General features: G+C 43.6%; 5 protein-coding genes across 10 annotated transcripts; 3 read left to right on the top strand and 2 right to left on the bottom strand.

Annotated features, from left to right (window-relative positions):
- Positions 1 to 28,756: 28,756 nt before the first annotated feature.
- MAP2K3 (mitogen-activated protein kinase kinase 3) lies at positions 28,757 to 71,902 on the bottom strand. Of its 4 annotated transcripts, none has more exons than XM_054993095.1 (13): positions 71,806 to 71,902; positions 43,876 to 43,908; positions 43,045 to 43,111; positions 42,296 to 42,344; positions 37,765 to 37,878; positions 36,791 to 36,910; positions 36,308 to 36,424; positions 35,830 to 35,881; positions 34,497 to 34,624; positions 34,054 to 34,137; positions 32,572 to 32,711; positions 32,331 to 32,376; positions 28,757 to 31,730 (listed from the first exon to the last, which is right to left on the bottom strand). In XM_054993095.1, exons 1-13 carry the CDS (start codon positions 71,819 to 71,821, stop codon positions 31,647 to 31,649), a joined length of 1,050 nt encoding a protein of 349 aa, XP_054849070.1. In that variant the 5' UTR covers positions 71,822 to 71,902; the 3' UTR covers positions 28,757 to 31,646. The 4 variants fall into 4 exon arrangements, with proteins under 4 accessions (XP_054849070.1, XP_054849073.1, XP_054849072.1 ...); XM_054993098.1 differs by having other exon boundaries at positions 43,885 to 43,908; XM_054993097.1 differs by lacking the exon at positions 71,806 to 71,902 and adding an exon at positions 53,115 to 53,507.
- A 14,586-nt stretch (positions 71,903 to 86,488) lies between these two features.
- NATD1 (N-acetyltransferase domain containing 1) lies at positions 86,489 to 105,226 on the top strand. The gene is made up of 3 exons (XM_054995633.1): positions 86,489 to 86,841; positions 96,040 to 96,158; positions 101,989 to 105,226. The coding sequence occupies exons 1-3, from the start codon at positions 86,745 to 86,747 to the stop codon at positions 102,103 to 102,105; spliced, it is 333 nt and encodes a 110-aa protein (XP_054851608.1). The 5' UTR covers positions 86,489 to 86,744; the 3' UTR covers positions 102,106 to 105,226.
- A 2,353-nt stretch (positions 105,227 to 107,579) lies between these two features.
- TMEM11 (transmembrane protein 11) lies at positions 107,580 to 115,332 on the top strand. The gene is made up of 2 exons (XM_054994605.1): positions 107,580 to 107,778; positions 114,386 to 115,332. The coding sequence occupies exons 1-2, from the start codon at positions 107,717 to 107,719 to the stop codon at positions 114,900 to 114,902; spliced, it is 579 nt and encodes a 192-aa protein (XP_054850580.1). The 5' UTR covers positions 107,580 to 107,716; the 3' UTR covers positions 114,903 to 115,332.
- A 2,680-nt stretch (positions 115,333 to 118,012) lies between these two features.
- On the bottom strand, positions 118,013 to 136,034 carry DHRS7B (dehydrogenase/reductase 7B). Of its 2 annotated transcripts, none has more exons than XM_054995624.1 (7): positions 135,978 to 136,034; positions 126,958 to 127,130; positions 123,201 to 123,316; positions 121,933 to 122,143; positions 121,349 to 121,441; positions 119,937 to 120,089; positions 118,013 to 119,578 (listed from the first exon to the last, which is right to left on the bottom strand). In XM_054995624.1, the coding sequence occupies exons 1-7, from the start codon at positions 135,995 to 135,997 to the stop codon at positions 119,373 to 119,375; spliced, it is 972 nt and encodes a 323-aa protein (XP_054851599.1). In that variant the 5' UTR covers positions 135,998 to 136,034; the 3' UTR covers positions 118,013 to 119,372. The 2 variants fall into 2 exon arrangements, with proteins under 2 accessions (XP_054851599.1, XP_054851600.1); XM_054995625.1 differs by lacking the exon at positions 135,978 to 136,034 and adding an exon at positions 128,833 to 128,905.
- A 14,387-nt stretch (positions 136,035 to 150,421) lies between these two features.
- On the top strand, positions 150,422 to 287,291 carry USP22 (ubiquitin specific peptidase 22). 2 transcript variants are annotated; one of them, XM_054995475.1, is made up of 14 exons: positions 150,423 to 151,340; positions 182,413 to 182,545; positions 196,950 to 197,063; positions 197,560 to 197,604; positions 202,696 to 202,797; positions 243,178 to 243,347; positions 250,698 to 250,845; positions 254,547 to 254,652; positions 262,639 to 262,797; positions 271,288 to 271,414; positions 274,916 to 275,007; positions 276,543 to 276,605; positions 278,074 to 278,223; positions 286,613 to 287,291. In XM_054995475.1, the coding sequence occupies exons 1-14, from the start codon at positions 151,215 to 151,217 to the stop codon at positions 286,653 to 286,655; spliced, it is 1,578 nt and encodes a 525-aa protein (XP_054851450.1). In that variant the 5' UTR covers positions 150,423 to 151,214; the 3' UTR covers positions 286,656 to 287,291. The 2 variants fall into 2 exon arrangements, with proteins under 2 accessions (XP_054851451.1, XP_054851450.1); XM_054995476.1 differs by lacking the exon at positions 197,560 to 197,604 and having other exon boundaries at positions 150,422 to 151,340.
- Positions 287,292 to 288,358: the final 1,067 nt, after the last annotated feature.

Below are 288,358 nucleotides of genomic sequence, written 5' to 3'. Positions count from 1 at the left end.
TAGATCTTGTGTGTTCCTTGTATGATTGTGCAAGTTAGGCTTACGCCACACTAAATACACGTGTTTGGAACTTATTTGTTGTCTGCCTCTTTTTCACTAGAGTGTCTGGGATCGGGACCTCCGTATACATAGGTTATGATCCGCGCTTAATTTTAAAAGTTACAGACTGCTATAGCTAATTCCCCATTATAATAAAGAGCAGTTCTGGTAACAAAAGTGCATTGAAAGTACATTATCCAACGTGTGCGGAATCAGCCATGTCACAGTTCAGATACTGTGCAAACCAAGTGAATATGGAGACAGTCCATATTAAATGTGACTGGAAAATTGTGGATGACTTAATCTCGATATAGTGGCTTTAGAAGAAGCACACGGGTGTGAAACGGGACATTTTGAAGCTGGCAAGCCCGTTGCCACCTCCAGCCGGGAGTTTACAGTAAAAAAAAAAAATTTGACTCACCGGCCAAATTGATTTATTCTTCACTGTGCGGTGTGAAATTGAGTTCTGTACTTCTGAACATAAAACTTCATTGTTGGATTGTGGTCCCTGTGATTTTTTTGGTTTGCATTGCTTGAGACCACCCCCCTCTTTGGATTCAGAAAGTTCAGATACTGGCTAAAATGCTGTCACCTAATAACCCAGTTGCTGTGCTGGGGCCGGAGTTGGACCTCTATGTCAACAAAACGTCATCAGTACTACCACTAAGGCCTAGAATGGTTGTGCACAGGTCTGGATTACATTTTCTTCCCTAACGGTTGCTCCATCTTTTTCTGAATCTTATCTTTGGAGAAATGTAAACTGTAGCATTGCTTTTCCAGCATTTTGTGAAAACGATGTGCCAATGATAAAACCCAAATAAGCACATCAGCTGCCGCTTTCTGGTTTACGATCTGTTTCTAGGGTTGCCTTGCCAGCTCTCTAGGTTGAAAAATGTCTGGCAGTTTGGAGGGGAGGAGCAGTGTATAATGCCACAGGGTCCAGCCTCCAAAGCAGATATTTTTTTTCAGGGGAACTGATCTCTGTCAATCTGGACATCAGTTATAATTAGAGGCAGGCACAAACCAAAATACAAGCCAAAATTCATCACGAACTGTGTTGGTTTGTGGTTTGTGACCTGGTGGTTCATCAGAGCCCATTTCTGACAAACCACCATGAACTTTAAGACAGTTTGTTCAGTTCATTTTTCGGTTCATCACTGCAGACAGCCTGGTGTCAACTAATCAGTTTCCTAGGCAACGGGGTGGATGGGCTTTCTGCAGCCCTGGAAGTGACTTTCTGCTGTCCCGGAAGTGATCATTTCACGAACCAAACGAACCAGTTCACGAACTGGGGCAAGTTTGTGAGAGTTTGTGGTTCGGGATTTTTTAATTCATCAGAGTTAATAAACGATTTCCCACTGCAAAGGTAGGAAATCATTTGTTAACTCTGAATTAAAAAATCCCCTTTTATTCTCATTCTGCGATTTTTTTGCAAAGTGAGGAGGGAGATTTGGCTCCGCCTCTTGCACCAGCCATTTGGGGTTTGGCTCCACCTCCTGCGCCAGCCATTTTGGGTTGGCATTCACCACCTCTCTCAAAATTTCAACTACGCCTACAGGCTCAAAAATGTTGGAGACCCCTGTTGTAGAATTTCACAGCCTGCCATCAGTTATGAGGAAAGGATCCATCATAACCTAATACTTGCCTCCAGAAAATGTGCATTAGTCAGTCACATCCAGGGGGTTTTATAGAGACAAACTTGAAAGCAACTTTGCTTGAAGTTCAAAGACTCAAGAAAACCATAATTTGAATCTCTCTCCTTTAGTATCGAGAGGGACAGAATGAGGACATGTACAAGAATAACATTAAGGAAAAAACTGGTGGGAAAAAAACTGTGTTATGTGCCGTCAAGTTGCTTCTGACTTATGGCGACCCTTGGACAGTCTTACACATGTGTTAGTGTAATTAATAAGAATAAACTGTTTAAAGGGGATTATAAAGGGGATTATGCCTCTTTAAAGCCACGGCCATATGCCCAGAAAAGGGGAAAGCTGCATTTCAATTAATATCAGAGATTTTGGGATCTGGTGGACAAGATTCAACTCCTTTCCCTGCTGGAAACTGGTAGCCAGCCCAATGAAAATTAATCGAATATACTTCACAGTAAAGCCCAGGATATGACTTGGTACTCTTTAATTTTATACAGTGGGATTTGCTAATTTCGATAGCATTTTTCACATTGTGGAGTTTAAACAAAATTATCTGAAACTCATACTCTGCTTGCTAATGAGGGCTGCCAACTCCCCCCCCCCCGGCCCGGCTTCTCCTCTTGTGCCTTTAATGGCAACTTGATCAGCATACCCAAGCATTATCTCATGTTCATATCCTCACCAACAGCTTCATTTTTGTTGCTGCTCTTATATAATTTAAACGTTTGGAAGTACAGTGTTAACTGAATAGTTTCATTGCTATTAAATAAAAGCTTTAAACTGTCAAAAATAAAAATAAACAACAGCTTCATTTTTGCAAATTAAGGTGCTGTTTAAAGGCTGGATTTTCTTTTTAAAAAATCATTTGGCAACCTTGGCATATACTTCAGTAATACAGCAAGCATTTGGAATTCATAAGGTCCCATTTAAGTCCTAGCAGTAATCTTGGAGTCAAAAGGAGAAGCAAGTTTGCCATCCTCCAGGTGGCGACTGGGGATCTCCCAGAATTTCAAATGCTCTCCAGGTGACAAAGATCAGTTCCCCTGAAGAAAATGGCTGCCTTGGAAGGTGGTCTCTATGGCATTATGCCCCTGAGGCTCCTCCCGTTCACAAACCCTGCCCTTTCCAGGCTCCACCTCCAGATTCCCCAGGAATTTCCTTACCAAGAGCTGGCAACCCTAGGATATTCATCTTTCCTGGTCCCTGCATTTGCCATTTCTGTTCATAAGCAGAGGCAGAGGGAGCATTTAACGCTTGGGGAGCTGCTGCTAGCCAAGCCCAGTAGCTGTGCCACTGCTTCAGGGTCCAGCAAGCTTGGTCAGGGCACCCATTAGGTGAGCCAACTCTTGCTTACCCTGTTGGCGAGGTCTGGGCTGAGCAGGTCCTACAGCACTGACTTGTAGCACTCTGTCTGGCTTAGTGCCAGGCTATTTTAATGCCCCAGTCTGCCTCTGTTTACAAGTATTAAAAGTGTGGGAGTTGAGCCCTCCTCAGGATCTGTCCACTCTATTATACCAGTTTGGTGTAGTGGTTAAGAGCGTCAGACTCAGGACTCTAATCTGGAGAACTGGGTTTGATTCCCCACTCCTCCACTTGAAGCCAGCTGGTTCACCTTGGGTCAGTCACAGCTTCTAGCTCTCTCAGCCCCACCCACCTCACAGGGTGATTGTTGTGGGTTAATAATAACATACTTTGTAAAGCGCTCTGAGTGGGTGTTAAGTTGTCCTGAAGAGCAGTATATAAATCAAATGTTATTATTGTTATTGTTATTTATTATTACCACACTTCCATAAAACTGTGGCTCAACCTTTCTCTGAAAGTCAAAACGCACCATCAGGCTGTCCCATCTTTTCAAACAGTTTCCCTGAAAACAAACCTTTTCCTTGCTGTCATTTAACTCCAGCCGAAAGGGAAAGGGGGGCAGATTCTCTTCCTAATGAAAAAACTAATTAGATTTGTTTACTTTTCACCCGGAAGATGTCGGTTCCCTGGTGTCACTTTCTGGCAGATGGTGGACTTGTTTTATGACGAAGGGCTTCATCCTCAAACCGCTGAAGGGCTGCTTTGACATCAGTTTGTCATCTCCGTTGCAACCCCCCCTCCCCCCATTTCTCACTCTTCTGTTATTGCAAGGCCTGGCGCTTGTTCACCAACAAAGCTGTCGGCTTTCCTACAGAGAAGCACTCTGAAACCTGCAGTACAACTCTGGATGAGGTGTACCTCTTCAGAGCGCCAGTGGGAGACTGCGTACGGGAATGTTCCTGCATACTAAAAAGCCTTCAGTATGTCAAAAGGACAAGGTCCTGGCGATCTTGGGGCAGTCCCATTCTCCCAGGCTAACCCACCTCACAGGGTTGGGCGAGGATAATACGAAAGTGCAGGGCCCATATATGTCACCCTAAGCAGCTCAGAGGAAAGGTGGGCCAAAAATGTAGGAGCACAGGTCAGGGGCAGAGCTTGCTGTCGAAATTCCCCCTTTTGCCAGGTCCAGGTTGGGAAATTCCTAGGGATTTTGGGGGTGGAGATTGGAGAAGGCAGGGTTTGGGGAGGGGAGGGGAGGGGCCCTCAGTGGGGTATAATGCCATAGAGTTCACCCTTCAGAGCAACCATTTTCCCCAGGGGAACTGGTCTGTGCTGCCTGGAGATCAGTTTTAATTCCGGGAGATCTCCAGCTGAAGGTTGGCAACCCTACTAAAAACAAGGACAGCCCGTTGGATACAGGAATTGCTTCAGTTTATGAAACAGGGCAGCTACCCTCTAGCTGTAAACGCCAAACTTTCCCTCATAGTCTTGAGGACTAGCTCATGCAGGCCTAGGCAAGATCTCCCAGAATTCCAGCTCATCTCCCGGCCATAGAGGTTAGTTTCCCTGGAGAAAATGACTGCTTTGGAGGTCATTATATGACATAACACCCTAATGAAGTACTTCCCCTCCCCAAACCCCACCCTCTCCAGACTCCACCCCCCAAATCTCCAGGAATTTCCCAAGCAGGAGCTGGCAGCCCTAGCAACAGGCAATTGTATCTCACCTACTCCCAGCCGGTTATTACTGTTTTTTTTCATGTACATGTTCTAAAAAGATTATCTTCTGGAGAAATGCATAGCTGGGTTATCCTTTTTTTATTCCTGAAATTTAATTCCAGCTACTATGAACCTGGGGAAGCATACAAGAGGCCAACCTGTTGGGGAAATGACTGCCCCTTCCAGGATGAAATCAAGACTTTCTGGAGTCAGAAAAAAAGTTTTTGAAAAATTCAAAAGCAGCTGTAGGGGTAATACCTTTTTCATCAGACCAATTGAAATGTTACAAAGTAGTGCATAAGCATATGAGGCCCCCCAAAACCTTGAGGAAGGAGGGAAGAAAAAGATATTTTGGCTTTGGGGGGCACGATGTCTTCACTGTCACAGTCCAAAAATGGAATACAGAAAGTATGTCCGGCTTACTTAGGTTATATGGTGTGGGGATGCAACACAGATTTCAAGTCGCACCAAAGACTACTGAGACAGAGAAGGGAAAATTTGACCGCAGTCCCTTTGAGAATATAAAAGCCAGAAGTAAATTAGTTCTGGTCTCTAATACTAATTAGAACCCTGAAGTCCCTTGTACAGCAGAGAGCAGAAGGAAAGGAAAACATGCACAAGCATAAGCAAAACTTCAACAGGAAAGAAGAAACCTTAAGAATGAACAGAGCATGGTTTCCAGTTCTGAAAAACACCAGGCTAACAAAACACTCTATACTCGGCAATAGCCCTGCAGAGAAGATTAGCACATCAAGCACCAATCCAGATGCAAAAGAACCTCCTCAGGATACAGTGAAGCCTCCCGCCATTAGCATTCCACACCCTGGGAAACTCTTACAGGATGACTCAGCTCAACCCCACCCCTCCTGAGTAGATACAAATGACCTGCCAACATCTTTTCCACACTGTGACACTGAGAGATCTCTGTCTTTTGGTGCTACACCTCTGAAGATGCCAGCCACAGCTGCTGGTGAAACGTCAGGAACTACAATGCCAAGACCACGGCAATACAGCCCGGAAAACCCACAACAACCATCGTTCTCTGGCCGTGAAAGCCTTCGACAATACAAAGGAAAACATGGTTGCTGGGGATCAATTTTGGATAATGCAGGAGGTGAACAGTTTACCCTGTTGACTGGAAGCTCATGAGACTCTCATAAATGAAGGCCCAACAGCAGTGGGAAATATGTCGTCTCTGCAACAGTCCACAGCCAGGTCTTGGCTGGTAGATCAGGCTCTCTGGAGGAAAGAATTAATGTAGGAGGCTGCTTATATTGAGTCAGACTATGGGTCCATCTGGCTTAGTATTGTCTATTCTAGGGTAAGCAACCCCAGGTTGGGAAATTCCTAGAGATTTGGAAGTGAAGCCTGAGGGGGGTGGGGGGTGGGGAGAAGAGAGACCTCTGAGGGATATTATTTCATAGAATCAATCCACGGGGGGGGGGATGTACACTCAATGTACATCCCAGTGTACACTCTGTGTACACCCCAGTGTACACTCTGACGAGGTACACTGATATTTGTCATCTGGACATGAATTATAATTCCAGGAGATCTCCAGACCCCACCTGGAGGTTGGCAACCCTAGTTTTCTCTGCCAGGCAGCTTCTCAAACAAAGATCCTCCCCATTACCTGGCACCTAATACCCATTCAGGGGGAATGTTGGGAACCAAGCCTAGGATCTTCATGAGCTTTGCCACTACGCTAGTAGCCTTCAATAATAGCGACAAGCCATTCCTGTTTAGGACAACTCTCATTCCTGAGATTCAGTTTTTTAAATCAGCAGCAAAGGGGGGAGAAATCCGCTGTGTTTGATTTTGCTCAAATGTATTTATTATTCTCCTGAAAAGTGTCTGGACCAGTGCGTTGTTTGAAATCATAGCAAATGCCTTCCCATTCACAGCCTCTCGTGAATAATAACTGCCAGAAATTTGTGGACATGAAATCACACCTGCCCGAGCTGAAGACTGGTTATCGGCTAACAGCAATATAGATTTTGTCATTTAAGTCCACAGCATATCTCCTATGCCTGCATGAACAGGTGATTGTTAGGAATGCGCCCACCTTTCTAGATAGCAACATCCACATGATTTACCACGTATTGTGTCTGGGGCCCGTTGAACGGATCTTGGAGAGGCCACGGGAAATGAGTCAGATGTCAGCCTAGCCAAGTCACCAGCTTTCTGTGCCGAACACAAAACAACGGGCAACTCAAGGAACATGATGCTCTCCCCGGTACAATGAGAGGCTCTTGGCACATAGGTCTGATTGCATCACAGGCATCACAGACAGCTGAGAGCACATTAGACAAAACTGCTGCAGAAGGAGCCATCTCCTATCCAACCCACCTGCCCCCCGGGTCTCTGCTGTCTTAATTTGAGCTTTCAATAAAATCACATTATAAAGGTGATTTTGCTCTCCCGAGGTCTCCATGGCCTCTTGCAAAACAGAGCCCAACTTTCCCGACATACCATTCTATCAAAATTACACAAGCAATTAAGACTTAATTAGCCTCTTTTGGCAAAAAAAAAAAAGGCATCTGAGACTGACACAGAGTTGCTTCTGTTAATGACAGTTCAACATCGACGTTGTTGACAATTAATCTCATTTTCTGCTTTAATTAATTAACAGTTCCCTTTGCTTACAGCAGCATGCGTGTGAAAAAGTGATACTGGACATACATAGATGGGCCAGTTTGTTATGGGATAATTCCTGATGGGTGGCCATGTTAGTCTAGAGCAACAAAATAAAACAGGAGTTCAAGGGCACTTTAAAAACTAAAAAAAAAATCCTTGCTTGAACTTTCATGAGTCAAAGTTCACTTCATCAAATGCATGATGTGTACAGCTGGTGTGGTATAACAACAACAACAACATTCAATTTATATATCGCCCTTCGGGGCAACTTAACACCTACTCAAAGCAATTTACAAAGTATGCTGTTATTATCCCCACAACAACAAACACCCTGTGAGGTGGGTGGGGCTGAGAGAGCTCCGAGAAGCTGTGACTGACCCAAGGTCACCCAGCTGGCTTCAAGTGGAGGAGTGGGGAATCAAACCCAGTTCTCCAGATTAGAGTCCTGCAGATCTTATCAGACTAGGATCTTGGAGACCAAGGTTCGAATCTCCACTCCACAATGGAACCTCACTAGGTGACTTTGGGCCAGTCACACACACTCAGCCTAACCTACCTCACAGTGGTTGTGTGGATAAAAATGGAGGAGACTCATATAAGCTGTTTTGGGTCCCCATTAGGAAGAAAGACAAGGTAAAAATGAAATAAATACATAAATAAGTGCAGAGTGCTTGATCACTTAGAGCCAAACTACAAGTGACGCCTTACACAGGTTGGGCACTTGTCAGCTTCCCTCAAGTTTTGATGGGAAATGTAGGCGTCCTGGTTTTACAGCTTGGCTCTCCATTACAGCTGCAAGACCAGGATGCCTACATTTCCCATCAAAACTTGAGGGAGGCTGACAAGTGTCCAACCTGTGTAAGGCGTCACTTGTTGCTTGGCTCTTAGTGCTGTTTTTCATTGTGCAAAATGTTTTATAAGAAGGCAGGCAGAAAGTAGACTGTGATTTGCTTGCATGGGCCACTGGCCCATTTCTGATGGACTGTCAAACGCTTTCTTGACAGAACCCAAACTCAATCATGTTAGGCACTTCTGTTCCTCTGTTGAATTACACCCTCACAATTGCCAAGCCCTGCTTAATTATGCCTGAACCGCTCCAAGATCCCAAGCAGGCAATTTTGCTTTACAAATTTTGAAACATATCAGCAGACTTCAAAGGTTCTAAATTTTTTTAAAAGTAAATTATGCAATACTGAAGTCATTCCACATGCATTTTTCATAATAATGTTTTAGATGCTGAGATAGATGAGATGTGCCCATTTTATGCAAACTAGCAACTGAGGCTGAATGATAGTGACTTGTTTGAAGTCACTCCACAGAAATAGTAAAACTGACACGAATGGAGCAATGCTGGAAACTGCAGGAGTGATATAGACTAGACTGTCATATTGCTACGAACACTGACTTTATGATAGGGTTGCCAGCTCCAGGTTGGGAAATTCCTGGAGATCTGGGGGGTGAAACCGGGAGAAACCTGGAGAAAGTGGAGTTTGGGGAGGGAAAGGACCTCGGCATGGCATAATTCCATAGAACCCACCCCCAAAATAGCCATTTTCTCCAGGTGAACTGATCTCTGTGGCCTGGAGTCCAGTTGTAATTCTGGGAGTTCTCCAGCCACTACCTGGAGGCTGGCAACCCTACATTATGATGAGAGGCCTCACTGCTTTTAGACACCATCATTTCTCACTTTCTCCCATTTATTAACTGGCTTTCTTTAAAGCCTAGATGCAGGCTCTTGGGAGATCCTTTTTTCCAGAAGAACTGAGGACGTGCGACAATTCCCTCAGTTCTTCCCAGTCTTTTGGGGGTGGGGCACATGTGATTCAGTGCTTGCTTTGACTACAGGCATAAGCTACATTTTCTAGCCTGAAAAGCGACAGTTGCCTTTCTATTTACAGGCTTCTCTCTCTCTGAATATTGCCTACATTGCAGGTGGCTCAATTAAAACGAGCAGTTCTAGCTCAGTTTAGAAAACGAGGGCAATTTCCAAGAACAGCTCCCCGCCAGGCCTCTTCTCTTGGGCTGGCTGCATTCTCGGGCAGCCGCTGAGGGCCCAGTACTGTTGGGAGGACCCGCACCCGACCTTCTTGCGCTGCATAGCTGTTCCTACAGCAGCTTAGCCCTGGGATCAAGAAGGATTTGGCTCGTGCTCCTGGGCTGAGCCTTCTTCTCTAAACCCCTGAGGAAGGAGTCGGTGTCTAGAGGACCTGGAAGTAAAGTGGTTTATTTACTTCATTTATACCCTGCCTTTCTCTCCAATGGGGACCCAAAACAGCTTACATCATGATCTCCTCTCCTCCATTTTATCCTTGCAATAATCCTGTGTGGTAGTCTACGCTGAGAGTATGTAACTGGCCCAAGGTCACCCAGCAACCTTTCGTGGCAGAATGGGGATTCAAACCTGGTATTCTCAGATCCTAGTCTGACACTCTAACCACTATACCACACTGTCTTAAAGGGGGTCCAATAGGTGGGTCAAGCAGCTGCACTCTATCCCTTCAAAGAATCTTCACTTACAACCAACTCTAAACAACCTTCTGCAGAGATATTTAAGAATGCTAATACTCTGCATCAATTTTTTCTTGCTATCTGACGCTGCCCCCCCCCCCATTTTTTTAAAAAAAAAAATCAGGTTCACTTCTTAGAATTCTCTCTACAGACTTGGGAATTTGGAGTCTGGATCCTTGGCCCATTGGCCTGATCCTGACTGCTCTGATATCTTTGAAAACTCCACCAACCCCACCCAGTGAAAAAGAGTCTCTAATAAAGTCACACTTTCTACCAGGCAATTCCGTCAGCAGAGTAGCAGAGGAAAACACACCCTGAGATGAAAGAGAATTCTGGACCCAGATTTCATCTCTCCCTTTATTAGTTGTTAGCTTAAAAAGAAACATTGCCGTTGTATCACCCCCATAAACCAGACATTTTTAATGCATCTTACACCAAGAAATGCCAATCGAGCAGCCAGTCTGTCGGTTAGTAACCAAAGACCTTGGGATGAATAAACAACAGAATAAATTGCATTTCTCTGGGGTTTGCTAAATAAAACATGCATTTAGGGAAATCATTTTTAAAAGTAGTTTGTTAAATATTTCAGTACATTTGGTCCCCTTTTCCCTCCTCCACCGTACAAAATGTTTTTCATATTTATTCCAACATGTGCTGCATTTTGATTAAAAATAGCATCCCCAAAACACGGTAAGCATCCCAGTTAACTTTGCTTCAAAAGCTTTACATTGAATCAATGGCTTCCAAATTAAACAAGGTTAGATAATATGCAATTGGCGACAAGAGGAACCATTTATAGATCAATACTGGAGCTAAGAGCCAAGCTCTCTTTTACTGAAGATATTCTTACAACTCTGAAGGTAAAAATTTGCTTTTACTGTTGAAATATAATCACGAGCAGAAAGAGATTATTTTCTCTCCTTTTTTAAAAAAAATCTGGCAAGATGCTTTCCCCCTAAATTATTCATACTTTACTTGTAGAATACAGAAGACCCTGTTGACATTCTTAATGAAAGATTTTCCTAAGTGAAAAAAGAACCCTTCAAATATTCCCTTTCATTTCATCTAACAAGTACTAAATATAACAAAACACAAGATGGTCTTGACATAGTTTTTGTGGATATCTTTCAGGCATTTTTGGCCAATGGGTGTTACAAATCTAGACCCAAGCCTATCTCTACTAGGTCTCCATCTTGGAATCTTCAAGGTCAATAGTTGGAATTATGGCAATTAAAAAGTATGATTCTGTTGACCAGATAAAGACAGGTAATCAACCTCCTCTTCTCCAGACCATGCCAGGCTAATCAAGAAGCTTTATACTGCCCACCAATCATTCTTTACGCAGAATTTAGAAAAATTCATGAAGATAGTTTCAGGTGGGTAGCTGTGGGTCTGCAATAGAACAGCAAGATCTGAGTCCAGGAGTACTTTAAAGACCAAAAAGATTTCCCAGAGTATAAGCTTTCAAGAGCCAAATTCCTTCATCAGATATCTGACGAAGGGAGCTCGAAAGCATATACCCTGAAAAACTTGTTAGCCTTTAAGGCGCTACTGGACTCAAATTTTGCTGCAATAGAAAAATCCAAGTATGATTTCTTTATTCCCAATATTAGAGCAGCACTATGTCAACGAAGAAGGTTAGGAGGTTTTGATTTCAGTTTAGACATGGTCCCTCAGAATGGCTCTCATGATATTATGCAGGAAGAATTTGGTGCTATTTCCAAATATATCAATGAATAAAGGTATTGGGATAGCTGTTTAACAAGCGTGAGTATGGATTTTAGAGCAATTGCGTAGGATATATACTTATTTCTAATAACAAAACTATTCTTTAAATGAGGGAGGAAGATACCAGTAACCCTTCTTTTGCTGGTCTCTTCGAGTCATTCTCCAAACGGACTCCTGGGAAACTTCACCAGATCCTAAGTTCAGCAGACGTTCTTCCACCCCTGATCCTGAATCTGGGTCCCTGCTGTTGCTTCCATGAATGAAAACTGCAGACTCTGACAACTGGAAGGTGAAATAATACATTTGCTGTCAGCATTTTTCCCCACAGACTTTAATTAAGGAAGACATATTGACTCTGATAAAGTTAATGCTACCAGTCTCTCTTAATTGTTCCTGACATTTTCTATGGCACGCCAATGATGGATCACTCCAGGAACTCTAGGCTGAGCTGGCCAGGAAGTCAAGAAAGTCACCTGCTCTGTTTATTTTCGGTAATGGGGGAGATGAAGAATTTTCCCGCTTAAGTGGCCAGCGCCAGGAAAATCCTCACCTCAGATGGCTGAAGAACAAGGTTCTCTTTGAATCCAAGAGCTGAAAACCATTTGCGGGTTGAGAGCTAAATTCTTATCTCCTTCTTGCAGGCTGAAGCTAATTGAAGAAAAGGTACCCGTTTTCTCATATTGTTCCTCTTCAGGTTTTCAAACTCTGGCTCAAAAAGGGACTCAAATGTAAATGTCAAAATGAAAGCTATTGGTTCTAGGTGGCGCGTCTACATTTTGCTGGTGGCAGGGGAAGGGGGGTTGCAAGGAACATACAAATCGGAGGTTGATAATTGCGGGGTTTAGAACGGCCGTTGCTGTTATCTGGAACAGCCCTTCTTTCATCAGGCAGCCACCTTTCTTTTAAAGATACCAAGTTTGTATTGACATTGTATCATGTGACAAAGTAAATTTAAGATCACAAACCTTTTGACAGGACATGTTTTTAGTAAAAGGTGGGGAAGTGTTGCTCTTGAAAACCTAGTTTGTTTCTAGAATATCTGATGGACCCGCTTCTCCTGTGCATTTCTGTCCGTCCATTAAGATCTTCAAATCTTCTCTAGATTTCTGCCCTTGCTGACCTCTGTGGTGAGGGAAGTAGAAGATGACAGTAGGCAGGCTTTCTCAGTGGTGGCACCACAACTATGGAACACTCTCCCACTTGGAATTTGTCTGGCACTCTCTTTGAGGGCAAAGAGCTAATATGGGATAGCAGTTAGCGTGCTGGGTTTGAATGCTCACTGTTGCCAACATCCAGGCAGGGGCTGGAGAGCTGTTTAAATTACAACTGCTCTCCAGACTACTGAGATCAGTTCTCCTGGAGAAAATGGCTGCCTTAGAGTGTGGCCTCTATTGCATTGGGGAGGGCCCACTGAGGGCCCTCCCCAAACCTCATCCACCTCAGGCTCAACGCCCAGATCTCTACGAATTTCCCAAAGTGGAGCAGTCCTAATGCCCACTGTGCCATGGAAGCTGACAGGGTGACCCTGAGCCAGTTTCTCTGCCTCAACTGCCTCACAGGATTTTTGTTGTGAGGATAAAAACAGAGGAGAGGGAAAACAGTGCTGTAAGCTGCTTTGAGTCTCTCCTCTGGGAAGAAAAGAGGGGTATAAATATCTAAAATAGAGAAATTCAGGGGTCAGAGGGTCCAGCTAATTTCCAACAGGGGGCACATTATGAATTGAAGAAGATCCAGAAACATTGGTTCTGACCTTTGGTGCAACCTCTTCGCCCCAGTGTGAACCCAACAGTGGTGTATCCTACATCTTGGCTACTCACTTCAGCATCAGGTTAGAAAGCACAGGGACCTATGCAGTTTGCAAGCCCTTTGGAGAAAACCTCACTTCTCCATAAGGAGGGCAAGGCATCCTTGGGATTGAGAATTATGCCCAAGGCCAGAAGAGAACCCTCAGGGGTGCAAATTTGAGCCCCTGCGCTGTTCCTTTTGCTTATCTCTAGGCTACACTTATCCCAGCCAGATAGTTTTGGAAGCCAGCTATTTAAAAACATTTATTGATGTCTGTTTTTAATTCCTGGCTGCAAACGGCTTACGTTTTGCCAACTCAGATGGTCAAAAACATCAGTACTAATCTGCGAAAAGGCGCCGTAGAATTCATTTGCTTTAAAAACTTTGTTTAGTTTTATTTATTTATTTAACTTTAACTTTCCCCTCAAGGGGCCCCCCAAATGGCTTACATCATTCTCCTCTCCTTCATTTTAAAAATTGGTTTGGATTAGCAGCAGGCCATGTTGTGGTGGCCTTGCTACTCCACTGCTCTGTTTGGCAGGCAGTTGTTTAAACACACAGTTAAGTCAGTCTCAAATCGTATAAATCAATCGTTTTGAAAATGCTGTTTTTTAAAAAAATCCTACAATTCAGTGTTCGTCTAAGTAGACCTTAGCAACATTACTTGTTTGTTTCCCCATCATTTTTGCACATGTGCAGTTTTGAAAGGAAAAAAAATGCAAACTTATTTTGCAGCCATTTGATGCCGAGTTGGTGTCTGATTGATGCACTAAAAGTTTGACTGTTGGATACATATGCCGTGAAATGTGCAGCATCTCTAATCAATATGAATCTATTATTTATTTTCAATGTGGTAGCTTGAATCAGAGCTACTGGAATGCATCGCTTTTTGAGCATCATCTTTCTTCTATTTCTGCCTTCTTTTGAGAGATGTTCAGAATGTTATTCCTGCATGGATCAGAGAGAGAAACTAGTAACTGATTTCTAGAGCCATCTTTCAATCTTCATTCTGCTGCCACAGGGCTCTAGCTAAATTCACTTAACATGAAGCAGACACATGTTAAAGCCCAGTTAAAAATACAACCTAACTGGATTTCTATTGACATTTTGCTTAGCATTATGATCTAGGATCCTCTGCCTGGCTGTGAGGAGACAGATTTGTTTCCCTTGCCTGGTGTGACAAAAAGCAACACGTCTATGTTGACATATACGCAAAAGGGCTCCTGGGATTTTTGCTGTGGCATAGAAGAGGATACAAACATATGTTGGTTTTATACCAGTGTCATAACATCCACACAGAGAATTCTGGGAAATGTAGTTATTGATCTGTAGTGATTCCCTGACAGAACCACCATTCCCACCATGCTCTTAGGAAGGAAGTTCTGTTCAAATATCGTGCAAAAAAAATAAAAATGTTATATTTTAATTATGGGTCATTAGTAGGGTTGCCAGCCTCTAAGTAGTGGCTGGAGATCTCCTGGAATTACAACTTGTCTCCAAGCCACAGGGATCAGTTCACCTGGAGAAAATGGCTACTTTTGGGGTGGACTCTATGGAATTATACCATGCTAAGGTCTTTTCCCTCCCCAAAACCCACTTTTTCCAGGTTTCTCCAGGTTCCACCCCCCAGATCTCCAGGAATTTCCCCACTTGAAGCTGGCAACCCTAGTCATTAGTGAAACCATGACTTGGCTTGTATAGGATCATTGTTCAAGCCCTTGTTTGCATCCATGCTGCCACCGGAGAGAGAGACTGCAAGGGAACCAGACCAGATTTCAGGTTGCCAGCTCCTAGTGGGAAAATTCCTGGAGATTTGGGGATGGAGCCTAGGGAGGGAGCTCCATAATGCCACCCTCCAAAGCAGTCATTTTCTTCAGTGGGACTGTCACCTGGAGATCAATCGTAATCCTGGGATATCTTAAGGCTCCACCTGGAGGTTGGCGGCATTATGTTTGTGTGTCATGGGGAACCACAGTTAAAACTGAGATTAACAAACCAATTTAAAATCATGACATCAGATCCGAGTTTGACAGACCCTAACTATAGTTAGTGGAGGAAAAGTCCAGTAGCACCTAGTAGACTAACAAAATTCGTGGTAGGGTATGAACTTTCGTTGAGTCACAGCTTGAGCTTGAGCTGTGACTCATGAATCCTCATACCCTACCACAAATTTTGTTAGTTTTCTAGGTGCTACTGGACCCTTGCTCTTTTCCACTGCTACAGATAGACTGAGGGCCAAGCTAGAAGTGATGAATTACACTTGAATGGCAAGTGAACAGACTCGCATGTATCCCTCTCTGTTCACTTGCACTCCACACAATTGCGTGGAGCGCAAGTGGAGCACAAGTGGAACAGGGAGGAATACTTGCCATTCAAGTGTAATTCATCACTTCTTGCTTGGCCCTAACATGGCTAGCCATCTTGATCTATAGTTAGTAAAGCAACTCGCATTCAGATAATCTCACTGTTTTTAGTTTAACTAAACCATGATTTTGCATTATATTTGATCGGATGGTAAACCAGTTCCCTAAAGATAACTGTACAGAGCTCAGGCCAAAAAACTCAAGGGGAGGGGGAAGGATCCAACCGCCTCATCTCTCCCACAGCAAAAGTACCCATGGAGAAGCTTAAGGACCCACCCCTCCCCTCTTCTCATTAAGTCTGATCTGTGGGAACAGCAGGAATACAGTGCAGAAAGCTCTTTGAAATACGTAGTTTGTTGTTGTTTTCAGGGCAACTCAACTGCACAACCCTGCCCAAGTGGGGACATGACCTTGCGTCCCCAACATGACAGCTGCGAATCAATGCCGTGGAAGGATAATGCTTTTAATTGCTGTCACGTGGTTTGTAAGTGCAGCCCAGGCTGTGGGAAGACCTGGAGGGTACAGAACAAAAGATGGGTGAGGAAAAAGAAAACCAGTCCGGCGTGAAAAAGTCATCTCCAACAGGATTCTGCCAGTGCTTCCTCTGTGGGGACAATGCCCCCACCCCCGCAACTCATCCCAGTTGACACTAAGGACATGCTTGTCACACCCCTTTATTCTCATACCAAATATCGTGACTGGATCTTGCTCCCCAGGCACATTACCCCACTCCCTCTGCTTTATTATTTGACTGTGAACTAGCCTATCATCCACCAATTTAGAAACAAAAGAGGAGTCTTTGCTTTAGGTTAAAGATACCAGTCTATTTGTCCAACAGTACCACTGCAAAAAGAAGTCATAAAGTAACTTAAGTTTCTTTGGTGTCGTTTGGTGTAGTGGTTAAGAGTGGCGGGACTCTAATCTGAAGAACTGGGTTTGATTCCCCACTCCTCTGCTTGAAGCCAGCTGGGACTTTGGGTCAGTCACAGCTCTTTCAGAGCTCTCTCAGCCCCACCCACCTCACAGGGTGATTGTCATAAGGGTAATAGTAACACACTTTGTAAACTGTTCTATGTCTGGCATTAAGTTCTCCTGAACGGCGGTACATAAATTGAATGTTGTTGCGGTAGTTATTATTATACCAGCACACGCACACTCCAGCTTTTTCTCCAAAGCAAAAAAAAAAAAATCAGTCCTGGATTTTCTCTGCACTTTGGGATCTACAGGAAGCACCCATTCAGAAATAACTGCCTCCATCATAGGTGGATGCTCACCTTCAAACCTCCCACAATTTTGTCATTGGGCCAGCTCCCCAAGATAGCCATTTTGTGGTCAATCCTGCCTCCTACGACAGCTATGTTCAGGTGGTTTCTGCTATCTGTTTTTAAGATGCCAGAAATGCCCCAGGCTCAATGAGTTTAAGGACTCCAGGCCTAAGGAGATATACAACCTGGTTCCTTGGATTGGATAGATAGGCCAAGAGGCAAAACTTGTATTCCTGATATATTATCCCATGGTAAACAATTTCAACTGTCTTTTATAGCTGGGGCTGGCCTGGCAGAGTCTTTTAGGAGTCAGAGGAACATTTCCTCTGATTAATGTGGTTTTATTTAGCCATCCTAACTAAACGACATTAATAGACCTTATCTGCAGCAAATTTGAAAGCCATCTACGCCAGTGGCCGTCACTACACACCTTGTGGTTTAAAACAACCCAGGTAGCTAAGCTCAATACCCAATTCCCATTTTACTAAAGAAGCAAAGGTATTTAAATGCCAGGCTCTTTGTTCACCCAGTGTACTTAAAGGCCTTGAACTAACGCCAAGCTGTTTTCATTTTGGCATCTGACTTCTGAACATTTGGCTTTGCAATATTAACATGCTTTTGAATACCACCTGTAATGCAATTTGGCTCAAACAGGTTTGGATTTTAAAAAAATTGCCATTAGGCCAACAGTAGACCTGGGAAGTTTCAGTTGAAAAAGCTACAGCTTGTCAAAAATTCACTGCCAGTGAACATAAGCAGCTATTATGGAGCATGCACAGCTGCCTGAACTACGGACACCGGCAGCAGCTCCGCCAACCCTCGATAAAATTAGCATACCAAATTGTCTGGGTGTTTCCATTAAGTATTACAATCCAAACTCCTGAATATACCATGTGGGTTGGACCATGTATATTTTTAAAAATGTCTGTTGAGCCCAGTGTATTGCAGTAAAAACAGGGAATGTTTGGTTTCGGATTGGAGAGAGTTACATTTCTCAGCACTGCGATTTTAAAATATTCATCAAGGTTTACTGTATTGAGAAATGGTTTGGAGGACCGGAGAAGTGGCTCACTGGCATCTGCATATTCAGACAACAAAGAAAGAATTAGCTTAGTCACTGTCTGGATCACTCACTCAAAAAGCAACGGTTCTTTGGTTTAACCCATACTAGAAGAACACAGAGACAGTTGTCCTATTGCATGTTGTTCTTCTTAATTCAAAATGATCTCCACCTGCTGCCCTGCTTGACAAATGCCTGTGTTCATACACCTGCCCAAGACTCCAGTTCTATCCCCTGATAAACTCCCTTGGGCATGATTCAAAACTGGTAAGCCAGGCTATTTCCCTTCCCAAATTAAACATATTCTGAGGCTGATGCTAAACTCCAGAAATGCCAGCACATTCCAGGTGATGATGTCAAGAGTTCAATGGGATAGCCTGTGTGGTGCCTCCAAGTGTCCTGGGAGTACTACATCTCCCATGGCCCGTAGCACCTGGGGTGATAATGTTCCAAATGTCAGAGAGGACAGAGGATCCCTTCAGATGAAGTGCTTAATTCAAGATGAGTTTCTCCAGCGGTGCCATAAGATATGGTACCTTAAAGTGCGTGTAAAACAGACTTCACCAAGATATCCACCAACAAATTCCCTTGGGCAGGCAGGCAGGCAGGCAGCCTGCAATGTTGAGTCCAGAGAGGAGGTTAGGAGCCCCCCATATCTCTCTGCTCCCATGGCTACCACTGCAGGACCCTGGGCAGTTCCTTTTATATTTAACTTTTAGAGCCCAAGGATGTGCAGCACCAGACATTTTAAAGACCACTGAAGCCCAAAGCCTTATGGGTGTCTAATGGGGTTGCTAGCCATGGGTTGGGAAATCCTTGGAGATTTAGGGGTGGAGCCTGGGAGGGCAGGATGCAATACCATAGAGTCCACCCTCCAAAGCAGCCATTTTCTCTAGGAGGACTGATGTTCCTCAACCCTAGTGCCTAATGCAGAGCAGGATCACATTGCTAGTACTTCAGGAAATATGGCTGTAGGCAGGGGTCATTTTGTAGAAAGAGAGCTGGAGGAACTCATTAGCATAACTCATTACCATATGCCACACTCCCTTGACATCGCTGGAATGTGCCATTAGCATAACTGATTTGCATATGTCACACCCCCTGGCATCACCTATCCTGGCAGTTTTGGACCCAGTCCTGGCCATTCAGGGCTGAAATTGGGCCCCAAATGGCAAAAAGGGGCTGAAAATGGCTGAAAAGGGCCCCAAAATGGTCAGGATCAGACCGCTGCTGAGCGGGAGAGTGAACCACCACCCAATGGTTCCAGGCCGTTTCAGCCCCAATCCAGGCCGAAACAGGCCCCAAATGGCTGAGAGTCAGGTGGGCAGAGCCACTTGTCATGTGACCTCTTTGGGGAACTGCCAGAACTGTGTTCCTGCACGTTCCCCCTCAAAATTAGCCCTGGCTGCAGAATAGCAACTCCAATGCATGTAGATGCAGGTCAACACATTTTTTAAAATCATCTCTCAAAATCTTTTCAGAAAGTCGAATAGGTCTAGTGATTCAACTGAGATGTACGTGTGTATGTAAATCACTTATTATGTATGTATGTAAATCACTTATTTCTCCCTTAAACTAAAGACCATTTATATTATAAAACAGAAACAAACATATTTTAAAAATTCCAAAACACAGCTTAAAACTTCCAATATCTTAAAAAGTCACTAAACAAAAGCCATCCTAAATAAAAGGGAGATGGCATGTTAGGGGGAAAATAGGCAGTGATCCCCTGCTACGCAGGCTCACTGGTGTGAATATTCGTATCTCAGCAATATTCTTCCCAATTATCTGAGGGCCGCAACCCCGGAGAGCCGTCTTGCCTGGATGGATCAATGCAAGCGCCCTTCAGTTCCATCATTCCCAATCTGCTTTCTCGTTTCCTGCATCTCCGGCAGCTGTCATGAAGCCTGGCAGGGAGCTATTGATCCAGTGCTGAGTGACAGGATCCCTTCAGATTTACACAGCAGCAGCTGCTGCATGTGTATGTAACAATTATGTGCCCCACAGGGCACATGATGAGAGGATTCACCCGGGCCTGGGGGGGCAGGGAGTTAGAAGAATGCCACCTGAGAATGGGGACGACTCTTGTATGGACAGAAAGAGGAGGCCTTCCCAGTTATTCTGAATAAATTTGTGTCTAACAGGGTTTGAGCCCTGTTTGCTGAGCAACCTTGGGAGGGAACCCCCAAACGCTGTCCTCACAGTCTAGCATGTCTCTCAGAGCCAAGCTACAAGTGACGCCTGACACAGGTTGGACACTTGTCAGCTTCCCTCAAGTTTTGATGGGAAATGTAGGCATCCTGGTCTTGCAGCTGTAATGGAGAGCCAAGCTGTAAGGCGTCTGTGTAAGGCGTCACTTGTAGTTTGGCCTGTGTAAGGCGTCACTTGTAGTTTGGCTCTCAGAAACCAGAAACTCTGTGACAAAGGTGGCCGCTCATGCCAGAGGATCTATGCCGCAAGAACTTCGTTCCTTGTTTTGGTTGGATTTCAGACTCCCTTGACAGCCTTAACTAAAGCCTCCTCAACTGTAGGCCCTGTTCTTACCCATTTCTGAGGCAGAGAGCCAGACCCTAAATGCCCCTTCTTAACCCACATGCCCCAGGAGGATGTTTCTGTTTTCCTTTATTTTAGGGAGTCAGCAGTCCTTCTGTGACATCAGCAGCCATTACACCAATCCCCTGCCTCCCCTCATCCCTATCTGAATGCCCAACAAGATCAGTTTCTCCCCTCAAAACTCCTCCCAGATTGGAAATTAGCAGCCAAAAGCTCCCCCAAGTAGGTGTGCCTGCTTGGCCCTTCTTCTGCCACTCAGCCTCTCCTTCTACTGCTGTAGTTCAGTTCTTTTCCCACAACAAAAAAATAAGATAAGGACATAATGCTGGCCTACCTTGCAGAGGTGTTGTAAAGGTTAATGAACAGGAAACGGCTTTAAACACCGAGAAAGTGCTATATAAGTGCACTTCATTTTGTCCTCACTAGAAAACTGCAAATTTATTCCATCTGAACTCTTAATTTCTTCAGCCTATCACCCCATTCTTTATTCCCCCTCCTCTCGGCAAGAATGGTTGCTGTACACTTCAACCCCCGGGGCCTTTTCAAGCCAGCCCAGGAATGCTTCACATTGAACCAGCAACGATCTGCAAGTGAGATTTTAAAAGGATTCACAGCAGGCTCACCCGCCATGCTGGAGTTTTTCTGTCACGATGCAAACAAACCATACCAATAGGTTGCTGCTTGACGGTTGCAACCACCTTTTTTTCCTGCTAACAGTGGGCAAAGTCTCTTCAGTTTCCTGCTTTCTTTTGGATAAAATGAAAGGAGTAGGTCATTGTTGATTATATATTCCTTCAATTACCTGAGAGACTATTATTATACCAGTTAGGCATAACCTTTTAAGGCCTGGGAGATGCCAGCACAGAGGCAATAAATGTGCATATGACAGCAGATGTGTTTGTGCTCAGAGTCTAGAAAATATGAATAAATTATCTTCTATAATATCATCTTGCTTCTGTATGATTTTGTTTGCATTGACTGCCTTCATCAGTTGGGTAGGAGAGGTACCATCAGAAAATTTAGGAAGAAGGTAAGATAGCAGACCATTTGAGGGCAATCTGCAACTTTTCTGCCTGATAGCCAATCCACCCTACCCTCTGCTCACTCCTATTTGCATATCTAGCAATCAAGGGCAAGGAGGCTGTTTTACTTTACAAGCTTGAAAACATGCCTGTACAGATATAACAGCAAGCAAAGGTACTCCAATGCACATTTCTATCATAGGACTGGACATTTTGTTGATGAAGGGGGGGGGGAGAGGAAGAGTTACACCACACTCACCACAGATACTATTATCTTGCAACCTTTTGTCATTTTATATTTCAATGAAGTGAAGGAAAGCCAGAAAAAGCTATTTGCTGGGAGGGAGGGCATTGGGGAAGAAGCAAATTACTGCCTGGAAATAATTCTACTGGTGCCACCTTGAGGACTATTTTTCCCAGGGTGCACCAAAGCACCATACCTGGCATGTGGATGGGGAGATTCCCTCCAGACCAGGGCTGCCAACTTCGGGTTGGAAAATTCCTGGAGATTTGGAAGAGTGAAGCATGTGGTTTGAGGAGGAGAGGGACATTAGCAAGAACAAACAAATGAACAGGGATAATTTCATATATAGTAAAGAAATATGAAGCCAACTTTAAAAATGGGGGGACGCATCCCTAAATCTCCAAAGGCATCTGTGAGAGAGGTGGAAGAATGAGCTGCTCTCCTTTGAAAAGCTAGCAGTAATTGGGATCTGTCTCCAGACCCTCAAATCTGAAATGACTTTGCTTCTGCAGAAGCTCTTTCTTCCCAGCCTTCCGCCCCCGCTCTTTGAATTTGACGGCACCAAAACCATCACAGCCTCTTGAAGTGAGTTCTCTGTGAACCACACTGAGGCTCTTCTCATTAGTTCAGCTCACTCTTTGTAGTTCCTCTGGGGAAGTATCTATATTCCTACTGCACTCTAGGAAACGTCTCGTAGGTTTGTGCAAGCACATCCTTAGAATGCAAACCCATCAAGGAGAAATCCCAATTAGATTCGCTTCCCCATTTGGCACAGCCGTTCTGCAATAATACGGTTAAGCAAGGAACAGCAGAAACTCACAAAAACAAACCGTCTCTTGCCAATGTCTAAAAATAAGCACGGGGAGAGGGACTCATTGGGCTAATAAAGTCATTTGAAAATTGATTTTCCCTCCTCCCATCTGTTCCTCTCCTGATACATTTTTAATGCTCTTTGATGTAGCTATTAAAGTTCATAATTGAAGTAAAGGGTGGGGGGGACCACATAACTGGTAAGAAACAAGGACGGAGGTTTCAGCCCTCTCAAATTTCATAAACCAGCTTGTTTCTGACCCTGTGTCTCTCAACCACCACCACCCCTCCAAATGCTTGTTCCCACTCAGAAATTCATGAACAATCATGCTTTTTTGTTATCTTGAGGATTTTCAGCCCTTGCACGTGGCACTTCGCTCCATTTTATATTCACAACAGCCCTGCAAGGTAGGCTAAGCTGAGAGGGCACTTTGCAGCTGAGTGGGAAAGGAATCCAGATCCCTCCACATCTACCCAATATACCACAGTGAGTTTTTGGCACTTCTCTGGCATGTCTTTACTTGTGACTGATAACTCTTCAATTGCTTTGATCCTCAAGTCTTCAGTCTCACAATTAGAGAAATAAAAGTAGAAGCCCTTCTCCTTCAAAAATAACCAAGAAATGCCAATCACGGGTTTTATTTAGGGATGATCCATCCATTTTTCTTTGTATACGTATACCCAAGATGGTGTTTTTAAAGTGTACTCCTTCTGTTAAAGAACAAACCTAGGAGGTCTTTGTATCACGCAAAGCACAGGCAAGATTGGGGAAGCTCGTGGCAATAGCCTGTATGGAGTAGGAATTGGATTAAGACCAGGCAAGCCATAATATTGGGCAGCTCTCTCTCTCAGCTAAGCCTACCTCACAGGGTTGTTCAGATGATAACTGGGAAAGGGGAGACCCACATTTATCACACTGAGCTCCTTGGGAGAAGCAGGGGAGGAGCAACCTTTTCATTTATCTGGAAGGTTTCCAGCGGGCCACTATTGGCTAGGAGCAAACTGAGCCAAGACACAAGTGCTACTGGCCAGGATGCATAGTCAGACGCAATTGGGTGAGGACAAATGGGCCAACCTCACCCTGTGGTCACTCTCAGCCTGGGCCTTTAATATTCCAGTTCACCGCTGGGATGAAGGGTGTAGGTGTATGTAAAATGCCATCAAATCACAGCCTAGTTATGGTGACCCTGTAGGATTCAGAAGGCAAGAGAAGAACAGAGGTGGTTTGCCATTGCCTGACTCTGCAAAGTGAACCCAGACTTCCTTGGTCTGTGACCCAAGGGCTGACCCTGCTTAAGCTTCCAAGATCCAACAAGATCAGGCTAGCCTGGGCCATCCAAATCAAGGCTTGAAGAAAATATACAGCCAGTACACGTCTCTCTGACCATGGACACAAATCTGGGCTTTCTGCGCAGAGTTTGTGGAATGACCCCATCAGACCATCCAAGATGGAGCCTCTTCCCTATCCCACCAACCAAAAAGATTTTTTGGGGTACCATTTAATCACAGACAAGGGCTGAGCAAGGTTGCTGGTGTCAGTCAAGGGCCCTCATCACTCACCCACTTAATCCCATGAGAGTTTGCCCTCCTCCCTTAGGCAAGGGACCTTCCATTGCTGGGATGATGAGAAACCTTCTATTTTAATTACGGAGTCTGGTGCTTCTTGCAGTTCAACCAGGAACGGTGCTGGAGACACCTCCGCTAAGGGTTGCCCCACCTCCCATGACCAAAGACCCTTTGTTCAGGGGACACAATAGCTTGTGTCTCCACCCCTCCAACTCCCACCCAACCCCTCCAACAATGACAACAGGCAGATTGTGTTCGAATAAACACACAATGTGCATTGTCACTTCCCACACAGTGGGGGAAGGAGCAAGTTAGCGAAGGCCCAAGCAGGGAGGAGTGAAAGGGGGTTGCCAACTCTGTGTTGGAAAATTCCTGGTGATTTGGGGGGAGAACATGGTGGGGGCAGAGTCTGGGGATGGGAGGGACATCAGCAGGTATAGAATCATAGATTCTACCCTGTAAATCAGCTGTTTCCTCCAGGGGAACTGATCTCTGGAGTCTGACGATCAGTTGTAATTCTTGGAGGACGGCTACTCCAGATGCATGTTTTTCTTGGGGTAACAGTATCCCTCAATCTAGCCCTGGGTTAAGATGGCTTTTCTTGCTCTGCATTTACACTGCAAACTGGACAGCACTTTCAAAAAATAACCCTGGGAACGGTCATTTTAGAGGGAGTGAGAATATAAAGATGGTGCCACTGGAATAGATCATTAGTTCCTCATGACTTCCAAATGCACGCAGATGTTGCCAGTAGCTTCACAAGCAGAGCAAGAGACAGCTTTTCCCACAAGCCCGGCTCACCTTCGTTTTAGCCCTTTCTCTAGAGGCAAATGTATACACTTCCTTCGAGGACCCCATTTGACTCTCCAAGCTCTCCTGTGAGGTAGGCTCAGAGAGGATGGCTGGCCCAGGCATGAGGAACATATGGACAAAGCAGGAATGAATCTGGGTCACTCCGGGCCTGGCACGATCCTCTAAGCATTACCCAGGTGCCCGTACGAGGGTACAGCTGCATGGTACATTTATAAGGGCAAATGGACTCAACAGCTGCTGCTCCTCAGCAATAGAGTAGTCAGGGCCCTGCTTTGGCAGCCACCCCAACTCACAATGCCAGAGCGTCTCTTTTTGACCTGTTAAACAGAGGCTGCTTCGATCAGGAGACAAATAGCTACTGGTGATCCCTGGCTCCATGGAGGTTCACTTTGCCTCAACCAGGGCCAGGGCTTTTTCGGTCCTGGCAACCACCTGGTGGAACTGTCTGTGGAGGCCCAGTCTTAATTATTGTTTCGCCGAGCCTGTAAGACGGAGATGTTCCGCCAGACTTATGGTGGTTGAGGCAGACAAATTGCCCAACTGGCCCCTCCGAGCAGGGAGGGGAGGGGATACGCCCAAACCTCTATCTAGTAAATCCTAGCCACCCTGCCCTGTGTACCTTGAGGATGTTTTGAGATGTGGAGTGCAATGCGACCCCCTTAGATGTCTCAGCGCAGTATTTTAGTGCAATTTTATGTGATTATTGCCAATGTTTTATGATGTTTTTATTATATGTATTTATATGCTGTGAATCTGCTCTGAGCCTGCTTACAGGGAAAGCGGACGATAAATTAAATAAATAAGGCAAACTTCCTCCTTTTCCCCGGCTGCAGGAGTCATGCTGGCACCAGCGGCATGGAGCAAGCTGGCATCTGAGACCCTAGGTGGTGTAGTAGTTAGCATCAGAACAGCATATGGGAAACCAAAGTTTGAATCCGCAGTAAGCCACAAAGCTCAATGGATATCCTGGGTCTGCCACAGAAGCTTGCTGGCTGACCTTGGGCCAGTCACACACTCTTCAGCCTAACCTACCTCACAGGGTTGTTTGTAAGGATAAATGGAGGAGAACGAAGTAAGCTGCGTTGGGTCCCCATTGGGACAAAAGGTAGCATATATATATAAAAAAAAAAAAGTGCAACGGACAACTTGATCAGAATGCCTTAAAAAACAGACAACTCAGAAGACAAATGTAGCCCTGTGTCAGGATCAACTACCATTCCTTAATAGTAAAGAGTCCAGTAGCACCTTTAAGACTAACCTACTTTATTGTAGCATAAGCTTTTGAGAACCAAAGCTCTCTTCGTCAGATGCAAATTTATTGTAGCATAAGCTTTCGAGAACCACAGCTCTCTTCGTCAGATGCATCGAAGAGAGCTGTTGTTCTCGAAAGCTTATGCTACAATAAAGTTGGTTAGTCTTAAAGGTGCTACTGGACTTGTTACTATTTTGTAACTACAGACTAACACAGCTAACTCCTTACAACTTGAAAGTGCATTTGGACTTCAATTTGTTTTGCATTCATCCTCTCCCCAGGCTCTGTCTTACCAAAGAAATGTTTGTGTACAAACCAATGGGTAGTGAGGGGAGATAATAAGGCCTCAATCCCAGAAGATTTGGACCCTGGTCACCTTTTCGCAAACAGAGCTATCGCCCAGGATAACAATGGTATGACGACAGGGTTGCAGCCCAGAGCTGCTGGTAGGGAAGGATGAAAGTGGGACAAATTTTTTTTAAAAAAACAAGAAACCATCTAGCAGCTCTATAGCCCCATCTAGTGTGAGAAAAGCACCAAGGAAGCTGAAAGGGTCTCTCTTCAGATTCTAGACCAGCGTTTCCGAAGGCTGTGTGCGCGGTCTTGGCTGGGTTTATGTCTAATTCCATACCCTCAGGGTTAGTTTGCACCAATCCTGCACATTCCAGGCAATCAATCCATGTTTAATCTTAGCATGGGCAGCCACAACGAAGCATTGCAGGGAGAAAAGAATCGCAAGCAGCCAAGCAACATGCCAGGCCATTTATTGGGATTTTCCCAACCTGCCACCAATATATGTATATATTCACTGCTATCAACAGCTTGCAAGCACTCACTGGGGAAGCTGCTTGGATAGCGGCAAGTTTTCTTTTAAAAAACGTATGGGAATCTGCTTCCAGCTTTTGAAGCTCTCCTGTTATGAATAAAAGATCAGTTAGACTACCTAATTGTAAAACAGTTCAGAGAAGCACCAGGTTTTTCTCCTCCTCTTGAGATGGCCAACAGTGGTTTAGGTGGGGAATAAAGATTTCCAAGTACAACTCAAAGCCGCCAGCACCTGCGCTCAGACATCTGCTCTGCCACTGAAACTATAGCTGGTCTTCACAATAGGTAATGCTGCTGTATACCACTGAGGTTAAAAGGGTCTTCTCTGGCTGGAGACAGAGGATGGGGCATTCACATGCCTGAGGGCAACTTTCATGGAGGTGGCTTAATAAGATGGTCAGAATTGAGGCTGTAAGAGCCTAGGCCTGCACAGAAGGATGCCATATAGAGAAATTTGCAGAATAAGTCATGTAAAATTGAGGTGTGTGTATGTGCAGATCTGCACAAAATATACAGGTTGCAGAACTGAGTTACAGGTCACCTCGATGCCTCAGGATCTGAAGGACTACTGACTCCTTTAAAAACCTATCCAACCACTACAGTCAATCTTGGGAGGCCCTGCTTCAAGAGTCTCCTCTGAGATTATGAGGGCAGCAAACCGGGGGAAGGCCTCCTTAGCAGTGGCACCAAAACACTGGAACTCTCTCTCCAGTGATATTCACCTGTCCCCTTCTGTCACCCCATCTTCCACCGACAGGGGAAATTATTTTAGTTTCACTTGGCATTCCATCAGCAATCCCTCCTCCCTGCCCAGTATTTTAATTGATGTTTTTTATGGTTTTGTTATGTATTTTAGCTCTCGTTTTAATTGTTTTAATGATGTGTCCAATTCTTTTTTCTTCTGGTTAGTTTTTAAACAGGAATTTATTATGTATGTTTTTGTTAGCCACCTTGGTAGCCCTTGCGAAGGCAGGGTAGAAATTTTGTAAAATAAATAAATAATTTTTATAGCCTCCAGCGAAGCAGAAACAGCACAACTTGCAACTGCTGAATCCCTCTGGCACCAGTCAGATTTACAAGAACCTTGGATTCCTTTCCAGCAAGTTTCTAGTCCTTACTGTTTCCTGGCCCGGTTTGGGGGGGGGGGCGGTATGTTTTGTGAAAATGATTGAAGATCAGCAAAAAGCATTTAGGGAAGTTCTAGGAAAATGTCCCCAAGTTGTGCTTTATGTGCTAAGGCTGTTCAGCAGATAAGGATAGTAGTTATTGCTCAGATATCTTATGGAATATGACCCATTCTACCTGTCACCATCTCTCCCTCTAGGATTCAGTATAATTTGAATGTGTTGACAGAGTATTCAAGAGTAAGAAAGGAGATTCTTCCAATGCCAAGTGAGGTGGAATAATGCAGCCCTGCAACTCTCCCCTCTCCTCACACCTACTAACTGCCATCAGAAAGGCAGAAGAGGAAGGGACCCTCTCAAAAGTGCCTGGATCCTCCCCAACATTTTACTCATTTTCATTCCTTAAGCTATCCCGTTTAATTTTTTAAAAATATTGATCACGTGGGATAAAAAAAAAATCACATCCGTTTTTCAAGAAAAACCACACGAGAAACCAGATCTAGGGCTCCTTTTATTGAAAACAAACAACCAAGTTAGCTGTTACAAATAGTCCTCCGAAAAGCAATCAGGCCTTTCTTAAGATACGGAGCATCTTTCCATTTCCACTGGAGCTTCTTACAGGGAAGGAAAATGAGGGGAGGAAATATGGTGGGGGGCAAAAAGAAAAAAAATCTGCATATGTAAAACAGAGGGCAGGGGAGGAGTCTTGAGAGTCAATCAGCCCGCAGAAGTTCATTTTTGTTTTATATGGACCCAATTCAAGACCTCTTGCGCAACACGTTCATTTCCTGCGCTGGTTTCTCCCCCCACCAAAAAAACTAAACACAGACCTATAGCCAGACTTTTACCAAAGTCCAGAAAGAGAGTCTTTCAACTCCAAATTCGTACAGTTAGGGGTGGGGGTGGGAATGGGAAAGGGGACAACGGGAAATGACAGGAAATGACGCACCGTGCAAGGCAGGACGACGAATCTAAAACCATCAACGATAAAAAGGCAAACCACAATGGCTGCAGTTCAAAGGGTGATGGTATGATGTTTGCGTTAAAACTCAGGAGAAACTGGTTGGGAGGAGTGTGAGAGGAGGGAAATCTAGAAGGATTCCATGGGTTAGGAAAACGGGAAAGTTCAGTACAGAGCAAGCATGTGGTCTAGAAACTTCATACAGAACCATGAGGGTCTTAAGGTTGGGAACTTTAGTAATTTGGGGGAGTGGGGTAATAAAAAAGAAAAATTGATTTCTCCTCGGAGGGCTGTCTTCAAAGATCAGGGCATAGTAGCAAGCATCGAGGGAACATATGTCTTTACAAAGGACTGGTTAAAAATTGGCAGCTTTTTAATACACACACACTCATAAAGATACCTTGCTGCTTCCCAAAAGACAATTCTTAGGGCTTAAAAAATAATTCCATTATTATTATTTTTTAAAACAGTTCTCTCAACTGTTCTTTATAAGTTTCTGGCTTCCCTTTTTTTTTTTTTAAATCCTTGCCAAGCCCTCCTTCTTAATACGCATAATCAAGTGGTTTGTTAAATAAAATTTATATATATGTACAAATATATTAAGATGTTTATAAAAGAAATCATTTAGGAAGAGAAAAATGTGATATGATCTACAGAATGTTTTAACTGTGCCGAGAGAGAATTTATGTTTCCCTTTTAGGCAGTGGGAAAAAAGTTCTGAAGCAGTTACATAGAAAGGGGAGAGGGAAAAGGGAATTCTCGATGGTTGATTTTTTGTTGTTGTTGTTCATAAAAGCAACTCTTTACAGGAGCCATGTGGAGAAGGGGGGGCATATTTCAATACAACAAAGGAGCAAGGCTTGCAAGCCCATGGCAAAACAGGCCAAGGATGCCCAGCCTGGCGCACAGGAACCATGACTGAGGCAGGCAGGGCCTCTGTGAAGCACTTTTTATTTAAAGCAGCAGCATCTTTATGCTCTGACGTGTCTCCAGCAAAATTTAACTTGTGGAATTCCTGCCGACGGGGGTGGCAAACGCACCTCTGCAAGCAGCTAAACCTGAGTCCGCAAGCCCTTGTGTGTAACTGAAGCCCCAACGCTTGTGCTGTTAAACGAAAAGGAGACTTGGGAGGCTGTGATTTTGAGCAGAGCAGAAACACAAGGCAGGGAAGACCCAGAGGACTTTGTGCTGTGCTACCAGCAGTGGCGGGGGCCCAAAAGAGAATGCCAGCCAGCTTCCACAACTCCCTGACACACCTTGGCACTCTCTTCGCTGCCCTACCCCAAGCAGGCATTTGGATGGCAGAACTAGCCATGGGCAGCTGCAGATGACAGGAAGCAGGCCAAGGCAGCAAGGCACATCACGTCTTGAAGAAGCGAGGTCAATCAAACTCCCTTAGATGTATCAGGAGAGGTACCAAGTTGTGATGTCAGCACATGGTTGTGGCTGGACTCAGCGCACAGGGCACGGGGGTGGTGGTGGTGAAGGAATCGCTCCTTGGCAATTACTTCTGCAGTCTGGGAATGGATTCAGCCATTCATCCAAACACACCCTCCACTAAAGAGATTTAGAGGTTAGTTGTAAAGAGCTCCGTTTAGACCAGGTTTGCGGACCAAAACGAAAATCCAGCTGAGCAGCAGCTGGAAGGCTTGTTAAAAAAATAGGAGGAGGCAGGTGCCTAAGAGGGAAGCCACATGGTTCCACACAATCATGTGGCAGCTACCTTCTTGGAATAAAAAGAAGCCACATCTTCAATGAGCATCAGTGTAAAACAAGCAAACATATTAGTACATCCAAACAAAAGGGGAAGAGGAGGTTTCAGCTAGACATCCTTTTAGTGCTAGTTTTCTACGGGCAGGGAGGAGCATTACATAAAGAAGCATTTGGGGAGGGGGCTGCAATCCCCATCTAACCCCCTTTCACAAACAGAACCAGAACAGGCCAAGACTGCTGACTGCACAGATCAAATCATGGCAGCTGCCCATGGGCATTTGTCATGCCTCGGCAAGTGCACTTCCAAAGCGCCTGTTTTCTGCAAACCCAGTTCAAGTAAACTGCCCCTGAAAAGGAGCACTGCACATTAATTCACAGGCACGACCAAAAGGTGGCGTCGAGAAGAGCGCCTGTCCCAGGCACAGACCAGTCCCCCCACAACACACTGTGCGTGGCTATACTCCATAACTTGACTTCTATTTATAGATACCATGTCATGCACAGAGGCCTCTCTTTTAAAAAAAAAATCAGGAGTCCAAGAAGATGCCTACAAGCCTGGCTGGGGGATGGGGGTGCGTCAAAGACATTCATTCAGTTTTGTGCAAATCACCATTAATGCTAAAGTCCTTATTTCCTTCTCTCCTCAACAGGGCCAGCCAGGATGACGCTGTGCTGTTTTTCTGTGTTCGACAGCAAGGTCTGTGAAAATTTAAGAGTCTTCTCCTAGGATTTCTACCACAAAGGAAGCCATGGAGGTCACTTTGGTGTCATGCAAGGTGAAGAACGGGTGGGCCTGCCAGAAAGGAAGACAGGAGAGCTTCAGTATGCCTGATGAGATATTGGTGGATGCAGGATAGCAACGGGCAAAAGACATGGCACAGAGTCGGAAGGGTCCATACAGACCTTCTAGTCCAACCCCCTATCCAATGCAGGATGAGCCTAAAGCATCCCTGACAAACACTCATGCAGCCTCTTCTTGAAAACTGCCAGTGAAGGGAAGCTCACCACCTCCCTAGGCAACTGATTCCGCCTTTTGAACTACTCTGACCGTGAAAAAGATTTTCCCAATATCCAGCCGGTACCTCTGTGCATGTAGTTTAAGCCCGTTGCTTCGAATCCTATCCTCTGCTGCCAACCAGAACAGCTCCTTGCCCTCCTCCAAATGACAGCCTTTCAAATATTTAAAGAGAGCAATCACGTCCCCCCTCAATCTCCTCCAAACTAAACATTTCCAAGGCACGCCCGATCTCTCAATGTAGTACTCAGCCAGCGATCAACCTTTCTTCACTTGGCCAGGAGATCATCAGTATAAAATATCGTCTGGCCTTCACTCACGCTTTGATTGGAACATCCATCGCAAGGCTGGGCAAGAGAGCCAAAATCCAACACTCACCATAAGCTCTAAGTAGCTCATTCGTTCCGCAGGATTCTTCTTCAAACTGGGGGAGGGCGAAAGAAAAGAGAAAACAGAACAACTCTCATTATGCTCTGGCAGCCATTCTTCTTTTACGGGAATTCATCTACACATCTCAAGAGGCAATCTGAACTTTGCAGGGGAGGGGACAGGAATCTTTTTAATTAACCAACAGAGACCAGGTGCCCTTGAGCAAGACAGAGCTGAGCCAGGGACTCACCACTGTGCCGTGAAGTCTACAAAGTCCGTGGAGAAGCGATCCGTGGGAAGCTGGGGAGAAGGCTCCTCCACCACCTGTTTGAGCTGCTGGAATGGGGTCCTCCAGGAGTCGTAAGGGAACCGGAGGATGGCTAGCTCGATCTAAGACGGACAGATAACCCAGGGCCATTGCAAGGGAACTCTCAGGTTTGGTTGCAGTTCAGATGACACACCACCTTTTCCCCTTAAGGACACGTCGTGTCGTTGCCACCCACCCCAAACGTGCCCCCCCCAATCAATTTTTAAATACACTTGCTGGGGGGAGGCAAGGACCAAAATAGGCTGCCAAGGCAAAAAGAAAAAAGAATTCAGAATGATTGCGGCATAGAGTTTCATGGGCCCACTTTGGTTTAGAGGCTCACTTCGTCAGATGCATGAAGTGTATCTGCAGCAGGCAGACACGTTTATTTATTATTTCCTTCCTTTACACTCCACGTTCCTCCCCAATGGGGACCCAAAGCAGCGTACATCCTTCTCTCCTCCATTTTATCCTTGCAACAACCCCAAATGGGAGGTTAAGCCGAGTGGGCGTGAGTGGCCCAAGGGTGCCCAAAGAGCTTCCATGGCAGAGCAAGGACTTGAACCCGGGTCTCCCAGATCCCAGCTCATCGCTCTGACCGCTTCACCACATTGGCTCTGTACCTATACAGTGTTACAAAGGGGACAAAAACATAAATAGCAACGGTCTCTAATGTAATGTTTCTGTATCAGCTCTACCTCTTGCCATAGCAAAAGGTCGTCCTTGTGCCGTTTGCTCCTCTGTAGCCAGCATGAAATACTGCTTAGGGAGTCCGACTAGGCTCTGGGAGACCCAGGTTCAAATCCCCACGCAGCCATGGAAGCTTGCTGCATGACTTTAAGCCAGTTCCACACACTCAAGCAAACCTACCTCGCAGAGTTGTCGCGAAGATAAAATGGAAGAAAGTAGAATGATGAATACTCCCCAAAGGAAGAATGGAATTTTTAAGAAATGTGCTAAATGCAATTCTGGCCTTGACTTGCTTCCTGAACTCATTAAAATCAGCCTACGTTAGGTCAAAAATGCAAAAATAAGAGAAACGATGTACAATCTGAGATCCCAGTGCAAAACTGTATTGCTTAAAAACCACTAACTTGCAACCAACTCGAAAAATCAGACTTCTCACTGCCACCTGCTGGACAAAATACTGACGTGCAATGCACAGAAAGAAGAGGGGATCCCTTACCACAATGCCATCTCTATTCCCTCCTTCTGCCCAGTCTATTTAAAGACTTTAATTTTTACACTTTAAAAACTGTGTTTATGACTTTGCAAGCCGTAACGGGGCCCCAATTCTGATAGAAAGGTAGGGGGACGGTTTCCAAATGTCTTTTAAAGAAAAATATACAACCATAGTCTAATTAGGTAAGCACAGGCCTACTTCTCACATGTCAAGAAACAAGAGACATTTATTATGTATCTTACCAAGGTAATCCCAAGGCTCCAGACATCTGATTTCACATTGTATCCCTTTTGGATCACATCTGGCGCTGGGTTTATCCTCTCTGGCTGCAAAGGGGGGGAGGAGAGTCACAGCAGCATTACAGATCTGCACACAAAAACATGCATGCACCCCACTAGGGTGTGCAGCCAGCGTGTCTGCTAAAGCCACGCAACAGTCTACACAGTGACTATAGTTCCTCTGGAGAGAAACCAGAAGGTGCACCACCTTGTGGTACATGCAGCAGAAATGTACTGTATATTGCACATGGATATAGCTTGCACCAGCAGTGCATGAACAGACTGAACAACCCCGGACTGTATCCGTTTCAAGTTGTGGGTGGAAGGAATCACATGCATGAATACTTCCTTCCCTATATAAACAGAAAACAAGATGGCAAGATGTCCCCTCTTGTTAGCCAACTCACAGCCATGTATGGTTTGCAACCGGCGTCCAATGTCTTTGCAACAGAATCCACCAAATAGCCACTGATGCCGAAATCACACATCTTCACATGTCCTTCCTTATTGATTAGGACGTTGGATGGCTTCACATCTGCGAAGATGAAGGGTGGTGCAAAACGGGACAATTAACGGCCTGACAGAAAACGATTAGCATTCATGCACACACCACTTGGCCCACAGCACATGAAAAGGAGTCCCCAGCTCTAACCAATCTCCAAATCTGGAACATCTGAGACCGCCACTGCGGTGCCATAATTAAATCAGAGTCAGCTAAAGCAGGGAGCGCATTCAACCGGTGACTGCGTCGTCAGTCACTTGCTTTCTCTCAGCGTAACCTAACTCACAAGACTGTGGGTAGAAAGGAGGAAAGGAAGAAGTCCCACCTGTAACTCTGCTTTCAAATGTGCACTGAAAGCATTCAGATAATATTGTGGGAAGCACTACTGTGCAGGTATGTCTGCCTTGGATCCAAGATTGCACATGCACCGAAAAGGTGTAAGATTTAGGATACAGCCAGAGCCATAAAAATGTGGATTATTTTCAAGTGTCTTGACCTTATGACCAGGCACTCAGAAGGATCTAGAACTGGAGACCTTAAAAACTGCTTCCAAATCTTGTCTACAGACTTCAGTTTTTAGGGTTTTTTTTTTAAAATGTTTCAAATAGTCATACCCCACCTATCTCTTTGAAATCAGGACAACTCCTAGCGTATTTGAAAGGGAAACATAAAAATTCCACACTGCTCTCCAAACCTGTTTTGTGCATGAGCACCAGCATGGTGGTGTTTTGAGTCCTGAACTAGAATGGGACAGAACTGAGTTCAAATCCACACTCTATCAGAAAGCTCGCTGGGCCTGTCACTCTTGCTCAGCCTACCTTACAGGGTTATTGTGTGGATAAAATGGAGGAGCAGAGAACCATTTACACTACTTCGAGCTCTTTGGAGGAGGAGGATTTGTTTTAAAAACATAACTATTACTATTATTTAATGTACAGCCCTCCCTCCCCGCAAGCAGGCTGAGGACGGGTTACAGCAGTAGATAAAATTACATCCATGAAAGTTCTTCCCAATTTGCTCCTTCCATCCTTCCCTGATCCCCTATTACCTCATTCTGCAAAAGCCTCAATGGTGCAAATCAGCATTACGCAAAACCCATGTCGTACGTGCAAATATGAAAATCTATGTTCAATAAGGCAGAAAAATCATTCATTTGGGTTCTGTTGCAACATTGAGATAAAAAGACGGGGGGGAAGGGGGAAGCAGACTTCCCAAAAGGGCTCACACCGAACTCGTACCTCTGTGAATCACTGACAGTTTGCTGTGTAGATGCTCCAGGGCTCGGACGATCTGGGGACAGGCAAGAAAGAGTTAACTGAGCTGAGACCCACAACCTCACAGAGATGCCTGATGTACACTCATGTTCTCCCCCATGCTAAGCTTCATCTGTTCTATTAAGCTTGCGGGTGCTAGACTACAACATTCCTGTTCATTTAGGTTTTTAAATAAAAACTTTATTCCTTCCCCTCTTGCCCTATTTTTTCCTGCTTGATACAGTCTGCTTTCATGTTTTTTACACTTCTGAGCTGCTCTTTCAACACAGAGAAACATGATGGCTTCTTACTGCCAAGAGTTGCATTGCTTTAACTGTCACGCGGATACAATTGTTTTAAAATTTGCCATTGGCCATTTCATTGCTCTTCTGAGTAGATTCTGAAGAGGTGACGTATGAAACACTCTTCACGAGTTCAAGGTAAGAGCAAAGGCACCACTCACAGACACGGCAATTTTCCCCAATATATCTTCTGGGATTGTTTTCTTCTTCTCCAGGACCTTTTTGTAGAACTTATCTAAAGACGTGTCCATCAGCTCCATGCAGATCCATACATCTCCCTGAGAACAAGAGAAGTCCACATCAGAAAGAGAACAGCCCTCTAATGGCCTGTCCAGGATGGCCGTAGCACACAGGCTAAGATGCTGAACTGCGAAGCACAAAGTTCATAGTTAAGACCTTTGTCTCTGCAAGGTGCTTTACGGCAAGTTACACTGTTCGGTTGGGGTGGTAGCAGTAATACTGACGTCCCTTGCAAGGGTACTGTGTGGATTCCAAGAGGAATGCATGTCAAGCACTTGGAGAGCTTGAAGGTGCCACATGCACACCCCTGCCTTAGAGCAATTTGAGGGGTTTGCTGGGGACGCCGAGTCTGCCCAGCTGAACCGGCGAAAAGAGGCCCCAGCGATTCATTGCTGCCCACGTACCTCTCGAAAAAGAGCACCGTAGAAAGTGACTGTATAGAAGCAATCGACTGTCCGCATATTGACGTCCAAATCCATCAATAGTCTCTTTTGTTCCTGAGTGTTCACAGTGGCCCGGATTCTCTGAACATGACAGCACAAAATGGGGAAACCCATGAAACAACAAAAGTGATGGCTTTGTGTATCACAAAGTACCCCCACGCACTTCTTGACTGATCGTTACCCTTGCCGCCATCTTTTCTCTCACTTCCCAGTTTCTGTTCCAGGTAGATGGGTAACAGCAGACAAGAAAAGGATTACCCTGGGGCGGGGGAGCTGCTATTGAAATGCAGCAGAAACCAATCTTTATACTGGATCAGACCATAGATTCACCAAGGTCAGTCTTGTACCATCAGATTGGCAGTGTCTTGCCATGATTTCAGTCTTCCACAACACCTACTATTTGAACCTTTTAACCAAAACTGCCGGGGGACTGAACCTGGGACCTTCTGCATGCAAAACAGATGCTCTGCCACTGAGCCATAGCCCCTCTTGCGATGAGGGGCGGCTGAAGCTGCCTTGTATGGAGTCTAAGCAATGGCCCATCTAGCTCCATATAGTCTACGCCAGCAGGCTTCTACCCTTCCAGACCAGGAAGTCCACTGAAAGTGGGATTCCCCCTGCCGAGCTGCCAGCTCCTGACAGAAGTCATGTAACAGGAAGGGGAGCCAGAATTATGACCTCACACGAGGTTCAAGGTCAGGATTCCAGTCAGGAGAGCGAAAGAGCTCAGCAGAGGGAAGACAAGTCAGGCAACTAGGAGGTGTGAGGAGCAAGCCACACATCAGAGCCACAGAAGCCGTTAAGAAACACTATTTGGACACCAAAAGAGTTTCTGTTTTATTCCACGCACTGCACAGTGGCAACAAAGAGAAGAGGAAATCTTCCCATTCCCTTATCTACAGGAGGGCTCCACCATACCTTGCGGTGGCTATTACCTTCACGGCCATGGTGGTCCCGCTCTGCTCATGCCACACCTTTTCCACCACGCCGTAGGCGCCTCGTCCAAGTTCCAAAATGCTCACAAGGTCATCAGCCTCCACTTCAAACTCCTGTGGATTGGAGAAAGAAAAAAAAAGTAAAAGAGGAGAAATCGGCAAACAAAATTTTGATAGGTTAACACAACACATCAATGGGCTGACAGGATGCCCCCTCTTTCACTAGCAGAGACTTCTTGGAAGCAGGACGGGGAAGATTCATGAAAGGTTCCTCCGAGCTGAGAACTCTTCTAACCTTTATGCAAAATTGGGGCAAGAGTAAAAATCTGAGACTGTAGCTCAGACTGTGGATTGGCAAGTCATATTTTAACGGTTGCTCCAGGTGCACGGAGCTTTCCTTATGCACAACATCGGGGGGGGGGGGGGGAAGGCTATGCTGTCTTTCTTCCTTGCACGTTAGTTTATTACATACAAAGACTTTAAAAAAATAGGGAGCATTCAAACGTGCACTCTCTCACCTGAAGCTTGAAGTTGGCCTACCCATCAGGCCTTTGAATGTGGCTGAAATCTGCACACGTATCTATTCATATCTCAAGAGATAGAAGGGGAGGGGGGAAATCCACCCACAAGCAGAAAATTTGTACAGCAGAGAACAGCTAGAAGCGATCTTCTTATTATGTTTGCTTCCTACTCTTACGATGAAACGTAAGACGCTAATTGACCATCTCCCACCTCTAAAAAATATTCCGGGCTGTTATGGCTTGTTGTTCCTAGGTGTTCTGTACCATGGAGAGAATCCTCCTCCCCCAATTTTACTCCAAAGTTGGGTCCGATTCAAAACATGCCTATTTATGATGGCTGTCAATGACTTGCATCTCCGAATGCCCAACATCTTTGATTACCAAGGAGGGGAACGGGGTTTTAGAAAGCTCCGTGGGTTCCTCAGCGGCTGGAAGGAGTCACACGTATGCAAGTTGCAGAGTTCAAACAGCCAACGTGCATTTGGGTCAGGCCAGAGAGAAACCACAAAGAGAGGAAGGAAGTCAGCTTTCTACACCATTTCCCTTCCAAAAAATTGGTGTCACTCTTCAAAGCACTTCAAAGCGGCATCCTCCTAGAAAATCTCATCCTTCACCTTGTTTTTCTTTTTTTTTAAACAACTAGAGCAGTGGACAATCAATGTGTAACAAGTGCCCCAATGCAAGCACTGGAGGTGGAAAGAATGAACATACCATCATTCTTTCCAAAAACTAAGCAAGTTTCCGGGCCTTAAGACAGCACAAAAGGACCATGCCTGGAAGAGTCTCAGGATCCACGGAAGATGTGGGGCTGAATAAGATTTCTTGTGGAAAGGAGGTACTGAAGATAGAACTTCACCCTTCAGGGGCTAGTAGAATTTATGAGAAATAAAGCCAATATATTTATTTACATTGTGGATGCACCACCTTTCTCACTGAGACACAAGGTGGATTACCATACAGCAACCACTGAACAATGCAAAAGATTAAAGAATTAGAGAAACAGTGAACAACAAAGGTAGTTTGTTCACAATTTCTCTAATTTTGTATATTATAAACAATGTATTATATTATAAAGATATATTAAAAACAATGTAGGAAGTGGACTACTGGGCATAAGACAAAAAAGGAAAAGCAAAAAGACGCCTAAAAGATTGTCTACAATGTCATCCTCCCCTGTGTTGGAAGGGTTGCAATGAGATAGGTTCCTTCTCTAATTGTTCGTGGGGTTGTCCACGGACAGCCACATTTTGGAAAGAAATATTAGAAGTAATAAAACAGATTACGAGTTACGATATTCCATTATCACCTTCAATTATAGTTCTAGATCAATGGAACATTCTGCAGATCCCAAAAGCTATCAGGAATCTTATAGCAATATTTTTAGTTGCAGCGAAATCTGCGATAGCTTCAGTCTAGAAACTAAAGGAAGTGCCAGCTAAAGAGATGTGGCTCTCTAAGATATGGGACCATTTCATCCTGGATAAGATTAATGATAATATCCTCAATGCTGAACGCTTTCCTGCCAGGTCTAATTTCTATGAGAAATGGTTCCCTTTTCTTGAATTTATAGACATGCATGATTTACATCCAAAAATAAGAATTGCTCAGACGTTGACTCAATTTTCTGATATTTGGTAATATTATGTATGCTTTGTTTAAAAGTTATTGTAATGTTCATATACTACAAAACTTGTAAACTATTGTTGGTTAGTTGTTGTGTTACAGTTGATGTTCATTGTTGATTTCTATTTGTTTTATGTTATAAAGCGTAATTAAAAAAAAACAAAAAGGAAAAGCAAGAGATGCCTACAATAATCTTCGCAGTCGATTACAATCCTGTTCCTCCTGGGCAGTTTATAATCCCCTTCATAAAAATGTGAGCCTGAACGTTTCTGCATTGCTCATTTTGAGGAATGACAGAAGCATGGAAGCCTTCCTGACTACCTCAGGGAGGCCATGCCACAGCCAGAGCAGCAGCTGAGTATGCAAATGTGTGGGCAAGCCACATATCTTACCCGTTTGCAGAGGGGCACCATATGGTGGCTTTGTTCGGAGGAAGTCAGGAAGATCCTGCTAACTGGCTAGCAGCAACTGAATACCATCAGAGCCAACTTAGCTTCTTCCTCTGCTTGCAGATAGCTGCTGATAGGTAGATGTGTTGGTCCGCCCTGAATCTGAAGAAGGGAGCTTTGACCCTCAAAAAGCTTATATTCTGAAAATGATTGTGGTCTCTAAGGTGCCTCTGCCTGCAGGTACTTAAACCTGGACAGGCACGAGCCCTCGGAGTGGTTCTTAGCCCCTGACTGGCAGTCTGGAGACTGCATTAGCCAGCCCTGCGAATCAGCACCCATCCACAGCGTTTATTTAAAGTGAATTTAAATTTGGTTGTTTTGTATTCTGGACATTTCACCTTTGGGGAGAAAGCAGCCTCAAAAACAACCAACTTCCTCCTTTGAATCATGCGGGATTTGGATTTTCCTGGTGCAGATCCCCATTTATTAATTTAAAATAAAGTCAGCTTGGCATTACTCATAGTCAGGGGTGCGTCGTGTGGATTGCTGAGCGGCCTGAAAGGCCTCCAAGGTCATCTTAGCAGCAAGTAAGCCACACTTTACAAAGTACTTTCAAACGAAAAAGAAGTCACCAAGGCAGCTCAGGGTTAATTGCTGCCGTATCACAGACAGGCACCCGGAGGCTGCTGAGAAGCATCTCAATTTTGGCACCCACAGAAAGTTCAAAGGCAGAAGCCTTGTTTGAACCGGAGACTTCCTAACTCTTCCTCTGCACTCGTAATACACAACAGGAAGTTAAAAGCCAGGCTTCCCCCAGTCCTAGGGAACTGGAGGCTTGCAGGGAAATAAAGTATCAACTCCTTTCAGCTTCATTTTTGGGGAGCAGCCAGCTCTGGCCCACTCGAAGGATCTATTCTTAGCACAATGGCAAGCTGTCTCCAGAGGGGCAGTAACCAGAGAACGGAGCAGCCGACACTATTTCTAGCCAGGGCTGCATGAGTGTGCAGGTGGGGGATTCCATCTCCCCCCACTGGGTCACCACATGCCCAGTGGAAATTCTGGGGGATTTTTTTCTTAAGAAAAAGGAGGAACTGGAGGGGAATAAAAATGCTACCCAGAACAACAGGAAGTGACACCGCTATCCCACTTCATGAACTCACAGCAAAGGAAAGCCAAGTGGGGGAGAGGATTTGTCATGGGGGAAAGAGCAGAAGGGTCTGGAGACATCATGCACGGAGAAGGAATGATGTGCCTCATCTCAGGCTATGGGGTTTGGGAGGGCAGGAGAGGTCTCAGACCTTTCATACCACAAACAACTTGTGTGGCTGGGGAAGGCAGGAACTGGACCTTCTTGCTAATCTTAGCACCTGCTGACTGAGGTCCAATGTGGTTAAAGCAAAATTCCCCAATCCCCCCCCCCCACCATTCTGGGGGCACTTTTGGAATTTTAGGAAGGACAGCAGGTACTGCCGCAAAGGAACAGTTGCCTCGGAGGCAGGGTTGATTGCAAAATCTTTGGCAGTTGCAAGCCAAGCATCTTCCCTCAAGGGAGGCAGCCGTTTCCAAAGGGATGCATTGCCCTCCACAGACCTGAAGGCAAAGCTTCTTGGGGGCTCTGCTGAAGCCCCTACTGCCCCCCATGAGACGGAGAAAAGCCCAAGTTGGGTCTCTTATTCGAAGAATAAGTAAGTAGACACGACAAAATTCATTGGTGGGAGCCTCAGTGTTCTTTCTAACCCAGGGATTGCCGGGTTAGAATGTCAGACTACAGATAGGTAGCCTCAGGTTCAGATCCCCTCTCCCGTACAAAACTCACTGGGGGACCTTGGGCCAGTCTCTCACACATACACACTCCCCCCACTCAAGTCACGGACTTGTTCTGAGGATAAGACAGAGGAAGAAAAAAACCATGTATGCCATATAAAAACAACGGATAATTTCTTTTAAAACCCCTACAGAGGAATAGTACCAAGGAAACAGAGAAAAAAAGCTACGTACTCTCTCACCAATGGTAATAAAAGTCCGAGAATCCAAGTTCCTTGGAGGCCTGCAAGGGTAAACACAACATTAATTCATGCCTCGATTCAAGGTCTGTCGGCCTACTACATTCCAGCAACAGCAGAGGCCGACTTAGTTTTGGTCCAGTGAGTAGTGGAGGCAACACACACACACCCCACCCCGCAAATTCATGGTTTGGAATACAGGCTACCTGAAATAACTGGGGTTCTCCTTTGGAGGAGAACAGCATCCCAGTTTGCAGAGCCAGAACCTGTCAGATCAAGCTAGGCTAAGCTTGAGAGTCAGTATGAGGTACTGACTAGTGTCGGATTAGAATCTGAGAGACCCAGATTTGAATCCCCTCTCTAACATGGACGCTCACTGGGTGACCTTGGGCCAGTCACATACTCTCAGCCTGACCAAACTCACAAGGCTGTTGTGAGGATAAAATAAGAGAGGAGAACGATGTGAGCTGCTTTAGGTCCCCACCGGCGAGAAAGGTGGATTATAAATAAAGTAAATAAATACATAAATGAATAATAAGGTTCCTGTCCCGCAGGTGAGAGGGACTTTTCCTCTCCCTTTCCAGTTCCTTTCTTGCCTCAGAAAGGGTTTTTGATAAGAGTTTTGCCCTGGCTGCTCTTCTCCTCAGACCTTTCCACATTTCCTCTCAGAGCTCCAACTTGATCTAGCCTCTTTCTTCCCTACTTTCTCTCCACATATACCACCAACCCTTCCTCAGAACTTACGTCAGGGGGACAGAAGGCTGCCTGATGACCGGTGGAATTGTAATGTTAGGAGGCCTTGGCTTCTTTACTGGAAGAAAGGACATACACACACACTTCAAGAAACCACAACAATGGCTTCACAGTTCCAACAAATGATGCACAGAATGCAACCAGGGTCCGAAGTGTTAACTGCTAGGGCCAATTTAGCTTGGGAGATGCTAGATCCATGTGAAGTGAATGCGGTTAGGCCAATCTACATGGTGGTCAAACACATAAAGCTGATTATACTGAATCAAACCATTGCGGGCAAAGGTCTTTCACATCACCTACTGCCAATGCTTTTAACAGGAGGTGCCAAGGATTGAACTTGGGACCTTCTGTGTGCCAAGCAGATGCTCTGCCACTGAGCCATGGCTGGAAGTCACCAGTCTCCTTTTCCAATTCCTCAGTCCCTTCTCCCATTCAAGGCTCACCCCTCCCATGTTCCTTGCCATAAGGGGGAGTCTTCAAAACCTGAAGAGACTGTGGTATGTCGGGCCGCTGCCAACAATATCTGGACTAGAAGATACAAATTACGCATGTCACCAGATAGTGTTCATCTAAGGGCCGTCCCAAAGGGTTCTTCCATGATATTCAAAGAACCTTCTGGAATGGCTCTGAGGAAATTGGGAGATTCAGGAGAGAAGTAGTATTTGAGGGTGGGCTATGAAGTCCAAGGATCTGCCAACCAAACTTTGGAGGCCCTAATATGAGAAAGTGACAAAGATTTTTTATTGGGAACCCAGTAAGCTGGTTTTTTGTGCAGAGACTACATCTAATTCCAGGTTCCTACATAAAGAAATACCCACTTACCTAACTTACTTTTTTTCACTGGTCTCTTGGGATCTGAAAGACAAAAGGAAAAACAGATGAGATGTGTAATGCAAAATTAAAGAGTACTGAATTCCATCCACGCCTCTACCCCGTTCCTGAACATCTTTAGCAGAGAACATCTAAAGAAAATGTGCGGTATGACAGTTTTTAAGCAAGCCAACATACTGCATACTGGTAACTCCTGGACAATATTTTCAAGGACCTATTCATTGATTAATTCCAACTGATTTTCTCCACAATTAATACACTTCAAGGTGTACAACAATAACACTCTACTGACTTGTGTCCTGAAGTTTAAGTCTTATAATCAAATCTGCTGCCAGTCTTATTATGATTGGACAAAACTGTTTCTGCACAAATAATACTTTTTTGTGTCCCAGGGCTGCATAAGTATTCCAGGACAAGAGAAAATTGTACTGCAGCACAGAATTCACCAATTGCAGCCTCCTCTCAATATAAGTTTCTAGTTCTTAAAACAAGGTTCAAAATACAACATTTCTCATACAGAGACCATAACCATTTTCAAACATGATAGAAGTTGTTCAGTCTGACAATGCCAAAATCATCTTAAAGACCTTTCATAGATTTTTCCCTTTTTATAACCATCTCTCTCTCACAAACACAAACTTACTTTGTTTATATTGTCCTGCTAGATGCTTTTTTGCCACCCCCACACGCCCCATGCAATTGAGAATAAATCCATAGAATCAAAGGGCACATATTAAAAATACACCTTTTGGCACCTACTATCCGTTTTCCAGAATTTGAAAGATCTCTTAGTATTATGTTTCTTCTTCTGGGCCATCAGAAAATTTCTAACTTGCAAAAAAAAACAAAAACCCAACACCTCATTTTGGAGGGGAGATATAAAAAGGTCCCTACAAAGGAGAGAAGCTCCTCGAAGAGGCGGAATCAGTGGAGCACGTCTTGTTCTATTGCCGTTTTTATCAGGGTATTTGTTCAAATACAATTGCTCCATTGCTTAAAAGCTTTTCAGGCTGCTCTGATGTTGATGCTTCAAAGAAGCTTCTAATGAGTGTTATCAGCAATTTACTATTAGCTGTGCAAAAAAATTTTCAGCGGCTTACAAAATCCGTCAGAATTTTAAACTTTAGTAAATGTTGACTGCAGTGTAGCAGGATTGACCTGAATTTTTTTAAAATTTGCTTTGATGTAAATTTTTCTGGTATTTCAATTGGTACTGGTCTTAGACCAAATAAATCTGAATCTGGGGGGTGGGGGGAACCCCTGTTACTCTGTTACCACTTTGCATAGATATAGAGGAGTTAGCTACTGGACTCCTTACCACTTTGTTTTCCCAGGAAATTACTGCACATCGCATCTTTGATAAAAAGCACTAGCCCCTGTATACATTTCCCAGGTAATAAAAGCCTCTCATTACATGGTTTGGCTCAAACTCAGGAGGGAGCCTTTTGCACCCAAGGACAAATCAGTCCTTCAAGCTGTGAAGGGCTTGCAAGACCTCTGACCTCCCTCCAGCGCAGTCTTAGAGCAGAACCACAAGTGACAAAAGGCACACATTGGACACTTGTCTGCTTCCCTCACGTTTTAATGGGAAATGTAGGCATCCTGGTCTCGCAGCTTGGCTCTCCGACTGCTGTCCAATGGACTTTTCAACTGTCACTTCTCCAACATTCCGCCAAGCTGCCTACATTTCCCATTAAAACTTGAGGGAAGCAGACAAGTGTCCAATCTGTGCCTTTTGTCACTTGTGGTTCTGCTCTTAGTGAGCTGTGGAGGTCCCTCTTTTGACCACTAGAGATCGCTACCTCTTTAGAGTTTCAAGCACTGCCAAAGGAAAAACATTGCCTTTTTTTGGCCAATTTGTACAAGCCTTTCATTCAAAATGCACCACCAAGGTTATGCTCGTTCAAGTCACAAAGTCTCCAAGCCTGGCACAAACTGGCAATGACTTGCCTAACAGGTGACCATGGCCACTGATGCTGCCATTCCAGAGAGGATGCCCGAGCCTCTCATAACCTGAGAACTTTGGTCTCAGGCATTCCCAGGCCATGCCACTGTCCTAAGAGAGAGGCATAAAACGCATGCTACTGGCTGGGGCCCCATGTGCTCTCAATGACTTTTACAAAGGAAAACCTAGCCTGCTAAAGTCAGGTTGGAAAAAAGTGTGAGAAACAACTAATGAAAGATCCCCCCAAATTAAGGGGAAATCTGTGAAGCTCTCCAGGATGCTGGGCACCATCGCCTCCACAGCTCCTTGCCCCTGCCACAGCTCAATTCAGGGGAGAAAAAAATCCAAAATAATAAACCCACTTCATCCACAAGCTGCAGAAACAAGGCTATAGAAGACCGCAGGTTTGAATTCCCATTCTGTAATGGAAACCTGCTGGGCGAGTGATCTTGGGCCAGCCACATGCTCCCAGCCTAATCTACCTCACAGGGTTGTAGTTGAAACAGAGATTTCTGTTTCAGCACCGGGTCACGAACCTTGCTATTTCTGCAACAAAGTGAGGATAAGATGGAGGAGAAGAGAATGATGTAAACTGTTTCAGGGGAGGGGAAGTAAATAAAAATGGGATGAGCCGAAGAACAAAAATGCTATGAGAATCCTTTTGTATAATCAGAATCTGAATCCCATTGTAGTTATGAACTGGGCTTATCTACTGCTCCTCTAGACAGATTAATACCCCATTCAGAGCAGTGAACGAAGTCATGGTATTATTATCCTAACAATACAACTGGAGAGCTGGGGTTGAGAAGAGTGGCTTATGCAAGGCCACCTGCTGAGCTCATAGCAGCAGTGGGATTCGAACCAGCAGAATGCTGATTTGCAACCCAACCACCATGCTACAGCACCACTGAATGCAAAAACGTCCTTAGAACGTTTATGTTAAAATGACAAACAAAGCCAAATACATATATTGTCGAAGGCTTTCACAGCCGGAGAATGATGGTTGCTGTGGATTTTCCGGGCTGGCATTGTAGTTCCTGACGTTTCACCAGCAGCTGTGGCTGGCATCTTCAGAGGTGTAGCCCCAAAAAGGCAGAGATCTCTCAGTGTCAAAGCCAAATACATCTCATGAAACAGAAAAACTTGCAATGCAAATGGGGTCTATTGGATCCCAACATCAGAAGAGTGCAGCTGCTTTTCATAAAATGCAAGAGGGTTACCTGTAGGTCAGAGATGCCATAAAATAAAAAGAAACCCAATGTGGCTGGAAGCCAGCAGGGATGTGGCCCTCCCATGGACTGAGAGGTTGTGTGAGCAGTCCCTGAGTCACCAGGCATGATTAACCGGCAAAGCCGGTCTGTCTAGTGTCAAGCCCAGTGGATCTTCTCCTAGCTGAGGGCGTGCAGTCTCTTCTGTGCTCCAGCAGCTCCAACAGCCAGCAAAAACCTTATCCTGCCTTCTGGCTTCATGCCAGTGAAAGAAATGCAAACCCTTTAACTTCTCATTCATTCCTCTGATCTTAAAGATCTGGAACTTTTTGGCAGGATTTAGAATGCTGCACAGGAGAGGAATGATAGTGACACACGAGTGATACTCAAGGTGGGGGGGGCGCTGAGAAGAACTAAAAGGCTGCATCAGCTGCAACAAGGTAGTAGGAAATTCACAATACTCTCTCACTCACACACACACACAAGAAAGAATTAAAAGCTTGCACTGGGGTAATTCACACCACATTCTGCATCCACAAAAGCTCAGCTCTGATCAGTGCATTAAAAGATGCAAATTGCCTACAATTTATTCTGCAATAGTCCTGTCCTTATTTTTTTTTGCATAAATTAAATTAAACACTGGTGCTTAGGGGGGATGTGGAGGCGCTATGCAGGCCCTCTGCTTACAAATCTGCTGTTTTTGCAACAAGTGCCATCTTTGGTGCCTCCTGCAAGCCCACCTAAGTGGAATACAAGTGTACTGTTCCATTCAAATGTAAGAAAGCACAGTCAGTCAAACTCTATTAACTTTGGCAGGATCCACTCTTGTTCTGGCTCCTGAATCCGCAAATGCACATTTTGAACCTTGACACAACCACCATGCGGACTAGCGCTATGCTTTAAGCCAAGCATTTTTCTCAGAGGTTCTGGAGTCTGGGGGCTAGAATGCCGCGTGACATGCCAGAGTGCATGGAAAGCACATGGCTGCATTGCACATGGGGCTCCTCACACCACAAACGTGAACCTCAACTTTGCCCATGCAGTTGCACAGTAGTGTTATTTTCTTTTCTCTGGGCCCATTGCATCACTCCAAGATGAAAGCACGGGCTGTAACTCACACTGCACTGTGATCTCCACCCTTCTGAACAAGAAGTATCTCGAAGACTCGGAACACCTCGAGCAGGGAGCATGCATGAAAATATGCACGCTTGGTGACCTGTCCCTAACCCAACAGGCTCTGCTAGAAATTCCACCTTTCCTTTCCAAGCCTATAAATGAACACTGCAGCAAGCTAGTGTGTTTTAAAGACCTGCAGTCCCCCTTTTTTATATTCCCTCCCCGCTCCCAAAAAAAACTGGAGTCCAGCTGGGTGAAGGAAAGCTATAATTAGCACAAGGATATTTACTCTCAGCAGATACTTCTCTGAATACTTACCTCTGCAAGCCAGGGATGATATACAGACGAAAACAAAACAAGAAATCTGGCTCTTCAACCCCCCAACAGAAATTGTATATTGCCAACCCCCCCCCCAATAAATCAGATTGCTAGGGGGATGGTGCTTCTCCACTTGCCTAGCCAACCAGGAAGCGCACACCATTTCAGAGCCTCTTCGCCTTTGTCCCCTCATAATGGGCTTCTAAATGCCACCGCTCACCAAAATACAAAAGGCATTTTTGTGATGCTTCACAAAACTTCTGAGCGGGCCTTGTACAAGTTACTAGTCCACAATAATAGTTTACTAGTCTGTGAGCCCAACCATACCTACTACCAGCCATTCATGATGAACAACTTTAAAAAAAACAAAAACCCTAACTCTTATGAAGCATAACCAGTTACCTGGACAAAAAATTAATTCACCAAAGGTGGCATGAAAATGGCTGCATACAAACCTTGTATCATGCCATCTACTGCTCTATTACAGAACAATTAACCAAGAATAGCCACCATCTGCATTTTGGGATTTGCCTTCATTGCTGTGCATTACTCCCTCCATATCATAAAGCATTCAAGAGGTGTGTATAAAAGAGAATATACTCTTACCACCCTTATCTGGTGGGGTTCTGCAGGCTACCAAAAAAGCTGGCATCAAGGAACCCTGAAGACAGCAGGGAGATTACATTAGGGTTTCACACAAACTGACATGCAAACAAGCTGATTCTTGCCACAGTAACATCAAGTCTAGATTACTGCAATGCACTCAATACGGGGCTGCCCTTGGACACAACCTGGAAAACTAGTGCAGAATACTGTTGCATGTTCATTAAGGTCATCTGACGTGAGTCACCACCAGTCCTTAAACAGTTAAGAGTGGATGCCAATTTGTTTCCAGACTCTAGGTTACAGAAGGGTCCCCAGGTTGGGAGGTGGGTGGGATGAAGTTTAGATCAAGATTCTTTTGCCCATGAAGATAACATTCAAGACACGTGGCTCACCTCTCTTACGTCATGCTCCTTTTTGGTTTACCTCTGGGCAACAGTGCTAGGCTCCTTCCTAGCGCTGCTTCCCCTTATTCTCCTCCCCCAAACAGAAGAGGGCATACATTTTGGTTCTGCCCAAAGGTCAGAATCTGGAATCTCACTCAAGAGAGACACATGACCTCACTTATCCACTGTACATACAATACTGTTACTGTGCTAAAAAAACTCAGCATGCAGTCAGACAGATTTTGGTTTCCAAGGATGCAAGTGGGGGAGAGATATTCATTAATTTTGGGGACAAGGATTGGGGCGGGGGAGATGCATTAAAAAAAAAACACCTCAAAATCACTGCAGAAGCACAGAATCTGTGGAGCAGATGGTGCAGGGAACCAGGGCCTTTCTGGTGGGAGCACAGTTTTTAGTTTTCCTTCTTGAGACAGGTCTAATTGGTGCCCTCTCATTTTCCTCATTGCCCAATATTAAACAACTTTTTGGAAAGAGAGGTGAGCATGGTGGGGCATGTAGTGATCTGCAGTTCCTGGTTATTCCAGGCCTTGAGAAATTTTCTTTGGTTCTAAGAGTCAGCCCAAAATTCTAGGAACCACTCTTTTTTTCCAGCCTCCAGGATTTTTTATTTTAATAACCACATTTTTCTAATTATTGCTTGCACAAAGCCTAACCCTAAACTCTTCAGTTTCTCAAAACTTTATTAACCTGTGACAAAATTATTGTAGTATATAAGAGTTACCATGTTTATCATCCCACAACAAAAAGATAACATCTAACTCTAACCTAACTTCTCCAGTTTCTCATAACTTTATTATTGCTTTAAAAAGCTCTGTTTAATTGAGTACTGGAGCCAGTCTAGAAAGCAACTGGTTAAGAAATGAAGCCATCCATCATGGTGTAGTTAACATTAAAAAACAATGACTAGAACTTCATGCACCTATATTTCTATGTCATATAGCAAAACATATTCTGATGGGGAATGAGAACCTTGTAGTTCTCCTGATGATCACTGAGAGAGACTACAACAAAATCATTGCTGAAACTACTAAGCATCGCAATGAAATTTCTAGGCGTCATGGCAACCTGGCACCTGGGATTTGTCAAGTCCTGTATAATTTAATAAAATTTTTAAATGTATGTGGTGTTTCTTTATCGTTGTTACTTTAGCCAACTCAAATGCTTAGGTAGAAAGGCAAGTCAGAAATACTTCCAGATAGAATGATTTGACCTCTGATGTGTTTTTGAGATGGCCTGCAGAAAGCAAAATACCTACTTTATCAGAACTAAGTCAAAGCCTCTCTCAAACTTAAAAGGTAGGTAAAGGTATTCCCTGTGCAAGTACCAAGTCATTATTGACCCATGGGGGGAATCACGACGTTACTGACCTTGGAAGGATGGAAGGCTGAGAGCAGAACCACAAGTGACAAAAGGCACAGATTGGACACTTGTCAGCTTCCCTCAAGTTTTGATGGGAAATGTAGGCATCCTGGTCTCGCAGCTTCGCTCTCTGACTGCTGTCCAATGGACTTTTCAACTGTCACTTGTCCAACATTCCGCCAAGCTGCCTACATTTCCCATTAAAACTTGAGGGAAGCTGACAAGTGTCCAATCTGTGCCTTTGTCACTTGTGGTTCTGCTCTCAGTCAACCTTGAGCTGGCTATTGGAACCCGGCTTCCGCCAGGATCGAACTCAGGTTGTGAGCAGAGCTTGGTCTGCAGTACTGCAGCTTACCACTCTGCGCCACGGGGCTCCCTCTCTCAAACTTACCCCAGGTTTTACCAAACAGAGCCCTGCAAGGATCAACACTGCGCTAACTGCAAACTTATCTCCCAGATAATTTGCACTGGGGACGGGGGCATATATAACGGGAAGCCTACCATAGCTATCAAAATAACTAGTTATAGCACTGGAATGGGGAGGGTCAGATGGAGTTTAGCGGAAGAGGCCCTAGAGCAGGTGCCGATCTTGAATTACTACTGTTCTTGAAGCACAAGAAACATCAGAGGGTACATTAGATCTGCCTCCTAAAGTTCCTTATTATTGCAGTCATGAAGAGTGTAATATCAGCGAGCATTCCATCCCCAATACCACAACTGTGAGTCAGTGTAATGTCTACCTCGCAATGGTGTCGCAACAGTGCACACAAAGCATTCCAAATACCTGGGGACAGACGTTTTGCAAATGCTGAAATTATCCATTATCCCCCGTTTTCCAGGCCAACTGCAGGCAACGTCTGGAGATCTAGCGCATCCTGGCAAAAATTTCTAGATATGAGACTTTTGCATGCATGTTTTTTTACATCAATGTGTGGGGGCGCAGGACCACCAAAGGCATTTGCAATTCACCACTCAGGCAGTCTCTACAAATCCAGAGTTCTGGAAACATTCTGAAATGCCCATGTGCAATCATGGCAAGGAAACAAGGAACCCTCAGAAACTCCACCCCAGATACCAGAGATTCTTGCCTTGGGCACCAATCCTGCAGGCATGCAGGAATCCAGCACCCTGAACTCCCAGAGACAATGCAGCCTTTTCTCGGGCCACGCTGCCAAGCCAGACTCTCCCCTCACCCTACACACACACACACAAACTTCGCAACTCGTATGCAAAGCACAGTCCACATATTTTGGCACCCTCAATCTGGGCCCGTTTTTGTAATTTCACTCAATGAATTCCATCAAGCAGGCACAGTGTGCATTTGGACGTGTTTCGGAAGCGTCTGTCTTGGGCCATGTCACAAACTAAGGAGTGCTATTCGGAACGCACGGGGCGTTCTGCCTTCACAATGGGCCATCGTAACTGGGACACACACCGAAGGCAGTGCATGTCCAAATGGGGAGGGGGAGATCCGATTTCACCCAGGACGGACGGCTGCGGCTGGGCTCATTTTTTTAAATCGGGGGGGGGGGGCAGTTTGCTGCTTGGTTGGAATTGCAGACAGTGCAAAATTGCAATCCACCGAGGGGGGCCCCCTAAAAGTTTCTAGCGCGCTGCCCGATCCTCAAAGCCCTGCAGACCAAATGTTTGCAGAAGTTGGGAGCGTGAGTGGAGTGGAAGGGGGGGGGGGTCGAAGCAGAGACGCCAAGTCAGCTTGTCAAGAGTCTCCAGGGCCTGTCCGAAAAACAGCAGCTGCAGAAACACCCCCTGGAAAACGCTACCTGTCACTGCCAAGCGACAGTCCGATCTTGCAGGGCGCCCCACCTCCCATGCAGACTGCGGGGGGGGGGGGGAGAGAATCGGTGGCTTTGTCGGGTCAACGCGACATGCTTTGAATTATAACGCACTGGAACACAAAAAAAGAGCTTGAGCGAAGGAAAACTCTTGCACACCTCCTGGAACCAACCCCCCCCCCGCAAAACTTTTTCTGCACGCTCACAGTGCACCGCCGGGATAGCATTTCAATTACCACCCCCCCCCCCCTCCCCAGCCCCGCTCCACTCAACCACTATTCCTCCTGCAAGTTTGTTGCAAAGTTCCCTTTTAAAAATAGCTCAAACGGGCTGTTTGCATGAAGGGAGGGGAGAGAACGTGCAATTCCGCAGAACATTTTTTAAAAAAAATCTTAGGAGACCCGCATCTGAATTGCAAACGAGCATATAGCTGGAGGATATTTTTAAAAAAAATTAAGAGAAAGAATTGCAACATAGCTACCTTGTTTTCTGTCCATGGTGATTTCCCAGAAGCGAGAGAACACTGAAGGGCACGCCTCGGAAGGCTGAGTTTTTGCCCCCCCCCTCCTTTTCCTTGCAAAAAAAGGGAAAGAAAATTCGCTGCAAAGCTGCGGCTGGAGTCGGAACGCACGGGCCAGACTGGTGCGGACTAGAACCTCCACACGCTTTTTTGGAAGACCCGCAGCAAAACAAAAAAGAAAGGGGGAGGGTGCAAATATTCCGGATTTTCCCGGAGCTCGAGAGGAGAGGAAGCAAAAAAGAAAGAGGGAAGGAAAGAAAGGAGTGGGGGGCGAGAGGCAGCCCTTCTCTCCACGCTACTCAAAGCGCTGCACGGCAGCTGAGGTTGCCCGAGTCCGCTTGCTCGGATTACACATGAAACGCGGCACGGTTGTAAAAAAGCTGTAGGCGGTGACGTCAAACAGGAAACTGGAGCGGAGCCAAAGGGGGAGTTCCCGGGGTGGGGAAGGAAGGAGGAAGCCCCTCCCACTTCGGGGCGGGGTCAAGCAAAGGGGGCCACCCCCAGCCACCGAACAACTAGCCTGATGAGAGAGCCCCTGCCGTGGTGGCAGCTTTGTGCAAGAGGAGATGGGTGTTATTCATAGCTCCCCCCCCCCCAACACACACACGCAACTTGCAATTTTTGGATGCACAATAGCATCTTTAAAGCCTGGAAACATTCTATTCCAGCAAACTTGGGTGGGAATTTTGGCCCGCTTCTGCAAATGCAGCTTTAAAGTTGGGCAAGGTTTTGTTCCAGCAAAAATGGATTTGAGCCTGGGTCTTTGGAAGTCGTTTCAGGTGAGTAGACCTGTTGGTCTGCAGTCGAAGAGGCAGCGCCAGGTCCAATAGCACCATAAAGAGCAGTTGGTCTTTAAGGTGCTATTGGACCCGGATCTGGTTCTTTGGATGCACTTAGAAAACTGGCAAAATTTTACTCCGAGGTCAACTTTTGGGGGCTAAGGCCCAGTTCCTGTGACTGAGTGCACATAATGTGAAAACAACAGGTCTGTAAGGACACGTTCAATGAGTGTAATGAAGTAGGCTCTAGCCAAGGAAAGTTTGTGCAGGAATCTTTTTTTTCAAAAAGGTGCTGCTAAACTCTTGTTTATTTTTGCTGCAACAGGCTTACAGAATTTTTTATTGTTGACGATAATTATACAAAATGCAAAGAACAAAAATTAAGACGTTACTCAACAAAACCTAACAAGATCTTCAAGGAAACATCCACTCAAATTAGCAGCAACATGAAATGGCATATTCTGGAAGCCAGAACTGGAAAGTTACAAACAGATTGCTAATTTTATCTTGAAATCGAGTTTCAGTGGGCAGACCATGAATTAAGTAAATAAATATAGGTGACATGATGGCAGATATGAAATCGACATATGGAACTGGGGGGGGGGTACTTTCTCTTATCTGAACTCCCCACACAGTAGGTTGCCACCTCTGGGAAATTCCTGGAGATTTGGGGGTGGAGCTTGGGAAGGGTGGTTTTCGGGGGAGGGGCTCGGCAGGGATATGGTTCCATAGAGGTCACCCTCTGAGGCTGCCATTTACACTAGGGAAACGGATCACTTGTCATTCTGGAAGAAGTCAAGCCATCACCTGGAGGTTGGCAGACCAGCCATGGGAGAGGCCAGGGGAAAATTTACAAAACACCTCAAACTGATAGGCAGTGGGAAACATTTTAAAAATAAAAACATTTCATGTCTATAGCCATATGATCTAGTTGTCAAATTAAGAGTGTTGGAGAGAAATGGACATTAACGGACATTCTGAGGAGAATGGAGGCAGCAGAGTCAATGGTACCACTTCACTCTGCCAGGACAGACCACGTTTTGGAATCCTTCAATGCTTTCAACCTCCCCACAAATAAAAAACATCCAAAAGAGGGGATAGGAACCTCTCTCCCTGATGTGCTAGCTTTCTTCTTGCAGAGAGGTCTTTTCACAAACACATATTCAGTGCGGAAATCCCACTATCTGCAGACTGAAGCAGGGCCCTCGATCCTGTCCCCTCATTCTCCTGCATATGGAAACCTGAACTCAGAGTTTGTGGCAGTCAAGGGCACCAAACGTGGCAACCTCTCTGGAATTTACCACTGTTTTGACAAAGTCACAGTAAAGATTGCTATTCCAAGTGCCTTGAACATTGCAAGCACGAACTATAATATTCTTTCCCTGACATCTCATTCTCCTACATGTCTGATCTAGGCCCGAGGACCCTGAGGAATATCAGAAGCCACACAAACTTGGGTTGCCGACCTACAGGTGGAGCCTGGAGATTTCCCAGAATTACAACTGATCTCCAGAGATCAGTTCCACTGGAGAAAAAGGCTGTTTTGAAAGGGGGATTCTGTGGCATCACAACCCTCTGCAGTTCCTCCCCCCTCCCCAAACCCCACTTTAAGCTCTACCCCAAAATCTCCAGAACCGGAGTTGACATTGTTCACCACAAATGGTCAACCTTGTATTGTCACCTGTGAAGCAGGAATGTGCTGTTATTTTTATTTTTTTATTTTTATTGTTATTATTTTGTACACATCCTACCCTGCAGAAGTCCTTACAACAACCCTGTAAAGTAGGCCACTTCCACAATAATGTAAGACAAAGGGACAGAGAGGCCACCTAGCAAGCCTGCATCCAAGGTGGGCTCGTCAGTGTTTTAAATAAACAAACATCAATCTAACCATCTGCAATTTAGCCCTATACCACCCAAGGAGGATCCGATGTTTTAAAGTCTGCACTGCACATTATCAAGAGGAAACTGACACCAGGAATAATCAAGAATGGTCCCCACCCCCTTTCCAAAAACAAGAGCACACAGCACACATGGAGATGATATTTTGTGTTTAAACTGTAGCTATGGAACTTCTTCTGGAGGGGGATTTTCCTTGGGGCTGTACAACACACCTCCACAGCTGACGCCAGTGAGAAAGCCCAGCCCCACCTCCTCAACGCAACCTGCGTCAGGAGTGAAACCGGAGCCCTCTCGGAACGGGAGTAAGCCAGCTGCCAGCAGTGGAGCGGAATGGCACGCATGGATTCGGGGAAGAGGGGACATGAGAGGCAGTGGAAGATACAACAGGCTTGTCTGAAGTTAGATGGGGGGTAACAAGTCATGCAGGATTTCAGTTACAAGGAGGAGCAGATGTTGGGAGAACTCCAACTTGCCGACACTGTGTGATTCGCAGGAGGATCACAGCGTGCGAGTGTGTGTGAGGGTCATGTTTAGTTTCTTCTCGAGGCTGACAACACAATCCAGTCTGCTTGCTTCCAAACCAGCATCACCACAACAAACACACACAGAGAGAACTCTGGTTCAGTTACAACACCAAGGGATCCCTCCAGAACTACAACACAAAGTGTGCAGCAACTTGGACAGCCAGGAACAAAAGCATTTATTGGGATAATAATATCATTTAAAAGTTAGGCAAATGCTAAAGACCAAATTAAACATTTCAGTCCTTGACACAGTATGTTCCTCGGATTTCATAGTGCTCACCCCCCCACCAAAGTCACCTCCTATGTGAAGACATTGCACATTTCCTTGTGGAAAAGGCAGCACCAATTTCTCAGGCTAAACTAATTTCTCAGGGCTATAGTCTCCATGTCCAGGGAGAGTATACCTCCCAAACCAGGTGGCTCTGGAGACTTTCTAAAGGCATCTACTGGCTGAGCCTTGGCCTGATCCAGCAAAACATTCAGGTTTCTTGGGCAGCTGTGAAAAAGACAGACTCTGCAGAGGAAAAAGGGAGTGGCTGAAAGGATAACCTCATGACCCATTCCGGTCCTGTGGGCTGCGATTGGCCACAAAGCAAAGAGAGAAGGGGCTGAGCGGGAGAGCAACTGCACCAAATTAGTGTTGGCTGCACTGGCTGGAAATTGTGCCTTGAAGAATGCCTGATGTGTGAGGCCTGATGTGCAAGTCCCCTGGGTGTGAGTTCCCACTCAACGCGTGGTTGCCTCGCAGAAGCTGCATGGGCACCTGTCACGGTGCTTACCTTCCTTACCAATGAGTTTTGCATGGACAGGCCACAGATGTTACCTGTTGTTCCACATTAACACTCCCCCCCCCCACAGTGCGCAAGTTTCTCTGCAGACTGGGATTTCACTTCATGTGTGCCCATGAAAGCCGCAATCAAACCTTTTCTCTTAAAGGTGCCACCAAGATGATGACGACAGATCCAGAAGAGTTAGCCATGTTAGTCTGCAGTTGCAAAATAGTAAAGAGTCCAGTAGCACCTTTAAGACTAACCGCCTATATTGTGGCATAAGGTTTCGAGAGCCACAGCTCTCTTCATCAGATGCATCTGACGAACAGAGCTGTGGTTCTCGAAAGTTTATGCTACCAATAAGTTGGTTAGTCTTAAAGGTGCTACTGGACTCTTTACGACGACCATGATGACGACGATGAGTTTATATACCAGCTTTCTGGACAGATTAGTGCCACACTCAGAGCGGTGAACAAAGCCAGTGCTGTTATTATCCACTATGCTACAGCAGTTCTCCCTTTCTGAGGTTCCTTCCTCCCTGCAACAGACAAACCCCATTGGAAATTTTGTGCCCACAGAAGACTCATCACCCCACATTGGCAGGCTAAATGGAAGCAGAATCATCTCGCTTCAGATTCAAACCAAATTTCCTTCCTAGCACTTACAAAAACTCCATGTTGGCTTACGGCTCTTTACAAGCCTTCCTATGAGATGCATTTCTTCATGGCAAAAAATGTGCAGCTATTTATTGCAGAAGGTGAGAATCAGCAGGTCTGTTCTCCCAGAGGGCTCCTCTGACAGGTTCACGGTAGAGGAAATTCTGCCAACTGAAGCTGCCTTATGCCGAATCGGCGCATCAGTCCATCAAGATCAGTCTTGTGTATTCAGACCGGCAGCTGCTCTCCAGGGACTCAGGCAGAGGTTTTCCATATTGCCTACTGTCTGGTCCTTTTAGCTGGATGCCAGAAAGCTTACTTGGAAGGTTCTACATGCCAAGAAGATGCTCTACCACTGAGCCACAGTCTCTCCCAGCACCGAAGCACAGCAAGCTGTCACTCCTGGCAGATTTTTAAAAGGGAGAAGCAGCATCGGCCAGAATGTCCGGGGATCCCTCGTCTAGTTCTTCCCAGCAGCAGAAAAAAAGGTGCACTGGACCTACCTCCTCTAGCAGAAAGCCACCTAACTCTCCTCCCCTAATACAGTGTCAAAATCCACCATTTAGTTTTCTTCTGACCTCACCTTGGTGAGCACTTGATGAAAGTTAAATTCAAGTTTCAGTGCAGCTGGAGAAACTAGTTTTAGTCCCCCCCCCCCCCCACACACAACCTTCTTATGAGTCATCCTAAGACGAATCAGGCATCCACTTGCTTCAACTTCAGCAAAGGAGAGAGAAGTATATGTCACCCTTGAAATATCCCCCTCCCCCATTACATTATTTTAAATTAGACCATTTTCAGAGAAGCTTTGAAAAGTTCGAGGCTGGGGTAACCACAAAATTCTTGGGTTATGAGCCTGCAAGCCCCTGCCTAATTGAATCCAGATGGGTCAAGCAGAGAGAAATTGTCACATGTAACTGAGGCCCTGAGGTTTGCAAAGGAAAGCTGAGTGGATGTCAACCACTTTCCCCCCAAGTCTGACTCCATCAACATTTCTGCTGATCAAGTTTTTGGGACTGTGATCTCAGAAACCCCAAGCAAATATTTCCAGGGGGATGGCGTCGAAGCTTGGGTGCTGGAGAACTGAGCTCATGTCAGGATTTTCAGCAGAAACAAATGGTACAGCCCTTTCTGGACAGGCGGGCGGGTGGGAGATGCATGTCTGGGACGGTTCAATATCTGAATGCTTCCCTTCCCCACCACATAAAAGCTCTACACATCGGGGACAGGGAGAAGCACTGCAGAGGGAAGACGGATTTGAACTGCTCTCCCTGGCATGCTAAGCGTTTTTCCTAATGCACAATATATACAGCCTGCATTGGTGCAGTCCAGGAACAATTTACCGCTTGTATCTGCTGAATATGTCAGACTTTATCAGGATTGCATGTCTCTTTATTTAATTATTTATTGGATATTTATTGAATTATTGAATGGTATATTTATTATGAAATATTTATCAGCACTTTAGCACTTGGTATTATGCACTGAACTTCATAAAAATCACAAAAAAAACTTTATAAACATTCACAAAATTTACATATGATTATTCCTGTAGACTGTCGAGGTTTTTCCTTCTATTGTGTAGCATTTACTCAGAGGAGCCCCCTGTTGTTGGAATATGTAAGACTGGCTGTCAAGAGCCAGTTTGGTGTAGCGGTTAAGAGCGCGGGACTTCAATCTGGAGAGCTGGGTTTGATTCCCCACTCCTCCACTTGAAGCCAGCTGGGTGACCTTGGGTCAGTCACAGCTTCTCAGAGCTCTCTCAGCCCCACCCACCTCACAGGGTGTTTTGTTGTGGGGATAATAATGACATACTTTGTAAACCGCTCTGAGTGGGCACTAAGTTGTCCTGAAGGGTGGTATATAAATCAAATGTTGTTGTTGTTAAGAGCTGGAGCAAAGTTCTAGAACCCAAGACCAACCTCACCTTTCCACCCCTCCCCTCAGAAGGAAAAAGTGCCAGTGTCTAGTCCTCATGTCTGCAGTGACAACACAGAAAAGCAGGGCAGGAAACCAAGGAAATGCTGAGTTGGCCTTTGGAAAAGTAGACGTAGGGTGACAGTGTTCTCGGTCAAACTTCTGACACCTCCTCTACAGCAGCCAGAAGCAGCAGAATTCTGCCCCAAACATACATATTTCCCACCCCCTGCGTGTCAGTTTATGCTGTCTCAGCATTTGGGCTACCTTGATACCTAATATAGCTTCTGCATGGAGAAAAGTAAAACAGGGAGACAGAAGTGATGCTTTGAGCAGAAAAGGAAATGGAAATCCAAGATCACCGTACAATGAAAAAAAAACTCAGAGGAATGAAAATGCAACTGGGTGCATATGTGCACTTTGAGTCTGACATGCTCACTTTCTACATGCAAAGAACGTTGCGCAGGATGAGGAGTATTCAAAAGGTGCAGCTCTCCCATTTGTCATCTGAGGGGGGTAAAGTTTGGGGAAGGAATGTGGAGCGAACATGGGCTTGATCCAAATCCTCTGCACTTGCACTCTGCAAAATGGGCACCCTGATCTTTAGCTGGCACAGCGGCCCATCTCCCTTAAGAGTTCAGCCAGCACACTCACTTCTGAAAGGGAAGAGAGTCTCAGAACTGGGCACAAGTGATAGCAACTGGAAATCAGGCAGCAATGACTCAGCGCCAGACAGAGAGGCTGGCAGCTCGCCAGAGAAAGTCATGCCCATAGTTGTAGGACAAGAGCCTTTAGAGCCTCCTCTATGCCTACACTGGGGAGGGAGGAAAGATTTTCCTGCCATAGTAAGAGGGTTAGCCCGTTTTCCTTTACCTACAAACATGAGAAGAGCCCTGCTGGATCAATCTGAAAGGCCCTTTGAGTCCAGCATCCTGGTTCACCACACTAGTTCTGGGAAGCAAGGTGGAAAGCCTCACGGAGAGGGACAAACAAATATAGACTGCCTCTGAAATTCAGGTTCTACTTAGCAGTCACATCCGAGCCACTTCTGCTGCACTGAAGTATCTAAATCTGCTTCTAAAGCCAGCTGCGCCAGTCACCCCCACCCCACTCTGGGACAGTGAATGCTATACAAGGGTCACTTAAAAAGAAACATTTCCAGTCTATTCCCAATCAATTTCATTGGTTAGCAGAGAATGCTAGTACCATGGAACACACACATTGTATAATACTCCACGGCTTAACAAAGTCAGTCTCATCTTCTCGGACAGCAACAACTTTTCAAGGCCAGATTTCACGTCTGATCCTTTTAGTGGACAGTGCCGGGGATTGAACCTAGGACCTTCTGCATGAAAAGCAGGCATCCTGCCACTAAAGCAAGGACCCACTCTGATTTCTTAGCACCACACACTATTTTATTAAATCTTTAACGTAGTCAATGAAATACAGGCTCTAGTACAGGGCAGAAACAACCAGGAGATAACTAAATGAAAGGACACCTTCCAGGTGAAGGAAATGGAATATTTGCACATTAGGGATGCAAAACATGGAACGCTTAATCAAGAGGATATACATGTACACACACACAGGACGGGGGGTGGACACATGCACCACAGAGGGTACAACTTAGCCTGAAATGTGGTGGCTAGTTCTGGATTTGGGGCTTTAAAAACCCTGGCTAACCCCCCGCCCCCAGCTATACACATGTATAAAGCCCCTTTCCTAACTTTACTTGAACCATTAGGGGGCTTTCCCAGAGCTACGTGGAAATGAGGCTTTGCCGACTATTCCCCCACCCCACCCATATGAACCCATGACTAAGCCATCATTCTATTCAATGGAAACAAAAAATTCTCCCTAAACAGACTAGTCCCTATGGTCCACTCCAGAAAGGCCAAGCTTGTGAATCTGCCCTGCCAAGCAAAAGTGGTGCATGAGAACACCTAAGCCGCCCCTTGCTAAATTGTGCCTCTAGGGGGCAGCGCAGTGCCCCTCCTCTCCTTCCTGATGTCCCTCATTCCACAGGTCTGCCTCCATGCTACATGAATACATAACACTGCCTTAGACTGAATTGGTAGCAGTAATGGATGGTATACAAAGGGCAGGGACTTAGGCTGAGAGAATGTGACAGGCCCAGTGTCATCCAGCAAGCTCCCCTGGCAAGACTGGAACCCGGGTCTGGCAGATCCTAGTCCAACACTCTAACCACAACGTCACACTGGTTCTCACACATACTTTCCCCCCCCCCCATATATACTTTACGGTGCTTACCACAATAGATGGCAGATTACATGCAGCCATCCAAGTGACTTCAGACATCAGGGAAGGGGAAGGGTGAAGTGCCTTAACCCCAGTGTTCCCCATAGCATCCCACATGGGGCCAGTGTGGTGCTTGGGTATTGACTAGGATCAGGGAAGCCTCGGTTGAATCCCCACAATGCCATGGATGCTCGCTGGGCAGCCTCGGGCCAGTCACTGTCTCTTAGCCCAACCTACCTCACAGGGCTGTTGTGAAAAAAGAGGAGAGGAGAATGATTGTGCAAGGTGCTCTGGGTCACCACTGTGTAGAAAAGCGGAATGTGTGCGTATATATCTAAATAAAATTAAAAATATGGAACTTCTGCATCAAGGTCAGTTTGTGCCTCCACCATCCCATACTCACAAAGGGGAACAGAAACATGAAAGCTCCATTCTGGACAGCCCAAAGAAATGCGGGAGACAGGAAATACAACAGAGTAGCAACGCATTGCGTCTAAGACGTCCCTTTAAATTTTAACCAACTCCTATTAAAAATGGCTTTGCAAACAATTGGCAGTAAGTAAGACGCATTTGCATCCGAGGTGGCTACAGTTGAGCCCCCTTGTCCCATCCCCTCCTTTATTGTGCTCTGAGGCCCTGTCATTGCCACAAAAGTTCTTGCTGAAAGCCTGGCGTAAGGAGGGCTGACCATCTGAAATATTAAAAAAAGGCAGGCAAGAGCATTCAGAGAACTGGACAGCCCATTCATCTTGCTATTAAACATGGACAGATTTTTTTGCTGCCTGAAAGGGGCTTGCGAAAAGATCGGGAAGGTGGTGGTGGGTAAACTCTACTGAATACTGGCCCCCAAAACAAAGAAGATGGGAGAGCCTTCTGGTCACCCACACACAAAACACTTTTGCAGCAAAGCTGCAGAACAGGATCCTGACTTTATACTGTTGCTTTATTTGGTGCCTACGAAACGTCTGGCTGGGCAGCCAATAGGGAAGAGCCGTCAACAGGAAGTGCTGGCTGAGTTTGAATTAAACAGGCAACACTTGGAGGGGGGGGGGACCCGTAGGTTTCTACTCGCAAGCAAAAGGAGTGGTGTTTTCAAAGAAGCAAAAGAGTTTGCCAACGCCCTTCTCGAGAGTTTTAAAACAAACCCAGAGAGCCACTGTGGGGAGCTCTTTTACTAGCACATTCGAACCGCCCATTTCCTTGCATCCGGAAAGAGAACTTGATGTACAAGCACCCGGCGCTTTCCAGGAATTCAAAGCTTTAAAGGGCAAATAGTTCAAGATTACACCAGCGATTCTCAGACTTTTCTGAACTTAGGCCTCCCTGCCTACCCACCCCAGGCTTAGCATTCATTCTGGGATTCCCCAAGCCATTCATCTGCTTGGCAAGGCAAATGTATGGAAACCCTCCCACAGGATGCAGGCAAGCAGTTGCACATGAGAATGGATCAAAATGTACAGCTATTAAAGAGTACTTTAAGACCGACACAGCACTGGAAGTGCAGCAGAATGCCCTTTGGCTGTTGTGTGAATGCATGAATAGGGCCAGGCTGGAAATAATCGCAGGAAAGACAGGCAGTTTTGCAACCAACCAAGGTGGCAAAGGAAAGAGCATCTGCTACGGGCTCTGGCAGCAGATACTTCTTAGCCCTTCCTCCTCAAGCCATGAGCGAGTTTCAAGTGCCTTCAGCTGCCAGGTGCAGGTATCCTGGCCCTGTTTCCCACACCGCTCCTCCCTGGTGCTCTGTTGACATTTCCTGCTTACACACCAAGATGGGACGTTTGCATCACCAGAGATAAAGCCACCCACACAGTTCCAGCTTCTTACTCATCCCAGTATTAATAGAATCATTTGCCAATGGCTCCATTCTCTAACATTACCAACAGAACCAACACAGGACCAACTCAGGGGTGGGGGTGGTGTTGAAAAGGTTCCCGAACGGGGTCATGCATGCCACGGTACTCCAAAACAGGACAGCATGCAGGAGCCAAATGTTTTATTCCAACGTGTAGATCCCACCGCACTGCCAGGAAATGCTATAAGCTAGCCCCCACTGTATCACAACAGCACTTTCTGGAACACGTCATGCAGAGTTTACTTCTTCCCTGTGCAGAAGGAATGACTGCTCACCAAGGTTTTGCACACCGAAATTAATCTCCTGCATTTTATAAACTTTTTTTAAAAAATAAACACACCTGTACGAGTTACTCGTTTTCATGCCAGTGCTTTACCATCTCTGTCATCTTCTGCTTTGTTTCCAGGCCTGTCCCAGGATATTTGAAGGACTTCCTCCCACCGTATGAAGGACTCTGGAACGCTTCCCTCTTTGCCCAGATCTGTATTGCTGCTTCATGCTTTGATTTTGGATGCTACATACAAACATCGCTGGCATTTGGGGACTAAGAACTAACATTGTATGCCCCAACCTGCATCTGTTTCGGAACGTGGGGACGGCAGAGAACAAGGCAAAAATCACAGGGAAGAAGATCCATCCAGGATGAAGCAAGGATAGCTCTTGCCTACATGGTTTCCTAACTCCTGTATTACTAACTCTGGAGTTAAAGGTGCCACTAAAATCCAGTGTGTTTGGTTTCCAGCCACAGACTCACATAGCTAAGCCCTCCCCTGAAATTCCTACTGGTATGACTGTTCCAAGCCCTGGACAGAATTCCTTGGGAGTGATGTTATTTAAGGAGATCCCAGGAAGGCTTCAAGGCATATCTGGCTTCCTCCAGCCTATTGTTTTCGATCCCCGGTGCTTTAATCTGGTGAGGGTGTGGGACAGTCTCCCAAGGAGCAGTGCAGCTGTTCCATACTCTGGAACTCTTAACAATAGCCACATGGCTCTCGCTGATTGCAGTGTTTCTCTGCAATTTATTTTGACGTGATCCAATTTCAGGTTTCAGAGGAAGGTGCACGCAGGTGGGACAACAGGAACGTGAGACTCCCATCCGGCTGAGAGGCAATGTCCAACCAGCCCCCAGAATCACAGCAACAAACTTCCAAACCTGAATCTCCTAGATCCTAGTCTGACACTGTAACCACTATACCCCACTTCCTCACATAGCAGGGTTCTCCCCAGCCTTGCCAACACCAGTCAACCTGAGATGGCACTGTTTCCCTTTTAAGAAGTAAGGGGCTTGCCTTGGGCCCAGGAAGCCAGCCTCTGGCCTGTCCACACGAGCCTGTGAATCAGCTTCTCCATTCAGAAATGTGCTGATTCATAACAGGGTCACACATCAGTCGACAGGAAATGCAAGCCCAGATTCTCTCAACTTTAAACACACACACAGAAAAAGAGACCTTGGCTGAAATAGACTCCTGTTTACATGTTGGGATCGCACTCGCACACAGCTGCCTCATTTCCTGCAATGCCGCCAAACTGGATGGAAGAGTCCCGCAACAGTCAAACAGAGTTTTGGCAAAAGAAAACGTGTGGGCTTCCTCCTTCGGCTTGTTCACAGACCTATGCATCACACCCCTTGCCAAAGCCCTTGCCCTGTTGGCACAATCAGCTTAGGGCAGTTATCAACAGAACTCAAGCATTTCGTAAGGCTTCCTGCCTCACTGAAGCTCACTTCTGCTTTTTTAATGATTCTTAAGGAGTCACGGAAACAGACAAGATGGGCACAGAGGAAAGACCCAGATCAGGCTGCGCGTGTGCACATGATGGGGGACATTATGTGTGCCCCATGTCTCCAAGCAATGAAGAGCAAGCCAGTTTGACTTCCTTTTAGGGGACTGGAAACTGAAAAGACGTCTTTTGAGTAAAGCATACATTACATGCAGAAAATATGGGTGGCGGGGGGGGACGACTCTTGACAGTTTCCTGCTGAATGTTACTCAAGCGCTGTTAGATCACAACCTGAAACCCTGTATCCCGGACACATTTGGAAAAGAGAAATGGTCTTCCTGGGCTTTGCAAAAAAAACAACAACCCTGCTTCTGTCTCCTTGAGGAGGTTTTTTAAAAATAACTATTTCAATTTTCCTAAAAAGAAAACACTGCAGGAGTTCCATGAACGGGAGATGCTAGGAAATTAAATCTGGAAGCCTCAACATGCAAACTGTATTTTGATGATAGAGTAGCAGCAGCTGGCTAGAGTGACCTTCCAATTCCAGTCGGAGAGTAACAACATCTATCCACCTGAACACAAACATTTGCTTAGAGAGGCTTTTTTAAAAAAAAATGGGGGTCTCCTAGGGATTTTGAATACATCCCTTCAAGTTCCAGAAAACGAAAAGAAAGGACAGAAATAAAATAAATATGTATGGTAGCATTTTCCTTCATCAGATGGGATAGCTATGACTTGTTCACAAGAAGATTCTCTCTTACGGCATGAACTGCCAAGGCAGCAGACTTACAACTCAGGTTCTCATTAGGACAACCAGTTTAAGATTTAAGTTCCTTAGGGCAACTACCTCATCACACACTCATCTGCAAAAGCCCCAGACAAACACATGATGCCTTCCACAAGGCACTTGGTTCACTCACCTGCTCGCTCACCAGCCCCATGTGCCGAGGATGCCAGTGAGAAATAAGCAGCCAGGGGCTTCCATGTGCTCAGGGAGGCAGCCAAGGCCAGGAAGGCAGGCCAGAAGCACAAAGGGAACATTATTCACTTTGGGGAGAGAACGGAGAGCAGGAAAAATGTTGCTTTTAAAAATACTTTTCTCTAAGGCAGTGATGATCCTCAACCTGAAGCCTGAGGGCACTGAGGAGCCCAGTGAATTATGTGTTTCCTGTCTGCCATTTCCTTCTTCCCCCCCAAACAAAGAACCAACCTTGGCTTTCTTCCACCTCAGTAGAGCAGAAGGTGCTTTAGCAAATGACCAGGAACCACTCACTGGGAAATAGGAGGAAATAGGAGGGTCATAGGAGGAGATATGGCCTGGAACCTCCCAACACTGTGACAGTCCTGCTATGGCAGCCATTTTGAGGTGGTGCCCAGGACCATATTTTGAAATTCCAAAAGTGGTCACTAGAGCTGCCAGTCTCCAGGTGGTGGGTGGAGATCTCCCAGAATTTCAGCTGATCTCCAGGCAACAGAGATCAGTTCCCCTGGAGAAACTGGCTGCTTTGGAGGGTGGACTTTATGGCATTATACCCCATTGACACCCCTCACCTCACCTCACCCTTCCCAGGCTCCACCCCCCAAATCTCCAGGAATTTCCCAACCCGGAGCTGGCAACCCTAGTGGTCACAAGGTCCATGAGGTTGGAGAACCCTTGCTCCATGGTCTTTCTGTGCAAGTTGAATAGAAGTGGATGGGAGCTGTGGGGGAACCAAGCCCACTTCTTTTTCTACAAACAGCCATGCTGGGATAAATATGATTGCTTAAGTGGAGCTTCCAGGTAGTCACAGTCAGCCAAAAAGAAAAATCAGACACAAAAACCTAATCTTAAAACCAACCAAAACGTGGGAATTTCTGAGTTCTCCGGAACCAGTTGGTATACTTCATATAAAGACTACCACATTATCTGCTGTGCTTTTTCAGGGAGCTACGTGTTCCATCTGGCATTAAAGAGACATTTGATTAACCGCTGTATTCTAACATTCAGAGTGGAGACTGCCATTATCTCACCTTCTTCTCAGAAAGCCAAATGTGGAACCTGATACTGACTCCACCCAGTGCTTATAAACTCTGCAGGGCATTCTAAACAGAACACAGAACAAAAAAGATCTCAGGATCATGGCCTGAAATCTCTCTTTATTCCATCCTCCCCCCCCCCCCCGGATAGTTCTGGTGAATTCAAAAGCTGGCATACCGTTCTGTGTCGTTTTCATTAGTCCTTTGAAAAGGTAAGCCACAACATTGCCACATGGAAACTCACCGGGAAAGGTTCTGTGTTTCCTATATGTGCTACGACAACACATATTCACCCCTATAAAATGGGGGAGGGGACCACAGTTTTACAGAAGCTGACAGAGATCTAAGCAGGTTTACAGTGCAATCTTAAGCATGTATACTCAGAGAGAAGTGTTGCTGTATTCATTAGAACTTGCTCCCTAACAAGGGTTTTGAGGATTGCAGCCTTAGACGGCAAAATATTCCAGTCTCTTTGCATTGGGTAAAAAAATGAATTTACTTTTATCCTGCCAGTAGTTAATAATATTGAATTTTGCATTCAGGTTCTCATCCAAGTAGGATCCCTATCAATATGCCAAAAAGGAAGTGGGCAACGAAAGATGTCCAAGTCTGGACTGAAAAAAAAATTATTACTGTCTAACTTTACACCACAGTCTTTTGCTGTTTATCAGACCAATATTTCAAATGTTTCCAGCCAAAATTTATTCAAGCAAAGCAAAATGGCAGTTCCATCAAATCTAAGCTGGCTAACTGAATTTTTTTTTAAATTAAATCCATTTTCCAGCAGGAAAAGTTATTTTAATAGATTGTTGTAACAGCTGGTTAAAGAATTGCTTTTATGTATTCAGCCACAGCACAACTTTCAGGAGACAGGTTTTTCATTGGGATCGAAGAGGCTCATGATGCCAATATTCTATCTGCCAGAAAACTACAGCAACATTGCATTTACTTCAATGGGCTTAGGCAGCAACTCCCAAAGCATTTTGGAATGCACAGTAACTTGATTCAAAAACATTATTTCTCCAATTCTTAACACTTCAATTAGAGTAAAGGTTAAGGTAGTCCCCTGTGCAAGCACCGAGCCATTACTGACCTATGGGGGACATCTCATCACGACGTTTTCTTGGCAGACTTTTTACGGGGTGGTTTGCCATTGCCTTCCCCAGTCATCTACACTTTACCCCCAGGAAACTGGGTACTCATTTTACCTACCTCGGAAGGATGGAAGGTTGAGTCAACCTTGAGCCAGCTATTTGAACTTGGCTTCCGCCAGGATCGAACTCAGGTTGTGAGCAGAGCTTGGGCTGCAGTACTGCAGCTTACCACTTTGTGCCACGGGGCTCCCTAACACTTCAATTATGTTACTGTATATTCAAAAATGTTTTGGGTACATACATACATACGTGTGTGTGTGTGAGTATTTTTAAACCAGCTTGCCTATACATACCAAAGTTAGTTACTGAGGCACAACTTGAAAACAAACAAACCCAAGAACAAATTCTCCTCCAATTTGCAAGCAGTTTCTTAGCCTCGTCACCTGTGGGAGATCCTAACTCATCACAGGCCATTGGGCAAGGCCACGGTGGTTCCTTTGCAACTCTTCGGCAGACCACACATACCAAATGGGCAAAAATCAAACCATGAGCAATCACTTGGTATCTAACAACCCATCTTCCTTCCAGTTACATAAGTAGCAATTACTCTATTATGTTTAACTATGCCAGCTATGTACAGCCCATACTTCAGCTGTGATTACCCGAGTAGTAAACTTAAAAGGGTTTCCCAGTCTTTGATGTGGGAAATAAAAGTCTCATGATTGCTTTTAACTTTAATCTCAAGCAAGGAACATTCCCTTAAAAATAAGATTAAAATTATTTAACCAAAACAGAGCAAGCTGGCTGCCCAGTCAGCAGTTAAAAGAGAAAAAGAGAGAGAGAGAGAGAGAGAGAGAAGAATTCGACGTTTTAACATCTTCGTAGAAAGACAGTGCATTCGAGGTAGTTGGAAATGGCAAACATTTGAATTTGTAACTGCAGGGACTAAAATCTTGAACCCCAAAAAATGATCAGCAAAACTACAGTTCCCATGAGGGAACTTTATGTGAGAGTAAGGGAGGCAAGCAATTAAAATTGATTTCAGAGTGGCTTCAATTTGTTGTGTAGGTGTACCTTACCGGGCAACACACTAGTATTATTTGTGGAGCTCGCAAGATGCAGCAGGCCACTGGATTATCTAAATAAACATTTTTTAAACAAATTGTTTTAACCAGAACAGAATTGAACCTCCCACACACATTTTTTAAAGTATGTGTCATACTTATAATTTATCAGTTAATCCTAATAAAATATTTAAGCAGCTTTTTTCATGCAATGAAGTTGTCAAGCATCACACCAAACCACCTGAACAAAATTCAACAATAAAAGCCTTGTTAATTTGTGCTGAACATCTAGTCAGAATCCTATGAAACTCAGAAGCTTGCTTAACTGTCATGCAATCATCAGTAAATGTCACATGCAAATCCTTTATTGCTTAGTCAGCAACACGATTCCTTTGCCAGAAGAAACCCAACAGCCAGGACAATTCATACAGCACTTGGAATATTCCAAGAGATTGCCCAGTCTGTTTCTTGCTTACTCCCCCAGAGAACTAGACATGAATGTGCAATTCTCTGTCTTTGACAAAAGTGGAAGCTAAGGCTGAATCGAGACAATTGAGCCCCTTGCTGGACAGGGATTTGAATCCATACCTTCTGAAACTTGGTGGCCTGCATGCACCAGGCCCTGCATGTGAAAAAAAACTAATGTGAGATTTGCATTGCTGGGTCAGGTCCCGACTGATCTAATCCAGAATTCCAACAGCCAGGATCTCCAAATGTGCGCGTGCGCATGTACACACACAGGATGTGAAGGCTTTCCCTGTTTGTCTCTGGCACCTGACATTCAATGGCGCACAACTCCAGCACAGATTCCATTTAGCTGTCATGCTCAACAAAATTTTACAAGAAAACAAGTAATGCTTTTGGGTTAGCTAGTGACCCTGTTAGAAACAGCAAAAGAAAACAGGCTCATTCGAACTTTTTGAATTTGTTCAACAACCTTGCTCTGCTTACAACCCATTGCTTTTAACCAGCCTACTCCTTCACTGCCAGCTAATTCTTTCTTCCGCAATGCTACGTCCGCAGTTTGCTCCCCTTCCAAGTTAGCCAGACCCTCATTTTGAGCACCCTTCAGAACACAAGATTTCCTCCCATTTCCCACTGTCGATCAACAAGGCCAGATAGGATGCCCTTCAGAGATGTGCATCCACACACGTGCAAAAGGAGAGCATCGCCCTGCAGAAAGTGGCTCCAGACAAGTGTGATTACTTCACCTAGAAAAGCGGGGCTGGGGTCAGTGGAAAGGGGGGACGAAGCCAGAAGGACCCAAAGAAATGGGTCTACCATAAACTATCAGTTACAGAACACCGTTCAAAGAGAAGACCTCCCACTCCTGGTCGGGGTGGGGGGTGGGGAATGACCCTTTCAAAATAATGAAACAGTGTGGGGTACTGGTTAGAACTGTGGCCTAGGAGACTTGGGTTCAAGTCCCCATTCAGCCAGGAACCTCATTCGGTGACCCGACCCTACCGCACAGGGCTGTTGTGAGAATAAAATTATGCCCACCACTCTGAGACCCTGAGCTAAAACCATGACAGGAGGAGAAAGGGCACAGAGCCCACGATACACCAGGTCACTTCTGCCGCCGTTCATCTATCCCTTAACAACACCCCGTGCTGCAATGAACGACCGGGGAGCAGAAGCGCCCCATCTCTCCCGCAATCTCGCTCACGTCTTTGGGAGGAGACTTTTCGCCCGCGCCGGCGACGGACGCCGGTTATTCCTGATCGCGTGATCTGGAGAGGTTCCCCCCTTCTAAAAAGAGATCTAGTCGATCCCTTTGGCCTCGCATGACTCCTACAAGAGGAGCGTGCCTCTGCGCAGAGTCACTCGCCATCTAAGCCTCGTGGGAGGAATTCCGCAGCTGGCAAAGCACCTGAGCGTTGCGACAGAGAAATGGGACGCCGCAAAAAGCAACCCGAAGAGGAAGCGAGACGGAGAGACGGGCGCCCGCCCAAGCCCCTGGACTTCTGCAAGCATCCCTGCAGACTTCCCCGTAGCAAAATGTCGGCTGTCTTTAAAAAAAAAAAAAAGATCAACAAGGCTCTATATCCGCACACTGGCAAAGCATTGCGCGCAGCCCCCTTCTTTCCCGCTTACCTTTCGGCAGTGACATGGTTGGGCTCGAACCCACGACGCACCCGAGCAAGGCAGCCCCGAACGTCCGTGCCAGGCGCGCACCGGCTGAACATGTCCAGACAACCGGCAGCCCAAGCGCGGCAGCCCGCAAGCGACCTGGGCCAGAGCACCGCCCCAGCCGGCCCCTTCTTGGCTCCCATTGGCTGGCGCGCTTGGGGGCGTGGCCTCTGGGAAGCCCCGCTCCTCCTCCCCTCCTGCCCGCCCGCGTTTCCTTCTCAGGTGGCGCAGGAGGAAATGCCACCTGCCGAGCGCGTGCAGCCCCGTCCATTATCCGCCGTGACGCAACCGCCGGGTTCGCCCTCGGGCTGTCACAGGAACCTTTGTTGTGCTGGGCTGCTAGGGAGACTGTGGGACATGTTTCGGCCCTAGTGTGCGCCTGTGTGCATTTTTCCATTGGTGCGGTTGAGGGTTGCAAGCCTGTGCAGAATTCCAGAAGAGTTAGTCAGTTGCAACCGAAACAGACGAGGCTCTTGTGGCACCCTGTGCATTGGCATCTGGCCAAGCGGCTTCTGAATCCTGCTGAATCAGATCCTACAACAGCCAATCACAGACCTTGGAAAGCCTACAAGGAGGGTCACAGAAACCAAAACCACCAAGTCCTCCTCCTCCCAGTCTACAACGCATGTTGAGGTATACTGCCTTTGACCATGGAAGTTCCATTTATACATCCACTTTTAAGTCCTCCATGACTTTGTCTAACCTTCCTTTTAAAGCTATATACTTGGGAGGATGCCCTTACCTGGATAGCCCAGATGAGCCTCCTCTTGTCAGATCTCAGAAGCTAAGCTGGGTCAGCCTTGGTTAATAATTGGATGGGAGACCTCCAATGAAAACAAGGGTTGCAGAACCAGGCAATGGCAAACCACCTCTGTTAGTTTCTTGCCATGAAAACCTAACCAGGGGTTGCCATAAGTCAGCTGTGACTTGAGGGCACTCATAACCACCACTACACTAGGGGACATTGCAGCATCCTGTGGCAATAAGTTCTAGAAGTGCTTTAATTCATTTTGAGTAATTACTGCCTGCCTGCTATGCTGGGTGCACCCAAGTCCTAATATTTTGAAAAGGGAGGGGGGTCTCTAGCCATTTTCTCCATCCAATATATAATTGAATTAACCTCTATCATGTGTCCTCCCCCCTTAATTTACATCAGGGTTAATGTGTTAATCTTTAAAGCACCCCCAGATCTATTGTTGCTCAGGAACAGCCCCTTAAACATTAACAAAGTTACAAGCATTTATGAGCAAGAGTCCACTCAAATGAGACTCAGTTGCACTGAAGTTGGAGGGGTTAATTTGTGAGCAAGTTGGTTTGGGTTATAAAATATTACCAGCAGTTCCTATCTTTAAGGACTGGGGCATCCAAAAGGCTAAAGAAAGAATAGCAGCATTTCTTGGTTTTATTTTTCATTTTGACTGAATGCAAAATAAACATGGCTAATAAAAAAAATAACTAGAAATACTCAAGCTAGGGAAATAATCACCTTTCCTGGCACAGCATTAAGTAATGAGGAACATGGTTTATTCCCACATGCTGGGAAATGCCTGGAGATTCGAGGGTGGAGCCTGGGAAAGGTGGGATTGGTGGGGGGAGAAGAGAGAACTCAGTAAGGTATAATGCCATAGAGTCCAGCCTCCTACGTGGCCATTTTCTCCAAGGAACTGATCTCTGTGGGCTGGAGAATGGTTGTAATTTCAGGGGTGCTCCAGGCTCCACCTGGAGGGTGGCAACCCTATTTTGTGTACTTAGGCATAGGGGATTTCTTTTAAAGAAATAAACGGGGGGGGGGGAGAAATAGAAAATAAAGATGAATGCTGTTTCCTTTTAGCCTTCATGTACATTTTAGGGCCCTGACTATTTGACTAGCCTAAGGCATTTTTTGATTCATCAGGAACCCTACTTAAAACAGCAGCTTGTATCCTACCCCTGTGCTCAGCAGTTGTAAGCCTTCCTCCACCACAGGAAGAGCTTCTCTCTCAGAGAAAGGTTCCAGTGAACTCCCCTGAGCCATTAAAGGCAGAATGAAATGTAGATCCAGAGAGGTGAATAAAGTAAACAGAATCGTCTAACTGGCAGGTAGCATCATTGCTTGTGGCTCACCAGGTGAGATGGTTCCCAAGGTCTCCAGACCAGTCCCTGTCACGGTCCATCAAGGGATCTCAAGTAACAAGTTTTGGAGGGGATCGCTTGCAGAAGCAGTGTTGTGTAGTGGTTAGAGTGCTGGACTATGATCTGGGACACTTAGGTTCAAATCCCTGTTCAGCCTTGAAGCTCATGGGGCAACCTCAGGCCAGTCACTCTTTCCCAACCTAGTTTATCTCACAGCAGTGGTTCCCGATGTAGTGCCAATAGGCAACATGGAGCCCAGCAACAACTTTCCCGGTGTCCAGCAAATATTTTTAGAAAGCGGGTGAGTCCAGGTGGAGTTTTTGCTCCAGCGGCGCTTCTGACTGGCCATTGGAGATCTGATTGTGCAGATTTTTAAAAAGTTGCTTTGGCAGCAGCTGCCACCACAGCACAAGGATATTCAGTGCATGACTAAAGATAAGCTCGGTGTATGCAAGAAAATATTTTCAAACAGTATGTTCATTTTTAAAGGTATCCTTTTAAACAGAGCTTTGCTTGAAATGTTGAAGAGTTACTAGTAGAATTATGCTTGACTTCACTCCCTGATATTTTGTGGTTGGCTCTGCCTCCTGTGGCAGCCATTTTGTAGTTCCACCTATCAGTCTATCTCAGAATGCCAAGGGTGCCTGCAGGTTCAAAAATGTTAGGGATCCCTGTTTCTCCTTGGAGAAATGGCGGGGGGAAAGCCAACATGACTGGTGGACAGACTCTCTGAGGCTGTGGACAGCGGCCACCAATCAGAGCAGAAAATACTGAGCTCAACCGGCCAAGTATCTGACTCGATGTAACACACCTTTCCTGGCTCCAGAAAGTTGGTGCAAAGCACCTGATGTGGGACCATGTGTCAGGATGAAGGTGGTCTCATGATGTTCTCGGACACTGTTGGCCTGACCAATGCCAGAGTTTGCTGCTGCATGGAACCAGGACAGCTTCCTTTCTACCTGAAGTCCTTTTCACTAAAGATGCCTGTGGCATCTGACAGGCAGGGCTTTTTTTCAGGGGGAACGTGGGGGAACGGAGTTCCGGAACCTCTTGAAAATGGTCACATGGCTGGTGGCCCCGCACCCCTGATCTCCAGACAGAGGGGAGTTGAGATTGCCCTCCGTGCTGCCAAGCGGCGCAGAGGGCAATCTCAACTCCCTTCTGCCTGGAGATCGGGGTGGGGCCACCAGCCATGTGACCATTTTCTCCCAGGGCAACCTACTGAGTTCCACCACCTCTTTTCCCAGAAAAAAAGCCCTGCTGACAGACAAAGCAGGTGCTGTGCCCCAGATCCGCAGCTTCTTTCCTGAAGCATCATGGGCTAGGTTTTCCTTGGTTTTCCTCCCACAGGCAGTTGCAGAAGGCATCTGAGCGAACCTGGACAATTCGCTTTTACAATCAAACTGGTACCCATTCTGTTAAAGGAGAATTGTCGAGGCATTTATATGGTTGTCACAAGGATGAAAAAGATAAGGCATAAAAGGAGCGTTCTCCTTTGTTCATTGACAATCTTACCAGGTTCTTACTAGTATGGTTCAGTAATGCTGTGATCTTTACAACAGGCATGGAAATCAATTTCTTTTACTCATAATGGTAATTTTCTGCACAGGTAAATGCTCTCGAGTTGCTGGTATGTTTGGAGTTTATAACAAGATGTATTTCGAGTTTAGGTGCTGCTTCTGCATCTGGGCAGTTGGTGCATTGCATTCATTATTGGGCTAGACAGCCAGATGGTAGCCCCTGTTGATACATTCTCAAGACTGCCAGATTGCAGGCCAAATTTTCTTTTCTTTGTAAAACAAAAATTGGATGCAGCACAGCAACCATCAAACAATGTAAAACTGCCCCACGTACACAGGGCATTGTATAGTTCCCTAAGCGATGTAATGTCTCCCCATGCCACATATACTACGGTTCCTGAGTGGCAACACATGCAGTAAATATTTGCAATGCAATTTAGAACACTTGCTAAAAAGCCAGCATGGTTTCAGGGTTCAGGTGTGTCCCTTTGTAATCAGATTAACATCAAGCAGAGTGGAGATCACGTGTGACTCATCAGAGATGAAAATGTGGGTCTCTGCAGAGAAAAAAGTTCATCAAAAGAAACGTTTGACATTTCAGTTGTGTCTACTCTGCCATCTAGTGCTGAACAATTACAGTGAAATCCTAAGCAGAGTTACTCCAGTTTAAGCCCTTTGATTTTAATAGTCTTAGACTGGCATAACTCTGTTTAGGATTTCACTGTTAGTCAAGGAAATCTGCCACCAACGTTGATCAGACTAGCTTTAACAGGTGTCCTTTGTTAATGTCTGGCAAAGCAACATAGAGATTCCAGTCGCTAAGCTTCATGGATGTTCACAAAATAAACCAGAGGAGCCAGGAATAGGACAGCGGGCACTTCAGATGCTTAAACACAACCCAAAATCAATCATAAAGTATCTCAGCTGAATTTACCAAACCAACAAAAATGTGGAGTTAGGTTTAAAAGCCAGTTTATGGATATATGTTTATGGATATGTGTTTAAAACATATATGTGACAGGATAGCTGGTGTAGTATAGAATCTAAGGTCACAGTCTGGTATACTTTTGTCTGGGAATAAGCCTGATTGAGCCCATTGGGACTTACTTCTGAGCAAATAGGTAGACGATCAGGCTGCGTGTGTGCAATGAAGCCGCTTAGTTCAAATTTCACTTTAGCCTCGAATGCCCTGTGAGAAAATTAATTCGCTCTGATCCCCATTTGAAAAAAAAAGGAATGATAGCTGTAAATTATATTGTATTTTCACTTGTGTTGTGTAATTCATCTTGGATCTCAGTGAGAAAGGCAGACTATTAATTAACAACAACAACAACTACTACTACTACTACTACTACTACTACTACTACTACTACTATTATTCCTCTGCTTATACATTACATAGAGTTTTGCAATCCTTTTTGCAGAGGGCTTCCCCCCCCTTTTACTAAATGCAGTTGTCTATGATTTCATGGGGTAAATGGGCACAGGGATAGAGAACTAGAGAGAGACTGTCTAACCCTCATTCTGTTTTGGCTTTGATCATTGTGGATGGACATACGTGCCATCAAGTTCTGACTAACGGATGGTAATCCCAGCAAAGGGCTTTCAAGGCAAGTGAGAAGCAGAGATGGTTTGCCATTGTCTTCCTCTGCAGAGCCTTCCTCGGTGGTCCCCCCTCCATGTGTTGAGCCTGCTTAGCTGCTGAGAACTGAAGAGATTGGACTAGACCATGCTGCATTCCCTCCCCTTGTCATAATAGCCACTCCTGAATAGCTTGGAATCTTGCTGGGGAAAATTTGTATGATTTTGCTAGAGCGTGGTGATTTTTCAGTGGGGAAAGTGGCAAAGGTTAAATGAAGCCTCAACCTTTCTCCTTTAAAATTGCAACCCAGAAGTTACATTCCGTTATTAAAAAGTGTAAGAAAAGAAACAGAATTACTGTAACATGGAAGAAAGGAAACCATTTGTTTGCCTTTATAGTTAGGGCTGGCCTTCCCAAACAGAGATCAGTTTTAGTAATGGCAGACCACAGAAAGCATGCAACTCTGCTAGCCTGAGTTGTGTGGTGACTAGGGTGTTGGACTGTGATCTGGGAGCCCCAAGTTCAAATCCCTACTCTGCCATGGAAACGTGCTGGATGCCCTTGGGTCAGTTGCTTGCACATGCTCTCTCTCAGCTAGAGATGGCAGCTCTGGGTTGGGAAATTCCTGGAGATTTGAAGGTAGAGCCAAGGAGGGTGAGGTTTGGGGAGAAGAGAGACCTCAGCAGGGTATAATACCATAGACTCCACCCTCTGAAGCCACCATTTTCTCCAGGTGAGCTGATCTTTGTTGTCTGGAGATCAGTTATAATTCTGGGAGGTCTCCAGGCCCTGCCTGGAGGTTGGCAAGCCAACTTTCAGCTTCACCTATCTCACAGGGTGAGGGCAAAATTAGGGAGAACAAACACCGTATACTGCTCTGAGCTACCTGGAGAAAGAGTAAGACTGAAAAAGTGTCCTATTATTCATATTATTATTCGAATTATCAGAAACACAATCAACAATAAGCAGAGGTCACATGTTATTATTGATTGGCCTTACTAAGCTGATACAAGTTTCCACCAGGGACCTAAGTATCAACCAGATATCAGCGTAATATGTACACTGTTCCAAGTAGCGTAGTCTTTTGCAGTTCGGTAGGAGTTATGTCAGAAAGCTACAGTTCTTCCATATGAATTGCAAAGTTTTTCGAGATGGTTCCAAGTGCCCTGATGACAACGGGGACTACTGTTGCATTCTTCTTCCATAGTCGGGTGGTTTCTATTGCCAGATCTATATATTTAATCATTTTTTCGTTCTTTTTCTTCGACTCTGGCATCCCCAGGAATTGCAAAGTTGATTATCCAGACTTTTTGATTTTCCACGACTGTGGTGTATTATGTTCAAGGTGCCGATCAGTTGGAATTCTGATATCCCACAAGATCTTGACTTGTTCATTTTCTAGCACCTTTTCCACCTGATGTTCCCATGAATTCTTTGATACTGGCAAGTTATACTTTTCACACAATGACCAATGAATCAGCTTTGCGACCCTGTCATGTCTAGCTTTGTAGTCTGTCTGTGCAATTTTGCTGCATTCAGAGATAAAGTGGGACATAGTTTCATCTTTTTCCTGGCAAAGTCGACATTATAGATTTTTACTGATTTTTCTGAATTTTGGCTTTCATAACATTCGTTTGCAAAACTAGTTCTTGTGCTGCAAAGATCAGACCTTCAGTTTCTTTCTTGATTGTACCCATCTTCAACCATGCACAAGTTAGGCTGTTGTCACTTTTTCCTTCAATATTTTTTAGATGTTGCCCATATAAGGGTTTGTTCTTCCAGCCATTTAATCTATTCTCAAACTGTTTCTTCTTGTATTCAGCCTTTGTTTCAGTTGTTTTAAAGGTTCAGGCCTCTCTTTTCTTCTTCCACTACCTGATGTACTTGTAACAGTCCTCTTCCACCAATTTTTCGTGGTAAATATAGGCTGCCAACATCATTTTTTGGGTGTAAAGAGTGATGCATGTTCATTAGTTTTTGTGTTTTTTGATCCAATTTTTCTAAATCGCTTTGTGTCCAATCTATTATTCCAGCTGGATATCTGATCATTGGAATTGCCCATGTATTTATGGCCTTGATTGTATTTCCACCATTTAATTTTGACTTCAGAATTTTTTGTACTCTCTTGATGTATTCTTTCTGAGTCAGTTCTTTTACTTTCACGTGCAGGATGTTATCTAATTCTAATATTCCAAGATATTTATAACTTTCATTGTTCGATAATGATTTCATAATGTCGCCATTTTCAAGTTCTATTCCGTCAATATTTTTTACTTTTCCCTGCTGTATGAAGAGTACTGCACATTTGTCTAAGCCAAATTTCATTTGAATATCATCACTGTACATTTTCACTGTATTAAGCAATGATTCAAGTTCCGTGGGACTCTTTGCATACAATTTCAAATCATCCATGTACAGGAGAAGGTTTATTTTCCCAGCCTGATCAGAAATATAATAACCCATTTTTGTTTTCTCTAGGAACATTGTCAAGGGGATTAATGCGATGTTGAATAATAAAGTCCCCTTGAAATATACCTTTTTTGATACAAACTTCCCCAATGTCTTCACCATAGGCTATTAACATGGTTTTCCATTTTCGCATATTTTCCTTAAGGAACAGCTTGATGTTTTCACTAATTCCAAAAATTTCCAGGCAGGTATTAATCCAACTGTGTGGCACTGAATCAAATGCTTTTTTGTAGTCAATCCATGCCATATTCAAATTAGTCTCCTTCTTGAATTTTTCAGTACCATTTTGTCTATTAGCAGTTGATCTTTAGTGCCTCTTGACTTTTTAAAATTGCCTTTCTGTTCAATAGGGTACATATTGTTGTACATTAAATAATCATATACTAATGTTGCTAATATTCTTGTGAAAAGTTTGAATGTTGTTGGAAGGCATATGGTTGGGCGGTAGTTGCCAGGCTCATTGCCTTTTCCTTCATCCTTCACAATCAGAAATGTGCAGCCTTTTGTGAGCCATTCTTCACTGGTAGAATTTTGAAGCATTTCATTGAATTGCACTGCCATACATTGATGAAAATTTGTTAGATGCTTTAGCCAAAACCCATACAATTCATCCAGCCCAGGTGCACTCCAGTTCTTCACAGTCTTCCCTTGTCTGGCAACCATTTAAGTTGTTATTACCACATCATTTATCTGTTTCCCTTTAAATTCTTTACTAATATTTTTAATCCATGGGGCATTTCTGTTATGCTCTACTGGACTTTCTCACATTTCTTGCCAAAATTTCAGGGCATCTTTTTCACATGGGATGATGTTCTTCTGCACTGTATTTTTTCCCAGTGACTTATAGAATAATCGCTGATTGCTTCGAAATTGCAAATTTTCTTTATACTGCTTTATTTGCTTATCATATCCTTCTATTTTCTTTGCTGTTGCTGTTACCCGTTGTTTTAAGCCTTCTATGGTTTCAGCAATTGTTTTCCTTTCCAAATCATTATTATTATTAATATTATTATTCGAATTATACACAACACAATCAATAATAAAGATCACTGAAAACTTTATTCCAGATAATGAACTGTCTTTGATCTATTATTCTTTGCTCTGTTATGTCACTGTGTGGGTGATTTTCTTTCCAAATTTGCATCATTCTTTTCTGGAAACCATGGGCATGTGGATTTGCCTTATAATAACACTTCATTATTTCTCGATTTTTGGCAGTTGTCCAAGTTTTGCGCTTATTTTGTTCCAGTAGCACTTCAGCAGTCTATCCTGGTTCCTCAACAGAGTCTGCTGAGCCTCATAGCCCACTTACCAACAGCTGTCCAGGAGCCATAGCACCTGCCGTGGTCCTTTTTGACCTGGGCGACGATTGATCTGGTATGGATTTCTGTTTATTTCATCTCATCATAATTGATGGTTATTGGGTGCACTTATTCTGGCTCCTCAGTCGAGACTTGTCTGGTTTGGGAGACCCTACTGGTAGCAATGCTACTACTAGCATAGCTCTCAGCCTCATTGGAGCACACAAGCCCCACCACCACTACAAGGTGGTGCCCTTGGTGGGGATTATTATTATTATTATTATTATTATTATTATTATTATTATTAAATGTCATTTATAGTCTGCCTTTCTCACTGAGCCTCAAGGCGGATTACACAGTATGAGATTAGTACTGTCAATCTCAAGGACATTTCCATGAACAATGCCATAGGGTAAATAAATACAATTTTACAAAGACATAGCATTACTAAGAATCCAGTGCAGAGTTGAAGAAATGCTGAAACAGCATCCTTGCTATATGTAGTCCTGTCTTCTCTGTGCACAGGCAGTGGGATGACCTGAGACGCTGCTAATCACATATATTCTGAAACACTCTCTAGGAAAACGGTGCCCTTGTGATCAAGTGGTTTGGATTTGAATAAGCCCTGCATTCTTAAACCGCCCTGTTATGACCTTTACTTTCTTTGAGTAGATTTTTCTTTTAATCTTTCCCTTAACACCCTCTGGGTAGTTTGCTGCCACCAGGAATATTATATTCCAGTATATTTTATTTAAGTTTTCCCTTTGGTAACGTTCCTAAGCGTCAGGCTCCTTCGTGGTTCTATGTGGCCCTGAGGATAAGAATGGGATATAGCAATGATAAGAATGGGATATAGATATAACAAAACAAAATAAACTTTTATTTAGTCAAGAAGCGTATCAGTTTCATAAACGTAGTTCTCGGTTCTTAAAGTTACTTCCTGTAAACTCATTCACACAGATCTCTTCTAAGGCTTCACACACAGTTAGCCTCTTTCTCTAACTCGATAATTCTCTCACAGAAATGCTTAAACTCCTCAGGCAGCACACAGCTGGCCTCTCTTTCTCTGACTCTCATTCACAGAAATATTAAACCTGCTCAGGCAGCACACAGCTGGCCTCTCTTTCCCTGACTGAGTGTTCTTTCACAAACATGCTCAGTTCAGGTTTCTCTCATAAATCCTCCATTATACTCAGGCAGCACACAGCTAGCCTGCTTTCTTCTGACTGAATATTTTATCTCTGCCCTGTCAGTCTCAAACTGCATTCACTCTGCCCACACTCTCAGTCATCAACCAATCGTATCACTCACTCATCCCTCTCTCACTCCCACTCTTCACCTAGCTCACACCAAGCATTTAAAGACACATGCACACATTTACTTGAAATCATTACACTCCCTGTCTAGGATGTGGGAAGAAAAAGTCCCTTGCTGCTATATCTCCCTCTTCCATCAGAACCTTCATGGAGAAGTTCATGTGACCCTGGAAGGAAAACACGCATAAATGAGCCACATAAGCAAAGCGCGCGCACATACTTGGAGGTTTTCATCTTTTCCACCCACCTCCATTCCACAAATTCTTCTCTGTCCAGGCCCTCTGCAATGAATGCTCTTGTGATGGAGAGTTGAGCTTATCTCTATAGAGGCAATAGAAATGGGAAGTGACTCCACTATATAGAGCAGGAATGGCTGGCTGGTGACCCGTAGGGCAGCTCCAGTTGTGGGCCCAGACCTGCCACACACACAGCTGGCTCTGAGTGGTTCTTGCAAAATTCAACTACGATGTGGTAAAAACAAGCAAGAGTCCCTTGGGACCTTAAGCCCTAATGCATTTTTATTCTACCATAACCTTCTGGGCACGGAAGGTTTCCTTTCCCTGTGAGTTAAAGAGCCAGTCCTTACATGGATATTTCATCCTACGTGTCGGATGCTTCTCACCACTATCGCTTCACATCACCATAAAGTTATCCAGGGCTCATTTTGAGGGGGAACGCAGTTCCGGCAGTTGAAAAGGCTGGGAAGAGCTTTGCATTCGCCCTTAACAAATCTCCAGATTCGAGGGATGGATAACTTTTCCCCCACGTTAGAGTGGTCGAAGGGCAGTGACTTTGGGGTGAACATGTGTCCTTCTGAGGACACAAACCAGTTTAGGCATCTCTTAGGGCACTTTAACATGGCTGTGGAGAGAAGAATGAGGTACCAAAATACAGCATGCCACATGATCATTTGCAACAATTCCTCACCTAAACAAACAAACAAACAAAACCTGACATGGAAGTGTGAGGAAAACGGATAGACTTTAAAACCTGTTCTTTCACAAACCTATTGGCCTTTACCTTCTGTGTATTGAAATCAGCACTTCCCATGCTGCTGCAGAGGTGTTATGGGAACATTTATGAACTTCCAGTTATTCAGAAAATTTAAAAAACAGTACATTAGAGCTAGATATAGATATGGGGAGAAGAGTGAGTGGGGGAAGAGTGGAGAAAGGAGTTGTCTCCATGTAAATTGAATGTATCTGAGTCAGTGTGGTGTAGCGGTTAGACTAGGATCTGGGAGGCCCAGGTTTGAATCCCTGATCTGCCATGGAAACTTGCTGGGTGACCTTGGGCCAGTCACACTTTCTCAGCCTAATCTACCTCACAGGGTTGTTGTAACGATTAAATGGAGGGGAGGAGAATGATGTCAGCTGTTTTGGGTCCCCATTCAGCAGAAAGGTGGAGTATAAATGAAGCAATAAAGTAAATAAATGGGTGTATGAGGGAAAGGGTAGGAGTGTACAAATGGAGGGAAATTACAGGGCTCATTTTGAGAGGGAACATGCAGGAGCGCAGTTCCTCAAAGAGGTCACATGACAGGTGGACCCGCCCACCTGATTCTCAGCCATTTTGGGCCTCTTTCGGCCTGGATTGGGGCTGAAACGGCCCAGATCGGGCCTCTGACAGGTAGTGGATCACTCTCCCGCTCAGCAGCAGCCCAATCCTGACCATTTTGGGCCCCTTTTCAGCCATTTTCAGCCCCTTTTTGCCATTTTGGGCCCAATTTTGGCCCTGAATGGCCAGGATTGGGTTCAAAACAGCCAGGATAGGTGATGTCAGGGGGTGTGGCATATGCAAATCAGTTATGCTAATGGCACACTTCCGGTGCTGTCAATGGGCGTGGCATATGCTAATGAGTCATGCTAATGAGTTCCTCCAGCTCTTTTTCTACAAAATGATCCCTGGGAAGGTGAATGTGGAATGGAGTCAGAGAAGTTATTCTAAAAAAATAAGAAGAATCTTGGTGGATCAGTATGATGACCTGTCTGATCCAGTATCCCACAGTGGCCAACCAGATGGCCTATAAACCAATCTAACCCTTGTGGTTGCCCCCACCCCAGCAACTGATATACACTGCTTCTGGAGCTGGAGGTTCCATTTAGCCATCATGACTAATAGCCAGCAATTACCATATCTTCTAATTTGTCTAATCCCCCTTTTGAAACCTTTTAAACCAGCGGCCATCCTCACGTTATTTATTTATTTATCGGGAGATTTATAACCCAGCTACCTGTCTCTTTAAAAATAAATATTGAGGATGGCAATGAGTGCCATTAAATAAGAAAGTACTTCCTTTTGCCTGTTATGAATCTGCTGCCCATCAACTTTATTGGATGCTCCTCTGTGCTAAAATTATCAGAGCAGGAGGAAAAATCCTTGCTATCCACAGCTTTCACAAAGGGCATAATTTTTAAAACCTAATTATCAACAAACTGTTTTTATAGACTCTAACCCTGCTGGAAAACAGTGTTGTTGTTACTGAGGATGATATCATTCATATTATCTGCAAATGTCACCACCAAGATGCGACGAGACTGCCACAGTTCTTCTGCATATGAGTGCTAAGAGACAATGTCAGAGGAAGGCGGCTGTGCCCTGCTGTTTGGTCCTCCCCCCAGGTGGGGCCTGGAGTTCTACCAAAATTACAGCAGAGAGCCAGTGTGGTGTAGTAGTTAGAATGTCAAACTAGGATCTGGGAGACCCAGTTTTGAACCCTTGCTTTGCAATGGAAGTTTGCTGGGAGACCTTGGGCCAGTCACACACACTCAGACTAATCTACCTCACAGGGCTGTTGTGAAGATAAACTGGAGGAGGATTATGTAAGCTGCTTTGGGCCCCATTGGGAAGAAAGGCAGGGTATAAATGAAGTAAGTCTGCAGGCAAGTAAATAAATAAATACAACATTCTCCAGATTACGAAGATCAATTGCTCTGGAGGAAGTGACCGCTTTGGGAAGTGGACTCTATGGCATTATACAGAGGAGTTAGCCGTGTTAGTCTGTAGTAGCAAAATCGAAAAGAGTCCAGTAGCACCTTTAAGACTAACCAACTTTACTGTAGTATAAGCTTTCGCTACAGTAAAGTTGGTTAGTCTTAAAGGTGCTACTGGACTCTTTTCTATGGCATTATATCCTGCTGAGGCCCCTCCCCTCCCCAAAGCCCACTCTTCCTAGGCTTCTCCCCCAAATCTCCCGGAATTACCCAACTTGGAGTTGGCAACCCTACAGAACAGAAATGACCAGGAGAGCATTTTTATGAAGGCATTAGAATCACAGTATAACAGAACACCACAGGAAGTTGCTTCTATAAAGAATAGCATTGTATTCAATTGCAGTACCTATTGTGCGTAATCTCTCTTTTTACTGCAGTGTCCTCCACCTTTGTAAGCTCTTTTCTTCATTCTGGTGTGTCATCTCCTAGATAGTTTTTGTTGGTTTAGAGAGGGTTCCCCCCCTTGTTTTCCAGTTCTGTCATTCTAGACCTGAGACATTGTTTATTATAGGCCTATGTTGTTGGACTGAGTTGCTTATTGTATTTTGTAACCTGCCTTGAGTTTCAATGACAAAGGCAAGCTATACATGAAGCTAATCAATAATAATAAATAGACCACTGGTCTGATCTAGCAAGGCATAGCAAGGCACCTGGGTATGTTCTTATGGTTTCAGGTCTAGCAGGCAAATAATTATTTTCTCAAGCCTTCTGTCAGCAGAAAGGACCCATTTTCTTACTTATTTATTTTCATATTTGTAACTCGCTTTCCTCTCCAGGGAGGGGGGGGGGGTAAAAGCAGCTTACAAAATAATACAATTTAAGCAAGCAGGTAGGAAAAACAAACAGCCTAGTACACAGTACAGTGGCCTGGTCCTGGGTCTTATTTTTATTGTCTTTATTTATACCCCACATTTCTCCCCATGGAGGCCCAAGGCGGCTTACATCATTCTCCTCTCTTTTATCCTCCCAACAACCCTGTGAGGCAGGTTAGGCTGAGCGAATGTGACTGGCTCAAGGTCACCAGCGAGCATCCAGGGCAGAGTGGGAATTCGAACCCGTGCCTTTCAGATCCTAGTCCATCTAACCTCTACACTACATTGCAAGCGGAGGCCCTGGCTAAGGATTCGCCTAACGGTTCTAACATACAAAAGAGACGCCTCTTTGCGCGCCCCGTGGACCGGACCAGAAATGCATAAACGGGGAGTGGGCAGGCGGAGAGGGCCCGTGTCCCTTTAACAGTCGAATGGAATGTATCAAAACAAAAAAAAGAGGGCAGCCCATTGGCTGGCTGGCTGGCACGTGAGTTCACAGCTGATTTCCTAGCTCTTTTTTGTGTGCTCTGTGTGTGTGTGTATGTGTGTCAGTTTCTGCGGGGAGATTGTGATGTCTCCCCTTGGTCATCGCCTTGGACGCTTTCTCTGCTGAAGTTGCCCGGGCAGAGAGGCGAAGGCGAGTGTGCGGAGCGCCGCCAGCCCGCCCGGCCCCCGAGCGATCCGGCTTGCCCTGCCTCCGGCCAAGAGGCACCCCACGCGCACAAAAGGCGAGCCAAGCCCACGGACACGCCAAAAAAAAGGGGGAGAGGAAGAGGCAGAGGAGGAGCCACCTGGATCATGGCGCAAGCGGCCCCGCTCAACATCCTGGAGGCGAACTGCCCCATCCAGGTGGAGCACGACCGCAAGAGGAGGCAGTTCACCGTCCGGCTGAATGGTAAAGCGGAGCCAGAGCCAACCCCGGGGTGCAGAAGCGGAGCCGGGGGCAAGGGGGACGCTGCCTGCCTCGCACCTCTGTCGCTCTCGGGCTTGCCTTCCTACCGGATTCTGGCCTCTCTCTTCCTCTTCTCCCACCCCGCGCCAACCTTTTGTTTGCAAGTAAAGCGGGCTCTGGGAGCGGAGTGCCCCCTAGCTAAACCCACCCACTGGCATTCTTCTCTTGGAAAAGCTGACCTAGGGAAATCGCGGTCTTTCTCCCTTGCAGTTTGCTTTTTTTTTTTTTTTGGAGGGGGGTTGCTTTTCCTCTTTAACTGTTGTGATTCCCCCACCCGACCGTTCCTGCGGCAGGGTGAGTGGTTATGCAACAGATTATCTGTAGTGTCAACCCCTTAGCAACTGGATACAAGGAGAAAGGGGCGGGGGGGGGGCGAAGAGGGGCAACGAGATTTTATGCCTGCTTTCTCCCTCCCCCTTCTGTGTGCTTCTCCTTACTTCCCCCAGTAAGGGTTTTCCTGGTTGACACCAGTAAGGGTTACTCTCTCTACCCGACAGGCAAGCACCTGTCCTTGGCAGATCTATTTATAAACGAGGCTGGCATTGGACCCCCTCCCTCCTTTCAGCCCTACCCCCACACTCTGGTACAAACTCACTTAATTCAAATCTCCTTCTTTGTTCCTTTCTCAGAACTGTTGGTTTGAGTCATTCTGTAAAGAGCAGATGACTTTAAATCAGGGACTTCTGCCTTGCCTTGCTCTACCTAAGACAGGGCCCAGCAGGGCATGGGGCTTGAACCGCTGGTGTGCACGCTTGAATATTAAGTTCCTCGCCCAATAACTGAGTTCAGTCAGGGTAGCTTGGAAGTAAGGTTTGGCAGCTAAAAGCGGTGATCCTGTTTTCAGCAACAGCGCTGAATGCTGGAACGTATAAATGTGCTGTTCGTTGTAAAGAGGGCAAAGTACCCATGAGCATGTGAAGAGTGCCTCCTTTTGCGGCTGAGTAATTACAAGATATTCTTGCACCTTTGGGATTATCAGGGGAGCTTTCCCAGATAAACCAGATCTCTCTTGATCTTGAGAATTTAGCCGCTAAAGGAATACAATTATATTTGGTTTCTGTGTTGGAGTCAACAGATTTTTAATGTGCCCCCCCCCAAAAAAAACTATGGTAGAAGATATATTATAATCCCGAGGTGGAGCACGGGCCCGTTGCTGGGTTCTTGTAAGGAATGCTGTGACTTTCCTGCAAGTTTCTCTGTATGCTTTTCCCTCTTTCTTTTCTTTCTGCTTTGCAAATGTGTAATGCTGCATTGGGCTGTGGGGGCTCTATTGAAAAAAGTTAGACCCGTGCAAGGCACAAGGGTTTTCCCACTCCTGGACTGCTGGATTCCATTACCCATCCTGGGTGACTAGGTTTGGAAAACTTGAATGCTTCAGGAGGGCCCAGGCCCTCACTATGAAGATAATTTGTTTTATGATTGTACTGTGTGTTCAGTTGAAGCTGGCCTCTGCTCCAGTGGGTTTTTTTGCATGTGAGTTTAATATCTATGGCTCTGGGGGCCTAGCTCGATGGCTGATATCCTTGTGCCTCCTGCAGAGGAGAAAGGGTGGAAGGCAAGGCAGACTGTGCTAGCCCAGTTCTTAGTAGCAGACCCATAGAATCAAGTGGCCCCAAATGAGAGAAGGCAGGGCTGGAAGAGGACGAAGGTGCAGCACGTGCATCTTCCTGCAACTGCAGAAGAAATAGCCTGTGGAGAGGGAAGGACTTTGAACTGACTTTCTCTTCCTCTACTTCTGCCAAGCCAGCACAGACTGGACCCCAGCAAGGACTCACAGCAGCGGTAGCATTGCTGAGTGGGTTTGAGGAGCCCTCTAGAAGGTTGTGGGGGCCAGGAACTGGAGCAAGAATGTCAGCTCGAGGGCTTTGGGGCAGGATGGGCTGCTACAAAAGGATAGGGGGAAACAAATATGTGTTGGGAAAGTTGCTCATTACACTAGTTACCTGCTCGCATTTACTCCTGTTATTGCGGTACAGTGGTTAAAGTGTCAGACTAGGAACAGAGAAGCTTGCTGAGTGACCTTGGGCCAGTCGTGCCTTCTCTCGGCCTAGCCTACCTCACAAGGCGGTTGTTGTGAAGATAAAATGGAGGAAAGGTGAATGATGCTGTAAGCTATTTTACAATCCTGTTGAGGGAAAAGGCGGGGTAAAAATGAAGTAAAAGTCCTTGAGACCTTGGTGGCTCCTTGATGACGTTAAAGGGTCCTCAAGTTATCCTCTGATTTACAAGTTTGCCAGCCTCGAGGCAATTCTGACTTGCTACTGGGAAGCAAGCAAATGGCTCTTTAGAGCTAAAATATAATTTCTATTTTGGTAAAATTTTAAAAAGGTCTATCTTCTAGCCTTTCACAAATTGCAGGGTATATTAAAATGGATAAACAATTCAAAAATTGCATACCCTGAAGGAGACTTTGTTCATAAACTACTAAGAATAGTAAAGTACAGATTTTATTTTTCCCCTGCCCTGTTCTACCCCCTTTAAAACCACTAAGTATCACATACTGGTTTTTTGGGCTTAACAATGGGTGAAAATAAACAGCAAATGAATCTTGCAGGATGGCTGAAAACTACAGAGAAAACAGCCATGCCAGTCTCTTTAAATAGCGCAAGGTTAAAATAGTTTCATAGCGATGGATTCCCGCAGGAAATTGGCTGAGCAGTAAATCAGTTCAGTTTTTGTGTGTGTGTGTTTAAGATATACAAGCTAAAAGATATTGTAATAGGAAGCTTAATTCCTTTAGCTCAGAAAAGAAACAGTCAAAAGGGTGTGGGGGGTAGCAGTACATGTTTATTTAAGAAAATGAACAGATGCTGGACTCTTGAACATAAAACTAGACATACTAGGAAGATAATGCTGCTGGTTTTAGCAATGCCTTTCCATCGAGCAGTTAAGTAGACTGCGGAACTCAGTGCCACAAGAGAACCAATGGGACAGCTGGATTCTAAAAGACACTGAAATGACTTCGCATAATCGCTGTCTTGGGAGAAGAAGCAAAGAGCGCTGGTGATAGATGTTTTTCAATATAAAATCTTAATACCTACTATTCTTTAAAATTCTCCGAGTAAATAGTTACAGGGCATATTCAATTAGCCTGTATTTATCAGATTTGTCCCCTGTCCCCTTTTGGAGTGCTGTAAGCAATGATATCCAGTCCTAAGTAGAGTTACACCCTTCTAAATCAAATTTACATCCCTTGTTAAATAAAAAAAAAGTCCAGGCGCAGATAAACTTTCTTTGGCTCTAGGAGTCAGATTCATTTTCCAGCCTTCAGGTTTTGTATTTTAATGATCATATTTTCTAGTTATTGCTACCATAAAACCTAATCCTAATCTCTTCACAATTTCTCATAGCTTTATTAAAGCTATGACAGTTGTAATAAATAAATACGATGTAAACTTGGTAACAAAAAACCCAAACCTTTAACCCTAGCCTAAGTTCTCCCCAATTTCTGATAATTTCATTATTGCTTTAAAATGTTTTATTTAATTGAATATTAGAGCCAGTATAGAAAGTAACTGGTTAAGAAATGAATACATCTAAAACCACTGAATGATATAAAGTTAGCAAAGATCAAGCAAAAACATCACACAAAGGCGTTTGTGATAAACGCTCTGAAATGAAACACCATGTGTGTTTGTGATAAACACTCTGAAATGAAATTATAAATAATCTTTGTACTTCTCTTGAAGATTGCCCAGAGACATCATAATAAAATCATTGCTGAAGTGCCACAATGAAATTTCTAGGTGCCATGGTGTCCTGGTGCCTGGGATTTGTCAAGCTCTGAAAAAGTCCACTGACCTCAATGGACTTAAAAGGGTGTAACTCTGGTTAGCTGTTATCTTTGGAAAAACCCCTGGAACAGGGTCACATTGCACAATCATTTAGAACATTTACACCTGCCTCTCTGGAAACATGCTTGAGGTGGTTAACAAAGGCTGATTCCGCACACGTTGGATAATGCACTTTCAATGCACGTCATCAATCGTTTTAGGTGGATTTTTTGTTCCGCACACACAAAAATCCGTTCCAAATGATCTATAAAGAGGACTGGAAGTGCATTATCCAATGTGTGCGGAATCACTCAAAGTAAAACAATAAGGATACCACTGATACCTTGCTATATTGGGAAACTGGCAAAGGGTTCCATGAGCATTCCAGGGCTGTTCGTGCCTGCAAAACATGCATTTTCTAGTGCTGGACCTACCATTAATGGTCTGTGCACAAAGAGTCCTTAACAAAAATCAGTGGCAGAGGTGACAATATGTCGGAGGGGATAGATTCTAAGTTTGTTAATGTTCAAACCATAAAATGTTTGACAATTTAAACCATAGCTTTATTTAAATGAAATAAAAAATAGTAATAGGGTAAAACAAAATATTTTTTTAAAAATCAAGTATTTTTTGCTAAAATCCTCTGAAAAGGCATAAAATATCCTACACAGCATACGATGGCAACAGGTTGTTCCACAAGTAATTAAACAAGCAATAAGTGTTGTTTTTCTACATGGGGGTTGGTTTGTTTGGTTTGTTTGCCCACTACTGCTGCAGCTTCAGATACAGTACAATGAAGTCATCCACAGGGCAGGTTTTCCTGCCCAGTCCTTTGCTGTTGCTTTCTCCCCTCATACTACTACTGCAGGGCTTTTGTTTGTTTTAAACCTGTAATTGATACATAACATTATAACAATGTGTCTATCATGTTTTCTGAATTGCCAGCTTTCCTTTACTTAAAAAAAGTAAGTATCTAGTCCCTTTTATTTCGGACATATGCCTTTCCCCTTATATCTCCACAATGAAACAGGCTACTTTGTCTACTCATCTCCAGAATGAATGAGTGACTGGTCAGTTATATTGGGAATACATAAAAGTGTTCACTCATTGGGCACGCTGCTGGAACTTTTTAGGGCTAAATTTGCTTCCTGTCCCCAGTGACTGCTGAGATCCTAACTCCTGAGAACTGAGCCTGTGCCTTCAGCCATTCCCTTTGCCTGTATTTCTTGGTCATTTCCAGTGCAGGTTGAAATGCATGGGGAACTATCTTTTGAAATATATAGACTGGCACAATTTCTGTTTCTTTCCACATGTGCACAAATTGTTGGTGCATATCCAGTCTGTACCTTATCCTGGAACTGCAAATGACTTCCTGCTTTGGTTGGCAGTCTAATATTTGTCTCTGTGCCGATTCTCATGTGGCCCATTGTGGGTATTGTTTCCGCTTATCTTTGCGTGCCACTGATTGGCACAAGGAGTGTTACAATCTCTCTGTGTGGCTGCCTGACCCTTGCAAACCTTAAACTGAAACCCTCAGGCTGGAGGGTGTGTCTGTATGCTACAAAAATTCCCTCTCCCTAGGGAAGCTTGGGGATGGTAGTTCTGTGAAAGAGCAGGATAGGGAGCTGGCTAGGCTAGGCTATTGTTTGATTTCAGTGTCTAGGGATCTCTTCTTATTAAGGGCATGCCAACTTGATTCCCCTCCCCCCATTGAAGTGGTACCAGGCTGGTGCACGTCTACAACTTCATCTGCATGCACACCCTCAGCAGTGATGGAGGGGTGATATAGAAAATTACCAATGTGTGAGAGGGGATCTGTTCTTGTGAAGAAGGCATGGTGGAGACAAATGAGCACATTTTGCTCCATTGTAAATTCTATGTGGATATTCGAGCAAAGTTTATTTTTCCTCTACTAGGTAGGTTTTCAGGCTGTTCCAACTCAGAACTTACCAGGAAACTGCTTTTAGGTGTTAACCCATCGGTCACTGCTCCGTGTGCTAGATTTCTCACTGCAGCGTGTAAAATTCGTAAGGACATAGTATAACTGTTTTTTAACAAATATTATTTCCAAAGAATTTTATGTATAAACCATGTTTTATGCATTGTAATGTTATGAGTTTTATTCAGAGGAACAGTTTTGGATGTTCTGTGCTGGTCATAGACCGTATTAATAAACTATACTCTATAGTCCATCTGTAAGAAAGCTTAGTGGTTGCTTCTAAGCAGAATCTTGCTGGATCAGGCCCAGTTAACCTAGCATTTCACAGTGGCTAGTCCAAATGCCTTCAGAAAACCCACAAGCGGGATGTGAAGGCCATTGCAATTGGCAAGTCAGAGGTACATTGCCTCTGAACATGGATGTTCCATTTAGCCATCCTGGCTAGTAGCTGTTGTCCGACTTATCCTCCATGAATTTGTCTAATCCTCTTCTAAAGGCATCTTCTCGACTGTAGCTTTCGAAGGTCTCCATGCTTTAGGTTGGGGGGGGCATGTTTCTGAGACTGAGAATGTTCTCATGTTCACTACATTTTTTAGTTACACACAGGAGCTTTATTTAAAGTGACATACTCCAGTTGCTTTCTTTTTTGATTCTTCAATTGTAAGGTGAATCCTAAAAGTGAAAGACCACAGTGTAAAACGTGAGCCAAGATGCTTATCCAAACAAGTTCTTTAGTGCTCACTCCGTACCAGCTTAAAACTCTTTTTTTGTTTTTGTGGTCCCGTGTGGGTGCGTGCGCTCCCTTCTCCCTTTTGTAATGTGCCAGTTGCTTGAGATCATTACTCAGAGCAAAAACAGCCCTCTAAGCAGGATTTGTCCTAGATCAAATGAAAGCAGCCGCCGCTGCCTCTCGGAACAAAGTGTTCCTCTTAATTCTGCTCTCTCCTCTCTTCTGTGGCCCTTTGCTGGAATGATATTAACAGCATTTACCTAGCCATAAGGCCCAGTGAGTGTCTCCCGTTTGCATGTGGTGTAAAAGTTGTAGAGATGCAAAGGGCAGGAATTTCGTTTTTAAGTCAGTTTGGTTTGGCGTGCTGCAGCTGGTAAATACTGGGTGAAGACTGCAGTAGCACCCTGAACAGCCTGCTTAGTAACTTTTTTGCCCGTGGCATGAATTTCGCTTTGGAAAATGCTTTTCGTAGGCATCGTCCATCAACTTGTGGCTAGTACTTGCTAAGGTCCCTTTTAAACCCCCTTCTCCCATATGAGACCTCTTGAGTTACAACTTCACGGCTTCCCTGTCCCACCTTTTGACTTTTGGACACAACTTCTGGATCAACTAGGGTTGTCAACCTCCAGGTGTGGCCTGGAGATGGCCCAGCTAATATCTGGACTACAAAGGTAATTTCCTCTGGAGAAAATGGCAGCTTTGGAGGGTGGGATTTATGACTTTATCCCCTGATGAGGTCTCTCCCCTCCCCAAACCCTGCCTTCCCTAGGCTCGACCCCTCACATCTCCAGAAATGTCTCAACCTGGAGCTGGCAATCCTAAGATTAGCCCATGGATGCAAGTTAGTAAAAACCCAGGTCCACAGCTTGAAGATCTTATGAATCTCTTGCTGCTTTTGGGATGGCAGGGGCAGCGGTGGTGGTGGTGGTGGTGGGAGGAATCAGTGCGGTTTGGTTTCCTATCTGTGTCCCTTCCTGAGAAGCAGAGATGTGGCTGTGGTTACTCTGGCAGATTTTTTTTTGAATGGCTGCAAAGAAAAAGAGGGCTTACAAATTGCCTCCACATTAAGCATTCCATATCAAACATTCCAGTTTAATTCACAGTGTGTAAACAAAAGCTTTTAAAATGTGCATAAGGTTAAGGAAGATGTGTAAACTGTTTTTGAAATGCTGGCAGTTCTTTTTTCACTACAAAGGTTTTCCCAAGTGACTCTGGGATGAAGTAAGAGGCTGCCATGCTTCAAACTTTCAGCTCCCTGGGAAGGCTAAGCTGCTGCTGTCCATCCCCAGTTGGGGATTGTACCAGCCGCCTCCATGGGCAAGGTTGAATTGACAAGTTCTGTATCTGTGCCCTGGTGCCATTCAGCGCATGCATGAACTGGAGGCTTTTTATTCTGCCTGGGATCATTAATAGCTGTGTATTCATATATCAACAGACCTCCCTAGTGCCTTTTCTGTCCCCCCCCCCAGGTCAGAATCAATACAAGCCTTTCTTTTCACGTAGTCCTCAAATGTTTGCTTGCAACGCTTCCTGGGAATGCACTTGTGGCTTTGGAATTCTAGCCCATTTCCAGCCTTGTGCAAGCAAGAAACAAATCTTGCACAGAAGCATTGGGATAAGGCAGGGTGAGGGTGGGGGAATCAAGCTGTGAACACAAGTAGAATGGAAGGCACATCCAGCATTGTCTTCATACACGTGAAGTTGCATGCTCTGGAGTCACAGTCCATCAAGGTCAATCTTATCTCATGTGACGGGTGAAATCAATTGATCCTTTAAGCTGGAGATGCTGACGACTGGACCTTCTTCTGCACGCCAAGCAGATGCTCTTCCATTCAGCAAAAGCTTCTCTTGAACACATGAAGCTGCCTTTGACTGAGTCAGGGCACTGGGCTATCAGCATCAGTATTATCTACTCAAGTTGGCAGATTATCAGACAGAAGTCTTTCGCATCACTCACGGCCTGGTCCTTTGGACTGGAGATGCTGGGGATTGAACCTGGGACCTTCTACATGCCAGGCAGATGCTCTCCCACAGAGCCACAGCCCCCCTCATCCCCCATCCACTTGGTATTGAGAAGCAAAGTATTAGAGTTCTTTCTGCTAAGAACATGGCTGTTTCCTGCAGTACCAAACAACGACTTGCGTGTTTGGATAAACTATGACTCCAGATGCCACAGGCTGTATTTCACCATTGCTTCCAATGTGATGCATTTTTGATGGAATTGGTTTACCCATTCAGTTGCAAGACTTGGCCAATATTATATCTCACATGCTAAAGGATTCTAGCCAGTGGTGCAATCTTATGCAGTTTGAGCCTATTTATAGAGGCACCCAGAACCGGGGGTTTCAGTTGTTGATCTTGGCAAACAGAGAGGTGGAGAAATGAATGCATTATACAATACTGGTCTTGAGACCATGGAAAGGACAGGTCAGAAAATAGAATTAAAATCTCCGGTGGGGGGTGGGGTGGGGTGGGGTGGGACCCCCCCCAAACACAATTTCTTTAACCTTGGTACAAATTTCTAATACCCACCCACCTCAGTTCCTGCACCCATCTTGAATATACAGTATCACTAGGCATGTATTCAAGTGCACATACACAAATTGAATGGGTTTGCAGTCGAATTGTTCCTGTGTGCTCCCTGCTCTGTTGACCCTTTTGCATGCGAGACCCTTCACTGCTTCTCTGGTGTCCCGCAGGTTGCCACGACAAAGCTGTCCTGTTGTACGAATATGTGGGCAAAAGAATAGTGGACCTGCAGCATACAGAAGTCCCTGATGCCTACAGAGGAAGAGGAATAGCCAAACATCTGGCAAAGGTATGGATTTCCAGTAATAATAATATTTGATTTATATAGTGCCCTATAGGGCAATTTAATGTCCACTCAGAGCAGTTTACGAAGTATGTTATTATCCCCACAACAATCACCCTGTGAGGTGGGTGGGGCTAAGAGAGCTCTGAAAGAGCTGTGACTGACCCAAGGTCAAGCGGAGGAGTGGGGAATCAAACACGGTTCTCCAGATTAGAGTCCTGCTGCTCTTTTTTTAAAAATTATTTTTAAAATTATCTTAATCACTACATCAGACTGGCTCTCTGGTGGGGGGGGGGTGCGCGGGCAGATCACTTGCAGGCCTATTCAGTAGTGATAGTAATAGTTGTTGTTGATTTACCTTTTTATCATGCAAGGAGCTCAGGACGGCAAACATGGTTCTCTCTTCCTTCATTTTAACCTCACAAACCCTGTGAGGTAGATGAGTTACTGGCCCCAGTCACCCAGTGAGCTTGATGCCTGTGCTGAGATTTGAACCTAGGTATCCTTTCATTTACCGTTCAGACTGGTGATTCACTAGTGATTTTTTGGAATTTAGAAAACAAAGTTCTCCAGGCCAGATCTTGTGGACTATCAGGAAAATTACTGCAACGACCAAGGGCCGCTGAATATGACCCAACATCTTGCTAATGGAAACAGGGGTCTTTTTGTGATATCCCTGTTCTCATACCAAAGATCATGGCCCAAACATCCCCCCACCCCCCACACCTCTGGTAAACATTGCTGAAGACTCTGCTCATGTCTTCACGGGCTCCCGAATACGCTTTCTCCCTTGATTTAAAAACTAAGCTGATGATTGGTTTTAAGATGCCAGGGCTGGAAGAGGGGAATAGTTCTTTGAGTGTATGCTATCGCGGTACCAAAATGTATCTCCCCAAAGAGCAAGGTGTACGCTGCATGGTGCCCTAGCGTTCATGTGTGTGCATTGTGCCGCAGATGAGACGCATCCCATTCTCAGTTCAGAAATGTCATATGTGATGAAGCTGAGGGGGTCCGGCGGATGTTTACTTGTCTGTGCAGCTCCACCAGAAGTAAAGGGCCCAAACCAGAAGTGATGTCATCACAGCAAAACTTGTGGTGACATCACCATGCCTGGGGCAGGAAACTATATAAAGCACTCTCCTGTCTTTATGGGGGCCAGTCCACCCACCGTAGTGGGGCTGGCAAGTAATGCAGAGTCTGCCATTGGGGAGAAGGATCTCTTGACCTCTGCTTCACCAGTACAAGAGACGTGGTCAACGGGCTGGCACAGAGACCTTCCTTTCCCCAGATCATGGGAGTTTCCATGGAGAATTCACCACAAGGAGCTGATTCCTTAGCCCTGCCATGTGAGCTGACCGGGTAGGGATCATTGACCAAAAGTCCTTGGAGACTTTGAACACTCAATGGTAACGTTGGGCTCCCACAGCAATCATGAAGAGGAGCTACTGTTCCTAGTGGAAGGAGCTTTGGTACCCTGCAGGTTAATGCCAGAGTCTGGAGCTGTCTGAGGCATTGGGGTGGGGCAAGCTGATAAAATAGCGCGCATACGCTCTGATCTAGAGGCTGCATGCAATGCAAATGAGATGGGAGAAATGCTTAATACACCATCTGGCCTGACTGCTTTGAACCAGTTACAATGACAGACCTTAACGGGATCCTGGCATCTATGAAAGCCACTACTTGTGTGCTTGATCCTTGCCCTTCTTGGTTGTTAAAATCAAGTAAAGATCACATAAGTGAACCACTGAGATCTATTGTAAATCAATCACTAACTCAGGCCGCTCACACAGGCAGTTATCCATCCGTTAATTAAAAAACCATCCCTAGACAAAACTGATCTGGCCAATTATCATCCAGTCTCTAACCTGCCCTTTTTGGGCAAAGTGATTGAGAGGGCGGTAGTTGACTAACTTCATATCTTCTTGGAAAGCTCTAGCACTCTAGACCCTTTCCAATCTGGATTCAGACCAGGGCATGGGACAGAGACAACACTAGTAGCGTTAGTGGATGATCTCTGTCTGAATATGGACAAGGGCCATGCTTCCTTACTGCTTCTATTGGATCTGTCTGCAGCCTTTGATACAGTAGACCATGCCATCCTGTTGAGGCGTTTAGAAACAGAAGTGGGCATCAAAGGATGTGCCCTGGTTTAAATAGTTTCTCTTGGAGCAGGCTCAAAAGGTTGCCGTTGGAGAGCAGCTATCTCCAGAATGGAAACTATGTTGTGGAGTTCCGCAGGGCACAATCTTATCTCCCATGTGATTCAACCTCTACGCAAAACCTTTAGAATTCATTCGCAGCTACAGAGTGGGATGTCATCAATAGGCAGATGACACCCAACTCTATACCTCGCTATCCAGGTCCCCGCAGGATGCAGTAGAAATCCTAGATCGCTGCCTGACAGCTGTGGTGAAATGGCTGAAAAATAACAAATTAAAATTGAACCCTGACAATATTGAAGTGATGCTTGTTGGGCAGGCAGAGATCTTGAAAGACATTGTGCTCCCCACTTTCGATGGAGTTGAAGAATTACTGAAGCTAATGTTACGTCTTTGTAAAATCCTATGACATTGTTGTGGAAATGTCCTTAACATTGTATAGAAATGTCCTTGATACCATATGGAAATGTTCCCGATACTGATTGTACTAATCTCACGCTATGTAATCTGCCTTGAGTCTCTGTGAGAAAGGCGGACTATAAGTGGCATAAAATAAATAAAAATAAGTCCCTTATATATACTTTGTGGCCCCTTTCAAATAGGGACCTGGATCCAGTGCATTCATTGCATAATATTGTATCCATTGTACTGTTTCTTCTGAGGGTTTTTTTTTGTAATCCTGTTTGATTGCATTGCTCATTAAATTTTGTAATCCATCTGGTCTAGTCTCTGCAAGAAAGGCAGACTACAAATGAAGGAAATACATAAATATGGGCATGTTGAGGACCAAGCTGAGCCCTGAACAGTGATGTCATGAGCAACTGGCCCTAGTTTTTTAAGCAAGGCATTACAGGAAGTGGGGGTGGGGGACACAGAGATTGACCAGGAAACAAAATGTGGGGAGTGCCTCTGGTAAACGGGGTATTTGAAGCAGATGCAGTCACAGTGGCTGATTCCACACACGTTGGATAATGCACTTCCAATCCTCTTTATAGATCATTTGAAACGGATTTTTTTTCATGTGCGGAACGAAAAATCCACCTCAAACGATTGATAAAGTGCATTGAAAGTGCATTATCCAACGTGTGTGGAATCAGAGTGTTTCATTTGTTCAGTGAAAGATGAAGAAAGCCAGAGGCATAGCGTATAGGTTGGGCAGGGAAAGCCATGTGTCCGATTGAGACCCGCTCTAATCATTCTTGATGGATGCCTGTGTCTCTTCCCTATTTCGCCATTGCAGCAGTCTCTTCTGTGCATTCCACTGTCTTGGAATGTCTGCCTAGTGCTGACTCTGAGAAGCGGCTGGCAGAGCTATCCTGAGCAGAGTCGCACCCTTCTAAACCTGCTGGACTTGGAAAAGTGTAACTCTGGCATGGCAAGGAGCTTCAAGGCTAGTGCCTGGGTAGGCAACAGGGGAATGGAGCATAATTACATGGCATTAACATAGGGTTGCCAACCTCCAGGTGGAGACCTGAGATCTCCCAGAATTCCAACTGCTCTCCAGACTACAGAGATCAGTTCCCCTGGAGAAAAGTGCACCTTCTGAGGGTGGACTCTATTGTATTACGTGCTCCGCTCCCCTGGCTCTGTCCTCAAATCGCCAGGAACTTCCTAAACTGCAGCTGGCAACTCTTCATAGGTTACCAACTTTGAGTTGGGGAATTCCTGAAGGTTTGGGGTTAAAGCCTGGGGAGGGTGGGGTTTGAGGGAGGGAGGAGACCTCATAGGCTGTCCCTATTGAAGCGGACTTTGTCTCCAGGATAGTAAGGAGTCCACTAGCACCTTTAAGACTAACCAACCTTATTGTAGCATAAGCTTTTGAGAATCACAGCTCTCTTCATCATATGCAGGGAAGGTAAGAAGAAACTGGCCAGTTCTTGCCCTCCATACATCTGATGAAGAGAGCTATGGTTCTCGAAAGCTTATGCTACAATGAGGTTGGTTAATCTTAAAGGTGCTACTGGACTCTTTACTATTCTGCAACTACAGCCTAACATGGCTAACTCCCCTGGATCCTTGTCTCCAGGGAAACTGATCTCTGTAGTCCAAAGATCAGTTGTCATTATGAGAAATCTATGGGCCCCACCTGGAGGCTGGCAACTCTAGGCCTGCATCTGAATCTTCCTCTTATGTTTGTGCATTTGATTAAATAACGTATGGCAAAGCGCTGAAAATGGAGAAAGGAAGGGAAACCTGCCCTTTATGAATAAGTAGCATCTATTGGCCATGTTGTTCCAGGCACCTTCCTAGAAGGGCTTTCTTGTGCCCACTGAACTGAATGGCAGGGTGGGGAGCTCTCCTGCAATCGACAGCTTTTTCTCTCACGCTGTTTGTAATCCTGCTCTCTGCAACAGACAGAGTGGAGACGAGGGCAGTGTCTTTTGTCTGCCTGAGGCCATGATCAAGGGGCGCAGGCAGCCAGTGCCAGGAGGAACTTCTTCCACATGTGAAAGGAGACATGGCTTTGGCTAAGGCAAAAATGGGAAGAGGCAGCCGCTCATCATTCTTGGGGGTGCCACTGTCTGAATTTGCATCGCAGGCTCTTTCTCCCTGACCCTGTGCTCCAAGCAAAGCAGCTTTAAGCAATCTCCTGCCCTCATTCCCACGCATATGTTATTCCACCATTTCAGAGGGGAAACCGAGCATACCTGTGTGTTGTGTGTTAACCTTTTTTTTTTTTAAAGCCACGCAGTGCCACTTCCTTCAGGTCGATTGGCCTGTCGAGGACATTTTGAAACATGAATTTCAAAATGCATACATTCTCACACACTGGGAATATATCAGAAATTAGTTTTTGCTGCTCTCCCCACACCAATACTTACTTTATCTTAGAATTCCAAGTATACTGGCAACTTTTTTAAAAAGTTATTGATTATAGTTGCATTGCCTCTTCCCACCAAGCATATCTGTGTGACTTTCATAGGGATTCTCGTATCCAGATTCAGGCCTGTATGCTATTTTAAAATATTTATAGTCTACTTTTCTCCCAAAGCAGCTTACAACAGCTCACATTTTATCCTTGCAATAGCAACCTTATGAAGTCGGCTAGGCTGAGAAGGTGCAACTCGCCCAAGGTCACCCAGAGTGGAAATCTGAGTGGGAATTTGAACCGGGATCTCCCGCATCTTAAAGCTAAATGACAAGAGATGAATTACATGAGGATGCTCACGTGAAGGGAGTCACAATGTTACCTGGGAAAGTGAGTTTTAAAAGAGATTGGAAGGCTTTGTCAATTTCCCGTTTCTATAGAGCCAGCAAAGATCTCACAGGGTTTGTTTATTTCCTCTTCCCTCCTAGATGGGGAGGTAAAACTGACAAAGCCTTCCTGAAGCAAAGAGGAAATTAGCAAACCCTGTAGGGAGTGATCTTTGCTGGCTCTGTAGAGAGGAGAAATTGACAAAGCCTTCCGATCTCTTTTAAAACTCAGCTTCCCGGCTAACATTGCGACTCCCTTCACGTGCTGCTCCTCGTGTAGTTCGTCTCTTGTATCTTAGCTCTTAGTCTGACACTCTAACCACTACATCATGCTCTTTAGCCAGTAATTTTGGAAGTTTGGGGGCTGAAGCAGCTTTCTTCTGCACAGTAAAACAAAATGTTTAGCATCCGGATCTTGGTTGGGTTGAAACAGGCTAATACTGTGGGATGCTGATGGGGTAGTGTTTCCTTTGTGTTTTCAGGCAGCCTTGGATTTTGTGGTGGAAGAGGACTTGAAAGCTCACCTGACGTGTTGGTACATCCAGAAATATGTCAAGGAGAACCCACTGCCTCAATATCTGGAACGTTTGCAGTCTTAATGGAGGAACAGTTGCCGAGCCCGGATGGCTCAGACACTCGATAGGCCTGGCCCCTGACTGTCTGACAACAGCCTTCGCTCCTGCGCTGGCTTGGGGCCCACAACTGTGCGGCACTTGTTTGAAATTCTTATTTTTGTAAGGATATATGTGTGACCGATTGCTCGATGCTTCCATCCTCCTCCAGTTCTTCCAACACTTTGGGCTGACCCGGAATTTCATTGTTTACACTGGCCTTCTCCTCGAAAGAAACCATCTGGTGTGAAAATGAGGTCTTGGGTTGGCGTGTGGCAATAGCAGTGGCAGAAGAGCGCTCCTTCTGTGAAGCCCTTTATGGCAGGATTGTCCTCTTTTTGTTCTTCCTCACAAAAGAATGAAGCATTTAGGAATGCCATCTAAGAACCTGGTACCCAATGAACACAGCTGGAAGCATCTGGATACCAGACTCCTAGCGGACCGGAGATGGTCTTCTGGTATCTGGTCAGATTCTGAGCCACGTTTTATTGTAGTAAGGGTGAGATAATTCTACCCAGATGAAATAAACCTGGGTAGGACCTGGAGGGGCACAGAGAGGCCCAATACCATCAGCATTGTGTTTCAGAGGCTGTGTCATACAGAAGTGCCTCGACTTGCATATGTGGGACACTGTTCTTGTTATCTGCCTGAATCCGAGCAGCCACCCGACATAAGTGAAAGGGAGGGGTGATTTGTTGATCCAGTTGGGTTGGGATGGAAGACTTAAATGTGCTACTGCACGCCTGAGAAGGAAAACACGTGGTGCTGGGTGTATTTGTTTGGCGGGATCCCACTTTCTTTTCAGGTAGAGGATATGGCTTGTCGGGTGGAAGAAGCAATAACTGACCATAGAGTTGTGGGGAGGAAGGAAACAGTGAAGTGAAAGCAGCTCTGAGGGAAACAATTTGAGGGTACGCAGCAATAGGAAAGTTCTGGATAGCCGCTTCTTGGGACTGAAAGGAAAATAAGCTGAGGAAAAGGGGAGGGGGCAAACAGAACCCCAGGAACGACAAATTATAAGCTGCCCCCTCCCAAAGGGTAATTAAGACTTGTTGTGTGAACTCATTTGTTTCTTTTGATTCCTTCTCAAGCAACGCGGGAGGGCATTCTCACATGTTTTAACCCAGTCTTCACTCCTGAGAGTGGGATTGTTAGCAAGTCTCTCGTGAATACACGCAGTATTACTCTAGACCACCCTTTCAGCCCATAGCCTCCCCTCCTGTTTCCCTTAATGCTGTCCCCATAAGAGAGGCTGAGAAGCAGAAACACGGAGACTTGAGAGCAGGCCTTGTGGGTGGGTGTAAAGTGCTGTCGAGTCACAGCAGACTTATGGTAACCTCAGAGGGTTTCCGAAGCAAGAAATGAACAGAGGGGCCATGGCTTAGTGGTTGAGTCTCTGCTTGACATGCAGAAGATTCCAGGTTCAGTCCCTGGTATCTCCTCCTGAGACTCTGGAAAGCAGCTGCCAGTCCGAGTAGACAATACTGACCTTGATGTACACGTAGAGGTGGTTTGCCACTGGCTGCTTCTTGGTAGCATCCCTGGATTGCAATTGCAAACCTGGGCTGACCCTGCTTAGCTTCCAAGATCTGACGATACTGGGCTAGCCTGAGCCATCCAGGTCAGGGCACTGATTAGAGAGGTCCTTCCTGTCCTGAAAACCAAGCTTGGCTAAGGTTTCTCTGGTGATTGTAAGCTGGGAGGGGGGTGCTGTGTCTGCTCCACAGGTGTCAAACGGCTTCTTCCTCTCCCCGACCCAGCTGGGATCTAGTTTTCTTGTCCTGCAGTTGGAAGTTTGGATGGAACTGTGGGAACTAGATCCTCAGTCAAGACACCTGCATCGACGTGAAGTCTGGGCTTGAGTTGCACTCCTGTGATCAGCAATAAGGCCATGCCATCTCGTCAGAACCAGTTCTCGGCTGTTTCAAAGCTTGTGAGGGATGTTCCATCCTCCTGTCTACTCCTCCTGTCTCTCTGAGGGTGGAAAAAAAAACTGCAGTCTTCCCATGATACTTGTGTGTACTGTTGCCCCAGTCAGCAAGGAATGGAGGGCAAAATTGGTCATTGTGCAACTAAAAAAGTTGGAGGCCTTACGGTTTTGTGGCTGCCAGGTCCCCTTTCCATCTTGTTTAGTAAGGTGCTGTCCGTTCCTGGAATATATTCTGTGGGTGCCTTACAGAAGGAGTGACGACAAGATCTTCATCACGCTACTTTTATATACAAACCTGACCTGCGTGTTGGGTTGCCAGATACACAACTCTGCACCTCTTGCTCAAGGAACCCGCTAAAGTGTTACGGTATGTTTGATGCAGGGATGTTGCTCTGGTGTGAGGTGGTGGTCCTTCATTTACCTTCAGAGGAAATTTGGTGAGATCAAGGCAAGCCAACTGGGCCTTAAAAATCTCCTCTGCGTTTTTTGCTAGTGCTGCAGCTTCATTATGAGGTGCTACAACAGTCTCTGATCCTGCAGAGATTTTTTTTTATACTAACTTAACAATGCTCACAGAGTTTCTGCTGTACCCGTCTCCTCTTTGTTCTCTGTGATTCAGTTATATGGAAGAACAACGCTTCCCAGTCAAGGCTAGGGGCTGGTAACCTGTTGCTTACTACAGAAGGAATCCCTTGAGTCAGCAGTGATGGAAAGCACTCCCCTTTCTGTTTGTTTTTGTAAGTAGCTCATCTCTGAGAAGGGATGTTCTTTGCAGCTTGATAAGACCTGCACCGTTCTGACTGCTGCCGGGATTATTGATCATAGAGAGGCCCTCGGATGGATGGATGGATTTTAAGGCTCCATGCTTGCTTGTGCTAAAAAACCAGGTGGGCCAACACAGATAATTCCGCAGATTCCCTCAAATGTAAGATTTATACTTGGCTGTTCCCTCCGGTGGTGTTTCCCGCCCCCCTACTCAATGTGGAATTATTTTAATTTCTTTTCTCCCCTTTCTGATTCTCCTGTGGTTAAATAATGTGCCTTTCCTACTCAGGACTTATTTTTTAAAAAGCTGTTTGGTGGTTCTCTGTGTCTAACATGATCCTTTCCTGTGAACCATATTCTTAATTAAATCTGACCTTGTTGCATGGAATTCAATAAAAGGTGTGGCTAAATCTGCATAGACTCAACTACTTCCATTTTGGTGAGGGGAGAAAAATCCCTGTTGCTGAGGATTACATACAACTAGGGATAGTTTCAGGTGGGTAGAAGAGCAAGAAGAGCAAGATTGGAGCCCAGTAGCACCTCAAAGACCAATAAGATTTTCCGGGTGTATGCTTTTGAGAGTCAAAGGTCCCTTAATCAGATATGACAAAGGGACCTTTGACTCTCAAAAGCTTATACTTACAGGAATATATTTCAGAATATCCCAAGAGAAAAGCTGGTTAACTAGTCATTCCCCTTTCCACTTTGAAATATCTGAGTAGGGCAAGAGATGTGTGTCTTTATACATGGCAGAGTTCTATGGCTATTGAGTGGGACAACTGGAAAGAGCTACTGGACTTATGAAGGGAACTTCAGGCTTTTTACTGGCTGAAAAATGACATGTACAGGGCATGGAGCTTGTACAGGACATGAAGGTTGCTTTTAAAAGCAAAAGCTCATCTTGTATGGATATCAGACATGCTTCCGAATTTCTGGTAGTAGAAAAGTCATAGGTGTCAGAGTCAGCCTCAGTGACTTCAGACAGCCTTTATTTCAAAGCAAGGAAGTATAATTTCAGATTTCCAAAAAATAACTGAGGATTTGCCAGCATAGAGAGATGAGAGATGAGGATGTGGGCAAATCCAGCCAACATTCTGTTTGGGAAGAGTTACCTCTATGAAAAATTTGTCTCTATATTACGTAGTATCTGCAAGGAGATGGCAGCCACAACATTGTGCAGAAGAAGCCATCTTAACTTTGCATACAGTCAGGGCAAGCATCTTTAATCAGTGCACTGGCAGTTCCGAGGGAGAGAATCTTTATCTCGAACAAAACTACACATTAGATGGTAAAGTGTGCTGCAGAGTTTGTGACATAATTTCCTGTGTGTGTCACGTTATACAAGATGGAATAACAAAACTGTTTTTAGAATGGGTGCTTGTAAGGAATGTCCCCACCACTTTTATGTAAATCCTTACCTTTGGGCAGGGGTGGGGGTAACAGGTGTGCACAGATTCCTGGAAGCATCTCTCTGAACAAGTGCAGCAGCTTCCCAGGCTGAACTCAACGCTTGTTCAAGCAACAATCTTGCCTGCCTGGAGAATAAATTAAGGCACATCACATTGGGGTGTGTGTGTATCTTTCAGGCTTTGCTTTCTTGCCAGTAAAATGGGGGTATCTTTCATTTAGTTGTCAGGTTTGTTGGGACGGTGAACACAAAGAACACTCCTAAGTATGCCCAAATATTAAACACACTTTAAAAATGGTGAATGTATGTATGCAATGCTAAAGCTAGCTCTATTTATTTACTTACATCAAATTTTAGTCCAGTAGCACCTTCAAGACCAACAAGATTTTCAAGGTATAAACTTTCAGAGTCAAAACTCCCTTATAGAACTTGAAGAACTTGTTGGTCTTGAAGGCGCTGCTTGATCCAAATTCTGCTACTCTACACAGACCAACACTGCTGCCCACCTAAAACTTTATTTAGACTGCAATCCAGAGGGCGCTTTCCTGACAGTAAGCCCCACTGGGTTAATATGGGATTTGCTTCTGAGTAGACCTACTTAAGATTGCTCCCTTATGTTTCTTACAGTCTGCGTTTCTGAGACTTAAGGCTCATTACACAGCGTAAGTCAATCCGATCAACGGCCAAGACACCCAATAAATAATGCAATTGGGATGCAGCAATGTGAAAAAAGCGACGGGAAGGTGGGTTAGTTAGCAGCGAATCCCTCTGCGGGGGAACTGACAGGGTCTGACTCCAAAAGGAGACTCTGGAGTGTGACCTCAATGACCTTAGCTCAGGGAGGCTGTTTTCCCTAGAAGTCAAGCTCCGTCCACTGCAATCAAGTGAGAAGCGACTGCAGAGGAAATTCAAGGTCTTTTTCAAAAGTTGCAATCGTAGGAACTTAGCAGTAAAGCCCCCCATGCCGTCCCGCCTCCCAAGCAGACACTGCACAGCAGGGAAGCTGCAAAAAGCGATTCTCTGGTGGAGGTGGGACAGACTGTTCCACGGGGCACGGGTCGTGATTGGTTAGTGTCGATGAAGAGGGGCGGGATTAAATCTGTTTCTTTGCGCCAACTCCACCATCCGTGTGTCCCACAAAAGGCTCCGCATGGCGTTTGCACTTTCTGGGAATTGTAGTCTTTTCTTCCCTTCGCCCCCTACTTCGACCTCCATTAAGACTTCATTTCCCATAAGGGAGCAGGAGAACGGTAGGAGAGGGTGGGAGCGCTCGCCTGGACGCCCTCCCCCGCAGAGCACTCTGGGACTTGTGGTTTGAGCTCGGCGCGGGAACCTTCCCGTTCCGATTTCCGTGTCGGCCTTCCCGCCCCAGGACTACCTTTCCCGTCAGGCCGCGGGGTTTCCCAATCCCTCTCCTCGCAGCCTTTCTCCCACCCCACCCCCTGCCCCCCCTCGCCACTTTTGGCGGAGACATTTGCGAAGCGAGTCTCTCCAAGATGGCGGCCTGGGGAAGGAGGCGCGCGGGGCCCAGCAGCTCCAGCGGAGGCGGCAGGGAGAGGTGAGCAGGCAGGGCCGGCCAGAGCTCGGCCTTCCCCTCCTTTTCCCAAGCCCTTGTCCGAGCCGTTTCAGGGGGCGGCTGGGAGCCAGGCCGGGGGGCGGGACACAAAGGGGCCTCTCTCTCCCCCCTTCCTTTCTTTCCCTCAGGCGGTGTCAAGGGGCGTCAGGGGGCATCCTTGAGCTGGGGGCTGTCTTAAGGCTTCCTGGGCGGGGGAGAGCGTGAAGAGTGACAACTTTAGGAGGGTTTTTGGAGGGGGCGGGCTGCAAATCTTGGGGACACAAGGAGTCGGCTGGTGCTGCGTTGAAATCTAGGCGGGGGAGAGCAGGATTGTTGAGGCGAGGCCTGGAGGGGATAATGGGGGTGTGGAGGGAGGAACTTTGGAGAGATCTGGCAGCAGGAAGTTGGTTAGCTCTGAGTTAAGATCTAGCCTCTGTGTGCGTCTGTCTGTGAGAAGACGACTCTAGAGGTATGACAAGAGGTTGTGGGGAGAGAAAATAAGGACACAATTTGGAGTTGTAAAGCTTTGGGAGGTGTAGGGTGATGGATTTGTACCAAATACTATTCAAAGATTGGCAGGAGGTGAAGCAGCGGGAATGCAGGTCAGGGGTTTGGGATATGTGTGTAGGAGCTGGGTAAAGCTGCTTTGGGGGTCCCCGTTGGGGAGAAAGGTGGAGCATAAGTGAAGTAAGAGAAAATATCTCAAGTACTACCCAAGGGCATTAAGTGGGATGGAGGTGTGAAGTGGGTAGAGGGGAGCCAGGAGGCCAGTAGTAATGGGCTGAGGCAGGAGGAGGTGGTTTGGGGACACTGAATGGGGATTAAGATAGAGTTTCAGGATGTGGAGATGGGAAAAGGTTATGGGCTTGCAGGCACAGAAAAGGAAGGTCAAGGGAGAGATGGTAGTGACCTAGGGGCCGGTGTTTGCCTTGAAGGCACCGATGAGAAGCTTGTGTCCAGCCAGTGCAGGGCAGAGTCCAGCTGCATCACTGTTCTGGGAGCAGAGATTGCGAACTACTCGACTGGGGATGAGTTTTCCCACTGGAATGGGGAGGGAGGGTGAGGGAAGGTCAATTTGAAAGCCAGACCTTTACTTAGAGGAGGATTTTGCTGTTCCCAGATGTTGTTAGACCAAGAGGTGGTAAGAGCTGTCGTTTGCAAAATGTTCTTGGATGTTCTTCTGATCTATTTTCGAAGGCTGTAAATACTCCCCAAAGTGACCTCTTTGTGCTCAGCTGTTAGTGCTGGTTGAGTGACTTGTGTTTTTAGGGGGTTGATGCATTGTTCTGGATTTGGAAGGGGTGGAGATGGAACTGAAAGAGCCTGGCTGCCTTTGGCACTTCCATGTGTTAAGCCGTCACCCTTCATTTTCATTCCATAGAAAGTGGAATAAGAAGGGACAACTTACTTATTTGCAGAATTCTGTTAAGGTATCGTATCCTTGCCCTCTCCCCTTGGTGACTTGATTGATCTTAAAACTTTTTTGGGTTTAATTCTGAAGTTCTTGCCGTAAAGTTGTACACCTTCTATTACATGTTACGGGTTCGAAAATATTGGTAGGTCCGAAACCAACATTTTTATTGGGTAACTGCAGTTTAGTTTGCTTTTAATTTTACTGCTGCTCCCCTATTCAGAGTTTCTGAGAAGCTTCTGTAATTTTTATTGCTGTATTATTTCCAATGACAGCAAAGACTTAATTTCCACTGCTTTTTAGGTAGATCTTAACCAGAGTTAAAGCAGCAGGCCATGGTTACCTTTTACAAGAGGGAAGCATCAGCTCTGGAAATAGGTGTTTGTAATACAATGTATGCTATCTAATGACTGGGGCATATAATAGGCATTAAGTATTACCTTTGTTTTCCTAAGCACAACAGGGGGAATGGGAGTAGCTCTAACTACTGCTTCCGTGCAGCTGACCCAGCAATGGGGTGTGTTCAGATCTTCCTGACTGAAAATCTCCTTTGGAGTGATGTGTTATGGTTTCTCCCTAATGGGAAGCTGGAAATGATTGTTTGGGGCTTTGGGTTGTACTCTTCCCAGCAACTGCTGCATAGTGTTGGCTGCCAGGTATGCAGCTTGGTTAAAGAACAGATTTGATACTCATCAAATAACCACAGTTTGTGCATCTTGCCTGGTAGATGCAGTTCCTTTCATTCTCTGATAGGTTACCAGATTCCCATTACAATGAGCCAGATTTCTCACCAACAGAGAGCTTTTGAAAGACATTGTGTAATGCTGGTGTGCAGAACATCACAAAGGTGCTTTTTCTGATACGAGACATTTAGGGTCTAGGGAATAAAAAAATGAGCAAAACATAGTATAAAATCTGGTAAAATTTAATATGACTGGTATCTCCAAATAAGTTGGGATGCTGGTCTGTTAGCGATTCAGATTGCTTGACATCTGCCTGTAATCAAATATTTCATGGAACTGAAGGTTCCCTGATGAAAGTGAAAAGGGGTATTGTAGTCACCTATCTGAAACAGAACTAGCTGATGCAAGTGATCAGGGTTTGAGTGTTAGTTGCTGTTGGGACTGTTAAAATGCCTTTGCCCAATACAAGTCAAAATAAGCATGCTAAAACCAAACCACATTTTATTTAGGGCATTGGAAGAATTCCAATTCCATCACAGGGCCAGCCCTACTTTTGCTAGCATAATTGATCTGAAAAGTCTTGGGCCTCTATTAGTTTTATAGACCTAGATGAAATTGATACATCTGATATAAAGGAGGGCTTGAGTGATGAAGGAAGGGATCTCTTTACATGGGATGTGATTCTCTTTTCAAGATTCTCAGTGAGACACATGCAGGGAATTGGTGGCTCAATGTATGTTCCTATGTGGGTTTCTGCAGATTGACTGAGCGCTTAAAGAACAGAATGTCATCTGTTAGAGCTGACTTGGACTTCACAGGAAGACCAGTACAACAAGGGCTGTCTTTGAATTGCTGGACTGCAATCTGCAAGTATTTTAGGCACTTCTGTGGGTCTTGCATTTCATCATTGGCTGGCAAACTCTTCACTGAACCGGAAGTGCTGTTTCCTGAACCATTTTCAACATCCATGAGAGTGAGCGAAGGTTAGGGGTCTAAGAGCCTGAGCCATGAATTAGGGGAGCGAGTCTCTGGTTCAAGTTTCCTTTTAGCCGTGAACTTGCCAGTTGACCTTACTCATTACCTTTTGATCCTTAACTCCGCCATTCTTGATGTGACTTACTTTATAGGGTTGTTGTAAGTGCATGAAATGCTTTGAACATTTTGAACATTCAAGAATGCTATATAAATACTAAATACTAAGTATGTTCAGCTTCCCCCACCCCAAAAGGAGTGTCCTCCTCATTGGTTTCTGATGCAGTCACTAAAATATGGGCTATGGCCATATCTTCTCTTTAAGTTTAATGTGCTTTTACAGACTGGCCAAAAATGTTGATCCTTGCTCTGTTAGTAAAAGAAATAGCAGGATAATACTCAAGCAGAGTACTGTCACAAAGATTTGGCCTATGTTGATTTCCTTGTATGAAATGCTATTCCCTTAATCCACCATATGAGTTTTCAAATTGGGCAAACTTCCTGATTGTTGGAAGTTAACTTTTATTCAGGTCTGAACTTGCGGCCTTTCATGTGGAGTGAGAAACCTATGCCTGTACCTGTTGGCAGTTGTTTGCTCCATGATTTATTCTGAATATTTGAATCAAGGGTTGGATATTAGTGGCTTGACCATGGAGAGATGCTCTGGGGAAACTTTTTGCTGCTCTTGGCTCTGATCTACAGTTCCCACCCATCGAATAATGCACTTTCAATGCACATTAGCAATATTTTGGAAATGGATTTTTTGTTCCACATGTGGAAAAGCAGTTCCAAATGTTCACTAAAGAGTAGTGAGAGTGGATTATCCAATGTGTGTGGAAGCCGCCAGTGTGTCTGATAATATGGCATTCTTCAGTTATGACTTGCATTGAGACAAATTAGAGTTTCTGCTGGCTCTTTATTCAAGAAGGTTAGACTATTTAAAATATGGGTATGTTTGGCTGGTCTCAATAAAGTTTGGTTATAACTTGGATTTCAGGCAAGGTGAGGCAAATGTGGTGGTGGTGGTGGTGGTGGTGGGGTCTGTTAATATTTAATGCTAAAGCTCATGTGATTCATGTGCCCTGTTATATTTCCAAATTGCAAGACAGTGTGGTGTAGCAGTCAGTGTGGGACTAGGGTCTGGGGGACACAGCTTCAAATCCCCCACTCTGCCATGGCAGCATGCTGGCTGACCTTGGGCCAGTCACACACAGTCTCAGACTAATCTACACCACAGGATTGAGAGGATAAAATGGAGGGTGAGGAGGACAATGTAAGCTACTTTAGATCTCCACTGGGGAGAAAGACAGTATAAATGCAGTAAAAAAAAATCTCCTTTTCAGTAGTGTTAGAAGGCACCCCCCATATATCCATGGTCTTTTAAAATCTCCCTTTTAATGAAAAGAGAACTGGCTCCAATTTCCTCCACTTGAAAGTGGTTCATCCATAAAGTTTTCACAATACTTGTGCGTTTGTGTATTGCTAGACCATGGTGTGTGCATATATGTATTAGTGCTGCTGGCCAATTAAATAAACTTTAGGTGGTTGCTTTTTAACTGCTCAGTGGATTAAATGTAAATACTTTTGCACATTAACACCCCAATATAGGGGGCTTTTTGAGATACTGAGGGAAGTAAAAAATTGCACCCTAAGCAGATGCTGAGACTTATTGTTTGGTGGCAAAACTATTGTTAATATTTCCCTTTTTCATTTTTGGTTACACTAGCACACTTAGGCAGTCTTGGTTCATAAACACGTTTTCTGCTAGTGACACCGCTTATTTAGAATTGACTCCTGTGGATTGCTTGGCCAATTAAGGCTTGCAGCCTTAACATACAGGTGTGCAGTTATGTGCACACAGGTTGGGAAAATAATTGAGATTCTGTGTATCATTATCAGTTTTTCCTGGTTTTTTGGAACTATTCTGGTTATCTGTGTGTATGTTCCATATATGTATTTGTATGCACACAGCGCGCGCGCGCACGCGCGCGCGCGCACACACACACACACAAGTAAATCTGGGATCTTCAGTCATAGATTCTTGGCTGCCATGCCTCCCGTCCTCCCCACCCCCCGCTGCCTTGAGAATGTGAAAGGGCAACAGAGTCCTCACAGCCTAGCATTGTACAGTGCTTTAGGTTTTACTGCTGTACATCAAAAAAGTTGATTTTCATCCTTATCTAATAATCTGGCTGTCTTGTGCTAGTTGTGTACCAAAATTCTACTTTCTGCAAAGTATGGAAGTTCTTCAGCAATCTTGGGGTACATCGTATGGTAAGCGCATTGTTTTAAAAATTGCTAATGAGGTAGTCACATGGCAATGAGTAGTATCCATGGATTTCTCCAGACATGTCTCAAGATCCTTGTTTTTGCCTTTGCTTAGGCACAGAATTTTTTTTCTTTCTTGCCACACCACTAAAGTTTGCATTCTCCCACTGAACGTCATTGATGCAAACAAATATTATTCCAGACAGACACTAAACAAAACTCCATGCAACACAAAGCTTCCCTTTGTTTTTTTAGATGAAAAGGTCTAGAAAATGAATGTGGGGACCAAACAGCTGGTCTGAAGCTTTGTACCATCCTGCTAGTAACAAAGGTAGTCTGCAGCGTTGCTCGGGCTCTGGATAAAGCTCTCCCCTGACACAGCGAGTTTAAAAAGTGCTAAATTGATTATCGTCACTCCCTGCATCCCAGGCATAATGCTGGCAGGGCTTCAGCACTCTCGCAGGGTTTCAGAGGGCCTTTGTGAGAGATTCCATTAGCTGCTGGTTTTCAGTTGAATTACCCCCCCCCCCCCCAATCTCACTGGAGGAAGAGGAGAGAAACTTGCTCCGTTTGTCATCAATGGATACCTCTAAAAACATCTCTGGTCCCACCTTTCCAGAGTAATGTCAGTGACATGGATCCCGAGGTTTAGCTTGTTCCATATCTTAAAATTACTTCCAAATCATTTTGCATTGAGATTCCCTGAGTCCCAAGGGGGAAAAGTAAAATGTTAGTAAAAGACAGATTAGCTGACGGAAAGAGAGGGTGATCTAGCTCTCTGGTTTTTGGATGTATACTACCCTCTGTGCCAATCAAGTATTTGTTGCTTTTTGGAACTCTCACCTTTCTGTCTTAAATAGTCCATAGGGTTGAAGAAGAAAGTTTGAAACTGTGTGTGTGATGCACATAAGTTTGGAGATACAAGAATATTGAATAGAGCTTCCTGTAGTCAAGAGAGTGGTTTCCGCGCTCTAAGTCCTCTGCATCTGTTCTGAATTGTCATGGCCTCCTCTCCTTATCTGTCCTTGTGCCCGAGGTCAGCTCACAAAATAACTCTTGAAATTCTGCAGCCCAAAGGAATAATGGAAAAATGTGCCGTGTGAGTGAGAGTAAGAGTACGTGTGCACATGTATATGTATCTTTATCTGAGTGCAGGCTTTCAATTTCTTCAGCATAGAATGGCAAGAAGTTCACAGGCGATACGCAGATGAGGCTAGCCTGAGAGGAATGTTGATGGGCAAATCTCGGAAACTCAACTCTGCCTTTCTTCCCACAGGGTCGCCTTGTCTGCCACAGACTGTTACATAGTTCATGAAATCTACAATGGGGAGAATGCTCAGGACCAGTTTGAATATGAGCTGGAACAGGCCTTGGAGGCCCAGTACAAATACATCGTGATTGAGCCCACGCGCATTGGGGACGAGACAGCCCGCTGGATCACTGTCGGGAACTGCCTCCACAAGACAGCTGTGCTGGCAGGCACTGCCTGCCTCTTCACCCCCCTGGTCCTTCCCATAGATTATTCCCACTACATCTCCTTGCCTGCTGGCGTGTTGAGCATAGCCTGCTGCACCCTCTATGGGATCTCCTGGCAATTTGACCCCTGCTGCAAATATCAAGTGGAGTATAATGCCTATAAACTTTCTCGCCTGCCCCTGCATACACTCACCTCCTCCACTCCTGTGGTTCTGGTGAGGAAGGATGACCTACACAGAAAGAGACTGCATAACACGATAGCCCTCGCTGCCCTGGTGTACTGTGTAAAGAAGATTTATGAACTCTATGCTGTATGATTTTGTAGCGTGGGAAAGGAGGAACCAACAAAAGACACACAAGCGTATTAAAAAAAAAGACTCCCACAGTTAACATTTGATTTTTCTCCCCCCTCGAAGTGGTGGGCACCTGGGGAAGCAGTTTGGTTTAACCTAATTGTTATCTTTCAAAAAACAAAAATAACATGCCACTGATTGGTGCAGCAAAGGAAATGTTCAGTCATTTCTTATGCCCTGGATGTGAATCTGCAGTGAAATGGGACACTGGGAGCCGAAGGTGATAATGGAATGTCAATGAACAGAAATGATGCACAGGAAGGGGCAGGGGGAGTTGCGGGCTTTTCTTTCCTTTTTTTGAGAAAACCTTTAAGTATATTGTTTAATTGTATTCTACAGAACCAGCTCGGAAGTTCACTGACCATTCATTAAAGGATGAGAATTTCAAAAAGTTTTTGCTTTTGCTTTTTTGGTGCCAAAGCTGCTCTTGAAAAAAGCGTGTTTTAGGGGACGCTTCAGCCAATGGGATTTTGAGGACACCATGCTAGAAAGAAGGGCTTGCCCTGGACTGAAATGAGGGAAGTTGTGCTTGGGGCTGTTGCTTTCCTGATTGGCATTTCATAATGTTGTCAAATAGTCAGGAGAAGCCCTTGCTTTGCATGCTTTAAAAAAAAAAGTTCCCTGTATTAGCACTGCTGAAATATTAAAGTAAGCTTAAAGTTCTTGTAGCAGCTCACCTGCCTTGCTGCTGAAGAGTGAATCCTTGCAATGCTAGAACCTGAGGGTGCCTAATGAGAGAGGCTTTACTATACCTAGGCTGAGTCTTTAAATGGTGCCATTCACTATTCAGTTGCCGCCTGCTAGATGAGCAGGTGATGCTGTTGAGCTGCTCAGAGTGACTCTCCCCTTGTCATTAATTTGCTTACATGGCTTTCTCGCAGCTGCGGTTTTATGTGAAGATGGAAATAGAAGGTGGTCTTTGTAAGGTTGTCCAAGACCACTGGGTCATTGGACTGCTGAGAAATAAAGCTTAAATGGCAAATTTCAGTTATCGTCCAGCTAAAGTGGCAACAGCCATCAGTGTGCATCCCCCCCCCCCCGCCCCGTTTAGTTTTGCTCTGAATACCATGGGGACCATTTGCAGTCAGGAAGCTTATGGAGCATCATCAAAGATACTAAACATTGTTCTTGCTATATGGTAAATAAAGCAAATATTCTTCTGGTGGTTTCACAGCCTGCCATTCCCTCTTCTCCTCCCATCACAACCTAATGAAAATGTCTCCTCTTTCCTGGCAGACACCAGCATTTCTTCGGCGGGGCAGTCTTTTCCGGTAACATGCTCTGTTGGGTTTAGTTTTGAATAGCAGCAAAGCGCAAGAGTCAGTACAAGCAAGGTGGAAAGCTGATTTGTTCTGCCATCAGTGGGTCCTCATTCGGTCATTGGTTTTGAATTGTGTGCAACTTACTGTACAGTCGAATGCAGAGGGTTTGTCCCAGTTGTTTCAGATGGGCTTAGCTCGGATTAACTCGGCATGGGGTTGCACTGTTGCACTGCATGGGGTTAACTGCATACAATTGCATCAACTCTCCAGCTCCTAGGACAGATCAAAGTATGGAGGGTGGGGGCAGCTTCTGGTCTCACGTCTCACTCTGTAATGGCTAATGCAATATATTGGGGTGCATTCAGATGTCAAGAATCTCCATTTGTTCATGCATATGAATGATCCAGGAAACCCTGGGGTTCTCCTCCGTTTAACAGGTGGAGACAGAAGCCGTTCTGCGTTGGAAGTAACTGCAGTTTTTAGTAGTGTTTGAAGGTGGCAAAGCGTGTTTTGTAATCTTACTCTGTAGCTAAGATCAAACCACAGACCTAACAGCAGACTTTACAGACCCAGCAGATTCAGCAGTTTGCTCCAAGCATTCACTCTCTGTGTGATGATGTCTTGCAGTGGCACAAGACTGTGGAATTCCTGGCTTCTTGTTATAAATTAAGGCTTGTTCAAATGCCTCAATATAGCTACTTTGCATTCTACTGTTTTTCCATGTAATGTAGTATGAGGGTGGGGAATGCATAATCTGGGTATGCGGTTTTAGGAAAGGGGGAAAAACTTGATGCGTGACTGCCAGTTTTGGTTGCAATTTGTCTATTTAATTCCACCCTCACACATCACTTTTCTATTGAAGGGAACTTCTGTGCGCTACACCAATGTCTGTTACGGATCAATTCCAACTTTTTCACTTACCCATTTTTAATTTGAAACCACTTGGTCTAACTTTTTTAAAAAGTATCTCTGCAAGGCTCTGCAGTGCAAGATTTGAACTTGAGTACTGTGGAACGTGAGCTGCCCATAGACATGTCTACCCCCCCCCCCTCTAAACATGGTAGCTGCAACATGACCTTTGTGCAATGCAGCTTGTGACCTTGAAACTCCATCCCTCAAGGGCAGAGCCAAAACTCTCAGCTATGTTTAGCCCTTGGAATCTGGTGCAGCAGGCAAAGAGCTTTCTGTTGTATCTGTTCAGTAGGTCAGTTTGGCTAAGGGTTGAACGCTTGGTAACAGAACACTTGTATAGCAAGCAAAGTAGATTCCTTTAGGCTTTCCTGCACTGTAGTTTTGCAGATCAGGACTCTTTAAGGCTGCAATCCCAAGAACACTTTCCTGGGAGTAAAACCCACTGAATAAAGGAACTTCCTTCTGAGGAGACCTGCTGTACCCTAAATGGTTTTTCTACAAACATCTGGGGCTGAACTTACCTAATTGCCTTGAGGACTTTTTGAGGTTTATAAACAAACTAAAATAAGTAAAAAGGTTAGTTTTTCCAGCAGGACTGACACGTCTCTGGGCCAGAAAAGCAGCTGTGTATCTTTCTGTCTAGAATAATATTAATTATTAACCTATACTCAGGATTAAAATACTGCCATAACTGTTTTGCTATTTATAGCCAAAATGACACACACACCCCAAGAGTGTGATAGAGATGTCAAAGGATGTGAATGGTGTAAGGATTGCTAATCTTACTGTCCTGTAGACAATATAGAGACTCTGGGTGATGGAAGCTGAAATACGCTGCTCTTGAATTACACAGACAAGTTGTATACATTTACTACAAATAATTTTCTTTTGCAAGAGTCAGACTTGAAAAGGTTTTTTTTAAATGTAGCAGACTGAATACAAAGGTATTACAGATTCCGGGTAAAAGAGTACCAGAAGGGGTTGTATACATGCCATTGACCTAGCACAAGCCAGCTGCTTCAGATTCTCTAGGTGCTTCGGCCCTGTACAGAGCAGGCGATTTAAATGTTCTGGGCTGTCATCGGATATTAAAAAAGCCACATCACGTTAAGCTCTGCCTGAGCTTGTTTTTAGATGCTAGGCTTGGTAAATGGCTGAAGGAGGGCAGCTACAAGTTCTTCAAATAATCAGTTTTATTACACATCTGATGCAGAGTACCAAAGGCGGACAGAACTAATGCGGGGGCACCTGAGTTGCTAGGATAGGCTCCCTAGATGCTTTGAACAAGAGACAAGTCAGTCCCAGGATGTTGTGATTCATGGATACTAAATTCAGACCATGTCACAATGTTTGTGAAAAATACACACTGTTCCTATCTTAATTTGGCTCTTTTAACCCATTTAATAAGTTGGGTCTAGCTATGTTTTCCCTCTGAATTCTTGAGTAATATTTAACACTGGGGTCATATATAACCCTGTTTCCCACCCCCCATGCTTCTCTTCTGCCAAGGACAAGAGCAGCTGTGTTGCCAACACTTGGCACTAGACTGGGTCCAACTTCACATGGCAAAAAAAGGGATGTAATTTTAAGGAGAACTGCTGAAGTCCAGACTTCTGCCACCCTTAGTTTCAACAGCTGGTGGCTTCTGTTTGCAGTCAGTGCTTGGATGGGGCTAGACAAGGAGCTCAATGTTTGCAAGCAGGGCTCTGCTGACCCAGGATTGCTGATTATTGGCCAACAGGTGTAGAGCAAGCACCATAAGCAGTTAGTTCAATTGCTCTCCCTGCAGCACAGAGATACACTGTGCAACAAACACGGAACTCTTGCACTCTGGTCTCCCTAAGAAGTGCTCGAGCACGAATGACGAGCACAGGAAAAGCAAAGTTAAACATGAACATAATTCCCTGCAAGTCTCTCCTAGTCAAGGCCTGTTGAAATGAACGAGAGACCCAAAGCATGCAGCTTTCGTTTGTTTCAACATGCAAGAGAACCCTGCCACCTTCAGCTCTGTGCACTCTACGGTAAAGTCCTTCTCCTGCAGCCGATCCCAGCAAACTTTCTTTAGAGGATGGCCTCTGAAAAGAGCAGCTGTGTTGCCAACACTTGGCACTAGGCTGGGTCCAACTTCACATGGCAAAAAAAGATGTAATTTTAAGGAGACCTGCTGAAGTCCAGACTCCTGCCACCCTTAGTTTCAACAGCTGGTGGCTTCTATTTGCAGTCAGTGCTTGGATGGGGCCAGACAAGGAGCCCTGCTAAGCTACAAATCCTTGTTTTTTCTCTCCTTCCGGGCTCTGGCTGCCATGAAGGTAAAGAAGAGCTTAGGGAAGAGTGTTCGCAGGTACACAGCCAGGGAAGGTGTAAGGCCGGCAACCAGCACCTCCTTTTTCCTCTTCCCCACAGCGCTGAGGACCTCTTGAGCCACCTCTGCAGCTCCCTGCCCTTGGCTGGTGGTCTTGTCCATCACTGTGAAGAATAAAATGAAAAGCCTCTAGTGGAAGGTAGATCTTGGTTACCTCCCAATGCAGCCTCTCCCAGCTTTCAGGTAGCCTCAGGGCACATGAGCTCAGAAAGCCAAGCTCAGCTTTACAGACGTAAGCAGGGGTGGTGGATGAAGAGTCATTTTTATGTTGAAAACAATACAAGATTACCCAGCAACGAAAAGAGGTATGTCCTGTACATCCTACCTTGGTTTTCATACCTTCATTTCTGAACCTGTGCGAAGGTTTCCTAAGGTTTAGCATTCCCTACCCCATTCTCCCCTCCCTGTGTCCTCTATATCTCAATAGATCCCTATGATCTACATATGCAAAGTAGTTCTTACTTCCATACTGGGATCCGTCTCCGGTTATGGCATTGAGGGACAAGTTTGTCTGAATGTAGCCGGGGCTCACGACTGTCACGTCGAGCCCATACTGCTCCACTTCTGCTCGCAGGCAGTCGAAGAAGGCTTGAGTGGCGTGCTTGGAGGCGGCGTCTGGCAAAACAGAGGGGGCCACGAGCGCTGTCAGTCACTGCACTTCACAGTTTTGAATTTAAGCCTCTTGTGGAGCATGCAGTGGCATAAAAGGCATTTAAGCAAGGCAGTGGCAGAAAAAAATACTTTGGATAGAAGAAGATTCTCTGATGGTGATTCTGTCAGCCTGGTGAGGTAGGCCTTTATTCCCGTTTTGCAGATGAGGAACTATTTCCGCCCCAACCCACTCAGGGAGCCAGTGGTCAAAGTGCAATTCAGATCAAATCTAACATGCTCTTCTTTGGACTGTGTGGACTTGTGCCAAATTACAGTATCTAAGATATTTTGTTAGAAGCTTTAACAGAACACACCCTAATTGGAACGACAACGGGGTGGAGATCTGCTGTTTCTCTAAATACTTAAAAATTTGAGAACCGGGAGGGATCATATACCTATACTGGGAACATCCCAGCCCTAAAGTTAAATGCTGCCAATACTGTGATGAGCTATGGGAAGGGGACACGTCTCAGTGGTAGACCATCAGCTTAGCAGGCAGAAGGCCTTGGGCCCCCAAATCCCCAGCATCTCCTTTTAAAAGGATCAAGTAGTAGGTGATGTGAGAGACCTCAGCCTGAGACCCTGGTGAGCTGCTGCCAGTCTGAGTAGACAATACTGACTTTGATGGACTGGTGGTCTGATTCAGTATGAGGCAGCTTCATGTGTGTTCAATTAAAGCAGTATTGGGGAGGCGGGGGCACTACCTACAGGAGGACGGGGAATTGCAGGGCCTGGGAGATCAGGCATCTCCATTTGCTCCTAACCTGCAAACTGCAGGCAACTGGAAGCCATTTCCCATACAGGGAAGGGAGAGGTTTTAACTCTTCAACTTTCACTCAGTTTTGCTATCTGAAACAGAGTTCTGCTTTGCTGTTAGCAATTCAAAGAGAAAGAAAGCATTTTAAAAATGTGATTATTAAAAGGACCTAACAATACAGAAGCCTGGCTTCAAACAGGAAAACCTAGTGGCAGCTGAAGGCCCTGCACAGAGCCCTTGCAGACAATGAAGTCTGCTTGACATAAGCGATGGGGAAACTATTCTTCCCAATGCTAGAGGATGGTTTAAGCCAGACGTTTGTATACAAAATTCCCTTCCCCAAGCACTGCACACTGCCACATCTGGAGGTCCATGATCCTGTTGCTGCACATAAAATGGCACATAAAAACTGTCACCGTGACCATGTGTCCCAAAGCCCCATGCTGCCCCATGCAGTAGGACTTACAGGCAGAGCGGAAAGGAATGGCAATTTTGCCCTGAACGCTGCTAATTGCCACAATGTGGCCTTGTCTCCTCTTGATCATAGAAGGCAGGAGGGCTAAGGAGAGAAAGGGAGAGTTAATGGGAGCAGAGTTAGGAAAATCAGCCATGCACTTGGATTTTGTTTCTTCCCCACGAGTCCTGCTTATACCCACTCTCATTACCCTTATCCATTTCTCTCCAAGGAAGACCTGCCACCATCCACGCCCCCCCCCGCCCCCCAAGACATGGAAACTGAACCACATCATTTATTTCATCCCAGAAGTTAGTCTTTATTTATTCCTGACTCCTGTGGAAACAGTCCCCATGCCTTTGGTTTGGGGGGTCTCTTTTCAGGAAGTCTTTCCACAGTCCTGTCCAGTTGGATCAAAAACCTCCGAAAGTTTTACCCAGAGGCTTTCACGGTTATGTATCCGTTGGGCTCTATCCTCTCTTGCTTCCATTTGGGCAGCCTCGTGTGCCAGTGAAAGAACTGCCTTCGGATTTAACTTACCATACTTTAGGTGGGTGTTAGGGTGGTTAAAATGTTTTTTTAAAGGCATGTTTTACCTTTTGTCAAAGTGACAGGGCCAAAGTAATTGGTTTCCATTACTTTCCGGTCCACCTCCACCACCGTGTCTGCGATGGTGCCTCGATAACTGATGCCAGCATTGTTGATCAAGATGTCCACATGGCCCGTGTGCTTCAAGATCTCCTGGGCAGCGCTGACAATGGCTTTGGTGTCTGAGAGGTCAAAGGTCACAGTGTGATGTTTATGGGGCTGTTTTTTAAAAAAAAGAGAGAGCGTCTACTGTTGAAGTTCGAGTTAGCCTTTATTGGCATATAGCAGCAATTCAAGTTATCCACTTACAAAAAAGAAAGAACAAAGTTAAAAGAATACTGCATTACAAATACATAAATACATTTAGAGCTTATTTCCATGATATCCTTTGACGCGACTTCAAGGCAGAATGGAGAAACTTAGCCACCTTCTCGGTGACTGTTATTTGAACTGGTCTAAGAGGATTAGGGAAATTTCCTGCACTGAGCAGGGGGTTAGACTAGGTGATCTTTGGCGTTTCTTCAAGCTCTATGATTCTATGAAATCCCTGCTCAGCCACTATGACCACTGGGTGCTCATAAACAAGTCAAGAGACCAAAAGTTAGACAGTTGTGTCCTAGACTGCCTTGAAGAAGTTCTAGAAAGACTTGATTTGGAGAAAAGTTCTTCACATTCCCCTATATCACAAGAACTTGGAAGTCACTTGGTGAAACGGACCAGCGAGAGGTTTCAGGACAAGCGCTTCTTTCTATTACACAAAATTAACTTATTGTTGCAAGATGCGACGGACATTGCTAGTTCTGATGGCTTCCAAAAAAAAGCTTCAGGAAAAAGAGTTTCAGGCACCAGAGGAAGAGTTTCCTTTATTCTCAAGCATTTTTTGTAGAATGTGCACAGAAGATAAAACGATGTGTGTAGATGGGGGGAACTATGCGAGCAGTAGTTATAAGATAGCAGGAGTGCTACACCTGCTCTAGGCAAAAACAAGCAAGAGTCTCTATGGTCTGCTTCTGAACATTCCCCACACTGGTCTGGGGACTGTCTTTGTGTTGTATGTATGTACACATGTAGATTTTTTTAAAAGTGGAAGATCAATGCTACCTCCTTCAGCAGGCAGCGGCTCTCCAGCAGAGGTCACTTCCAGTCCTGCCTCCCAAGAGCCCCCTTTTAAACTAGAAATGGCAGAATTAGAACTTGGGAGCCTTCTCTGCAAACAGCTAAGCTCCAGCCCCCTCTCCCATCAGCTCCGCCTCTTACCCCCCTCACCCATTCTTACGTTCTTGGAATGGCCAGCAGTAGCAGAGAGCTCCCGTAGTAGGTCCTGCAACCTCTCCCCATTCCTGCCGCACAGCACCAGTTTCGATCCAGCAGCATGGAAAGCTTTGGCACATTCTTGGTGGCGAGGCAAGAGAGAGAAAGGACAGCACGTGAGGAGTAGGCCTAGGGTTGCCAACTTTCACGTAGTGGCTGGAGATCTCCTGGAATTACAACATCTCAAGGCTACAGAAATCAGTTCACCTGGAGAAAATGGCTGTTTTCTAAGGTAGACTTTTAGGCATTGTAACTTGCTGAAATACCTCCCATCCTCAACTCCACCCCCCAAAAACTCCAGGAATTTCCCAACCTGGACCTGGCAACTCTAAGAAGTAGCCTTGTGTCACTTTCTTTCTTTCTTTCTTACTCCGCTCTTCTGATCTACAAGTCTTAAGTAGTGTTCTTCAAACATAACTGAAAATATCAGGAAGAAAGGAAGAATTCAGGCCAGAGAAGGTTAGCACGTAAACTATAAAAAGGCTGATTTCTTATAAGTTGACTGGATTCTCACGGCCTGAACTAAAAATTTGGCTAAAATGAGTAGATTTTCCGCTCTTGAGTCTGTTAGCAATTTAAGAACTAAAATATCTAGTGTAGACTTTGTCCAACATAATGCCAGGATTTTGATCCATTTCTGTCTCTCCTTGTTGTACTAGGGACATTCAAATAAAACATGGGTTACAAATTCGACAGCAACTAGACTGCAGCCACAATATCTATTTGAGAAAGGTATACCAAAATGCGACCTTTAGAGACTGCAGAAGGTAATGCATTTAGTCTTGCAAGCATAATTGCTCATCTATATTTTGGAACTGTTAAGCCAAACTAATACATTGGAATCGTAAAATTTGGAGGGATCCCCATACAGAGGGAAGAACAAACCCTTCTGGCTCTACGAACAGTGCTGTTTGTGTCTATTTCATAATTAATTCCTTGATGGTTTTACGAGCTGAAGGCCATCCTAGAGCAGCGATTACATCCTCTGAACCCTGTATAATATTCAGTTTTCCTTCTACTGCTTGGCTCCACGCACTAGAGTAGTTATCATGCTTCGTGTAAAACAGTAAGCTATTGTTCTCTGAGAACATTATCTTGAGCTCAGTGTTCAGAGTCAGAATCCAAGCTCTAGCTTCAATAGAATGAGGCCCCAATTCTAATCTGAGGGCACTGCCTGCCACATACTTCGGTATTCCACATATTTGGCGTAAAAACTGTATTAGCGGTCGATCTATAGTTTCATCTATTTTATGACTCCACACTGCTGCTCCGTATAGTCTTTGGGTATTACTTTGGTGTTAAAAACTGTAATTGCAGCTGGAATGTATCGTCCACTTTTTCTACAGAAGAATCGCTTTAATGCTGCCCCAGAAGACGCTGCTGATGCTGTAACAGCCTTGCACTGGGGCTTCCAGGATAAGTGATCATCAAAAGTTACTCCAAGATACTTGAAAGATCTGACCTGCTCCAATTCGGTGTTGTCTCAAATCCGTTTATATTTTCAGTCTCTTCTCTGTTTTTGTAAAAACAAGAATCTTTGACTGAGCAACGTTAATTGTCAGGCCATGTTCCCAACAGTAGTTGGAAAAAGATTGTATTAGCTTTCAAAGCCCAATAAGAGATCATGGTATTAAAACTGCATCATCGGCAGAGAGAGTAATATAGGAATTTCTAGAGCTCCCAAATTTGGCAGATGGAATTTATCTTGTTTAAGAGCAGGTGCCAGGTCGTTCAGATATAAATTAAAAAGGACTGGAGCTGTTAGGCATCCTTGCTTAACACTGGATCTCTTCGTAAATGTCCATGAAAGTTGTCCCTCTGGCCCGCATCTAACCTGACCAGTTGGATCATCATATAGCATCTGAATTAGCCATAGCAATCTATGATCAATTTTGGTTTGAAATGCAGATTTCGAATCCACAAAGGCAGCACATAACTTTCCTCTGGTATAGCCTTGCATCCCTGTTTCCTCAGTTTCGGTGGTGGTTGTGGTATGCATTCTCTTTCTATATAAAAGGCAAGCCATATTGCCAACGACTCACTTTTTATCCTGGTGCACCTGCACAGGAACACCACGATAAAAACTGACTCGTTGGCAATATGGCCTCCAGAGGGTGCCGCAGCGACAGCAAGGACAGGCGAGCCGGTCCGTCCCTCTGGAGGGCACCACGGCGGCAGAAAAGCCAGGCAAACTGGTGTGTCCCTCCAGAGGGCACCACTGCAGTGGGAAGGCCAGCATTCCTGTGCTCTGTTTTTTTAGGGCCCTTTTTTAAAAAAAACGGGCCCTGTTGCTACTTCAAATATATAATGCAAAGCACTCCAGAACTGGCATGAAATAACCTCTCTTGTCCTCTGTACAGATTTATTTTATGCATCTCTTCAAATTTTGTATTTCATTTTGTGATTTAGAGGCTGAGCTAGTGAGCTAAGTTTGGGTAAAAAGCAAAGCTAAGAGCCCAGGACAGCATTAATGCGGTTACAGTCCCATTTCATCCTCTCCTTCTGAGGTGCATCAGACTGAGAGGAAGAGAATATATGACTTGCCCAAGAATACCAAGTTACCTTCATGGGATCCGAATCCAGGTCCTTTCTGTTCCAATAATTCTAGCCCCTATACCACAGAGCTGTATGTTTGCCCTTCTGATCTACTAGACCAAGCACTTCTTATGGAAAAGTGACCCCATTAACCTCCAGCATAATATTTTTTATATTTACTGTATTTATACCCCACCTTTCTCCCCAATGGATCCCCAAGGTGGCTTACATAATTCTCTCTTCCATTATATCCCCACAACAATTTTGTAAGATAGTTTAAGCTGAGAGAGTGTGACTGGCCTCAAGTCATCCAGCAAGCTTCCATGGCAGATCCGGGATTCGAACCTGAGCCTCCCAGATCCTAATCCAACATATTAACCCTCTAACCACTACACCATGCTGGTTCTCGGCATCCTGAAAGCCTCGACCTTTGAGCCTGCAAATGCATGTTTCTAGTTCTCATGCTGTGCCCAGGAGCTTGGGATTAAATAGGCAATATCTATGAAGGCTTAGTCTGTTTTTCCTTTGGGGGGAAAAAAAGAAACAATTTCGACTTTCCTTTCCCCATCCTTTTAATGGCCAGGAAATGGGATTTCAGTCCATGCAGAGATCCTGAACTCTCCTCCATGGCCTCAGTTTCCTGCCCCTATACCCCTTGCCAATCTTTATAGTCTCTCCGCCTTCAATTCTGCTAAAAAGTTTCACAGTCTTGGAAAGCCAGTTTCATGTACATTTTACTTAATTTCTGGGCATCATGAGCATGACCCTGCTCCCCAATTTTTAAGCCGCTGCTTTAAAAAAAATGAACAAGCCAATTAATCTTTCTCCTATCGATACTTAAGTGGTTTAGTCTTTCCTACTCTGACAGCTTTCCTTACTCATCCAAGATCTATCAGTAGGTCCCCTCTTGGAAAACTACCTGACAAGGACAGTGAATGTGGAAGGCAGGCTGCTCTGTTTTCAAGAAGGGCATTGCCCTTACCCTGGGAAAGGGAGCGACATCAGCTCAGCTTCTGCAAAGCAGAAAATTAACACCCCTGTGGGGTTAAACCCAATGATGCCCATCGGCAAGACATGTTATTTGGCCTGAGGGCAGTCTGGCTGAGTCAGAAGAATTTATCACAAGAACAAGAAGAGTGACTCCAGAAAGTGAGCGCACTGAAGGAACCCTCCCCCAGAAGACTTACCTTTCCCGAGACCCGAAGTCGCTCCAGTAATCACCACTACCACGTCTTTGAGGTAGGCTCTTGCTCGCATTCGCTGCAGCAGCCAAAACAGGCTGTAGACCCCCAAGCTGCCAAACAACAGCGGAAGAATGACTGCGGCGAGATCCATCAGCTTCCCTCTGTGGCAGTTCCTCCTGGAGTCATGAGAAAGAAAAGCAGGCCAAGTGAGACCTCTCCCCAGCCTTCGGTTTCAGAACATCCTCATGCAACAGAACTAACCCAAAGAAGCTGCTTTTGGGGACTTAGTTGGCAGGATGTAAAAACTAGCGAACTCAGCGGCCAAGCGGGCAGGAAAATCAGCTGGCTAAACGTCCTCTGGATTTCTTCTGTGTACTGCCTACCCTCGCTTTTTGTTGTGCCTGCAAGAAAGCCTTTGGGAATTTTAGGGAAAGGCAGTGGGCACCGCCAGAAAAATGGCTGCCACAGCTGGCTGGGCCAAGAAATGCTCAGTGATTGTCCTAGGGACTGACCCTTTGCTAGTAAAGTCAAAGCACAGGGAGCTGCCCAAATCTCGGCACAGAGGTCTTTTTTTAAAGTTAAAAATCTCAACCTGAGAAGATCACAGCAGCAGATGACACCAACTGCAGATGATCATAGGAACCATCCAAAGCCACAAAACAAAATGTAAGCAAAGTTTCAATGAAACCTACACATACATAATAGCCATGACCTTCAGCGGCTCATCTACATCGATCCCCATCTACCGTCTCTTTGCAGCTCAGCCTCAATAAAAGGGAACACCTCTAAACAAACAGGTACCAGCCAGGATAGTTACATGCCATCACCGTAACGTGCAGACTATGGACACTTAGAATAACCATCATGAACAGGTTAAATGCAAATGCATTTAAAGGAGCCCTGATTCCAGGCTACTTCTGTGGGCTTTTTAAAAGCTACTTCGGGGTTTTTAATTTATATTTTCTTTCAGTATTTATGCACTGTCTGCAAACCTTGGTTTCCAAAACTATATACAGTGGTCATGGTTAAACCAGATACAGATACCTATACAGTAAAACAAAATTTAAAATCCTCCCAAATCCACAGAATGCATTAAAGAGGAAGGGGATGTGCCATTATTTCCCCGTCTGCCATTTCTCTGTTCCTTGTCTATGCGGTGTCAAACTTGGTAAACCTGCATTTTAAGCCTGAAAGGGAAGGAATCCTGATAGAAGGGAGAGAGACAATTTGGTCCAGAAATCTGCCACATCTCCACTCAAAATCAAACCCATTTTGAAACAGCTTTTTAAAAAACCTAAAAAAGAGGCTCTGCTACGGAATACATGGAGTGAGCCAGTGTGGCGTAGTGGTTAGAGCACCAGACTAGGATCTGGGAGACCCAGGTTCAAATCCCCACTCTGCCCTGAAAGCTGGCTGGGTGACCTTGGGCCAGTCACATACTCTCAGCCTAACCTACCTCACAAAGCTGTCGTGAGGATAAAATGGAGGAGATTAATGTAAGCTGCTTTGGTTCTTAATTGGGGGGAAAGGCAGAGTATTAAAACAGATTAAAACAAAAATAGAACAACCCTATTTTTATGCACCTACAAGTTGGCCAGGGGAGCTTCCTAAACTGCAATCACTTTTCAACCTCTTAATCCTCACCGGCTCATGAATTCTATTTACATTTTTAATAATATTTTCTAATATATAAAATTCTGATTAAAAGAAACTCAACACTTAATAAATTACCCCCGACTTATCTTAATAATATCAAGCTATCTACAGATATCTATCTTATGCTTCAAAAAACCAGGCACAAACTCCACTCCAAGCACAAGGCAGCAGCCAGACACCAAGGCAGGCAAGAGGGAGGGGGGAAGGAAAATGGCACACCACCTTATGGACAGCTGGGCCCAAGGAGGAAAAGTCTCTGAAGCCGCAGTCAGAGAAAATACCTTTGCGCACACTGGATCTCTTGATGCTGGAGAGAGGTTAGCCCCAAACAAACTTGGTGCCAGGTTAAGGAATTCCATTTTGCCACTGTACAAACTGTCTATAGGGAGAGCATTTAGTCAGCTTCAGAATCTATCTAGAACAGTTTTATTTTGCCGCCACCCCCTTTACAAGGAGTTTACATGGCTCTCCTGTCTCATTCTGCCCTCACAACAACCTTGTGAGGCAGAGAGAGAAAAACTGGTCTATGGCCACCAGTAAGCATCCATGGCGGTGTAGAGAAGCAAACCCGGGTATCCAAGTTCTCAATCCGACACTCAAAACGGTTGTACCATGCTAGTGCAGAAACTAAGAATGCCAAGAGAAGTTTAAAGCTGTTTAAGATGACACAAAACAGGGAGGGGATGGACATGGAAACTTGGAAAAGAAAGCTGTTTGATAGATCCAGAGGAGTTAGCCGTGTTAGTCTGTAGTAGCAAAATAGTAGAGTCCAGCAGCACCTTTAAGACTAACCAGCTTTATTGTAGCATAAGCTTTCAAGAGCCACAGTTCTCTCCGTCAGATGCATCTGATGAAGAGAGCTGTGGCTCTTGAAAGCTTATGCTACAATAAAGTTGGTTAGTCTTAAAGCTGTTTGAGCTTCCCAAGGCATCTGTCCAGTGAGACCCATGTTGTGTTTTCTGCAGTTTAGGATTATGCAGGCAAAATTAAGCAAGTTGGCTGTGATGGAGGAAGAATAAAATTTGATTTAGTAGTTCAAGGCCTTATCAGGTGTGTGACCCAGCCCAAGCCCACCCTTGTCAAGGGCCCTGTATTTCCAGGACAGCTTTGAGCACCCTCCTCCAAGGATCCTGATACAATCAACAGCAACTTAACAGCATCCATTTTTGACCTTCCTCTTGCCACTGTTTCTCTCTCAGCAACTTAATGCAGGCAAGTGGCTGAAAAGGACTTTGAAGCAGGAAAAAGAAGAAACTTTCCACAACAGCCTGAGACACAGCCTCTGGGGCTACTTGCTTGCCACAGATTAATTTAAAAGGTCCAGTGAAGTGATTGGTTAAATGCAGGGCTTTTTTTCAGCTGGAACGCGGTGGAATAGAGGTCCGGAACCTCTTGAAAATGGTCACGTGGCTGGTGGCCCCGCCCCCTGATCTCCAGACAGAGGGGAGTTGAGATTGCCCTCCGCGCTGGCGTGGAGGGCAATCTAAACTCCCCTCTGTCTGGAGTTCAGGGGGCGGGGCCACCAGCCATGTGACCGTTTTCTCCGAGGGCAACCCACTGAGTTCCACTACCTCTTTCCCCAGAAAAAAAGCCCTGGTTAAATGTACCAACAAAATTTAGCACCAGGAAAAATCATGAATTTGCAGCAGTCCCAGTGATTCACATTGGAAACTGAAATGCTCAGCTTCCCGACCCCCAACAAGCAGAGATTGCAAAGTACCTGGTGGTGGTGGTGGTGGAAGGGGGAGGGGAGATACTAGGATTTCAAACTCTAATCCCATAATATCCAGACTAAGCAATGCCTTCCTACATCATCACGATACAGGAAGTATGCCTGTATCTACAAATCCAACATGGGAATGTCTTAGAGGCCCATCAACATCCCAGAAGGAGACGGACATACCGAGTCTTGGTCTGTCTGCTCCTTGCCTTACTCCCGCCTCATTTCTGGAGAAAGAGATTGACAGCAGCTACGAGTCAGTTAAAGGGAGGGTGTCAGGAAGATTCGCTTGTATACAGAAGTCTGCAGGCAGATGGAAAGGGGGTACCAGACTGTGCATCCCCCACCCCTCCCATAATTCCTCTCGGACCCCAAGACTGACTGCTTCATGACCGATTCCTGTTTATTTAATATGGACCCAGGCCCCCACAGGTGTGTCCGGTAGAGCAGTACTCTCAAACCCAGGACAGTGATAGTGCAGCCAGAGAGGGTTTCCCTGGGAGGAACATGATAGCATGGGGAATGCCTTTACTCAGCTGCGGAGCAGCCTGCTGATGCCCTCTTCTTTGGTCAGCAACTCAAGTGAAGAAGCAACTTTCCTGAAAGAAAGTGAATATAACAGGGCAGACAAGGAGCTCATCTCCTTCCCGTCAACAGCTGTTTTCTGCACTCCAGGCAGCTACATCGCCCCAAGCTGGCACTGTCTGACTTGTTATTGTAGGGCAGGCAGGAGGAACAGGGAGAAGACAGGCTGTTTTGTTCCAATACACCAGCCAAATTAACATATGCAGTGTGCCCCCAGCCACGAGTTGTGATTTTTCACCCTCATGTTAACATGCACATGTAACCCTTGCTATATTTAGAGAGCCATAAATATTTGTCAATTTAGCTGACACCTTGCCCCCCCCCCACCTCATTCCCACTATGATATTCTCAGTTCTGCTTTCTGGACAAATTACCTTGAGCAGTCTAACAATTATGCAGCACAAGAAGTGGAATGGGGGTATTTTCCTGGGGGTATCATTTAGCCTGGCTATAGTCTAAATGGCTAATCACAAGGCTGCCAACCTCTAGGTGGTGGCTGGAGATATGCCATGGTTTCAACTGATCTCCAGACCACAGAGATCAGTTTCCCTGGAGAAAATGGCGGGTTTGGAAGGTGGACTATATGGCATTAAACCTCGCTCTCTCCAGGCTCCATCCCCCAAATTTCCAGGAATTTCCCAACCTAGAGGTGGCAACACTACTAATGACTCAACTGATTACTGGCAAGACTGGTAATTGAATATAACTCTAATTGTTAACACATATCCAATTTCCAGCATGGTGTAGTGGTTAGAATGTCAGGCTAAGATTTGGGAAACCTCCGTTTGAATCCTCACTCTGCCATGGAAGCCCCTTGGGGTGAACGTGAGCCATTCACTTGCTCTAAGCCTAGCCAACCTCACGGGGTTGCTGATGCAATGATAAAATGGAAGAGGGAAGAACTAGGCTGCAGGTCGCTGCAGGTCCTCTTTAGGGCACAAAGCAGGGCAAACATATCTAAATAAATAAATAGACTGGCTACCTCGTATCTGCAAATGTATTTTTTCCCCAAAAGACAGGGAGGCAATAAAGAAGCAATAGAAGACATCACAATACAGCTAAGGTAAAACCCTTATGGCAAAAAGAAAAATTCCAGTAACAGCATAGAAAATTGTTCCCCTCTGCAACAAGTCTAGGCAAACACGCCAAACTTTTCTTTCGTATGTGCAACACTTCTTGGTTCAGTTGGTTTGTAATAGGCCAATACCGGTCAGGGTACTCATTTGCATTACAAAAGCCCATTTCACAGTTACAACCAAGCAGGCCTTTGAGGTCCAAAGGCCATTCAAGCCTCAACTGTGGAAATGTCATTTGCGGGGAAGCAGGAATGGAAGTGTAATCCCATTGTAGTTGTGTTAAAACAGTACAAGATCTTGCCTGCTCACCCCCTGCAGTCTGAAGACCACTCCTTCCTTCTTCCCCTTCTCCCCGCAAATGTTCTCTTTCAGAAGCATGTCCTGCCTGGGGATCTGTCTCAAAGGCTTTGACAGAGGGCCAAGAGACTTCAGTAGGGAAGCAGCCGCCTGCCAAACGGACTCAACTCTAATGCGGGTGCAAGTGACCAAAAACGGCCTCCAAGAACAAGCCTCAGAAATGTAGCATTACATTTTGGATATAGGGCCAATTCCAATTCATTCAGAGGCACTTTTCCCTGACAGGCACTTCTTTGTCTGTCGCATATGGTTCCACATAACTGCAGCTGGGATAGAGTAGATGTTGTAACCAGAAAAGCCAGAGAAATGTGGTGATGTGGCAGAAATCAGCACACCCTCCCATGCCCTGCCTTCTTTCCGAGGCTGAGCCTTGATCAGGAAAGGCCAGGTTCAAATGCTGCTGCTACCATGAACTCACTAGCCAGCATACATGTAAGAGCTAAATTTATTGACTCACTTATTCATTTCTCCTCCAGCTTTCTCCCCAGGGGGGGACCCAAAGTGGCTGATATTGTTCTCTTCTCCAATTTTAGCCTCACAACAACCAGATGAGGTAGGCTAGGCTTAGAATGTATGACTGGCCTATGGTCACCCAGCAAGCTTACATGGTCTCCCAGATCCTAGTCCAGCACTCTAACCACTACACACTGGGGGAAAAAAAGAAAGCACATATAGACACTGGGCAGGGGGTTGGACTAGATGGTCTGTATGGCCCCTTCCAACTCTATGATTCTATGATCAGCCTTGATCAGGAAAGGCCAGGTTCAAATGCTGCTGCTACCATGAACTCACTAGCCAGCATACATGTAAGAGCTAAATTTATTGACTCACTTATTCATTTCTCCTCCAGCTTTCTCCCCAGGGGGGGACCCAAAGTGGCTGATATTGTTATCTTCTCCAATTTTAGCCTCACAACAACCAGATGAGGTAGGCTAGGCTGAGAATGTATGACTGGCCTATGGTCACCCAGCAAGCTTACATGGTCTCCCAGATCCTAGTCCAGCACTCTAACCACTACACACTGGGGGGAAAAAAGAAAGCACATATAGACACTGGGCAGGGGGTTGGACTAGATGGTCTGTATGGCCCCTTCCAACTCTATGATTCTATGATTCTATGAAGCCCATATTTGCTGGCTAAGAGAACAGCAGGCTAAAAGCTAGACAGTCTTTCCTCTTGCTCCTCTGCATCATAAACGATGATGCAGCCGGACCACACTTGCACACGCTTCTTCTGCTCCCTAAATATAGCTCCCAGCTGTGCCACTTTGTCTGGCACTGCAAGCCTGGGTTCCACTCCATTCTTTGCCTGTCCAAGGTGTTGATCAGCAGTGCAGTGAGTGCTGGAGCTAAGGGCCGGGCGCACACAGCAGAATGTGTTGTCCGATCAAACGTAGCAATAGAGGTCTGTACACATATATCTGGTTGGCTTTTCCCCATCAATACATCAGATTCCTTCATCCTCTTGTCTACGCACATCTCTCCTCTGAGGTCTGTTTTCTCTCCCTTACAATCCTTTCCTGACTCAATTCTTCCAAAACATTCCCTTCCGCTCTCTTATCTTGCCTTCTTCCCTATCCTCCTTGGCATTTCTCTAGTCTTTCAGTACCTCCACCAGTAACGGGAAGAAACCTTTCTGCTTCCCATCTGTGACATCAGGGCAACTCAGCCAATCGTGGCTACGGGTGTCATCATCTCTTGCTACAGCTGTACACTATAGATAGGCCCAGTCTTTATTCAGGCAGTTGTAAGCACATGCCATACATACTAGAATGCACTAGTAACCGATGAAAGGGACACACAGTATGAACTCCTGTACTGCTGAAAATTCTTGCTGATGATCTCCTATCTGAAGTTTTATTTTTTTCCCTCTATACTTTTAGAACAGTGACTCAAATTTGTAAAGACTGTACATATTGAATGACATTAATGATAAAACAAAAGAAAATTGGGGTGAAAGATTACTGTCGTTGCTCTACATTCTCTAAAATACAGAAACAAACTTGTCCCCCTCCCCTGAACATTTCCAAGCATCTGCAGACTAAAACATTTTTCCTAAGCAAGTTACACAACATGAATTCAGTTGCCCAAGCCCAACATATGATTCAGGATGTCATCACTAAACAAATGACAAGCGTGTACTTATTACACAGCAAACATAAATGTGATTTAGAATTAACAGGCTAATCTTGCTGTCTTTTCCTGACCATTTCTTTTCAACCATGTGTATTTCTAATCCTCACCCTAAGGATCAAGGTACTAATTAAAACCATGCATTTTTAATAGCTTACTAAAGAATCACAGGGCTTCACTGTCTAGTGCCGCATCACTAGATTTATGCAGAAAGTTGCTTATTTTCCTGATGACTGCCAGACTGATGTTAAAAATGGTCTGATACTGTAATAAGAGCGGTTCCGTGTGTGCCCTTGGTTTAAATCACCTGTTCACTAGGTGGCCATTGCCAAGTCACTCTCAGCCCCCCTCCCTCCCAATGTGCAATTTACTGGCCTACCTCACAGGGCTGCAAGGAGTATAAAAATGAGTGTATATAAAGTGCTTTGAACAGGGAAAATGCAGCACGGATGCTCACTATTCATTTTTAAGGAACCACAAGAATCTTCATTGCAAACAGATATGCTTCTGTGTTAATGTCGTGGGGAGGGAGGTATTAATGATGAAGGTGATGACTGCATAGAAAAGCTTGTGATCTCTCCCACCTGCAATCCCTGGTAATGCTTCCAAACAGAGAAATAAGACTGCAAGCCTGATAGGCAATTTCTCTGTTTCTCTTGGAGCCTCTTTTCCCCTGCTCTTTTCCTGAGAGCCAGTTTGGTGTAGTGGTTAAGCACGGGGGACTCTAATCTGGAGAGCTGGGTTTGATTCCCCACTCCTCCACTTGAAGCCAGCTGGGTGACCTTGGGTCAGTCACAGCTTCTAGCTCTCTTAGTCCCACCCACCTCACAGAGTGTTTTGTGGGGATAATAAGGTCATAGTTTGTAAACTGCTCTGAGTGGGTGTTAAGTCATCCTGAAGGGCGGTATATAAATCGAATGTTGTTATTATTATTATTAAAAACATAATCATAGCATGCCTTTCCAATGCAGAGAAAGACACCAGCCCCCACCTTCCTGCCCAAGCTAGGCTCGCCTATCTCCAGACAGAACCTGGAGATCTCTTAGAATGGATCTCCAGAGCACAGTTCCACCAGACAAAGTGGCAGATTTGGAGGGTGGACTCTGGCATTATACCCAGCTGAGGACTTTCCCCTCCCGTTAGGGTTGCCAACCTTCAGGTGGCGCCTGGAGAGTCCCCAGAATTACAAATGATCTCCAGACTACTGAGATCAATTCTTCTGGAGAAAATGGCTGCTTTAGAGAGGGGACTCTGTGGTTTTATACCACCCTGAGGTCCCTCCCCTCCCCAACCCCGCTCTCCCGACCCTCCACCCCCAAATCTCCAGAAATGTCCCAGCCCGGAATAGCCCAAGCCCATACGCTTGTACTTGGGAAAGAGCCCTCAACCCTCCTCCATATGCCCCACTGCTTGGGGGCGGGGGGAGCCACTCCCCAAGTCATAACTATGACCAGGATTTGGAAAATGCGACCCCCCCTCCCCTATCCGACTCATTACCTGGCAACCACCGTCACCATGACCACGCACCCGGAAGCAGGCTGACCTCTCCCCTCCCTTCAGCTGACCCAATCAACACACGCCTTCCACTCCTCCAGAGAGAGGCGGAGCCGGTTCGAGAAACCAGCCAATAGGAAGCTTGCGGAAGCGCCCAGCTGGGGGACCCAAAAAAGCAGTGGGCCGATAGCGAGGAGGGTTCACATCTGTTTAACGTCCTCTTTCCTGGTATCAGGAGCTCTGCGCTTAGGGTTCCGGAAGAGAAAAGGACACACAGAGTTGGACTCCTGGAACTCAGACCCAGCCCTTTAAAAACCTACATGTCTAACTTGACCCTTGGCATTGACGGGATCGGGTTGCCAGCGAGGGAGGTTTCAAGTTACTGTATATAGCGCAGCGCCAGCGTGTAAGTGTGTGCATTCAAACATTCCTAAGAATAAAGTATAGTTTTTCCGAAAGATAAAGTAAATGCTAAAGATAACCAGCACCCTGCTAATATTAAGCCAGCTAGATAATGTTGCCAACCTCCAGGTGGGAAACCCAAAAAAGCAACAGGAGCAACCCTCAAGGAAGTACCAACACAAGCAATATATATGAGGGCAACACAGTAAAAAATTAGTATAAAGTGTTATTGAAAAAGTAACAACAAATGTATAGGGGCCTAGAGATCCTCCCAGAATTACACCTGATGTCCCCAGACTACAGGGATCAGTTCTCCCGGAAAAAATGGCAGCTTTAGACGGTGGACTATATGGCATTGATGCCACTGAAGTCCCTTCCCCCTTCAAACTCTGCCCTCCCCAGGCTCTAATTCCAAATCTCCAGAAATGTTGCAACCTGGAGTTGGCAACCCTACATCTAGCTCATCCTATGTCCGCAGTACAGTCGTTCCCACGTATGGCTTTCTGGCTAGGGCTGGTCTGCTATGGGTCAATAGACTGGTCAATAAATGCTATTAATTGTTTTTCACTGTTAAGTGATAAGAACTGCTATGGATTCCCCAGAGACTACTGGGAACTGCAGAACACATGTACTTCCATCAATAGCTATTTTCCTGATGTGCAGCTTCAGTTCTCTCTGCCTGACTTTAAGAGTATTAAAATGACTTCTGCCACAAATATGTTCATAGTTTAAGCATTTATTAATTCTCAGACGATTGCTGTAGTTTCATAAAGCCTGTGCCTCTTGAACAATGACACTGACAATTTACTAATGTAATGTTCTTTCTTATGCCTAACATTTGTTGATTCTTATGTTTCAGCTGACTGTCTGGAGATCTGGCCTCTCATAACCTGTATTTATTTCTAATTTATTGCGATCCAATTGACTTATACTGTGTAATTTGCCTGGAGTCTCAGTGAGAAAGGAGAACTATAAATAATGTAAATACATTTAGGAGAGCTTTCCCATCCTTGGGGGGAATTGGTGGAAATTAGTGCAACCGTATTATATATGAGTATCAGTACCTTTTTAAAAAAACAAAAAAAATCACCGTGTGTATGTATACTTGTTTGTGTGTTGTGTGTGTGTGTATATATATATATATATATATATATATATATATATATATATATATATATATATATATATATATATAACAATTAAATAGAACATAACAAACGCAAAAATATAAAAACATTAAAAACATGCAACCAGGGAGGAGGACCAGTAACAGTTATTGGGAGTGTGCCAAATGAACCAAAAGAGTCTTCGCCCGCTGAGGAAAGACATCAGTAAAGGGAGAAAGATGAATCTCTCTGGGGAGGGAGTTCCAGAATTTTGATGCCATGAACAAGAAGGCCCTTTCCTGGTTGCCATCTCTATAACCTTAGCTGGCGCAGGTTGCCAGCCTCCAGGTGGTAGTTGGAGATCTCCCCGAATTACAACTGATCTCCAGGCAACAGAGACGAGTTCCCCTTGAGAAAATGTCTGGCAAAAATAGCAAGGTTCATGATCTCGTGCTTTGCCCAATGATTACACCAAGACTTGGAGAACTTTGCAGAGGCAAAGATTTTATTCCAGGAATAAAGAGGTACAGAGTTTCAAGCCGGTAAAAACACTCTGAGCCCACCCTAAAATGGTGGGGAGCATCTTTATATACCCCTTGCCCCGTTTTGAGACAAAGTCCACCTTCTTGCTCAGACAAAAGGCCCATCCTCTTTTCTCAGCTCTAAGTGAAACTTTCCCATGTTATCTAGCTGGTTTCAATCAGAAGTTGATTACTGCTTCTGCTTTTGCTGGCCAAGCATTTCTCTGCACAGTTACATTCAATGCCAGGCAAAAGCAGCTTTGTATTTCAAGCTAGCAGGAAAAAAATGGCTGTGCTTTTGCTCACACTCTGAAGGTTGAATTCTATGGCATTATACCCCACTTAGGCCCCTCTCCTCCCCAAACCCCACCTTCTCCAGGCTCCACCCCCAAAATCTCCTGGAATTTTCCAACCTGGACCTGGCAACCCTAGCTGGCAGGGGCACCAGAAACAGGACCTCTGAAGATGACCAGAGTGGTTGGGTAGACGGAGATACAAGTCTCTACTCCCAAGTAGCTTAAAGTTGGGACGTGAGCTGTGGCTCAGTGAGAGCCACTGGGAGAGCATCTGCTTGGCATGTAGAAAGTCCCTGTGTCAATTCCCAGCATCTCCAGGTAGCAGAAGTTAGGGAAGACCAAAGAGTTTAGGGCTGCTGCATCTAATCAGAGGAGGCAAAACTGTCCTCTTTTGACTGGTACGCTTGTTCCCTAAGGTAACAAGAAATTCTAAGTTGCTTAAAACTTTACCCCCACCCCACCCAGATGTTTCTTAACCTAGATCCTTCATTGTGCAACTATGAACTCCACCCAGTAAAGAGAACAATTCACAAAATTTTTACATGTCCTTTGCGGAGGAAATACTGCGGTTCAAGTGTTAACTGTTTGTGTGTGGTCTTTAGCTTAGTAGTAGAGCCTTGAATAGGACCCCCAGCACCTGCAGTTAAAAGGATCCATCTGCTAGATTACCACCTGTGCCAATGACAACTCCATGATTGTATGAAATAGAAGAAAAGTAATTTTCTGTACCATGAAGAAAATTTTGTCTGATAATTCTCCCACCTCACCACCATAATAATATATAATAACATTCGATTTATATACTGCCCTTCAGGACAACTTAATGCCCACTCAGAGTGGTTTACAAAGTATGTTGTTATTATCCCCACAACAAAACACCCTGTGAGGTAGGTAGGGCTGAGAGAGCTCCTGGAAGCTGTGACCGACCCAAGGTCACCCAGCTGGCTTCAAATGGCGGAGTGAGGAATCCAACCTGGTTCTCCAGATTAGAGTCCCGTGCTCACATTAGAGTCCCACGATGTTAAAAGCACACCACCACCTTACAGTAACCAACGCTGAGATGAGCAAACTGGGCCTTGATCCTTAGTCTGTTTGTAAACTGAAGGGCTCCAGGTGGAGGATGCCAGCAGTTGATAAGCAAAGTTCAGTTCTGCAAGTGGAATTAGAATCCTCTAAATTGGGTAAGTCAGAGAAGAGCAGTGCTCCCCCCCCCCATCAAGAGTTTCTGCCCTTCCTCTGAAGGTATTTAACAGCCCAGCTATGCAGTATGCAGAACTTCTAGATGGAACCTGTTCATACTGCAGGCATCAGGGTCATAAAATTGAATGCTTCTTGCATAGGGGAGGGGACCTCTCTGCAAGCAGATCCAAAAAATAGCAACATCTGTTGCCCTGGTACATACAATAACATGATCCCCTCCCTTTTGAACTGTTCAGCGATGACACTTCAGTCTACCTCTTCCTAATGCATAAAGTACAGATTGGTTTTCAGTCTTTTAGTAGGGAAGCTAGTAGAACCTTGACGATGGAATTATGTTCCTCATCTTCGAATTCCACTGCTCTTTGATTGCTGAGCAGCTGCGTAAGGCCAGAGCTTCTTCTCGTCTCTTGCCGTCACCAGTGTTCCATCTGCTGCGCTCTTTTGCTTCATGGTATATAGCCATTGTCAGCATGGCACAGCATCACCACCTGCCTTGTCTATTAAGGTGGTTGGTGACTGCAAATAGGAACTCAGCTGTTTTCAGGGCATCCCCCCACATCCCCCCCACCCCAAGCTGGATGCTCCATCTGGCAGCTTGATTCACACCAACTCAGGAGCAAAGGCTCGACCACCTGGATCCGTGCTATGGTAACATTAAAACTTGACTATTGTAATGCACAATACATTGGTTTCCCACCTAAGTTAACTAGGAGGCTCCAATTGGTACAAAATGCTGCAGCTCAACTGTTAGCAGGAGCAAGCAGGAGCATGAACATCACTCCCATCCTACAGTCACTCCATTGGCTACCTATCAGTTACAGTGATAGGTATATTCAAAGTATTGTTTTTTACATACAAAGCTCTTCACAGCCTTGGCTTGGCACACCTACGAGACTGCCTCCCTCCCTATATCCCCCCACGCCTGCTTCACTCATCTGAACAGGGTCTCTTGCAGGTGCCAGCCTGCACATGTGTGAAATCAACAACAGCCCGTACATCGGCTTTCTCTGCGGTGGCCTCTACCCTTGTGGAATGGCCTGCCTGAGGAGGTCTGAAGAGCCTCCACTCTCCTAGCTTTCCGCAAATGATGCAAAACCGAATTATTCAAAAAGGCATTTTACTCAGATAGGAGGGCGGTATTGTAGGGAGGGGGTCTCAGATGCTTTGCTGGTGAGTTAGGGTCCATAGACTTCACCACTATGTTGCCTTACATATTATCTGTTGCTGTAAATATGTATTCTTATGTACTACCTGTGCTTCATGTTGTCTAATGTCAGTCCTAGAACTGATTATGTTCTGTTCCAGCAATTCTTCAATCCAGTATTGGATCCTTGCTAATGCTATGTCTTTGTAAACTTGTATCTATTTACCCTATGGCATTGTTTATGGAAATGTCCTTGCTACTGTATGGAAATGTCCTTGCTACTGATTGTACTGATCTCACACTATGTAATCCGCCTTGAGTCTCAGTGAGAAAGGCGGACTATAAATGACATAAATAAATGTTCACATTTAAATATGGAAACACTGCCAAGTGTAGAGTATAAATCATCTACTGCACATAAAGGCACCTTACATGGAGTCTGTCAAAATCAGTCTTCTCTAACTGGGAGCAGCTCCCCAGAGGCTGAGGTCTTACATACCACCTACTGCCTTTTTAATCTGGAGATGTGGGGGATTGAACCTGGGACCTAGAGGAGAGGCTCTGCCACTGAGCCACAGCCTCTCCTCCTTCTGTACCTGGATATTAAAGCAGTCTCAGTTTCCCCCCAAAGAAACTGCAGTCATGGGAAGCCATCACACTCGAGGTTCCTTGTAAAAACCCCAGCTTGTTTCTTGTTGGGTTAGCTGTATTCTGAACGGCCAAAACTGTTTTTTTCCGCCCTTTCTCTGCTGCATTCTGCATTCCCCTGCATTCCAAGGTGCAGGGATGCTACCTGGTCCTCACTCCTGAAGCGAATTTCTATGCAGGCTTGCTCAGCTAGGCAAGTCCTACTAAATTCAGTGGGATTTTCACCTATTCAATTCTTCTAATGAGCAGCGATGTAAAAACATGTAACATAGGCTGCACTACTACTATCTTCCAGTAGGTGGAGCTTTGGATCCACGATTTGTTGAACTGCAGCTCTTTTCCCCCAATGTGTCTTTTAATCTCTCTGTCTGCCTTCTTTCTATCTCTGCCCCCACCTCCCAGTATCCCAGTGGAGGGATACTTACTGATGCTGGAGAAAGAACAGGTATAATTGGATGCCATGGTGAGCTATCAACCCACCCATCTTTACCCACACCCACCTGCCAGCCTGCTTTTTGTAAAGCTCCGGTTTCCAAAGCATGTATCTTTGCTGTTCTGCTGAGATGCAGAATTGAATTCTTTCCATGTTTTCTGTTCCCACAAGGAAACAGCTTCAAAGGGGAAGAAAGGGGAGGGGGATACTCCCCCCCCCAAGCTATAATAGTGGAGCCTTTAAGGGCACTTTTAAAAAATGTGGTTAGGCAAATTGTCGCATTTTTTCCTCTTCCTTTTCCTCTACGGACAATTTTCAAAAGAATATTAAACACACATACCAAAATGCACCTTTGCATTCATGAGATGATGGCTTTGTCAAGGTTACTGAGTGTTCTTACTTGCAGTTTTCCTTCCTTTCACAAGACTGAGTGCTGGTTTTTCACAATTCCAGGTAAAAAGCTGGAATGGGACTCTTTCTACTGTATGCAAAAGCAGTGTGGTGTTGTGGTGATTGTGCCAGACTGAGACCTGGGTTCAAATCCCACTGAGCCATGAAAGATGGTGGGTGACCGTGGGCCAGTCACTTTGTTTTCAGCCTAAGCTACCTTGCAGGGTTGTTGCGAGTATACGGCAGAGGAGAGCCAACGCGGCCTGTGCTGTTCTGAGCTTCCTGAAGGAAGGACGGGGTTAAAGTGTGATGGGTTTCTCTGCAGAGAAGGACATTAGGGGAGTTTTCTCTTCTATCCAGGCAGGGAAAAGAAATTACTCTTCCCCCACCCCCGCTCCAAAATTTCTTTATAATGCAGTGTCACTGAGAAGGGCATGCTTTCATTCTGTGAGATTCTCCAAGACAAAAATGGTTATAGTGGAATTTGAGTCCAGTTGGACTTCAGAAACCAACCAGATTTCCTGGGTATGTGATTTTGACATGATGAACATTGGCCAGCATAGACCACACACTTTCTATTCTTCGTGGTCCAGCAGGGGTAAATAAAGGGGGGAGCTGTCAGTCATAGTCAGCATGGTGGAGAGTGCCTTCGAGTCATAGCTGACTTATGGCGACCCCTGGTGGGGTTTTTCATGGCAAGAGACTAACAGAGGTGGTTTGCCATTGCCTGCCTCTGCAACCCCGGTCTTCTCTGGAGGTCTCCCATCCAATCACTAACCAAGGCCGACCCTGCTTAGCTTCTGAGATCTGATGAGATCAGGCTCACCTTGGTTATCCAGGTCAGGGCATACTTAGCGTCGGGTTTCCAAATCCATGTTGGGAAATTTCTGGAGATTTGGTGGGTGGAGAGGGCAAGGATTTCAGCAGGATATAATGCAAGAGGGTCTACCCCCCCCCCAAAGTTGCCATTTTCTACAAGGGGGCTGATCTCTGTTATCTGGAGATGAACTGTAATTCCGGGAGATCTCCAGGCTCCAACTGGAGGGTGGCAGCGCTAATTCAGGGCCTCACTGGTAGCACCTTCCTCATTTTGGGAACTTTCATAATGGGTGGTGGGCACCGTCATGAAGATGGCTGTTTGGGAGATGGGACACAGCCAAGCACAAAACGGCTGTTGTGAGGCCAGTCACAAAACACGGGGGGATTCCAAGGCGAGCGTTTGCTTATGATGAAGGCAGCTGTGTTTGAATGGGTGTTCCCCACAAATACAAAGGGCTTTCCTGAAGAAACTCCTCATTGATGCAGAGGAATGTGAGGTTTGATTATTTGCTTTGGAGAGGAAGGAAGCGGGCAACAAGAAATAGCTGGGCGCCATGGGCCGTTTCCACACGTCTTGCCTGCCTGCGGAACATCGCACGAAAGACCCGGAAGACAGCGTCTTTTTGTGCACAATCGCACCAGGAAGATGCTGTAATCCAGGAGTTTTGCGCAATTTCGCACAAAACTCCTGGATAACAGCATCTTCCTGGCGTGATTTTGCGCGAGAAGATGCTGTCTTCCGGGTCTTTCGCATGATGTTCCGCAGGCAGGTAAGACATGTGGAAACGGCCATGGTGCCCTTGAGCATCCTGTTGGGGATCCCTGCAACCTCCGTATCTCGCAACATTTATGATCTGTATAGTCAATTACAGGAATGAAGGTTGACAGACTTGTGCATGTTAGCATTTTTTAAAAAAAGACATCCCCCAACTTTTCTCAAAGGGATAATGGGGACTGAGAATTACCAGGGGCTGGAACCACATAATAGGAACAGCTTCTGGTAAATAGCGAGAGTTGGCAGAGAGGAGACATGAAAAGCACAAAGAAGCCTGGGAAGCCTAGAGATTCCTCTCGAGCCCCGCGTGAATCGCTGTGGTCCCCACAGGCCAGGGAACCATGTGCTCAATTGCAGGCAGTGAAATCAAACCATGCATTAGCAAGTCCTTAATGGGTTCACTCGGTGAAAACCCCCGCTCTCTTCATTAATCAGGAAAACCCTGAAAGCTAATGATTTAAATGCTGGGAATTACAGACTCATCACATTACCGGAGCCGGGGAGGGGGGGTTGTGTTTGCTTCCCTGCGGAGATGTGTGTGTTAGGAGGGGGAAACCAACTTTGCCCAGGTGTGCAATGTGATAGCCCAGGGCCGCTCAGTGCTTCCTCTGTCACTGTTTAACCACATGTTCCATATGTTCCCTCTGAGACTTAAAAGAGCACCAATCTCTCCTTCCCTGGTGATTCCTTCCAATTTTTTTAAACCTGTTATTAAGGGACAGATCTACACGGGTAGATTCAGGCCTCTCATTTTAAATGGGATCTGGCAGATATACTATAGGAATTGGGAAGGATTTTCTTCTCCCAATCTGAAATCTGCAAATTAGTATTGGGTAATTAACTGGTTGGGAGGGAAGCTGGCATGGTCTAGCCTGATCGTGTCAGATCTCAGAATAGGGTTGCCAACCTCCAGGTGGTGGCTGGAGATCTCCCAGAATTACAGTTTATCTCCAGGTGACAGAGATCAGTTTCCTTGGAGAAAATGGCTGGTTTGGAGGGTGGACTCTATGGTATTATACCATTCTGAGGCCCCTCCCCTCCCCAAACTCCATCCCCTCCAGGACCCACCCCCAAAATCTCCAGGAATTTCACAAGCTGGACCTGGCAACCCTATCTCAGAATTTAAACAGGGTTGGCACTTTGATGAGTGACCACTATGGAAGACTCTGCAGAGGAAGGCACTGGCCAACCACCTCTGCTTCTCGCTCGCTTTGGAAGTCCCTTGCTGGGGTCATCATAAGTTGGTTGCCATCTGAAGGCCCTTTACACACACACAGTTTACAGGTCAAATGCTGAGAGAATTGGGTTTAAAGGATTTATTAGAATAACCAAAGTGATATGCAGGGTTTTTTTTCTGGGAAAAGAGGTGGCGGAACTCTCAAGAGGAAATAAGGAAGAAACACATGGGTTTCTTTGAAATAATATTATTTTCAAGCACTGTTGTCGAGTATTTTCAAGAGGTGCCAGAACTCTGTTCCGCCGCGTTCCCCCTGAAAAAAAAGCCCTGGTGATATGTTAACCATTGGAGAAGTTGGGTACTTGCCCTTAATTACAAAAACTAAAATGGTCAACAGTATGTTAAAACAGTTAAAAAATAGCTTTAAAAACTGTAATGGGTTATTATATATTTAAACAGTAAGTCAAACTGCTGTCCACTGGCACCTTACAAAATGGACAACATTCACTACAACATATATTTTGGTGAGTCAAAGTTCACTTCAGCAGATGCACGAAGGGTTCCACCGCTAGGTAGAGATAACTGCAAAACTTCTGGTTTCTATAAATAAGACTGACTGAAACTTTCTGGTTTTTTTCCCCCTTAGACTATCTAGGTCAGCCTACAGTTTTCATTCTTGAAAATGAAACCAAAACAGATATAGAGCTAGTTAGCTGCGATTATTCAGAAAACAAATGACACTTTTTAAAGGCAGTTGTGCTGAGTAGGTAGCAAGGCGCTTCTGTCCTTTTTGGAATTATAGCGGGTAGCCAGTAGTAGACACTTTGTTTTTCTTACCAGCTCTGACCCATGCAGAGCTCGTGGACAAGCAACCTTCGCTCCCACCCTAGCTAATAAATGACACCAGAATGAAACTGAAAGGTAAGCTGCCACCTCCAGAGCGGCATTCTTGGCTTCTTGGGATATTTGACAATATTTAACTGTGGTCTGATAATAGAAGGTCAATTGAATGAAATTGACCGATGAATCGGCCAGCCTGCTGCCATTCCTCCAGATTTTGGCTTTCCTCTCCCTAAGGACTTTGTCCTTATTTTTTCCCACAGAGAAAATATAAAGCTGTACACCTTTCAGCAAGACTTCAAAGCCAGAAGGGATTTTGAGTGCCACGATAGAAGCTTGGCTGAGAACGTGCCTTACAGTCCCCCATGCCAAGCACATTTCAACCATGAATTTACCAGTTGGCTTTTTTTCTGGGAAAAGAGGTGGTGGAACTCAGTGGGTTGCCCTCAGAGAAAATGGTCACATGGCTGGTGGCCCCGCCCCCTGATCTCCAGACAGAGGGGAGTTGAGATTGCCCTCCGCGCTGCTCCAGTGGCATGGAGGGCAATCTAAGCTCCCCTCTGTCTGGAGATCAGGGGGCGGGGCCATCAGCCATGTGACCATTTTCAAGCGGTTCCGGAACTCGGTTCCACCACGTTCCAGCTGAAAAAAGCCCTGGCTTTTGGGAAGCCGCTATCAGCAATCTGGGGAATTATCCTGCCTTACTGTAAGGACTACATGTTACACTGTTTATGGGTCCACCCATGTGTCCCGTCAGTCAGACGTGCACTGGGGGGGGGTCGGCTGTTGAAACTTAGCTTCTTAAGCACAGAGGGTTCTTATTTGGATTAGGACCACAGCATGCAGGAGGAGCTTACATATTCTCCTCCTTGCGATCTTTTACTCATCCATCCCAAAAGAGCCCCAGAGAGCCACTGTTGGGGAAACATGTATACTGATTGGCTACATGTAGATTTTCTCAACGGAGCCAAAAGCAGCCCCCCTGCCCCAGTTTTACAAGTCATATGCAGTTTGGCTTTGTTTCTGGCTTTGTAACCTGTAATTCTAGTGATTTCAGGATGGGTGTGGATTTACTGTCCTCCCTGTGCCCTTGACATCCACATTTAAGTCTTCTCCCCCCCTCAAAGTATGTACTGTTCTACAAGGAATTGCCAGCTGGCACAGACTTGAATGCTCCTCCACAAACAGGATGGAAGCTGTGATTTGACAGTTGCCACGTGACAACGCATGTCTTAATGATCTTGCTTGTTTTTGATGGCTGGCTAGCAGTTCTGTGCTGCTTTCTCTGCAAGCTGTTTGCTGCACTGTGCACCCGCAAATACATAGATGATCGCTACGTAGAGTCACCACAAAGTAGCCCCTGTTTATCATTACTAATATTTAGGTTTAGAAGCCAACTCTGCCCATCTGTAGCTGCTTTAGTTGAGAGCGGGGACTTTTCTAGAGTGCATTTGTTCCTGAATAAAATTCTGGAATGTTTATTTTAGATCGCAGATAGGATCCCTTCTCAACTGGAAAAGACTTGTAACAAGAAAAAAAAGCAGGTTTAAAAAAGTATTTCAAGAGGAAATTTCACCTTGGGGAAGATCTTCTTGGTTACCTGCTATGAATCATGGAGTTTGAACTGGAAGGTCGAATTCTTTGTTTCTCGTCATAGATCTAGGGGAGTTAGCCGTGTTAGTTTGCAGTAGCAAAATAGCAAAGAGTCCAGTAGCACCTTTAAGACTAACCAATTTTATTGTAGCATAAGCTTTCGAGAGTCACAGCTCTCTTTGTCAGATGCAACTTTATTGTAGCATAAGCATTCGAGAGCCACAGCTCTCTTCGTCAGATGCAACTTTATTGTAGCATAAGCTTTCGAGACTCACAGCTCTCTTCGTCAGATGCAACTTTATTGTAGCATAAGCTTTCGAGAGCCACAGCTCTCTTCGTCAGATGCAACTTTATTGTAGCATAAGCTTTCGAGAGCCACAGCTCTCTTCGTCAGATGCAACTTTATTGTAGCATAAGCTTTCGAGAACCACAGCTCTCTTCGTCAGATGCAACTTTATTGTAGCATAAGCTTTCGAGAGCCACAGCTCTCTTCGTCAGATGCAACTTTATTGTAGCATAAGCTTTCGAGAACCACAGCTCTCTTCGTCAGATGCATCTGACGATGCATCTGACGAAGAGAGCTGTGGCTCTCGAAAGCTTATGCTACAATAAAGTTGGTTAGTCTTAAAGGTGCTGCTGGACTCTTTGCTATTTTGTTTCGTGTCACTGGGGCAGCTAATCCAAGGGAGGAACTGCAGACAGTTCAAGCCAGGACTTTATCACTCTTGAACACAGGAAGCTTCCTTGTACTGACTCAGATAATTGGTCCATCAAAATCCGTATTGGCTACTAAGACTGGCCGTGGCTCAGATGACATCAGGAAGTCAATCCCTTGCCATTGTCTCTTAGAACATTTCCGCATTCTCTTCCCTCCTTCTGCATGGGTGTCTTTTTGCAAGAGGCCATCAGGCTGTCTGGCCCTTCTGTTTGCCAGACTTCGGACCTTAGCACCAGAAGTATTTTATTATGAAACCCTCATTCCTTAACCACAACCAGCCAGTGTCTATACTTTTCTTTTGCGGCAGACGGAACACAAGAAATGAAGCTACTCTGTTTTCAACAGATCCAGAAGAGTTAGCCATGTTAGTCTGCAGTCGCAAGATAGTAAAGAGTCCAGTAGCACCTTTAAGATTAACCAACTTTATTGTATCATAAGCTTTCAAGAACCACATGCATGCATCTGATGAAGAGACCTGTGGTTCTCAAAAGCTTATGCTAAAGTTGGTTAGTCTAAAAGGTGCTACTGAACTCTTACTATTCTGTTTTCAGTGTAATCAAGAGAAGTACCACTGGTACAAAACTTTGTATTTGCTTAGTCCCCATGCCCACATAACACTTACTTTCTCTTAGGTGGAAAAGCAATGTGCCCCCGCGCCCCCCGCCCCAGTTGATAGTAAAGCAAGCTTCCTGCAGCAGTGCCAATTTTTTTCAGTTCTCTAAAGGATTTTATTTTGCCCATATACATTATACCATGGAATTGGTTCCAGAAGCTCTGGCTCTTTGCCATTGGTTGTCACGAAGTGTGCTTCTCTTGCGGGGCCGGTTGGAGTTTCAGCTCAAACGAAGTGCCTTTCCCCCCTTTGCTTCCTTTTTCTTTCATTTTCCTTCACACATTGCAAGAAGCTCTCTCTGCTCTTAGAATGCTTAACATGCTGAATACGCGCATTCATCCTCTTGGCAAGAATCTTGCCCTTACCCTCCTTGTTCACAAGAATGCCCACAGCATGCTGAGTAATGTGGCATACGCTTGCTGTGGTAACATTTGTGTGGTGTGCTTTTCTGAACCGTGCCCATGCCCTTGATGTCCACAATATCACCCTCTGGCTACCTGCATGCCTCAGAGAAGCTTGTAGGCAGCCAGAGGGACACCACCATGTTTGCAGAAGGGTCTTGAGAACATGTAACAGACTCTTTCCTCTTTCCCTTTCTCCTCCTCATCTTGCTGAATTACTGCAAAATGGCACCAGAGCCTGAAAGGGCAGTGGTGCCAATTTTCTGTTTGCACCAAGTTCTTTATGTGAAGGAACTTTGTGAAATCCACCATCGACAGTTCGAAGTGGAAAGACAATCCCTTCTCCTACTTAAGATGTCTTGCTTTCCTAATTCCCCTGATAGCACATTCGACCTAGGCCTGTTGGGCCCTCAGCTGCTAAGATCTCTGCAGCATCCTTTTACGTCTATAATCACGGTTTGCCCACCATTATTATATGCACAGTCCTGATCTGCTTGTCAAATGTCTGTATTATGACTGGGGCCCAGAGGTCGAAATGCTTGCGAGGGGAAATTTACTAGTTTTCTCAGAGCGGTTTCTATTTAGTGAGAGGAATGGGGGGACGACTTTCTCCTCACCAGAAAGTCCTTATTACAAAGAAGAGATTTGTGCGGGGGTGGGGGTTAGCAGCACGTGCAGGCAAAAGCATGTAACAATGCAGCAGAGGTAGCTACTGGCGGGGATGCAACAGGGAATGTGTGGGGTGGCCAGCAAAGAGATCCTGTAGAATTTGGGGCCTTGCAAGGAGGGGGGAAGACACCCCGATGCTAATTTGGCAAGGGTTTAATTGATCAGCCAAGCCCAGCTCCGCCCCTTCTTTACAAGAAATCGCTGGGGCAACAGAGAAGCTGCAAAGCTAAGCGGATATGACAGTATTTCAGCCTCTGCCATGCCAGTCCACATCCTCCTCCCTCCTCCTCCTGAAAGGGCGGGACGTAACCTGTGACGCCCTTCCCAGCCAATCCCCATCCTCCCTCCGCCCCAGCGAACCAAAACCCGACCAATCGGGAAGCCCCAGTCGCAGCACGTGCTCTTTCCTTTTTTTCCTCCCCATCCCCTTCTCTCTCTCTTGGTGTCTCCCAAACTTCCTTTGTCAATCAACCGCGAGACTACACAGGCGGACCCGCCCCCTTTCCCTTTTCTCTTCCTCCTCTCCAATGAGAAGCGCTGGAGGGGCGGGACATCACCCAAGCCACGACCAATCGAGGCGCGACCCTTGCGGTTCAGGGGCGGGCGCACCGAGTCGCCTTCTTCGGCCCGTCTCCTTTTCCTCTTCTCATCCTCCCTCCCCCCCATTCCTTCCTTCACTTGGTTTGTCCCGGTTGAGTTCGCAGCGCTGTGAGGGGGGGAGAGGGAGGAACCATTCAACACTGCGTGGGGGGGCGGAACAAAAGAGGGGAGCGATTTAAAGAGACAGGGAGGCGGCAAAGCGGGCTGGCTGCCGGGAGGCGAACCGAAGGCGGGAGCGAGAACACGCCCCTCTCGCCGCGTCTCCTCAGCCGCCGCCGCCAGGATTTCCCTCGCTCCCTCCCCCTCCTTTTTGCGAGGCCTCCGTGAGGGCGGGGAGACGGACGGACGGACTGACTGAGGGGAGGCCGCCCGACCGACCGCCGCCGCCGCATTTCTCCCCCTCAGTCGCCGCCGCCTCCTCATCTTTGTGCCTCCGCGGCGGCGGCGGCGGCGCTTTGTTCGGAGCGGCCGGGGGCGGGGCGGCGCTGAGGGAAGCGAGCGAGGGAAGCCGCCCCTCCCTCCCCCCGCGGTCGGCGGAGGCCCTGGGGGTGGCCGGCCCGCCCGCCCGCAGCGCCCCCCCCCCCTCCGAGAGGCGAGAGGGCGGCGGACCGGCTCCCCCTCCCCTCGGCGGCGGGGGGAGGGGCCCCTCCGTCCCCCTCCCCCCGTCCCTCCCTCCCTCCGGCTTCTCGTGTGTGATTTTTGTGTGGATGTGATCCCCCCTCCTCGCCTCCCTCCTCCTCCTCTTCCTCCTTTTCTCCGCTTCCGCCATCTCCTCCCTCCCTCCCCTTCCCAAATCTGAGCCTCGCCTCCCCCCGCGCCGCCGCCACCCCGGAGTCTGTGAGCAGCAGAGCCGTCGTGCCGGCGGGGCGGGCGGATTGATGTGGGGGGGTCTGACATGAGTCCGCCGGCCGCCGGGTGCTGCCATGTGACCGGCTTCAAGGTGGAGAACTGGAAGCAGAACCTGCGAGTGATCTACCAGTGCTTCGTGTGGAGCGGGTCGGCCGAGACCAGGAAGCGCAAGGTAAACGGGGAGGGGGCCTCCCTGTCCTCCCCCCCTTAGGGAGGCTCAAAGAAAGAGGCTATAATGATATTTTACTTGTTTTTATGTAAAGACACACACATGTATTGTATGTCCCCTCATAATGAGATGTAGATCTCATCAGATTATATCTGATACATCTCATTATAGTGGGATATACAGATGTCCATGAGAGACATACATGTTGTGAGACACATATATAAGTATACTTCATAAACAGTGAGACCTATGTGATGGGGTGGTTCTCTTATGTGTATGATATATAGATCTCCTATATATGTTTACATAGACATACCCCATGTTCGGTTTATGTCCCAACACAATGAAATAAATGTCCTGTATATGTTGCTGTATATCTCACACATACTGTATATGCTATATACATGCTATATATCACATTATAAAGGATGTCCTATATAATGATATGGTTACATATCTTATCTGAATATATGAGGCCTGTGTTTGTGTGACATGTAAATGATATGCAGTACTCATCATCACATCATTAATATATATACACACACATTTTTGTGTATGGCATATATAATTATAATGGGCTATACAGTTATACAATATACAAGGGGTCTGTGGTGACACCAGCAATTCAACTAGGCTTTCACTTGCTTTCCTTTTCTGTTCTCCTGTAATAATTCCTGGTTGCGATTCTCCACTGGGGGGCAGGATTCTTTCTTTTTTTCATATCCCCGCCCAAAATATATAGGCAGTCTGCCCCGTGGCTGTAATCAACGTTCCCCCAGTTCAAGAAGTGTAATGAGCTTCTATGTGGTAGGGGGAGGTGGTTGCAGAGGTTGATGGGTTTCTGACCCCACAGTTTGGCGTAAGAGGACCTCTCCGCCTTCTCTTCCTTCTGGAGGTGTTGGAGGGAGTAGGGGTTTCCCGGAATCCAGCAACTGCAGAGCATGCATGAGGGAGGGTGGGAGAAAGAGGGAAAGAGAAGGGAGGGAGAATCAAGAGCTCCCAGTGCAAAATAGCATGCTGCCCCTTGCTTTTGTGTGTTTGATTGGGGCAGAGGCAGGGTGCCTATTGTTGGTGAGCTTTCTCCTATTTAAGGTCTCTGTCTGGAGCAGAAGGGAGTGATGCCTTTTAGAGAAGGAAGACCGAAATAGAGGGAAGCGATTTTCTTAATTTTTCTCTAGTAGGTGGCTTACTGAACTATTGGGGGAGGTGTGTGAGGTTGAGGGAGTGAGCAGGATGATGAGGTGTTTTAGATAAGCATTGGGGCAAGGACTGGGGAGAGGTTATGCCTGGATTTGGTGTTTTGTGTAGGCAGAGATGGAAGTAGACTGAGGAAGCAAATTGACCTGTGAAGAATACAATCGATACAAATGGTTCTGGGTGTGATTTTTATTTCTCATGTTGAAGTATCAGTTGATCAGAGCACGCATGTTAGCGGAATAACAATGGGGAAGAAAATTCCTTGAACAGTCCCATTACTTTTCTAAAAAACTAAATTCTGTGACCACCTCCACCATACACACGGCTTTGAAATGTAAACAGATACGTATCTCTAATTTTTTCTTCCTTGCTAGTTTCTGAGCATCAACTAATATCTCATTCTGAAGTTGGCCTTTCCTAGTATCTGTTGACGAATGGTTGTCTTGAGGGCCAAAAAGGAATGGACTCTGAAAATCAGTAGTGTGACAAAACCAGGAAAAGCTTTCATTTTCTAGATACCAACTTCAGGGGTTTTGAATGACCCAGCATTTAATATCTAGGTGCCACTATTGGATTGGTATACCAGATTTTGAAATACATAGTATAAAATCTCTAGGTGGCTGACCAGCAAATTGAACTGATGATGGTGATCACTATGGCAACCTTTGAAGCTGAATAATTTTGCTTAGTGTCATTTGGAAAAAGCATTTAAAAGGCGTGTGTGAAGAACAGCTGATTGGTGACATGCATTTAGTAAGTTTCAGTGATGATGCTGTCTAAAAATGGGCCTTTGACACATTTATTTGTTGCCAGTGCAACCTGCCTATTCTTAAATTAGGGTGCTTACTGATTCCATAAATGTGTGTCTGCCCAGTGCTGTATGTAGTGGCTTGACTGGGTGAGAATTTAGGATCGTAGCGGTGCGCCATATTTAACCACCAACCTAAGCCTCAAAACTTCCATGCAGACTGCTTAAAGCCTCATCTACATACACAGCAGAAACAGCTGGTAGATTGGATTATACCACTTCAGAGTGTAGATGTGGGATAGTGTTTTTGAATGCTCCTCATGCAAAATTCATTCCCTGCAAGTAGAAAACAAGCACAGCAGAGCGAGAAGTTGTCATTGGACTCTCCTTGTGTCAGTTGATGTACATAGGGGCAGTTCATTGGCTTGATTCCTCTGCCCACAGTCTGAAGTTCTTGGTTTTCCATCATCTTGAAACTTAACTAATTTTGATGCAACTGAATCTTTAGTTTAATTTTGTTTGGGACTGGGTTCTTAGCCCCCATATTCTTTCTTGATGCTTAAAGATTTTTTTAAAGCAAACTATACTGGTGTATGTTAATCATTCTGGAATTTAATTGGAGCTAAGGGAAATGCTGCAAGTATGGATTCTTAGTGCTGTTAGTGCTACATTCTCAGATTATGGGGCTGTGTCATAAGTCATAGCTCAGATACCTTGGTAAGGGGCAGGGACTATAGGCTAGGCTATTGGGTACTGTCTGCTGATGCAGATACTTTCCTACTGGGTAGTTCAATGTTGCTAAAGATGTCATGTTAATTATTTATGCTTTAATTCAGAAAGGTTTCATCTATGTGTTCGACTTTCTGCTAGTATTTCATTTTTGCAGCTTTCATATCCTATTGCATCTCTTTTCACTGAATGTCCTAACTGTTGATCATGTTGTATTTTTCTCTGTGAATGGCCTAGCTATTGATTATATTGTATTCACTTGCAGTATTGCAATCAGCTTTGGATCTCAGTGAAGAAGGTGGACTATAAATCAACAACAACAATTAAATAAATTTCGTTTTAAAAACTTCCCTTATATGGAAGCTTAGGCTGCTGAAGATTTTTGTTCTTAATATTTCCTGTAAGCTATCAATTGTTGTCACACATAATTTCAACATGGGGGAGGGCGTATATGTGGTTTTGGGGGTTAAGTGAGGCATAAAACATACATATCTTGATATAGCAGTTTCTATTATAATTGCTTCACAGCTGTGCTTTATTTTTGTGGCATATCTCTGCCAGAGTCTATAGGAGTTTTGGAGGTAATTCTTTGTTGGAAAGCTTTTTCTACTGGTTTGTGTAACATCTTAAAATGCAAATGAAAAATGGCTTGAATGGGTTCTAATCCTGTGTTGAACTTAGGTACTGAAGGTGCAGCAATGGGAGAAAATAGAAATGCCAACATTAGGCCTGTTTATACGAGCAGTAGTGGGAAGGGTGGATAGTAAACAGTTCAGTGACAAAAAAGAGTATTTTACAAAAGAACACAGCCTTGTGAAGCTAGTTTTCCTTGTGATCTCTCCAGCAAATGACTGAGGAACTCAGTCATTTGATTTTTAAAATTATTTTAATGAACCTAGTCTCCCTTTTCTTTCTTTCTAGGCCTGGAATCTTCAAAATCCAGATATCAATATAAACTGCAGGGGGCAGAAAGTGTCAATTTTTTGCTTTCCTGCATGGCTGCCAACATTGCTTATTGTGTTGCATTCATAAAAGCTATTTCAATATTATGTTGCTACTTTATTTCTGTTCTTTCTCCCTCCTCTCTTTGTTAACACAGCTCTCTGGTCTTAAATTCTTTGCTGCTTTATTTTTACAGAGAATTAAGGCTGTTTTCATTTATGAGTGCTACTGCAAGTCACTGCATGATGAAAATTGCAACGTGGATAGAATGTACAACAGCATCTTTTTGCGAGTCATTGTATGGGTATCTTGAGAAGTCAAGAACACCTTGGATCCTAATATTCAGAATGCTTGTTTTTGTTTGTGCCTATGCCAGTTATATTTAATCAGAAATCAACAGCAAGATAGGTATGAGTTGTATGCTTGCTAGGTAGTGAGATTTCACAGGTTTAGAAACATGAGACTAGTACAGTGGCGTGTAGGTAATATGGCCTGTGCTTGTCACTTTGGAAGATCTGCAAAAATACCATAGAAGCTGGGGGTACAATAAAAGTTCCAGTTGTCTCTCCTATTATGAGACCCCTTCTCCTCTCCCAAACCTTTGAAAGAACTATCTAATGGGTCTCTGCATCATTTTAGCTTTGAGGAAACTTGATTACATGATTCACTACAGTATTGCACAGTTTTAACAACAGATTGAAAACGTACTTTTAATTTGCTATGGATCTTTTATTGTGAGATGAGACTGGATTAGTAGTTTTGTTACGGGGTGTGTGTGGATGGACTTGTATAGGTAAGATACATCATACCTAACAGGCATATTTATAGGGGGAAATATGCTTTGCTAAAATGTTCTGAAACATTATAGTAATATTGTATAGCTTGGCAAGTTTCACAGACTCAGAATGTGTTTTAAATGTCATTTAAAGCAGTAAAGAAAGCAGTGAACTAAATATGCTGCACCTGAAACGTTTGCATCTGGGGTGCATGTGTTTTTTTTAATTTTAATCATTGCTAATCACAAGAATGGAATCTATGAATACAGAAATGTCTGGTTGTTCTTAAAGATGACAACACTAACTTGGTTGCCTGCTGTGTCAACCAACCTTATAATGACTGTGGTGACTCACGTTATGTGTTCTTCAGAATGATCAACAGTGTCTGACCCTAATTCTTGGCTTTTCTGAAAAGTTCTTAAAAATGACTGTCTTGCAGCAGCTTGGGAAAAAGGGAGGGTAGGGGGCCTGCCCTGAAAACCGGTGGTGGTGGTGGGAGGTAATACTGAGGGAAAGCCACTAAGGTACAATAGTAGTTTAATGAAAATTTCCTGACATGTTTTGTATATCTTCAGGGTAATTTATTTAGTAGTAGGTTGGATATAGTGTGTCCCCTCCTTATAAAATATAGAGGAACTACCTCTCTGAAAATTGCTTTGATCTAGCCATCTAGTGGGACTTGGGATCAGACTTCTGTCTAAGCATTTTACCTGAAGTAAGTGCCATTGCAATTAATAAGAATTGCTTCCATGGGACTTGCATCCAGGTACATATGCTTGCAGATAATTTTACTCATAAGTAAGCCCCCTTGCCCAGTAACTTGCATGGGGACACCTTGTCAGGTAACAGTGGTAAAATAAAGAAGGCATAGATTTGATTACTGCTTAAAGGAGACCATACTGGAACGAGAGCCTCAAGTGAATTGCTTCAGACTCTTTATAAGGAAGAGCCTTATTTCAGTTCAAAAATAAACATGCATAACATTGTAGTCTTATGTACTACTTCATGTAAAAACAATTATACATCAAGTTTGTAAACTGACGTGCATTAAGGAAACAGAATGAAACAGGCATTGAAAATAACAACAACATCATTCGATTTATATACCGCCCTTCAGGACAACTTAATGCCCACTCAGAGCAGTTTACAAAATATGCCATTATTATCCCCACAACAAAACATCCTGTGAGGTGGGTGGGGCTGAGAGAGCTCCAGAGAACTGTGACTAGCCCAAGGTCACCCCGCTGGCTTCTAGTGGAGGAGTGGGGAATCAAGCCCGGCTCTCCAGATTAGAGTCTCGCACTCTTAACCACTACACCAAACTGGCTCTCTGTGAAGATCTTGCTTAACTCAGTATGAAACTCTTTCATACAGCTGTTTCTCTTTTTGTGTCTACTTTCCATATCTTCTTTTTTTCAATTTTTTTTTTAGTACTCTAGGTGCACGTTTCTCTTACTGGCCTGTGTTTAAATGAAGTACCGCTTCATAAGTGTCTTCTTGGCTACATGACCACTGCCATGTGGTACATTCTAAATTGAACTAATATGCTATCTTCACTCTTTCCCAACTATTTATTTTTGTGTCTTAACATCCTGTTTAGGTTTTTTGTTTTGATTTTTACTCCAGATATAAAAAGCAGATATTTCCATTGAGTTGTCATAGAGTTTCCAAAGTTAATATCATAAGTTTAAAATCCTAAGTTTAGATGTATGTATGTTCTAGTTTTTCCTCACCAATTTGTAGTATCTAATTTTTTAAATGTGTTCTCAAGTGTCTTTTGGTTAAGTAAGGGTATCTGAAACATCTGCACTGTCTTTTCTGAATTTGATTATTGTGATAGCTTTTGTATTGTTACTAGAGATGGGCACGAACTGAAACACGAACCAAAGTTCGGCACGAACCGGGCCAGTTTGTGAAGTGGCGGTTTGTCAGAGCCCATTTCTGATGAACTTTAGGCTGGTTCATTTTTTGGTTTGTCGCTTCAGACAGCCTGGCGCTGATCAATCAGTTTCCTAGGTAACAGGGGTGAACTTTCTGCAGACCTTCTGCTGTTCTGGAAGTGACCTTCTATTGACCCAGAAGTGATATTTTCATGAACCAAACTAGCCGGTTTGCAAACCGGGGCAGGTTCATGAAAGTTTGTGGTTTGTGAAACGCAACGAACACGAACCGCAAAGTTAGTTTTTCTTCCAGTTCGTGCCCATCTCTAATTGTTACCAAAGGTAGTATAGTTTACTGCTGGACAATGACTCTGCCCTAGTTACTGCTTTATCCTCTCTGTTAAATCTACACTTCATCAGTAGTGGTTGTTCATCTAACTATGTGCATAAATTGGATAACATACATTTTTGGAACATCTATGGAAAGGTACCAAACAGATGAGAAATATTAAGGGTTTACTTAAGAATATGAAAGATATGCTGTACTCCATGTCAAAGTAGACAGAGATGCTTTGTTCAAAATTGGATATTATCCTTGGTTGGTTATTAGAACAGTAACCATGGCAGTGGCAGGTAAATAGTTTTTGTCACATGGGGGGATGTCATAAATTTTAATGTCCTTGCTGCCTGCTCCTCTCATGCCTAAGAACTTTACTTTTCTTCGCTGTTGGTAACTCCATTCAGTGCATGATGTACATGCCTATACTTGTTCTTCCTCACACAGCTTTGTCTCCTCCTACCTAGCTTCTAGCTCTTTCCATGTTACCCGGCTTTCTCTTCACTTGCTGATAAGTGGTTTTCGCTGTATAGTCACGTTCAGCTTCTTGTTGTGTGGAGACGAGAGTTATCTTGGTTTGAAGATTTTTGCCTTAACATAATTGCTGGAAAATAAAACCAAATTGCAAGTCTTAAAAGGGATGATGAGCTAGAGTAAAAAACAAGATGCAGCACGTACAGTTCTGTCACAGAAATATAGGTAATGTAGATCTTTTTGATGAAAGAGAAGTTGCACTTTTAATCCTGTGATGCTTGGTATGGGGTGACTTGTGAGTTCTCTGAAAGGTACAACACAGCCCCCAAATGTAGACTTAATTTAAAGACTTTGGTAAGGTATTCTGTATCCTCGAATTACTGTATTCCACTGTCAGTTTCATCTGTGCCAGTGTGTTTTGTGATGTGGAGCTGTTCTGAGATTTTGGTGACGTGTCTTTCATTTTAAGGCTTCTGAAGCATTGTAGGGTTAGAAAAGTGATGTAAATAGAACTGACTGAAAGTGAAGAAGGAACGACTGAGTTGAGTTAATTTGCCTGTTATCCCTATAAGCATCAAGATTTCTATGTATGCCTTTTGGAATAGTGGTTGGTTTTAATCCTCTGGTTAGGGCACCCATGATTTGTGGATTTATACCCTAGAGAAACAAGTCCTGGGGAAGGTTGTTTTGTTTATTCAGCACTGAATTGTAAGCTGGTGTGCTTTTAGCATCTCTGAAGCTGATGAAAAAAACTAGGGCTTAAGATGCTGGTCAGTGGACCTGTTATCTGATGAAATGTTTGAACATTACACACATTCCAGGAGGTAGAGAATACTTTTATGTAAATAGCAACCTGCCTTCTTAATTGGATTCTTCAGCCAAGGGATGTCAAAGGCAAGAATGAGGACTGTTTGGTCCCAGCCATACATTAGTTTTATTTAGGAGTAGGAATCCCGTTGTAAAACTGAAGCCTTTCGTATTTATGTTTTTAATTTTAAACAAAACTTGCAATTCTTTGGCTTCTAAATAAAAGATAAGAAGAACAGTCTGGTGTATTAAAATATCGTTGGCATATTTCCATTACTTTGGGTCAGGTGCAGTGAAATGCCAGCAGAAGGTTCTTGCCGATTCAGAGCTTTCCCGCTTCTTCCAGTAAACCTCAAGACTTGTAAAAAGCTGATACTGAAAGTTACAGGACTTGGGGGGACAACTCCCCCCCCCCACATCCTAAGGGTCTGTAACAAGGAAGGGAAGCCAGGCATAATCACCCCATGTTTTTTGCTGATGGAAGCACTATGGGGTGAAGGATGAGGGGAGTGATTTAACTCATTCTTATTTGCGGTAGCCCCCTGGCTGTGTAGCTTTTTGTCCATACGGGCCCTGTATCCTGTAGCACCAGCTTATGAAGTTCTAAGTGTTGCAATCGGATCAACAAGCACCCTGGATGGAGGTCACTTTTTCTTGTGCTCAATTCATTGTTAGTTATGCACAATAATTGATGATAGTGGCTTAGAACTTCATTGTTGCAGAACGAGCTTAATTTTTTTTATAACTGGGGCGGGTATACTCTGTGTTACAGGTATACTAAATTACCACTTTGAATTCTTGATCAGTATTTGGTCAGTTGACAATCTCCCTCCACCTCAGCTGTTCTAGTTCTCATTTGATCAGCTCTTCAAGATTGCAGGCCACATCAGAGTTAGCATTCATGAAATAATTTGTTCGGTTTATCTTGATTGTTGATTTGGGGGGAAAATATGAATGTAGGCGGCTTATCCTGATTTCATCTTAAATCATGATTTTTGTGTTGTATCTTGCATATATCCCTTTCCTTTCTCCCAGCAGCCAAGACATCTTTGCTATGCTGTGCTTTCTTAAGTTGCTGTTTCAGTGCCTTCACTCATGGGCACAATCAACAAATTGTAATTCCCTAATTCAGATACCATAGCACACTCGTTATTAAAACTTGTCATTAAAAAGCCATATACAAATCCTACTTTGAAATCCTTATTTAGTGCCTTGCAACCATATTGGGTTTGTTGGACAGTCTGAACTTGAACATTACAGTTAACCATGGTTTGTTCATGCAACAGCTCATAAACTAGTTTACCGTAATATTTGAATGCATCCCTAGTGTTCCATGATACTGCTTCATTATACAGCTGTTGATGTCACAACTTCCTTCAAGGTTGTTTCCCATCTTTTATTAATGAACATGGTTCTGTCACAAAAAATGAACTATGTTGGTGTGCTGTATTGGGAAATGGGAAGCTGGTAGCTTAACCTTATTCAGGTGACAGTGGTTGTGTGGTTTTCAGCTCCTTTACCAGGCCGAGGGCCCTGACCTGGATCGCCCAGGAGAACTTGATCTTATCAGATCTCAGAAGCTAAGCAGGGTTGGGCTTGGTTAGTAATTGGATGGGAGACCTCCAAGGAAGACCAGGGTTGTAGAGACAGACAATGGCAAACCACCTCTGTTAATTTCTAGCCATGCAAATCCCACCAGGGGTTGCCATAAGTCAACTGTGACTTGAGGACATGATTGTATTTTTCACCTGGCCGAGAGTTATGTCTTACTCTTTGAGTAAAGAGGCAGCAAAAGACAGGAGGCTAGAACTCTAGATATTATCTAAGCTATAGAAATGCACATCTTGGGGAAAAAAAGAAAAATGCTGATGGGTGATCACAAATCTAGGCGTGGCTGCATTCCTTGACATGAGAATTCTGAATCTGAATGTCTGACTCATAGGATAATACTTACTTTAGTTAGCTTCAGGATTAATGATCTATATATTTCTCCATAACTGGGCTGTGATATTACTCAACTGAGATTTGTTACAATCATGTCAACTTGTAATAGGGCCAATACGTTTACAGTGATCAGCAGTAACAAATAAGAGTATGGGAAGTAGAAAATACCTGTGGCATAACCCTTCTACACTGGTCATATGGCATGCAGGTCTACAGCTAAAAAATTGAGACTACAGGACGGCTGTGATTTATTAATTCCAATAGCACATTTGTGCCTCAGTCTAGGCATCTTTTTATCTGTGTCAGTGTGCAAGAAAATGTGCTATAATTCTGATGAATGGGCTTGCTTCTGGCAATTTGAAAGGAGATTGGTGTACTATGTAGCTGCTCAACAGGCCGTTAGCTGTGTCCTGTACTAAGTCTTAAATAACCACTCCTATTAAAGGGCAGCTCCGCTTTTGTTTCTTGGATGCATATGGAATATTGTGTAGATAAATGTGAATGTTATTAATTAATATTCGGCCAGTTCTTCTCTCACTTCAGTTCAACCCCCTCTCCCTTGGCCTCTTCTGCCTGTGTTTAATAGAGTCTGAAATTAACATGATTGTCTGTCTACCTCCTTTTGCGTATCATCAGTGATGTCAGTTCAATTTTGGGAAATGTTTCCCAGAAACAAGATGAATATGTAGAGACTTGGAAATAGTGTCTTGAAGCTGTCTTATCTCAAGACTGCTTGTGTTCCCCAGATTGAAATTTCCTTTTCTTCAGCTGCAACTATGGGAAGATTTCATATATATTTCATATATACTTCATTTATATATTTTATATATTTTAAGCACTTTTCATGATACGTATTGGACTTCTTGTGGTACTTTAATGCTACATAATTAGGGATTTGTGAACAATGTATCAAATATGATTTTGTTATAGAAGCTTAGAAAGATTAGTTGTACTCATGAGCATTTCCTTGTGGGCCAGAGGTTCTAATTGCCTTTTACTTTCATGCGTTCATTAGCCCAGACTATCTGCCCAACAGGACAGTATCTATCTCATCTTAGTTTGGATTATGTTCTTGTGCTTGAATGTTGCATTGGACACTAAAAGTTCTTCATCTGTGATTTTAATATGCAAATATGAACCATATTGTATGGAACCAAGCTATTGGCTGCAATAATTGGAAAGAAAATTTTTTAACCAATTTAGTGGCAATATGTATTACCTGTAAGAGGTCTGAAGTGTTTTTGTAGCAATTAAGTAAAAAAACAATAAAACACCTCTTCATCATAAACATCTGTAGTATGGTACTGCTCCTAATTTGATCATAATTGTGTCCTGTGAATGTGAAGTAGCCTAAAAGTAAGGAGAGTCTTGAAAAATGAAGTCTGTCCGTATAACTTTGAGGGATCTCAAGGGCTCCATAATTCACTCCTTGATATTGTAACGTTCCTATTTCACCCCCGCTGTTTACCTAGTTACTACTTAAAATATCTTTACTGGGGAAGATTGCTAGGCAACCTGTTACATTGCCCAGTTCTTGAAGTGGTTACTAATGATTTATCCTAAATTGGACTTTCCTGTAATTCCTGGTGCTACTGTAGTACAGAAAAAGTTGATTATCATAGCCTTTAAAACAATTAAAGGTTACATTTTGTGCTTCTTTGTATACACCCTGCCCATTAAGCAATTTCTTTTGTAGCCTGAATTTGATTGCAACCACTTTTCTCATGTATACATATGAACATACATGAAGCTGCCTCACTCTAAATTAGACCCTTGGCCCATCAAGATCAGCATTATCTATTCAGACAGGCAGCAGCAGCCCTCTAGGGTCTCTGGTTGAGTTCATTTACATCACCGTCTATCTGGTCTTTTTAGCTAGAGGTGCTGGGGATTGAACCTGGGACCATCTGCATGTGAAGCAGATGCACTATTTCTGAGCCACAGCACTTCCCCAAATGTCACCAATGTGTGCTGCTTTGGGGAAGGCTTGTGCAAGTTCTACAACTTCCAGTTTGTACTAATGTGGGCCCTAAAACGTGTCCCTTCTGTCTGGGAGGGATGCTGTGGATTCTGTTGACCTTCAGAGCATCTTTTCAAAGTTCTGTGATATGACATAGAATTTTAACTGCACAATGGGTTTTGCATTTAGAATGCCTAGCCTGCAATATGGAGGGTGGAATAGAGTTAGAAGTCTGGCAGAATGGCTAGCTTATCCCACTGTTGGCCAGTATATAATTTTTTTTCTTTAAAAAAACCTGAAAATATACTTGTATTCCTTACTTTGCTTGGAGGTGGTAATGTGATATTGAATATTTTGGATTTAAGGCAAACTTCCACATTTCTATCGGTTGGCAGATATCCAGAGGCTACTTGCAAAATACTGAAACTATAAAACACAATGTTTGAGACTATATAAGAAAAGTGAGGGGTCTGCAAGGGGCATCTTATTTTCCCCTCCTCCGCTATTTCAACTTTCCTTTCCCTGAAAGCCCCAATAACCTTTGACCTATACCTGCTTCCTACTCTCTTTCCTATACCAGCTTCCTACTCTTCTTCCCACTCACCAGCCAACCTACTTTTATCTGCCCCCTGTCTTCAGCTTTCCCTCCCTCATTTTATCTGGCATCCTCTCTCCAGGATAACTGTGGCACAATTGTGCAGCGATGGCTTCCGGTCTGGGCCCAGTTACACAGTGCTGGCTGGTCCCAGTTGTGTGGTGCCAGCCAGCTTGTACCAGTTATGAGGTAGGGAACCTGCAAGGACTTGTTGGGAGGCACCTCACTTTTACCCTCATACCCCTCCCCCACTATTTCCTCTTTACTTCCTTTTGGCAAGCCCCAAAACCTCACCTTTCCTGTTTCCTTCTCTCCTTCCCGCCAAGCAACCAGCCTATCTTTTATCTGCCCCTCATCAGTTATTTATTTACTTCATTTATACCCTGCCTTTATTCATAATGGGGAGCCAAGCAGCTTGCATCATTCCCCTGTCCTCCATTTTACCCTCACAACAACTCTGAATATGTGACTGGCCCAAGGTCACTCCATGAGCACCATGCCCAAATGGGGATTCTAACCTGTGTCTCCCAGAGCATAGTCTGAAATTCTAACCACTATATACACTGGCTTTCATGGGGTAGCTGCTGTTGAAAAGCGGTAAACAGCCAGTCCTGGGTGAGCCATGGGAGTCAGGTGGTAGTGAGTTGCCTGATGGTTGCTGTCAGGCTTGAATGCTTGCAGAACTGTTTTTGGTTTCCTAGTAACCCCTACAATGGTCTATGCCGATGATATTTGTTTCTTAAAGGTGCTGCTTATGTTATTTTGGGGAGCTTACTCCCTCCCCCATCTTTTTTTTTTAATTTAACATTTTTCTGCAAACTTGGGGCTTTTCGCAGGGTTGTAGAATGATCTGTGTTAATGGCACCAGTCTCTATATTTAAGTATCTGCAGATGGGACCACTGAGAATTAGATATATTGATGTGCCTTGATGACATAAAGCTGTCGAGGGGAGTAGAAAACTAGCTCTGTGTGTTTATAGAAATTCATACAGGAAGCAAATTCAGTACAAGAAAGGCGCAGATTATGATTTTTTGGGGTGTCTATTAATTCTCTTAACACTGCGGAAGAAGTATATTATTGAAAGGGAGCTGCTTACCTTGCATGATAGCTAAAAGTGGCTCCTGCGCCTGCTGGTGCATGTAGGTATTTATACAACCAGACATGTTGAGTTCAGTGTTAGTTTATTCCAAAATTGAGGAAAAGTTATAATATTGGGCTGACTTTCTTGTTGTATTGGCCTTCCATGCATTTTTCAAGAGCGCCGATTGCTAGGTTTGGCTTTAAACATGCATTGCTTCCTAACATAATGTTTTAAAGTCATTATTGTAATCCTTTCCAAAACTGCTGGATTGTTGTGGTAAGCGTGTAATAGCTTTTCTACAACATCCAAACCAGTCCTCAGCAACCATAGTAAATAGAATGCAGGAAAAAATTGGTAATTTCCTCACCTCATTTCAGTATCATGGTGGCAGCATGAGTGTCGGGAGTGGATAAAAGACATTATTGACCATCAGAGTAATAGGTCTACTTCTCAATGTTTTTCTCAGGGGTATATTTTCAAAAGAACGAGAAGAATCACAGCAGATGTGACTAGTTTATTTTTTTTAAAACTGGTATGTGTGTGCGTGTGTGTGCTACAAATACTTTGGCATCCACCTTCCTTGGAAATGAAATACCCATAGACGAGGCTAGAATTGCTTTTTTTCTCTTGCAAATTCTACATGCTTGAGTGTGCAGCTTCACCTATAAGACATTATGTTGTTGTGTTTGTAATACCCTTATGCTGGTGCCATCTCCTTGAGTTCCCATACAGGTTACTATGTTATGAATCATGTTCACAAAGTGCACTTCACATACACACTCCGTAATCTTTACAGCATTGTTCTGAGGTAGGTCAGTATTACTTCTTCCATAATGTAGACATAGGGAGATGCAAGAAGGAGAATGATGGATTGATTGATTTTTGCTTTTGTGTCTTGGGAGTGGGGGGGAGGTTCATAGAGGTAGCCAAGTTTTCTTTGGAGCCTTCTGGTTCACCGCTCTTAATCACTTCCTATTTTAGCTCCTAGTGCCCAAGTGCATTGAAAATTTTGCTGAACAATATGAACTAGAAACTCTCCAATTGAAACGATGGCCTTTCCCTGAGTTTATGTCCTGTGAATTCCAAGTAAATGGTTTCCTTACAGAATAAGTGAGAAACCTGTTGCTTTGGACTTGACTAGAAAATAGTACCTTTTTTGTGTGTGTCTTTAACCTTGTCCTGGTCATCTCCATATTCTCACCATTCTGGATATAAACAACTACTATTAAATGATATGGGTAGAATATCCTTCTGAAATAGACAAGCATATATTGAATTCTGGTTTCGAAGCAGCCTCTGCAGGATGCCTCTTCTGCCCTTGTGAAGTCATTCTTGTAGAAAGGACCTGCCTGAGACTTGCTACATGCTGGCACGGACTGAGAGTAGAATGTCTGCCTGGGTGCACATCCATGGCTTGGCAATTACCAGGATGTTAACCTTTCTGCCTTGTTAGGCAATGAAATGTATTTATTTATTAGATTAGATTTTTAGTCTGCCCTCCCCGCCAGGCGGGTTCAGGGCGGAGTACAACATTTCAGTTTACATAAATACAGTTAAAAACAGATAAAACAGTATACAAATAACATTAAAACAACTTTATACAATACAGCTTCTCTTCAGATGGCGATAAAATACAGCTTTTCAAGCCCTGGCTTATATGTAGGGTGGTGGACAGATCTTTAGTGTGGCCAGTGGGGGACCAACCTAGCCTCTACCATATGCTTGGCAGAACATCTCTGTCTTACAGGCCCGGTGGAAAGATGATAAATCCCGCCGGGCCCTGGTTTCCTCAGATGGAGAGTTCCACCAGGTCGGTACCAGGACCGAAAAGGCCCTGGCTCTGGTGAAGGCCAGGCGGGCCTCCCTTGGGCCAGGGACCACCAGCAGTTGTTTATTGGTTGAATGAAGCATCCTCTGGGGTACATATGGGGAGAGGCGGTCCTGCAAATATGCTGGGCCCAGTCCACATAGGGTTTTATAGGTCAACCAAACAAGAGGGAGAAAAGTACACTTCCACAACAACTTAGTACACAACAAGAAAAAGGAAGTATGCCAAAAAATTATTATTATATATTGCAGCACTAGTGTATATACAATCAATATAATCACAACAGTTTCAATTAAATTCAATGTGACTGCAAAGTATCCAAATAGAATGAGAGAACCAAGTCCCATATATTGACGGAACTTCTTTATCACACAGCGTCAGGCTGCAAACGGTGCCAATTAAGGTTAATTGGTGGCGTCCAAGGTTTATGAAGTCCAAGGTGGCGACGAGCTATACCGGTCTAATTCCTTTCGGCTCGTTTCAGACGCGGTCCTTCATCAGGCCACCAGTGTCCTACAATTTATATTACAAACCATCAGAAAGCAGCCCAATAATGGCTGTCCCTGTGTTGCCGTCTATCAGTCCATACTTACAGTTAGTCAAGGTATTTCGTATCCAAACTCAAATGGCATTCAGGTTTACATTCAGGTTTACATTCACAAATCCAGCTCCCGAGTTAGGTACAGGGGGCGTAGGTATCAACCATTAAATACAAGCCTACAGGTCAATTGCCAATTACCATACAATTAGTTCATTTAAAGGCATATCAGTACCAAATACATTATATTCCGTTACACTCCAAAATGACTATTGTCTAAAGAGGACCCTTACACACCAAAGGGATCTGGATAAGGGAGGGGAGGGGGGAAAGGGGGGGTTGAGGGGGAAGGAGAACAGGGAAGGGGGGACGGGGACGGAAAGAAAAGAAAACAGCATGAATCGAGGAAAAGGAGAGACGGAAAGGGGGAGGGAGAGAAGAGAGGGGAAGGAGGAGGAGGGAGAAGGGCGGGGAGAAGAAAAACCAAAGAAACGGGAACCAGGAGGCAAGGGGGAATGGGGGGGGGGAAGAGGAGCAGGAGGGGGGAATGGGGTGAAAGTTTTTAACTTGGAAAGAAGGGAATTATTTATACGTTTCTAAGCTTCACACATGAGGTTCAAAGGAACACCGAGTAATCAATATCGTTATTCAAACCCTCTGGGAACATGGTATCTAGCCTAAAGATCCATCTTATCTCTGCTTGGAGGAGCGTGCGTTTGTTAAAACCAGGGCTCTTTACTACTTCCAGAACGGAGAATCTAAAACTTCTATCCCCTCCGTGTTTCTTCCGAAGGTGCTGATAGAGGGGTGTGTCTTCGCTATGGGTTTTAACCCTTGATAGGTGTTCTTGGATACGAAGGCGCACAGAACGACTAGTGCAGCCTACGTATGACATTGGACAACAACATTGTAAGAGGTACACTACATTGTGTGTGTTACAAGTAGAAAAGTCTCTAGATTTTATTGGATTCTGTACCTTGGGGAACTTCAGTGTGCTAAGATCTACACTGAGGGCACACACGCTGCAGTGGCCACAAGGAAAATGTCCGAGTGGTAAGTTGGTCTGTTTGGCTCGGTCTGAAAGGTCCGAGTGTACTAAAAGGTCTTTAAGGCTCCTAGTTCGCCTGTACCCAATGCAGGGCGGAGCCGAACAGCCCGGTATACCTGACAGGACGCGCCAATATTTTTTGACGATTTTAACTATCGATTCCGCTAGTGGGGAATAATCGATGGCCCAGGGGATACCCCGTCCATCGACCTCATGCTGTCTATATGATAGTAAGTGTGAGCGGGTGCAACGATCTGCTCTCTGTTTCGCCCGGGAAATCACCCAGGTTGGATATCCCCGCGCCTTGAAGTCATTAATCATTTTGTTAGCTTCTTGTTGGTAATGGAATTGGAACGATGCGTTTCTCCTGATACGTAAAAATTGTCCCACCAGGATGTTCTTTTTGAGCACCGTCCTATGGTAAGAATTATACTGCAGGTATGCGGCCCTATCAGTGGGTTTCCGAAAGGGCTTAACACCCAAGGACGTGTCTGTCCTCTTGAAGACCACCACATCTAAGAAGGGGATACTCTGATGACTGCCCTGGTGTGTGAAGCGTATGTTTTCATCTAGTCCATTTAGCCAAGCCATAAAGTCCTCTACTACTGATGACGTGCGCATTATGCAAAAAATGTCATCAATGAATCTTCTCATGCAAATCATCTGTTTAAAGAACGGATTCGCCTCTGGGTCATACAGGTATTTATTTTCTAGAGCTGCCATAAACAGGATTGCAACACTGGGGGCCGCGGGGCAGCCCATCGCGACCCCTTTTATTTGATAATAGTACTGGGTCTCAATTACTTGCTCAGCTGCATTTTGGACCAGCTGTAGCCTCTGGATCAGGCCCAGGGGAAGCCCTGCATAGAGTGAGTTGCAGTAGTCTAGCAAGCCAGCTGGCTTGTAGACAAGCGAGCTGTGTTGATTGTATGCCACATGACAGTCCCCCACATGTCATGCCATCTTGTGACTTTTGTGCTTCCAGATTTATGTAAATGATCCAGGGTGAACTGAACAGTATGGCCCTCTTTCTTCTTGACATGAGGCTGTCAGGGTTACTGCCAGGGTTGCCAACTCTGAGTTGGGAAATTCCTAGAGATTTGGGGGGTGAAGTCAGAGGAGGGGGGGAGGGGAGATAAGAATCTCCAATCTGGATGTGAATACTTGACAAAAGCAAAATAAACCAATTTTTAAAAACCCTCTAGTTGGTAGATATAGAATCCATCTCATCCCTTTGCTTTTTAAAAATATCCTGAGATAGGGCTTTCTTTCAGCAATACCTTCCTTACATATTCTTGATTAAGACGTCTGCATTCAAGTACATTTCCACTCATTTCTGATTCACATGTCTTCCAATGCATTTTCTCCGCTTTTCTTTTCATGTCAGTTCTGAGTTTCCAAGGTTTATTTTAACATCAGAAATTATAATATGGTATTCGTTCACCTTTACTAGAGCCATGGGGCTATGGGATTGGGCCTGACAGCTAGGTGCCTTAAGGGTGAATTGGAGCAGCTTCTTGGGTAAAAACATGTTGCCTCTCAGTATATTCCTGAAATGCTGTTCCCCAGTGGGAAAATATCAGGCAGTAGGGGCATCATACTGATCCCCCCTCCCCTCCCCGTTTTCATTGTTGCTAAAATAGCAGATGCCTTTTTAGGAGAAGACTAGCCAGTTTTGGGGAGAGAGGAACTTAATTAGGGCTCATATTTTAAAAGCTTATAGCATTGTGAAGAATAATCTATGTAATTCTATGCTTTTATGGTATGATTGTGTTATCTGGGCCTTTCTTTATCCTAGTATTGCTTTAAAGGCATACTTATCTCTTTAGACTTATACTGCAGAATTTGCCCATATGCAGAAATATCCCAGCTTGCACATGATACAGAGATCCTGGTTCACATATACACTGATGGGATCTGAACTGGTGGTGAAGGTGATGGAATTCTGTGCAGGGGGTATAGTGATATCCATAAATGAAACTAGACTCTGTAATCTAGTGATTTCTGGGGGTGGCATTATGTAATCAGTCAAGTAGAAGAGGAAATGTAGAAACAATACCAGTGGGATGTGAATTAATATATCAAAACACTTATTGTAGTTACCTAAACATTTTACCATTCTTTGAATTTTCTTCTTCAGTGGGCAACTCGGTGTAAAAGTTTGTGCTGTCCTGCAAATTAGCAAAAATGCAGTGTCTGATCTCAGTTCTAGATAGCCGGTGTGGGTTTCTGTCGACTAGCTCATTGTTTTGACTGGACACTTACCTTAAAAGGAAAATGTACTTAAAACTAAGTAATGCTGATAGTGAATTTCCTCTATTGAATAAACGTTGCTTTCCCCATATACGATCCCTAGTATGCCCTCACTTTTTTTCTTACGTTTTGGAACACTTACCAATTAACATTCATCTCATCTCTAGTCCTAGCTGTTGTGACTTTCTATGACAGAATAACTTGCTGCTTTTTCTCTGTCAGCTTCATCTGAACAATTGCCGTAACTGCCTATATCCTTTTAGTGCTGGCAGGGGTTCTTGAAAATCAGACGGAAGCTAACAAGCAAATTCTGTTTGTTGGAGAATATTTATTTATTTATTTATTTATTTATTTATTTATTTATTTATTTTGTTTGCCTCATTTATAGTCCACCTTTCTCACTGAAACTCAAGGCGGATTACACAGTATGAGGTTAATACAATCAGTACCAAGTATATACATTTCAATACAATACAAGACACAGTAGAAAATACTGAAGCAAAACATAATCAATTCTAGGACTAACATTAGACAACATGGAGCGCTGGTTGGACATAGGAGTACATATTTAAAGCAGCAGATAATATGTAAGGCAAAAATGGTGATGAAGTCTATGATCCCCAACTCGTTAGTGAAGCATCTGAGACTCCATCCCTACAATACAGCTCTCCCATTTGAGTAAAAAGCCTCTTTGAATAGTTTGGTTTTGCATCGTTTACGGAAAGCCAGGAGAGTGGGGGCTCTTCTGACTTCTTTTGGCTGGTCATTCCACAGGATAGGGGCCATCACAGAGAGAGCCCGTGTACGGGCTGCTGCTGACTTCACCTGTGTGCAGCCTGGTACCTGCAGGAGACCCTGTTCAGATGAGCGAAGCTGCCATGGAGGAACATAGGGAGGGAGGCGGTCCCGTAGGTATGCCAGACCAAAGCCATGACGAACGTTGTATGTAATTAGTACCTTGAACTGAGCACAGTAAATGATGGGTAGCCAGTGGAGCAACTGTAGGATGGGAGTGATGTTCATGCTCCTGCTCGCTCCTGATAACAATCGAGCTGCAGCATTTTGCACTAATTGGAGCCTCCTAGTTAACTTAGATGGGAGGCCAATGTATAGAGCATTACAATAGTCAAGCCTTGATGTTACCATAGCATGGATCTAAGTGGCCAGGTCAGCCGTGGCAACATAAGAAGCCATCTTCCAGGCTAGAGTGAGGTTGTATAAAGCATTTTTTGCCACTGCCTTAACTTGTTTTTCTAGTAATAACGCTGGATCCAGTATAACCCCATGGCTTTTAACTGAGTCTGCAAGGGTCAGATGAACTCCATCGAAAGTGGGGAGTACAATGTCCTTCAAGATCTCTGCCTTCCCAACAAGCATCTCTTCAGTCTTGTCTGGGTTCAATTTCAATTTGTTGTTTTTCAACCATTTCACCACAGTTGTCAGGCAGCGATCTAAGATTTCCACTGCAGCCTTCAGGGACCTAGATAGCAAGATATAGAGTTGGGTGTCATCTGCATATTGCTGCGAATGAGTTCTCCTAAAGGCTTTACATAGAGGTTGAATAACATGGGAGATAAGATTGTGCCCTGCGGAACTCCACAACATAGTTTCCATTCTGGAGATAGCTGATCTCCAACGGCAACCTTTTGAGTCTGCTCCAAGAGAAACTATTTAAACCAGGGCACATCCTTTGATGGCCACTTCTGTTTCTAAACGCCTCAACAGGATGGCATGGTCTACTGTATCAAAGGCTGCAGACAGATCCAATAGAAGCAGTAAGGAAGCATGGCCCTTGTCCATATTCAGACAGAGATCATCCACTAATGCTTACTAGTGCTGTCTCTGTCCCATACCCTGGTCTGAAGCCTGATTGGAAAGGGTCCAGAGCGTTAGAGTTATCCAAGAAGGTCTGGAGTTGGTCAGCTACCGCTGTCTCAATCACTTTGCCCAGAAAGGGCAGATTAGAGACTGGGCGATAATTGGCCACATCATTTTTGTCTAGGGATGGTTTTTTAAGTAGCGGATGGATAACCGCCTGTTTGAGCTGTTGGGGAAAGCTGCCCTGAGTTAGCGATTGATTTACAATAGACCTCAGTGGCTCACTTATGTGGTCCTTACTTGAATTAACAGCCAGGATGAGCAAGGATTGAGTGCACAAGTAGTGGTTTTCATAGACATCAAGATCTTGTTAAGATCCGTCATTGTGATTGGTTCAAAGCAGTCCAAATATAAGCTGCATGCTGTATTTGACATTTCTTCTATCTCGCTTGCATTGCAGCTAGCATCTAGATCAGAGCATATTCATATTATTTTATCAGCAAAAAACTTAACAAAGGCCTCGCAGTTAATTGTCTGTTCTTGGGACTGTAAAGGTTCAGATTTGGGGGTTAGCAGGCATCTGGATATCTTAAACAATTGGGATGGTTGTGAACTAGCTGGTGCAATAGTTGCCGAAAAATAGCGTTTCTTTGCTGCTTGTTTGTTGATTCTTAATGTGAACCTGAATGTAATGATTATTCACTCAGGTTTATTAAACGTATTCCCATTTGCTAATGTTAGGGGGTAGTATGATTGCACTTTCCAGAGGACTCCTATGTATGCGATTCTATTAATGTTTGAACCTGCAAGATCATTGTGGAGGTAGAAAATTTAGTTGTCTTTCAACTTTGAAAAAGTTCTTGAAGCAACCTACAAAAATTAACACAAAATTGTGTGCTTTGGAGGCTTCTTGAATTCATGCATCTAGAATACATGGATTGCAGGCATCTCTTCAAAAGGAAGCAATCTGCCTTCTGCATTGATCTGCTTTGGGGTCATTGTGTAAGCTCAAAACTCAAAGGTCTCAGACTTGGGCCACACTGAACATTATGGTTATGTGGCTCTCCAATATCTGGCTGTACTGTACAGTCATGGTTACAGAAGAGTTGTCCTGAGTGCTAAGTACTTGCTGAAAGAATTGCGCTATTTCATTTTAAAGGTTGGGAAATTGGGAAACTGTTTCCTATACATGCCAGTAAGCCAAAAACCTACTTGGCACAAGCTTAGAGGGAAGGAGTTGACTCCATCCTCTATTTTTTCCCCTTTGTTATAAAGTCATTTTATAGAGCACCTGTATAGCAGCTATCTTTTTCTTTCTATCAGAACTGCAGTAAGTTGTAGTTAAGTCCATGTTGTCTAGATGGCTTAGAATCCTTTAAAATTCTTGCAGTGCCTGGTCTCTTTTTTCATGGCTGGGGACAGAGGGTCATGCTGGGGGAGCAGCTGTCTTCTTGCTGCCTCTTAGTGTGTAGCGTTCCTCTCAGTGCACTGATGACACCCAATTCTATCTGTTGATGAATGGATGGTTGAATTCCACTCTGGAAAATCTGACCAGGGCTTTGGAGGCTGTGGTTAGCTGGTTAAAACAGAGCCGACTGAAACTGAACCCCATGAAGATGGAGGTCCTTCACCTGGGCCATGGACTGACTGGTCCTGGGATCCAATTCCCAACCCTTGATGGGATGCCACTGGTGCCTGTGCCAGTGGTGAGGAGTTTGGGCATGGTCCTTGATACCTCCTTGTCAATGGAGGCCTAGGTCATGGCAGTTGCCAGATCAACGTTTTTTCATCTTCGCCAGATCAAGCAACTTGTTCTCTACCTCTCCGCCCATGATCTGGTTACGGTGATCCATGCAATGGTCACCTCCAGGTTGGGCTACTGCAACTTGCTCTACGCTGGGCTGCCTTTGGGCCTGCTCTGGAAGTTACAGCTAGTCCAGAATGCAGTGGCACATATCTTGACCGGGACTCTGTTCCGGTCACATATAACACCAGTTTTGCACCAGTTGCACTCACTCCCAGTGGAATTCTGGATCAGGTTCAAGGTTTTGGTCTTAATCTTTAAAGCCCTTAGTGGACTGGGACCAGCATACCTGCGGGAACGCTTCTAATTATATGTTCCCCAGTGACTGTTCTGTTTGGCAGACAAACATCTACTGGTGGTCTCTGGCCCTAAGGAGGTTTGCCTTGTCTCAACCCAGGCCAGTGCTTTTTTGGCCTTGGAACCAACCTGGTGGAACTCTCTGTCTGTGGAAACTTGGGCCCAGTTGGAGTTGCTCTCTTTCTGCTGGGCCTGCAAGACAGAGATGTTGCGCCAGGCATATGGTGGTTGAGGTAGGTGGGCCACCAAACCAGCTTCCTACCAGAGGGGTGGCGTTGTCCTCTCGGATTGTGTATTCATCTGGTAGCTGGCCACCCTGCCCCACAGATTTGTTAATGTCTGGCAGATTGTGCGATATGTGCTTGGCTGTTCTAATGGATTTTTTTGCTGATTAATGTTTTTAATTTATGCTACCAAGTTTTTATTATATTTATTATATTACTGTGATCCGCTTGGAGCCTGTTTGTGAGGAGAGAGAGAAATATAAATGTAATAAAATAAATAAATAAAAAACCCTGAGATCACTGTCTAAAGATCTAGTGAGTTGCTGAAGCATTGGTCTAGATTTCCCATTAGTTTTTCTTTCTCTGTTAACATACCTGGAATATTTTCATCAAACAAGCATAGCAGGCTTCCCAAGAGTATACTTTTTTTCTCCCTCCACCCCCACCATCTTTATTAAGACTAAAATTCCTGGTGTGTCATCTTGCCTTGCAAGCGACATCTTAGCCTCATGGGCAGTGTGGAATAATATGCTCTGCACAGTTGTCAGGTAGGCGTGGCTGCTTCGCTTGCCTACTGCATTACTTCTCAAGTCATGTGTCTCTGAAGATTAGATCAATGCATTACCTAATAGGATGTTTAAAAACATTTTCACGATTTGCTGACACAGGGGAATGATGAGGTAAAGTAATAGATTTTTATACTCTATCTTAGAACACACTACTGCGGCATTGGCAGTCATCTTGTTCTCATGTGGAATTGGCTACTGCAGTGGTGCATTGCAGGAAACTGATAAAATCACCACACTGAATATGGGAAATATATATATATATATGTGTGTGTGTGTGTGTGTACACAGGTATGTGTGTGTTACATATATTCCTTAAACAAGGTTCTGAAAGCAGAGGAACTTAAAGAGTTTGAAACCATTTTCCATCTTTCATTTGTTGAAGAGAGAAGTTTCCTTTTGCATATCTAGGAACACAACTATATAGCTGTTATTTAAACATCTGTTCACTCAGTGTCAAGGGTTCTAAAGGAGTTGGTTTTATTGAGCCTTTAGTTCCCAGTGCGTTGAAGCAATCTTTGTACCCATGAGGACTAATTGTGAAATTTGAGCCTGTGCTAAAGATGACTGATTTTTCCTCTGAGGTAAATCTGGTGCATTTGTGTTGATGAAAACATCTCACATCTCCTTATTATACCTCCTCTGCGAGTATGTATTAGGCTGTTGGGATTTTATAAATAGTGTCAGGAAAATAGCCTCGGATGGCTTTTTTGTGTGTCTTTTTGTATGTCTATAATGAACTAAAGTTCTTTATAGAATTAGCCCACTTTAAAGAGAGTCTCTGATCTTGCATATGTTGCAGCTCTTCAGAGGGGGCATAGGACTACTAATGAATTTCACTGTCTTCTCTACAAAGTGAATGTGGTGGCAGTTCTCTTCATGCTGAGATGAATGCTAGAGCCTTATGGTGGAGCACAGAAAATGAATTTGTATTTTACATAGCCTTGCTTCTGCTACTCCTGGGGATGGTCAAAGAACTGTGCAAGGCAGTGAAGCTTCACTATAAGGATTGCTAGGAATCTTATTTGGGCCATTCTGGCTTCTCAAAGTTGCTTGATACTCTCCGTGCATTTGAAGCCTATTTTGGTAGTCAGTACATTACCTCCCCCCTTTAAACAAAAGTCTGAAGCCTTAGGAAAGATATGGGATTCTGTGTTCAGTGTTGGGTTCTGTGTTTTTGGATGTTGTACTTGCATAAATTTCAGGGTGCCCATAGCCCTAAGTAGCATGTGTTGCAGTGGGGAATACTTTAATCAAGTATCCACTGCTACTTCCATCCCCCATTATGTTTCTAGTATGCTTGTACTATGGTTAAAATCTAGGGTTAAAAAGGAAATAGCAAACATGCAGGAGAAATTGAGTCTCCAGTTCCCTGGATGAAAGAATGTTGTCTTCCCCCCATATATCCTTTGCCTTAACTTTAACACCCTATATATGTAGAATGGCATACCGTATATTGGGTGTTTCTTTTATCCAGAAATAAATTCTTTAATCAATGTAAATTCCAGCTGCCAAAAAAAAAATCCCAAGACACAAAAGCATAGTTTAGCTCAGAATTTATCATGGTTTCCTTGGCAAGCTTTTTGAAGTATTTACTTCTTTCTAATAGATCTTCATGTAGTACATCAGTAATAGTTCAGTAGGAGCTGTTCAAAATTAAGCATTTCATTCCTTTTTGGCCTTGGGTTATTCACCTCTATTACATGTAGCATGGACCAGACTAACTATGATTCTTCATCACAGCTTTTGCCCTGTGTTCCTTAATGTCTGATATTGTACTTTAGTCACATCATGAGAAAACAAGGCTCAGTGAAAAAAAGACAATAATGCTAGGAAAGTGGAAAGCAGTAGGAAAAGAGGAAGGCACTACATGAGGTGGATTGACTCAGTAAAGGAAGCCATGGCTTTCAGTATGCAGGACCCACTTGCTTGTCTGTCAGTCTTTCCATAGCCACTGAACTACCCGCAGTGACATCACAATGTTCAGACATTCAAAGTTACCATATGAATGCTGTGGTCAATAGATATTTTGCATACTATTCAGTGGTTTGTTTAACTTCCTTCCAAGGAATACTCATCATGGAGCATTCTCTGTAAATTCTTTATGGAATCCTCTAACTTTTTGCCCATACTTTTTGCAAGGCCATGATCTCTACTTGAGGAGTAGTACTTGATACTAGTAACTTATTTACATATATCTGAAGTCTCTTTAACAGAGGAGTAGTTTTCAGAACAAAATCACAGTGCTTTTTCTGCTTACTCACTGTATCATTTTCTATTGGATCAGAAGCTTCTACAACTGAGTAAGAAACTAACTTCCTGTTAGATCTCTTGCCGCAGCAGTGCTCTATCACGTTCTACTCAGATCAGCCCCAGGACCACTACTGCACATCCATTTATCATGAGATTTCAGTATGTGTGTAGATAATTGTCAGGGTTTTGTCCAAGTTTAAGCATAAGTAGATATGACTCCTCGGGCTTGTAAGTGGATCTATTACCTAGATTTTGTGTTCCTTTGGAAACTTAATTGTGTGAGATGCTCAAGTCAACCTCGGTTTAAATTATCTAAATTGTAAGCAATGATAAGCCTCATGCCTGTGCTTAATATTCCATAACTTTCTAAAACTCCAAAGCCAACCCTAACATTAAATTAAACATTTGCTTTTGTAGAATCCTGGCAAATGGAAGAGGAAGGCAGCATTTGAGGCTTTTCAGTAGATTAAAGATATACAATGAAATAAGCTATCACCTGAATATTAATAAATACAGTTCTCAGTGGTCTTTCACCATGTAGCATCTCTTGAAGATACGGAGTTCAGGAAAAAGATCTCTGAATGGTGGTGGGAAGAGTTCTTCCATGCAAATGAAAAAAATCAGCAGATTTGGTTTGGTAATAAAAAACTGGAAAAGATTTTGGTAATCCTCAAACATTGAATTGATACTCTGGTCTGGGAATACAGAGCAAATTTGGTAAAAATTTGGCCATTGTTTCCTATGGGAAACTCAATTTGAGGCTTTCTGATGGCCTGCGAGGGGATCATTTTTTTTTAACCAAATTTAACAAAATTGGCAGGGTACCTACTTCTGATTGTCCTCTAAAGACCCCCCAAGGGCATTTTGTGTAGTTAAGAGCGCAGGACTCTAATCTGGAGAACTGGGTTTGATTCCACTTGAAGCCAGCTGGGTGACCTTGGGTCAGTCACAGCTTCTAGCTCTCTCAGCCCCACCCACCTCACAGGGTGTTTTGTTGTAGGGATAATAATAACATACTTTGTAACCCATTCTGAGTGGGTGTTAAGTCATCCTGAAGGGCGGTGTATATATCGAATGTTATTATTATTATATGGGCCCTCAAAGAAGGTGCCCCCAACTACACTCCAATCTCTATTATTTCCTATGGGAAAACTAACAAAGTTATCCAGGCAGCTGGGGGGTGGCATTTTGCAAGCAAAATCCGCCAAATTTGCAGGCGACATACTCCTCGCTGTCCTCTAAAGACGCCCAAGTTTCAGGAAGATTGGATCCTGGGGTCCAGTTCTGTGGGCCCCTGAACAAGGTGCCCCCAGCCACTCTCCATTGTTTCCTATGATGAGAAAATTTTGCACGCTGGTTCTTGGGGCACATACACACAGGACAAGGAAGCTGTAGCTGAGGCATACTCCCAGATCCAAGCTCATCCCTGGGGAAGCCCAACAGAAACAAACTGATGTCCTCTCAAAATCTCAGCGTCTCCTGAGCAGGCTGATCAGCTGCTCACCATTGCTTCCTATGAGAACCAACATAACACCAGAGAATCACACAAGAAGCAAGGGACAGTCTTGCAACTAGAAGCAAACTGAAGCAAGGAAATGGAATCCCACTCCCAGAACCAAAATGAAGCCCCTGGACCCAGTAGTGTCTACAGGTAAGCCTATGACAAACCCCCAAACTACTTCTCATATGCCTGGCCTAGCTCTAAATGAGCCAGGCCAAAGGTGGGCAGGAGCCAAATTAAATGTCACTATGAGCAGCCTATTTATCTATAGAATTTGAGTAGAACACATCTTAACCCTTAATTCCTACACAAGCTTGTTAAAGGGGGAATAAAAGGTTCTGTTGGTCCCTAAAAGCTACAAATTAAGTTTTGCTTAGACCTACAACTAACTTAATAATGAAAGATTGCTAAAGGTTCAGCACCTTCTCTGAAATACCCAAAGGACACCGAAACGCTGCTAATCTAACTTTTAACAAACTAAAAGCACCCCAACAACAATAGAAAACAAACCCCTCCCAGAAGAACAACCAGTGAAACCTTAAACCAAACTAAATTTCTATACCAACAGAAGAACCCAGCAAAATACACCAAACAAACTTCTTTATGCCACAACAACAGGTGAAAACAGAACCCTCCCCCCCTCCGGAAGAACTATAAAATACCTATGAACAAAGCACCACAACAGGATAAAACTAAATAACTCCTCCCCGAAGAACAAACAGCAAAATGAACGATATAATCAAGTTTAAAAGCCAGAAACCAAAGGCCCCTCCCACAAAAACCCAACCAAAGCACACCCACACACAGCAAAAAAGCAGTTTTTAAAAAAACTCCTCTCCACCCTATCCCTCCTAGACACCAAGCCAATTTCCTCCTCTCAAAAGATGGGAAAAAACCCTAGTGAGTCTATGACTTTCAAACCAAGCAGCAACAGAAGTACTCCACGTTAGGAGTGTGGGCTGGGAAAGCTGCTTTGGCTTCGGGCGTTTAAATTGCTTTGGTATGCTCTGTAAAGATTTGGAGCATACTGAAGTGAAGGGGGAAGCTGTTTCCCAGTCCCCCATCCTCCCCACCCCCCTTACCTGGCTGTGGAGCCAGGAAAAAGACTAGCTGGGTAGTGGGGAAGGCCAGAACCGGCGCATCTGTGGCCTGCACCGCTGCCTCCGCCATGACAGTGGCCAGGTGGGTGGCAGGGAAGGCTGGAACTGGCGCTTCCATGGCCCGCACCACCTCCACCACCACTGCAGTGGTCAGCTGGGTGGCGGGGAAGGCCAGAGTTGCCAGAAAGGCAGTGGTAAGTAGGGTGGTGGGAGGGAGCCCTTTAAACTTCAACTGGCCTGTGGGAGGGGCATTCCCCTGCAGGCCAGTTGAAGCCCAGGAAAGGCTCTGAAGCAACTCGGATAGCTTTGAGAACCTTTGATTTGGGGTTTCTGAAGTGCCTATTGCCTACCTAAGGCCAAAGATTCAGAACCCCTGAATCTTTACAGATCGGGTCCGATTTGGTCATTTTCCCCAAATTGGATACCCGAAGCACACACTCCTACTCCTGGTACAACAACAGAAGTTCTTCAAGTACAGCAGCAAAGTCTCAGCAGGCAGGAATCCACTCCAGCAGCAGGGCAGAGTCAAGCAGGCAGTGTCTCAATCTCCAAGACCAAACCAAACACACCACACAAAATGGAGGCTGCTCTTAGGCAAGCCTGCCTATTTAATTCCTTGCAGGGTAGTTTTTAAAAAGCACTGTACGTCTAAAGAATCCCATAGGCCAGAGAAGGAAAGCTCCTGCAAGAATTGGCCACTCACTTTCCTCACCCTTCCTCGTTGGCCCTCCCTTCTGCCCCTCCCCCATCAAGGAAAAAGGGCAGGAAACACTGTTTCTTTGCTGTTTCTTAACAAAGGAACAACCCAGCCGTGATTACTGAAATTTACCGAATTAAACTGAGTTACTTCGGTAAACTTCAGTTTGGGAATACTGAATTTGGTTTGGTATTCCCTTTTCAGTTTGGTAATCCCAGATTTCCCCAAATCAGGTGAAATTTGATATTTTAAAGGAATTACTGAACCTGAATTACATATCCTAATCCTAGACATAAGGGTCACAAGAGAGGGCAAACTTAACGCTTCCCCCTAAATGTGATGTGATGTCCCCAAATGCGCCCTTTTTCTTTTTCCTCTGCAATTAAATAGCTCTTCATTTATGTTAAAACAGACAATATTGTATTTGGACAGTGTTGCAGTGGTGAGGAAAATCACTCTTCTGCTCTGGCAATAGGTAGTTTGGTCTTCACTGATACAGGCTTCATGGAGTATATGCATGTGCTTCAGCGCACAATCACTTCTTGTTAATTCCATTGATCCATTGTTACTGACACTTGACTAGTGGGGGGATTCTTGTTGCTGTGATTCACTGTAAACTGGAGTTACTGGATTTTTAAAAATTATCAAATGAGGTGTGTGTGTGTGTGTGTGTGTGTGTGTGTATTTCCAGCCTTTCATGCTTACTTTAAGAATAGGAGTCCACTTCATTCTAAAGTTAAACTGTATGAAGGCAGTCTTTATCAGTTCATCAATTTCTGCAGTTTTCCAAACCATAATTAACCACTTTCTAATTACATCCAGTAATGAGCCACAGACATTTTTGGCCCCAAACAAGAAGTTTTGCTGTAGTGTATATGTTGGCAAATGCCATACTTTACTAATAAATTACCTATTTTTCATGCAGAATTTCTCAGGCTCCGTCTACAGTAGGGGAAAAAACAAAACATACTTTATTTATAGTCCATTGTTGATCATCCTCAAACATTCAGAGCAAACTTTTAAGCTCTCCTGTGTTAGTTTGTTCTGCTTATTGCAACTTGTCTGTGGATTGCATAATATTGAAATAAACAGGTGTGCATAAAATGATCTCTCTATTCTGTTTCTAAATCAGCATTCTTATTTGCCATAGAAATTGCTCCCTTGCATGTATTCCTGATGGTTGTGCTATTCTAGTTTATTTGTCAGACTTATATGAAATCTGAGATTTCATAAATAGTACTAGGTGTCCGGAGGTGCTTTCAAACTTTATGTCCACATTCTTACTGCTGTATGTCACGCTTTTCTGCCCATTAACATCTCTGTGTTTTGAGAGAATCTCCTTCACATTGACCATTTGTTTGGCTAGCCAACAAGAAAAAGATCTGACTGCGAATATATCTTACTAATAGATTACTGTAGTTAAATTAGTATAGCTGATAATGTGGGATTTATTCAAGTACTATAAAGAAGAGTTGAATTGGAAGAACAAAAACCTTGGAATTGTGTTGTATTATGGACAAAGATGCAAAGTTGAGCAGGAAAATTGACCATAACTCTCAGTGTGACTTGCTTTTTAATATTAAAGGGTAGAAACACAACACATTCCCCCCCCCCATACAGTACTGTAATCAAATGATATTGACAGCTTTTAATGAATGTCTTTCCTTTATGTTTCAGGCAAAGTCGTGCATCTGTCATATGTGTGGTGCCCATCTGAATAGACTTCATTCTTGCCTGTACTGTGTCTTCTTTGGCTGTTTTACAAAGAAACACATTCACGAGCACGCGAAGGCAAAGCGACACAACTTGGGTAAGCCGTCTTCCTACAGTAAAGCAGCTTCTTCACTAAGGTCTGTTCTCTATAAAATAGAAAGCATGATGTTGAGATCAGATGAGTGCAGACAGCTAGTTTCTTCAGGCTGCAGAGAACATTTCTTGTAATTGGCTCATTTTTCCCTTAGTAACTTTGCATTTCCCCTGTGATTGTAGCCTTGATTCATAGAGGTGAGGCTGCCCATTCTTAGGATAGAACAGGACCAGCTGGCAGGTTTCTATTGGGGCAAATAGTGGAGATTAATCTCCCTTGGATTTTTGTTGTCCAGCTTATTTTGTTGCAGACCCCCATTAGATTTCATGCAAGATGGCCATGTTCCCTTACCCTTAGAAATCTTGTCTCTGCTACTATTTGACAAAAGTAGCACACCCTTTCATCCTGTTGAATCTTGAATGGTATTTTGATATCTATCAAATGGTGCAATTTGGCACCTAAATCCAAACAGCAAGTTAAATCCAAACAGCAAGTTCTATCTTATCAGAGAAAACCTTCTTTTCCTCTTTAATTGCTCAAATCCTTTTTGTGTGAAAAGAGAGAGCTGTGGTTTCTCACTTAGAAGGTCTCCCAAATAGTCTCACATTAATGCATGTAAACTTTTTGTATTTTTCCACATGGCTATATGTACTAGACGTTGGCTGTAGAACCTCCTTGTAGATGTTTTCAGTTTAAAAAATGGATTTTGACTCTCCTGTATTTACTTCGGTAGTTGTAAACTTTGCATCTACTGCCTCACGTTCCCAGACTTGTCAGATGCTCAGCCTGATAGGATTCAGCAAACAGTATGTCATCTTCTCTTATCAATCTATATGCCAATGTCCTTTTTAAAACAAAAATGATATGTAGTCTCTTTTTTTCTTGGTACACATCTTGAGGAGACATAATGGGAGGCCATTCCAATCAAGATGTTTATATTATTTGTCCATAGACCTTTGTCACAAATGGGTCTGACACCTTCTCTGTGGCTTTCATTATAATGCACTGTTCTTCAAACTTTCTACTTTCAAAGAACTTTTTCTATTCAGTTTGCCTGCTGCAGAACTCCTTCAGTTTGTTTGGGAAATGGTTTGTAGTGCACACTCTGACCCTAGCCCTGTGCTGGCAATGCCTTTGGGGCTTTGTTGTATCCCCTGTGAACTGAGGTCCTAACATACAACACACACTATGCTTTGCTGAGGCCGTACAGTGCAGGTCTTCATAGGTGGCTTTCAAGGGTTCTTGTCTACTCTTTCTGCTCTTTCCATTGAGAAACTTCTGAGAAACTACCAGTTTCCTTGGACTATTCTTCAAAAACCATTGTTTTTTTTAAAGTAACAAAGAACTGAAGATAGGAGCCATTACTGAATAAGTAGCTTAAAAGAAATAGTTGAAATCTACACCGAAATAATTAATGCATACTTCCTTTCAGTACTTTTGTTGTTTTCTAAATTAAGACTTTTGTAATAAAGATACCGAGAATAGTGACACTTTAAGAGGTTGAGAGAATAGGAAGCAGGCAAAGACATTTGCTCCTGGTTCAGCTCAGACTTGTCCTCTTCTATTTCCTTTCTCTTTATTTTGTATCTAGTGTTTTTTTTTAAAGTCCAGGATCTTTAAATTACAGTTTTCAATTTCTGCACCCCTATCTTTTCTGGCAAATCCATGTATTGTACTGTTTCAGTGTTTCAATTAAAAGCCTTATTTCTTTTAAATGGAATGTTGCATTTTATGAATATTATGTTGCGTTGGGGATTCTGGATGGAAAATGGGATTCAGAGCCAATAAATAAGGCTGCTGCTCGACTTGGAAACAAGAAGCTAAGCCGTGCAACAATTTGTTTGGTGAAATTTACAGAGCTTGGCTCCCAATCCTCATCCAGATCTTCATGATTCATCACATCCTAATTCAACTCACTTTCCAGACTTTCTTTACCTGCAGTGAATAATGATCTAGACACAGATAAAGACATTGTGCCCAAATTAACTGAGGTCATAGCTCAGTAGCAGAGCATATACTTGGCCTTAAATTCAGTCCCTGGCTTCTCCAGTTAAAGGATCTTGGATAACAAGACTGTGAAAGCCCTTAGCCTGTCACACTGGAGACCCACTGCTATTCAGAATAGATTATTTGTACTAGAATAATATTATCACAATAAACAGTACAGAACAGGTTAGATGTACCACAGATCTGACTCTGTAAACTTTGTATATTCCCTTGAAAAATCAATGTTGTACAGTTGCAGGAAAAAGGGGGCTAACACAGTGAATCCATAGTGAAAGAATTGGAGCTGATTAAGCATCAGCTATAGGGTTTTGTTAGTTGCAGAAGGTGGTGAGCAGACTTTGTGAGGATTGTCTTCATTATCTGTTAAAACACAAATTGAAAGTGTCTCAGAATATTGGCCTGCATGGTATAGTCACTTATTTTAAGACTTGTGTTTGGGAAAGAAATTATTTTGCTTTAAAAAAGGGGGGGGGTCAATTTGCACATAATGTCTGAGTCTGACATGTCTGAGTTTCAGGCTTATGTGCTCAACTTTCCCTCATTGCACACTCTGAAACCATGAATGAAAGCTCCAGTCTGAAACTGATTTGCAGTCCTGGTTTGGAGAGCAATTGTGGCTTGCCAGGTTATGCACAATGACTTGTGTTAAATAGGAAGTATCCAATTGAATCAGAAGGCATGAAGGGAGAAGGAAACTCACACGTCCATACTGGTTGACATCATGTGTGAGCAGACTGTTAGTACTGGGAACTTTTTTTGAAACTGGTGCAATGAAACTGATCCAAAGGTGTTTTTTTAAAAAAATACATATAGTTATGCTGTAAGATCCAGTGCTAGAGTATTGGGTTTGCACATGGGGGAAACTTATTTCACATTTTTGGTGAGCTGTGAAGCCCCTAAGGTGGCTTTAAGCAGGTCACTATCTCTGACCTACCCTGCAAGGTTAGGGCAAGAATAAAATGTGAGACTCTCATTTATGCTGCCTATTTTGATTTCCTAGGAAAAGAGGTGGACTAAAAATGTGATGAGTGCAATTACATTGCAGTGTCAAATATCAGTATTTTAAATAGCAAATCAGTGAAATTGTTTAAACCCAGGAGACATAACAGCTTTATATCTGTCCTAAACAACCCTCTTGTGGGGAAATGCCATATCTTTTGATCTGAAGTGTCAAATGAAAACATTCTTTAGTTACAACTATAGTCAGCTGCTACTGTATCTGAGGAAAGCCATTTGATCATGAGAAACAGGTTAAGTGCATACAGATCTCAAAATGAACAAATTATTGTGAAAGACTTAGTGACCTCTGCTGAGCTAACATTGGTATCCATGGAGATGTGCAGAAACTGAAGCTCTAGACACCGAATGATGTGGCTTTAGCAGGAACAGCTATACACATCCTGCAAAATGACGTCTTCACAGTAGGAAAATGCAACTGAAGGAGGGGCCGAGGGTAAATTCATAGCCCCTGATCCCAACCCACCTACTCCTCCAAAATGTGTCTCAAATATTTTTTCACAGCTGAGATTTGGTCAAAAGGCAGTCTTCTCGCCCAATGTAAACAAGCCAACAGGCTATGAAACAGCTCTCTTCTTGAGTAATTCAGCTGCTCCCTTCTCATATGCACATTATGGCACAGGTGCATGGAAACAAGTAGCTCAGGTGCTTAAAAGGAGGACTCTGCAGAGCTTCCAGTGCCATTCATGCTATGGAGAAGCATTGAGGTTATGTGGTGTGTGAGCATGAGAGCCCATGTTGCTGATCTCTAAACCTTGTTCAGTAAGTCCCCCCTGGTTTGCACTGAACTTAATGTAAATGTCCAGAAGATGCTGTTGAAGCAAAAATCTTACCAGTATTTGACTTTTGCTTTTTGATATTTGATATTTGCTTTTTAACTAAAGTTTTCCACACCAACTTACAAAATGGAAGAATATGGTAACGTTAACTAACATGACTTCTGACAACATCCTGTGGTAGAATGGCTGCCTGCTAAAGTGAGAAATTCTGTCTTCCTGGCTTGGCTGGAAGGGAGTGAAGTCCAGGGGGTTGGGTGCCTGCTCGTTGGATGGAATTGCTTTGTGTTAAATGGAGGCTGTGCCCTTTTGTCTCCAGCGTAAAAGGGTGGAATGCAGTGATGCAGTCAAGTAAAACATGTTCTAAGTGCTTGTATTTGTTCTCAAACTGAATGCTGCTGTTTCAAAGAAGTCTAGACTAGTAGTTGGGTTCTAACACCTCCATGTTTTGATTTTTCTCCTTTGATCATAAATTCAGCCATTTTTGCCTACTATGTTCTCACAATATTCAACAGATTGCATGTGCCAAATAATAAGCAACATTGGTGCATCATGTCTGCCTTTAGTGTGTTTTGTTTTTTGTTTCCCTGTTTGTCAAAGTGAGTGCATCCCTTTTGGTAACTTTCCACCAGGCTCTTGGCTACTGCCACTTAAGTTTTTCTGGTGCTGTCTCTTCATTTATTTACTTCATTTATACCCTGCCTCTCTCCCCTATGGGGTCCCAGAGCAGCTCACATTGTTCTCTTCAGGGTTTTTTTTCTGGGAAAAGAGGTGGCGGAACTCTCAAGAGGGAAATGAGGAAGAAACACACGGGATTCTTTGAAATCATATTATTTTCAAGCACTATTGCCGAGTATTTTCAAGAGGTGCCGGAACTCCATTCCTCCGCATTCCCCCTGAAAAAAAGCCCTGGTTCTCTTCTCCATTTTATCCTCACAACAACCCTCTGAGGCAAATTAGATGTGACTGTCCATGGTCATCCAGCGAGCTTCCATGGCAAAGTGAGGATTCGAACCTCGACCTCTCAGATCCTATTCCAACACTCTGTGTCATGCTGGCTCTCAGTCTCTGACAATCAATTCAGAGTTCCTCAGTGCTACTTAGCTAGCAAAATGTAAGAGCTGGGTATCATAAATATGCTATCTAGGGCTCTGGATTGCGGCAGTCTCTTACAGCAACTTGATATAGACATTTAATAACTATGAAAGCAATCCATGCAAGAAAGCTCCCTGTGAGCTGGTTAGGCAACCCCTCAAGCTGGGTTGATTCTTGAATGAAAAACATAAAAGCAAACAAAGGGCAATCTTTCTGTACCAAAACATTATGACCATCAGGGTTTTTTTTAAAAGTGATTTTCTGTTATCTGCTATACCCGTTTTGGACGCCAAACTGAAATGCGTCGCAGAAAAATACTTCAGGAAAACAAGAGATACAAAATTAAGTAATCTGATGGTTTCTCTTACAAAGCATAAATAAAACCATTTGGTTTTCATTTAAAACACACACAAAGTTGCCCGATACTGCCTCAGGCAGTTGGCACAACCAATCCTGTGTTGTCTACTCTGACTGGCAGCAGCTTTCCAGCACCTCACACCTGGATATGCAACTGGGGATGGAGCCTCGGACCTTCTGGAATACAAAACACATGCTCAACCACTGACCTCTGCCCCCCTTCAATAGAATAAGGGTTTTAAAAACAAAAAGGACTACACTCACTAATTTGTAGGTAGAATCCATAAATGAACAGTTCAGGTTTGAAGATCTGAAAATACCTCCCCAAAATGTTACTGAAATTTGTGCTATATCCTGAGTGACCTATGCAACTTCTGCCCTATTCTCTTCTTAAGAAGCTCAAAGCAGTATCAATTGTGGGGAGGGGGTTATACCGTCTCAGGCTTGCAAAATCTTCTGAAGGTGACTTGGCTACGCTAACTCTAATTCCTTTTCTAGGCATAAGGTAAAATAAAATGGCAGCAAACTTGGTAATATAAGATCCTGTTCATGGGATTATCTCCAGGAATGTTACAAATACAGCTCAATCCAGTGCAAATGTTGATGAGCATGTTAGCATAATTGATTATTCATCGTAAGTCATTTATCAGTTACTTAGCTAGATGTCTACGGCAAGAGGAAAGGCTGGAAGATTCTGACCCAAGATCCATCTTATTCACATATATTTAGGTCACTTGTTTGTTTCATGTTTTGGGTGGTAGGTCCTGGGCATTGTTGCACTGTATGGATCCACAGTTTTGGATTGGAGAGGCTTGGGGGTAACATGGAACTAGCCCCTAACTACTTTTAACTCCACAGCAGTTGTCACATGAACCATCCAGCACATAATGGCTAAACAAAATGCAAAAGAACAAAAGCAAACAGCTGAAGTAATTCTCAGGTAGACCACGTAAAAGTAGTGGTTCAAGGTATCCTGAAAACTGAAAATTCCACAGGTGGTCCAGATTATCTCCCTCCTCGATTGCAAAGATCTTGATGTACTTGCGTTACCACAGGGCCTGTATAAGAACCATTCTGCAAAGAGCTTGCCGTTTTATTGAATAAAATGACTTGAACATCTGCTTCTGACTCTCTGAACAATTAATACTATTGTCAAAATGATATTGCATGAAAAAGATAAAAATGAATATTTTAATATAACCAGCAGGTACTTTTGCATTAAGTTGTAATGAAGAAAATGTGACTTCCTGCATATAACTTGTTCCTTACGTTGCTACATCTGTCTCTTCTAATTCGTCAGCCAAGCTCATCTTTGGTTGGATCTGGCTTTCTCTGTGATTTGAGTCTATATGAAAGTTCATTAAGACCAACCAAAATGATACAAAGTGTTTGAGTGTCTACTTTCTTCAGAAAACTTTCTCATGCTGGATTTTTTTTCGGGGGGTGACTGGCTCGCTAGGCAGGATACAAATGTTTAAATAAAAAGGGATAACTGTATGTGGAAATTGACAGCTACATGTTAAGCTAGCATTGTTGGAATTAGAGTCACAGGTTGCTGTAAGGTGACCAGAGGCAAATTAGAAAACTTGCAGCTGTTTCCTGCATGTTCCTGGTCATGTGGGAGTTAAAGGTAATAGCCTTATTGAGCAGCCACAGGAGTGACCTAAATTGCTGTTTAACATAAAAAGGTCATATCAAATGAACCATCCTTCAAGAAGAACAGTAAAGTCCTTGAACTTAAATCATTACTTTATTCGTGGTTTTGTACATCCCTTGTAATAGCAGGTAGGGAAGCTACTCTAACTCATTCAGAAACTATTGGTGCCTAATTGCTGCCCGAAGACCTAGCATATGATGGCAGAGTGCCAAAAAAACTACCATCCTGTCTTTCTTGTTCCTGCCTCCAAGAAAGCAGACATCTTCCCATGTGATAGTTACTACTGGCTTACATATCCCATAAGCATCTGATGGCTCCTAAGCAAAATCCTTTGTTCCACTGTCCTTGGATGTGATCAACAATATATAAGTTGCTTATCACTGAAGCATGTGACAAATATGACTGAACCAGTGCGATTCTGTGGCCCATATTGAACAAACATCTGCTAAAATACGTTTCTAAGACTGAAGCTTAGTATCATAGTTTTTCAGATGAGCTTTCAGGCTTGTCTTCTAGTTATTACTGGTTGTGGAAAGTGTTGTGAAGTTATAGCTGATTTTCGACAACCTCTGCCAGAGTTTTCAAGACAAGGGACTAACAGAGGTGGTTTGCCGTTGCCCTCTCTTCATAGGGAGCCTGATCTTCCTTAAAGGTCTCTTGGAGTACCTAAAATAATAATTATTGGAACTCACAAAGTACAATCTTAGTCAATCTTGGACAATATAGTCCTTGCTGTGTGTGGCTGCTGTTGTCCTTTTGCAACGGAGGCATCAGTAGCCCCCCCAGTAAGTGTAGTGGAGGAGAAAGAGAAAAAGAGAGGGGGAAATAAGTGCTGTTTGATGTTTGCCTTTGTTTCAGTTGTCAGATTGGGCTGTTTTGGCTCACATTTTTATTGGTTTTATAACAAATGAGCACCTACAACTACAAGTCGGAGTACAGATGCCACAAATCTGTCTGCCCTGATATTTTCAGTGATACTGAAGAACATGGAAGAGAAGATAACCACTGCATGACCTTTAGGGGATCATCTTCACAACATACAGGGATACACTGTATGTGTCCATAGAAGCTCACATTGCACCAGCTGTAAAATGTGTACATCTAATTTTTTTTAAAAAAAAAACCCTGACTGCCTTTTGCTAGTTACTCTGAAATCACCCCCCTGATCTCCTTATGCCTGCACATTTAGGCTGCACATTGGAATAGATGTATCTGTTGAAGGGAGACAACTCTTACCTATCTACGCATGACAGAAAGCTGTATTTCTGGTTTGGGAACTGACACGTGAGGTCAGCTCAGGATGCCAATCTGAACGTTAAATGTCTGGTTTGGCTCTGTGGAGCAGATAGGAAGGAGGCAGCCTGCAGAAAGTTGCAGGTGTTGATAACTTGCTTGCCGAGGAATGTTGTAGGGAACAGGTTCAGGAAGCAAGGCTATTTTTTTGAGAGGCTGCCTCAGTGGCTGAGTCCATCATGTCCACAAATAAAGTTTTCTATTCTACATGTGCTGTCTGGGGGTGGGGGGTGGGGGCTTTCAAAGCATCGATGCAGGCTGTGCACCCATTCTTCTTAAGTATGGTCGCATAAGGCTAGTATGGAAAGGCTTGTAAAAGTAAGCAGCTTCCCATATAGCTCAGGTATAGACCTTTTCAATTCACTGATGCAAGAAGTAAAGAGACAGTTGGTTCTAAGTGGGTCATAAATGAAGATACTTAGTTACCAGTAACTACAAGCTACAAAAGAGCCTGTTGTGTTTTGTTCCCTCATCTTGTTTTGAAAACTTAGCGAGAGAGGATTGTAATCAAATAAGAGCCATAGATATCCAGTGTCCTATCAGATCTCCAGCCACGGCTGTTCTGGGTGCTTGCGGCAGTGGGGGGTGGGGGCGGAATGGATTGTGAATGGAAGGATGGTGAGCAATAATCTGACAGTGTCACCTTTTAAAAAATGTAAACTGTAATTACAAAGGTTGCCTTGGTTTACAATGAAGTCACAGAGTACTAGGGACCACAGTCAACAAGCAGTTTAAAAGAAAATCTGAGCCTTTATTTTTAAAAATGTAGCCTTCGGATACGGTTTTGTAAGACTCGCTACATCCATCCACCCACCCAATTGCTATGGCAACCATTAACTTCTGTGTAACTGTTATACAAGCATGTACCGTACCCAATGCAACATTGTTTAAAATCTTTGTCACAGAAAAATTCACCTCCATATGTATATTCTGATTATAATAAGAATGTCAGATATGGGAAGTTTGGTATATAACCCAGCTACCATATTCATCTTTGAGATTAAGATACTTACAAACCAATTTATTTTCTATATTACTTCTAGAAGCTGCAACAATACATATTTAGAACACATTGAGATACTTAAGACTATTTTAAAATGAAAATCTTATGAAAGCTGTTGAAATGCAGGTTTATTGGCTATGCCGATGGAACAGCCTCTATCAGAATCTCCCTTGGGAAATCTAATTTAAGACATTGTCAGATAGAATTCAGTCTTCATATACATGAAGAAGTAGCCAGAACTGCTGTACCTGGAGCTTTGAAAGGAAATTGGATATTTATGGTACTCATTTTATTATAATCTTTTCTCACTAGGAGTTGTCAAAACAACAAGAGGATGAAAACTGTTTTGTGGCTTAATTATAGTAACTTAAGTATCTTCAGTAAATATTCATTTAGTATTCACTGTCTCTGAAGTTTGACAATCACCTGTTTTACAGATGAGGTTGCTTGCTTTTTCAAGTATCCCTGGAATGTGTGATTTTAGATTTCGGTTTCCAGTTTTCTTAGCTTTATTTATTCCAATATCAGCTAGGAAATAGGGCGCTGATCTGTCAAATGAGGTGGGATAAGGTCAGCCAGTACTACTTGTGGAAGATTTAACGCCTCAGATTTCTTTGTGTTGGTTAGTAGGGCTCTGGCTTTACACTGTTAGGTTGTAGAAATGAAGGTTCATTTGTTTGGATAAAAGTTTCTAAATACGTTCGTATGCTGTAGACCAGAGGTCCTCAACGTGGTGCCCTTGGGCACCATTGCACCTGCCAACCCCCTTCCTAGTATCCACCAAGTGTTTTTAGAAAGTACATGGAGCCAGGTGGGGTTTTTGCCATGCATGGCTTCTGATGGATCATTAGAGATTTAATTGCCTGTGCAGATTTTTAAAAGCATTGTTTGTCATAAGTTGCTTCTGCTGCACAAGGATCTTTACTGTGTGATGGAAGGTAAGCTATAGCAACCATTTTGTGGCTGGCTCCGCCTCCTGCAGCAGCTATTAAATGGCAGCCATTTTGTGACTGCTCTCACCACACAGTGTAGGCTTGTCATTCCCCCACCTGGGTTGCGGGGGAGGGGGGGACCCCTGGCCCAGCTCACCTGGCTGATAGAAGGGGAATATGGGGGTGGAGAGAAGCACATACACATGCTTCCCCTCTGCAGAGGAATCCCTGTGCATGCTGACTGAAAACTGATCCTTTGGAGCAAAAAGGCTGGGGACCCCTGCCATAGACCTTTCAGGCTAGGTATATTTATTTATTATTTCATTTATATTTCTCTTTCCTCAATGAGACTAAAGGCTGATTACACAATTGAAAAACAATACAACCAGGACCATATAATCTAATTAACTGGGTGGCCTTGGGCCAGCTACACCCCTTTAGCCTAACCTACCTCACTGGGCTATTGTGAGGATAAAATAAAAAATAGAAGAGAAGAGAATGATGTGAGTTGCTTTGGACCCTCACATTGAGGGGAAAGGTGTAGTACAAATAAAGTAAATAAATGAGTTAAAATGCTAATAACGTTATTTGTAAAATAAACGACAGTGTTATGCAAACAAACAATGCAACGAAACTAGGGGTGTGCTGTTCAGAAAATACCAAATTTTAGCTGATTTGGTAAAATCTGGGTGTTCCAAATAAAAAAATCTTGATTTTTAACCAAATTTTCAACCAAAAAAAACCCTGATAAAATTCAGCCATTGTTTTCTTTCGGAAAATCACTCTGGAAGCTATCCAGTGGGCTGGAGGGGTTAGAACCAGTGTCATCCACAGCAGCCAGATGCTGGGTTCAGCCAGTGGGGAAACACCATAGAACAGAACCAAGCAGTACCCAGCCACAAGCCTATTACGCATTCCCTTGCTTCAGTTTACTTCTGTTGGGCTAAGTTGCAACAGTGTCCCTTGTTTCAGTTTGTCTTGGGTGGAATGGATGTGATTCTCTGATGTGGTGTTGGTCCCCTTCCTTCACTTTGGTTCTGGGGGTATTCCATTCCTGTGCTCAGTTTGCTTCTGTTGGACTTTCTCGGGGATGTGTTCAGCTTGCGTTAGGGAGTGTGCCTTGGCCATGGCAGCCTTGCCCTAGTGTGCTTCTGCAATGGGAGTCAGTTTTGACTTCTTCCCCATAAGAAACAATGGAGTGACTGGGGGCACCTTTTGGGGGAGGCCCCCTCTGGGATCCGATCTTCCTGAAACTTTGGAAGGTCATTAGAGGACAGTCAGGAGTAGGTCCCCTGAAAATTTGGTGGAGTTTGCAGGAAAAGTGCCCCCCCAGCCCCCTGGATAGCTCCCAGATATTTTTCCCCATAAGGAATAATGGAGAGTGGGTGGGTCACCTTCTTTGGGTGTACATAAAATTGCCCCCCAGAGTCCAATCTTCCTGAAACTTGGGGGATATTTAGAGGACAGTCAGGAGTAGGTTCCCTTCAAATTTTGAGAAGATTGGTTGAAAAATGACCCCTCCAGCCCACCCAGAGTGATTTCCCCATAGAAAACAATGGACATTTTTTTCTGAAATACCCAAATCGAATTAAAGAATCAATTTGGAATTCAGGGAATTCAAAAATTCAAGACAAAATTTTTTAGTAAACAAAATTTGTATTTACCAATTTTTTTTGTGCACACCCCTAAATGAAACCAAATTGTGAAGTTAAGAACAACACACTCTGAACGTTATGGAATGTACAAAGAAGAATGCCATGAACTGCCTAAAATTTTGTAGACATTACTTCAGCCCTATTTATTCCCTTTATAGAAATACCTTCCTGAATAATTCTGTTTTGCACATTCTGTGAAATAATAAAAGATTGCACTTGTAGAAAGAGTAAGTTGATCCTGTTCTAGGATTTCAATATGCCATGGGAGGGCAGTCTTGTAACCCTCTCTTTCCCTTACAACAGGAGATTTTCATATACAGAATTGCCATAAATCTAGAAGATAGAAAAGCTGACCTAATCTTGTATGTGAACTATTATGCAGGGGCTTTGGAGTGGTTGAGGTACATATACGAAAGTAGCCATTGTCTTAATGGGTTCTAAAATACTATTTTCATAGTTGTTCTAGGTCTTCTGCTCTTTTATTGATGTTTGTCCTTCCTGCAAGACTGTGTCTTACGTGATTTCTATTTTCTTTGTCTTTCATTTTAGCACTATAGGGCCATATGGTCTGAGACACAACGAACTCTGTTCCCCTCTCTGACCTTGGCATGTTGTGAGTTCTGTGTGTTTATGTGTGTGACTGAGAACCTTCTTGTAATGCAGTAGCCTTCTCAGCACACAGAAAGGAGTCCAGTAGCTCACAGCACACTATTTCTCAGCACACAGAATCCCTTCTTATCCTGGCCTGCTTTGTCTTCGGAACCTTAAGTGTGTGCCGGTGGTGTTCTTGGAGAGATCTAAACAGTCTGCTCACTGCTAAAAATGAAAGCTTGGCATCTTGAGGTTCTGAATTTCTCAGACTGAAAACATGAATATCCAACACGGTTGAATAGGATGCATACACCTGGTACAGATGACCATTTTTTGTAGAAATGAGCGGTGGGGGGACAAACTCTGATCGTGCCTGCTGACTTCATTCTGCTTCTCCACCTGATGAAAAGGTGCAGGTTGCCAAATAGGAGCCTAACTTGTGCAAAATGGGTTTAATTAATAGCTGCTCTTTGTGGGCAGTGATAGTACGACAGTTTTGTTGGTTGAGATTACTGATTCACATTTTGGAGAATAATAAGGCACCTTTTTAAAGTAATCCTCAAAGTCTGTTCAGCCTTCCAAAATCAGATATGAGCATATATTAAGCATTGTATACAAGTTTCCCTATGCATTTCACATGCAAATAAATGAGTGAGCCAAAGAGGTTTAAAAAAAATTATTTGTATGTTGTGTGTTTGGGGGGTGTCATACAACTACCTTGTGGGCATCACTGTTGTCACAATCAGCTACATTTTCCTTGCAGCTTGTGCTTGTTTCTTTCTTTTCCTGGTACAGCTCTTTTGGCCATAGCCTTAAGCCTGATCCCATGTTAACAAACAAACAAAAACCGTAATACTAAAACTACTATTGCCAATATAGTGATAAAAGAATCTCTCTCCAGTCACAAACTTTTCCTAATTTTAGGCTGGATTACTAAAAGGTAAGACACCAGTGACCTGGTTATGTATGGGTCCTTATCTTGTAAAAGAAAAGAAAGGCTTCTGCTTGTTAAAGGACTATTCAGGCTAATGCATTGTGTTCTGTATACATGCCTTATTCTTTAAGAATAATACCTGCCGTGACATAGTTTAGAAAACATCCAAGGTAAAATAAGCATAAACAAACAACTAAGCAGAAAATCTTACATTTTTGATTGACGGGCTCAACAATATATTTTCAAATGCTATTTTAAATAAATATGTTGACCTGACAGTGACATGAAAGTAACAAGGGCTTGTAGTAGAGTAAGATCTGGTTTCGGTAGCACCCCAAAGACCATCAAAGGGATTTTAGTGTGTCTTTGGGTTGTGGGGGAATGAATTTCACAGAGTGGGCACAGCTGGCAGAGCCTTTCTATGTCCTTCATAGATGTTAGTGAAGTCATTACTTAGATTCTCCTCTCCTGATTTGAGATTATGAAAGACGGTAGGAGAAACCACTTCCTATGGTAAAGAAGGCTCAGGCTTTTTAGAGTTTAAAGGTAAGAACGAGCATCTCATGTTGGTCCTGGAAAATAACTGGTAGCCTGATGTACAAAGTTATTGTAGTTCAGACTCTTGGCTTGAAGAAGCAGAACTAGCACTCTTAGTTTAAAACTGTAACTTCGAAACTTCACAACTTTATTAGTATGCAATAGATTTCTAACAGACCAGTTGGAGCAAGACTCTTGAAATAATTGTGAATTTTTGTTGGAATGTAAACGGGGAAAAAAGAAATCAAAAGGTTTTTCTTGTTTGGAGGGAAATCAAAATCATTTGCAAATTTACAAACAATTCACTATTAAGGTGAATCAAGTTACATCACTTGCCAAGTTAATTCCCCGTGTCAAATTTCAGACTGATATTAAAGACTTGTCTTGATTTTATGATTAATAGAATTTTCTAGTACTATAACGCTCAAACATTGGAAAACCTAACTCGCCTTAATTATATATATCCAGTGTAAAATTCCCAGGTCTGTCATTTTGAAATTTTACATTTTTTTGTCTCTTCTCCCCCCCACCCCACCCCCTTTTGTTTCTGCAGCCATAGACCTTTTGTATGGGGGTATATACTGCTTTATGTGTCAAGATTACATATACGACAAAGATATGGAACAAATTGCCAAAGAAGAACAACGGAAAGCTTGGAAGCTACAAGGTTTGGTTTTCTTTCCGTATCTGCCTGAATGAATGGATGCTTTCTTAGTCTTACCGGCCCTCCCACTTATCAATGGCAGAAACCAATAAGGGGGAACGTTTTGGGGCACTTATGGGAGATACTAACATAGAGTTCTGCTATTCGGGGGGGCGGGGGCTACACTATTTGTTTAGTATTCACATTTATCTAAATTGTAGCCCAAAACTAAGTACCATAAAATTAAAACAAACACCCCTCCCCCTTATGATAGTGCAATGGGTTAATGATGAAAAAAGCTAGGTCTGGTAGAGTAAGTCTACCTCTGAGCATACAGCATAATCCAGGCAAGAAATCCATTCCCTTTACATGAACTACCTTTCCATGTGAGATCACCTCATAAATGTGACAGCTTTATAAGCACACACACATATGTATGTCTGTAGATATTGACACACGAGTATATGTACACATTTTGTTTTATTATTCAGTTTGCTTTCCCTAATTTTTTCTTTTTTAGCCTTCACTCCAACAATGGTTTCTCACTACCAGTGTACAATGACAGGTAAGAAGTGTGAGCTGGTGACGCATTTCACTAACAAAGCGTCCCTTTGCTGATTATCTGCCATTTTTTAAAAGACAAAAATCATGTTTTTTAAATGCCAAGTTTTAAAATGTAGCTTGCTTTCCTATTACAGGGAATATGTATCGGGGTTGTGGTGGTAGACTTTTGCATGACCTTCCCATGGTTGAGCTACTCAAAAGCAAATAATTTTCCCTCTTTTTTGGAGGGAAAGGAAATCTGGAGCGGTCTTGGGCCGATGTGAGGTATTTTTTAAAAAACCTCTTCCTAAAGCTAGATTAAATTGTTTCAAGAAAAAATTACTCCTAAAATAAAGCCTACAGTGCACTATAGCACCTTCTCTCCCATAATCAATATATCACCAGGATCTAATAGCTCATTCTCCCTTTTCAGTACCATATTTTGAAGTAGTTCAGTCCAACAAAGGAGAAGTTAGTGATGGATTTCAGAACCAAGAGAACACGGCATGAAATGTTGTCTACAGAAATTGTTTTAAGGGAAATGGTGCAGGTGGATAGCAGATTACAAATATCTAGAAAAGAATTTTTAAATCCAGGCATCTAATTAGTGATTTAACAGCCTCTTAAGCATGCTAAAATGTGCTTGTCTTTGACTGGAGACCAAAAAAGGAAAAGACAAAAAACAGCTGCATAGGGTATAATATAAATTGTGGACTCGGTATAGGCTGCATCAGACCCAATGCTCACTATGCATTCAAGTCTCATTATATCTTAACATATGCATATGTTCCTATTGGAGTTTATCTCTGCCACCTATCACAGGCTAGGATGCATGATATTCCCCTCTTCACTACATATCCTGTGAAGTAGATCAGGTTGAGGAAGAGAGTGTGCATGAGTTGTCATCGCCAAGTGAGCTTCATGGCTAAGTAGAGATTTGAACCTACATGTGAGCATTCTGCTGGCAATCATAGTCTTGATTTGACTAGGGAGATCAAGCCAAGTACTTAATTACTGCCTGTGGGTAGCTCTTCTAACAGTTAAAAAAAGGTAGAATTACAGCACCGAAGATGAAGAATGTGTTTTCATATCCCTAGGTTGTATCTCAGTGCAGTTGTGAACTTGGTAGATGGCTTTAATTAAGCCTCCCTCTTCCCTACTTTTTAGCTCCTTTATCAGCAGCCTGGAAATGCTGAGCTAATGTAAATACTTGTTAGAAGATATTTATTTTATTTATTTTTATAGAAATGTTTCTATGCTGCCTTTCCACTCAGAAAACATACGTAAAGAGCTTTGAATGCTTACAAGGTGATTGATTAATGTATAAAGCTGATTCCTTAAAAGTTTCAGTTGTTAGCTGTACCATTATTTTAATGTCTCATCCTCTTTTGAAGGTGGAAAATACTGAGCAGGCTTGTGGAGCATTCTGAGACTGTGATAGCATCTGTGATCCTGGTTTCAGATCAATTAGTACTTATCAGCTAGGGTGTCAAGGACCATGCAGCTGACTCCCTTTGCCCAAGGGGACTTTTGTGCCTCTTCAGCACCCCTCCCCATGACCACCACATGGCAAAACAATGAAAGTACTTTCCAAAGCAGTGTTTGATACAGAATAGGGGGTCATCAGGAAGAAAAGTTGAAACTCACCGGGCATCAGTGTTCCCACTAATGTGAGCACGTGAGCAATCACTCACAGATTCTGACTCCTCCGCTCACAGCTTCTGAGATGTAGCTCACAGATACTAACCCTCAGGCAGCCTCGCCCTCCCACTCAGCCAGCATCTGCAGGTGGGCCCTATAGGGATGGAGCAGGGATGGAGCCTCATCCCACTTCTCTTCCTGGCTGTGGCTGGTTTGGCCCCCAGGGTGGTGCCAGAGAGCGCCTCCAGCCACTGTTGGCTCTCTAGCTGGGGAACAGAGCAGAGCTGAGAGATCAGGTCTGGCCTGACCCATGAAGCCTGAAATTGCTAGGATCCCCTCAGCCCCAAAGAGTGGAGGAGAAGAGGTAGTGCTTCAGCCGCTACCATGGTAAAGGCATCATTTAACCTGGCCTTGGTGTAGAAGGAGGCTGAAGAAGTAAGCACAGAGTCACAAAAGCTCATCTTGAAATAAATGTGCTAGTCTTTAAGGTGCCATTGTGTGTCTGCTTTATTTTGCAGCAACAGACTAATACAACTACCTCTTTGTAATCAGCATGGACATACCCATTTTTATACAGAAGTATACTCTGATTTTTGTGGCCCTTTCACCTAATGGCTTTTATTGTTAAATTGTTTTCATTGTAATCAAAACAATGTGATTGTAATTTTTTTTTAAAAGGAGGTGCACTCAAAACTTTAATGAAAGTTGTTTCAGCTCACAAAGTAGATTTTTAGCTCACAACACTGCAAAGCTTAGAGGGAACATTGCTGGGCATGTCCAGGCATAGTCATGATGTTACCAGAGAGGAAACTCAGTTACACCTAATGTTGCTACTATTGTTTTTTATCCTGACAGAGAATGTGTTACGGGAAACTGAGTATCTAATTTAACACTGACAGTCAGTGTTCCCTAAGTTTGCTTAGTACCTATTTTCTAAGGAAACGGAGATGACAAGCTATTCAAGTATGGCTTGCAGTCTTAAAAGTTTGAACAGAACTTGGCTTTGGATTGGAACAAAATTTTTTGTCTTGTTCTAAATATTTTGTTCTCTTTGCTTGCCTGAATATTTATCTTGTATATAGTATTTGCTACTTAAAATTGGACAGTTTTGTCATACCTCTCTCCTATGAAGCAGTCTCCTCTGTTTGTTAACCCGTGTATGTGTGTGTGGTTACCCCTGAACGCCACACCGCTTTACATTTTGGCACTAACCCAAGCAACTTACACATGTACCTAATATGTTTGTAAAGACCTAAGGACTTACATGCATAAAATTAAGCAAATGCATGCAGAGCTGGGGCTTAAATTTGAATATTTTTCCCCATCACACTTTGTTTGTTTCTTATTTTGTCTTGAGACCCTCAGCTTTGTAGACAGTCTGTACAAAATTTATTCTGTCATACAAACTGTAGTATAACTTAATGATGGGTTTATAAGGTGCTTGGATGGTTAAAGTAATAGCAGCCTATGGGAGCCAGAGAGTTCCTGTAGTAAATATGGCATAGTTAAAGGGTGGTTCAGGCAGTTTTGCTGAAGTCAAATAGAAGAAGCTTCTGGCAAAGTAAAGATTTTGTTGTATGCATGTCTTTGTAATAGTGTCTCGTTCACCATTACAAATGAATACAGGGAGATTAATTCAAAGCAATGTTGCTATTTAATGCAAAGTTTCATGGAAATCAGTTTCCTCCTTATTTGCCTGGGTGATATTTCATCCCTTTCAGTGTTCAGAACTATGTTGGGAGAAAAGGAAAGGGATGCGAGGGTCAGTCCTTTAAGGAAAGGGGAAAAAACAGCGCTCCCCTTTCTGTTAACAAGACCTTTGTTGAATTTCCAATGAGAAAATTTCCATTGTCACAGTCATTTATGAGCTTTTCGTTTTGGTGGGAGTGGGCAGTGTACCTTGCCATAAAAGGTGGCACATGAAGTGGTGTACATTTTAAACATAAGCAGAAGCTAAAACCACTTGTGGTAAAAATTGTTTCAAGCATGGTGGATTGGTAATATTTGATAAGACCAGTTTTAAAAGGGGAAGGTCAAAGAACATCCTGCAGATTGTGTGAGTTCCTTTACTTACACCTACCCCTCTGCTTTCCTCTCCTTTGCTTAAGGCATATGCTTGATCACTTTTCTATAGTGCTTCTTTCAACTGTGTGCATTCCACACCTGACAAGATGAGATGTAATTGAGTTAAATCATCAGTTTTACAATAGCATATTTTAGTAACGTCCAAATGCTTTTATGATTAAAAGTCAATGGCCTTGCATAGTATTCCAATATCTCCTCGTTGGTCCACTTCTCGGATCTTTACTGCTCCCTTTAGTATCTCAAATGGAAGATGAGAATGCCTGGTTTCTAAACCATTTAGCTAAGTTCTTTTTGTACAACCCACCTCTTCTGACTGTAAACTGAGTGCCCATTTTTCTCAAGTATTGTTGATTTGTTTGGATGACAAATTCCAGCTCTGACTCTGAAGTCAGCATTATATTTTTGTTTTCATTGACAGGTGGTGGGGCTGAGGGCTTAAAACCTTTGCATATAAGCATTTTTCAGGAGCCTGTGACCTACTAAAGTTAGTGGTCTGACTCCAAAGAGCTTCTTAGGTTTACTTAAAGAGTTTGTGCTAACCTGGTAGAATTTCTTGATTACTCTTCTTCGAGGAGATGAGCACCATGCCATATATCACAGAAATGATTTTGAAACCCTGGGCAGTTTCAGAAGCTTTTTATCATACATGAAATCGTGTTCTGTGGGGAGGAAAGCCCTTTAGTGCCCACTAAAGCCCTTTAATATTATGGCTGTTTAGATCCCAACCTGTGTTTACTAGCATCTGGTTTGCATTGAAAGCCATAAGGTGATAAGGAACTTCTTATGGTACATCCATCAGAACAAATGGATAATACTCTCTTTAGTATCACTTCTGTTATGTATTTGATCCTGTATTGTCTCTCTTAAAAGTGTGCTGCTGTCTAGTAAGTTGGATTTCTCTTTTTGTTTTACTTCATTTGCCATATTGGGCAGGGCTGAGCACAATTGTCACCATGGAGCTATATCTCCAGATTTAGCCTCAGGACATGTGATATCTCTGTGATCCCCAAAAGACTGATGGGTTTTTGAAACAAATTTCAGTACGAAAGGCAGTCTGCTGTTGAGCTTTTTAATTGGAGAGTGTCCCCCTTCTACCTGTTGTTGGGAATGGGGGAGAGAAAGGAGAATGGTTACTTGGAAACAGATAAGAATTCTATATAAGCAGCTGCTTTTGTGTGCATTTTAGCACGTGTTTATGGGAACATACTGTGAAGGTCAACTGCTGCCTTTCTGAACTGTAGGGAAGAAGCAGGCTGACTGTTGCTGTGATGTGTTGCGAATCCAACTTAATGGACAATGCTGTTTACATTGCAAAGTAGTATCCTTGTTGATCTTTAACAAACAGGCCCCCTGAAATAGATTTTTCTCCCCCCTTTTAATTGATCAGGTATTGGAGAGAAGTATTCAACATGGGAGCCAACCAAACGAGAGCTAGAGCTGCTTCGACACAACCCCAAGCGGAGGAAAATAACTACAAACTGCACGATAGGTAAGGAAGAGCTGACTTTTCTGCCCCATTCTGCAGTACCCATACTTCATGGCAACTTTTTATCTCCTTCCGGTGTTTAAACAGATATCTGGTATTTTCTGATCTTTCTTGTGGGTTTGATGATTGTGCTTTTGACTTCAGTTGTCTTGAAATGACAGAAGGATGGACGGAAGATTGTGAATCTCCATTGGACCCCTTCAGAACAGAACACAGCTACGTTGTACCCTAACTCGAGAGAGGAAAATGTTGCTACCACTTAACTAACCTGTCTGTTGGTGTTCATGTAATGACCCAATGGGGAAAAAATCCAAAAGGCCCTTGGAGCCTTGCTTATTTTATTTCAGCTCCTGTAGACTCTTGTCGCTAGTGAGCTGATGCCAGAACAAATTACTCAGAGCCCTTGCTTATTTGAGGACTTCAGAAGCTCATTAGCAAAGTGGAACAAATACCTGTCCCCCCGGCCAATTGCTTCAGTATATCATGGACTTCAAAAGGAATAATCCAGACTTATTTTTTTCACAGATGATACAATTTGGCAGTTATGCATTACTGTCTTTTAATCATTTCTGTGTTTACTCTAGGCCCTGCAGTACAGCTAATTTTAAAATCCAGGTGTGACTTAAAGTGGCAACCCCCTCTCCCCAGGATTTGTGAAGCTCTGGGGCCCTCTTTAAATAATGGCTGCTCTGCCTGCCAACCTTTGGAGCTATGTGCAGATGAGAAACGTAACATTGTAGGGTCTCCAGGTGGATTAATCTGCCCTATCCCCTGAGCCAGCTTGCCTGCGATCACATTTTAGTAGAGACCCAGTTCTACATGTTCTTTTCCCATCAGAATTGGATTAGGAGTAGGGGTGGTGAACAAACACATGGATTTGGGCCTGTTTACATTGAGCTCTACATTTATGCCCCTGTTCAACCATGACATCTGGCATGCAGATATCAGACAACCATGGAGGGCAGAGCAGGTGAGAATCATCCCTTCTTTATCTTGGGTAGGTTACACACAAACCTGCAGTAGGCTTTGTAGTTAAGCATGACAAACATTCAGGAGTTAGTGCTCACAGTACAGCAGTCGCAGCATTTCTTAATGGGAGGCAATTCATGGACAGCTTTTTTCTGCCCCACAAGCCATTTGCAGGGAGAGGCAACACTTCCTTATGGCAGCCTGGCTATCTGTCAAGAAGGGACACTGGCTTTGTAGTAGGAATTCACAAAATATCACCTTTTCCTCTAACCCACACTGAAGAATGACATAAAGGACTATTGATGGAGCCCTTGCCACAGTTTGCAAGGCTGGTGATACCATTCCGTCCTGCCAAGTTGTGAAAGAAATCCCCACCCATATTGCCTAATTATTGTGATTGGGGCGGCAGTGGGTTTTTGGTCCTTTTTCATTCAACCGTATATTGCTCTTCCTTTTAACTTAATTCTTTAATCTGTAGTGATGCTTAAATCTATAAAACAGCTGCACACACTAGACCCCATGCCTTAGGAGAGGCCCATAAAGTTCCAGGGAGAAGTAGGATCTTAGCAGAGGTGACACTGCCTTCTTCCTCTAGCCAAAACCTGGATCGATTGAATGTCCACTGGATTGCTTACTGGATTTGTGTGCGTGTGAGGGGGTCTGCGCCTTTAGCTCAATTCTCCCCATAGAAACGGGATGACTGTGGTTTAGAAACAGCTGATGCTTTAGGTTTACCTGGGTGTAGCTTCATGGCAGGGTTAGAGATCTTGCCTGATGGGCAATGTCACTGTGCTGTTACTAGTCCACTCCTCAGTGGAGGATACTAGACATGGGCATGAATCGAAATACGAAGCAAATTTCATCGTGAAACGGGCCATTTTGTGTGTCGTGAAACCACATTTTATGGGGCTGCGGTTATCACGAAATTATAATGAAATTCACGACTTTTTGGCCTGTTTCGTTAGCTTTGTGAACGATTCATAATTGCAGACAGGCTGGCATCGATCCATTGATTCCGTAAGAACAATGGGCTCAGACCTTTCGTTGCCATTGGAAACCCCAATCATAGCCCACTTACCCTTGATTGGCAGCTCTCCTAGCCATCTGGAGAGCTTCCATTCTGCCCTATACAGCCAGGAGCTGGGGGTCAATCTCTAGGCAACCAAGGAGGTGGGCCTTCTGTAGCCATGGGCATACCAGTCTCACCCCTCCAAACCCTGTTAGGCAGGTCTGTCAGCCAACCACAGACCTCCTGTTCTATGTTAGTGTTTTGCTGGGATTGGAGTGCGAGAGGGTGTGAAAGGATTTGAGATTGTGCTTTTGGCTGTTACTGCTTTAAAGAGACTGAAAGAAGCCTATTATTTCCAGCTCTTGGCCTTGCTGTGGGAAGGTCTTTGGGTGAGGGTGCCTTTTTTCCTCCACCCCTCACTCTGTCTTCCCAGTCTAGCTCCACTACGGCCGGTCCTTCGTCCTCCTCTGATCCAGCAACTCCAGGTCCCTGTTTCAGTCATGCAGTTTTGCAGCACTTCCCACCCTTCCCGATCAACATACTGCAAACTTGGAGGCTGGGTGGAGGAGAGCCTGCTGAAGTCTCCCTGTGAGTTTGACATCTCAGGGTATGAAGGGGGCCATTGAAATGCCCCGGATTCTGACGAATCACGAAACGAATGAATCATTTCAGCAAACTTGTCAATTTCGTGAAGTTTCATGATTCGTGATTCATGAATCACGATGAAACATGAAACTCTCGTTTCAGACTTTTTCTGTTTTGTGCCCGTGTCTAGAGAATACTCTGTTACTACTCCAATCCTCAGTGCGTCGCATGCAGTAGCTTACTTGTGGTGTTTCCACTTTGATCTCCTTACTCCTCTTTTCTCCCTCTCTACTCCCCTCCCAGTGTTTCAACTTAAACCTAAGAGTTTTCAAATATTTACATTTTATTGCTTCTGCTTATCTTTCTTCTCATTTCTTCAGCTTCATTCTGCTGGCTCATTGTTCCTGCGCAAACCCCCTCTGGTTTCTTCATCTATTTCCTGTCTTTACCCCTTTTCTGTTTCAGTTCCTTTTCTCTGGAATTCTCTTCCCTTCTGACATTTAGACAGCCCCATTGTTTCTGCCATTTTCTAAAAATAAAGCTTTTAAAATGTAGGGTTTTTTCCCCCCTAGGCCTTTTCATCCTAGCTGGTCTCTTCTTCAGCCCCTTCTCTGTGCTGGTGAGCCTTTGAGCAGGGCCTGCCCCTTTAGAACTCTTTTTTTTTTGCAGTGCTCTGCTTAAACTACTCATTAAACTACTTTAAGATAATATATATGAAATTGTTCTCTCTTAAGTTTGCAGTTGGCTCACCATCAGAGCCTTCCCCCCCAGATCCTACAAAAAAAAAATTCACAGTCATGGCAGCCAAAGTGCATGCATATTTCAGAACTTCTACTTCTACAACCCTATTGACAAAATAGTGCAAAAAACACACACATGCATATTTGTAATTTTGGGTTTATGCAGTGATAATGTAACTTCAAGGAAGTAAGCTGAGAACAGGGAATAAAAAACGAATGCTGAAGAGTCTGCATCAGTACTTCAGTGATACCTCGGGAATGAGAGCTGAGTGGAAGTGGCTTATTTGACTTGCTGCTGGCTTCTGTTGAGACTTGTGCTTTTTGCATGGTGTATTTTTGATGCCATGAGGGAAATCAAGCTGCGAATCTCTCAACCAAATGGATCTTCTGGGACAAATTTGGGTTTGTTTTTTTTTAATAAAGTTGAATGTGCATGGGATCTCTCAACAGTGAAACGTTTTTTTTAAAAAAAAAATTACTGGAGTAGTTATGCTGGCCTTTAAAGGAATTCTGTTTTTTTTCTCCCCCAAAAGGTTTTGTTTTATACTCTGATGTTCCTGCGCACTGTTCTCTGTCTCTGTGGGGAGGGAGGAGGGAAGAGGTTTCTGAAACTGATGGGAAGAAGGAAATGACTGATCTTCACATTCATGCATATCTTGTTGAAACCCTGAAGTGTAACACGATTTTAAAGGAGTTAACAATCAGAGTGTCCGAGACTTGTAGTTTTAGGTCACATTTGACAGGGAAAAGATTTGACTTCTTCCTCAAAGTACCTTAGACCTTTTACGAGGGGAAGAACAGTAATGTCTGTGTTCTTCAGCCTCTGCTTTGTGTTCCAAAATATGTGCCTGATTTCAGATCTTTCCCCAAGTATTTTTCACACTGTCTCTTGTGCCTTGCAGCTCCAAATCTGCAAAGAGCAGGTGACAGGGTGGCTGGCTGCTCTCTGGAAAGTGGCCGTTTTTTGTTTTTGTAAATTTTGTATAGATATCAGGACTTGTCTGCAATGGATCTGGTTAATGTCGGGTATGAAATGATTAGGTGGAAATACCCCCCTCCCAACTCGTGTCTGTCATGTTCTGACTTTTATGCCGGCCTTTTAAATTACAGGTTATCAAAGGCCCGTGTAACAGTAATTGAAAACTTGTCGGTTCATGGTCTCAAAACGTGTCGTTTTTATTTGAAAATATACCTATAAAAATAGAAACGAGGCAAATAGTTATGTGGCATATTTAATTCAAAGATTTAGCTCCAGAGGTAAAAAGAAAACAAGGATCAGCATGACAATACTGTTTAAGAAAGAAAGGAAGACTGGCCTTTCCAGTATTATTTATTTAAAACATTTTTAAGGAGCCTTTCCACCCAGTTTAGAGTCCCCATGGTGGCAAATAGTCAGAACATTAAAGCAAATTTTTAAATGCGTATACATATATGTGTATGTGTATACATATGGAGAGTAGAGCAATAAAAGCAACATCACGTAACACAGGGTGGTCGATGAAGAAACGCCAAACAAAACAGAAAAGTCTTCTCCTGCTGGCAGAAGATGGTGATAGAGAGGAACAACTGAATCTCCCTGGGGAGGGAATTCCATAGTTTGATGCCATAATTGAGAAGGCCTGTTCTCAAGTTGCCACCCATCTAACCTTAGATGGTGGAGAAGGCACCTGAAGCAGGGCCTCCAGTGATGATTATAGTGGTTGGGGTAGGTTCATATGAGAGTAAGTGGTGTTTAGTGACACAGCAGCCCAAATACAGGCAGACATGGAATGGGTAAGAAGAAGTAAGGAGGTAATGTTTTTAGAATTAGAGCAAGAAGAAGTAAGGGAACCATTAAAATTTCTTTTGTGGGCGGGTACTAGAGCAAGAAAGATAAAAAATAGGAACGTGGTACTACCCTTGTAATTCTTTCCAGTGCATTCTTGGAATAGCACATTATTAATTGATGAGATGTTCTGGTAGAAAGGGAGGTGGGGAGGAGTAAGGGCCCTTCTCAGTCCATCAAGCAAGTTGGACAATTTCTGTGACTCTTCCTTCTTCAAGTCAATGTCCTTGCCTTTCTCAAAAAGGTGACTAATAGCATTTTAAAACACATAAACAGTAATCTATTGAACAGGCTAAAAACACTAAAACTGTTCATCCTCCGATAAATCCACTTGTCCTCAGCGCTTCCATTAAGCAGAAAATGCAACTCAATAAAATCGTCTCTGAAATAGTATAGTTTTTACAAGCCATTTCAAAAGTAAAAAGGGGCTTCACTGCAGGCTTGGGAAGGGCCACTCCACACCAACAAAGAAGGCCCAGTTTCTAACAGAGGCCACTCATACCAGCCTCAAGGAAAGGAAGTCAATGAATAGTGTGTGGAGCCTTTCTTCTACTACAGTGTCTTCTACTTCTACCTCTGAAGCCCACTTTCTGTATTATAGCATGTCATGCCTGGACATTTTTAAAAAATGTTGTTTACATTGGTTTTTCAGAGATGTATTCTTTTGTGGGCAACTGCACTGTTTATTGGCAGTGTTTGCTGCTTGAACTCTTTTTCAAATTTTGTAATCTGCCTTGAGTCTTCATGAGAAAGGCATGCTGTAAATGAAGTAAATAAAATAAAATAACAAATCTGTTTCAGGGCCATACCTTTTTGTATCTCATCCTTGAAGGACTGCCTCCTCCCATATTGTCATTAAGATCTGTCTCGCAATCTCTACTGTCTTTGCCCCCACCTTCATAGGTGAGGTGGGTGGCAGCCAGAGATTGGGCTTTTTCAGTTGTGGCTCCTCGCTTGTGGAATTACTTTCCCTTTGAGGCTTGCCTGGTGCCTATGTTGCTTTATTTTAGGTGCCAGACCAAAACGCTTCTGTTCACCCAGGCTTTTAATTAAGAGGCTTTTAATTAATTAATCTTTTAACACTATTTTAGTCTGGAAGTTGTCAATGGTCAGTTTTTATGTTTTTTTTTTAATTATGCTGGGCTGGATTTTTAATGCTGGGTTTTGAATAGCATCTTTGAATGTTTTGTTTGTGGTATGTTTATATTTCAAGCCACCTCCAGCAGGTTCCTGGAGAGGCAGCATAAACATGGAACAAATAAATAAATACTACAATTCAGGAGCTCATGGGATGGAAGGCTTTTCCAAGCAAGAAATGGAAGAACCCTGGATGACGGGTTCTAGCCTACCCTGATGCTTTAACTGGCAATCTGTAGGAATATTTTATTCATGGGGAATGATTCTCTTGTATCAGCAGTCTTAAGTGGTACAGGAAAAGGCACAAGTTTCTCTCCTTAAGCATGAGATTTACTAGGTTTTGCATTTTTCATTTTTTTAACAAAATTAAACAGCATGACTTACAGATTTTTACAGTCTCCCTTGAAGTAAAGCCCACTTTTGTACCATCAGTTTTTCCTGTTCCATCTCTTAAGGCTGGAAACTGATCTCATGTGCCCTTTTGAACTACTGGCTTTGTGCACATCACTGCTTGTACATTCCATTATCCAGTCTCTTCTTTTGCCATCATCTGGAAGTATAATACCTTGTTGCATTGTTGTAGATTCAAGAGTCAGTGTAACATGAACAGATAATCATCCTTTTGTGAATTTTTTGGAGGGAGGGAAAATAGAGGAGCAGTTGTCACTCATTTGTTGCAGGAAATCTGACATTTTTTTTGCCCAATGCAACAAAAAGCAGCAGGATACTACAGGATATTTCATTCATGTGAAAATGTGAGTCTCCAGCTAGGTCACAGCTGTAATAATATTTATTGTATTTAACAGCACTGAAAAAAGATTACATTGCCATGTGTGAATAAGACAATGTGAATGGCAAGCATCTGTTGTCAGTGTCACAAGTGCTATATGATACACTCTACCTTCCATTTTTGTGCTTTTTCTCCCCTCCTAAGTATAAAACAATACCATAAATCTTACCTCTCTCATTGTTTATTCCCAATAATAAGTAGAATAATCAACACAAAACATTTTCGTACTTTTTTTCTGTTTGTGTTTGCTATATTATCCCAATGTGCTAATCTAGCTGACCCATTCCACCCTCTGACTCCATCACTGTTCTGGTCAGTTGGCTTTTTGTTAGTCTTCCTTCAAAATTGTGGTTGTGTGAGAGAACATAAGACCCAGCACTCACACACTAGTACCATGATGGGTACACACAGTACTCTTACCAAGAAATTAAAACACTTAATGGGTTGAATCCAGACTAAAGTTTCTAGTTGTGCTAGGCACATCTTTCAGTGGAAAAGAGGATTCCTCCTGCTCTCTTCCTGCCACACTGATTTCCCTGAAATGCTGCTCTTGAAGGGCAGGGGTTTTTAAAGAACAGCTCAAGAAGCAAATGGGATCTACAGAAGTGAAAGGGAATTGGTGGAAATTTACCCCACTAACGCCATTAGTGGGAAATTTAGTCTGGATTCAACTCAGTTGTTTATATCAGTATATAAAGAGGAATAAGTGTATATGGTTATGTGAATAATTAACAGGTTTTGGTGCGTGTTTGGAATCTGGGTATGGCAAAAATAATTACTTCTAATTCCAAATGGCACCATAGAGGTTATGAAAAATACATCCGTAAAATGGAGCTAGGGTCAGATAAAGGGAATTTCTCTATAAACCTGAAGGAAGTCCCAGATTTGCAGAAAAATCTGAAATCTTTTTTAAAAATGAGATTAGAACTCCCCAAAGCAGGAGAAGCAATGCTTGTTGCTTCAAGAAGAGAATGGGCTATCATTGGTAATTTGAGATGCTGCTAGGCAGCCACAGTAATATTGCTGAGCCTTCTAAGCCTTGGTTTCTGTAAAGCAAAGCATGGGGAGGGGGCACTTGGAGGCCAGAACAGCCCTGTAAAAGTTATGCCCCCCTCCCCTGTTATGGTTCTCGAGGGGGGAGTGCTTACTGGGGACAGGCCCTGTGGCAACTGCTGGGGAATCATTACCCCTATAACTGGGGCTGTTCCAGTCAGCACCACTTAATGGGCCCAGCCCAGGAACTAGCACTTCAACTGGGCTTGGCCTGGCCTGGCGGCTGGCACCATACAACTTGTCCAGATTTTGCCCAGGGAAAGGCTACCAGACAGAAGGCAGGAAATCTTAAGATGGGGGTCAAGTAATGGTAGGTTATCTGTTGTGTGGGAAGGAGAGAAGGAAGCAGGAAGTGGGGGGAAGATATGGGGCTTTCAGGGATCAGAAAGAGGAAATAGTGGGGGAGGAGGGCAAATGAGATGCCACCCTCAAGTCCTTGTGACTCTCCTGCTAGTAGACTTTTATTTTTCATGTGTATAGGTAAAATGTTGCACACACAAGGGGTCCCTTCTGGTTCCTGGAGAATACACAGACTCTGCCTTAGAGAGCTGAGGGGACACCTCTCGCTACAGTCACACTGAATGGCTGCTTAGTTTACAAACAAAGAATCTTATCTGCAAAGGCAGAGCTAGATTGCCCTGTTAGGTCATATCAGACTAACAGCTTGCTCGAAATTGGAAGACTTTGATAACATTTTGACTAGAGCACTGTTGTCTAATGTTGTCTCAAGCAAACAAAAATATTTGTTCACCTCATTCTTGCTGTTTTATCAAAAAAGCCCCAACACTTCCAGGAGAAAAAATGTGCTAGAGTTAAGTATGTCCAGAGAAGTTGGAAAGGAAAGAAGAAAATGCATCTCCTGGATTTGCTTGTGTGTGTGTGTGTCTCGCGCTCCATAAGATCAGTACTCCTGAACAGATCGAGGTATTAACTGGGGATCAGCCCGCCTCTGATTAGCATATGAAGTGACTTTGTGGTTGCAGACTCTGCCGCATTAACAATAGGCAAGCATTTGCTTCCCCTAAGCACATGGGTAATTAGCCAGAGCCACCTGGGATTCCCATTGGCAGTGTTGCCAAAAAAAAAAGGCAGAGGGAAGAACTTCTTTAAAAAAAAAAAGAAGAAAGGAGCAAATCCTTTTTCAGGAAGAGTGATGAGGCATGGGGGAGGCACCACAGACAATGGCAACACAACAGTGGCAGGTGGCTTTTGCAGCTGTGCGACACTCTGGCGGCGTGACCTGAGAGAGCAGAGCCTGAGTGGAATAAATATTGCAAGAGTTCTCCAGTGTAAAGGTGGCAAAAGGAAGAGAAGGGGGGGGGGAAGAAAGCGTGTGCAGAACAGTGGCCTGAAAAAATTACTTCTGGTTCTCTAAGCAGCAACCAGAAGTGACTGCTTTATCCTTCCATATCGTATAAACTGTGCATGAGCTTCAGTGCACGACCTAACTAGAGATGATAGGAAGATATACTTTAAGGGCCTTCTTTTAAAAAAGTGCTTTCTTTTGGTCTGCTTAGCTTATGTTCCATTTCATGTTTAAATCTAGCTTGGATGATGACTGGAGAGAGTAAGGAACTGTTAGTTCTGGTTTAAATTTTTAATTGTGGGTGCGTTGGTGGTGACTTAGAGCAGCATGCTCTAAAAGTGGGCTTTCTGATCTCTGTTTCTTTCATATTAAAACTACACATAATGTAAAAAATAAAACTCTAAAAAGTACTAAGCCCTAAAAATGAATGTGCATTATGTAAATAGATACTTGTATTCTATAATGTAGATTTTCGTCTAGATGGAAAATTTAACACTTAATTATCCTTCGTACTCAAATCGGTACCTCAGCCATGTCTGTCACACATTTAAATCTGTTGGTGAATCGTTATCAGTAAATGCTTCTCCTTATCCAGTAAACTAACTTGTCAGAAATTGGTTGGGTGAGACTACTTTGAAATGGACCAATCAGTGCTTTCCTACAGAGGGTACAAAGCTCTAACCCCTGTTCTTTTGAAGTCAATAGCAACACACTTACTGGCTCTTGAAAGCGCAGTATTCTGACCTTAGTTAAATGTGAATTTGCACTTAGCCCAGTGTCTTGAGTTTCTGTAAAACCTGGGCTATCCCTTGTCATCTAATGTGGTAATAATGAGAACATTTTGAAACCTTAATGTGCATGTTTTTCCTCCTCTCTTTTTCTCTCTCTTTTTTAAAAGACATGTACACTTTTTTGAAGGCAGCAGATTGCTCCAGGAGGTTCAATTGTACCAGCCATCTGCGAGTGGAGAAGCACGCAGCTGCTTCAAAGTTCTGAGAGGTTTGCTGCTTTTGGAAATCTGTGGATGATGTTAAATTTCAGTCAGATCAGAGCTTCCAGATTTACTGCCTAACGGGATGTGTCTAATCTGGTGATTTGGATGCAGTTCACTTGGGTTTTCAGTTCCTAATGAAGTTCATGTGTCTGGCGTGGCCATGTGCCTGTGGTGGTGCCACTTTGCAGATTTCCATTTAGGGACCAGAGAATAAATCAGAACTTGGGAAGTAAACTTGTTTCTTCAGGGAGAACATGTAGCCTGGATGGCAAGTTAAATATGAGATGTGTTGCTGTTCTGAAAATTGCAACTCTGTAAACAGTGACTTGTGTGGAAGTATTTAATAGATTAAATTTAATTTAATAGAGCGCACACTGAATTTTGTATATCTGTTTTGCAGTATTTTGCTTTGGCGATGGAAGATGCCATCAAGTCACATCCAACTTGCAGCAACTCTGTAGGGTTTTCAAAGCAAGAGACAACCGGAGGTGGTTTGCCATTGCCTGCCTCTGTGTAGCGATCCTGGACTTCCTTCATGGACTTCCATCCAAGTACTAACCAGAGCCAGCCTGCTTAGCTTCTAAGATCTGACGAGATCAGGCTAGCCTGGGCTATCCTATATGTAGGGTTAAAACATGACCGCTTTCTTTCTTCTGTTTTGCTGCTTTATATAGCACCTTTCCTCCATATATCTCAGGTGCCATAAATGGTCTCCCCCCATTATCCTTATTATTCCTCTTTGAGGTATGTTCAGGAGAGCGAGAGGAGAGAGTGGTTGGTTCACTGTCATCTGGTGAGCTGCATTGCCAATGGGGATTTGAATCCTGGTCTCTTAGTTCCTAATCCAGTGCTTTAACCACCAGCCTACACTGTCTCTTTTCTGGCAGTTCTGTAACTTGAGTGCATGGATGTCATTTGCAGAAGACTTGGTTTAATCCCAGTCTTCTGTCTGGGAATATTCTTACTTCTTTCACATCAACAGATTTGTAAATTTTGTCCAAGGTAACAATTATGTCAGCAACAGCAGCATCATGGGATTCCTCCTTTGTGGTTTGGAGCTTCTGTCATTATCTTCTAAGCACAGGAAGGAGTTGTGCTCAGTGGATCCTTCAGTGCTTTAGTAATATCAGATTGGTCCATCATTAAGTTCACTACTTTTCTTGTCAAGCCTTTGAACACATTTCTGGTTTCTTTTCAGTGCCCACCACATCCTGGATAAGTCCTTCTCTGTGCCCTATACTTCTTTACTAATACTGTTTTTTCCTTGATATAATTTTGGCCACTTGCAGTTGGCATAGAATTAACAAAGAGGTTTCATTGTGTTTACATTATTCTTATATTAGATGAGTCACAATGATTTTGAATGATAGCAAAGGAAATCGACACCGTCTCGTTTGATGTTGCAGATGACCCTGGCAGATAGGATCATTTAGCATCTCATTTTTGTTTAGCAGTGCTGTGGAACAGGAGCTACAATAAATCACTGGTATCTGTTACTGTAGTGGCCCCTTTGGTTTCGAAAATAACTCCCTTCAAGTAATACAGGAATTTTGCTTTAGTGGCCTGTGTGTTAGAGGCTTAAGCTGACAGTAAAAGGCCGCATTCCCAGGTAACAGATGACGGAATCCTCCTTTGACCCTAATAAATAACACCTGGGGGAGGGGAGACTGGTGTTGTGGCAAATTTAACCCGGGAACCTGAAAACAGTGATCTGTGAAAGACCTTTTATTTGAAAACAAGAGCAGGCTTCACAAACAGAAATTCACAAGGAGACAGAACTGCACAGAAAAAAATATGCAGAAATACACACGCACAGTTTCACAGCTGTGAACTAAAAACTCTTATTAGCCTTAGGAAGCTGACTGTGCCGTACACTTTTTCTTTGCATTTGCAATCTCTAGTGTCATGTGTGACAAGCATTTTACAGAACATGTTACAAAAGAAGAAATGCATTATAATAAACTGGCCACTTCACTGGTTAAGTTCAGCACTGGCCTGAAAGAAATAGGTTTCAGATCCAAAATTTAAAAGGCAGAAGAATATATGTAAAATATGAATTAAAAGATAGATGGAGCCGATGATGAATGGTATTCATTTTCTGAGCTTTCTATGTGGATTCTATGGGGCTAATTCGGGAATAGAACTTGCAAGACAAATTGATTTATAATTTTAAAAAATCTTTTAACTCAGCCTTTTCACTGTACAGAACAATGCAACAAAACTAATGGGGCAAATAGCAGCGTGCAACTAGAAAAAAATTATTGTGTTTTTCTATCTGGGACTGTTGAGTGAAATGCTTATGGTGATTGGGTAGTTTTCCTGTGGGGTGTTGCCAGGTTGGGGGTCAAAATTTGTTACTTTTTTTCCGTTCTCATGATTTTTGTAGCTGTTGTTTTCAGTGGAGAAGGGGAAGGGAGGTGCTAGTGGAGCTGTTTTTGCACTTAACGGCACCAAAATTGCACGAAACACAGTCCTCCCTCTAATCTAAAGAACCCATAAGTTTCAAGCAGATTGAACAAAGGGGTGTGGGTGATTTTACACACCACCAAAATAGGTCCCTCTCTGCACAACCTCACTAAGTGCACTCTACTAATTCCTAAAATGACTGTTAAGCATCAGCCAGCAGGAGAGCTCCAGCTGGCCACTACCATTTAAAAAAACAAAGCATTGATTTCATATCCCTACTCTTACAGTGTCTAACGTTTTTCTCCTTTCTACTGAAAACTGCATTTGCCTTCCTTCCTTGTGGTTTGTTGTTTGTTCTCTTTCAGAAGGCGAGGAAGGCTTCCGTTGCAACCTTCCTCCCCGCCCCAGCTTGCACTTTCACTTGCCCTTGCACTATTTCCTTCTAGGGGGTGTGAAGACCAAAATTGCAGGGCGTGTCTTCTGCTTGTCCTTCAAAGAATCCACATGAAAACTAGTTGCAGCATTTGAGTTCTACAGGCCCCTGAACAACACCCCTCCCCCACGCCATCATAATTGCACAGTCATTATTTCTAATGGGGGACTTCCGGTGGGTGGGTGGGGCTGGAGTCACTGTTTTTTCAGCCAAATGTCTCCAAAATTGCAGCAGAGTGTCTTCTGCCTGTCCTTTAAAGAACCCCTAAGTTTCAAGCAAATTGGGCAAATCATTAGAATTCTACAGGCCGCTGAACAAGCCAGTCTACTTTTGCAAGAAAAAAGTCACTTTCCAGCCCACAAGGGGAGGGGAAGGAGAATGGCAAGTCCTTTGGGATTGGCTGGGAGAGCTGTCTGTGCTCCTCCCTTGCAAAGATCAGATTGGAAGGGAGAAATTCAGTACAGATTAAAAGTGAAATGTGACCTTGTGCTACGTTGCTGGTAAACTCCAGGACCCAGAAACCGTTATTTTTGTGATTTCTACAGCTCATGATTTTCATTATTCACACACCTAGCAGTGAACACCTAAATAGAGTAGTGAACAGAAAACGGCAGTAGATAGTTTCATTAAGTAACTGGTTCTTGCTTGCAAAACTTTGTGGTAATTGAAGTCCCACTTCTGAAGTCCACCAAAGTGCAGGATTCTCCCCACCCACTTCTTTTTCAAAAGGATTCAGCTCCAACAAACCAGACAACACAGCAACCATGCTGCAGGCTGTAGTTTGAAAGGCTTAACCCTGCAACAGCAACATCATTACTTATACAAGGTGATTAAGAGCCCAGAATTGTATCCAGCTTCCAAGCAAACAGACACTTCCCTGTGCTGCTAGCCACCGTGCATGGATTCCAGCCCTGCTGGGCTAAACTATTTAGTTCATGGGGATTACACCCTCTTCATATGTAGAGCTCTGGAATGAGCTTATTTCTCACTTGACTGTAGCAAGTATAACTATATCAGATAGTAGAAATATGACTGAGGCCTGGTCCAGACATGCAGTGGGATGTGATGGCAGAGTGCTGAAGTGATAAGATGGATGTACCATTTCCAGCTGCAAGGGAGGGATTTTCAGTGTTCCCCTACATTAATAGTTCCCTATAAGTGGGAAAGCAGCATGGTGTGCGAAACGTTAGTCTAGAAACTGCTTTGAATACTGTATATAAATACACGAGTTCCTGTTACATCCTATGAAGTCCAGATGTTCCAACCTGAGGTACTAATTGATCAGAATCTTTAAGATTCTTTTGGCCATTTCTCTTGCCTTGTTCTTGCACTTCCTTTCAGAGAGGCAGCAGGAGTCTTGGAGCTAGTACTTTTAGATTGATTAGGTAACCCAAAAGGTTGAGAAAAGTACTGGTCTTGTAATTCTGATCAGTTTTAATTAGACGATATGAACACCTATTGTGAATTACATGCTATGAGGAGGTGATTAGTGAATCATGAGATATTAACGATATCTGATCAGAAAGCTTACCTATGTATCATGGTGTGTTTGTAGCAATACTTATTTAACATGTGCCACTGAGGAAACCTAATGGCCAGAATGCATGTGACTCTCATGAGATTGTGTGTGTGCGTGTTCAGTTTTGATAAACATTTTTGCATTTTTTTATAGTTTGTAGGTGCTGCATTTATATGTGATATATTAAATCAGACCTTTGCAGTATTTTTTTTTGTACTCGACACCTCTATCCTGTGCTTGTAGGGCACACATCAGATTTTTTTGGGATGGGGGGGTGTTCTTATGATTTATTATAGACATCTGCTTTAAATAAAGATATCCTACCATTTCTGCTGCTTCCCCTTCCCCTTTTCTCAACCTTTTGGGTTACCTGATCAGTCTGTCTTTTCTACACTTCCCCTTTACCCTCCTTTTTCTGTGCCTCCCCCTTTCCCTCCTGTTAGTCCAGAGCAGGAGACTATTACCAGAATAGAAAATTTTATTCAGTTTTATTAATTTAATTCTGATGATTGCCATCAGGGTTTGCCATCAGGGTGGTGTTTTTCCATTGGAAACACCAATCCCTCAAAAATGCACTCAGTATATGAGATTAACTTTTTAAAAATGTAGCAAGATAACTTCTTAGGGGGCTCACAGTTTAGTGCCAGTTGAAATCGGGACTTGCTGGTGTCTCTTAAAATAGTCCCAACTGGCTGTATATTGGCTATGAAGGAAAATGATGCTCGCATCTGCCTTTGGGCCCAAGAACAGCTTCTGTTTGCCCCAAGTAAGCAGGCAAAGAACTAATCCCAGTTCTGTTCCCCAAAAGCAATACGTGTTTATCATATTCACTTGCCTGTCATCGTTTTGCTAATTTATATTCTAGCTTCAGCATCTAGATTAAGGCTAGAGCAGCTTAAAAACAATATTCTGGAAAAAGGCAACACTAGAATGTCACATGTTAGGAAGTTTTCAAGGCAGAGGACAAATTTGAATTGGACAGCTGCAGAGAATTTTGGAGTGGCTTTCTTAAATGCATTTGGTTTAGCAGAAATGCTATGCAGTTGGTGTTCTGCTTGAACGGGTTAGGTTACTGCTGCTGCACTCTTAAATTTCTCAGCATTTTCTGTACCGTGTAATTGGTCATCTTGATTTAAGCAAGTTCTAATATATGCAAAGGGAGAAAATTCACTGAACCTTCTCTTTAAGGAGCTGCTCTCTCATATAGTTTAGAGGAATCCAGAGTTGATAGCTCCTTTCATTTTTTTTTATGTCTGATCTTAGTTGGAGAAATTTTACCCTTCAGAGCACCAAAGGCCCAACAAACTTGAGTCACATACATAAATTTCCAGGGCATGAAACTGGAGATTACAAGCTGTAAATTCAGTGAAGTCAAAAATATCCTGCTTCATGGAGTTTTGCTTTGGCTAAGGGTCCTGAAGACTGGGATTTAAACTTTGTGAAATTTGTTTTGTGGGTAAGTCTGATTAATTCAACCACCCCAACACTTTTCTTTTATCCTTTATTGGTAAACTGTTGTGTATATACTTTATACGCAGGCACACTTAATTAACTGTTGGCAGCTCATTTGAGGATGGGATGCCTTTTCTGTTACAGATTATAATTAGTGTATACCTCTAATTTTTTTGTGCTGTTTTTAGGGGTTTGGGAGCCCTTGAATTTGTTCTGTGGCTGTTAGCCTAACTGTATTCTCCCAAAGGGAGGCTTTGTATATGATGATGGTGATGTTACTCATGCAGGCTGCAGGGAACCTTTTTAAAAGACCCTCTGAACTAAAAGATCTAGGTGGCCGGTAGTTCAAAAGCCAGTTTTTTTATGTCAGATATGATGAATCCATGAGTCATAGAACTCACTGTGTGTCTTCTGTTATTAGTATACAAAGGACAATGTTAACCTTGTGCTTCCTTAGTATTTTAGCGTGCTTTTTTGTGAGTCACCAGCTGGGTTTGGGTGGGAAGAAAGGCAGGTATGAAATATGGATTTGCTCTACACCTCAGGATCTAGTTGTTTGTTTCAGGATTTTGAAAGTATCTTGAACCGTAGCTGCTTTGAGGCTTGCAGCTCTTGCCCAGAGGTTTGATTCAGCATTACAAAATGTATTGAGGGCATTACCCCCTGCCTTCCTGTAATCTCTATCTCCCATGCGGCTTGGAGGAAAACACCTGGTCTTTTGGTTAAGCTAGTGCATCACCAGCCCATGTACAGGCAGACACAGAGAGCAATTTGAAGCAGCCTCCTGGAAGCTGTTTGTATGCTTCATCGTTTCTGTGGCTAATTTATAAGACCTTGTGTTTATACTATAGACAGAGATGGAGAACTGAAGAGCACCGTAATGCCGTAAGCAAAAAAATCTGGGCTCTAGGGCATACTTCCTGAGTTCCTTGCAATGACACAGGATTCACTGAATCATAGTGAGATTCTGTGACTCTGTATCCTCAGAATTTTCTCCTGTTACGGTATCAGTTCCAATATGATAACTTGCCTGTTTCCTGTATTTCCTGCAGCAGGGCCCCTTCACAGGCTTTCATTCTAACAGACGTTGCTAGCTAAGCTAGCCTTACCAGATTTGGTCAAAGCCCTCTGAGGTGCTGGCTGATCAGATGTATAGATAATAGTTTATAGTAACAGATAGCCATTTACAATGTCTTTTATGTGGTAGTCTAGCAGTGCTTTGATCTTGGAATTCTCTGCTTGGTGGAGAGATCACAGGTATTCGGTGTCGTCTTACCTTGGTTCTTTCGTTCTTGCCTTCTTGGATTCAAGAATAGGTGTACAGTACACACATAATTCCAGAGCTGAGAAGCAATACACTTTAGCACATTTATACTTATTTTTATTTGTTTACTTCATTTATTTCCAGCCTTTTTCCCCAATGGAGACCCAAAGTGGCTTATATCATTCTCCATTTTATCCTTAAAACAAATCTGTGAGGTAGGTTAGGCTGTGAGTGCATGCCTGGCCCAAGGTCACCCAGCGAGCTTCTGTAGCAGGGTGGGGATTCCAACCTGGCTTTCCCAAATCCTCGTCCAATAGTCTAATCACTACACTGTATTGGCACTCTTGGGAGGGCCACATAATTATTACATTAATACCTTTAGGCCTAAACCTATGCAGCATACAAGTTGAATTTAGCATGTGTGTGTGGGTACAAACACATGGGGGGAGGGGAGAATGAGAGAGAATGTATGTATTACCAGATCCACGCTCAAGCAACGTATTGCTGAACAATCAGTCAGTCACCTTAAACTCTGAATAATTACTTTATTTTATTCTTGTATAGCCCACCTTTCTCACTGAGACTCAAGGCAGGTTACACAACTTAAAAACAGTTCAGTAAACAGTAAAGACCTCCAATAAACAATGCAGTAGGTTGCCCCGTACAGGTGTGTTGAGGTAATTACTACTCCATGAACAATACTAACAGTGTTATCTCACACATGTTGAGGGGAAAAGGAACGGGTCCCTATTGGGGATCTTTCAGCTACAGCAAAGCATCAAGGAGCTGTAACCACCTCATGCCTCTTAATGAGTTTAATGGGACTGAGTTTCTAATTTGTTCAGGATCATGACCATAGGTTTGCATTCTAGGTTGTGCTAGCACAGCAAATGGAACTATTGCAGCACATTTAGCCCTGAGGCAGACTGAGGAAGCAGTACAGCTACATAGATGCCCCACGTTAGCAAACTTGAGGTTGAATTTGGGATCATATGTAAACTGTGGTGTCTATTTGAATATGCTTTCACCTGGGTAGGAAATTGTGGTTGTCTTTTTGCTCCCTTTTTGGTTGTGATTGGTCTTCTTATAGTGTATATTGGGCTACAAACATAAGACTTCTTGGATAATCCATTCCTACTCTTCAAACACTCCTCTCCTTCCATCTCTACTCAGTATGGGTTGCTAGGACAAAACTCTTCAAGTCCTGTGGAAGGAAAGACAACGTGGCCATATAAAATAAGTAAGAGAAGAACTTCCCTGAAATAGAACAGCTCTATGCTGTGGGGAACAGACATCGTCACCCTGTGATTTTTTTTATTTGGGCCCACATAGTTGAAGCAGCCTACATTGTTCAGTGTCAGATGGGGGTGCCAACAACAACAACAACAACAAAAACTAGTGCATGGTTTGAAGGCAGCAAGACTTCATGGAGGAAATTCAACTGTAATAATTGGTAAGCTGCTCCAAAATGGTACCGTTCAAAGGAACTTTGAGCAGAAACCTGGGATAGCACTGGATCACGGTTGGATGGGAGCAGGCCAAAGGCTGAAGAACAAGCATAGTGCCAAATGGACTTGAGTTTTTATTAGGCAAGGTTACCAATGTCCAATCATAAAATCACTGGGCAATGACAGTTAAGTCTAGAGTAAAAGACCTCTGCTTGTGTTGGCTTATGAAACCCAAATGATCAGCTGGTGGCCAAGGTTATCTACTTGGTAACATAAAAAAGGACAGACAAAATCTACTATTAAACCAGCTGAACTCAAGCTAAAGCTTGTCTTGATGCAACACCTTCAGAAAGGGAACCTGTCATGATTACCTTTAGCATGTGCTTGTGAATATGACTGCATATGAAAATTCATGAAAGCATTGGTTTCATTTGCCTCTGAAGTCTGTGGCAAATACTTGGTAAAAGTGTAACATATAAAACTGTGCATAGTGATTATAGCAGATCTGAGCTCCACAAACTACTTGAAAAGACAGAATTCTGATGTGTGCCTATTCTGGTTGCAGATTGTGGGCTTAAGTGGTTTTATGGTCTTCCATACAGGAAATAATTTCATATACATGAAAACAGCATTTGGAGGGGCAGGGAGAGGCTATGCTAAAGTTTTCTGCTCTGAAGTTCTACTGTTTTGTGTTCTGCACGAGAGTGTTGTGTATGTGATATGAAAGAGCATTCCGTTTTGCAAGGGCTACAACCATTTCGAAGTGATACAGTCCATTTTACTGCCTTGTCTGCTTGTTTGTGTAAGGCCATGGCACCATCACCAACAAGAATAATCTGTTACATTATGACCTGAAGCAGTAACTCTGCCACAATTTTTAATCATAAGTAGTATTTAACCGTATTTGAGTTCTTAACAATATAGATACCTGCTTGATTTGAGAATTTAAGAAATGTTCAGCCTACGCTGATGGACTAAATACAATAAACTCTAAAATGGCCTCAGTTTTTGTAAAGTTGCTTGCTACCAGGAAAAGAAAGTAGAGATCAAAAGAGACATTTTAGAGACATAACATGGGTTGTGTTGGGTTTCATTTAACATTTCTTCAAATCTAGATTCGGGCTTCTCATAGTGGAGCAGTCAGTAGCTAAGAAGATTGAAAATAATATGATACTTCTTTTTGTGTCAAAGAAGTATTGGAAGTACAAAGTCTATATTGTCCCATGGTGCCTATTAATACATTTCAAGATACAGAGCTTTGCCTTATACATTCTGTTGGCAACTGGCCTGTGTTTCCCTTATTTTTGAAACATGAAATCTGTTGTGAAAAGTGGTAGAAATCTATTGGCAACATATGCTGAGCTGCTGGGGTGGGGTGGAGAGAAGGAGTTTGGGGAATGAACTTCATTTTTGTCAGTTTAGTGGGAGTAAAGTCTGATTTTTTTTTTTTAAGATACCATCTGCCCAAAATTTTGATTCTGGTCTCAGGATTCCTGTCATGCATTCCTCTGTTTTATAAAAAGTCCTCATTTTCCTACATAAGCACTTTGCATCCAGAAGTAAATTGGAACACCTTGCCATTTGAACTTCAAAGGCTGGGGTTCTGATCTCTCTACAGAAGCTGCCTGGATTTTCTGACAGTTCTACTGTTGCTACTCTCTAGTGGGAGTATATTAGCTCTAAATGTGAGTTTCCATGTAAGGTGTTAATCTAAGGGACATATTGTGTGTTAAAATCCATCTTGAAGAGGGATAAGCTTTTATTAAATGATACTGAGTTGTAGAAGACAGCCATAAATGTTTTTTTCACAATGGCTGGTTCCAAGAGATTTCATGGTGCTTAGAGGCCCACAGTAAGGGAGCAAGATCTTACCTTCCAATCCTGTCTGCCAGGTATATCTGATCACCTTTTGGTTCCACCAGATGACCATATAGGGACCAACACTATGCATGGCGGCGGGGGGGGGGGGATGCGTGAAGGAAACAGTTAGTCAATCCATTCCTAGATAATTTGTGGGATGTTGCTTCCACAGTTTGGACCTGTGCACTTTGGATTTTACACAGATAAGCTCTGTGATGTTTACATGGGTCTCAGTGGTGTCTAGGACAGATGTTTTCTTGCTCCTCCAACCTGCATACCTTCAGTGTGTCCTGAAGGTCTTTCAAAATGGACCCAAATCTGCATTTGTAAAATGTTGCTTTTGAATATACATCTGGGTGCTGTTAATACCCTGGGATTTTCTGAGCTTCAGAGAAGTGGCTAAAGAGTTTTCTCTTTATAATAAATGGAATGTTGGGACTTGTTATGAACATTCTACCAAGGATTTTTTTCTAGCAAGCAAGCATTGAGGGTAGGAGACCAAAAAATTATCTTCCTTTTGACCATTTTTTGGTGATTTTCTTTGGCCATGTTGTATTCTGACCTGATGTGGATTTCTCTTGAGTGCCTGAGCACATGAAGCTGTCTTATACAGAATCAGACCATTGGTCTGTCAAGGTCAGCAGCGCTACCATTTCTACCAGCAGAGGCTCTCCAGGATTCCAGGTAGAGGACTTTCATATTGCCTACTACCTGATCCTTTTAACTAGAGATGCCAGGGATTGAACCTGGGTCCTTCTGCATACCAAATAGATACCCTCCCATTGAGCCACAGTCTCTTCCTTCAGTTACTTTGCGCTTTCTAAATCTGTACTTCTGAGATAATTGAAATGGCAAAATTAATTACTTTTGATTACAACTTTTTCCAGATTTTTTCCACAGTAGTTATGCCACCCAAGTAGCTATTCTGTGTGTAAGCCTGTTTCATTTTATAAGGCTATAATCACTTCTGACCATCTTCTAGATCTTTATACTCCATATGCCACATTACTCATTCATACCCATTCATATCATATCCATCCAAGTACCAACCCTGCTTAGCTGCCAAGATCTGATGAGATTGGGCTATATCAGGCTGCTGTCCCTCCCCATTTTAAGTGCTAGATGCTCTTTATTTAAAACATTAGATGAGTGAAGCTGTTGTGGCGGAGCATATGTGGAAGACAGTCTTTGGGGTTTTTGTACATTCGACTTATTCCTTAGCAGTTAATTCCCAGACATTGGAATCGGTTTGGATACAGTTCTTTTGTACCTTTACATTTTTACATTTCTGGTGTCAGTTTATTTTGTTCTGTGCATGCCTTAAATAATCAGGATTTTCAAGTGAGGGTGCTGTTGTCATCGATGACATCACTGGTGATGTCACTGCCCCCTCCTCTTTTTATGATTTGTACCTGCTTATAATGTTATATTGATACAAGGGCTGAATTTTTTTTAAAGATTGGAAATGAACAAATGGGAAAGCCTAAAATGGGAACATCTCTGCCACCCATTCCTATACGCCCTCACTCTGGCAATCCAAACCAAAGAGCCCTTCCCAGGCTGACCCAGAACTAGGCAGGGTAAACCAACATCTTTTGTGATGGAGCCTGGAGCAGCAGCAGCAGCTATGTGATTTTAAAATCATGCTGCTTTTTCTGGCACCAAGTCATGGGCAACCCCCCATGGCATTGGCAATTTTTTTAAGTCATTTTCATAGCATTATGTTATCCTACTGTTGTAACAATACACACAGCAGGCTCTCTGAATTCCCAGTTTTCATTTTTTTAAAAGTTTCTTGCCTCTTCTGTTGCAGAGATATAAGAAAAAAGACATATCTCCACAGTAGAACAGGCTTGAGACATACTTTTTTAAAAAATGAAAGCTGAGAATTCAGAGAATCTGCTGTATGTATTAATACAATGATAGGCTGATATGATGCTATGAAAATGAGGATAGAAAAAGAACACAAAATGATGTGGGCGAGAAAGGAAGGTGGAGGAAGGAGTGGTTCAAACTTCCAGTCATCAAAGAGTGGGTTGGAGGTAGGTGAGACTAGGCAGGATAAACAAAATGGAAAGAAACTTTATGCACAAAGAAAAAAAATCAACTGAAAACTGGCTTCTAGAAAAAGATCGGGGTAAAAGTGATCTCAAAATAACCAGGAGGAAACTGGGGGGGAACCAGAAAATCCAAGGGAAAACTACAGGCAAAAAAAATGTGTGTAGAAATCAGGGGATAAATCAAAGCAGGATGGGACCAAAACCAATGAAAAAAAACCCTGTGGAAAACCCCATTCAGACATTTGTGCCTTTACCAAGCCTTTTTTTGCTTCTTGCATCCAAGATCTGTCCTCCATATTGTTTATAATGTAGGTTCTAGGACATATGAGCTGGATGATGCCAGGATTCTTTTTTGTATTTTGAATTTCCAACTTGCAAGGCACAATTCTGCTGTTACTGTTTGAGGCATCAGTGCTGAAGAGTGAGTGACTCTTATGTCCAGAGTTGCTCGAGTATCTTGTTGGTTCTTCTTGCAGTGAAGTACTTGGACTGATTAGTGTTTCCAGTGCCACTTGAAGTTCTTCATCATGACACAGCCGTCCCCCTCCCTAAATAAGTGCCCCACTGCTTCTTGTCAGCAAAGAAAAGGACTAGATTACCCTAATTACCTCTGCATTGACCCTGTCATTATTCTTAACCTTGCTACTGGAAATTGCACATAATCAAGTTAGAGGAACTAGCCATAATTTCTTCCTTGCTTCTTACATCTCAGTACTTAACTATCTAATATAAAAGTGCAGAGTATTCCTCAGGTTCCTCTGATGTTATGAAGTCCAGAGTCAGGGGTAGGTGGGGGGTATATTGTATGAAGATAGTATTCCATTGCGTACCTGCCAATACAGATCTGCCTTCTAAAATGATCTTTACTGTACTCATTTAAATACACATTTTAATTGTTTTCCCCTTTGGCGGTTATTTCAGTCTTTCATGGAAGTCCATGTCCTTCAGTGTTCAGTTTTAGATTTATCCAGTCCTTTTTAGCCGTTACAGCCAAACCAAAACAAGTGGTGAGGTGACTGTTTTTAGCATCTTTTCTCAGTGCACTCTTAGGTTTTCAAAGTGCAACTTCATTTCCCAGTGCCTATATCTCCTTGTCAAATGATTGAGAGCTAGGGGGAGGCTTTCATTATTCTTGCTCAGAGAGTAAAGAGCATATAGTATCTTGCATTGCATCTTAAGGGGCTGGAGGTGAAAGAGCAGCTTTCTCAGGGGGAGGGGATAAGCAGAAAAACTTCATATAGAACTCTGACAACTCAGATGTACAAAGCTGTCAGTTTTGTAAATGTCATACTCTTTTTTTTCTAAGCTGCACAAATTTTTCAAGTTGTTTCCTGGCCTGTTCAATAGAGTGCAAAAAACTTCAGTATACCTGAAATAGGAACTGCTGTGCTATGTTCATGTGAACAAGCTGATTCTAGGCATAGTGATGCTGGAAATAATGGCTGTGTTAAGTAATTAAGTAAGCACTTGCACATGAAATATCAGATCTTTATATACAGGCCTCTGTATCAAGGTGCTGATTTGTACTAGTGGGTGTTTAATGGCTCCTTTTTTCCCTTTTAAAATGAAATCTTCACACATTTTTTTTATTGTTGATACACATTTATATTTGCTACATGCCATAGTATGGTCTGGTTCTTGCTAAGGAGGGTAAATCTTTGCAGGGCCAGCCTCAAACTCTGCCATCCCAAGCAGTAAAGAGTCCAGTAGCACCTTTAAGACTAACCAACTATATTGTAGCAAAAACTTTCCAGAACCATAGTTCATCTTCGTTCTTCTGTGCCTCCACACATGGGGACTGCGCAGGCGCAGGCCAGCCGCCGGAGAATTTTCTAGAGCTTCTATGGCTCCGAAGGGGCCGTCTGTCGCGCGCCTCAGCGACCGTTTTCCCGCCCAAACGATCACGTGATCATCCAGCGACCAACGGCCCCTTCCCTCAGTTCTCTTCTTGCCGCCGCTTGGAGAGAACGTGAGCTTGTGCTCTGTGCTTTGTGCTTCGTGCCTTTCTTCTGACTGATTGATCTTGGCTTTTTGACTTCGGACTTCTGACCTCGACTATTCTTTGGATCTCGCTTTGGACTTTGACGTGGACTCGGTAATACGACTCGGACTGTTTTGACCCTTCTCTCGCGTGCCCCTGAAGATGGCCTCTACGGCTCTCTTCAAGCATTGCCTGCAATGCCACACTAAGATGGCCAAATCCGATGGCCATGATCTGTGCCTTTTTTGCTTGGGGGAGACCCACAATGTGTCGGCCTGTAAGGTCTGCCAGGGGTTTACTAACAAGGCCCGGCAGGATCGCAAGGCCCGACTAAATTCCTCGCTGTGGCAGAAGGTTATGTCTGAAGGCGCTCCGTTACCTCCGCCCAAGGCCGGCCCTAGCCCCTCTGCCGAACGGCAACCAAGAGCTGGCTCAGTGGCCTCCACAGGGTCGAGACCGAAACCGCGTCCCCCGAGTGCCTCGGCGTCGAGAGCGGCCTCTCCAGCGCGGCCACCCCGGAGTGCGTCGTCTACCAGGTCGGATCCGAGACCAGCTTCGGAACCGAGGATCCTGGTACCGAGTCCCCGGTTGGAACCGACGACCGGTTCGATCCCGATCAAGGTGAAGAGGTCGAAGCAGAGGTCCCCTTCGAAGTCGAGGAGCGCATCGGTTCCGAGGTCCTCTTCTTCGGAACCAGCTAAAAAGAAGAAGAAGACCAAGCATCGCCGGTCCCCGCGTCCCGCTCCGCAGGAGGAGGTCATCTTGCTCCCGCACACGCCTTCCCCTCATCTGGGTTCCCCTGAACCAGGGGAGATCTCCAAACCGGTGCCGGATCCGATGGTGTTCGAGACTGTTCGGGCGGAGTTTTCCTCGGGACCGGAGCCGAGCCCACGGCCACATCTGAGGCGGCCATCTCCCGCCCGCCGTTCGCCGAGGTCGGAACCGAGCCCGTCTCCGCATTGGAGTCGATCTACCCCTGCTGTCGGTCGCGAGAGGCGTCGGTCCGGGGACAGTGTCCGATCCATCCGGTCCACTGCGTCCCGACATCACCAGGCCTCCTACCTTCCCCCGTCGTACCACTGTCAGTGGGAAGGGGCGCCTACGGGTTTCACCGCATCGGAGCCGAGGCCTTCATCATCACAGGCATGGTTTCCACCTCCGGTCCACGGTGAGGGATCCCAGCTCGGTTCCGACGGGGGGGGACGTCGAAAGCCTGGGGGACTACCAGTCGGAGTCCTGGTCTGAGCCATTGCCCGCTGATGATGTGGTGCCTGCTACTGGTTCACCGTATGAGGACCTACGGATTTACTCTGACCAGATGGCACGAATGGCTCAGGCCTTAGAGATGGACATCTCCTCGGCGGCCCCCCAAACCAAGGACAAGCTCCTCAAGAGGATTTACGGGGACAACCCAGCGTACCTCGGTTTCCCCATGCTTGAGGGTATTGAGGAAATCGTGGATAGGGTGTGGAAGGTGCCCTGTGACCAGCCTCCTACGCCCAAGCGAATAGAGCAGCTGTATAAGATCAAACAGGGCACCTGGCAGGCGTTGGTGAAGCACCCTCCACCTTCCTCTCTTGTTACCGAGGAATTCAACCCCAAGCGGTCGGGCCACACATCTGTGCCGGCCGATAAAGAAAGCAGGAAGCTTGATGGGCTTGGCAGGCGCCAGTACACGGTGGCTTCGTTGGGCCTGAGGATCGACAACTACCAGACCATCATGGCTGGTTACCAGCTCTACCTCTGGGAGAAGTTGGCATCCTACACTCGAGACCTCCCACCTGAGCAGAAGGCTGTCGTCTCCCTGTTGCAGACGGAGGCTGTCAGGCTGTCTAAGCAGCAGATGAATGCTGGGAGCCACGCTGCTGACACTGCTGCTCGGGGAATGGCTTCGGCGGTGGTCCTCAGGCGCCACTCCTGGTTGCGGTCTACGGCCCTGTCCCAAGAGGTGCGTTCCAGGGTGGAGAGCATGCCATTTGAAGGGGACTCACTGTTCTCCAAATCGACCGACGAGACCCTGAAGAAAAAGAAGGAGGACCGGCAGACGGCGCGGTCCTTGGGGCTGGCTGCTGCGGACAAGCCCACCTCCAGGCCACGGTATGCTCCCCGGTCCGGCCCTTACCACTTCCAGGGCAGGTACCAGCAGCAGCGGCCGGGCTACCACCAGTATCCGGCTTACCAGCAGCGGTCATACCCTCCTGCACAGCAGCAGAGGAGTCGTCGGCCCTTTAAACCTCGTCCGTCGCAGCCACCGGCCCAGCAGAGAGATCAGCAGGGCGCCGGGAGGCAGTACTGACGGGTCGCGCCAGCCGTATCCCCAAACTTCTCGGACAGACTGAGTCCACTCCTCTCTGAGTGGGAGTCAATAACATCTGACTCATGGGTCTTAACAATTGTTGAACTGGGATACGGGCTGGAGTTCGTTGAGCTGCCTAGGTGCAGCTCACCCCTGACAGCTGTCAATAACACTATGGCCGAGCTGGATGCGGAGATCGTGTCGCTCTTGGCCAAGGGTGCTGTGGAAGAATTGCCCTATGAGGACTCTGTAAGGGGGTTCTTCTCTAGGTTCTTCCTGGTCCCCAAGAAGGATGGGGGCTTACGTCCCATTTTAGATCTGAGGGGCCTTAATGCCTTCCTCAAGGTGACCAAGTTCAAGATGGTTACGTTGGCGGCTGTCATCGCCTTACTGAAGCAAGGGGATTGGTTTGCGGTCCTGGACTTGAAGGACGCATATTTTCACGTGGGAATACGGGAGGAGCACAGGAAATACCTGAACTTCGTTCACCGGCAAAGGGTTTTCTGGTATAGGGTGCTCCCCTTTGGCCTGTCCACTTCCCCACGAGTTTTCACGAAATGTGTGGCCCCTGTGGTTTCCTTCCTGCGGGAAGAAGGCTGTACCATCTTTCCGTACCTCGATGACTGGCTCATCGTGGCTGAATCGGAGTCTAGGCTGGTGCAGGACATTGGCTTGGTACTTAGCACTTGCCAACGCCTAGGGCTCCTGGTGAACTTTGAAAAATCCAAACTGGTGCCCAACTGCAAGGTGTCATACATTGGTGCACTATTAGACTCTGTGGAGGGTAAGGCTCTGCTCCCCTTGGAGAGGGCTCGGTCCCTAAGGGGTCTGGTGTCCATGTTTAAAAGGAACCGTTTCCAGTCTGTGCGCACTATCCAGTGCTTACTAGGGCATATGGCAGCGGCCACCTCTGTGGTGCCCTTTGCTAGGCTGCGTATGCGCCCTCTCCAGAACTGGTTTGTGCGGAGGTACGATGCTCTGCTGCACCCTCCGTCCCTCAAATTCTCTGTCCCGAGGGTCATCCTCTCCTCCTTGGACTGGTGGCTGTCTGATGACAACTTGTTTAAAGGGACTCCCTTTGGGTATCAGCACTATGACGTCACGGTTACCACTGATGCCTCTCTGTTGGGATGGGGGGCTTACTGTGGTGATGTGTCTGTGCAAGATGTCTGGTCTGAGAGGGAAAAGATCCTCCATATCAATGTGCTTGAACTAAGAGCCATTCGTTTCGCACTTGTGTCCCTTACAGCACTGCTGAGAAATCGTCAGGTGTTGGTGCAGACGGACAACACGACTACCATGTACTACGTGAATCAGCAGGGGGGCACAGTGTCCATGGCCCTGTGCCGGGAAGCCACGCTCACTTGGCAGTGGGCTATCAGGAACGGCGTGTCTCTCCGTGCTATACACGTGGCTGGGTCAGACAATGCCCGAGCAGATGCCCTCAGCAGGGTCCCTTTGCTGGACCACGAGTGGGAACTGAACGTAGAGTGCATTGGGCCGATCTTTCAGATGTGGGGTCATCCAGTGATAGACGTGTTCGCCACTGCGGCAACCACCAAGGCCCACACGTTCTGTTCCAGGGCAGGGAGCGACCCCCTCTCTATTGGGGATGCCTTCCAGTTTACGTGGACGCAGGGCTTGCACTACATGTTTCCTCCATTCCCCTTGATTCCCAGGGTCCTGTGCAAGATAGAGGAGGACGGGACGGACTGCATCCTGGTGGCCCCCTTTTGGCCACGGCAGGTTTGGTTCCCGAGGCTCCTGCAGATGTCCCAACGGACATATGTCAGTCTGCCCCCTCGGCACGACCTTCTCCTGAACGGGAGCCTAGTCCACCACGATCCCAGGACGCTGCACCTGACGGCTTGGCGGATCGTTCCTCCCCTGTAGGCTTTACTGACGAAGTACAGAGGGTCCTCCTGAATGCTCGTCGGCCATCCACTAGGCGCGCTTATGTGGCCAAGTGGCGCAGGTTTGAACTTTGGGCACTTGATAAAGGAGTGGTGCCTGCCAGCAGCCCCCTAGGGGTTGTATTTGGGTACTTGTGCCACCTTCGGGACCTGGGCTTGAAGGTTTCTTCCCTCAAGGTCCACTTGGCAGCTATATCGGCTGCGCACACCCCAGTTGAGGGTGTTACAGTGTTTTCTCACCCACTATCCCACCAGTTCCTTAAGGGCATGTTCAACCTATACCCACCTGTGTCAGCACCGGTGCCTCAATGGTCATTGTCCCTGGTTCTTTCACGTCTTATGTTGCCTCCATTCGAACCTCTGGCTACCTGCCCCTTGGACATGTTATCGTACAAGGTGGCATTCCTGGTGGCCGTCACATCGGCCAGGAGGGTCAGTGAGCTGTCTGCATTGCGGTCTGACCCTCCCTTTCTTGTGTTTCATCCCAACAAGGTGGTCCTGCGTCCCTGCCTGGGTTTTCTGCCCAAGGTGATATCCGCTTTCCACCTCTCACAGGATATTTCCTTACCTGCATTTTTTCCTCACCCTTCCTCTAAGGGGGAAAAGGCCCTCCATTCCCTAGACTTGAAGAGGGCCATAGCCTATTATCTGGATAGGACGACCGGATTCCGGTCGAGCCCTCACCTGTTTGTGTGCTTTGGGGCCAAGGACAAGGGTAACAGGGCTTCTTCGCAGACCCTGTCTAGGTGGATTGTGGCGGCCATTGCCAAGGCCTATTCCCTGGCAGGGTTAGCTTGCCCGCTTCATGTCAGGGCCCATTCTACACGGTCCCAGGCATCCTCCTCGGCGCTGCTCAGGGGTGTGCCCCTGGCTAACATTTGCAAAGCGGCCACATGGTCCTCTGCAGATACCTTTGTCAGGCATTATGCCATAGATGTAAATGCCGAACAGGATGTGTCGGTGGCCAAGGCTGTCCTGCACTCCCTTTTTTCCTGAGGGAGTCTTGGGAGAAATTTTTCTTGGCGTACCTGCTAGGTACCCTTGAGTGATAGAGTGTATATATGTATATTGGGGTGTATATATGTGTACATATTGAGTACTTATGTACCACTACACAATTTACAGGGATGTATATATGCATATCTGTTTGTTGTTGTTCTTGTTTGTTCAATAAAATTGTGTTGGACTTCACCCCGCCTTCCTTATTGCGTGAAGCTTGGTACACTCCCATGTGTGGAGGCACAGAAGAACGAAGATGAAAACAGGGTTAACATACCTGTAACTTATGTTCATCGAGTTCTTCTGTGCTGACACACAACCCTCCCTCCTACCCCGCTGTGAACTCCAATGCACGACAAGATGATGGCTGTAACGGAAATTGGTGTCTTTAAGGTGTTATGGCTGAAGTGTATTGGTCAAGCGGCGGCAAAGGAGAACTGAGGGAAGGGGCCGTTGGTCGCTGGATGATCACGTGACCGTTTGGGCGGGAAAACGGTCGCTGAGGCGCGCGACAGACGGCCCCTTCGGAGCCATAGAAGCTCTAGAAAATTCTCCGGCGGCTGGCCTGCGCCTGCGCAGTCCCCATGTGTGTCAGCACAGAAGAACTCGATGAACATAAGTTACAGGTATGTTAACCCTGTTTTCTCTGTGGTTGAAGAGAACTGCTTTGAAGAGAACTGTGATTCTGGAAAGCTTTAGCTACAATATAGTTGGTTAGTCTTAAAGGTGCGACTGGACTCTTTACTATTTTGCGACTACAGACGACTATCCCAAGCAGTGGATTGCCTCCTCTAGGATCCTTTGCAATGACTCATGGAAGTGTGAAGTGAGCCTGTCAGAGTTTGGTGAAGGCTTCACTGAGACCAGGGTGAGGGTACTTGCAAGGCCTCTCAAGTCACAAATTGTGTCCTTTCCCTTGTCCTGAAATAAGAGTGCTGCTCCTAAAAACATGGCGCTCTAGGAAGCTATTTGTGAAGGGATGGTTGGATTTGATCTTTACCAAGGAGCTTTGAATACTTAGATATATATTGGCTTCTGAGAATGTAATTAAGGCAGAAAAGAGGCTTGAGCTTTACCTTAAAGAGAGTTGGGTGCTTTTTTGTGTATGTATACCTGAGTCTAAACTCTTTCCAGCCAAACGACCTGAAGAAGATTATGAAACAGTGTTGTTGACCCGCTGGGCTACCTTTTTCAGGCTTGTCCTGCTGTGTGCCTTCAGTCTAGTGCTGTTAAAATGGCCTTGGCATTGATTTTAAATGAAGGCGCACAGTGTGATGGAAGGTCACTGCAGAGCTCCTCCAGTATTGATTTACAAGGCTGCAGACTTGAACCGTCTCAAGTGTTTCTAGTGGTGGGCAGGCACAGGCTGAAAAGCAGAAACTCGGCTGCCTTCTACATCTCCAAGCTGTTCTCTTTGGTCCCTCCTCCTTCATATATATTTTGCTCTTTTTGGGGAGACTTTAATATGCTATCAGTCAAAGCACCCACCCTGTCTGTATTATAGCTTTTGTGATCTGATCCTGCAATTCCCTGTTCCATGTCAGAAGTGCAATATCCTGTTTACCTATAATGCTGATGGCGGTGGTGGTGAATTGCCCAATTGTTCTTCATGAGAGTGAAACAACAGTTTAGAAGTCTGATGCTCTGTTCAGGCTAATTTAATGATCACTGCCTGTAGAATGGGTGATGTGTTGACAAGCTGGAAAACTTTTCAAATGGTTTGTTATGGGTCTGTTATGGGTCACAAGTTGTGTGGGCCCACTATTATGCTGTCAAAATTTGACACACTTCACCTTTCAGTATTTAAAAAAGAATACATATGTCAGTAACATGTTCATGCTTTGTGGGCTGGAGCAGACATAACACCCTTGATGGTTTAACTGGGAGATACGTGTACTGCTTGCCCCCTGTCCTGCTTCTGGAGAATGATTGAGCATGACTTCAGCAGGGGCTTGTTGAAGGTTGGACTCTGCCCCAAGTACCAAAGAGCATGGCAGAGCGAGACTGCCAGGAGAAGTGTCTTTAGGCAGGTATCAGCCATGCAGCAGGGACTCATGGTTAAGGTTGGTGCTAATGTTAGTACCTTAACCACGATTAAGGCCAATGGGGTGAGTATTTGCAGTCTAAAGGAATACGTGGTCCAAAGCCCACTTGCAATTGTTTTGTTGTAAAAACAATTTTTTGTTGTAGAGAGGGTAAGTACATGAAAGAAAATCTTTTAAAAATGTGTTCACGGGGAAGATGTATAGCTATGTACCTGTCCATTGGGAAGATGTACATCCATTGAGGAGATGCACGTCAATGGATGACTTACCTGGCTTTGGAAATTAATACTCAAAACATTTCTGGCTCATCCTTCCAACTTATCTCCTCCTTGGTGAACCTCTCTTTTTAAATTCACAGTGCTGTACAGTTTCTATTTTTTATACCTGACCAAATTACAAATGATATTTGGGTTCATCAGATTTTGCCAGATAAAATCTAATCAATGCAATCTAAATTAATTTCACAGCTGAACGTATTTGATCATGTCATAGTCCTAAACAGTATGAGTTCACAAGGAGGATTAAGTGGTGATTATCTTAGCTAAATTGACTAAATTCTTCAAATGTTTTTACAGTGGAATGGTTAGCTCTGGGACCCTTGAATTCTGATGAGACTTTGTAACCAGTTGGAGGTCGTGGTTGTTATGCCCTTCTCTCATCGATATACGAGGCAACTTCTGAAATGAGGAGAGGCTCTCTTGCACTTGGGAAAATCACTGCTGTTAGTGGAATGTAGCTGCAGGATTCACCTCACAGCCTTTAGCACTATATTCAATATGCCGTGGGTCCTAGAGAGGAAAGAGACACGTCTTTTTCAGTCTCTGAACTGTCCGCTGGGACTATATTAAGCATTGATGGCACGGTGGACTCAGTGGTGGTCAAAACTAATTTGGATGCTGTAAAAGAGGTCCAAAACTTGAACCTGCAGTGTGTGTAAACTTTCTACCCATTGAGAAGTACACACAAATAACTCTGTATGGAGAGAAATTTGGATTTGTTGCATGGCTAGTTTACAGAAATAAAAAAACCTGGCAGATCTGCGTTAATGAACTTGCTCCTGCAAAGATCTATATAACATCAACAAAGCATTTTTGTGGAAACCAGCCTTGATTGTTCATAAATCATTGTAAATGGCAAGCTATCCTTATTCTGTGTTGTATAAGCACAATTTGCTAGACAAGAACCGCTGGTGGATGTGCTAGGTATTTTGCTACTGGGAAACAAATGCCTGTTTTCAGCAGCTGCTGTACCTAACTCAAGTTTAATATGTGCATGTATAAAGTGCCATCAAGTCACAGGCTACTTATGATGAACCCATAGGTTTTTCAAGGAATGAGATGAGCAGAAGTGGTTGCCATTGCCTGCCTCTGCATAAGAACTCTGGACTTCCTTGGTAGGTTCCCATCCAAGTACTAACCAGGGTGGACTGTGCTTAGGTTCCAAGATTTGATAAGATCAAGCTAGCCTGGGTCACCCAGGTCAGGGCAAAGTTTCATAGCACTAGCTAACTGTAAGGTTCAGAGCTGACGTTTACTTGGTTTTGGTGCACAGGCAGCCCAAGAGGTGTGACCACACCCATTTTGCTAACGTAGCTTGGAGCTCTGAGACAAAAGTCCTTCAATTTTATAAAGTCTTTCTGCTACATATATTAGTTACTGTCAGATCTGAGCCAAGTGCTTGAGAGAAATATTCCCACATGCTTTGTTCTTGCATCGTGCATCTCAGCTGCTACACACGCTCATTCCTTGTATGCATTTAGCCACATTTAAGTGATGTACAAAAGCAGCTATTCTTCTCCATTCTGTCTCAAAAATCTGAAATCACCACAGTGAAGGTTTCATTGTTGCATGGTAAGTGGCACACCATGGGCTTTGTACCATATGCAGCCTAGGCATCTTTTGCTGTTGCTGTTACGTTTGGTTAAAGGAGATGGTAATGTATCTCTGCACTCATGGTGTGGTCTTCGGCTGCCTGGGTATGCTGCTTCAAAATCCAATTCAGTGTGTCCAGCATAGAGTCTGCAAAGAGGAAGGGTATCTTGACAGGTTTTTCAGGGCTGGTTCACACATGCATGCACAGAACATTGTTGAATTACTCTTGATGCCTGGCAGCTGAATGTGTCAACAGATTCAGATTGGGAAGCTTTACGGTGAAATGCTATGAACGTTCCAGCTGTGATGGTCAAATCTGTGATTTCCCATTCATGCTGCACAAGCTGTTGCTTGGTGGTGTACCAGTCATCAAGCAGTAGTTGTATACCTGTGAACCAGCTGTGTGGATGCTTCTCTGCTGCTGAGATACTGCATTTTTGGATTTGGCTCTTTTTTGAGACACACGCAATACAGTTCAGCCTCATCAGAAAAGCAGAGGCAGAACTATGTACAATGGAAACTAGAAATCTGCATGACGTAATTTTAAAAACAGTACTTATGGTTATAGTCTAGCAGGTAAGGTTACCTTCAGGCAGGGAGCTCTGACTTTCAAAAGCTCATGCTCTGGAAATCTAATTGGCCTTGCTCTTCTACTACTGACAAACACAGCTACCCACCTGAAACTATTTTCTGGCAGATAGCAGCAATTAAGAATTTAGAAGTGTGTAATGCTTTATATTCTATTTGTAGTGCTCATCTCGCCTAACTGGATTTACTACCCAGGTCTGGATTCAGGCTATCCTGATCTTGTCAAACCCCAGAAGCTAAACAGGGTCAGTCATGGGTAGTAGATAGATGAGAAGACCACCAAAGAAGAACTGGGTTGTTATGCAGGCAATGGCAGAGCACCTGTTTGTCTCTTGCCTTGAAAACCCTTCAGGGTTACCGCAAGTCAGCTGGGAAATGATGACACCTTACACACACGCATGCACGCACGCACGTTTTCTTTGCTTTAGGTTGCCTTCCAAGATTCCTTGGATCAAACCCTTCCAGGCATGATCATGCTTTGTTTCTCCGTGGGCATCTGAATGCAGGTACCTCAGTGGAGTTCGTGCCGCGCAAGCCAGGATTGTAAAATACAGGCTTGTGCAGAGCAGACAAACTCCAGGTCATCACAACTAGAACTTGATGAAGGTGGGAAGGATTCAAACAAGTTATGCATGTTAAAAGAGAAGGGTAGAATGAGGGATGCACACAAACATAACGGCAAACTGTGTTCGTGCCATACTAGCTTACTAGGGAGTTTGAATATAGCCTTTGTATACATTTATTGGAAGAGGTACTGATGAATTTACCCCACCTTATTTTTCTCTTTCTGAATGCATGCCAGCTTAATTAAAATCCTGGGGGGTTTTCCGCTAGCCTCAGTGGGAGATAGACTGCACTCTTTCCCTTGGGGTTTATATTGTCAAAAAACATTTAAGAGCAAGACTTATGCTTTCTTTCTTCAAGGTGATGGTTTTCCAAAGAGTATGAGACTTTTAGATGCAACCTACATACTCACAAAACTCTTTCTGTAATCTTAGTTTACATCAGAAAAGCTGTTGGCATTAATAACTAAGGAATAAAACTTGAGAGTTTGAGTTACAGAACATGGACACATGGCTCTTGAGTAGTGTGGCCAGGTCCCACGCAAGCTGAAGACGTGGCACCCTTACAAACTCTGGGTCTGGGAAAAGCTCCTGCGCCAAGCATCTGACCTGCATCCCTCATGTGATCAGAGTATTTCTGGCTTTGTTGTTTCTCTCTTTCCATTCACACAAGTAATCCTTAAACTTTTGGTTAAGGGATCTCATAATAGAACATCTCATTATGTATACTAATCCCAAACTGCCCAGATTTTGTGAAGATGACCAGAGAAAATGCTTCCTTTGGCTAAAGGTAGCCAATTCTCAGAGGGTCAGAGAGCAAGCAGAAAAAAATAAACCCAACCCTTGAGAAGTCAGGCATCTTTTTATTACTAGGGAACTGCTCTTGAAGCTTCAGTAGTTGAAGATCCATCTCAGTAATGTAGTGACTTTGGATAAGTGTGTGAATAGAGAGGATTTAAAGTGTTAATATGCAAATGTGGTGAGAAGCATTTGGGTGGGTGGCTGAGCTCAGGGACGCCTGGTTCAGCAGTCTCGCCCCTCCCCTCTGCCAATGGAGCACAGCAAACAATCTTTGCAACTCATGGAAATTCCGAGAGCAGCCTGTTATATGTGGTGAGGGGCCTGCTGTTCAAGGGAAAGGATTTTTTAAGGCCACTTAATACAAACAAGCTTTGGGCGTGCCGTCAGTAGCTGTTTGAATCCCAGCCATGAAATATACAGATTTCATCTATGTTGTTGCACAACACTTGTTTCTTTAACTTAGAAGAGATTAAGCAAAGGTTAAGAGGGTGTTTTAACCAAAGGCAAGGTTTTAACCAAAAGGTAAAGTACAGAAGAAGAAGAAAAAACCCAGAGACTCCGCTGTTCTCTTCATACTAAACCAGGTTGCCCACTTTTACTTTTCTAGCTGTGTTATTTAGCAAGAGACACCTGTGACCTGAGAACAGTCACAGACAGCAAAAGGAGACTCTCTTTAGTAGATAACTCTGGGTTTTCAATTAAGGCAGCCTCACTAATGGCATGTGCCAAGCATATTCACCTGTGGGCACATGATCCAGTTACCGCGGACTCTCAAACCAACTTTGGAAGACCTACAGTCATTTAACACGATAAATGGAGCAACATGGAACAGGCCGTTGTGATACCTAAATACCTTTGCACCTTGTTTAATCACAAAAGTTTTGCATCGGATCCCTTTTTGTTCTGCTCCAGGAATGATGTATATGGATAGTTTGTACCATCCCCATTGAACATGCCAGCACATGAAGTTTGCCTGGGTTTTTTTCCCACTTAAGGTAAGGATGGTGTCTCCATTTCAAGTAGGCCATATGCATTCTGAAGCGTAATGTTCAACTGAATTGAATGTATGGTTTCTTCTCAGATGGTGGCACAAAGTAAGCTGTAGCTATTCCACTTACTGCTAGCCTGGTATAACCCAGCTTTGATTTTCCACTCCAAGTAAGTCTCAAGATTCTAGAGCCTGCTTTAAAGAAATTTATATTAAATTATATGATGCTTGGATATCATTCTTTTTTTTATATATTTCAGGTGTACCCAGGGACCAATCCATTGGGCTGACATTTGATTACAATAATCTCCGTCTCCTGGATATATATTTTTAAAAAATAACAACATAATAGCTTTTGCAAGCAAGTCAGACATTAGGAAGCTAGATTCTGATTATGAACCCATCACACTATGTTTGTAATGGATAGTACTGGGACAGGGCCTAGGTAATTTGGACTGAAACCTCAGTTTAGCTGTGGCTTTTATATGTATAAGTGTCACTCGAATTTGGTTCCTCATCCTGTAAAAGAATAGAGACCTACCATGCAAGGTTATTACAAGGTTAAATAAGGCAACAGAACAAAATAAACCCACTCTTAGAAATAGGATGAGCTGTAGATCTAGATCAGTAAAGGGAGTTATACTGAGAAGATGACCCAATACATAAAGCACGCTCAGGCAGCAATGTGTAACATGCAATTTTCAATAAATATATGCCAAAACCTATCTGTACAAGTGTTTTGTTTTACTTAAGTCCTGTGATAAAAGGTTTCTAAAATATGCAAAAATACATTCATACCAAGGCTCTGTGTGCAGCAATATCTACTGTATTGCATAGGTCATGGCCATAACCTATAATCAGGGAAAGGAATTTCTCAGTTTCTCAAAGTAGGGCTAGAAATATCTATTGTTTTAAATCAAAATCTGCATCTGAAGCTAATAGTTTCTGGGAAACTAATTATCTTTTATTTTTCAAGTCCCTATGGGCAAATAGAAGGTCTACTTTCAGTGTTACCCAAAAGGAAGATTTCACATGTGAGCCAATATGGTTTCCCACCTGCCCCATGACTTGCCGTCACCTTGCACATAAAAATGCCATCACTTGCTGTTTCTTGAAGCCACTTTCTCAGATTTTCTCCTTGGGAAGAACACAGTAAAGACAGAATGTGCTTTAAAAACAGTTTATGCAGGGTGGGTGTGGATGATCTAGTGGCTTGGGGTGGGGGGACTGGACATTGCTACAGTCTCCCCCTGCAAAGCACAGAAAGGCCTAGCTACTTTGATAAAGGCTCCTCCCAAGTTTTTTTTCTTCCTTCAACTAGAAAGAAAATGCGTGTGCATCAAAATGTTGCTGATGTACTTGATTTGCCTTTGCATCTGAATTCAATTGTGCACATTCTACTTGGAGAACTTGGTGGGACAGAATTATGTTCTCTGTCCTGCCTCTCTTTTTTCTCCTCTCAGGAATACTCTTTAAATAAAAAAATTCTAACTTTTCAACACTTGAACCTTTCCTGTGTTTTGGCACAACAGAAGCTTTTCTTGAACTAGAAGATCTACACACTTGTGGTTTGTGCAGGAGATTGCCATGAGAAATTAACCGTCAGACAAGAGGTTATGCAGTAACTAATACAACGAGCTTCTCACCAGAGAGGGAAACTTTGCGAATGGATTGAAGCAATAGATCACTGAGCTGGTGATGTTATGGTGATAGCAGGACTTGCTGGGTAGAACCCATCAAATATAGCTCTGATATGCAATTCAAGATACTGATGTATGCTGATTTTGGTCTGCTGTAACCTAGCAACAAAACTACATCATCCTTGTGAAGGGAGGCTGAAGGACTCCTTAAACATGTTCTTGTGTATTATGAGAAGTGTTTTATTATTTTGAACAATCTTGGCATTGCAAATTGTACTGAGTCTTTGCAGGGTTTGGCTGATCAGTTACCCCCAGCATCCACCTACGTTCTGGGAGAGAAAACTATAGATTTTGGGTGAGGCCAGCAATAGGCTGAGCACTTACGTCGCCTAAAATAATAATGCTAAATGAACAGGAACTCTAGCAAAAGGAAGCATTATGTTTTAGATGGGCAGAAAACTAGTCACAAAACATGCAAATACTGACATCACGGCACAGATTTTAAATTTTAAACTGCTACAATTTGACTATCCATCAATTCTAAACTTTGGCGATATAGTATACGTACCAGGTAAATTCTTCATGCCAAATTACATACTCGTTGAGACAGATGGTCTCAGTTTTATGGTGAATGGAATTTTCAGATGGTATAATGAGAAGGAGGCACGGTATAGCCTAATCTTGACAGATCTCAGAAGCTAAGCGTGCACGCACGCACACACATACACAATGAATAAAGGAAAAAATACTTTGAAATAGCTGATTATTATCCCCTTTCAACTCTAATTTCTTGTGGGAATTTGGAGGGGCTGTTCTCTGATGACAAGTTCACCTGCCTCAAATCATCTATCCACAGGCATGTTCACACACAACCAATGCCTAGGAATTCCTCATTATTTGGCCAGATCAGAAAATCTATTGGTTGGTTTGTTTCTGATTGAGAGTCATGTGTTTGTATGATAACATCACCCAGGAAGGTTTTAAGACAAAGTCACAAACTCCTGCCACTGTCTTTGGTGGCACAGGTCCAGGGGGCAGCTGACTCACAGTCCCTTCCAGTTAGTAGAGTACAGTATAAAAAGTTATGCGTTTGCTATTGGATTTATTGTGCAGGTGTCACGGGAGGTGAGGAACAGGTAAACAACTTTTTGGTCCAAAAATAAGTTCCATTGTGTGTTATAGTACTTATACAAGATCACAGCTTTAAGCATTCTGTGGGGGGGGGGGTCCAAAGAGATGCTATATTCAGCATTGAGGCACTTTACATGGACAAAGTTTGAGGAACTCTGACATTAAAATCATAACTCTATTGTAGTATCAGCTACCTTTGTTAACAAATGTGAAGCAGAGGAAACAAGTACCTGTTATCTACCTATATCATTTTTAGAAAAAGTGGCTGTTCCTACACAAACTAGGTGATGATACAATTGTGGGAACCTATTTCAGTCTTCTTAGTATCTGAGCACATTTTAACATGCATAGTGCCATGTATACCCATTCTAAATGTAATTAGAGCTGTAGACTTCCAGGGTAATTGTTTTAAATGAGCTATTAAGTGGGAAGCATAGATGTTTGTTCATATAAATGTATAGCCTGCTACATCTCAAAACCTTAGAACAAGAGCATTAATCCTTATAGAAGAGAATAAAAATAAAATGTTTTGTGGTGGAAAGGGAAACAACTTTTGATGTGTACAGAACAACAATTTCTATCTGAGAGGAGAGAAGTTCCTCAGTTGGCAGTGATGTTTGCTAAATATACTGTTTTCCCATCTTAAATGAAGTGAGGTATAGTAGTAAATAGCAATAATTATTTTTGTCTCCCCCCTCCTGGCTTCTATTTTTATAGGTCTAAGAGGGCTAATCAATCTTGGGAACACATGTTTTATGAACTGTATTGTCCAAGCACTTACCCACACTCCACTACTGCGAGATTTTTTCCTCTCCGACAGACACAAATGTGAAATGCAAAGTCCCAGCTCATGTCTGGTCTGTGAAATGTCTACGCTTTTTCAGGAGGTGAGTCCTCTGTTCTCTTTTTCCCCTCATAACTTACATGTTGCATGTTCATGCATCCTTCCTTGTATCATTTAGCACTGTGGAGGCAGAGCTGACCGCCATAAACACGACTTGTCCATTCACACATCATTCTAAACAGCAATGAGTATGAACCATGGTTTGCCAGTTCATTTCAAACCATGGCTTCTAATTTTTGATTGGCCAGTCAGTCACAGATCATAGTTTAATTGAGACCATCAGGTCAAACCATAGTTAAGCTTAACCTTTTATGGAATATTGTCTGAATTCAGCTTTTAGGGGTAGGGTATCGGTATGAATAATAATTGCATTAAAAACCAGGGTATCATTCTGTGGAACACGGTGGTGTAAGGCAGAACTTGTCCATGCTACTACTTTTCTGTTTAGTCATGCTGAATAGAAGCTGCTTTTGTGATCTGCATCTTCATGCAGTGAAAATACATAGGTATTGGCACTGCAGGAGTTCTTGTTCTCACAGTGAATTTCCACATGCTGAGACAGAGTTAAATACTAATGAGAAGAAAGCTACCTTGTTCTGGTTATAGACTCATTCCCTCTTTATTTGGAAGAAACAGACAAGGAGTATAGTGAAGCACTTTAGGAAAATTGTGGCAGGATTATTCTCTCCAGGACCCCCACACTGGAGTGTCTCACTGAAAATAACGGGCCTCGCTTTGCCTATTAGCATTACCTGTTTTGTGTGGGAGTGCTACTTTGTCTACAAAATTCTATTTTCTAAAGCTGTTTGCTTTTTTCAAAAGGCAGGTTTGAAATTACTGGGTAATTTGCAGCAGAAATAATATGCCTTTACTAGATTTCTTAGTTCATTTATTTCCTGTAGTAATAGACACGTGAACATATTTGTGTGATTTGGCTGTCCATGTAAATGATGGTTGATTTAGACTCCTGACAGGAAAATGCCATTCAGGGCAATACCATTCAAAAGAAATGTTGCTGCACAGCGAGAGCTTAGTTGGAAGCAACCAAAAGCCTTTCCTAACCACCATGAATACCTTTTAACTATTAATCTAAAATTGCCCCTGAATAATAGTTCTTAGTGGCTTGTAAGTGAATCACATAATATAGCCATTAGACATGGAAATTAAAGTTTTTAAAAAAATTATTGGTTGGAACACTCTTTAAAGAAGCAGAACAATGCCAGAGGGTGTCTGAATGGCAGAAGTAAGTGGGAAGGGGGGATGGGGCACAGTTATTTTATTTGAATCCTTCCCATCCTTTATGAAGCCGTGGCATTCCCAGGTAGTTGTTGGTGAATGGGCAGACAGCAGCAGCTCATGGGATGGGTCTCAAGGAAAGTCCCTGCCCCAACTCCTAAGCACTACTGAAGGTGGCTCTCTACACCACCACCCCTTAGTGGAGGATGTTGGGCAGTGACAACAGAACTGCTGGGGCCATGGCTGTAGATACTTGAATAGCGAGCAGAACTAGGCTTGGGATGGTGATGTCACTGGCTGGTGCTGCTAGCCACTAAGCCGCATGCCCACCTCATGCTGCAGCTGCAGCTCTGGCATTCCCATCTCCATCTCTTGATGCCCTCTTGTAGGGGCACTGTGCCTGCCTTCCTGTTCAGTGGTGCTCAGTGATGGGGGCTGGGGTGTTTCCTGCAACCCCCCTCCTGAAACCACTGTTGAGTGCAGGCCAAATGCGGAGTTACTCAGTGTTAGAGCTGGGAGCAACCAATTATCTGGTTGTAGAACACAAGATGAAGTGGCCCAGTGCAGATGTAGTGTTGAGTTTGGTTTATTGCCTTAGTTCTGTTTAAGATCTCAGAGTCAGGAGTATAATCAAACCATAGCTTCCCAAGCTAAGGCTTGTCCTCTAAGATGTTTACAGTGCAATACTGATGAGACCTGCCTGTCACCTTGCAAGCAGAGAAGCTAGAAAAGTTGGGGGTGAAACATGACCAAGGTTTGTTCATTACAGGTATAACCACATTAATATAGTATCAGATGAGTAGCTTGTTAGTCTGCAGTAGGTAAGCAAGGTTGAAGTCCAGTAGCACCCTGAAGATGAACAAGCGTTTCCAGGGTATAAGCTTTTGAGGGTCAGGTTCCCCTTATCAAATATGAGAAAAATCTCAGAGATATCCATTCCTACTTCTATCTGACAAAAGGAACTTGACCTTCAGAAGTTTATACCTTGAAAATTCTTGTTGGTCTTTAAGGCACTACTGGACTTGAAGCACTTTAATATAAATTATTTGCAAATCCATTTCAAGCTATGATTTTGCATCCAGTACTTAACTGCTGTTTAAATATTCTGATATTGTCTATTTCTGCTTTGGGCCATTGTGAAAAGGATAAAAATATGCAAAATAGCATTCGCTTTATCCAGAGAGGTATTTTCTTAAGTGGATTAATACTTGTGTGTTTTATTTTGCCCTGTAAGGTAAGTGGATGGGTCTAACAGGTATAATTGTGTCAATTCATTTTCACAAAAGACATTTTAGCATTCACATTTTGGTTGAATATTCCATTCCGTTGCACTTTCTAGGGACCAGAAATTACTCTTTGTAGCATGGAGCTGGCTTTAAAAAAGATTATAAACAGTAGAATCTGTTCACCATGTTGAATAATCCGAAATGGCCTTTTTCTGCAGCCACTTGCCACCGAGTAAAATTACTGAAGTGGCTCAGTTCCCAAGAGGATCTCTTTCCGTTTCAAAATTACTGTTCTTTTGTGATGTGATTGACAATTGGTCTCTGAAATAAAAGAGGCTCAGGGACTATAGGAAATGTACAAACATACAATTACTGAATAAAACCTTATTAGCTTATTGCCCACCCACATCAGTGCAGTGTGCCCAAGGGGATTTGAGGAAGCAGTCTGAGTGGCAGGATGTGTTCTGTTTGTGGCTTGAGTTTTAATGGCGATAGTAGAAAATGTGGAAGAGAGTACACCTGTATGCGCTTTGTTAACGTCCCTGTACTACAGGATCATCAAACACGTGTTTCAGTTTATTTGGCCCTTAGAGGTTTGTCCTGTCTGAATTGCACCTTATTTATTTTTTTTCATTCATTCATAAAGTCACATTTAAGAAGAAAAAGTAACTGAGCCAGCTTTGCTTTTTGATTACAGAGAAATCCAAAATGAAAGTAACGTGCTTCAAGAAATCAATTTACTCAAAAAAAACAAAATCAAGAGTGTTTTTGTGTTAACCTTTGATCCCAAGCCTGCATTTGGGGAAAATTTGTCTGCTCAAACTTAGAATAAGGAACTCAGAAGGAAAGCTTGGCAGGGATGTTTTGGTAGATGCGTGATGTGCTTGTATTCTAGCAGTCTTGGACGTATAAGTAGGTGCATTACTCTGTGCTCAGGAGGGTGAAAATTCAGTGGGCGCACGGATTACTTCAATGACTTCTGTAAATTATACAAACCTAGCACCTTTCATATATATTTGCTTATTTTTCCATCATTTTATTCTTGAATAAAATGATGCAAAATGATTTCAAAATGATACCTGAAATCAGCAAAATGATACTTTTAATCAGCAAAACAACTACTACAAATCGCTATACAGTACACTAAAATTCCACCCCCAACCACTGGGCATCCTGCCTGGTCTCCCCTTGGGCTTCTTAGATTTCCTCAAACAGAGCCAGTTTGGTGTAGGGAGAACCAGTTTGTGTAGTGGTTAAGAGCGCGGGACTCTAATCTGGAGAACCAGGTTTGATTCCTCACTCCTTCACTTGAAGCCAGCTGGGTGATCTTGGGTCAGTCACAGCTTCTAGGAGCTCTCTCAGCCCTACCCACCTCACAGGGTGATATTATTGTGGGGATAATGATGACATACTTTGTAAACCACTCTGAGTGGGTGTTAAGTTGTCCTGAAGGGCAGTATATAAATCGAATGTTGTTATTATTATTATTATTCTCTTTTTTACTTTCCCACCTAAGTTCATGTTTAAACTTTATTTTTTTTTTAGTTAAAACAGATATTTGGCTAAATACAGAGATTGTATCACCGCTGTGTTGAAAGATCTTCACTGGCTGTCCATTTGTTTCTGGTTTCAATTCAGAGTGCCTACTTGCCTTCAAGACCTTAAACCGTTTGGGGATGGGGTACTTGAAGGAGCGCTTCCTTCCATATCAAGTCGCCAACTAGTTAAGATCCTCTTCCCAAGCCCTGCTGTCTGTGCCCTCACCTACAGAATTGAGAAGAGCGGTGGACCAGAGACAGAGCTTTTTCAGTGGTGGCACTTTGCATTTGAAAGGCTCTCCTCCTTGAGGTTGGCTTGGTGCCTGCTTTACTGCCCTTTAGGCATCAGGCCAAACCATTTCTCTTTACACAGGCTTTTTGACTGAAATATTTCATCTTTTTAGCTGTTTGTATGGTCTGTTTTTATGGCTTTTGCATTAGGCCATTTGGTGTTGTATTTGACTTGTTCTGATGTGAGTAATGTTTATAATTTGATTGCATTTGTTTTTACTTTGAACCACCTTGAGCAGGTCTCCGGAGAGGTGGCATATATGTTTTCTAAATAAACATTTTCTATGAATATGGCCTAATCTATTAGGGATGTGATTCATATGGAAGGCCTGGTTTTGGTATAGGAATTTGGACTAGATGTCTTCTTGTCCTCTTTGGGCTTAATCTTTGTATGCGCTTACTTTTGAGTGAATCCCATAATATGGTTAGTGCAGATGTAATAAGTGGTAAGTGGTTGATGCTTTAATCAATAATAGGAAAATCACAAGGTGGCCATGGGATAGCACTGCCCCTTCTTTCCTGAGAGTAAGTTTCTCCCTCTCACCTTAACCATGAGTTAAGGGACACGCCTACAATTACTTTTAACCACAGTTCAAGCTAGTTGGGCCAGTGGTTTCCCATAACTGTGCTTAAGGCATGAATGGGGAGTTTGGGAGAGGAAATGATGTGCACCCCCACAGCCTTTTTCTGATCTCCTAATCACAATTAAAAGCATGGCATCATTGTGTGCAGTGGGCGGGCTGAACATGTATATTAACTGATCATTGGGAGCCCTTCCTGCCCCGTCCTTGTCTTTCTCCTGCTACTAACTATTCTGGAGTTGGTGCTGCCTTTCCAGTCCAAAGGATAGAACCAATTTCATGTGCCATGGGTCTGTTTTGTCTCATAGTCTGGTTATCTGTTGAAAATAATGCACATAAAGAATAGAAATCACACTCAGTCCCCTATAAGTGGGGCAAAGAGGTCTGAGTGAAACACACAGGCACTGTTGCAACCCATACAGCATGGCTTATTCTCTGCTGGTTCACATCTCAGGGCGTAATCGGTGAAAGCATGTGTGCTTCCTGCATGGTATTACCTAGTGATTTGAGAGAGCTGCTGCTTAAGATTCCTTTTCATCTTAATGAAGCACTAAATAATATAAAATTGGATGGCTGCAGCGGAGTAATTATGGCAAGTGCTACTGGGTAGAGTGACCAGATAGTGTTGGGGCTAATTGTAAGAAGCGACAGCACAGAGGAGTTTTATTGCTGCGGTTCCTTGAATTATGTTGTCACAGTAGCTTTGTCAGCAGATTGCAGTTACCATGCCTGGACTGCAGTCCCTCGGTATCATTCTCATTGGCATCCAAGAGTTGCCTGTATTGATTCATTTCATATTGTTGCAGTACAGCAGCATGGTCTCTTGCCAAAATATCTGTAGCTTTGCAAGGGAAGGAACTTCTGTGTTGGCATGCATTGCACTGAGGCCTGTGCAAACCTCAAGAGACAAGCTTAGAGAGGGTGCATCTCTCCCCCCCTCCCAGACTGTTGAGCAGGTATCCTCCTGAGTCCTGACCCATTAATGAGCTGAACCTAAAGTCGTCCAGAAATGATGTTAGTCAGCGTGTGTCCTCTCTGTCATGTAACACTCTGGATATTGTGGCCTACAAAATCTAGGGAAACTCAGAGGGGTCACTGTGTTGTGAATAAGACCTCCAGCAAGCAATGACTTCCTGCATTCCTGGAGGAGCCCTGTTACACAAAACTGGAGGTGCAAGAAATGCTCTAGGGAAACTGGCTGCCTTTTTCACATACCTACTTGGGCTTGCAGCCTTTTGCAAAAATGGATCACATGAATCCAAGTGGCCCACCTAGGACTGACAGCTGTGTGTAATTAGTAACCGCAATGGTCCCATAGAATAAGATAAAAAAAACAACAAATGAGGCTCTCTGATCTTATTTAAAAAAAATACTGGCAGCAAGCTTTGAAGTCATACCAAATTTTGCAAGGGAAGAAACATACCTCATTGTTTCACAGAATTGTTTCACATGTCAGTATCTACTTTTGTCCTGAATGCCTGTGCCTTAGTTAAAATAAAGATGGTCTTTTCCTGCTCTTCATGGGGGTCGTGAATTCAGTTAAAGCATAGGACAGGTTGGCTGCTGTGGGCAGCATGTGGCCAGGCATGCTGTCCAAAAATTGGGAGTCAGTGTAGCCACCTGCTGGACATTCTATTGCTGCCTGCTTGCTGCACTTGCAAAATGGATGTAGGTGCTGCTGTATTTGGTTAACTGGAGCGTGGAACCAAATGCAACAGCTAGCTTGATGACTGCTTGAAACAGCAGTCCAGTGTCTTTCTATAGTGAAGCACACGGTGGGATGATATTATACTGTATATTTTCTCCTCCTTTCCCCAAGGTAGCAGCCAGTAACGGAGGGGAGGCGACTACAGGGCAGTGCATGATGTTTTATCACATTGTGCCTTTCTTATGCTGTATGTCAGCCCTCACCCCATCCCAGCCTTGTTGAGCCTGTGGGAACTTTTGGAATTTTAAATACGGGAAGTGAGTTCCACCACAAAATGGCTAAAAAATGTGGGGAGATAGCAAGCCAAGCATCCTTTTATGATGGAGGCAGCTGTTTCCAAAAGGGTATCCTCTGCAAACACAAAGAAGATGCCTCCTGGGCTCTTCTGAAACATCTCCTCCTCTAGTATAGTGGAGGAAAGGTGGAGGAAAGCCAGGACAGGCTTTTTGCTTGTGGCAGGTGGCAGGAGAATGAATGCCATAAAACCCCTCATTGGGCACCGTGGGTGCTATGTCAGGAATTACTGCTATATGATACCCGACGGGCTTGACACAGTATTGTCATTTTTTCATTCTGAATCCACGGGATATGGAAAATGCCCAGAATGGATATATCTACCATATTCCATTTGTATGTCATTTAAAACAAAAGCATTTCCCTCAAATTCCTCCTTGTAATTGGAATCCAAATTAGAAAAATCCAAGTATTAGGGATCTCTAAATCTAAATGAGAAATGTTCGTACCTTTTAGAAGCTGAAGGATAATATTTGAATGAAGTGTATTTGTTTGTTTTCCTGTCTCTTTCCCGAGCAGTTCTACTCTGGGCACCGATCTCCTCACATTCCATATAGGTTACTGCACCTGGTATGGACGCATGCACGGCATTTAGCAGGGTACGAGCAACAGGACGCACACGAGTTCCTCATTGCTGCGTTAGATGTACTACATCGACACTGCAAAGGTGAGGCTTTTTCCTTGATACTGCTGGAAACGCTTTTCAAATGGGATGAGTAATTCCATCATTAACTGAGCAATCAGTTGAATGACTCCATCATTTCCCCCCTCTCCTTTGAATCTGAAGAATTTCATGCTGCGTTGCTTGTTTTAAGTTGTCTATTTCCTGCATGAAGCGATATAAAGCCATATTATGCCAAGTCGGACTTCTAGTCCAGTTAGTTCAGCACTGACTGTTAGTGGCTTTCCTGGGTTTCAAGGCATTTCCCTTTCAGTTATCAGTGTGGTGTTGCTTGCTCATCAGGCAACCCCTCACCAAAGTCATTTTTGCTAAAAGTGCTGTAGTGATCTGAAATAAACACACACACACCCCAAACTCAAAAAGTTTTTTTTCATTATTGCCCTTTCTTGTAACTTGTATGCAAACCCAAGACACCCCATCCTCCCCCCCCCTTGGGTAAGTATTACAAAGGTCAGTATTACAGACCTCTGCTGGTCAAGGCTCTCAATCCTAACCACAGAAGTGTGGGCATGTAAGAGTTTTCAAAGTTAGTCAGCCTCAAACAGTTAAAGGCATTCAGTTTTTAAATTGCCACGCTAAAGCTATCAGAGATTTCTAATTTAGCTCTACTTTGAGGACAACCCCAAAGACATGATCTTTACATTAAAGTGGAAACAAATGCTGTAGAGCACATATAAAGGGAAACTGCGACTCTGTCTTCCCTAAATGATAACAGAAAGCTTTTAAAGTGGCTAAAAGAAAGTTATCCACCACCCCCCCGCACACACACACCTGTATCAACACAATCACTGGAAATTCTCTTTCAGTTGCATATACCATTTTCTTCCTGCAACTGCCTTCTGTGTTGACAAGTGCAAGTAGGCGGTACGTTCATTTCCCCTCCTTTCCTGCCCAGATGTCATGGGAAAGCCCTAGTGAACGGGTAATGCCTTCTTGTGTTTGCTTTGAATGAACGCACAGAATAGTCTTTTGAGACACCCCCCTCCCCAACCTCACTGAGCCTAATTGACTTGGGTAATTGAAAAGAGAGTAATCTTATCTTCCTGTGGGCAGAAAGTGCTGCCTATTTCAAAGATCCAACAGGAACACTACCTGGAAGCCAGTGACAATGTGAAGAGACAGGCTGTTTGTTGGCTTCTGTGTGACGATGGCAGAACACAAAAAATAGAGGAGAAATCTATAAAGATTTTGAAGATACAGTAAATGATCTTTTATGAAATAAGGAATATCAAAGTGGGTAAAGAGATTATGGCCCCCTTTCTGTATGTATATGTCTCTACAGCCAGTGCAGCACTGTTAACTTTTGCCTGACTTCTTATAAGTGAACAGAGAGCCCATTGTGTGTGACTAAGAATTCAACCAACTGCATCTTACATAGGTTTAATTTTTAAATCCTTTTGCTCTCTAACAAAATAGTTCGCTAGTGAAACCCAGGCAGCTTTATTTAATAGTCACCACTTAAAATAATGCAGGCCAAGCTGATCTGGTGCCACTGTGTATAGTCTTTTAAAAAATGTCTTATAAACTGAACTTAGAATTTAGCTTGTCACCCTCTCCATTGCAAGGAGGACAGTTACAATATATATAATATATATAAAACACATGAAAATGTTTTTAAAAATTAGGGTAACTCTTCCCTTCACATGGCCTTAATTCCTCCCACTGCAAACATCTCGTACTGATTTTGCAGAGCTTGAATTTTAAAAAGTGTACTACAATGCAGGGAGGTCCTAGAAAACCGATAGTGAAGTGCTATGCCACTAGCAGCTGCTGGTTTAAGATTTGGGGTGTCTTGGAAGACATGAAGAATGTCTGGGTGTTTTTGATGGTCAGAAGGTGGTTGGATACACAGTAGCTTTATACCCATTTATATTTTTTTAATGTTGACCTGGAATGTTTTCTTGGGTTGACTGTATGTGACAATGGGTTTTAATTTAATTATATTATATTAAAAATCAACCTGATAGGGTGAGAAGATGGAACTTGCATTTTCTCTCATTACCTATGTAATGCTTTCAGTTTGTTAAGTTTTATGCTTCTGTATATCTTGACCACTTAGGAATCAGAGCTCATATAATGAAGTGCCTTTCTTAATTGCAGTAAAGAGAAGGTGTTGCAAGTCATGTGTTCCCTTTCTGGAGCAGATGCCTCCACTTGTTTTATCTGTTTTCTGGGATATGTCATGGCAGACTTTATTTGCAATTAAGGCTAACCAGTTTCCCTCTTCCATTATTATTGTAGAAGGTACTGTAAAACAGGGTTGTTCCAGTGGGCTTTTGTTGATTAACGCCATAAGTCCATGTGGGTAATATAGGGTGTTGGGCTCATCTGTTACTTTTACCTTGCCATGTGACTACCTGTATTGTGTTTCAAGATGTATTTGAAACCTTATTTTTATATGCTGTCTATATACATCTTAAGCTCCCCTGGGCCGCTTCTTAGGGAGAAAAGGTAGGGTACAAATATTTAATATAAATCCACTCTTGGGCTTTTGAATCCAGTGCAACTAAAGCAGTAAAATGAAAGCGACTTCGTCACTTGTCTTTTATATTCCTATGTGCGATTCCCCCCCCCCCCGTTTTCTTATATATGCACAGGGCCGCGTCAGCATACTCGGAGGTGTGGCAGTTGCCAGGGCTCAGGACACACGGCCACTAACCTCCCCCCTCGACACACACTTCCCCTGCCACCTCTCTGCAGGCACTCCCACATCTGTTTGAGTGAAATGCTCCAGCCCCCATGTTCCCAATGGCCCAATATCATTGAGGAAGGGCATGTGGGTGGTGCACAGTGGTTGCACTCCGGCGGCTGTGACATCAGTACTCTCAAGTGCATGCAGTGGCCAGTGCTGTTGGGGAAAGGGTGTACAGATGGTACAGGTAACTGAGCATGGGCAATGAGAGGGCTTGCAAGCAGGAGAGAGATGCACAGGCATGCAGGTGGAGGGAGGTGAAAAGAGAGGCATGAGTGCAGCTGGTGGTGGGCAGGCAGGGGCCCCCGGGCACTTCACTTAAATGATACTGCTCATTTGGCCAACAGGCCTTGAGCAATGCCACACTAAATACAGCAACAAATATTTTTTAAATGACCTAACATTTACCACACTTAAAATCCTTTAAATTAATTACATGGGCAAAAAAATAGGCAACAGGCAGTATAACTCCAGAGTCCACACCTTTCAAAAAAAATTTTTTAACTTTGTCTGGTATTGGCAGTCCCTCATTATCATAAAAAATAGGAGTAATCTACAAATCTCTAATATTTTGAAAAATACTGCATTCCAGTAAACAATGCTCCAAAGTTTCTATGTGTCTAGTACAACAGTTGCAAAGTCTATCAGAATATAGGATCCTTTGCATTCAACCTTGCATTACTTGAGAATCTTCCAAGCATAAATGCTCTCCTGTGTCGTGGAACAATTAAAAAATCTAAATATGGTAAAGGAACCTTTGGATAGGACAATCCCAAATATAAAGGAGAGAATACCCTGTGGATCGTCTGCACAGCACTCAACAAATATGCCCAAGGCCCCCCAAAACCTGGAACTGACTCTGTCCGTGCCTTACTTCCAAAACAAAGAATAACTTAGTTCTTGATGATAGTTTGCATTATTTAAAGAGCAGATCCTTTGTACACATGGGTATGTCAGGAAGGCTTTGAAACCGAGTCCTGTTCCTGTTCTTCAGGTGATGATAATGGAAAGAAAGCCAACAACCCGAACCATTGTAACTGCATCATAGACCAAATCTTCACAGGTGGACTTCAGTCGGATGTCACTTGCCAAGTCTGCCAGTAAGTATAATGATTTAACTCATCCTGATCAAAATATGGAATAAATCCCATGATCGTGGCCATGGAAAATGATGGATTCCCAAGCTTATGCAGCTGACTTTCTTGTAAACGCAGTGTGCTTTTTGTACCCTTCCCATGTAAACCAAGATGATTTTAATGGCCACCTCTGTTATGTGTGCTTGTATCCATTTGAGGTATGGTGCTTCAGTAGAGGCTTGGCTTTGCAGCGTTTCTGGAGTGGAGCAAGGAGATAGAATGGGCTATACCACTTTATGCTACAGAGGGAGAAAGTCACATTTGTGCCCCCATTTAAAAAAAAAATCCTTACAAATAAAAAAAAAATCAAGACGAGTGAGGTTCAAGCCTACACCTTCACAAGCTGTGCTAGTTATCCTGTCACAGGGGATTATTAATGGAGGGAAAGTGTGGAAATTGAAATCCATCACCTGCAGTAGAACGATCTACCACCTCATACTGCTCCATGTATAGAGCATGCCTCAGTTGGCTAAAAGCAGAAGAATCCTTCTGTTCAAGGATGACCTCAGGATGCAGTGCTTTCTCACTGCAGCCTCTTCCCTCTCCAAAACAAATTGTTCTCCATGGCAGATAATTCTGTTTCTAAAAGAGGGTCTGCCATAATATTCTGTATTTTTTTTAGTAAAGGTTTTATTTAAAAAGAAAAGATATGAATAACAATAGAAAGTGCTTAGAAACATATACAAGCACTACATTTGAATTAGATTTAAGCTAACAGAAAATATATTCCAAGTATATAGCAGCACAACTAAATTATATAATAGCTCTCTTCCCCTCCGTAGTTGCTTATACCCAGACTTTAATGCCAATGATTTTTAATTAGTCATCTCTTCTTTATTTTATCTTTTTATAATATAATTACCTTAATTTATCTTAGTTTTAACCTAAATAATCAAAGAAATCTTTCCATTTTTTCCAGAACTCCAGTATTGGTCTATTGTGCACATAGGAAGTTAATTTAGCCATTGATGCATATTCATAAATCTTGTCTGTCCACTCAGGCATGTCAGGGCATGAATCTGTTTTCCATTTTGCTGCATATAGTACTCTCGCAGCTATCACCATATACCAGAAAAGATCTCCCTGTTCTTTTGTAATATTATTTGTTAAAATATTTAATAGCATATTTTTCGGGTTTAGCTCAAACCTGAACTTGAGAATTTTCTGCATTTCTTCATGTATCTTTATCCAATATCCTTGTGCTTCCTTGCATGTCCACCACATATGATAAAATGTTGTATCCATACTTTGACATTTCCAACACTGTCCACTGTAGTCCTTACTAATTCTTGCGATATCTTTGGGCGTAGTATACCATCTAAAGAACATTTTGTACCAGTTCTCTCTTAGCAATTGGCAATCTGTAAATTTAATATCTTTGGTCCATAAATCTTCCTCTTGATTAATGGAGATAGTTTCTCCAAAGTTTTTCATTCATTTTAACATACAGTTAATGGAACATACTTGTTCCATTTCTGTGTAGAGTTGCAGTAGAATTTTATAATTTTTTCCTAATAAATTCTTCAAGTCACCACTTATTAGTAATTCAAATTCTGTTTTTTCTCTTAGATAATATTTGATGATACATCAACCATGGAATGTTTTTCCCTTGAGCATAGATTTCTTGCCAAGTTTTCATATTACCTTGCTTATCTGTTATAGATTCATATCTGAATTGATCAATTCTGTTTCTAGTGGTGGCATCACAATAAACGTTTATTGGCAACATCAGTGGCAAGATTGCTGGACTCAAACTATTTCTGCATTGAAATTATATTTTAAGTACTCTATCTCTTAGTATTTGAACACTGACTTGCTTTTAAATGGATTTTAATGATTTCTTAAGCCATAAATAATTATGAATATCCTCTTTAGCATCAGTTATTTCCAATTTGATGTGTCTTCTACTTGGATTTATAATCCATTCGATTATCCAAACCAATGCTGCTGTCTGGCGTTACAATTTAATATTTGATACTGCCAATCCTCCTCGTTTTTTTCATCCTGTATTACTTTAAATTTTATTCTTGGTTTCTTCCCTTTCCATATAAAATCATTTATTACTTTCTGCCTCTTATTTAAAAAGTTTTGATCTATATGAATTGGCACCATTTGAAACAAAAAGTTCAATTTTGGTCTATATGAATTGGCACCATTTGAAACAAAAAGTTCAATTTTGGTAGTATATTCACTTTAACAGCAGAAATTCTTACTAGCCATGAAATAATCAATTTTTCCCATTTCTGCAAGTCTTCAGTAATGCTTGTCCACATTTTTTGATAATTGTCTTTATATTGGTTCTCATTTCATGCTGATACATTTATTCCTAAGTATTTTACAGGCTTTGTAGTAATAGCAAAGTCCTTTATTTTTCCAATCTCTTCTTGTTCTTCTGTCGTTACTGAAAGTAACATTATCTTTATTTTCTTTTTATTCAATTTATATCCAGAGTGCTGTCCAAATTTTAATATTTGATCCATTACATTAAAAAAGGTAAAGGTGCACGCACCGAGTCATTACTGACCCACAGCGGGACATCACATCACAACGTTTTCTTGGCAGACTTTTTGTTACAGGGTGGTTTGCCATTGCCTTCCCCAGTCATAGATCAGAGAATTGATTGAATTTGTCACTAGATATGGGCACGAATCGAAATATGAATCAAATTTTGTGACAAATTGGGCCAGTTCGCATATTGCAAAAATGCATTTCGTGAGGCCCCATTTTTCATGAAATCCACAACTTTTGGGGCCTATTTGTTCGATTAGTGAATGCTTCGTGATGCTAGACAGGCTGGCACCCATCCATTGATTCCCTAGGCAACATAGGCCTGGAATGTCTGCAGACCTTTTGTTGCCGTGGAAACCCCAATCTTAGCCCATGTAACCTTGATAGGCAGCTCTCCCTGCCAACCTGAGAGCTGAGCAATGTGGGTCTGCGCAAGTTTACCTAGGAACTGTAGTCAGAGACTCCTTCCCCTGTCTTGTTTCCCTTCCCCATTTTTAAGAACAGGATGGTGGAGTAGCAGTGGTGGTGTCAGCCTCAGCAGCTCCTTCTGCTGCTGCTCGCTGCTCACCAGCTCGCTGCTCACCCTTCCCTGATTCTCTACCTCTTGTTCTCCTGCTGCTCTGACATGCCTTCCCACCCCACCCCCTGCCCCCAAGCTCCCCTGAGCAGATCCGCTCTGCTCGGCTTTTCCTTCGAGAACTTGGAGGTGGCGGGGGAGGGCATGTCTGAGGAACAGGAGGACAGGAAGGAAAAGTCAGCAAAGAGAACCTGAAGGGTTTTGTGAAAGTTCATGGTTTGTGTTTCGTGGTACACAACCACGAAACTTAGGGTTCGTTTCCCCCCAGTTTTATGCACATCTCTGTTTGTCACTGATATAACCACACCATCCACATAGCTATTCATTTTACATATCTCTTCCCCCTTCCTTTATTCCATCGATTCTCCTGTCTTGCCTGATTCTCACTGCCAGAATTTCCAAAGCAATAATAAACAGTACTGGTGAGATTGGGCACTCCTGTTATGTTCCTTTTGTTATTTCAGTTTTCTCTGTAAACGAACCATTAACTAGGATTGTGGCTTGCTGATTAATATTAATACTTTGCATCCAGTTCAAAAACTCAGACCCACAGTTCATTCTTTTCAGTGCTTTCATAAGAAATTTCCAAGACACATTATCAAATGCTTTTTCAGCATCCAGAAACATAAATGCAGTTTCCCCCCGTTCCTTCCTTAATATTCAGTTGCATTGAGGAGATATCTAAATCCTGTTTGGTCTTCATAAATTACTTCTGAGATACGTCTTCTTAATCTTTCTGCCATTATTGTTGTAAATGTCTTATAATCCACATTCAATAAAGAAATAAGTCTATATGATTGTGGTAATAACAGATCGTTCCCTCTTTTTTATTAAAGTTATATTTGCCTCTTGCCACGTCTGTGGGAAGTTCTTCCTGTCTTTTATCTCCTTCATCACTTTTTGTATGTGTAGCTACTGTGTCCTCAAAACATTTATAATAGGAAGCCATCAATCCATCCGGACTTGGAGCCTTCATGACCTTTAATTTTTTGATGGCAAAGTTAATCTCTTGTATTGTATTGTTATTACTTGATTTAGAATTTTTCTATGCTCAGTCTCGAACTCTTTGATTGGTGTCTCTAACAAATATTTCTCCATCTCTTCTTCCTTTATAACTCCTTCTTTATTAGAAAAGAAAGTTCTAATTTGATCCTTCATTTCTTGATCCTTATAAATTACTTGATTGCCTTTCCTAATTCCAGGTATCCTTTTTTCTTTCTCTTTTCTCAAACAGCATGCCAGGTATCTTCCAGATTTGTTTGCAGCTTTGAAATGTCTTTGTTATAAATATTTCAATTGTTTCTGAGTTTCTTCTGCCTCCAATAGATCCAATTGGTTCTTTAACTGCTTGATTTCTTTCCATATATCTTTAACCCTTGTTGTGTTCTTGTTCCAGTTTCTTCAGTTTTTGGATTAGATTGTCCCTAGCTCCCAACTAGAGATGGGCAAAAACCAGGGAAAAAAATGAACCATGTGGTTCGTGGTTCGATAAGTTTCACGAACCACAAACTTTCACAAACCTGCCCCAGTTCGCAAACTGTTTAGTTTGGTTCATGAAAACGTCACTTCTGGGCCAGCAAATCACCACTTCCGGGTCAGCAGAAGGTCACTTCCAGGTCAGCAGAAGGTCTGCAGAAAGCCCATCCCCTGTTGCCTAGGAGACTGATTGATCGGCGCCAAACTGTCTCCAGTGACGAACTGAAAAATGAACCAAACGAACTGTCCTAAAGTTCGTGGTGGTTAGTCAGAAATGGGCTCTGGTGAACTGCCGGTTTGCAAACCACGAACCAGCCTGGTTCATGCCAAACTTTGGTTCATATTTCAGTTCATCTTTCAGTTGATTGAAATTTCTTGATCTTTTAGAGGGAGAATTTAGTCCATTCACGTTTGCTGAGATTATCCATTCATTTTTCTTCTTTTTTTTCTTTTCCCCCTTTCACTTGCTAATTGCTCCTTCTTTCTCTCTAGTTGAAGGATTAACCTCTTCTGAGCTCGATGCTTGATCACTGCTGTCCATTTCTAGATCTTGTAGAAGTGCCTCCACTTCTGTAACAGATGTTCCTTCCTATGTTGTAAGAGAATGGTGTCCTTTTTTTGTGCGTGAAAAGGTGACCGGTATTTCTCTTGGCACTTTTTACCAAGTGGCATATTTAGAATTAATCCTAAAGATTTGTTCAATTTCTGGGAAGTCACCTTGAAGTTCTGAATACAGATGGGCATGAACTGGGGAAAAAATGAACCATACAGTTTGTGGTTCGTCGTATTTCACTTTTTTTTTTCAACAATAAACTAAATATTTATTTGTACAAGATGAATATTGGTTTCAGGATTTTTTAAAAAAAGATTTGATACAAGAAACAATAAAGCCATAAAATACAAATAAGAAAAGATTTAAAATTAAACCATAAAAGAAATAAGCAAAACAGCCCTTGGCAAATTGTTAAAAACCCAAGAATTGCAATAAACAAGCATTTAAACTTTGTTGCATTGAGGGGATTACATCTTTGGCATTTAAAACATCTAAAACTGGTTTCTATATTTTATCATATTCAAATAAAGGGACTACCATACCGAAGTTCCCAAAAAACGGATTATGCATAATCCCACCCATCAAATATTGCTCCCAGATTTTCTGATACCATTTTTTTTAGCAATGGGCCTACGAGGGATTTCCAATTCATAGTGATAACCAGACGAGCAGAGGCAACCAACGTCAAAACAAGAGATCTAGTATTCTTATCTAGCAAAGAGTTGGGCCAAGAAACCAATAGGAGAAATTCCGGGGAGTATGGCAACGAAAGACCCACAATGTTGGATATTTCTTTGTGAACAACTCTCCAAAATTCCTGAGCAAGATGGCATTCCTACCACATATGTAGGGTCATGCCTTCCTGTTTACAAGATCTCCAGCACAGAGGGCTCAATGACCTATTTATCTGATTCAATTTATGTGGCATTAAACACCAATTGGACAACAGCTTGTAAAATTGGAGTGTAATATTCCAACAACCAGATTTATTGGATGGGGAGTTCCATATCTGTTTCCAATCAGATTCCAAGAAAACTCGTTTTAGAGAATCAGGCCATTTTTCTGGGTATGGCAGAGGGTCTTTATGTGTCACCCTTAATAATAATTTGTAGAGGGTTGAAATCATACCCTGTTTACCATCATTCCCACTCCAAATCATTTCCTCAAAAGGAGTTAGGGACCGAAGCAAATCCTTGGACCTCATCAGCTTGGTGAACAGATGTTTCAGCTGAAGATATCTAAACCAAGATATCCTAATTCTGAATCTTTCTTTCACTATAGATTTATCCAGCATTGTCCCATTTTAATCCAATTAATAATAATCAATAACCCAGAGTCTTTCCATTCCCTAAACTAACTTAAATCCTTTCTTGAGGAAAACCAATCTTGGTTAATGAAAGGTGTTAGGGGAGAAATACCCGAAGCTAAGATTTTCCTATATTTATCCCAGGTTTTCAGTATGTTGTCTAATAGGGAATTGGAGGAAATCATAACTGGCCTGTTTTTAGCTGAGGACCAGATGGTTACTGGTAAGGAAAGTGGTTTCTCTTCAGATCACATAAATCTTTCGCTCGTTCATCACATTTCATGAACTTTCACGAACCTGTCCCGGTTCGTGACGAACCAAAAAATGAACCAAATGAACTAGCCTAAAGTTCATGGCGATTTGTCAGAAATGGGCTCTGACTAACTGCCGGTTTGTGCCAAACTTTGGTTCATATTTCAGTTCATACCCATCTCTAGTTTTGAATTAATTTTCGTAATTCATTCTCTAAATCCTAATTCCCAAACACTTTCAAAATTCCGTGAAGTCTTAAATTTTTCCTTCTGAGTTTAATTTATAAAGTCTCTATTCTTTGGTCTGCGTCTGTCAGGGAACTTCTCTGCTGCTGTTGTGATGCTTCAATTTACTCTTGTGGCTCTTTCAGTTCTTTCTGTTGCTCTTTAATTTCTTGAATACTTTTCCTAATTTTCCTCAGTTTTTTTAGTTATTTCTTGCAGTCCAGTTGAACCCTCAGTCCTTAAATTTTGTATGTCCTTCCTGTTTTCTAAAGATGTCTCTTGTGTCTTCTGCTCTGTTTTCTGTAACTGTGTTAAGATATTCTTAGTCTCATGCTGCACCTCTCTGACAGCATCCTTGGTCTTCTATATTAGTTCCGTAGTTAGAGTCTAGAAGTATTCTATATTGATAGCATGCATTGATAACAGTACTTAGCCACCTAGACCCAAACAGCTTTTAGATGGTGCTTCTCCATCAGCTCACTGCTACAGATCATTCATGTTCATCATCATCCATGGCAAACTCTTGTGGGCTAGAAACATATTTGTGTTTTTTAAATAAAGGCTGGAATTCTCAGAACTCTGAAGAATGCTGCACAACGGGAAAAAATCTTGTGTGTGCAATTGTTGTAATTTCTCATAAATTCTGACTTTGGATTCCTAAATTTTAGCTATCTTGACTGAAGTGCTTTCTGTAGTCTTAGCACCCTCTAGAGGAGTACTTACCAGCTTTTTTGAAGTAAATGCCACCTCAAAGAGTGGGCTGTTCCCCTAGTTCATTTTTGAGATGGAAAAAGTCACCACTAGAAGATTTTTTTCCTTCCTAGTTTTAACTTAGTGGTGTTGTCTTATAAAAGCACATTTCATACGGTAAGATCATGTGACATATGCCAGAACAGTATCCATTCTGCTTTCAGTTTTTACCATATTTTGGACTCCTTCATTGGGACTACTTTATTACCCCCCAAAATGGATGTGCCAGTTGGCCCTAAGTATTTGTTTAGGTCAGATTGGTTGCCTCGTAAATTAACAGATAAACTGTTTTTTTCCTCCACAGTGGTGTTTCCACAACGATAGACCCATTCTGGGACATCAGTTTGGACTTGCCGGGTTCTTCTACCCCATTTTGGCCTCTGAGTCCAGGCAGCGACGGCAGCGTGGTGAATGGGGAGAGCCACATGTCAGGAACCACCACCCTCACAGACTGCTTGCGAAGGTACACACCACGGCAGGCAACGTTTATGCAAGGAGGAACCTTAACTTCCCTTCTGCTGTCCACAGACAAGTAGTTTTTAATGGGCAAATGGCCAAGGAAGAAAACAGCACCTCAACTGCAGTGTTAACTGCTGAATCATCTTGCAGAACAATTTAGTTCACTTGCAGGGAAAAAAAGAAACCAGCACAAAATGAAAGCTGTGTAGCATAAACAGAAGCAGGTAGATACTTGAGGAAAGCAGTCCCAGCTTATGACCCTTTGATTAGTTTTTCCATGGATAGGATTCAACGCAGTATACAGCACCTACAAATAAGCTTGCGCATTTTTTGTTTGTCACAACATGGCTACCCTTCTTTGGCTGATCAGCAGAGATCTCCAAGACTTAAAGAGGCCTTGACACTTGGTCTTCTACATTTCCAAACATTTTTTTCAATTTATATTTTATTGACTGGAAGAAAAAATATTTTTAAGAGTTATGTATGACTATTTAATCACTTGACAAGCAGGACCAAGGCTTAGCTTCCCGGAGCAAAACCCCACAGGTCCACAGACCTCTTAAAATATTGCAGAGAATCAATTCAGAAACGTCTTCCTCCTGCTGTCTGTTGTCAGTTTCCCATTCCATGTCCAATGTGATACCTCTGAGGACCTGTATATGTTCACATGAGTTCTGCTTCTTTGTGAGACCTGTTATGAGTATCAGTCAGTCTGCATTGGGCTTTGGCTGTCATTTGACAAGTTCCAGTGCAAGCTTTATGACAAACCCAATTCCTGATTATTATCTTCACACAGTCACTCCTGTGCTGGTCTTTTTCTTTGTGGATTAGAGTGTCAGTAGGAGTTACTCATGGCTCTCCATGGCTCTGTTTGGAAGCCTTGATGATGCCTCCTCCTGTGCTTTTTTGGGGAGCAGGCAGTTCCATTTATTTAAGATGCTCGTGCTTTGTTTTTCTATTATAGGCACAGCACACAATTAAGACAAGATTCTCGATATATAACTTCATAAAATCAAACAGCAAGCTACAGAATAACTAGAAAGTCTTAAAGTAGCAACTACAGAAAAGAAAGTACCTAGGATGTGAGCTGAAGAAGCAGGGGAAAGGATCCTGTGACCTCTGTCACCAGCCAAAGATCACAAGGCAACTGGGAGTTAGCATCCTTTTTCTCCTATGAAGAACCATCAGCAAGGGAAAACCAGCATGGCTCCAACTGGATAGAAAAACTCAACATTCTGACATGATCAGTCCAAAGCAAAGTTAGCACCCTTCTGTCTGTTGAATCCAGCAGCCTTAGAATAGTGTAATTCTGCTTAGGATTGCAGTGTGACTCCCTATTCTACCCTTTTCCTCCACTCCTCTTCCCTTGTGTGTCTTGTCTTTTTCTAGATTGTAAGCCCGAGCTGTTTTGGGTCGATGGCTGTTATTTGAAAAGCAGGGCATAAATGTATTAAATACAAATGGAAGTGTAATAGCAGTCATTTTTAAAAAACAGCCGATCTCCAGTTGTGAGCGTAAGCAGCCTGGCGAAAGCCATGCAACTCATCTGCCTTAAAATGACCTCCAAAATAAAAATACGTTAACATAAAGTTGGAAAACATTGCTTTGCAGATTGGGCATAATGACTGAAAAAACCCTGTCTTGTGTGCCATTCTCACCCTTGTTAGAGCATGTATGCATGCAGCGTAAAGCATCGATTGAAGGTTCATCACCCCTCTAACAAACTGTGATTTTCAGGATGGGAGCAGGGCTCACAGAATCTTAAAAGTACTGGTTAAAACAATATTAAGTAACACCCATTGCAGTATCAAGAGCCACAGGAAAAAACACTGCCTGCATCTGGTGCTTAATTTGGTAGCTCTGATTAGGCAGAAAGGTGGAATATAAGTATTGTAGAAGATGGCTTAATTTAAATGGTAAAGAAATTGTGTACCACCACCCACGGCCCTTTATGATTACTGCATTTAATTGATCCTTTGCCTTGAGCAGAACACTTCCAGGTCAAGAAGTTTGAATATTAGACCTCTTGGTTAGTAGTGCCTTAAAGACCAATAAGCTTTCCAGGGTATAAGCTTTCAATGGTCAAACCTCCCTTTCTCAAGTCAGCAAGGAATATTTTTCCGCTGTTGTTATAAGATTCCAGATCACCAGCTATGCATTGTTTGTGGTTAGCATGTCCAGAGTTCCTTGCAAGAATGCAATCCAGTGGCAAAGCTATCTGAGTGAAAGTCAAAGAGCCATCAAAAGCTTGGCTTTGTTCCTCTCTCTAAAACCAACAAGTAAGGACAGAGACCTGCAGACTGTGTTTAAAAGAATGAAACAAGCCTAAAGATCTATAATCTTGTCTTCTATCGTCTGCTCCCAGTTGATCCTTTCTGAGTCTTTTTCAGTGCTCCTCCAGGTTTTTTTAATTAAAAAATTGCTTCATCCTCTAATCATAATGGAATATAGTTGTGCTGAAAACTCTGTCACGTGTATGTTTCCAAGCATAAACTTAACAAAGTCCCCAACAGCAATTTGCTCCCTTCTTTCAAAATAAGCAGACTGTTCTTCCATCCTGTCTGACATTAGCACCGCCCAATGGACTGGGAAAAACAAATGTGTTACATAGCCCTATCCTATCTGTTCTTGACCTGCCTAAAATAGGGATGCTTTAAGAAGAGAAGCTAAAGGTCCTCATCAAGGAATTTGTCCAACATAGTACAAAAAGATAAATGAGGCAGACTGTATTTGTTGCTCAACTCCAAACATGGTGGAAGGCCAGGCTTTCTTAATGCTGGAGAACCCCAGCAAATTTACATGCCTTAGCAAGTCCTGTGTGGTTAACAACCAGGAGATTTGTCTAGCTCTGATCTTCAGACTTCTGCTTCAAGGGCCGTACATGTGTTTCTGTCTGCCTTCCTATCTGTGGTCAACAATGTCAGTATCTCAGTTATACTCCTGATTGCATGTTGCTAGTACTTTATATTTTGTTTTTACTATAACTTTAAGTCATCATCCGATATTTCCTCGCTTCATATGCTGTGAGATCACTCCAGAGAGATGTTCCACCTCATTTTCTTGGTGTAGTGCTGGCCAAGTCATCCATGCTTTTAATCTGAAAGGCACAGATAAATTACACAAGGGTGTTTCTAGGCTTTTCCCTCCATTATATTCCCCTAAGACAGTCACACCTACCCCAGGATCTATTGGGCATTTCCCACAAGCAAGTCAACAAGCTATCCAGATCTATCCAGTTCTTAAGCCTCCTTTGGAGTGGTGGAAAATGCCATCCCAGCCAACGTATTGCAACTTATTGCAACCCCATTGGGTTTTCAAGGCAAGAGATGAACAGAGGTGGTTTGCCATTGCCAGCATCTGCATAGCAGCCCTGAATTTTCTTGGTGGTCTCCCATCCAAGTAGTAATCATGGCTGACCCAGCTTAGCTATTGAGAATTGACAAGATAGAGCTAGCCTGGATCTTTCAGGTCAGGCCCTACCTTTTATAGGACCAAGAAAACAAGAAGAGCCCTGATGGAGCAATCATAGACTAGATGAACCTGTGGGTTCTGTTTCCATCAGTGGCAAGCCACGTACTCATGGTAGGTCAGCAGGAAACAGCCTTGTCCTGCCACATGTGTTCAGCACCTGGTGTTCTTAAATGTACTCTCTCTAAAATATAAAACATTCTTAAATATATTCTCTCTCCAAACATACTAATACCTATTCCCTTCCTTTTCTCTATCACAAACTTACTGTCCATCAGTAAAGGACATAAGTACCTCTCTATCTCCATAACATTCATAATGTTATACATAACTGTCTTGTCCCCCTTAGTAATATTTTTTTCTAAATTAAAAAGCTCCAAACACATTCACTGTTCCTCATAAACTGAATCACAGGCAATTTGAAACTGGCCATTCAACCAATATATTTCACGCGAGTCCCCTGTGGTATTAACTGGACGTGGTTTTGATGTCCGGGTACTTGCAATATCTGTTTCTGATCTGATTAATCTAAAAACTTGACCCTAGTACTTGGTATACCCTATTAGCTTTTATTTCAAAGCCACTGTCTCCTAATACTGAAGGATTTTCAGATGAGTCCTTCTAGTAGCTTTCAAATGAGGTAAGTACCTATTATGTTTCACCTTAAAACTGGAGCCAGCAGTGTGTTGCATTAAGGCCTAAAATGGTTGTCCTCTTGAGTAATTTTATTGTGCCCATCCTAAAGCTGTTTAACTGAAAGATGCTCTATGGGGTGCATCTAGTTCTGACTTTTCGGGGTGGACTCATTTGAACACATTCCATTATCAGGGGCGGTTGGTTTACTTCAGAGTGCATATGAAGAGAAACTAGAGAACAAGCATCAAGTTTTAGGGGACAGCTTGCTGTGGTTTCAGAAGCAAGAAGCGCTTATGAGGCTCCACAGCTGCAAAAAGATTCATGAGTTCCAGATAGCCTAGTTCCAGCGGAGTACATTGGCTTGAGTTTGGTCAATAGTACTTGAGACTGCTAGTCAGAATATTCCTCCCTGCAAAAGTAATCATCTGGATAGAAAATTCATAGGAATCAGGGAGCACTTGAAAGTAGTGTTTCTCTTTGGGAAAATGGCATTAAAAGAAAGTATTAAAAAGCACCTTTCACACAATGTTCTCCCTCTCAAAAGCATAGTGGCTACATTTGGGACCTCCCCCTCCCAAAAGGGTCTTAAAATACATATTAAAGTAGGCCTGTAGTTACTGCTTTTACTGTATCCCATCTTCAAACCTTTTATCTTCTATTTTGTACCTTAAAAAGTGAGTTCAGGCAAAGCATTGGAAACTCTCGGACTGTAAAGCTGTGAATTAAAATTTCAGTGATGGTAAACTCCAGAGGAAGGTGGATAAATTTGGATGATATTCCAAGAATGACACTGAGCATAATTACAGAGAAGAATGAAGTAGGAAAAATTGGCTACATGCATAAAAGGGATGGTTCTATCTTTTTGGGAAGAAACTTAAGTAACAGATAGTGTCTTTCTTGATTTAAAAAAGCCCCCACAAAATAAAATCATCTAGGTTTTTTAAAAAAAATAAATTTTATTTCATTTTATAAACCCCAAAATATAATCATATAATCACTAAATCTTACATCTACTATCATCTACTTCTACATTTATCTACATAAAACTTAAAGTAGACATATACATTTTAACATAAACCTAAAATTAACATCATTCAAATCATATAGGTCACATATCTGTATAGACATGCCTTATATATTCCTGATTTTTCACTTCTATATCAATATTTCTATTCTATCTTTACCATCTATCTTCATCCTCAGTAATGATTTTGTTATAAACATGTATTACAAATATATATTGCTGATCTCTTTTCCTATTCTAATTTAAACTTAAAATTCTTACTTATTCTTGATTTTTAACCAAGTAGTTAAAAATACTTACCATTTTTCTTGAAATTCTCAGGTCAGTCTATTATGTATATGTTAATTTTGTCATCATTGCGTATTCATGTAATTTATTCTTCCATTCCCTCAAATCTGGACATTTTTCTGCCTTCCAATTTGATACCCAAATCACTCTTGCTGCCATCACCATATACTTGAATAATTCACTATGCATTTTTGTAAAATTGCTTGGTATAACATTTTACGACATATTTTTGGGGCTCATCACAAATTTAAATTTTTATATCTTTTGCATTTCTTTATTTCTATCCAGGGCTTTTTTTCTGGGAAAAGAGGTGGTGGAACTCAGTGGGTTGCCCTCAGAGAAAATGGTCACATGGCTGGTGGCCCCGCCCCCTGATCTCCAGACAGAGGGGAGTTTCGATTGCCCTCCACACCGCTGAGTGGCGTGGAGGGCAATCTCAACTCCCCTCTGTCTGGAGATCAGAGGGCGGGGCCACCAGCCATGTGACCATTTTCAAGAGGTTCCGGAACTCCATTCCCCCGCGTTCCCCTTGAAAAAAGCCCTGTTTCTATCCAATATTTCCTTGCTGCTTTACACGTCCACCATATATCATAAAAAGTTACATCCATATTCTGACATTTCCAACATTTTCCATTATACTATTTATTAGTTTTTGCAATATCTTTTGGAGTAATATACCATCTAAAAAACATTTTATACCAATTCTCCCTTAGTACTTGACACAAAATAAATTTGATTTCTTTAGTCCATAGGTTTTCCCACTGGCTCATGGATATATTTTCTCCAAAATTTTGCATCCATTTTATCGTACAATTTTTCCTTGTTCTGTTTCTGTATCATATTGCATTAACACTTTATATATTTTTCCTAATAGATGCTTTGAGTCTCCAGCAATTAATTGTTCAAAAGCTGTTCTCTCTCTAAGCCGGCCTCCTTCTTTAGCTATTTGTTCTTTAAATTTAGATACCATTTGATAATACAGCATCTTGAATTTCCTGCCAGAATTTTATTTTCCCTTGTTTATCCATCATATATTCATAATTTATGTAGTCAATTTTATTTCTTCTACTAGCGTCACAGTAGGCATATATTGGAGATATCAGTGGCGAAGCTGGCAGATTTATTCTGTTTCTGCCCTTAATAGTCCATCTCTCAAGATATGAGTATCATCTTGTCTTTGAATGGTTTTTAATGATTACTTGATCCATAGATAGGTATGGGTTTCTTCTTTGGCATCAGTTATTTCCAGTTTAATATTCCTTCTATTTGGATTTATAATCCATTCTGATATCCAAACTAATGTAGCTGCTTGGCGATACAATTTGGTATGGCTAAGCCTCCTCATTTTTTTCCATCTTGTAATATTTTGAATCTTATTCTTACTTTCCTCCTGTTCCATACAAAGTTACTTATTGTTTTCTGCCATTTTTAATGTATTTTCATCTGTATGAATTGGTAACATTTGAAACAGAAAACTCAACTTTGGTAATATATTCATTTTGACAGTAGAAATTCTTCCTAACCATGAAATTTTCAATTGTTTCCATCTTTGTAGATCTTCAATAATGCTTAGCCAGACTTTTTGATAGTTTTTTTTATATAAATTATCATTTTGGCCTGTTACATATATACTCAAATATTTTATTGGCTTTTTGTGACAACACATTTTGTTAATTTTTTCATTTCTTCTTGTTCTTCCTTAGTTGCTAATGGTAACATTATCTTGGTCTTCTTTTTGTTCAGTTTATATCCAGAATACTTCCCAAATCTAATGATTTGTTCCATTATATATTTCAAAGAAATGTTTGGTTTTATTATTATTAAAACCAATCTTCTATGTGTTTCACATGGTGAACATGTCAGAAATTAGACCAACAATATCTGTTCCCACCAGGACCCTATTTCAGTAGAAAGGTGGTATCAAAATGGTTTAAATAAATAAAATAACTCTTGCAACTGCGTATAGGCTGTGTAGATGTGATAAAATTAAAATAATATTAAGAGGAAAGCTATTTAATGTGATACCCATACCAGTGGTGTCAAGATTCCTATACAAACTGCTCAAACCACAGTGTTTTCAAATCAAGTGGTGCAGGCCACTTACTTGTTGACCAGTAATTTTATTTATTTAATTTTATTTACCCTGTCATTCTCCCTTCCCCCTCAAGAGGACCCAAAGAAACTTAACTCATAATTTTAAAACAGTCATAACAACATTAAATACAAGTATCAACAGCCCAAAGAAAACGCCATTTTCTCTAACACAGAACAGTTCTGCTTTGCAAAGGTTCTTACAATCCAGGAGAATAGGCACCTTCCTGACCCATTTAGAGATGCCATCACACAGAAAGTAGGTGCGGCTTCAGAAAAGGAGCCATTCTGCCAGAAAGGACAACAAAGAAGGTCTTTCAGTAAGAACAAAAGTTATTGCATCACTTCATACTATTTCTCTGTTTCACTGGGCTGGAACTTGTGATAGCATCCTACAGTTTGGCCCTAAAGCAGAACAAAGGCTTTGCTAGTAATTTGTCTTTGAGTTGCAATTATTGCAGTACGGTGCATGTGTGTGTTTGTGTGTGTGTGTTTGGCAAAGAAAAAGCTGGCTAAAGTAAGAAGTTCAATATCCTTTTTCCATGGATAACTAAATGGGACTTTCTTTCCTCAAGGTGGCCAGTGGCCACATCTCAATTGGCCATTGAACCAAAATTGGATCAGCGTAGGTGTTTAAAAGAACAAGAACACATTGATTTAATTTGCAAGAAAGGCGTGACTTCATGAATACTTGCACTGTGGGTATTAGATGCCTCCACAAAGGGATTGCAGGCCACCTTACAACAGCTTGTACTAATGACCGAGTTATCAATTCGTGCCCCCCATATTCTTTGTAGACCATGTGCTGGCAGGATGGGAGTCTAGGTACAGTTATATTTTTAGGAGCAATGGAGTTGAGGAGATGAGTATGGTTCTTCTGAAAAGAGCTGAAGGTATCAAATACTGCAAAAGTAATATCAGGAGGAGTGATTTTTAAAAAAAAACCCTCTGCCTTTATACCCTCTTTTTTCTTACAATATTTTGTAGGTTTACGAGGCCAGAACATTTAGGAAGCAGTGCCAAAATCAAATGTAGTGGTTGCCATAGCTACCAGGAATCTACCAAACAACTCACTATGAAGAAATTACCCATTGTGGCCTGTTTTCATCTCAAAGTAAGTTGCCAAATCATGGTGGGTTCCCCCAGGTTTGTAGAAACATCTTCCTTTTCTGAACCTAGTACCACTCTGTGACTCTTTTGACCTGTGCAGTGGGACCAAATTTAGAATTAGATGCATGATGGATCCTTTTCTGTAGAATGACTATGGAATCTCATAGCGTCAGGGGACTTGGGACGTGAACCAAGAATGTCATAAACTGAGGTCTTCCCCAAACTATGTGCAATTGGGTCTCTTCAGAAACAGAAGCTGTCTCGTTTTTTAAAATTAAGAATTTTATTATTAAAGCAATTAAGTGCATGATAAAAAGTTATACAGATTCTAAATTAGACAGCAAATGGAATGTTATACAATCTTATACAACCAATAGACATATAAACAATCTATGTATAATAGCTTTGGGAGTAAAACAAGCAATACATTCAAATTTCCTTAAACCTAACTACATAACATTTCTCCTTCCCTCTCCCTTCCTCCCTGTCTCTGAGCTTCTGTGTCAATTAGTTTAGCCTAAGTAATCGAAAGAATCTTTCCATTTTTTCTGGAACTCGGTTATCAGTCTATTCTGTAAGTAGGTAGTCAGTTTGGCCATCGAAGCATATTCATAAATCTTAGCTCTCCACTCTGAGAGACCAGGGCAGAAGCTGTCTCATTGTGTGACTTACTGAAACTGAAGCTTAACATGTGCTGTTGGATCTTCCCAAGGAAGGCTGTTTTGGATTTCTGCTGGCTGAATGTAGTTATAGTAGCAAGACCACGGAGAGGGAGGCAGATCTTGAAATTAAGCGCAGGAGCAGGTTCTCTTGAGCCCAGAGTCTACGATGGAGCAGGGGCTCTTGAGCTTGGCTTACAGAAGGCAAGACGGCAGCTCCAATGACTAGGGAGCAGTAGAAGGCTATGCTCCTAGTAGTTCTAGGCCAGAGGCTTCATACTGCCTGCCTGCCAGTCCCATGGAGAAGATGCTGCATACTCCCTATCCCTGTTTCTGCCTTCCAATATGCATCTTAAAACATTATGAGGGCACCTGATGACTGACTTCCAATAACTCCTAAGCACTAGAGTATCTAAAATACTTCTCTAACTTTTTCCGTGTTTTCCATGATGTCTTGCCATGTCTGGCATTTTCACAGTCACAACAACCACACCATTGCCTACCCCTCACCCAGTCTCCAGGGCATAGAGAAATGTGTGTTTTCAATGGAAGAAGCATTTTTATATCTGTACTGGATGGATCTCTTGCCCCAAGTCATTGTTGTCCTGTCTCTTCAATAGCATCATCATCTATAGCCCCTTTCTTGCTGAGACTCAGGGCGGATTAAAAAACATGTAAAACTTAGTTTTGACTTCTGTTACTGAAGAAAAGGTTACAAAAGCAGAAGACATGAATTGCCGTAAAGGGGAGGGCATACATATAATAAACATTTTGATAGACATTATTATATCTTACAGAAGCAATCTCGTGAGCTGATCCATTATACTATACTTCTTATCCTTTTATAAGAATGCCCTTCTGAACATTTTTGTTCTGTGTGTTCTGTGAAATTAAAGAAGCACTATGTGGGGCACTTCCTGATAGCCTCAGGCAGGCCGCTCTACAAGGTGGGAGCCACCACATCACAAGATTTAATGTTTTTATGCATCAAAACAGCATTCAGTTACTAGTAAGCTACCACTGCTGAAGTCCAGCAGCTGCTGCAATGATATAACTGTAAGTTATTTATAGCTTAACAAATATCAAATTCATTATGAAGGGCACATGCTCTGACTGTGTTAATAATGCAGTGAAAATGATGGGCAGAAAGGGTTGTGCTCTCTCTCTGTGTTTTTTAGCAGACTGATCTGTTTTTAGGGGGGAGTTATGATGCCTTAAACAGAAAATAATTAACTGAGAGTGTAAATAGGACAGGAGTTCTGAGAAATGGAAAGATGTGCCCTCTCTTTAAGATGTACTCCTTCCTTCCTTCCTCTCTCTTTTTTCCCTTCTCTCCTTCCTTCCTTCTCACTTGCTTTTCATTCCCTTTCACCTAAGATAATGACAAAAGAGCATGACGTTTGTCACACTCCCCACTGTCTTGGAAATTAATCTCTCCCCATTTCTTCCTGGCCTCTTTTCCCTTTGGTTTGTTCCTTATCAGGTTGTGATACTTCTGAGTGGAGTACGGATTATCCAGTTGTCTGTTTTGTGTGTTTTGCCTTAACTGATGCAAACAGGGGGAAGCCTTATTATAAGCCAGCATGAATTCAATGGGCAGAGTGTTAGATTTGGCCCTTGCTGCCCTGGATTTAAAAACACACACTGCCAAGCACTGGGGGCGTCATTTCTTCCAACACATTAATATTCCTAACAGAAGAACATGTGGATGATGAAGCCAATGCCTGTTTTGTTGCAGAGAGGCATATCAGGAGGATGGTGCCATCCTTACTGACTTCATGAGGTATCTAGAATGAAATACACGCTTTCTGCACATAAAGTATTGCATAGCTATGCCGGATTGGAAAAAATTGAAGTGAAATTTGGGTTGCAGTCCATTTGGCCTCTTCAGGTTTTATATGAACCATACGGTTTGGATGATGATAACTTGTCTGATGACAGAGCTTCTAAGATGCAAATCTGCTCAGTGATTTTTGTGTTCTTTCATCCTTTTGGATTTTTATGGGTGTTTACTACTCTGTTGTTTCAATCATTAGTTTAATTTTTTTTAACCTTTTCATATTTTGCCATTTTTCTCTGTTTAACTTTGTTAGTCATCTTAATTGTGATAGAAAGATGGGACCCTCTAAATAAATGAGTTATAGTTCGGTCGTGTTCATCTACTGGCTCAGTCCTATTTATCTACTGGCTTAAATTTGTCAGTGGATACTTTTGACTTTTGTATACCCTTTCACTGTTCCTACAGGAAAATGCTTTTCACACCCCTACAGATTTGCTTGGTTCAGAAGATACTGCAAACTGTGATAGCAATAAGCCATGGAATTACATACACACCGCTTCCCTATCAGTTTCCTGGAGTACAAACCATGGTTTGTCATGGCACCCAGTGCAACAAACTAGTTTGCTCTGTCTTTCCCAACCAGAATCAGAAATTTCAAGACGTGGTTTGGAAGGCAAACACTAACAGTAGTTTGTAATCCCAAAGATCACCACACAGCATTCTGTGCTGCTACACAGGAAGTCAAAAGGGGAAGAAGTTTATTGTTAACCACATGAAATGAGCTGTGATTGTGTGAAACATCCTAACTCTGAGCTCGGCTAATTTCTTTCAGGTAACATACAGTATGATCCTGTGCAAAGTTACTCCAGGCAACGGCCATTCATTTCAATGTGCATAGGTTGAACTAGCAACTACAGAGGAAATGTATTGTTACCCAGTTTTGTTGTTCTTTTATTCCACCCAAGTCAGCCAGTGAGCTGTGTATGTGTGTGTGCTTGCGCACGCGTGCACAACAAGACGATCAAAATATTTCCCACTAAAAACAGCTTTGCTATCTTTTTTTTAGCGGTTTGAACACTCAGCCAAATTGAGGCGAAAGATCACTACGTATGTCTCCTTTCCGTTGGAGCTGGACATGACACCATTCATGGCCTCAAGGTATGTACAACAGGGCATAAGTTATCACAAGAAATCGGTGTGGTGCCAGGCAAGCTTTCAACCACTTACAGGGAGGGCGGCAAAGGGAGAAATTACAAAATAGAGCTTTCTAGATGGAAACCAGTTTTAAAATGATCTAGGTTTGTCTTTTTACAGTGGTTAAATTAAACCAGTTTCAAAACTTTGATTAAGCCAAAAGTGTTATCACAGCAAGAGAGACTGGGAGACTAGAGCTGCCCTGCTGGAGACTAGAGCAGCTTCTAGTCAGGTAGTTTAAAGATATATGAATGTCTGAAATTTGTGCTTGGGGAACTCCTGGCTTATCTTAATGCTAATTAACCGAGATATGCTTGGAAGAGTTTGTTTGCCCAGACGAGGAAGAGCAAGCAAACATACATCATTGGAGAGGTATCCATATGATCTGAGACCTGCTATGGAAATGCTCTCTTTTGAAGCAGAATTAGTTGATTGTAGCAAACATGAAAAACAAACTCCCTTTCTTCAAAGTTCAGGCTTATTAGCAGACATGTCAAAATATGCTTGTACTAGTCCATAGGAAGTGAAAGTTTGAAACCCCTTTGGTCTCTGTTAATCACAGTGAAAGCAGAACTAATGTTTTTTTGAGTAGTGATGCCACTCACGCTTTTGAAGTTACAGTTATTTCCTCCCAAAGCAGTTTGACATCTTTACCTTAAAATGATCATATACTGGTATTTAAAAAGAGTTGCTTTAAAATGACCCATATATTGGTATTTAAAAAGAGTTCATACTGGTCTTCGGATCTGCTGCTCTTTGGAGATGAATTTTTCAGTGGCAAGAGTTAGGCATTAATTTTTAAAGGTTTGAGATACTGTCTGCATAATCACTTCCAGCAACCTGTGAGAGTAATCCAGTTTTCTGTGCTCAAAAACATAAAATATTCTAATGAGCAGGAGGAGGAGTTGGCCCGACAGTATAAAGAAGGATAATGCAATTAAGATTTCTTTCCAGAGAAGAATTGGATTAATTTTCTCTTCCTTTCAGTTTCAAGATTTACGTAAAAGTGCTCTTAGTTGAAAATTGTTAATTAAATCTGTCATGGATGATCTCAATACAAGTAGCTTCCCAGGGCACGCTTTTTTAACAAAGAATCAAATATTAGGGTCACAGTGTGTTTGGGAAGGGAACAACAGGACTTCTGGAAAAGGTGGAGCCATACGTTGGCCGTCTTCAGGTTTAGGTATTGAAGTGGATGAGTATTCTATGCTTAGAGAGAATCCTAGACTCTTCATAATGTCTGTGAAACCTGTTGGATGACTGGAGAACTTTTTTAAAAGCCTCTTTAAATAATATATATATATTTTAAAAAATTAAGTCACATCTTCTTCAGCTACTGTTGTTGTGAACATTATTGAAGAGTTTAACTTTTTGTTAAAATCATTATTTCAGAAACACAAATATAACTCAGTTTAGAGAAGCTAAGGAGCTATTTACGATTCAATGTTTTGTTTTCCAAAGGTAGTTGAATAGTTTGTGTCTTACTTATTTTGTTGCAGTAAAGAGAGCAGGATGAATGGGCAGTATCAGCAACCAGCGGATAGTCTAAACAACGATAATAAGTAAGTAGAGTTGCATGGTATGGTTCTCACTGTTGGATAGGGAGGGCTGAAAAACGGGATAAAAATGATTCCACACCTCACAGGGCTAAATACAGGGCTAGGAGGTGGGTGGGAGGAGAAGCATAATATATCAACCTTGAGAATAAATCCCTGGGAGCACCACTGGCTCTTCCTGCTGCCATTCCTCCTTTAATTCCTTCATTCCTTTCTCCAGCACGCGAGGCACCAACTCCTTTCTTCACCACCACTTTCCCCCAACATTACCTATTGCCACTGTCTGCAGTAACCAGCCTTGACATGCCTGATCTAGTCCTTCTTCTTAAAGCTGGCAGTAAATGCAGCATATGTTAGAGCCCCTAGCTTTTAAGAAGCCGGTACAGGACTTTGTGGAAGCAGTGACAAATGGGTAGATAACAGCAAGAGAAAGCAGTGCATTCCACAGAAAGCAGTGCATTCATCCCTAACAGCTGTTGTTCACAAGTGGGTGGGGTGGAGTGGCTGCACTCCACTGTAGGCCTGCAAATTAAAACTCAGCTTGCATGCTGGGGGCAGAGGTGGTTTCAAGGCATAATCAAAGCTGAGTTGAGCAAGTGTAAGGTCACTGTCAACCAAGTCAGCAGGCTGGGTAGAAACAAAAGTCAGGCAGGCAAGTGCTTTTCCTGGGAGCAGGCCGGGTCTCCTCTGTGGGGACAGAATTGCTCAGACTGACTAGCCAAGCAAAAGCCTGGAAGTTCCATAGGTCAAGGCAAAATTCCATTGGCCCCTTGTGTCACCTGACAGCCGCCACATCACCTCTTTTCCAGCAGCGTTGTTGGTAAGCCAAGTGTGGCATAGCAGGCCAGGCAGCTCCCTCTTCTGCCAAACTCTTTCATGTGGCACAAAGGACTGCTTGAATCTAGCTGTGGAAAGAAGAAATCTCTGGCACTTTACCTGTGACCTCTTGAAACCATGGCCATCAGCTTCCCAGGGCTATTGAGCTGGCTACTTTAGATAAAAAGAAGTCAGGACTAACCAGCCCTTGGGTTGGATCCAGCCAGCTTTCAATCTCGCCTAACTGCTCTCCTTACTCCAACCCCCATCACACGCAGGTCCTACGAACCCCAGCCTTTTTAGTGGTCAGTGGAGGCCCCCTTCTCCATTTTTCTCCAGTGGAAAAGCAGGTTGGATTTAACCCTTCGTTTGGCTCTAGCAAATCAGATTTTTTTTCTGTAACCATGATTAGCCCATGCTGTGAAGGGCCAAGATACGTCTTTTACTTCAAAGTCAGAGTGTCACATACAGCTGCCATGTCACGGTCTTGACTTTTTTTTAGTGGGGTCTTTTAATGGTTTTGGTTACAGTGGAACATGGGAAGCTGTCATGTGGCACAGGCCCATGCTTGCTCATATATTTGTGGAAAGGTTAGAAAGGTTGAGAGAGGTGGTGATGTTCTTCCTAACAGCCCTTTCTGTACTTCCCCTCCCACCAGGTATTCCTTGTTTGCAGTAGTTAATCACCAAGGAACCCTGGAGAGCGGGCACTATACCAGCTTCATTCGGCAACACAAGGACCAGTGGTTCAAATGTGACGACGCCATCATCACCAAGGCTAGCATTAAGGATGTACTAGACAGCGAAGGGTACGTCCTTGAGCAAAAAAAAAAAGGGGGGGGGGCAAGGCTGGACAGCCTCCTGTTTTCAAGTTACTCACCACCACCCATCCCCCACCAGTGCTGCCAGTTTTTGATCGTTCCCCCTTTGGAAGGCTGGCAAAACATAAGATGCAGTGATGGTCTAGGCATGGGGAAAAGAAATGAGAGTGTAACAAAGTAGAAGAGAAGACACTACTGTAGTGAAACACCTGCAGTTCATTACAGTAGGGTCTTCCTCCTCTGCTCACCTTGCCTTCTCCTTTTGTGAGCTGACCAGAAAATACCTCCAGTGGCTTAGGTTGTATTTGTGCAACTGTTTCCAGGCTGACCACATATATAACTCGGGCAACACCCTTACACTATATTTTCCTCTCTTTTCCCTTGACTTAGACTTCAGTGCATTTTATATAATAACGACTAAGAGGGATTCAGAAATTTCTGTAAATCTCACATATTTTTGCACAATACTGCTTCTTTGCTGGTTTGATATTTTTGTTTTGCTAGACATGGGTGGGATGAAGACACCAGTGGTCTTCTCCTGACAATGAAAATCTTATTCAGCCCTCTTTTAAGGCTCCTAAGATTTTATTCAGTCATCGCCCATATTTTTCCACAAGCACTTTTGCAGCCCTAAGAGTTAGAAACCTGTGGTTTTTGTACATGGCTTTTAACAACAAAATGAAATTCATTGGAAGCTGAATCCTGCACCCACTACCCCATTCTTTGCCGTTTGTACAGAATTGTGGTATACTTGCAGCCCTTAATACAAGCTTGCCAGTAACATACCCTGTGCAGACCACATTCAAAGACTATAATTTGCTACTTTATCACTACCCAAAGCTATATTTTTGTAAAATGGCAATATGTGCCTCTCATCATTGGCGGGCTGCGTTCTATTTTAAGGGAAAAGGCATGACAGTTTAAAATCTGGAATTGCCTCCGCTTTTGGCATTCCCAACCCTTCTCTTTCGATAGCAAGAAGATGAAGCCAAATCTTTTAGGGGTTTTATTTTTAATTACACCTGACATTTTCTCCTCCTGATTGATGAAAGGGCGAATGGAAGTTTTTGGATTTAAAGCATAGAAATTGAAGGTAGAAACTGTGAGTTAGTTCTTGTGACAGCAATCAGATGTCAAACTGTAATTCAAGACTGAAGAAGCCTCAAGTCTTGGGGTCCAAACTCTTCCTCTCTCCTCTCCCCTTTCACATATATCTGCAGTTGGAGACTTGTGGTTTAGGAAGTGTTCAATCTAACCCCATTAGGCACTTGTTCATTTTGGTCTTCTGTGCAGTCCCACAGGGGACTGCATATGTGCAGTCCTGCTGATTGGTAGGTTTTTAAGCTAAAAATCCTCTAGGAGGTGTCTGCCCCTTCCCAGAGTGCATGTGTGGCTTGTTTCCTGTCAAAGCACCCCACTCACTGGGAGGGGTGATGCCCCCAACCCTCAGTTCCTCTTTTGCCACCAGTCAGAGAGGATCTTCATAGCATCCTTCTTCAGATTCCTTCTCCACCTGGATGAACCAGAAAGAGAGAGATGGTCAGAATGGCTGAAAAAGCTTTATTTAAAAGATGCATAAAGTGGAATATAAAAATGACACAAACAGATGGACATTCCCTTTGCTTGGTCTGTTTGCGAGAGGGTATAATGTTAGCTCATACAAACACTGCTAGAGCTTCAGCCCTAAGACCACCGCTGAAAGAGCCACCAGGCTCAAGGCTTCTTTGTGGGAATGGCATTGTCAGCTGCAACTAGCCCCTCCACTAAATCAGCTAAATCCTCTGCACTTGCAGAGATTGCCGACCAATTGGATCTGACAGTACCAGCTGTTGTGCTGGCTGAGACTCCAACCTCCTTGGATCCAACCATACCGCCTCGGATCCCAAAAGCTTTGCTCGTCTTCAAGTGTTCCGAGCCTATTGGATCCAACTACATTTCAGAGCTGCCAGCCGGCCTATGACACACCAAGCTCTTCAGAACTGGCAGTATCCTAGATCCAACAAGACCAACGATCCTCAAGCCCTCTGAACCCGTCTGCCTCGACAACTTCTCAGATCCAACAACATTCCAAATCTAGAGAGCCATCAGATTGGGCAGTACGAGCACTGTCTATAACACCTGCCTTTATGAATTCTTATTTGTATCCAAGCCCTGTTGGGGATGGATCTGAGGGGGGCAGAAATTCCTGACCTAGAAAAATGACTGAATCCAAATCAAAACATAAGAGGAGTTCCCACAGGATGTGAGTTACAGACATTGAGACAGGGGATTTGAAGGTAGTGGAGACCCCACATACTCTTTCTTCTCACTCAGGTTCCTGCTCAGTTTGTTCCTCGGAAGAGAAAGGAGAGTTACCCCACAAACCTTCGTACCTGGGTCCTCGACAAGTTTCACAACAAATCTGCTATGTGCACAAATGCCCAGCATGGTATCAAGGAGTGCCTCCACTTTCAAGAGTAGATTGGGGTGAATCTCACAGAACAGAATCAGTGGGATCTGCATCTAATCTGGTGCAACAGAGGGTGCATCATCCACTACACTACTTCCCGAAATTTTCTATGGCGTTCCATCCTTTTGAACTAGATCAAGAACTTTATTGTCGGGAAGGAGCCCAAGTCTACCTTTGGAACCATCACCAAACGAGACAGAGGGAGATAGGGAACCCTTTACTTCTAAGAAGGTCAAAGGCCTTTATGAAACAAAATAGGACAAATTTCCCTTTCTATTTTCTCATCTTCCTCCATAGTTGTTGGTCACAGAGGAGATGCAGTCAAGGCACAGGCAAGGTCACCATTCTATGCCTGCTGACAGGAGAAAAGAAGCTGGATAGCTTGAGGCAGAAAGTCTATACGTCTGCAGCCATCAACGTAAAAATCGCTGATTATGCTGCTATTATGGGGGCTTACCAAATATTCTTTTGGAATATGATGGCAGCATACAATACAGAGGACCAGAAGGTTAGTCAAAGTTATACAAGAGGAGGCAAACAAGCTATCCAGGCAGCAAAGACATGCTGAAAGGCACACAGCACACTCTTCCATTAGGGCTCTAGCATTGGCAGTAGTCGTTTGGAGGCATGCTTGGCTCCAGTGTATAGCTCTACTGCTGGGGACAAGAAACAGGGTGGAAGATTTAACATTTGAAAGTGAAACATTGCTCTCCTTAAAAACGAATGAATATTTATCACAAAAGCGGAATGACTGGCAGACCACAAGAGATCCTATTGAGTGTTGCCATCCCATCTAGCTCTCAGCCTTTCTGGCTAAAGAATTGTCAGCATTGCTGGAAAAGGTTGCCGTACAACAGATACCTGCATCTGAGCCTAGACTGGGGTTTTACTCTAGGTTCTTTTCAGTCCAGAAAAAGGATGGGGGTTTTAGACCCATACTAGACCTCAGGGATTTGAACATATATCAATACCAGATACTACTGTCTGGACTAGCCATGGTTCCAAGAGTATTCACTAAGTGCATGGCCATAGTATTTGCACATCTGAGATCTAAAGGCTGTTCCGTTTACTTTTATCTGGATGATTCGTTGATCTCTGCCCATTCCAAAGAGGCCTTACAAAAAAATATAGGCATGGTGTTAGAGACAAGTCGGTGTTTGGAACTGATGTTTAATTTTAAGAAATCTAACCTTATCCCTTCTAGAAGAGTCATATTTATTGGTGCATTACTAGACGCTGACTCAAATAAGGCTTTCCTTTCAGTGTTGAGAGCAGAAACTATTAAAACCTTAGTCAGATCTATGATGAACTGTAGATTTCAATCAACATTAAATGATTCTTGAGCTAATGGCCGTAACCAGGGCTCATTTCGAGGGGGAACACACAGGAACGCAGTTCCAGCAGTTCCCCAAAGAGGTCACATGTCAGGTGGCCCTGCCCACCTGACTCTCGGCCATTTTGGGCACGTTTCAGCCTGGATTGGGGCCAAAACGACCCGGATCGGGCCTCTGACGGGTGGCGGATCACTCTTCCGCTCATCAGCAGCCTGATCCTGACCATTTTGAACCCCTTTTCAGCCCCTTTTTGACATTTTGGGCCCAGTTTTGGCCCAATGGCCAGGATTGGGTCCAAAACAGCCAGGATAGCTGATGTCAGGGGGTGTGGCACATGCAAATCATTTATACTAATGACACACTTCTGGTGATGGCAAGAGGCGTGACATATGCTAATGAGTTATGCTAATGAGTTCCTCCAGCTCTTTTTCTACGAAATGACCCCTGGCTGTAATGATAGTTGTGACTCCTCTGGCTAGGTTGCATATGAGGGAATAATGAATTTGACTCCTGTTTGTCCATAACTCCACACTACGTACTCAAAATAATAATAATAACAACAACAACATAATAATAATAACAACATTCGATTTATATACCACCCTTCAGGATGACTTAACACCCACTCAGAGTGGTTTACAAAGTATGCCATTATTATCCCCACAACAAAACACCCTGTGAGGTGCGTGGGGCTGAGAGAGCTCCAGAGAACTGTGACTAGCCCAAGGTCCCCCAGCTGGCTTCAAGTGGAGGAGTGAAGAATCAAACCCGGCTCTCCAGATTAGAGTCCCATGCTCTTGCCCACTACACCACACTGGCTTAATAGAAAGTATTATATCCCGAGAGCAGTTGTTAGATTGCTGTACTGGTGGTTATTGGATCCCCATCTGCTTAGAGGAGTTCCATTTGATACCCCAAAGATCGAAGCCCCTGTTACCACAGATGCTTCGATGGAAGACTGGGGGCACATTGTGACTATCTCACTATTCATGGCACTTGGTTGAAAGTGAAAGAAATTTGCATATCAGTACATTAGAAATGAGGGCGGGTTTGTTATGCGCTTATATCCTTTGCAGATATCATGCAAAGCAAACATGTCCAAATACTTACGGACAACTGCATAACCATGTTCTGCATAAACAAATAGGGAGGCACTATGCCAAGGAGCCTCTGCCTAGAGTGCATGTCGATCTGAAACTGGGCAGTATTACCCAATGCATCCCTCCAGACCATCCATGTCTCGGGGGAATCCAATTCCGTTGTGGACAGACTGAGCAAACTGAAAGTGGTCGCTGAAAGACTCATGTATACAACAAGAACCTGCCTACTCCAGGGGGAAGGGGCGAAAGGCCTAACCCTCAGAAGGCTGGAGGGAGCAGGGAGAAGCCAGCTAGTCCCACCCTCCAGGGGGAAGAGAGGGGGCTAAGCAGGCTAGAGGAAAAGGGCCAAGGCAGGGGGAATAGGGACCCAGCAACAGCCCAAACAGAGCCCTTACCTGCCAAGGAGGAGAAGCAGCCACTACAGCCCAGAGCCACACCCTGGCTAGAGGACAGCATCCTGGCTCAGGAGTGGCTAGGAGCCAAGCCCCTCCAGGTGGAGCTGCCACAGGCATTCTGGGGGAGGAGATGGGTAGCCCCGCCCAGCATCAAGGACCAGGCAGCCCAGAAGCTGGCCAGGGCAGCTCCTCGCGAGCAAGGCCAGACATGCTCAGCAGCACAGAAGCATGCCTGACTTGGCCAGAACAGTACTATCACAACAAGTGACTCGAATTGTACTTCAGTGGTCATTATGGCTGGTCCTGACAAAACTGATGGCTAAACCATTTGAGCCCCTAGCCACTTGTCCCTTAAGAATTCTTTTGATTAAAGTGGCATTTCTTGTAGCTATTACTTATGCCAGGACGGTAAGTGAACTAGCAGCACAATTTTAAGATTCGTGCAGAAAAGGTGGTTCTGAGACCTAATATGGAATTTCTAGCAAAGATAGTTTTGAAATTCCATACCTCACAGGAATTAATATTACTTGTATTTTTTCCTTCTCCAATGTCTGAGTTGGTGAGGATGCTCCATACCTTGACCGTAAGGAGAGCCATATTTTTTTACCTAAAACAAACGTACCATTCAGAGGTCCAATTTTTTGTTTGTTAATGTGGGCCCAAATAAAGGGGGAAAGGCTACCTCTCAGACCATTGCCAGATGGGTAGTTCAGGTTATCAAAATGTACTATGGTCAAACTGACTTACCTTGTCCACTAGAAGTCCATGCCCATTCCACCAGGTCGCAGGCATCTGAAAGGTGTTCCTCTACGAGACATCTGTAGAGCAGCAACATGGACATTAGGTGATACTTTTATCAGGCATTACGCCCTGGACATACATAACAGGAGGGAAGCAGCCGTAGCTCAAGCAGTCCTGCAGATGCTGTACTCGTGAAAACTGCCCCCCTCCTCCATGAGTAAGTGCCTTGTTAATCTCCCATGTGGGACTGCACAGAAGACCAAAAATGAAAACAGGGTTGTACTTACCTGTAACTCTTGTTCATGAGGTCTTCTGTGCAGGCATGCATATCCTCCCTCCTACCTGTAAGGATCTGCCAAGTAACTCTCGAAGACTTCACTGCATGAGTCCAGGAACTGCATGAGTTAAAGCACTTTATTGCTAAGCTAGTAGAATCATACCCCTACTGCATTCCTTGCCAGGAATGGCATTTCTCTACAAGCATATAACATATGTAGGATTCTAAGTACAGCCTAATCCCCAGAGAATCCACTTCCTCACAGTTAGCTAAGTTCAAGAGATGAGCAGCAGAACAAAGAAGAGATGATGTGTTGGAAACTTCAAGGCCGTGAGGCTCCGCTTCCCAGGCTAAAGAGAGAGAACACACAGATAACAGCAGAATAGCCCCCGCTTGCAGATTTTCACATTCCAGTCAAAGAACAGCTTCAGCCCCCATCATCAGAGTCAAACAGTACACAGGGCTTTGCAGAATACAAACCGTACACAAGACCTTGCAGAGTATGACAGGAGACATCTTGACACCACCCCACTGTCTGCCCTTCATTACTTACCTAGAGAGCCTGACGGCCAAGGAGAAACCGACTCAGGGATATTGCCACTCCCAGAAAGCAGACTGTTTCAGCAGGAAATAAGCCGCACATGTGCTCTGGGAAGGGGCAAATGCCCCTTAGAGGATTTTTAGCTACAAAATATACCAGTTGGCAGGCCTGCCCATGCGCAGTCCCATGTGTGCCTATACAGAAGACCTCAATGAACAACAGTTACAGGTAAGTGCAACCCCATTTGTCCTTCCTTTCCTGAGAACAGGAAAAAGCCACAACCCCCCATTTGTTAAGGTGCCTGAAGTCAGATGTCAAAACAAATCAGCATTCACACAGATTGTGTGAGAGATGGCAGGAATGGATGAGCCATGCTCAGCTCTTATGGCTCTTTCTTGCACGCCCGGTGTAATAACAATTGCCATTTTGAAGTTAGGAAAGGATTTTCCTCTAGGCCAGATTTGCCAGGGGTCCTGGAGGTTTTTTGCTTTCCTCTGGGTATTGAGAAAGGGTCAGTGGAGGGGGAGTGGCAGTGAATTTCCTGCCTTGTGCAGAGGGTTAGACTAGATGACCCTTGGTATCCCTTCCAGCTCTATGATTCTATGCAGTTTAACAGTTTATTGTTGTAGCCATAGGCCGTAACATTCCAGCATATACACCAACATAGAACAATATGCCAGAACAAAAGGATTGCCTTATACTGAATCAGAGCCTTGATCCATCAAGGTCAGTATTGTCTACTCTGATTGGCCGCAGCGCTCCAGGGTCTCAGGTGATGTTCTTTCATACCAGCTACTACCTGATCCTTTTAACTTCTCCATGCCAAGCAGATGCTCTACCACTGAGCTGCGGCCCATCCCCCCACCTAACACTTTTAAACCAGGAGTTTTCAGTTATGGTTGTGCCACAAGGGGAAGCAAATGGAAGAGACGAGGGAGCAAGCCAACCGCAGGAGCAGAGGCTCATTCATATCATGAACAAACCACGGCTTGTTTCATAACTTCTGAGTACAGCATAAAAGTGAACTTTTCCAGGTGGTTCATAATTAGTGCTAAAAATGTGTTCCAGAGGCATTAGAAATCTGAGAAATGCTGGAGTAGGTTAGCAAGGGCATGTACAAGCTGAAGCTGCCAGCAGGGACCAGAAACCTCATTTCCACACATGAATGCCCCCTTAGTAGGCTAACATTGCCATGCTTGGAGCAGCTTCTTGAAGCCATCTTCCTAGGCACCAAATCCTGCCTTGCTTTCCAGCAAACAGCAATCCAGTACAGAGCTAGAAGAGATGGGCACATACCACAGTGAGTCATGGCCTTTAAATTATTTAGAGAGTCACAGCATGGCCATGAAGGAAAGCTAGCAGAATACATCCTGGGAGTCATTCCTGCCAGATAAGCAAAATACCTGCTTTTAATGTGCCCAAGAGAGCCAGATGGAAATGTAAATCGTCTTGCAATAGAAAGCATAAAAATAGTGCCTTTTTCACTCCTCTATCCCCACCCCAAAATGATGATAGTGTTTTGTTTTGGTTTTTTTTGCAGATATTTGCTGTTCTATCACAAACAGTTCCTGGAATATGAATAGCCTTATCCAGCAGCTTGAGAGAGAAAAATGAAAGGAAGCATAATGAATGGCAGCCTTCTGAAAGGAAAAAAAAAGACACACAAACCTACCTGAAATGAAAAGACACCCATTCGACACCAAGCACTGAGCTGCAAACAGGACCTGCTTGCCGCTGGCTCACGGCCTAGCGGAGTAAGAAACGAACCCATGTTCCACCATGTATGCAGTCCTGCAAGGACAGAAGAGGGGGGGAAATGTAAAAGAGGCTACAGGCAGTGACTTTTTGAGAGAGGAAATATAATAATGAAAAGATTGCTCTGGGTTGGGGGGAAAATGGGAGCCCGCACGCTGGCAGCATCTCCCTAAATTCCTCGGAAAATGTGTGTGGGAAGGCCGGGGGGTTGTGTACTCTCATCTCCATAAAAGCATCTTCTCCATTGGTGCTTCTGCTCCAACTTTGACCAGTCATACAACAGTTATAATTTAAATACAAAAATCAAAACCTGAACCCAAGCCCCCCCCCCCTTTTTTTTAAATGCCTATGCGTCCGAACGCAGTAAAAATGGAGGAGAATTGGGACGACGCAACGAAAATGGACTTTGCAAGTACCTTTTTATTTGTGAATTTTAGTTATTAAATAAATACAGTATGAAATTATTAGACTCTCTTGTTTTTTGGCAAGCATTTAAAGAAGTCTGGATTTGTGGCACCCGAAGATGCTCTCAGTGTGGCGACTCCTTGCTGCTTCACAGGTAATTTCAGGCATCTAAGGACTGTTCATCAGACCTACTGGCTCAGATTCTTTTTCTGTTTGAACCCTTTTTCTATAAATAGTTATTTTCTTAATTTCCTTCTCCCTTCTTCACCACCCTCCTCCCCACCACAAGAATGAAATGCATAATTGCTACCTGTTAAAAAAAGAAGAATGAATTGGAGTGTTTATACTGTAAAAGTGGTCTTGATTGTTTTATTTTTTTGAAAAAAAAATTGTGAATAAGTCTGACCTCTGTCTCTCGGCAGCGTTGTTGTTGCTCAGTGGTTTGGTTTGGTTTTTTCCACCCTTTCCAAAGAAATATAGCCCTCGTGAGACACTTGGCATTGAAAAAATCTGCCATCTGCTAACTGCAGTGATCGGGGGCCATTGTTGCAATTAATTTCCAAGTCTTGGACACCTCTGCCTTAACACAGGACACAAAAGTAAACAAAAAGGTTTCCCCACTTGCTTTGTTTTTGTTAGTCCCTTATCTCTCAGATATATTAATTTTCTCATACATCACACCCACTCTGTATACAAAACCGAACCCTCAGCTGTGCCATTAGTTCTTGGATGCCTGCAAGCTGGCTTGCTTCTGCTTTGTCACAAATGCGTTTATGTTCCTCTTCTCCTGTTCCCCCTTCTCCCCCTCCTTGCTGTCTAGACACTGGCTGGGAGTCCACATGGACTGTATATTTTATAACTTAAGAGGCAGCACCGTGTTTGATTTGCTGCTTATGAGAAAAGGAGTCATTTACCTTGTAAACCCCTTCAGAATGCAGTTTAAAGCCCTACACACAAACACACGCTTCCCCCCCCCACACGCATATGCGCGCGCACACACACACACAACAGGAACTGGCTTTGTCCCTACTTTTACAACTGTTCTTTATGTAAATGGCCCCTGCAAATACCCCCCCCCCTCAATGCACCAGATGTTTTTTGGGGGGGGGGGTTATCCGTCTCTTTT

This window comes from Eublepharis macularius, chromosome 12 (genome assembly GCF_028583425.1).
Source record: "Eublepharis macularius isolate TG4126 chromosome 12, MPM_Emac_v1.0, whole genome shotgun sequence".
In the NCBI taxonomy this organism is placed as follows: domain Eukaryota; kingdom Metazoa; phylum Chordata; class Lepidosauria; order Squamata; family Eublepharidae; genus Eublepharis; species Eublepharis macularius.
The sequence above is the reverse complement of the archived record's forward strand: the minus strand, read 5'-3'. Positions and strand labels throughout refer to the sequence as shown.

What these genes read in the sequence shown, in the direction of transcription:
- MAP2K3 (XM_054993095.1), bottom strand. An exon ending in GGAGCCTTGGGATTACCTTG is followed by an intron (nt 32,712 to 34,053) that starts GTAAGATACATA and finishes TGTCCGTCTTAG; the next exon opens with ATCGAGCTAGCCATCCTCCG. An exon ending in TGAGCTACTTAGAGCTTATG is followed by an intron (nt 31,731 to 32,330) that starts GTGAGTGTTGGA and finishes CCTTTCTGGCAG; the next exon opens with GCCCACCCGTTCTTCACCTT.
- DHRS7B (XM_054995624.1), bottom strand. Translation starts at nt 135,997, where the DNA reads ATGGTGACGGTGGTTGCCAG. An exon ending in GACTTCGGGTCTCGGGAAAG is followed by an intron (nt 123,317 to 126,957) that starts GTAAGTCTTCTG and finishes CTCGCCACCAAG; the next exon opens with AATGTGCCAAAGCTTTCCAT. An exon ending in CTGCTGGCCATTCCAAGAAC is followed by an intron (nt 122,144 to 123,200) that starts GTAAGAATGGGT and finishes TTTAAAAAACAG; the next exon opens with CCCCATAAACATCACACTGT.
- TMEM11 (XM_054994605.1), top strand. Translation starts at nt 107,717, where the DNA reads ATGGCGGCCTGGGGAAGGAGGCGCGCGGGGCCCAGCAGCTCCAGCGGA. An exon ending in AGCGGAGGCGGCAGGGAGAG is followed by an intron (nt 107,779 to 114,385) that starts GTGAGCAGGCAG and finishes TTCTTCCCACAG; the next exon opens with GGTCGCCTTGTCTGCCACAG.
- USP22 (XM_054995475.1), top strand. Translation starts at nt 151,215, where the DNA reads ATGAGTCCGCCGGCCGCCGGGTGCTGCCATGTGACCGGCTTCAAGGTG. An exon ending in TGTCTACGCTTTTTCAGGAG is followed by an intron (nt 243,348 to 250,697) that starts GTGAGTCCTCTG and finishes TTTCCCGAGCAG; the next exon opens with TTCTACTCTGGGCACCGATC. An exon ending in ACACCATTCATGGCCTCAAG is followed by an intron (nt 275,008 to 276,542) that starts GTATGTACAACA and finishes ATTTTGTTGCAG; the next exon opens with TAAAGAGAGCAGGATGAATG.
- NATD1 (XM_054995633.1), top strand. Translation starts at nt 86,745, where the DNA reads ATGGCGCAAGCGGCCCCGCTCAACATCCTGGAGGCGAACTGCCCCATC. An exon ending in GTTCACCGTCCGGCTGAATG is followed by an intron (nt 86,842 to 96,039) that starts GTAAAGCGGAGC and finishes GGTGTCCCGCAG; the next exon opens with GTTGCCACGACAAAGCTGTC. An exon ending in TAGCCAAACATCTGGCAAAG is followed by an intron (nt 96,159 to 101,988) that starts GTATGGATTTCC and finishes TTGTGTTTTCAG; the next exon opens with GCAGCCTTGGATTTTGTGGT.